At 44.1% G+C, this 288,358-nt stretch overlaps 3 protein-coding genes across 6 annotated transcripts; 1 reads left to right on the forward strand and 2 right to left on the reverse strand.

Moving 5' to 3' along the window:
• Positions 1–3,717: 3,717 nt before the first annotated feature.
• LOC140469334 (adenylate kinase isoenzyme 1-like) lies at positions 3,718–162,274 on the reverse strand. Of its 4 annotated transcripts, XM_072565750.1 has the most exons (14): positions 161,647–162,274; positions 136,915–137,101; positions 126,717–126,878; positions 121,156–121,328; positions 118,924–119,037; positions 113,736–113,927; positions 92,396–92,480; positions 77,668–77,738; positions 48,985–49,024; positions 36,374–36,409; positions 21,689–21,852; positions 19,024–19,140; positions 7,996–8,187; positions 3,718–6,582 (listed from the first exon to the last, which is right to left on the reverse strand). In XM_072565750.1, exons 1-14 carry the CDS (start codon positions 161,785–161,787, stop codon positions 6,514–6,516), a joined length of 1,743 nt encoding a protein of 580 aa, XP_072421851.1. In that variant the 5' UTR covers positions 161,788–162,274; the 3' UTR covers positions 3,718–6,513. The 4 variants fall into 4 exon arrangements, with proteins under 4 accessions (XP_072421851.1, XP_072421854.1, XP_072421852.1 ...); XM_072565753.1 differs by lacking the exons at positions 77,668–77,738; positions 92,396–92,480; positions 113,736–113,927; ... (3 more) ...; positions 136,915–137,101; positions 161,647–162,274 and adding an exon at positions 61,780–61,954; XM_072565751.1 differs by lacking the exons at positions 48,985–49,024; positions 77,668–77,738; positions 92,396–92,480; ... (4 more) ...; positions 136,915–137,101; positions 161,647–162,274 and adding an exon at positions 37,688–37,862.
• A 46,340-nt stretch (positions 162,275–208,614) lies between these two features.
• LOC140469335 (kelch-like protein 20) lies at positions 208,615–255,643 on the reverse strand. Its single transcript, XM_072565754.1, has 11 exons — positions 255,399–255,643; positions 249,687–250,258; positions 244,789–244,947; positions 243,020–243,114; positions 228,485–228,600; positions 226,894–227,077; positions 223,726–223,869; positions 220,446–220,579; positions 215,877–216,085; positions 213,322–213,428; positions 208,615–210,208 (listed from the first exon to the last, which is right to left on the reverse strand). The coding sequence occupies exons 2-11, from the start codon at positions 250,248–250,250 to the stop codon at positions 210,124–210,126; spliced, it is 1,797 nt and encodes a 598-aa protein (XP_072421855.1). The 5' UTR covers positions 250,251–250,258; positions 255,399–255,643; the 3' UTR covers positions 208,615–210,123.
• Positions 255,644–274,311: 18,668 nt separating this feature from the next.
• Positions 274,312–276,110, forward strand: LOC140469253 (beta-1,3-galactosyltransferase 9). Its single transcript, XM_072565590.1, has 2 exons — positions 274,312–274,326; positions 275,004–276,110. Exons 1-2 carry the CDS (start codon positions 274,312–274,314, stop codon positions 276,108–276,110), a joined length of 1,122 nt encoding a protein of 373 aa, XP_072421691.1.
• The last annotated feature ends 12,248 nt before the right edge of the window (positions 276,111–288,358 follow it).

The following is a 288,358-nucleotide window of genomic DNA, read 5'->3' on the forward strand; positions in this document are numbered from 1 at the left end:
GGCGGTTGAGAGTCAACCACATTGCTGTGGGTCTGGAGTCACATGTAGGCCAGATCAGGTAAGGATGGCAGTTTTCTCCCTAAAGGGCATTAGTGAACCAGATGGCGCCCCCCCCCCCCGATAATCCACAATGGACTCGTGGTTATCATTAGACTCTTAATTCCAAATATTTACTCAATTAACCATCTGTTGTGGCAGAATTTGAACCCATGTCCCCAGAGCTTTGCCTATGTCTCTGTATTAACAGTCCAGTGATAATACCACTAGGCCACTGCTTCCCTAAGGCATAACTATAGCCAATATTCATTTGGGGAGGTTTAGGTAAAGGGAGAAGCACACACTGACAGGAGAAAGTGAGGACTACAGATGCTGGATATCAGAGTCAGAGTGAGGCGCTGGCAAAACAGTCAGTCAGGCAGCATCAGAGGAGCAGGAGAGTCAACGTTTCAAGCGTAAGATTCCTGATGAAGAGCTTATGCTCAAAATGTTGACTTTCCTAATCCTCGGATGCTGTGCTTTTCCAGCATCTCACACACACACACACACACACACTGACAGGAGTCAGGCCTGACTATATTCTGGATCATATGAAGTTCAACTTCTTAAGGATTCAGACTGAACAGAATTTTAATATACCCTGCTGTAGTGGGATTCATGACAAGTTGGACCATAGGACCACCCAAGAATGGGGGAGTTGGAAACCTAGTGGTAAAGACTAATGGCAGAGGAAGTCAACTATTTGCAGAACCAGTGAAGTGGCAAACCCAGAAGGCTGATGCTACAGGTTGAGGAGCACAACTTGACATCATAAACTGAGGGAGAGCAAACTATGAAAGACCTACATTCAGAAGTAGAGAGATCATGCTCCCAATATCATTGGACACACAAGTGATGGAGAGGCAGTGCTGTGTGCCAGGAATGCAGGCACTAGAACTTTCAAGGCTGGGGAGACAGGAGAAACATTTAGTCTCAATTATGGGGGTTACGGGAAAAACTGGAAAGACAGATCAATAATCCCTGCCCAATGGCTTTGTTGAGATGATTATTATGTTGAACACAATATACCTTAATTTTCCTTCTCTGCATACTTTCACTTGTTTGCAGGAGGCACAGGGTGACTGGTGCACATTTATAAAAGTCTCTGACTTGTTAAGTGAAAGTTTAGTGCACTCCTGGATGATCTCCTGCATTCCACCATCTAAAAGCATTGTCCATGTCTTAACTCACAAGAAATCCTGTTCCCCGATCACGAGTTTGTGCTCATTGCTTGACCAGTCGTCAATGTAAGTCAATATTTTTATTTTAAAATTCGCATCTTTGTTCTCAAATCTTTTCATGGCCTACCCCCTCCCAACGTGTCTAACAACACCCAGCCCCATAATCCCTAGTTTTCGGCCAGTGCAGTTGCATCCAGAACTCACATAAAACCATTAGAGCATTTGACACAGCAGTTTGGGTTGGGCCTTGGAGGAATGGGGTGATGGGGAAGAGGGTTGCCGATTTTGAACGCAGGAAAACTCAGAAGACCAGGTTTGTCAAACATCCTGCAGAATTTGACAACACACTCTTTCTGGGTGGACAGGCTGAAAACTCAAGAATGAGAGAGTCACAATGCAGCTATCATCATTTTAAAAAGTGCAAAGAAGATAGTACCAGGGACATCAGTTCTGTGCAGAAATTCAAGGGACTGAGATTATTCGTAAGAGGAATGGGCCTGGGTGGGTTACTCTTCAGAGGGTCGGTGTGGACTTGTTGGGGTGAAGGGCCTGTTTCCACACTGTAGGGAATCTAATCTAAATTGAGTGTGGATATGTGTGTGCTCCTGGAGGTATTGGGCGGCACGGTGGCACAGTGGTTAGCACTGCTGCCTCACAGCGCCAGAGACCCGGGTTCAGTTCCCGCCTCAGGCGACTGACTGTGTGGAGTTTGTACGTTCTCCCCGTGTCTGCGTGGGTTTCCTCCGGGTGCTCCGGTTTCCTCCCACAGTCCAAAAATGTGCAGGTCAGGTGAATTGGCCATGCTAAATTGCCCGTAGTGTTAGGTGAGGGGTATGGGTGGGTTGCGCTTCGGCGGGGCGGTGTGGACTTGTTGGGCCGAAGGGCCTGTTTCCACACTGTAACTAATCTAATCTAATCTAATTTTAAGGGGAGTGTTCACAGAGGTCTTCAAAATGATGGAGGTTTTGAGACAGTGACGAAGGGAAACTTGTTTCTACTGGTGGGATGGTCAGTATCCAGAGGACGCAGTTTTCTGCTAAAGAACCAGAGGAGACAAATGGGAGGCTGGAAGAACACAACAAGCCAGGCAGCATCAGGAGGTGGAGAAGTCAATGTTTTGGGTATAACCCTTCTTCAAGACTGAAGAACCATCTCATCTCTCAAAGAGCCACAGCAGGAGATTTTTTTACGTGACCTGGAATATGCTGACGGAAAGGGAAAAGGGGAAAAAAGAAAAGGAAGCAAATGTGATCGTTACTTTTGAAAGGGGTGATTAGATAAACAGATGAAAAAAGTTGCAGAGCGACGGGGAAAGAATGGCACAATGGGTTGAACCGTCAGCTCATTCAAAGGTTCTGCACAGGCACCATAGTCCAGGTGGCCTCTTTCTGGGTCACATGATTCCATGATGATTCTATACACACTTAGGTGATATTTGGAAATAGGAGGTCAGATACTTCAAGGCAGTGACAGGATGACACATAGTTTGGTGCATGTAGCAGCGGGATGCTTTTCCATGACTTTCTAGTCCAACAATCTTCAATTATTTGCATCAATGACCTTCCCTCTACAGACATCCACTGATAATTGTACAATGGTCAGCACCATTCACAATTCCTCAGCAATCCATGTCTAAATGTAACAAGATCTGGACAACATCCAGATGTGAGCTGTGAGGTGGCATGTAGTATTTGCGCTACATAAACAAAAGAGAATCTAGTCAGTCCCCATTGACATTGAATGACATTACCATTGCTGAACCTCCCACTATCAACATCCTAAGGGTTACCATTGACCAGAAACTCAACTGGACTCACCATGGTGGCTATAAAGAGCAAATCAATAATTCAATTCCTGACTCCCCAAAGCCTGCCCACCATCTACAAGGCACAAGTCAGGAAAGTGATGGAATACTCCCCACTTGCCTGGAAGGATACAACTCCAACAACGCTCAAGAAGCTTGACACCATCCAGGAAAAAGTAGTCCACTTGATCGGCTCCACATCCACAAACCTCGACTCCTACCACTGACACTCAGTAGTAGCAGTGTGTATCATCTTGAAGAGGCATTGCTGAAATTCATTAAGGCGCCTTACACAGCACCTTCCAAACCCATGACCACTTCCATCTGGAAGGACAAGGGCAGCAGGTATATGGGAACACCAGCCCCTGCAAGTTCCCCTCCAAGCTACTCACCATCCTGTCTTAGAAATATATCGCCATTCCTTCACAGTTGCTAGTAAAAATCCTGGAATTCCTGCCCTTAGGGAATGGGTTTACCCAGAGCACAGGGACTGCAGTGGTTTTAAAAGGCAGCTTACTACTACCTTCTCAAGAGCAATTAAGGATGGACATGTGTCCCTGCCAGCAATGCCCGCATCCCACAAGGTGTCAATAATGCAAAGGTGCCCCATGGAAAATAGAACGATATGTTTTCCATCACTAAACTAGTGCCAAGAGCTTATATCTGATCAAAATAGAGGCACTTCACAACATAACAGCGAGGTCAGTTCTGTTTTATTAAATTTACATTCATCACCTCCTCCAGTCAAATGATGAGTTGAAGCTCCAATAAATACTGGTAAATGTTTGGCTTTGAAACAGTATTAAGAAAAATAATTACTGGTCTGGTTGACAACATGGGAAGACAAAAAACGTTGCACATCTACAACTGGTTTGAATACTTTCACAAATTACTAATGCTTTGAACTCACAATGTGTGATATTGGTGATAAACACATCAAAAGGACTGTTTGAAATTCTTTACTGTTAATAACAAAGGCATTAATCATTAACAGTTGAATGAAGAACACCAAAGAAAATTCATACAAGTGCAGTATAATGTTCTTTTTACCAATAATCCACAGTGTGATTCTTTAGGAGATGATTGTTCTGAATTCTGTTTTGCTCAATGACACTGTGGCTTCTCCACTGTCCCCCAACTGGTTTGTCCATCCAAACACTGTACAAGGCTTTAAAGACTTGTGGCGTTTGGTTTACAAAATGAAAATAGAAAGAATTAAATGTTATTTAGCAATTGCAGGATATGGATTGTCCTCGGTAAGACTTTACATGGAGAGAAAGATACATTTCATCCATAAATAGTTTGTTGCTTTGATCTTTTACATGGATGGTGATAACAGCCATTAAAAGGACTGCACTCACGTCTTTGCCTCAAAAAAGAAGTATCTAACTGTCAGGTTGCTTAAAATTTATTCCAAGAATACAATACACAGATATGTTGTAACTGATTGATATTAGCCAGTTCCAGAATTTTACAGAAAGGTTGCTGCTCTACATGTTAAGATTGTATATGGTCAAAGTTATTGATTCCTTTTAAATGGAAAATTAGCTCAGTGTCTCCTTTGAGTTAAATTTTAATCGGAAGAAAATGGTTCCAAAGAATATGAAATGGAATATATAAATACAGGCCCACCCTGGTCAGGGAATAAAAGGGCAGCCATTTACAGAATGCCGAACTTCACATTCCCATCTGCTTCCAACATCCGTTGTGTTGAAGATGCTCCAAGGTTTTCGGGAACAGGGGTCTGAGGCAGAAATCAAATCAGCCATTGTCTTATTGAATGACAGAGCAGGCTTGATGGGCTACTCCTGATTCATAGGTTTAATTTCAGTTACTAGGAGACTGCAGATACTGGAGCATTAGAGTCGAGCGTGTGGTGCTGGAAAAGCACAGCAGGTCAGGCAGCATCCGAGGAGCAGGAGAATCAACATTACGGGCATAAGCCCTTCATCAGGAACTTCAGTTACTATCTCAGCAAGAGCTGGAGAAGCAATCTTTGACTCGAGCACAAAAGTTTGGTTTCTCAGTGAATACAGTACTTTGCTTGATAATTGACTGTTTTCACCTTCTCAAACAAATCACAAGGGCACGGAAGGACATGCAGCCAAGGTGAGTGGATAGTGATTAGATACAAACCAACCAAGATTGCATTGAATGGCAGAACAGACATGACGGGCTGAATGGTCTCCTGCAGTTTCCGATTTGTCTGGCTGGTTCTGGGCTATGGGACAGGCTCCTTCAGCAAAGTCACACCAGCGACTGGTCTGATCTAATGTCAATCTTCAGGTTATGCACTTGGATTGGCTGGATGATGCTTCCAACGAGAAGCCAGTTTTTTCCTTTATTTGGGGGCGGGGGGGTGATGGTTGGAGGGATGGTGGAGGACACAATCTCCCCCCCCCCATCTAAACAAAATGGGAAGAGCACAGTGGGAAGTGAAATATCTTATAATGATCGCTGAAGCTCATTAAAAGAAAAGGATACTGATAGATTTAACAGGCAAAAAAGATTTTAAAATAATGGAAACAGGAGAAGGGATGATAATAAGACAAGCTGTATAACAGCAGCTAAAATGTTGTTGGGAGCTTGAATTAGATATGCAATAATGACTATTTCAGATGCTTGGGTACATGTAGCATTGTACAATTTGGGTTAAATTCAATGCCATTGTCCTCAAACTGGAGACCCGCCATGTCCTCACCCCCCACCCCCAACCCCTTTTTAAAAAAAAACTGATTAGCACTGAAAAAGATTCTATCCCAGCTGCCCGCTCCAAAGAACAGGGCAAAAACTGACATGTGGCAAGACTTTGTTCACGTGGAGCAATCTTTCACACAAAATAGGGCAGTTTAACACTCTCTGTGACATGTTTGACAGTTTTAGACTAAATTACTAGCCTGAATCTGACTGGGAAATCAGAAGCTCTGTAAAATGGCAGAAGACTGTCAAATACAGAAAATAAGTCAGAAGTGATTGCAATCTCCAGCGAAAAAAAAATGTCTTGCTGGGAGTTTCAGTACTTGACGGTGACTGATTCTTCTTGACAGATAATCTATTGAGACCAGGAAAAGGCCAATGGCATGTCTGAGGCCATTTCCCTCCTGGCTTTAAGAAGGTGCTTGGGGTGCAGAGCGATGAAAGCTGGGGTCCAGCCACTGCTTGTCACAGATGGGGGGGGTCATGCTGATCTTCAGTGGCGCTGAATCCTGTTGTGTTCAGTGGGGGATGGTGTTCAGTGGTCCATGATTGAAGACGTAAAATTTATGGCTCATTCAGTGTCGCTCGCTCACTTGCAATGCCACCACCATATGCAAAGATGGACCCAATCAAATTTTCAGATGTGAAGACTTTGGATTCCCATTTTAACCAATGAAGCTGCTTTCTTTATAACGATGTCCATGATTTGGCTGGAAGTGAGCCCAGGAGGATAAAGGCTTCTCAAGAGGGCAAAGGGGAGAGGAGGGGCATTGATAAGACACTTCTGTGCCCCGTTCACTTCAACGCATCGAGAGCTGCACAAACTTGAGCAAAGACCTCATCCACTGTACCCTCTGCATTTATCTAACAATTGGAAAGAAAAAACACAGACAACAGCTGAGTGAATCAAATTGTCCTTCACACATCAGATTGGTTTCAAAATACATTTTCCTCCGGTTCCCGCCATCCCATTCCTCTCTCTGAGTGACTTTAATGTTCACATTCACAGTCCAAGACTGCCCACTAGAACCTCAGAGTGGATATAGCCATTTTCGGTGAGGCCTGGACAGTCAGGACAATCAGAAGGCTGTTTGACAACATGGGGCATCACAGTCAAGTTCCAGCCCCTGATGCAGCATCCACAAACACTCACTTCCCAACACGTTAACATGGGATCTCTGACAGGATCTGGTTGAGCTAGTCTCTTCAGAGCCCAGAGAACCAAGGTTAATTTTAGAAGGACTGACTTAATGCAGTAGCTGTATCACTATCAGAATAGGCAACACATTTTATTGACACTTCCACTGTCTCTACTGAGAGAGTAGATAATGTATTTACCAACAAATCCATGGAAGGAGCTAGACCATGATTCGGCTTACAGGCCTCAGGAGTAGAAAAGCACTGGGACAGAACATCGAAGTCTCTCAACTCATGATATGGAGCTGTAGTTCACAAAGAAGCACCGGCATCTCTCTCAATTATGGAGAGGCAATTAGATGTGTATCACTTGAGGGTAATCAGTCTATAAACATGGGGTAAGGTGAGGGGACAGGCCTCTATGAACCACTCTAATCAGTCCAGCGATTGGACTCATACTGCTGCAATTAGTCTGCACCACCCTCTGGTTTTTTTAGGCAACTGAGCTAACTGACTCCCCTGTCAGCTGATAAATAGCATCAATTCATCATGGTCAAAAAGTGTGGTGCTGGGAAAGCACATCAGGTCAGGCAGCATGCAAGGAGCAGGAGAGTCAACATTTTGGGCATAAACCCATTGTCCTGATGAAGAGCTTATGCTCAAAACGACGATTCTCCCGCTCTTTGGACACTGCCTGACTGGCTGTGCTTTTCCAGCACCACACATTTTGACTCTGATCTCCAGTGTCTGCAGTCCTCACTTTCTCCCAATCAATTCATCATGGGTCTGGTCAATTCATGACACCAGGTGAATGCATCAAACAGCACAGCCCGGGGCAGTCATCTACTCTCACTCCAGGTGAACAATGACAGCTTCTGTAGTTAAAAGGGTTCTCCCTGACTCTGCGGCCATTGGACAGCTCAACCCAAATTAATCCAAAATTCAGGATTACCCAGCAATCCTCTTTATGCAGCTCTGAAGTTTATTTCATCCCCCGATTCAAGCACTTTGTTGATTTTCAGAGTCACTTTCGAATTGAGCAGATGGAGTTGGGATTTGAGAAGAATGCTCATATCGAACTACCATTTATTTTAGTAACTTTAACAGGCATTGTCACACTGTCGCTGGTTCAGGCCTCACCTTCCTAATGATGCCCTTGGGCTGATAGTAGTTGATGACGGGCTCAGTTGCTTGGTAATAGGTGTCCAGGCGTTTTGCGATGGTTTCTTCGTTGTCATCAGAGCGCCCACTAGTCAACCCTCGCCCCAGGAGCCGTTTGATCATTGTCTCTTTTCCAGCATCGATGTACAAGAGCAGGGTGGGAGGCTTGATCTACAGGGGTGAACAATGTGCACAATCAACAGGAGGAGATTACCTAAAGTCCAGCTCACAATTCTCATTGCTCCTCTCGGCTTCTCCCCCACAATGTCTGAAATCGGAACCTTAGCATGGCTTTTCTCCTTTAGTCACTTGTACATCCTTTGGCTTTAGGGTGGGAATCACTTTCAACCAGAGTTAAGAGGCAAATGCTCCCACATCAGGAACAGAACAGATGGCTTACACAGTAAACTCTTCACTACACCGTTCCCTCAAACATTCCCAGATCAGGAACAGACGATTTACACAGGAAACTCTGCACTACACTGTTCCCTCAAACACTCCCAGATTGGCCGAAAATGGAAAAACAAAATCCATACTGAAATGTGTCAAAGATTTTGGATGGGTCAGGTGGATGGGAAGAATACTTGTCATAGAGTCATAGAGAAATAGAGATGTATAGTATCGAAAGAGCCCCTTCTGTCCAACTCGACCATGATGACCTAATCTAATCTAGTCCCACCTGCCAGCACTTGGCCCATATCCCTCTAAACCCTTCCTATTCATATACCCATCAGATTCCTTTTAAATGTTGCAATTGTACCAGCCTCCAACAATTCTTCTGGCAGCTCATTTCATACACGCACCACCCTCTGCGTGAAAAGGTTGCCCCTCAGGTCTCTTTCATATCTTTCCCCTCTCACCCTAAACCTATGCCCTCTAGTTCTGGACTCCCCCCACCCCAGGGAAAAGACCTTGACTATTTACCCTATCCATGCCCCTCATGATTTTATGTACCTCTATAAGGTCACCCCTCAGTCTCTGATGCTCCAGGTAAAATAGCCCTAGCCTATTCAGCCTCTCCCTATAGCTCCAACCACGACAACATCCTTGTGAATCTTTTCTGAACCCTTTCAAGTTTCAAATTACACACTATATTGCAAAAGTGACCTAACCACTTAACTAATTCCAATCAGAACCACCGTACCCATGGAAAAAAGCCTGAACCAATATTGGCCCTGAGTCAAGGACAAGCATATTGTTGTTCTGAACAAACAGTTCCCACTGAGTCAGAACTGGAACGACATCACTGCTGGTGTTTTGCCACGTGTTGGATGTGTGCTCATGTGCTACTGGAACTGTCAGCAGAAGAAAGGAAATGGGAATATTTAATCTTGACAGCTAAATCCTCCATTCCCCTCCAGTGTCATCTGTCTTCTCCTCAAGGCGCAGGGTATCATCTGAGAAGAACCCCCACACTCTCGCTCAAAGCCACCAGGTTTCAGGTGGGAGCCTCAGTTGTGGGTCGCCAAAGGAAATCATGCAGAAAGGGAGGTTTCTCCAATTCTGAACCCAATGGTACCTTCCCTGACCTCACTCATAGCTCTTTTCCTGTGGGGGTTATTTGGAATGTGGCAAGGACAAGGAGCTCTGGTCAATCTGTTTCAGTGCCCCACGGGGCCAATAGCAGGGGCGCCCCCACTAAATAAAGGTCAGGACACAAATCACCTCAACCCTAGGCCCTTCACTGCCATTCTAGCTGAAGGCTGGTGTGTGTGTCTGTGTGTGTGTGTCTGAGATAGTCAAGGCCACCTGGAATTGTATCAAGTCTAGTTCATTCCACGGAATTCCTGAACAAACCGTCTTCTATCCTGAGCTCGAATGTACCTACACCTACTTCCTGTCTAATCAGAGACAGGGTCCAGAGATGGCGCTAAAACGTTCTGCTTTCCTAAGTGGGCCACTGATTAACTGAGGAGCACACTGGCTTTTTCTTAAAGGTGATTAACTCATTGGTTCACCAGTTCAACTGCACATAGTGAGGTGACCTTACTGCTCTCAGGTCTGGGTTCACAAACATCTGGGTCACACTGGGAGCCCCCAATTTGCCTTCAGGTTTCCTTCTTCCTGTCCTGGGCTGATGGGTAAAATCCTACTGGGGGGGGGCGGTGGGCCTTTCTGGATGGGTTTGGGCTAGAGTTATTGCCTCTTTGGCTATACCATTCAGCTCTTAATCCCTTCAGTAAACACCTTACCCCTTGTGCTGGGATTCTCACTGTGAGTGAGTCTTGTATTGCGGGACATATTTTGAGAAAGGAACCTTAAGTGTTGCCCTTGCCTGTAAATTTGATCCGGTTGGACAGTGTCAGAAAGGTATAGAAGGAGGCCGTTCAGCCCACCATATCTCTGATGACTCTCTGAGCTGAGATGCTATACTTAATGGAGGTTTTTCCTCCAGCAAGCAGTTTTTGACCAGTGAGATTATATAAAGTACTTAAATCAGGAAATAAATTGGGGGGGCGGGGGAAGGGGCGGAGGTGTATTGGCTCTTGCTAACAAGGCAGGCATTTTGTGCCCAGCCCCAGGTCATAGAGATGTACAGCACAGAAACATACCCTTCGGTCCAACTAGTCCATACTGACCAGATATCCTAACCTAATCTGGTCCTATTTGCCAGCATTTGGCCCATATCCCTCCAAACCCTTCCTATTCATATACCCATTCAGATGCTGTAATTGTAGTAGCCTTCACCACTTCCTCTGGCAGCTCATTCCATACATGTACCACCCTCTGTGTGAATAAGTTGCCCCTTAGGTCTCTTTCATATCTTTCCCCCTCACCCTAAACCTATGCCCTCTAGTTCTGGACTCCCCCACCCCAGGGAAAAGACTTTGTCTATTTATCCTATTCGTGACATCTCCTGATTTTATAAGTCTCTATAAGGTCACCCCTCAGTGCCTGAGGGAACCACTGAGAGTGGAATCACCATGCTTTTTGGAAGGGAGTTCCAGGATTTTGATCCTGCAGTTGTGAAGTAATAGTTTGGATACATGCCCAAGCAGGGATGCAGTGAGACCGGGAAGGGAAGCACCTGCTACCTCTGTCGGTCTGGCGATTGTGAGCGATTGTGTAATTATCACAGCACGAGGGTTACTGGGATCAAGGTGACCAGATAGTGAGAATGACACAATTTTTAAAAATCTTTACAAGCTACTGGAGTTAAAAAAAGGATTTGCTAAATTTACTGAATGGCTTATACTGGTCATCGAAGGTTTAGGAGCCAACAACACAAAATAGTCAGACATTAAACAGAACTGAGCACCAACAAGTTAGAAAATAATCTGTTCTGTTTACAGCACATTCCTGATCAGAAGGTCACACATTAAATCTACAAACAAGGAAGTACAGTTGATCCATTCAGTTCGCTAGTGTCCCAGATTTCAAAACACTCCCTGCTCAAGAATTGCTTCACTGTCTGGCAATTATCGCACAATCAAAAGTGCATCCTCACTGACACCCTGGTTGTAATAGGTACGCACATCATTAGGGAGGATATGATCATTCAAAATTAGATTGCAGGGCTTTCCCACTTTAGTGAAGACAAAGGAAAGGATTTTAAGGAGTCACTCACCAGCCTTTGCCCAGCATTAGCAACTCTACACCACACTCCACGCCCCACTCTGCACCCGCCCCCCCCACCGCCATGTAATACATCAGCTACGTCATCTCCTCCCCCCACCCCCCAAGCTAAATTCAGGGCAGCTACACCACTGAGCAAAACACAGCCCACACCATTTCACTGTACAAGCCTTCCCTTCAGCAACTTCAGCCTTCCCCACCCCTGACCCCTCACAGCCAGCTTTCTATATGGTCCTCACTGAGGACTGCACGCATTGTAATAAGTAGCTCAGCTTACCCCCAGTCGGCAAAAACATGCCATATCACTTCCTGTGATACAGGAATTCTCACCAAACCAACAACTTACATTTATACAGCACCTTTAATGTGGTCAAACATAGAATCAGAGAATCCCTACAGTGTGGAGACAGGCCTTTTGGCCCAACAAGTCTCCACCAACCCTCCAAAGAGTAACCCACCCTGACCCTATTATTCGATATTTACCCCTGACTAAGGCACCTAATGCACACATGCCTGAACACTATGGCAATTTAGCATGGCCAATTCACTTGACCTGCACATCTTTGGACTGTGGGATGAAACTGGAGCACCCGGAGGAAACCCACAAGGACACAGGGAGAATGTGCAAACTCCACACAGACAGTTGCCCGAGGTTGGAATCAAACCAGAGTCCCTGGCGGTGTGAGGCAGCAGTGCTAACCCATCCTCTGGTTCAGAGGAGAAATTACCGAAGAAAGTTTGATGCAAGTCCCAGAGGGAGCTATTAGGATCGGTGCGAGCTAAAAAGGTGGGTTTTCAGCTAAAAGATGACAGAGAGTGTGAGGCCCAACCAGTGATTTATAAAGTTCAAGTGTAACCTCTATTCTATTCCTCTATTTCAAACCCAAGTGGACGTTTGCTTTGTAAACCACCATGTCAATCTGCTCTACCAGCCTTGAGGATTTGGTACATCAGGACTGCAGCATTGCTGAAGAGAGAGACATTCTTTCAAAGTTTTTTATTTCTTGTACGCACCAGGGCTATTCACAAGAAATGTAATGGGGAAACAACAGTTCTACTCTATCAGAGGACCGATCTGGTTGGTTGCCAAGTGAACTCTGATTAATACGGGCATTGTCATTGAAAATACACAAGTAAATGATGACTGACTGTTAACTGCTCAGCCTTGTTTAAATTTTCAGCAATTTTCCCTCCCACGGGGTCAACAATGCCTTCCAGCACATCTCCTCCACTTCCCGCACCTCTGCCTTTGAAACCCACCCCTCCAACCACAACAAGGATAGAACACCCCCTCCACTCCTCACCTTCCCCCACCAATTGCCTGATACAACGCACCATCCTCCACCATTTCCGCCACCTACAGTCAGATCCTACCACCAGAGATATATTTCCCTCCCCACCTCTATCAGCAGAGACCATTCCCTCCGCGATTCCCTTGTTAAGCCCACACACCCCCATCAACCCACCCTCCACTCCCAGCACCTTCCTATGCCACCGCAGGAAGTGTAAAACTTGTGCCCATACCTCCCTCCTCACCTCCATCCAAGGCCCCAAAGGATCCTTCCACATCCGGCAGAGATTTTCCTGCACTTCCACACACGTCATCTACTGTGTGTTTTGCTCCTGATGTGGTGTCCTCTACATTAGACAGGACGCTAACTTGCGGAACATTTCAGGAAACACCTCGGAGACACATGCACTAACCAATCCCACTGCCCTGTGGCCGAACACTTCAACTCCGCCTCCCACTCTGCCAAGGACACGCAAGTCCTGGGCCGCCTCCTCCACCAGATTCTAGCCACCTGATGCCAAGAGGAAGAATGCCTCATCTTCTGCCTTGGGACCCTCCAACCACATGGGATCAATACTGATTTCAGCAGTTTCCTCATCTCTCCTCCCTCCACCATCCTCCTAGAACTTGGCACTGCTCTTTTGAACTGCCCCACCTATCCATTTTCCTTCCCACCTCTCTGCTCCACCCTCCACTCTGACCTATCACCATCACCTCCCCCACCTTCATCTTCCTATTGCCTTCCAAGCTACCTTCCCCCCAGCCCCACTTGCCTTCCTATTTATCTCTCAGCTCCCCCTGCCCCCACGCCATCACCACATTCCTGATGAAGAGTTTTTGCCCGAAATGTCAACTCTCCTGCTCCTCGGATGCTGCCTGACCTGCTGTGCTTTTCCAGCACCACACTGTTCAGCACTAAATTTTAAGCCAGGCACGTTGAGACTCTGATTGGTCAAGACATTACCCTGAGTGTGTGTACGCATTCTTTCTGTCTGCAGTATGAGGTAGCAAGATGAGTGGTATTACCAGTAACAGGATGACTCTATCAAATCAGAAAGGCATCCTGCCAATCACATCATTGTACAATGTGGCTTATGAATTTCAATGCTGGTGTAATGTTATGTATGCAGGCTACACACCCAAATACATTGTGTCAAACTGCCATGCCAGTTCACAACAGGCGAGGAAATGGTATACAACCAGTCCGTCCCTGCAAAACTCAAAACACAATGCCCCACGTTAGATGGGATCACATGGCTGGACAATATTTGCTAAGCAATCCTGAGTTCCCAAACAATTGCACGCACAACTAATTGAGGAATATTAGTTGGGCTCACAGTGTGGGGACTTCACAGTACAGGAAATTAGAGCATTGATATACTTCAGACAGAAATGATGTATATATACACACACACACACACATACACACACACCCTTTTGTACCTCAGCCAAATAGATGGCACCCTCAGGCCAATGCCTTGGCCAATCATAGTCAACCTACCTGATCTAGAATTTAAACAAAACTTGGCAATTATCTGTCAGTCATTACCAAACTGGTGCATTTTCCTTAGTCTCTCCTACTTGCTAACCAATCAGCACTGTCTTCTCGTACAGTGTAGATGTTAATCTTCTGTTACATTTCTTGCGGATTGCCCTTATGAGTGCAAGATGAAAGGCTTTGACAAAATGGGTCTTTTTTCAGCTGAATTTTGGGATCTTTTTTATCTCTGGCTATTGCAGTCTTTCTAGTCCTCTACATTCTCAATTTGCGTAGTTTAAAAAAATGCTGACTTGTAACTTAATCTCCCGAAGCCCAGTTATCGTTTTATACCTCTCCACCGTGAGCTCTAACTGCCAATGTCTCTGCACAGTTCACCATTCTGTTACCAATAACTCCCATCAGTCTCTGCATAGTTGTCAATCTTCACACCATCTGCTGACTTTATAATGCTGCCCCCTACACACAAATGGAGGACATTTCTAAGACTGAAGGGTCAATGGACCCAAAGAACGGTCCTTGGGGAAGTGCAGACCACCTTCCAGTTGTATTAGCTTGATGTTAAATCACTACTGCTCAACTCTCAATCCAACGTTTTAGTAACTCCTGCTTCAGTGAGATATTTTCCCCCTTCAAAGATGCAGTGATTTCAAATTGAACCACACGGCACAGGTCTGCACGAGTCCCTCATGCATCTTTGAGCTGTCCCTCATGTGGACAAACCCTCCCACAACTCTATTTATGGGTATTTGTCCAAACTCGTTCTTGCAGCAGTCATCTGAGATAACCTACAGATGGCCATTCTTCCAATACTGACTCGACTGTCACTAAAATAAGTCACATTCTTCAATAGCCAGCATTCTAAATCCATCCTCCAGCAATCTTTATTTTGATGTTGTACCATCAAAGTCACAATGTGGCTTAAACAGAAGTCGAGGTTTACGTAGGATACTGGCACAGTATCACAGCCCGTTCAAAAATAATGATTTTTATGGAAAATTAATGGGGAGAAAGTGAGGACTGCAGATGCTGTAGATCAGAGCTGATAATGTGTTGTTGGAAAAGCGCAGCAGGTCAGGCAGCATCCAAGGAGCAGGAGAATCAACGTTTCGGGCATGAGCCCTTCTTCAGGAATAAGGAAAGTGTGTCCAGCGGGCTAAGATAAAAGGTAGGGAGGAGGGACTAGGGGAGGGGCATTGGGAATGTGATAGGTGGAAGGAGGTTAAGGTGAGGGCGATAGGCTGGGGTGGGGGCTGAGAGGTCAGGAAGAAGATTGCAGGTTAGGAAGGTGGTGCTGAGTTCGAGAGATTTGACTGAGACAAGGGGGAGGGGAAATGAGGAAACTGGAGAAATCGGAGTTCATCCCTTGTGGTTGGAGGGTTCCTAGGCGGAAGATGAGGCGCTCTTCCTCCAGCCGTCGTGCTGCTATGGTCTGGCGATGGAGGAGTCCAAGGACCTGCATGTCCTTGGTGGAGTGGGAGGGGGAGTTGAAGTGGTGAGGTGGTTGGGTTGGTTGGTCAAAATTAATGGGCAGGAGATAGTAGCTAACGAATTACTGGAGCTCAGCCTCTGCATATTTGACCCGGGAGTCCCAGATCAATTATATCAGAGTTGGCAGCATTCACAAAGCTGTGACTGGATCCGCACAGTTACTTTAATGCACATACAGATACAAGGGAGGCCGATGCACATGCCCCGAGGCATCTGACCACAGGAGCGTTTTCATTTACATAGAAACTCCTGTTTTAGGCCGTGTTGTCTGACCCTGCACACCAGCTGTCATACCAGAGTCACTCACTTCTTATGAGGGTGCGCCTCTCTCTCCCGGATCCAGATTCGACATGTTTTATTAAAACCTTTTGCCTATTTCCACTTTAAAATTACGAAGGAAGGCGTCCTTTGCTCTCAGGAGAACAGCTAAATCTTAAAGTCTAGCTGACCATTCTGGAAATACATGCTTGGTCAGCCAGGAAGACAAAAGGAGGGGAAATAATTCAAGTTAAACTTTCACCTGGTCGGAGGTTACCATGGAGAAGGATTCTCCATCCCTCACCTGAGGCATGGTGACCCTCTGGTTAAGCCATCACCAGTTGTCTCTCTCTTTGAGAGAGCAGCCGTACAGTCTGGTTAGGCAATGGCAATTTTACCTAATTTTAAAAATTCTAAACAGCTTCACTAAATCCTGTGCTATGATTCTTTTTCAGGAGAGCTGTTTAATAGAGCAGCAAATCAGACAGCTCCCAAAGTCAAAATGATTTGCAATGTTTGTGACCGAGTACATAATTTTTTCCACAAGAATTGACACACCTTTGGTCACTGTCCTTACAGGATTAAGTTAGGTGCAGCACATCTACGTTAAATTTTCCATCAATTTTCAAATCTACTGACCCTTAACAAGAACTTGTTACTCATGAATGCACATAGGCAGACAAACACACAAAGGGCACGGGTGTGTACAACTCTTTGTGATTTTAATGAATAAGCACAAAGGGAATCCACTTGGAGAGGCTGCAGCCAAGTCTAAAAGACTCCCCCTGACTCCAGTTGCCGTATCAGCAAAGTTGGATAAGGATGTCGTTTGTAATGGTTTGAAAGGATTTTGTTCCCCAGCCAGTGCAGTACGTGGACTCGTATAGCTCCACAAACAAGTCGATTTGTGAAGCTGGTCTTGAGGCTGTGGGATTGTGATTTTCAGCTAAGCCCCCTTGTGTTTTGACCTTGTCACTGGTTGACAAGAATCAATTGAGGATTGCAAATTTGGATACACGTGGGGGGGAGGAGGGGGGGGTGGGGGTGGGGGAGGTGATTTGAAGTTTTGACGTCAGTGTAATATGTACAATGTTGATTTCACAAGGACACAGCCTGCAGTGAAATCGACATTGTACATATTACATCGACATCAAAACTCTAAATCACCTCCCCCGCCCCCACCCCCACCGTGGATCTGAAATTGCAATCCTCAATTGATTCTCAAGGATAAAGGAAAACTCTCAGGTCTCTCCCGAGACTGTAATCGATCATCAGGAACCTGTACAATCCTATCAGTTCCAATGTCTCAGTTGTCTAGCCCCTGCCACCAATCCTGTTTGGACACAGTGAGTCGCACAGGGATTCCAGTGCACAAGCTGTTAACTCTTAACCTGGACATTGAGTTCCAGCAGACTATTCAGCTAAAGGCAAGCACCACAACAGAGTCTGATCCTGAACTCAGACAATATCAAAGACAGAAACAGAGTAACTCTGGGAGGGGACACTGAAGTTTCATTGCTAATTTACTCTGACATTGCAAAATAACATCCACACAACATTGAGCCTAACCAAGAGGAAATAATTTGCTTTTATCCAGCACCATTCATAATCAAAAGTCTACTAAACTCAAGTGAAGCACTTTTGAGACATAGTCACTGTTGAATTATGGAAAACACAGCATCCAATAAGTACAGAGGACGCTCCCTCAAATAGCAATGAGATAATGGCCTGGAGTGTAATGATGGGGAAACTGTCAGCAAACATCAGAGTCCCTGGATCACAACTGACAACCACACCTGGAATTCACAGCTGCCATGCAAATTCAGGTGCACCTCCCTGCTTTCTCAAAGGGCAGGCTGTTAAACTTCTCATTTTTCCACTGGGAAATTGCACAAAAGTACTTGAATCATCATAAACAACCACTTTTAAGGCAATTAGGTTTACAGAAAAAAACCTTTGAGGAAGTTACATTTTGTTGAATACGATCTGATAGGGCTTTGAACACCACACTGACCAATCTGGGGGCTGGCCGTGAAAAACTATTACTGCCCTTTTGCAGTGTCAAATTTCTTCATTTTGACAGGATCACACCTTGGGTTTTTAGAAAGCATATATTTTTAGAACGTTATAATATTTCAGACTCCACCCTTCAATCTATCCTTTGGCCAAAATAATTATTTCACTCTCAATAATATGATTAAAAAGGGAAGGATAATCAGTGCATTTTATTTCCTGTGTTGCTGGCTATGAGAATACTTCAATGTGATTGGGTCAAGGACAAGGTCCCTTTGTCAAATTAATATGGGGAAAGGAGAAATCTATACCTTAATGGTCATTAGTGCTTCTCAGGCAGCTTTCTATGTGGATAGTAGCAGTCACTTCATCACTGACTGCAAAATCTGGACCAAATAATCTCTTTCAGTGGTTTTGATAAAGGGATAGGTGTTGGCCAGAACTCCAGGACGAATAGGGCGGCACAGTGTCTCAGTGGTTAGCACTGCTGCCTCACAGTGCTGCCACCCAGGTTCGATTCCAGCCTTGGGTGACTGTGTGGAGTTTGAACAATCTCCCCGGGTCTGCATGGGTTTCCTCCGGGTGCTCCGGTTTCCTCCCACAGTCCAAAGATGTGCAGGGCAGGTTAATTAACCATGTTAAATTGCCATTGTGTTAGGTACATCAGCAAGAGGGAGGTGGGATTGGGTGCGTTGCTCATCAGAGGGTCGGTGTGGACTTGTTGGACCGAAGGGCCTGTTTCCACATTGTAGGGAATCCAATCTAATCTAATCTAAACTTCCCTACTCTTTGTTGAATCATGCTGTGGGATCCTTCAAAAACAAAGGGAAGAGTGCTCCAAATGGTTTGTCCCTAATCCCCGTCCCCACAAAGCTCATACCCGCTTCTCAAATTCTTCCCCTTGCTTCACTTCACGAGGGTAGCCATCAATCAGGAAGCCCTTTGAGACATCGGCCTTAGCAATCATAGCATCCTTCAGCATTTCCAGGATAGTTTCCTGAGGAAAGGAGATACACAGGATGTTCAATGTGTAGTAACAGGGGATACAAAAATGCACAATACTCACACCATCACTTGTGCAAACAAGACAAAAACCAGGGAACGATAGACCAGTCAGCCCTACGTCAGTGGTGGGTAAGGTGTTGGAGGGGATTCTGAAGAGAGAGAGGATTGACATGTATTTGGAAAGGCAGGGACTGATTACGGACAGTCAAGATGGCTTTGTGGGTGGGAAACCATGTCTTACTAACTTGATTGGGTTTTTTGAAGAGGTGACAAAAAAAGATTGATGAAGACAGTGTTGTAAAGATGGACTTCAGCAAGATGTCTGACGTGGTTCTACATGGTAGATTGGTGAGTAAGGTTAGATCACATGGGCGTCGAGAGTGTGGTGCTGGAAAAGCACAGCAGGTCAGGCAGCATCCGAGGAGCAGGAGAATCGACGTTTCAGGCAAAAGCCCTTCATCAGGAATGAGGCTGGGAGTGTGGGGGAGCGGGGGAGAGATCACATGGGATCCACTGGGAGTGAGCTAGGACATACCATTAGCTTGAAAGTAGGAGACAGAGGGTGGTGGTGGTGGTGGAGGGATGTTTTTCAGACTGGAGACCTGTGACCAGAGTGCCACAAGGATCGGTGCTGGGTCCACTGCTTTTCATCATTTATATAAATGATTTGGATGTGAAAAAGGAGGGATGGTTAGTAACTTTGTAGATTACACCAAAATTGGTGGCGTAGTGGTTGAACTTGATGGAAGTTATTAAACTTGAGGGCATAGAAGAGAGTGACAAGAATAGGAGAAGCTGAATAGAGTGGGGCTTTAGAGACAATAGACAATAGATGCAGGAGTAGGCCATTCTGCCCTTCGAGCCAGCACCACCATTCATTATGATCATAGCTGATCATCTTCAATCAGTATCCTGTTCCTGCTTTGATTCCACTATCCTTAAGAGCTCTGTCCAACTCTTTCTTGAAAGTATCCAGAGACTTGGCCTCCACTGCCCTCTGGGGCAGAGCATTCCACACACCCACCACTCTCTGGGTGAAGAAGTTTTGCCTCAGCTCTGTTCTAAATGGCCTATCCCTTATTTTTAAGCTGTGTCCTCTGGTTCTGGACTCACCCATCAGCGGAAACATGCTTCCTGCCTCCAGAGTGTCCAATCCTTTAAAAATCATGCAGGGCTTGGATAGGGAGGATAACCAAAGTCTTATTCCTGGTGTAGGGGAGTCCAACACCAGACAGCATTGTTTAAGGTGAGCGGGGAAAGATTTAAAAAGTACTGAGGGGAAACTTTTTCCACGCAGTGGGTGGTGCATGGATGGAACGAGCTGCTAGATGAAATGGTGGAGGTTGGTACATTTGAAAGGCATCTGGATGGGTATATGAATGGGAAGGGTTTAGAGGGATATGGGCCGAATACAGGCAAATGGGACTAGGTCAGACTGGTTGGCACTGTGACTCTCACCCTATAACTGGCCAAATATGTGGGATTACTAGTGCCAGAGTTTAAAGTTCATGTAAAAATGAAGCTACAGTCAAGTTAACTTGCAGCCCGAAAGTGTGAGATAATGGTGACAGAAGCTCATTTCCGGAGTTACTGTTTAAAGTCCTACTTTTCCAGTTTAAGTTTTGAGGAAGGAGTTCCGTGCAATTATACTGAAATGTGGTCTGTTTTGCCCCAGCTGTCACAGGCAGTTTGAGTGCAGTCCTGTGTTGCAAAAGACTGAAGAGAATGTTGGAATTCGGAGCACGACAGGTCAGTCAGGTGCTCGCCCAAAACATTTACTCACAGAATATGAACGCGGCCACAACAACAACAACAATATGCATTCTTATGGCGCCTTTAAAGTAAATGGAGAAAAATTGCTTCCTTCGACAGGAAGGTCAGTAATCAGAGGACACAGATTTAAGATAATTGCTAAAAAAAAAAATAAAAACCAGAACAGAATTGAGGCAAACACTTTCTGGGTCTTTTTTCATGCAGCAAGTTGTGGCCTGATTGAGTCAGACTCAACAGCAACTTGCAAAAGAGAACTGGATAAGTATTTGAAAGGAAGAAAATCGCAGACCGGGAGGGGAGGGAAGAAGAGTGGCTGGGCGAGACAAATTGGCCAGCTCTTTAAAGGTACAGGGTAGCTCAATGGACTGAATGGCATCCTGTTCTGTAGGATTCTGGGAGAAGAATTCAAGGCATTTTGCTGGAGGCCAGTCAGACAGATAAAAGACCCAGAGAGAAACAGAGGCGGCTGTTTCCACACCAGAGACAAAAGCGAGGACAAAATGCACTTTGGGTCACAGAGACTTTGGATCAAAGCGATTGATAAGCTTGGCAATATGTCCAAGGTAACGTGGAGAACATTACAGGGCAAGGTTCACGCAGACATGTATTCGGCTGAAGGGAAAACTTGCTTAGCAGCTTTTGTTATCGTTCTGGCACTGAGAAGTTGGGTGAACCACAACAGACTATGCTCAGAGCCAAAGCCGGGCATGGTTGTTGGGGGGAGTTGCATTCTTTAAATGAGGGACTCTCACTGTGATTGGACTTACCAGAGGCACAAGTCCTCCTGCCTCCATAATGTTCTGGAAATGCTTCCCTCTCTCTGAGCCAGAACTGACTTCAGCCCTCAGCAGGTCGCCGGTGGATAGGTGAGTGTAGCCATATTTATGTACAACCTTCTCACACTGAGTTCCCTTGCCGGATCCTGGGCCACCTAGTTATGGACAAAATGGGAGAGTGCATCACTAAAACAATGCCGGGGTACGGCTGGGTGAAGCCCCAATCTGATGCAGTGTTGGTCACAGAAACATTTCAAGATAATTTCCAACATACCACCTTTTTTTCTTAGAAATGCATTATCCCTGTCCAATTGTTCGCAGTCCTGCCCTTTGATTTGTAGGTCCAGAGAGGGTCATACAGCATGGAAACAGACCCTTCGGTCCAACCAGTCCATGCTGACCATAATCCCAAGCTTGAACTAGTCCAAATTACCTGCCCATATTCCTCCAAACATTTCTCACTTATGTACTTCTCCAAATATCTTTAAAACATTGTATTTGTACCTGCATTCACCACATCATCTGGCAGTTCATTCCAGACAAAAAAAACTTCAGATGCTGGAATTCAAGGTCGACAGGCAGGAGGCTGGAAGAACACAGCAAGGCAGGCAGCATCAGGAGGTGGAGAAGTCAATGTTTCAGGTGTGACCCTTCGTCAAGACTGGGGGTGGGTGTGGGGGAGCTGCAGGTAAAAGGGCAGGAAGGGGGGGGGGGGGGGGGGCGGGGAGTGGGGAAGGGGTGGTGAGGTGGGGATAGGTGAACACTGGTAGAGAAGTTGGTCAAAGGGAGGAATGAATCCAGTTGGTGGCTGGAAGGAGAAAGTGAGGACTGCAGACGCTAGAGATCAGAGTTGATAAGTGTGGTGCTGGAAAAGCACAGCCGGTCAGGCAGCGTCTGAGGAGCAGCAGAGCGAACATTTCAGGCATTCCTGATGAAGAGCTCATGTTTGAAATGTTGACTCTCCTGCTCCTCAGATGCTGCCTGATCTGCTGTGCTTTTCCAGCACCACACTCTTCAATGCTGGAAGGAAGGGTAAATCTGAGGAATGGGAGGGCTAGAAGGAAGGAACAAGGCCTCCCACTCACCATCCATTTTAATTCCCCTTCTCACTCCCTTTTCTGACATGATCATCCTTGGCCTTCTCCATTGCCACAGCGAATCAGACCGCAAACTGGAGGAACAACACCTTATTTTCTGCCTGGGCAGTCTACAGCTCAGAGGACTCAACACTGAGTTCTCCAATTTCAAATATCCTCCCTTCCCATCTCCCGACTCCCCCTCCTTTCCATTCCTCGGATCGACCCTTCCCTCCATGTACCAACCAGATTCATTCCTCCCATTGACCAACCAGGCTGTACCCTCTACCTGTCTTCACCAATCCCCATCACACCAACCTGCCCCCGCCACCCCCTGTATCTGCAGCTCCCCCACACCCACACCCAGTCCTGAAGAAGGGTTACCCCCAAACTGTTGACTTCTCCACCTCCTGATGCAGCCTGGCTTGCTGTATTCTTCCAGCCTCCTGCTTATCCACCGTTCAGTCCACATGTCAACCCTCTCTATATAAAAAAAGCTTCCCCTTATGTCCTTTTTAAATCTTTCTCCTCTAACCTTAAAAATATGTCCCCTACTTTTGAACTTTCCCACATCAGGGAAAAGGCCTTTGCTCTTTATCTTATTTACGGCCCTCATGATTCTACAAAGTTGCCCCTCAACCTCCTACGGTCCAGTGAAAAAAGTCCCAGCCTATCCAACCTATTTTTATAACTCAGACCCTCCATTCTCAGCAACATCCTGGTAAATATTTTCTGAGCCCTCTCCAGTGTAATAATATCCTTCCTATAACTGGGCGACCGAACTGCACACAGTACTCCAGAAGAGGCCTCACCAATATCCTGTACAATTTCAACATGACATCCCCTCAAAGATCAGAGAAGTGAAGACAATGTTGCTAAACGCCTTCTGAACCACCCTGTCTACCTGCGATACAAATTTCAAAGAATTATGAACTGGAACTCCTGGGTATCTGTTCTACAACATTAGCCAGGGTCCCACCATTAATTGTTTATGTCCTGCCCTTGTTTGTTTTATCAAACGAGGGCACGGTGGCTCAGTGGTTAGCACTGTTGCCTCACAGCGCCAGAGAGCGGGGTTCAATTCCCGCCCCAGGCAACTGTCTGTGTGGAGTTTGCACATTCTCCCCGTGTCTGCGTGGGTTTCCTCCAGGTGCTCCGGTTTCCTCCCACAATCCAAAGATGTGCAGGTCAGGTGAATTGGCCATGCTAAACTGCCCGTAACGTTAGAAGAAGGGGTAAATGTAGGTGAATGGGTTTGGGTGGGTTGCTCTTCAGAGGGTCGGTGTGGGCTTGTTGGGCTGAAGGGCCTGCTTTCACACTGTAAGTAATCTAATCTAAAAAATGCAATACCTCACATTTATCCAAATTAAACTCCACCTGCCACTCCTCAACCCATTGTGATTGTTAACACCCATAAACATACATTTCTCAAAGATGTGGCAATCCATAGCAATGACGACAGCATCAATACACTCCAAGAGTCAATAGCTTCATAACATTCACTCTTAAAGCACACACAAGATGGCTGACCTCCATTACCACCTGAGACAACAAAGGCATCAGACAGCGGCATTCTAACTTAAACATAAAGTAAAATCCCGCCATTCCTGGAGGGAAGTGTTCCCGGAGTCTGTCTCAAATGGTGAGATCGAGGACGGTGGGCACATTTAATAACTGGAGACAAACTTTTGAAAACTATTACATTCAGAGAGAAGTCAATTAGAACTGGAGAAATAGTCCAATAAACCAAGATATAAATAACATTTGTTGAACTGAAATTATGTAGGATTCTCAGGTGAAGTTATTGCAGGTCAGTGTACACTGCTGTCCTGTGCAACACTGTAGGTCTATGTACAACACAGCCCCCAACAGTCCAGACCTGGAACTGGTTTTATTATGGTACAGTCGGATTTAGAATACTGTGTACAGTTCTGTTCTCCACATTACCAAAAGGATGTTGACGCTTTGGAGAGGGTGCAGAGAAGGTTTATGAGGATGTTGCCTTGTATGGAAGGTGCTAGTTATGAAGAGAGGTTGAGTAGGTTAGGATTGTTTTCATTAGGAAAAAGGAGATTGAGGGGGGGGACCTGATTGAAGTTTACAAAATCATGAAGGGTATAGACAGGGTGGATAGATATTGAAGGATTCAATAAAGAGAGGTCATGCTTTCAAGGTGAGAGGTGGAAAGTTTAAGGGGGATACACGTGGCAAGTACTTCACACAGAGGGTGGTGGGAGTCTGGAACATGTTGCCAGCTGAGGTGGTAGAGGCAGGCACAGTAGATTCATTTAAAATGCGTCTGGATAGATGCATGAGGAGGTGGGGAGAAGAGGGATACAGATGTTTAGGAATTGGGCGACAGGTTTAGACAGTAGATTTGGATCAGCTCAGGCTTGGAGGGCTGAAGGGCCTGTTCCTGGGCTGTAAATTTTCTTTGTTCTTTGTTATCATTGTGTGCATTTTAGGATTTATTTTTTCATGCCTTTTCAAAGTTTAATTTGCTTTCTTGAATGTCTTCCCCTTTTTGACCTGTTATGATTAGATTCCCTTCAGTGTGGAAACAGGCCCTTCGGCCCAACAAGTCCAAACCGATCCTCTGAATAGCAACCCACCCAGACCCATTCCCCTACATTGACCCCTTCACCTAACACTACGGGCAATTTAGCGTGGCCAATTCACCTAACCTGCACATTTTTGGATTGTGGGAGGAAACCGGAGCACCTGGAGGAAACCCACGCAGACACGGGGAGAATGTGCAAACTCCACAGACAGTTGCCCGGGACAGGAATTGAACCCTAGTCCCTGGTGCTGTGAGGCAGCAGTGCTAATCACCGAGCCACCGTGCTGCCCCTTATGTGCAGTTTTGGTCTCCTTGTCTCAGGAAGGATGTGCTGGGGATGGAGGGAGTGTAGCGAAGATTTACCAAACTGATTCCAGGGATGGCAGGACTGACGAATGAAGAGAAACTGGATCAGTTAATATTGTATTCACTGGAGTTCAGAAGAATGAGGAGGGTGTTTGTGATGAACAGAGAGTCAGAACTGGGGGTGGGGGGGGACAGTTTGAGGATACAGAGGAGGTCATTTAGGATTGAACTGAGGAGAAATGTCTTTACCCAGAGAGGGAGGAGCCTGTGGAAATCTCTGCCCCAGAATGTGGTTAAGACCAAATTATTGGACATTTTCAAGAGGGAGTTAGTCATAGTTTAGGTCTAAGGGGATCAAAGGGTGTGGAGCAACAGCGGGAACAGGGCACTGAGTTGGATGACCAGCCATGACCATAATGAATGGGTCAGCAGGCTCGAAGGGCTGAATGGCCTACTCCTGCTCCTATTTTCTACATTTCTATGACCCCTAAAAGTTGAGAGGTGAAGCTGCAACACATGATACGATGCACAGAACCTTTCACATGGATATGATATTCAATGGGATTTCACTGTGTATCGTCCGATCTCCGAATGGCCGATGGACCGTTCAACTGGGGGAGAATACCGTGCTGGAGGAGATTTGGTGAACGGATTTAGTAATGATCCCAAACCATTAGGAAGGAACGTACTCGATGAGTCAAAAAATTGACACCAGCACCAGAGATGAACAGTGGTGAAGATTTCTGTGCTAATGAATTAGTTAGTGAGACTGAGGCAATTCCTTATCCACACGAGGGGAACGCAGACATTGTAAATGGTGCTGCAGACAAGGGCTGCAATCATGAAGTGAAAAAAAAATTTACACATTCCCAGAATAATCTAAAGACAGACTGAAAATTAGATTACTTACAGAGTGGAAACAGGCCCTTCGGCCCAACAAGTCCACACCGACCCGCCAAAGAGCAACCCACCCAGACCCATCCCCCTACACCTAACACTACGGGCAATTTAGCATGGCCAATTCACCTAACCTGTACATCTTTAGACCGTGAGAGGAAACCCACTCAGACACGGGGAGAACGTGCAAACTCCACACAGACAGTTGCCTGAGGCGGGAATTGAACCTGGCTCTCTGGCACTGTGAGGCAGCAGTGCTATCCACATGAAGATGTAAGTGAGCATCAATCATAAAATATACTGGACCGTCAAAGCTGAAATGTTTGTTTGGAAGTCAGGAGGAGGAAGAGAAACAAAGGAGACTCTGGCTTCAAAATTAAAAATAACAGATAGGAGTGCATCTGGTTCAAATCAGGCACCAGTCAGGAGACCGAGCACCTGAACACCAGGCTGTTCATTATCAATCCAAAGGGATAGCTACCTTAATCATTGCTGGGTCAAACTGCAGGAACTCCTGATTGAACTGGTCTGCTTCCAGATGAAGAGCAACTACCAGAATTTAGAACTAAGTTTTATTATCACATGTACTCAAGTACAGGGGTACAGAAACACAATGAAAAGTTCATAATATCACCATACACAGCACCATCTTAGGGACAAGGTACCTAGGTACAAAATCTTAGGTAAAAAGTACAAAAATAACTAAATAAGTTACAACTTCAACATTACAGTTCTTGCCAGTATACATCTGTTTGTTTTAGAATCCCTACAGTGTGGTAGCAGGCCCTTCGGCCCATCAAGTCCACACCAACTCTCTGAAGAGTAACCCACCCAGACCCATTTCCCTACCCTATTACTCTACATTCACCCCTGACTAATGCACCTCACCTGCACGTTCCTGAACGCTGTGGGCAATTTAGCATGGCCAATTCACCTAACCTACACATCTTTGAACTGTGGGAGGAAACCGGAGCACCCGGAGGAAACCCACACCAACATGGGGAGAACATGCAAACTCCACACAGACAGTCACCCAAGGGTGGAATCAAACCCAGGTCCCTGGTGCTGTGAGGCAGCAGTGCTAACCACTGGGCCACCATCCCACCCCATAGTGACATCCTCATTGGGAGATAAAGGCACCAACCCTGACAACAGTGCCTACCAAACTAATAACAATCAGGAAACTCAGCAATGCTGGGGAGGATGGATGAGAAACTCATCTGAGCAAAGGATCAGAAATCTTTGGGGAGTTTATTCAGGGAATTACAAATATTGGGGGGGATAAAAAAAAAGAGGTTGAGAGAGATACAGAAACTCCTTTATTAAAGATCAAACAGCAGAACTCGATAACACCAATCATGAGACACTTGAAGCCATGAGCTCATCCCACAAGAAGTGACAGTGAGCCAGACTGAAGCAGCAGCTCCCTCTGGTCTAGGGGATGCATGGAGTTGAGAGGAAATCCACAGGGAACAGAGAAATCATTCTTTCCTCCACTCCAGCTTCCTACAAATCACACCCCAACTACCCTATACATCAAACAATTAATTAAATGATAAATCAAATGACCATGTGTTCAGGGAAAGGCGACAGTGAAAGTTAGTTTTTCTATAATGCGATGGTTGCATTCTTGTGCAGCCCCACGTTATAGAAAAATTGCACTTTAGAAACGACGCTCAAAGTGTTGGCGCTGTAATTGCATTACAGGCAACATGCATTTTAAAAGTTCAAGCTGTAGAAACAGCATCCCCAATACAGAGCAGCGAATTCACGTTGATGAAACACGCGTTTATAACAGAAGGGGGCAGCACAGTGGCTCAGTGGTTAGCACTGCTGCCTCACAGCACCAGGGACAGGGTTCAATTCCCGCCTCGAGCAGCTGTCTGTGTGGAGTTTGCACATTCTCCCAGTGTCTGCGTGGGTTTCCTCTGGGCGCTCCAGTTTCCTCCCACAGTCCAAAGATGTGCGGGTCAGGTGAATTGGCCATTCTAAATTGCCCACAGTGTTAGGTGCATTGGTCAGGGGTAAATGTAGGGGAATGGGTCTGGGTGGGTTACTCTTTGGAGAGTTGGTGTGGACTTGTTGGGCTGAAGGGCCTGTCTCCACACTGTAGGGAACCTTAAAACAAAAAAAACCCTGTATCCCAATGGGTGATGGAGGGAGTTGAGAGGGAGATCAACAGTTGCAATATGTTCTGACACCAGCAGATGGCAGGATGGTCAGGGGTAGACTGAGACAATTTGAGAGAGTTCCTGTAGGTGACAGGAGAGAGCTAGGGATAAGGCAGGCACTGAGGTAGGAGACAGCGGATTAGCAAGGAAGACACTGAGATTGAGAAAATGGAGCAGTCACTTCCCAGGGAATGGGATCCACCACTTTTATATGTCTTCATAAAAGCTGCACTTTCACTCATTTTTCAAACTAAACTGAATTTCAAACTCCAATTCAGAGTTATATGTTCCAAGGTGTTAAAACAGAACCAGAGAGAGCACTCACTCTCCCCTGGATATGGTGCCACCCTCACTCCCCAAGTGAGAGGGTTACAGGTTCACCCCCTCAGGCATCAGCACAACGACCAACCCTGCATTCTCAAGGGAGGGCTGATGGAGTGCTCTACTCCAGCTGTCAGTGCCGAGGGAGTGCTGCATAGCGCAGAGGCAACATTGCATTGGCTGTGATCCTGGCTTCTTGCAGGTTCTCTACAGTATCCCACTCAATGAAGGAGAGGCTGCACCACCTGAGGCCCCTCACCAAGGGACGGTCACACCGCCTCAGCCCCTCACCGAGGGACGGTCACACCGCCTCAGCCCCTCACCGAGGGACGGTCACACCGCCCTAACCCTCACCGAGGGACGGTCACACCGCCCTAACCCTCACCGAGGGACGGTCACACCGCCCTAACCCTCACCGAGGGACGGTCACACCGCATCCTGTTCAATGAGGCAATGTGAGGGTCAGAGAATGGGGTGAGGTGAAGACATAGAGGATAGCTCCTCGAGCCTCCATGCCAGCCTCAATGTGATCATGGCTGATCTGCAATATTTTTCCAGAGGCTAGTGCCCAGCCCCATGCAGAATGACCCAAGGTGTGATCTGTGCAGGGCTTTGTGCAACGGAATCAGGATTTGTCCATTACATTGGCTTTCAAGATACAAAGGCCTGCATTCCCACTTTTTAAAATCTGTTCAGAGATGCTGTTGCACCAGTGTTTACCTCAGCACGAAATCACCTCTGATACTAATTAAAGCACAATTATCAAGCGTTATCCAGCACGCCGGTGACAGTAACGCTAATAAATAAAAGGGACAGGTGAGAGAGAGAAGAGGGGACTCAATTAGAAATGGGAGTTAGAATTCCCAGTGTGGAAGCAGGCCATTCAGTCCATCACCCTTCACACACTGACTCTCCAAACAGCATCCAACCCAGAACCATCACTGTAACCCTACATTTTCAATGGTTAACTCACTTAGTCTGCACACTGCGGGCAACTTAGCACAGCCACTCCACCTAACCTGCACATCTGGGGCTGACAGGGGAAACCAAGGCAAGGAAACTCGCACAGCCTGTCTCCAGAGGGTGGAATCAAACCCAGGTCCCTGGTACTGTTAGGCAGCAGTGTTAACCACCGAGCCGCTGTACTACCTAGTGCTGAGCTGGGGGGAGCAATAATACACTCCATCCCCTGCGGTGCCCACCTCTCTCTGAAAGCGAGGCTAGCATTCCTATAACCTTGATGATGATATTCTGTATCGGTTCTTAACATATGAATGATCTGTAAGGCTATGTTTGCTGCCACTCAGGAACATACCGAAGGAACAACAGAATCTCTGCCGTTAAAAAAACATACAAACCCTTAATATAAAATGTAAAAGTTAAGAGAAAACAACTGTCAAGTCGACTTTTCAAAAAAATGTTTAAAAATCGACTTCATATTGCACACAGGTATATGAATTTTTAAAATATCAGGAGGTGACAATGTGCAGTCAGAATTTACCAGTCCGTCCCTCGAGAAGCTGTCGGTGGGTTTGACCTGCTGTGGTTATCCCGGTGTCGGTATTATCCCAATGCTTTCATGCACCGAATTCCAGGATTTTGACTCAGCAACACTGATGAACGGCGATATATTTCCAAGTCAGGGGGGTGAGGGAACTTGCAGGTGGTGGGGTTCCCATGTATCTGCTGCCCTTGTCCTTCTGGGTGGTTGAGGTTATTGGTTCAGAAGGTGCTGTCAGAGAAGCCAGGGGGAGTTACTGCAGCCAACCTTGTAGGTGGGACACACTGCTGCAACTATGCAAGGCATGACTGTTGAAGAGCACAGGCTTAGTTGACTTTGGGAACCGTGTTGCCATGGCTAGTTGGACCAAAGGGCCTGTTTCCACGCTGTATGACTCTATGAAGTGCTGATCCAGTCAGGTGGAGAGTATTTAATTACAGTGAAGATCAGCAGAGTATGTCGCTCACTCACCCCCAAAATGCCAGCCTCTGACCTGCCTTTAAGCCATAGGGTGATTTGGCTGATCCAGTTGAGTTTCTGGGCAATGGTACAACCCCTGAATGATGATTGTGGGTGATTCAGTGATCTTAATACCATTGAATGTCAAGAGGAGATGGTTAGGTTCTTAGCTATTGGAGATGGTCATTGCCTGGCGTTTATGGGACCTACATTTTACATGCCAATTATCAGTGTTGGAGCTGCTCCCATCCAGGCAAGTGGGCAGTATTCCATTATAATCCTGACTTGTGCCTTGTAGATGGTGGAAAGGCTTGGGGAGTCAGGAGGGGAGTTAATCACTGCAGTATTTCTAGTGTCTCACCTCTCTTGTAGCCAGTGTATTATCATGGCAAGTCCAGTTGGGTTTCTGATCAATGATAACTCCTGGGATGTCGATAGCAGGGGTCACAGTGATGGGAACACCATTGAATGTCAAGAGGTGGTGGTTAGATTGTCACTTATTGGAGATGGTCTTATTGTGGGACATGAATGTTACTTGCCACTTGCCAGCCCAAGCCGGGATATTGGACAGAACCTGCTGCATTTAAACGTGGACTGCTTTAGTTTCGAAGGAGTCACGAACGGTGCTGACCATTGCAGTCATTGACGAACAGCCCCACTTCTGACCTTATGATGGAGGGAAGGTCACGGATGAAGCAGCTGGACATGTTTGGGCCTAGGGCATACCCTGAGGAAGTTCTGCAGAGATGACCTGGAGCTGGGATGACTGACCTCCAACAATCACAACAATCTTCCTCTGTGCCAGGTATTACTGTTAACATTGGAGACGTTGTCTCCTTTGATCCCAGTTTAGCTTGGGCTCCTTGATGCCACACTCGGCAGAGTGCGGCCTTGATCTCAAGGACAGACACCTTCATCTCACCGGGGTTACACTGTATCCCACTGGGCGAGAGGGGGTGGAAGGTTAACACTGTATCCCACTGGGCGAGAGGGTGAGACAGGGTCACACTGTATCCCACTGGGCGAGAGGGTGAGCAAGGGTCACACTGTATCCCACTGGGCGAGAGGGTGAGACAGGGTCACACTGTATCCCACTGGGCGAGAGGGTGAGACAGGGTCACACTGTATCCCACTGGGCGAGAGGGTGAGACAGGGTCACACTGTATCCCACTGGGCGAGAGGGTGAGACAGGGTCACACTGTATCCCACTGGGCGAGAGGGTGAGACAGGGTCACACTGTATCCCACTGGGCGAGAGGGTGAGACAGGGTCACACTGTATCCCACTGGGCGAGAGGGTGAGACAGGGTCACACTGTATCCCACTGGGCGAGAGGGTGAGGATGGGTCACATGGAATCCCACAGGGTGAGAGGGTGAGGAAGGGTCACACTGTATCCCACTGGGCGAGAGGGTGAGACAGGGTCACACTGTATCCCACTGGGCGAGAGGGTGAGACAGGGTCACACTGTATCCCATTGGGCAAGAGGGTGGAACAGGGTCACACTGTATCCCAATGGGCGAGAGGGTGAGGAAGGGTCACACTGTATCCCACTGGGCGAGAGGGTGAGGAAGGGTCACACTGTAGTCAACTGGGCAAGAGGGTGAGGAAGGGACAGACTGTATCCCATTGGGCGAAAGGGTGAGACAGGGTCACACAGTATCCCACTGGGCGGGAGGGTGAGACAGGGTCACACAGTATCCCACTGGGCGAGAGGGTGAGGAAGGGTCACACTGTATCCCACTGGGCGAGAGGGTGTGGATGGGTCACACTGTATCCCACTGGGCGAGAGGGTGAGCAAGGGTCACACTGTATCCCACTGGGCGAGAGGGTGAGACAGGGTCACACTATATCCCACTGGGCGAGAGGGTGAGACAGGGTCACACAGTATCCCACTGGGCGGGAGGGTGAGACAGGGTCACACTGTATCCCACTGGGCGGGAGGGTGAGGAAGGGTCACACTGTATCCCACTGGGCAAGAGGGTGGAACAGGGTCACACTGTATCCCAATGGGCGAGAGGGTGAGGAAGGGTCACACTGTATCCCACTGGGCGAGAGGGTGAGGAAGGGTCACACTGTAGTCAACTGGGCAAGAGGGTGAGGAAGGGACAGACTGTATCCCATTGGGCGAAAGGGTGAGACAGGGTCACACAGTATCCCACTGGGCGGGAGGGTGAGACAGGGTCACACAGTATCCCACTGGGCGAGAGGGTGAGGAAGGGTCACACTGTATCCCACTGGGCGAGAGGGTGAGACAGGGTCACACTGTATCCCACTGGGCGAGAGGGTGAGACAGGGTCACACTGTATCCCATTGGGCAAGAGGGTGGAACAGGGTCACACTGTATCCCAATGGGCGAGAGGGTGAGGAAGGGTCACACTGTATCCCACTGGGCGAGAGGGTGAGGAAGGGTCACACTGTAGTCAACTGGGCAAGAGGGTGAGGAAGGGACAGACTGTATCCCATTGGGCGAAAGGGTGAGACAGGGTCACACAGTATCCCACTGGGCGGGAGGGTGAGACAGGGTCACACAGTATCCCACTGGGCGAGAGGGTGAGGAAGGGTCACACTGTATCCCACTGGGCGAGAGGGTGTGGATGGGTCACACTGTATCCCACTGGGCGAGAGGGTGAGACAGGGTCACACTGTATCCCACTGGGCGAGAGGGTGAGGAAGGGTCACACTGTATCCCACTGGGCAAGAGGGTGAGGAAGGGACAGACTGTATCCCATTGGGCGAGAGGGTGAGACAGGGTCACACAGTATCCCACTGGGCGGGAGGGTGAGACAGGGTCACACTGTATCCCACTGGGCGAGAGGGTGAGGAAGGGTCACACTGTATCCCACTGGGCGAGAGGGTGTGGAAGGGTCACACTGTATCCCACTGGGCGAGAGGGTGAGCAAGGGTCACACTGTATCCCACTGGGCGAGAGGGTGAGCAAGGGTCACACTGTATCCCACTGGGCGAGAGAGTGAGACAGGGTCACACTGTATCCCACTGGGCGAGAGGGTGAGACAGGGTCACACTATATCCCACTGGGCGAGAGGGTGAGACAGGGTCACACAGTATCCCACTGGGCGGGAGGGTGAGACAGGGTCACACTGTATCCCACTGGGCGGGAGGGTGAGGAAGGGTCACACTGTATCCCACTGGGCAAGAGGGTGGAACAGGGTCACACTGTATCCCAATGGGCGAGAGGGTGAGGAAGGGTCACACTGTATCCCACTGGGCGAGAGGGTGAGGAAGGGTCACACTGTAGTCAACTGGGCAAGAGGGTGAGGAAGGGACAGACTGTATCCCATTGGGCGAAAGGGTGAGACAGGGTCACACAGTATCCCACTGGGCGGGAGGGTGAGACAGGGTCACACTGTATCCCACTGGGCGAGAGGGTGAGGAAGGGTCACACTGTATCCCACTGGGCGAGAGGGTGTGGAAGGGTCACACTGTATCCCACTGGGCGAGAGGGTGAGCAAGGGTCACACTGTATCCCACTGGGCGAGAGGGTGAGCCAGGGTCACACTGTATCCCACTGGGCGAGAGGGTGAGCCAGGGTCACACTGTATCCCACTGGGCGAGAGGGTGAGACAGGGTCACACTGTATCCCACTGGGCGAGAGGGTGAGACAGGGTCACACTGTATCCCACTGGGCGAGAGGGTGAGACAGGGTCACACTGTATCCCACTGGGCGAGAGGGTGAGACAGGGTCACACTGTATCCCACTGGGCGAGAGGGTGAGACAGGGTCACACTGTATCCCACTGGGCGAGAGGGTGAGACAGGGTCACACTGTATCCCACTGGGCGAGAGGGTGAGACAGGGTCACACTGTATCCCACTGGGCGAGAGGGTGAGACAGGGTCACACTGTATCCCACTGGGCGAGAGGGTGAGACAGGGTCACACTGTATCCCACTGGGCGAGAGGGTGAGACAGGGTCACACTGTATCCCACTGGGCGAGAGGGTGAGACAGGGTCACACTGTATCCCACTGGGCGAGAGGGTGAGACAGGGTCACACTGTATCCCACTGGGCGAGAGGGTGAGACAGGGTCACACTGTATCCCACTGGGCGAGAGGGTGAGACAGGGTCACACTGTATCCCACTGGGCGAGAGGGTGAGACAGGGTCACACTGTATCCCACTGGGCGAGAGGGTGAGACAGGGTCACACTGTATCCCACTGGGCGAGAGGGTGAGACAGGGTCACACTGTATCCCACTGGGCGAGAGGGTGAGACAGGGTCGCACTGTATCCCACTGGGCGAGAGGGTGAGGAAGGGTCGCACTGTATCCCACTGGGCGAGAGGGTGAGGAAGGGTCGCACTGTATCCCACTGGGCGAGAGGGTGAGGAAGGGTCGCACTGTATCCCACTGGGCGAGAGGGTGAGGAAGGGTCGCACTGTATCCCACTGGGCGAGAGGGTGAGGAAGGGTCGCACTGTATCCCACTGGGCGAGAGGGTGAGGAAGGGTCGCACTGTATCCCACTGGGCGAGAGGGTGAGGAAGGGTCGCACTGTATCCCACTGGGCGAGAGGGTGAGGAAGGGTCGCACTGTATCCCACTGGGCGAGAGGGTGAGGAAGGGTCGCACTGTATCCCACTGGGCGAGAGGGTGAGGAAGGGTCGCACTGTATCCCACTGGGCGAGAGGGTGAGGAAGGGTCGCACTGTATCCCACTGGGCGAGAGGGTGAGGAAGGGTCGCACTGTATCCCACTGGGCGAGAGGGTGAGGAAGGGTCGCACTGTATCCCACTGGGCGAGAGGGTGAGGAAGGGTCGCACTGTATCCCACTGGGCGAGAGGGTGAGGAAGGGTCGCACTGTATCCCACTGGGCGAGAGGGTGAGGAAGGGTCGCACTGTATCCCACTGGGCGAGAGGGTGAGGAAGGGTCGCACTGTATCCCACTGGGCGAGAGGGTGAGGAAGGGTCGCACTGTATCCCACTGGGCGAGAGGGTGAGGAAGGGTCACACTGTATCCCACTGGGCGGGAGGGTGAGACAGGGTCACACTGTATCCCACTGGGCGGGAGGGTGAGGAAGGGTCACACTGTATCCCACTGGGCGGGAGGGTGAGACAGGGTCACACTGTATCCCACTGGGCGAGAGGGTGAGACAGGGTCACACTGTATCCCACTGGGCGAGAGGGTGAGACAGGGTCACCCTGTATCCCACTGGCCTAGTGGGTTCGGAAAGTCTCCCAGCTTCGACCCCCATGTGACATTAACGGGAAACCGTTGTGTTATTCACAACCGTCTTGAATCACTTCCTCACCATCTCCGAAGACCTTGGTGACATACCGGTGAGGAATCACTCGTTCAAAAGCATCTGTCATTCAGTCGTTCAATTAATTTCAGAAAAATACTTTACTATTGAGCAAACATCAATTCCGTACTCACCGACAACAAAGATAATCTTGCAATCTTTCAGTTTGTCTGCGGAAGGAAACAGAAAGTGGACATTAGATGTAATGAGTGAGTAATAGGGTCATAGAGAGGTACAGCACAGAAACAGACCCTGAGCGCCAACTTGTCCATGCCGACTAGATATCCTAACCTAATCTAGTCCCATTTGCCAGAACATGGCCCATATCCCTCTAAACCCTTCCTCTTCATATACCCATCCAGATGCCTTTTAAATGGTGTCATTGTACCAGCCTCCACCACTTCCTCTGGCAGCTCATTCCAGACATGGATCACTGTCTGCATGAAACCCTTAGGTCTCTTTTACATCTTTCCCCTCTCACCCTAAACCTAGTTCTGGACTCTTCCCCCACCCAGGGAAAAGACTTTGTCTATTTATCCTATCCATGCCCCTATAAGGTCATGCCTCAACCTCCGATGCTCCAGGGAAAACAGCCCCAGCCTGTTCTCCCTGTGGCTCAAATCCAACCCTGGCAACATTCTTGTAAATCTTTTCTGAACCCTTTCAAGTTTCACAACATCTTTCCAATAGGAAGGAGACCAGAATCGCATGCAATATTCCAACAGTGGCCTAACCAATGTCCTGTACAGCCGCTACATGACCTCCCAACTCCTGTACTCAATACTCTGACCAATAAAGGAAAGCATACCAAACGCCTTCTTCACTGTCCTATCTACCTGCGACTCCACTTTCAAGGAGCTATGAATCTGCACCCCAAGGTCTCTTTGTTCAGCAACACTCCCCAGAACCTTACCATTAAGTGTATACATCCTGCTAACACTTGCCTTTCTAAAATGCAGCACCTCGCATTTATCTGAATTAAACTCCAACAGCCACTTCTCAGCTCTCAAACCAACCTCCTCCCCTCCAAAAAGAACCAGGGCCTCTCAGTATTTCTGTTAAAAATCCTGATTCCTGCTTCTAGCCACAAGTCCATGCCCAGTCTTGATTACAATCTGCAGGAAGGAATGTCCTGGTGCTCCCCCACCTCTCAAACCACCCCCTTCCTGGCTTGCAGCGACTTTTAAGTTTTCCGTGCATACCCCTCTCTGCTTTAATCTATTCCCTATCAATTGCAACCTATTGTCACTCCCCTGGTAACGAGCCCCCACCCCCCTCCGTTCTGCCGGTTCTCCCCCGTAAGGCGTAACTCTGGCATCCTAACCTTTCCACTGCATGGCCATCAGATCGAGGAACCCAGGTCTGAAAGAGAGTGGGAGCAGCTGGGAAACCGTTGCCTGTCTCAGTTTTCAGAAGGTTAGTCTGGCCTGTGCTAGAAGCCAGCTTACCTTTGGTGGCGATGTTCTGCACCTTCGTGGAGCTACTGGAGGAGCAGTTGACACCCATATTTTACCCTTGACGCTGCCTGTCCAATTGCAGGAAAAACTGGACGGCACATAACCCTGCTGTTTAATCAGTCTAACTGTTGTGACTGTAAGCAGCCACGGCTGAATCATGCGTTTCCACGGTTACAGTTGCTAGTCTCAGTATTTAGCCGGAAGTTGAAGCTGAACCACTAAGTATTGGAATTCCACTGCCTGCTTTGATTTTTCCCTCCAGGCCATCCCAAAATGGGGGGGGGGGGGGGGAGGAGGATGAAAAATCGAGAATGGGAGGCAATGAGGGAGTTTTTTTAGTCATATACAATCCACCCTTGATTAACTTGCACCAGGGGATAAGAATATTTTTTTAAAAGGAAAATTCCGAATTTAAAAAAAAAATCAAGAGGGAAATAAGTTTTTATTTTCCAAAAGAGAGAACTGTTCTCCAAAGGAAGTTGGCCTGGTTAACCATTAAAATCTGTTGACAGTCAGACCTATAATAGCCCTTTGTTTCCTTATATCAATAAGTTTTACAGCAATGGCTCAAATAGCAACACATTAATAGCAGCTGGAACCCATTAACCCCCTAGAGACTCTGCTGACAAGTTTTTAAAAAAAAGCACAGCTTGCCTTTTTATCGGGTTTTCTCACACTCCCGCAAAGGTCTTTGCATATGGTGTATCTGGGCGGCACTTTAGATGTTTGCACTGCAGCCAAAAGCCTTTGAACACACAGCAAGATCCCATAAACAAGAGCCGGACTACTTGGTGGCGCGAGTCAAGCAATGTTGGACCAGGAAGGCACGCTGGACTCCTTCAGAAAATGCTTTATTACAGGCTTAATGTCAATGGAACACCTTTCCAACCACAGAGGAGTTCCTGACAATCGCTCTCCTCACTGGTCCCACCCACGTTGTACAAAGGAGCAAGAAAATAATGGGGGGGGGGAAGAAAGAGTGGGACATTAACCGAACCATCCTGTAAGCATTCCATGAATTCCCTTTCTTTGGATCCACCAGCAACATTATTCACCCAGTCCACCTGCATATTGAAGTCCCCCATGATCACCGTGACCTTGCCTTTCTGACATGCCCTATCTATTTCCTGGTACATCTTGCGCCCCCCCCCCCCCCCCCCCCCGTCCTGAACATTGCTGGGAGGACTGTACATAACCCCCATTATGGTTTTTTTGCCTTTGTGGTTCCTCAACCCCACCCACACAGACTCCACATCATCTGACCCGATGTCAGTCAATTCTTAATTTAAAGTAAGTCTAAATGAAATTAATAGCTACAGCAATGTCACGCCACTCCCCCTAGCATGGCTCATTGCCCATAACCACTATCTTAACTCAACTGGAAGCTGCCCGGCCCCCTCCAGAGTCCTGAATGACAACTTCAAATGGTCATAATGTGCACTCAGTCATCTTAACATCCCTCCTTCTAATTAAGATCACTCTTCCCGACTCTATGTATTCCTTATTCTTGTCCAAAACAGTCAGTAATAGCCACATGTACAGCTGGGGTCCCCAGTGTTTTATTACGTCCGAATAAGACGCTGAGTTTATAGGTTCAATCCTTGTTTCAATGCGGAACTGCTGCTCTCAGGACAAGGATTATTTTGGTCTCAATGTCCACTTGTGAGAGAATGTTAGAAATAGACAGGTTACCCACTTACCCATTAGTTCATGAGGAAGAAAGTCTATTATTCCCTCCTTACGTGGCCCGTCCAATATTCAGTTCCAAGTTTGGTAGAAGATTTGTAGCTCGGGTGCTCGTTGTTGTGGTTCTGTTCGCCGAGCTGGGAATTTATCTTGCAAACGTGTCGTCCCCTGTCTAGGTGACATCCTCAGTGCTTGGGAGCCTCCTGTGAAGCGTTTCTGTGCTGTTTTCTCCAGTATTTATAGTGGCCTGTCTCTGCCGCTTCCGGTTGTCAGTTCGAGCTGTCCGCTGTAGTGGCCGGTATATTGGGTCCAGGTCAATGTATTTGTTGTTAGAGTCTGTGGATGAGTGGCAAACACATTGACCTGGACCCAATATACCGGCCACTACAGCGGACAGCTCGAACTGACAACCGGAAGCGGCAGAGACAGGCCACTATAAATGCTGGAGGAAACAGCACAGAAGCGCTTCACAGGAAGCTCCCAAGCACTGAGGATGTCACCTAGACAGGGGACGAAACGTTTGCAAGATAAATTCCCAGCTCGGCGAACAGAACCACAACAATATTCAGTTCCATTGAGGTGAACATTTCTGAATATTGGACTGGCGAGTGCAAGCAGGCAGTGAGGGATGGTGCTTCCGCCCTGGTTGCATGACCATTCCTGATGTCATAGCACTTGGTAGTGTGGGACTGAATACCGTGGAAGAGAGACTCATTGTTCAAACCTTTTGTGCCACATCATCCTGGCTAACAGAGAAACTGGGGCAGAAATAGGCTATTCAGCCCTTTCATCCTACTCTCCCATTCAAAATGATCACGGCTGATAATCCAACTCAGTACCCCGTTCCCACTTTCTCCCCCTTTAGCCCTATGTGCTGCATCCCCTTCTCGAAAACATTCAATGTTTTGGCCTCGACCACTTCCGGTGATAGAGAATTTCCCCGCTCTCTGATTCAGGTAATTTCTCCTCATCTCAGTTTTGAATGATCTGCCCCCGTATCCTTTAACTGCTTCCCTTGGTTCTCATCTCCCCAGTCATCGGGAACATTCTTTTCTTGTCCTGTTAGAATTTTATAGGTTTCTAAGAGATCCCCTCTCAATCTTCTGAACTCCAGTGAATATAGTCCTAACTGATCCAGTTTCTCTTCGCAAAAATGTCAACTTTCAAAGAATCACAACAGTGATAATGGTGCCGATTAGCTGACAAGTTGATCTGGATGGCATAGCCATGGAGAAGGCAAGGGGGCACTATAGGCTCTGAAAGCTCCTGAGTGATTCAATAAAAGTGCAAATCTTGAACATCTTGCTGTTGTTAACGGAGAATGAGACTCTGCATAAAAGATATGCTGCTTTCAGCAATAGGAAATCAGGTCGTTATAAGTTTGGCTGATTCTCTTCAATTTCCTGTTTGTGTAGCTATTGCCTAACCCCTGTTACGTGAAATATGATAAATAAGTAAAACTTGCATTTATATAGCATCTCTCATGACCACTGACCATCCCAATGTACTTCGCTGTAGTAGACACTGTTGAAATGTAGGAAACGCGGTAACCAGTTTGCATACAGCACAGCAAACTGCAGTGTGATCTTAACCAGATAATCTGTTACAGTGACATCGATCGAGGTATAAATAAATATTGGCAAACACTGCAGGAAGAACTCTCCTGTTCTTCAAAACTGTGCCAAGGGATTTTTTAGCTTCACCTGAAAGAACAGACAGGGTCTCTCTTTAACACTGCATATGACACCATAATGCTACAGTGCTCAAAATACAGTGGGCCCCTGAAAATGCTCAAATCGTCTGGAAATTCGCTCACTGATGAGCCCATCGCAGGAGCAAACGCAGGACAGAAACAGCCTACAAATGGAGGAGTGATGGTGAGCAGGTAGGAAACTCAGTGCTGGCACTGAGGCAGTCCATGGGGGGGGGGGGGGGGGGGGGTTGGGCCTTCTGGAAGGCTGGAGCTTACCGTCCAGGGACTGAGAGTCGGTGGGAAGGTGGGGGGGGGGGTTTGCCAGATCCGGGAGCTGAATTCCTGCGATGGAGGTGCAAGGGGCAGCGAGAGCTGGCTTTGGCCAGAACCTGGGAGGCTTTTGAAAGGGCAGCTGTTTACATTTCATATCAACTGGAGGTTGACAAGGAAGATGGAGGGAGAGGTAGCAGCAGGAAGGTTTAGAGAAGGAGGTGGAGGTTTCGGGAGGTGGGTGTGGACGGGAGAAGATGTGACAGGAGTAAGAGGCTACAAGAGGGGATGGGGAAAGGGGGGGGATGGAGGCTGCAACAAAGAGGAAGCGGTTTGAACCTGTCAACTAAGGAATACACTGTTAACTGGAATTCAAGAAACCCTGTTAATCACTGAGGTAATAAATTCCTTGTGAATCAATGTGGAATATCAGGTTTAGGGCTACATATAAAAGCTATCATACTTGATTAAAAATGTTGTGGATCACACTGAAATGAACACCATCAATTGTTACGCTTAACTTTGAGATTGAAATCAAAGATGCAGTAAATAAGGTTGGAATTGATTGGTTAAAAAGTTCCAGATTGATGCACGTGCAATGGAGACAATTTAATAGTGAAGTCACCAGTCTGTGAAAGGTGTATTTTGGGTGATGGCTTTTCGTGAATAGAAATGCAATAAGTTGGATACAAAATTGGCTATCGAAGACAGAGGGTAGTTGTGGAAGTGTGTTTTTCTGACCCGAGATCTGTGACCAGTGGTGTTCTGCAAGGATCAGTGCTGGGACCTCTGTTGTTTGTAATACTAATAAATGATTCGGATGTAAATGTAGGTGACCCGATTAGAAAGTCTGCAGATGAAACAAAAATTGGTAGAGTTGTGCATAGTGAGGAAGGCTGTCATAGGATACAGCAGGATATAGATCAGCTGCAAAGTTCGGCAGAGAAATGGCAGATCCAGTTTAATCTGGACAAGTGTAAGGTGATGCATATTGGGAGGACAAGATGAAAATGTAGAGTGAATGACAGGACCTTTAGTAGCATTGATATACAGAGGGAGCTCGGGATATATGTTCTGTAACTCCCGAAAGTGGATCAGGTGGAAAAGAAGGCAGAGGGCATGCTTGCCTTCACTGGTCGGGGCACAGAGTATAAAAGTTGGCAAGTCTTGTTGCAGCTGTATAAAACTTTAGTCAGGCCACATTTGGAGTACTGTGTGCAGTTCTGGTCAGCACACTACAGGAAGGATGAGAAGGCTCGAAGAGGTTTAACAGAATGGGAGTATATTAGCTATAAGGAGAGGTTGGACAAAAATGGATTATTTTCACTAGAGTTTTGGAGTCTGAGGGGTGATCTGATAGAAGTATATAAAATTATGAGAGGCACGGACAGGGTGAAGAGTTGGAGTCTTTGTCCCGAGGGCGGAAATATGAAAGACCAGGGGGTGTAGGTTTAAGATCCGAAGGGGAAGGTTTAAAAGGAGATGTGTGAGGCAAGTTTTTTTTTTACATAGAGGGTGGCAGGTTCCTGGGTCATGCTGTCAGAGGAGGTGGTAGATGCAGATAGTACAATAGCAACATTTACAAGACACTTAGACAGACAATGGACAGGCAGGGATTAGAGGGATACAGGCCATGTGCAGTCAGATGGGATTGGTTTATAATGGCATCATGGCCAGTACAGACCTGCTGGGCTGAAGGGCCTGTTCCTGTGCTATACTGTCTTGTGTTCCATGCTGCCTGGAGAGTCAGAGACTTGTCCTTTCTGCTCCTAACTTTGCAGCATAGCAGACAATGAAGGCAGCTTTCTACAATTATGAAGGGATCTTGATCAAATGAGTCAATGGGCAGAAAAATGGCAGATGGAGTTCAGTCTCAATAAATGTGAGGTATTGCATTTTGGTACAACAAATAATAGCAGGATTTATACAATTAATGGTAGGGCCTTGGGTAGTGCTGTAGGACAGACAGACCTGGGGTTCAAGTATATAATTCTTTGAAGTTTGTATCACATATAGACAGGGTGGTTAAAAAGGCATTTAGGAGGCTTGCTTTCATTGCCCAGACCTTTGAGTATGGAGTTGGGAAGTCATGTTGAGGTTGTACAGGATATTGGTGAGGCCTCTTCTGGAATACGATGTCCAGTTCTGGTCACCCTGTTACAGGAAGGATATTCTAAAATTGGAGAGGGCTCAGAAGAAATTACCAGGATGTTGCTGGGTATGGAAAGTCTGAGTCATAAAGAAAGGCTGGGACTCTTTCACTGGAGTGTCAGAGGTCGTGAGATGTCCTTATAGAAGTTTATAAACTCACAAGGGGTATAGGTAGAGTTAATGGTAGGTGTCTTTGCCCTAGGATGGGGGACTTCAAGGCTGGGGGCCACATTAAGGCGAGAGAAGAGAGATCTTTTTTTAAAAATTAAGAGACAGTTTACTTTTTTTTTTTACACAGAAGGTGGTTTGTGTGTAGAATGAACTTCCTGAGGAAGTGGTGGATGCGGACACAGTTACAACATTTAAAAGTCACTTCGATAAGTACATGAATGGGAAATGTTTGAAGGGATATGGACCATGAGCAGGCGGGTGGGACTAGTTTAGTTGGACCAAACATAATCCCAAACTACACTAGTCCCACCTGGGACTGTTTCCCAATCCCTGCCCACAATGAGCTTAATTCAAGAAATACTCAGCTCGATGGAGAAACTGGTGGTGAGCTGTGGCTTCAATCCTTTTCACCATTTCACTTCAACGCATCAAATCAGTTACAAGATGTCCTTGATTTAAATCTCATCTGGTCAAAGATCTTGCATAGCAGTGAGTGAGCAGAGTGCAGGTAACCACAGTGACACCACTGTGTCACCCTCGATGACTACAGGCCTTTAAAAATAAAAATGTTATTCTTAAAACGGTCCTGCTTCTGGTGTCAGGAGCCTGCTGAGTGAGGCAGACCAGTCAGTTATTATAGGGATGTCAGCTCCTGGTAATGAGGATGAGGCAGACTATGGGACCAAGTTGAATTAATCCATTTAAGTTCAGATTTGTCACACACACTCCCACACAAATAAATGCTCTCTCACACACACAGATATCCCACGATGTCTCCACTCCAGTTTGAGGCCAGTAAAGGAACTGGATTTCATATACAGACAGACACAAATTGCCAATGCTGCTTGGATGAATTCCTGGAGGTTTATTTTGGATCTCCACTTCAATTATGTCTGTAACTAATAAATGGGGAAGTGTTCAGGAAAGTGCAGATTAAAAGGAACTTAATACAGATGCTCATGTATTTCTCTCTCTCTCTCTCTGTCTTTGACAACAGGGCATTCATTCTGTTACTCTGGAAATGGAAGGGAACACATGGCAGGTACAGACAGTAGGGATTGAGTGAAGCCCTAATAGAGTATAGAGGTAGTAGCAGTATACTCAAGAGAAATCAGGAGAGCAGAAAGGGGGCAGGAGATAGCTTTGGCAATAGGGTTATGGAGAATCCAAAGGATTTCTACAAATACATCAAAAATAAATAAGAGCAACTAGGGAGAGAATAGGGCTCCCTAAAGATCAGAAAGGCTGCCTATGTGTGGGAATGTAGGAGATGGGTGAGTATTTTGCACCAGTGTTTATTATGGAGAAGGATATAGAAGATAGACAATGTGGAGAAATAGGTAGTGATATCCGGAAAAGTGTCCATATTACAGAGGAGGTGGGGCTGGAAGTTTTAAAACACAAAAGGTGGACAAATCCCCAGGACCTGATCAGGTGTACCCTAGAACTCTGTGGGAAGCTAGGGAAGTGATTGCTGGGCCTCTTGCTGAGATATTTGTATCATCGATAGTCACAGGTGAGGTGCCGGAAGACTGGAGGTTGGCAAACGTGGTGCCACTGTTTAAGAAGGTGGTAAGGACAAGCCAGGGAACTATAGACCAGTGAGCCTGACCTCGGTGGTGGGCAAGTTGTTGGAGGGAATCCTGAGGGACAGGATGTACATGTATTTGGAAAGGCAAGGACTGATTCGGGATAGTCAGCATGGCTTTGTGTGTGGGAAATCATGTCTCACTAACTTGACAGTTTTTTGAAGAAGTGATGAAGAAGATTGAGTGCAGAGTGGTGGACACTCGACAAGGTTCCCCATGGGTGACTGGTGATCAAGGTTAGATCTCATGGAATACAGGGAGAACTAGCCAATTGGATACAGAACTGGCTCAAAGGTAGAAGACAGAGGGTGGTGGTGGAGGGTTGTTTTTCAGACTGGAGGCCTGTGACCAGTGGAGTGCCACAAGGATCGGTGCTGGGTCCACTGCTTCTTGTCATCTATTTAAAAGATTTGGATGTGAATTCAGAAGGGATGGTCAGTAAGTTTGCAGATGAAAATAAAATTAGTGGTGTAATGTACGGCAAAGAGGATACCTTGATCAGATGAGCCGAGGAGTGTCAGATGGAGTTTGATCTAGATTAATGTGAGGTATTGCATTTTGGTAAGGCAAATTAGGGCAGGACTTGTACTCTTAATAGTAAGGTTCTGGGTTGCTGAACAGAGACTTGTGTGCAGGGCCATACTTCCTTGGAAATGGAGTCACAGGTAGACAGGGTAGTGAAGAGTGCATTTGCCACACATGCCTTTATTGGGCAGTGCATTGAGTATAGGAATTGGGGAGGTCATGTTGCGGCAGTCAAGCACATTGATTAGGTCACATTTGGAATACAGTCGGTTCTGCTGTAAACGTGTTTTTCTTCAATGCAAATTGGCTTTAATACAATTGAAGAATTTAGACCATTATTTCCAGAACATGAACTTTCCTTATTGGCTATTATGTGTTTTGGCCCCATTAGTTTAAACACTGTGGTTCCTGCATGATTTTCCTGGATCTGAACTGTCATGTTATACCAGAACTGACTGGAAAATTTAAAAATCACACAACACCAGGTTATAATCCAACAGGTTTATTTTCAATCACAAGCTTTCCAAGTGCTGTCCCTTCGTCAGGTAGGAAGCTTGTACTTTCAAATAAACCTGTTGGACTATAACCTGGAGTCATGTGATTTTTAACTTTGTCCACCCCAGTCCAACACTGTCTCTTGCACTGCTACAGAAGAGATATTGTTAAACTTGGAAGAGTTCAGAAAAGATTTATAAGGATGTTACCAGGGTTGGAGGGTTTGAGCTGTAGGGAGAGGTTGAATAGAGTGGGGCTGTTTTCCCTGGAGTGTCGTAGGCTGAGGGGTGACCTTATAGAGGTTTACAAAGTCATGAGGGGCATGGACAGGATAAATAGGGGGTGGGGGAGTCCAGAACTAGAGAGCATAGGTTAAACATGAGAGGAGAAAAGGTGCAAAAAGGGACCTAACGGACAACTTGTTCACAGAGAGGTGTGTGTATGGAATGAGCTGCCAGGGGAAGTGGTGGAGGCTGGTACAATTACAGCATTTAAGAGGCATCAAGATGGGTACATGAATAGGAAGGGTTTGGAGGGATATGGGCAGGTGCTGGCAAATGGGACTAGATTAATTGAGGATAGACGAGTTGGACCAAAGGGTCTCTTTCTGTGTTCTACATCGCTATGACTCTATGACCCTCAGGGGAAATTTGGTCAGACAGCCTTCCAGATGGGGCATATATCCCCATCAGATATCCCTCCTTGCTTTCTCTCTCAGAGTATCTGAGCATGCATGCTGTGTCTTTGCCTTTGTGTGTTTCAATGGACATTCCTGTGTGTATGCACCTGCCTGTGAATGTGCATATGTATGTATGCACGCACGTGCCTGTGAACGCATGTGTGTGTGCATGTGTGTGCACATGCCTGTGAGTGTGTGTGTGTGTGTGTGTGTGTGTGTGCGCGCACATGTGCCTGTGAATGCATGTGTGTGTACAAGTGCCTGTGAATGATTGTGTGTGCACGTGCCTGTGAATGCGTATGTGTGTGTGCACGTGCTTGTGAATGCGTATGTGTGTGTGCACGTGCCTGTGAATGCGCGTGTGTGCGTGCACGTAGTGAATGTGTGTGTGCATGCACGTGCCCGTGAATGCGTGTGTGTGTGTATGAGTGCATGTGCATGCATGTGCCTGTCAATGCGTGTGTGTGCATGTGTGTCTGTGTGTATGCATGCGTGCACGTGCTTGTGAATGCGCGTGTGCATGAGCGTGCACACGCCTGTGAATGCGCGTGTGTGCGCATATGCATGCACATGCCTGTGAATGCAAGTGTGTGTGCGCGTGTGCGTGCATGTGCCTGTGAATGCAAGTGTGTGTGCGCGTGTGCGTGCATGTGCCTGTGAATGCAAGTGTGTGTGCGTGTGCGCGTGCCTGTGAACGCAAGTGTGTGTGCGTGTGCGCGTGCCTGTGAATGCAAGTGTGTGTGCGTGTGCGCGTGCCTGTGAATGCAAGTGTGTGTGTGCATGCACGTGCCTGTGAATCAAGTGTGTGCGCGCGTGCCTGTGAGTGCAAGTGTGTGCGCGCGCGTGTGCTTGCCTGTGAATGCAAGTGTGTGTGTGCATGCACGTGCCTGTGAATCAAGTGTGTGCGCGCGTGCCTGTGAATGCAAGTGTGTGCGTGTGCGTGCACGTGCCTGTGAATGCAAGTGTGTGCGTGCGCGTGTGCGTGCACGTGCCTGTGAATGCAAGTGTGCACATGCCTGTGAATGAGTGTGCGCACGCGCGGCTGTGAATGCATGTGTGCGTGCACGCACGTGCCTGTGAATGCATGTGCACGCGCACGTGCCTGTGAATGAGTGTGTGTGTGTGCACGTGCCTGTGAATGTGTGTGTGCGCGCTCGCGCAGCTGTGAATGCATGTGTGCACGTATGTGCCTGTGAATGCATGTGTGTGTGTGCCTGTGAATGCGTGTGTGTGCACGTGCGTGCACGTGAATGCGCGTGTGTGTGTGCATATGTGCCTGTGAATGCATGTGTATGTGCCTGTGAATGCATGTGCGCGTGCACGTGACTATGAATGCGTGCGCGCGTGCACGTGCCGTGAATGCATGTGCGCGTGTGCACGTGCCTGTGAATGCGTGCACGCATGCACGTGCCTGTGAATGCATGTGTGTGCGCGCACGTGCCTGTGAATGCATGTGTGTGCGTGAGTGTGCGCGCACGTGCATGTCTGTCGGTGTGTAGATATTTTCTAAGTATTCCTATTGGGCTGAGCGAAGGTGCTGGTGACTGGCTGGGTATCATCAAATTCCATCCACCATCAATATCCATGCCTCCTCGTAGTCTGTGTTCACTCTGCAGGTCCTGCCTGAGCCTCAGTGAGAGGGGAAGTGCACAAGTAGGGGTCTCAGTTGGTGACAGGCTCTGGATCAATGGGATCTTCACCATCCCTCCCCCCCTCTCAGACAGACTGTAGGCCTCAGCATCTCCAGACAGACAGGACCAGGGGCCATCACTGAGCAGAGTGTGAGGGAGCTGCAGCCAGCGCCTGAATTGGGACCATAACTTGCAGCAAGAGGACACAGAGGAGAGTGGGTCATTCATTGAAATGGGATCAAAGTTATTCTTAAAAGCAGCCTCAGGTGATCAAAAGGAGCACAATCTGAAATTAAAGTTGCACAGACACAGCTAAAACACGCTCTCTTGCTTTTCCATGAGTAACATTTCAGTCCTGGTCTGTCCGAACAGGATTCTTTCAGAGATGGAGTCATTACCTGCCATTGCAATGTCCTCTGTGGGTGATGAGTCTTCCGTCTAAAACAGAAAAAGGAAACAAAACAAAACAAAACAGGTTTTAATTCACTCCTCCCTTTCAAAGCTAATCTTTTCAGAATTCCTGCATGAACCTGCGATTTGAGAGTGTGTGCTAGCAAATGCAATTGGTGCACATGGAGACATTCACAAACCCTGCTCTAAGTCATTGAGAAGGGCACCTTAAGCAGCATCAGCGATCAGCTGCCCCAGGCACACTTTGTGCTGTCAAGGGTAGGCCCCTGTTTGCAGAATCTGAAGGAAGACCGCACTGCTACCAGGCCGGGAGCTTACTGAGCATGTGCAGGCTGCCACACTACTGCACTTGAGGAGTTATGTTTAAAAAATAAAATCCATGCAACCGCAACTCTCCCATTTAAAAAAAACCCTTTCCTCAACCCTTTATTTCATCAGGTTTAATGTTTTGATGGGCAGAAGACACCTACCTCATTTATAATAATTTTTTAGCCAATCTGCTCAGATGTGAAGCAGATGGAACTTGAACCTGTGCATCCTGGCTCAGAGGTAGAGACACTACCACTGCACCACAACAGCCCCACCTGTCTTGCTTTAAGCTGATCTCTTCTGGTCTTGGGAATTAAACCTGGGTGTACAGTGGAGGGTGATCGCTCCTCATGAACAATGATGGTTTTTAAGCTTGTTGGTTGAAAGGATCCCTTTTCAAATGATCATAAATTCCTTCCCCCGACAAGTTAAATGACAGTACTGTATATATTGTGCACATTTCTGTATGTCAAGTTCATCAATTCTATTAAGATAACAAACAGGGCATATTGTCTAATATTGTGAAAGTCAATCCAATGCAGTGGTAACCATACAGGGTCAGCAATTCCTCACCATCTGGCACCTCTCTGCTCATTCCTGTTGCATCCATTCAGTGTAACCTTTCACTAACCTCGTACTCTTAATTTTTTTTTTCTTCTTTTTTTTTTCCTTTTTAACTCCCACACTACCGCCTAACTGTGGTAGTGCTTATTTTTCCCCAGCACCCATGGTGTGCGTGCAGGTGTGAAACACAGTGAGAGGCACAAGGTGCACGAATCTTTATTCAATTGCCACCACCAGGAAAATAGGAAAAACACCCGAGTGGCCAGTGACAAGCACTGCCCTTCAAACCAAAGGGCAATGCTGTGTGAACCTCGTACTCTTAACTGTGTCTGGTCATGCTGTAGGTGGGCAGATCTTTCTCCCTCACACACAAAAAAAACTGGAGCAAGAGTTGGCCATTCGGCCCTTTGAGCCTGTTCCATCATTCATTATAACCATGGCTGATCAGTTCCCTGTTCTCCCTATACCCATTGATCCCTTTCGCCCCAAGAACAATCTCAATGCTTTGGCCTCAGCTGCTTTTCTTGTGGCGGAGAATTCCACAGGCTCCCCACTCTCTGGGCGAGAACATTCCTCCTCATCTCAGTGCTAACTGGCTGACCTCATATCCCAGCCCTTGGCCATTCTTGGCCGTTGTGCTGAAATGATGGCTGGTACATCAATACTGCACAGACTTTACTCTGTGCCTAACCTGTGTCACTGCAGCACTGACTTCATTTTGGGGACTCCCTGGAAAGTCCACACAAACTGTGAACTGCATCCACCTTGATCCCTAGAATGTGACTCATTTAGTCCCTGTACACCAGTGTAATAAGCTGATTGGAAACAGAAAATGGGATTGCAGAAAGAAATTGTCAAAAAAAAAGGGAAATTTTCATAACCCCACACAACCAAAGCAGGATTTGCTATACTCAGTCATTGTACAGCATCATGTATGTCTGTGACCATTTGTTCCTGACTAACTCCTCAAAGCTAGGTTGCTTCGACAGAGAGGTTTGTCTTATGGGCAGAGATTGAGCCATTTAGCCCCCTACTCTCTGGAGTTTAGAGAAATGAGAGGAGATCTAAGACGTTAAAGCAGATTGGCAAAGTATACGTAGAGAGAATGTCTCCTCATCTGGAGTGATCCAGAACGGTAGATTTAAAACAGAGATGAGGAGAAATTAATTCTCTCAGAGTCATGAATTTATGGAATTCACTGCCTGAGAGTGCAGTGGAATTGAATAAATTTAAAGGAGGAGGTAAACAGATTTTTAATAACGGGTTGAAGGGTTTTGGGAAGCAGGCAGGAAAGTGGAGTTGAGACAGGAGATGAGATCAGTCATGATCGTGTTAAATGCTGGAGCAGACTGGAGGGGCTGAATGGCCTCCTCTTGTTCTAACGTTCTCAGAGAACCCTCCTTCAGCATCTGATGCAGAGAATCATTACTTTTAGAAGTTCATTGAGGGAAATATAGATATCCATCACCCATCATTGTTAGAGCCTCACATGTATTACCATCTGTCCTCAAGTCACTAAATGCCTTTTTTAAAAATGGGCATCTAAATCAATGCTGCATTTGAGTGAACCCCAGTAATAACAATAGCGACGAACACCTTCAATTAGGAATGCTGCTTCAGTGTTGATAATTAAGTTTTTAAAGCAGAGTGCTGAGTGAACCACTTCTCTCTGTTTAGCACAATTAGAATCAGGAAGCTGTGTCCTTCCCTGGCCATTTCAACATCAACACAACACCTAGGTTACTGCAGAAATCTGAAATTAAAACAAAACACAACAATTCTGAAGAAGATCATAACAAAGTCAAAACTTTGACTCTGTTTCTCTCTCCACAGATGTTGCCAGACAAAGTTTCTCCAACACTTTGTATTCATTTCAACATCGACTTGATTAGAGTCTTGAGAATTTGCAGAGGTAATAGGTTTAACACAGCTTCCCCAGTTTTATTGTTAACCGAATATTTTAAATCTGAAAGCCTGTGTGTTAACTACATCTATTCGACAGAGCACACATCTGACTCTATGGTGATTTTGAGTTATAGAGTCTTAGAGTCATAGAGACGTACAGCATGGAAACAGACCCTTCGGTCCAACTCGTTCATGCCGTCCAGATATCCCAACCCAATCTAGTCCCACCTGCCAGCACCCTGCCCATATCCTTCCAAACCTTTCCTATTCATATACCCATCCAGATGCCTTTTAAATGTTGCAATTGTACCAGCCTCCACCACTTCCTCTGGCAGCTCATTCCATACACACACCACCCTCTGTCTGAAAACGTTGTCCCTTAGGTCCCTTTTATATCTTTCCCCTCTCACCCTAAACCTATGCCCTCTAGTTCTGGACTCCCCGACCCCAGGGAAAGGACTTTGCCTATTTACCCTATCCATGCCCCTCATGATTTTGTAAACCTCTATAAGGTCACCCCTCAGCCTCCAACGCTCCAGGGAAAACAGCCCCAGCCTGTTCAGCCTCTCCCTATAGCTCAAATCCTCCAACCCTGGCAACATCCTTGTAAATCTTTTCTGAACCCTTTCACATTTTACAACATCTTTCCGATAGGAAGAAGACCACAATTGCACGCAATATTCCAACAGTGGCCTAACCAATGTCCTGTACAGCCACAACATGACCTCCCAACTCCTGTACTCAATACTCTGACCAATAAAGGAAAGCATACCAAACGCTGCCTTCACTATCCTATCTACCTGCGACTCCACTTTCAAAGAGCTATAAACCTGCACTCCAAGGTCTCTTTGTTCAGCAACACTCCCTAGGACCTTACCACCAAGTGTATAAGTCCTGCTAAGATTTGCTTTCGCAAAATGCAGCACTTCGCATTTATGTAAATTAAACTCCATCTGCCACTCCTCAGCCCACTGGCTCATCAGATCATGAGCCCATTGTAATCTGAGGTAACCCTCTTCCCTGTCCACTACCCCTCCAATTTTAGTGTCATCTGCAAACTTATTAATGAGACATCTTAAGAGTTAATTGACTGAAGCATCAATCAGGCAATGCAAAAAGCACCAGGCTCCCGTGCTGGAGTTAAAGCTACACTGCGTGCTCACATAAAGGTTACCAGCAGCAGGTGCCTCCCTCAAGATGCCACATGTTACAGTTCTCAAAACTGCTCTTGAAATGCTGGAGTCAGACAGCTGGCCCGATCAGGTTTGCCTTCATGTTCCAGGTCTCACTTTCCAAACGCGTCCCCTGGAGAGATCTGCTGACTCTGCAGTCCCCACCACCACTACCACCTTTCACATTCACCACTTTGGAAAGTTGTCATGCAGGACAAAATAATTCCTGAACCACTTCCCATTCTGCAGTGACCTCTTCGGCTCTTTCAAAGTGGAGGGTAATGTCTAGTTTTTTTGGGGTGGGGGGGGTGGGGATGAAGTGATTTATTTCCAGGACACAATTTTCAATCTGGGGAACCTGACTCTCAGATAATTTCACATCTCCAGCCTACATCACATCTGCTTCACTCACGTCATGGCACGGTCTTCATACATTAATGCCCTGACGGGATTATCAATCAGCTTGACAGAGGAGGAGGTTAACAGTCTCAATAAACAGGGAGAAAGTGAGGACTGCAGATGCTGGAGATCAGAGTTGAGAGTGGGGTGCTGGAAAAGCACAGCAGGTCAGGCAGCATCTGAGGAGCAGGAGAATTGATGTTTCAGGCAAGAACCCTTCACCAGGAAGGCTCCTGCCTGAAATATCGATTCTCCTGCTCCTCGGATGCTGCCTGACCTGCTGTGCTTTTCCAGCACCACACTCTCTAGTCTCAATAAACAGCCAAGTGACCAACCTGTGAAATAAAAAGTAACCCACACGATCTGGAGGGAGAGCCTCCAGTTTCTAAAATTAAGAAGAAAACGACAAAAAAAAAACGTTAATACTCCCTGTGCCAAACCTGACGTGCACCTGAATGTACCATTTATAACCCACAGCCAGTCTGTGCGGCAATGCAAAGTACACACTCATCAATTCAGATTCTAACTGCGAAACTTTCAAAACAAAAGGGAGCGGAAAAAACCTGCCAAAAATCCTTTGATGGTTTAACAGAGGCTGAGGAGTTGGTTCCCTTGGCTACGTCATAGTCTCAGGGTGAAGGGTCAACCATTTAGGCCTGAAACAAGGAGAAACGTGGTCCCTCTGTGGGAGAGGCTGAATAGACTGGGGCTATTTTCCCTGGAGCATTGGAGGCTGAGGGGGTGACGTTATAGAGGTTTACAAAATCATGAGGGGCATGGGATGGGATAAATAGACAAGGTCATTTCCCTGGGGTGGAGGGAGTCCAGAACTACAGGGTGCAGGTTGAAGGTGAGAAGGGAAAAGATTTAAAAGGGACCCAAGGGGCAACGTTTTCACATACAGGGTGGTGTGTGTATGGAATGAGCTGCCAGAGGAAGTGGTGGAGGCTGGTACAATTACAACATTTAAAAGGCGTCAGGATGGGTGTATGAATAGGAAGGGTTTGGAGGGATATGGGCCAAGTGCTGGCAAATGGGACTGGATTTAGTTAAGCTATATGGTGGGCATGGACAAATTGGACCAAAAGATCTGTTTCTGTGCTATACTACTCTATGACAGCTGTGATTCTTTAACATCCTCAGCTTGTAGATGTTCAGTCAGTCAGCTTGGTCAAGATCAATCAATAGATTTGTGGCCAATTAGGGAATGGAGGGTGATGGGAATTGTCTGGGAAGGTGAATTAGAGATAGAAGATCAAGTGTAATCTTGTTGACTGATGGAACATGATCAACAGGCTGAGGCCTACTCCTGCTCCCAAAATCATCAGCGACCTTGCTAACGGCCTGCAGGAATATCACAGGATTGTTACAGTGCACAAGGAGGCCATTTGGCCCATCACACCTGCACTGGTTCTAACACATACTGGCCAATCTCCCACACTGCAATAGCCCAGCTGCAGTCCCTGACCTTGACCCTTTGTCCTCTGCCACCTTTAGGCAGTTTTGCAGCCTCTGCAAAGCATCTTGGGAGTGTGAAATCAGAACCTCAGCTTCAAACAGGCCCATCTCCCCATTCCCCTGGTCCGCGCTGGTGTAATCTGCACTGAAAGCTGGGGGTGGGGCTGGAATATCAATTTGCAAGTGATTCAGAATAACCTTGTCTGGCCGACACTCAATGTCATACCTTTCCAGCTGAGACCCATATATCACCTTTATAGGGTTACCATATATGCCTGACTGGGAACATGCAGTAGAACCTGGTACGATATTTTCAGCTACATCTCCAACTGCATTTGATTTCCTATGATTCGGTGAAACAAATACGTGCCAAGACTCACGTTCACGTTACACTTGGCATTCTCACAGCCTCCAGGATATTTTTATAGAAAGCTTTCATCCTTGTGGGATGAATGATAAGCCTCGACCCGCAAGGGACACGTGGCCATAGCAAACCACTTGCTCTAATCCAGTATAATTTAACCTCTTTCTCATACAAGTCACAAACACTTTCTCTAGTTAATGAGATGGCGGCATTGGGCAGGGCCCTGGTAAGGAATGTGTTAAAGTAATTGTGGGCAGCTCACCATCAATGTCAGCAGCACAAAGACTGTCCCAATCTAACAGAGGATATCCTTACTGTAGAGAGAGTACGGTGGTAGTCACTAGGCTTATATCAGGGATGGCAGGACTGCCTTATGAAGATGGAGCAGTTCGACTGGACCTATATTTATTGGAGTTTAGATTAGATTCCCCTCAGTGTGGAAACTGGCCCTTCGGCCCAACCGTGGGTGGCACGGTGGCACAGTGGTTAGCACTGCTGCCTCACAGCGTCAGAGACCCGGGTTCAGTTCCCGCCTCAGGCGACTGACTGTGTGGAGTTTGCACGTTCTCCCTGTGTCTGCGTGGGTTTCCTCCGGGTGCTCCGGTTTCCTCCCACAGTCCAAAAGATGTGCAGGGTCAGGTGAATTGACCATGCTAAATTGCCCGTAGTGTTGGGTAAGGGGTAAATGTAGGGGAATGGATGGGCTGCGCTTCGGTGGGTCGGTGTGGACTTGTTGGGCCGAAGGGCCTGTTTCCACACTGTAAGTCTAATCTAATCTAAAACCAGTCCACACCGACGAGTAACCCACCCAGTCCTATTTCCCTCTGAATGGTACACCTAACACTATGGGCAATTTAGCATAGCCAATTCATCTTTGTGACTGTGGGAGGAAACCCACACAGACATGGGGAGAATGTGCAAGCTCCAACACAGACAGTCACCTGAGGCTGGAATCGAACCTGGAACCCTGGCGTTGGGAGGCAGCAATGCTAACCACTGAGCCACCATACCACCTGCTGAGAAGGATGAGAGTGAATCTCTTTACATGTATACAATTCTAATGGGGCTGAACAGACTGGATGCGGGGGGGGGGAGGAGGAGAATCTCCTGATTTGGGGGGGAGGGGGGGGGGGGGAAAGGGGGAAGGAGTGTAGAGTCAGTGGTATCAGGTGCCTCACGATGCAGGGCCAGCCATTTCAGACAGAGAGAGAGAGAGAGATGAAAAATTTCTTTACTCAAACGGTAGTCAGTCAATCTGTGGAATTCTGCACTATTGGGAGGTCACTGAATACATTCAGAAAAAAAAAAAGAGACTGAAACTTTTCGATACAAGAGGCATCGAGTGATTTGGGGAGAGAGCTAGAATTGGGTGTTTAGATATGGGATTCGATATGGGATTCACAAGGAACAGACCGAAAGGTCCAAGTGACCCACTCCTGCTTCTCATTTCCACAGCAGCAGACACTGAAACCAGACCATCATTCAATCCCCACTTTATGCCAAATGAGCTGATTTGAGCTAACACATAGATGGCAGTGTGAACAGTTATAGCACGCCATTTGACACAACGTAACTGAATATCCAGGTAACCATGTTTTTCAATTCTTCTATTGAACGGTTATATTTTGTACAATATCAAAGTATTCCCTGTGCATATTGTAACCAAATGATGCTGTTGAGAGAAGGTATTAAATATAAGATTCCTTTAATGTTTCATTAACAATATGTTCTAGATTTGTTTTCTTCAAGTAAATAAATTAAATTGTAGCTTTTCCCTGATCTCTCCATATATGGATGAAATAAATAGTTAGAATAGATAAAAAAAAGATGGTATTGTTTATCTTTCACAAGAGCAGCATTCCTAATCCCATGTGCTCACTCTATCCCTTTTGCTACCTATCTAACCCATGCTTAAAAGTTGCTGCAATCATTAAATTCACATCACAGCCTCACAATCCTCGAGTAAAGGGGTTTCTCATACCTGGGGTCTCGTTTATATAATCTTACATCGAAGCTGCCTCTTGTTAGGCCCCTTCAAACATAGACTGGTTTCAATCTCTATCGTACCCTATGACAAGTTTAAACAGTTCCATTAAGCTAGGCCCAACTTCTTGCTTTCATTTGTGCAGTGAATCAATGCTCCATGCTCCCTTTTGTCTCAGTTTATTCTGCACAGTTACAGAGCAATGACCACTGAGGTATCCTTTGGCGCAAGAGTTGTATGATAACATAAAATGCTGGAGATCTGAGAAAGAAGCAGAGACTGCTGGAGAAACTCAGCAGCTCCAGCAGCATCTGTGGGAAGAAAGCAGGGTTAACGTTTCGGGTCCAGCCACCCTTCGCCAGAACTTTTGGAGGTGCCGGTGTTGGACCAGGGTGGTCAAAGGCTGAAGTCACACACCAGGTTATAGGTGAAGCCTGATGAAGGAGCAGCGCTTGTGATTTCAAATAAATGCACAGGACTACAACCCAGTCTCATATGATTTCTGACTTGTTCAGGGTTGGCAGTAACTCAGATAAAATGGGATTGAGCTTCATGATAATGTTTTGAGATGAATGCTTTTCCCTCCACTGAAGACCCTGCAACTTCATCCATGGTCCCTGGAGACCTCAGAGCAATTGCAAAAGGTTGGCAAGCTACTCCTGTCGGCCTGGTTTCTATTTGTGTGGGATATCAGTGGATGCTCACTGCCCTGCAGTTATAGTTCATTGCGCAAAGCACTTTGTTACTGTAAGACACTGTAAAGCTGCTATCCAACTGCGAGAATGTCTTTCTTTACACAGAAAGTGCCGAAGACATTTCCTGTGAAGATAAAGCGGTCACATTGGTTGCTCAGAAGGGCTTGGATGTTGAAACAACCATTTCTGATACAGTGACACTGGGTATACTGGCATCTGAACCAATGTACATGTGCCACACAGTTTCACTAACTGTGAACTGATGAAGCTATGAGGATCCTGAGGAGGTTGGGGGGTGGGGGGGTTCGCGATAGGGTGGATATCCAGGCGCTGTATTCTTCTGGAGCAGAAGCTTAATCTATTTCAAAAGTTACGTTTAAGATGGAAATGAGGAGAATAAGTTTCTGGCAGAAAGTCCTGAGTGGGAGTGATGGCCAAGTGGCAATAGCAGTGGACTGCTAACCCAGAGGCCCAGATACTGGGGAGATGTGGGTTCAAAACCCTACCATGGCAAACAGTGGAGTTTGAATTGTTGGGTGTTTGACAAACTCAACCTCATTCCTGCACATTGTCAGAATGCCAAGAAGCAGAGGGACGTACCACCTTCACAAAAAATGTTGGTCAACTGAACCGATTGGAGCTGAAGTGACCTCAGCTAGGGTGGAGTCAGAAGACAAACTCCTTCAGCACAAAGAGAGATTACAACAAAAACTTGCATCTCCATGGTGTCTTTCAGAGACAAAGGTCACTCCAAAATGTTTACCTGGTCACAATGTGATATTAAATTGTGGTTGCTGTTGCAAAGTGAGAACCAAATTGTGCACAGGCAGATCCCATCAGTGAGATAATATGTCTTATGTGTTACTTGAGGGAATAAATATCAGGCAGGCACTGGGGAGAACTACCCTGCCCTTTTTTAAACGTTAGTACTGAATCGTGCATACTCAGATGAGAGATTGGACACCTCGCTTCAACAACGGCATTTGCAACAATACAGCACTCCCCTGAAGGGTCACCCCAAAAACCTGGGCCCAATTTCCCAAAGTGGGACTTGAACCGACAACATTTTAACTTTGAAGCAGGACCCCTACCACTGAGCTAGAACTCCAGCTGCTGGCAGATAGGGATTAGTCAGATTTCTCATTTCAAAACGTTTTGCCAAGACTCCTATTGGCAAATATGAAAATAGGCATTGGGTTCCGCTTTGATGACATCCACAACAATAAAACACCTGTATTTATATAGCACCTTTGGCAAAATAAAACATCCCCATGGTGATAGAAAAAGCTAGAGGGCTACAGAGCCAGGGGTGAAGAGTGGGACTAGCTGGGTAGCTCTTTCAAAAACTGGTACAGACAAGATGGGTCAAATGGCCTCCTTCTGAAATGGCAAATCCTATGATTCTAAGAACAGCTGACCAAAGCACTTGGTCAAAATATTGGGTTATAAGGAGTATCTTAAATGCTGTGCCATAGAAAGCACTTGAATGTTTTCAAGAAGGGGTTAGATGTAGTTCATAGAGGGTCTGGGGACAAGGCAGGAACAGGGCACGGAGTTGGATGATCAGCTGTGATCCTATCGAATGGTGGAGCTGGCTCCAGGGGTCTGATGGTCTATTGCTGCTCCCATTATTAATGTTTTTATGGTAAAAGGAGAAGACAGCAGTTTGAGGAAGGAATTCCTGAAATTAGGACTCTGGCAACTGAAGCTGCATCCCCCAATGGTGCAGCGAAAAAACTGAGAGCTGTGCGACAGACTGAAACCTCACTGTCACAGTGTAACCTCACAGACAGTTCAAGAGCTGTCATGGCCTGAATCCAAGTAACCACAAACCTCAGGCAGCAGTATAGGAAAACAGAAGTAAAGAACTGTGAACTTTACAAAGATTTTGCTTTTGATACAGAATGTAGCGTGTGCAACAAGATAAAGCTTCCCTTCTTCCTCTCAATCTCTGATTACATCTTTTGAGGTTTTAGCTCATATCTCCACAAAGTTTAAACGCTGGCAGGTTTCTCACTGCTTCGGTGCTGTAGGATTCCTCTAAAGGACCATCGAGCTAAGGCCCTTTTGTGTGTCAGTAATTAGTCTCACTCTCACTGCCCCTCAGGTCAGGGGGTGGTGGGTTCAAGTCCAATCTGGAAACTTATGTATATTGGGAAGACCTCATTGGTGGTGATAGAACATGGAACATTTCAGCACTGTACAGGCCCTTCAGCCCTCGATGTTGCACCAACCTGTGGAACCAACCTGAAGCCCATCTAACCTACACAATTCCATTCTCGCCCATATGCCTATCCAATGACCATTTAAATGCCCTTAAAAAGTGGTGGGTGTATGACTGTTGCAGGCAGTGCATTCCGTGCCCCTACTACTCTGAGTAAAGAGCTGGCTCAAGACTGATGGATTCTCCTCAAACTATATATTTCTGTTTTCTTAAATTATTTTAAATGGTGCCATATCAAGGCCACAAATGAAAGCTTTTCCCGGTGTTTTACTGTATCCTTCCTGTAAAATACACCTGACAATAAAATCAGTCATAGTGTCCAGGCTGCCGATAGAGCAAGGTAAGAATCGACGAGAATACACAGTGGGAGGCCTTGTTGCTATTTATCCCTCAGCAGAAAATCTGTCAGAAAATCAGTAAGAGATGTTGTAAAAAGAAACGGCCACTTTTTTCCTTTCAGATGCTAACCTGTTATGAAACTCATCTTTTGTTCTTTGGGGATGTTGGTGTGGGGAGAGAGAGTGCAGGAAGGTGATGGGTGTTGGAGTAAGGGTATGAAACTGGGGCAGGAGGAGGAAGGGAGCAAGAGAGGGAGAGGATCAAATATTGTGGGCATGGACGGATTGGTTAAGGCAAATGGCATGTGGGCAAGGGGAAATGGGAATGGGCAGGGAGATGTGGAATTGGGTGCGTGTGAAGAACGGGGATATCTCTGTATCCAAAGAGCTATACATCTCAAAGTACAGATAGTGAATCATCATTGACCTAGATAAAGAGGAAGGATAAAGAGAAAACTCTGAAGTGACTGAGGAGATATCCTATAAGGAGAAGTTGGCAGAGCTGGTATTAGGAACAGGTGAGTAAGTTAAACAAGTATGGAAGTGAGCTACCAGAGGAAGTGGTGGAGGCTGGTATAGTTCCAACATTTAAAAGGCATCTGGGTGGGTATATGAATAGGAAGGGTTTAGAGGGATATGGGCCAAGTGCTGGCAAATGGGACTAGGTTAATTAAGGATATCTGGTTGGACGGGTCAAACCAAAAGGGCAGTTTACATGTAGAATATCTCTGTGACTCTAAGTTTAACCCTTTTCTCAAAAAGGGAGAGTGCACCTACATCTATTGAAAAGTACTTTCCTCATGCATAACCTTTCTGATCTGGGGCTCATCTCCACAAAACAAGAGATGGATCAGAAAAACTGCACAGTGAATAAAAAAGAACTCCACTTGTGTGTGTGTGTGTGTGTGTGAGATATATATATATAGGTTGGGGCCTGTAGGTGACAGAGACAATATCCAGCTATATTCCCTGACTGAAGCCAGTGTTGTAACACTGAATGACATTTGTCTAACCCTCATCAGACGCGAGTAGCAGGCACTGAAAGACACTTTAACAGCACGGAATGTGAACACTGCCATGAATGAGAAGCTTTGTCGAACCGTCCTTTAAGCCACGACAGTGTCGGGAGAGGAGCTGGAAAGCCGCACCCGGTGAAAAGGCTGTGGAACAAATGCCTGAAGACAAGGGACAAGGTCATACGGCTGCTTCCCGCCGGTGGAACGGTGACAGATCCATTTTGCTTTTAAAGCGTCTTGCTCAACAAGCTGCCTTGCCTTTTTAATAACCCGGCAGTTAAATGTTCTGGCAAAGTCTACTGAAGCCTCTGCTTGCATTCGGCCGCAAGAAAAGAAAATGAGATGAATATTTACCAAAGAGCGCCTTTTAAATGGAAACACGTCTCCTGGTCTGGGTCAAGCTGCACTTCAGATGGAACTGGCTGGCCCTTATACACCGCCCGAGTCTATATATATCTCTCTCTCTCTCTCTCTCTAGCTGCGGAGGAGAGGGGGGCAGGGCATAGCTCACCAAGGCTGGATTGAAGCAAGGCGCCTGCAGGACAGTAAAGTTGGAGGACTGCAGAAACCCTTCCTCCTCCCTCCCAGGACACTCGCTCCGCCCCCTCTGTCTCTGTCTACACCCCCACCTACCAATACAATACAACTCAAAAGAGCTGAGCAACGCTTGCACTGTTACTCTTCAGGCAGCAGTGGGTTGCCTGATCATTTGTTGTGCCTGGGTTGAGAGCAGCAGCTACAGCCCACCCCCCTCCCCAGTCCATTTGCACTGGGCCACTTCTTGTGTTTTCAGATTGGCTGGGGGTGGGTGGGGGAATGTTCCTGCAGATTGCATCTGGCAGGAATGATACTGTACACGCCCTGCATCTGCTTACATTTTTTGACCAAAACAAAACCCACAGCCAGTTCACATGTTTCTTTAGGAGGATCAGGAACAAATCTCAGAGAAACCTATAAAACTCTAACAGGACTAGACACAGGGTAAAGTCTAGATTAGAGTGGTGCTGGAAAAGCACAGCAGGCCAGGTAGCATCCGAGGAGCAGGAAAATCGATGTTTCGGGCAAAAGCCCTTCACACGGTAAAAGCAAGAAGAATGACCAGGGGAGTCCTGAACCAGGGGGTGGGTCACAGTTTAGGGATGGAATCAACTAGGCAAAGGTGAGGACTGCAGATGCTGGAAACCAGATTATAGATCAGTGTGGTGCTGGAAAAGCACAGCAGGTCAGGCAACATCTGAGAAGCAGGAAAACCGACGTTTTGGGCAAAAGCCCCTCATCAGGTATAAGGATACTGGGTGGGCCATTTCAGACTGAGATTAGGAAAAATGACAGCAATCTGGGTTTGTTCAAAATATCACTTCAGTTGCATGACACTGTAATCTTTTGCTATAAATTCTGTATCTTATGATCCTGCTCCACAGCTTCCTGACAAAGGAGCAGTGCTCTGAAAGCTAGTGCTTCCAAATAAAACTGTTGGACTATAACCTGGTGATGTGTGATTTTTTAACTTTGTCCACCCCAGTCCAACACCGGCATCTCCACGTCATTCGCCCAGAGACAGTGGGGAGCCTGTGGAATTCTCTGCCATAGAAAGTGGTTGAGGCCAAAACATTGCATGTTTTCAAGATGGAGTTACGTGTAAGGATATAAACATAAGAACAGAAGAGTTAGAAGCAGGAGTAAGAGTGAGTTACCACAGATGCTGGAATCTGTACTTAAAATAAAAAGTGCTGGAGATCACAGTGGGTCATGCAGCATCCATGGAGAGAAAGCCAGCTAACGTTTTGAGTCAGATAAATCTTCAGCGGAGCTGATGTGAAGTGGGACATTCAATCCTTCAAGCCTGCTCTGCCACTTGACCTGATGTCATCTCAGTCTCAACTTCACTCTCTTGTTGCTCCCCACAACCTTTCAACCCATTGCTATTTAAAATTCTGGAGTCTATCTCCTTCCTAAATTTACTTGATGTCCCAGCATCCGTTGCACTCTGTGTAATGAATTCGACAACCTTTTGGAAACAAAACTTCTCCTCATCTCTGTTTTAAATCTGCCAGCCCTTATCCTAAACCTAAGACCTCTTGTTATACAGTGCTCCACATGAGAAAAACATATTTTCTACTACTGTGTTGTCAATCTCCTCTAGCATCTTACATACCTCAATTAGATCTTAGTTCTTGGGTTAAAGAGATCAAAGGGAGAAAGCAGGAACCCCAGGTTCCTGAGTGGGATAATCAACGATGATCAGATTGAATGGCCAAGGAAATTTGAATGGGGCAAACTCATGGGGCAGCATGGTGGCTCAGTGGTAAGCACTGCTGACTCAGAGCACCAGGGACCCAGGTTTCATTCCAGCCTCAGGTGACTGTCTATGTGGAGTTTGCACGTTCTCCGTGTGTCTGTGTGGGTTTCCTCCGGGTGCTCCGGTTTCCTCGCACAATCCAAAGATGTGCAGGTCAGGTGAACTGGCCATGCTAAAACGCCCATAGTGTTCAGGGATGTGTAGGTTGGGTACATTAGTTAGGGGTAAATTTAGGATAATAAGGTAGCAGAATGGGTTTGGGTAGGTTACTCTTTGGAGGAGCCGAAGGGCCTGTTTCCACATTGTAGGGATTCTAACTTCTAAACATTCCGAAGTTTCTATGAACTGGCAAATGCAGGTTTCTATGTCAGTGAGAGTGAACTAGGAAGGTAGGGAGGTGATGTGAGATGAAAGTGATTATCCTTTCGAAAGTTTCAATTTGAATGTACCTGATTTCTCTTTCTGTTTTTATTCCGTTGAGAGACAGCAATATGGAGCCAGTGAAATTACAGCTTTTGCATCATCTGACCCCAAAATAACTCTTAAGCAGATGCCGGAACTCACAAGCAACAACACGCATACTGTTTATACCATACAGTAAAACATCATTAGCTTATTTTACAAAGCCATGGGGTATATATTGTTGCAATATTTCCCTTTGAGATTTGATTGCTGTGAAACTGGATACAGTACTAATTAATCTCTTGTGTAGACAATGCACTGTGGATTCAAGTACTTTTGTAAGATAAAATGATTTACACCTTTCTCAAAATCCTATCCCATAATAGGCTCATTTAGATTTTAGCCCTGTTTTCACTGACTTTTACTGATTAATCCCACACCCAAAAAGAAATGCAAATTCTAAACACTCTGGATCCTCATGTACCTGGGTCACCAACATTTTAGGAAGGATAGGGGGCTCTTGTAAAGACCTGGCTGCATTTCCCAACCTTGTTTTGTATTTAAAATGTGTGTCATTCTAATTTATTGAGTGGCTCCAGAAATCTGAGAATATAGTTACACAGAGGGAACGGAGGGAAAGTTTTTTTTAAAACCTTTGAGATAAAAGAAGATTTAATAAAAAGGTGCTTAAATGTTGATGCGTTTAGAGTAAATGAAGAAAAAAAAAATGTTTCCAATAATGGCAGGATTGAGAAAGAGTTGATTGGCAAAACTGCCAGAGACAACATAAAAAGAAACATTTTTATGCAATGAACTGTTTGAATTTGGAAAGCACTCGTGAGCTGCTGGAAACAGATTCAATAGCAGCCTTCAAAAGTGAGTTAGAAAATACTTGAAGGAGAAGGAAATGCAGGGATGTGGTAAGAGCAGGGAATGAGATTGATTGTTCTCCCAAAGAGCTGGCATAGATTCAATGGGCTGAGTTACCTCTTTCTGTGCTGTACAATGATTGAGCAAATCTGACAATCACCGGGCATGCCTACACTTACAACAACTGCATCGGATGAAGTCAATTAATTCAGCATAAAGCACGAGTAGCACAGTGTTGTGCACACATATCATAAGCCCGGAACACTTTTGAAAATGCTGACCTTTACATTATAACATGTGAAAGGGGAAACACAGCTACAGAAATGACTGCAGATGTAAATTGTGTGGCTGTCTGGGGAAAGATAGAGAAAGTGAGAGAGAGAGAGAGAGAGAGAGCCTTGAATGTCACACCTGATGAGGTGTCAAAGATGTTTGAAAGGAATATACTTAAAGATGAGATATGCATGACAAACTAGTGCTTACAATTTCAAAGTTAAAAATCACACAACACCAGGTTATAGTCCAACAGGTTTAATTGGAAGCACTAACTTTCAGAGAGCCGCTCCTTCATCAGATGCTTTCTCTCCACAGATACTGAGTTTCTCCAGCAATTTCTGTTTTAATTCAGCCTTGGTCTCTATATGCAAATGGCAGAAGGTATGCCAGCTAGAGTTCATGTGTGAGAGTGCTGGGATAGTCACGGTCAAAGAATCAAGCACTAATCACCTGATGAAGGAGCATCGCTCCGAAAGCTAGTGCTTCCAATTAAACCTGTTGGACTATAACCTGGTGTTGTGTGATTTTTAACTTTGTCCACCCCGGTCCAACACCGGCATCTCTAAATCATTACAATTTCAAGATTGTCAGGAAGAGAGCTGGCAGTGAGATGAGAAGGAACCTCTTTACTCAGAGAGTTGTTCGGATTTAGAATGTGTTGTCTCTGAGAGTGGAAGTGGCAGATTCCACAGGAGGTTTCTAAAGAGGGCTGAATATATATTTTAAAATGATTAAGTTGGAAGACTACAGAGATAAAGCTGGACAATGGGATTAGCTGGGTGGCTGTTTCAGGAGCTGGTACAGACATGATGGGTCAAATGGCCTTCCCTGTACTGTAATGTTCTATGATTCTAACTGAACTGTAACTGTGTGGGAGTTGTCTGACTATGAATATAATGGAAGTAAAAACAGCAGCCTGGGTGAGAGTTTTTTTTGAGTCTCCCCTTTCAAGACTTGACAAGACTAGGGATTAAAAACCAATTCAAGTTCTGATGAAGGGTCACTGGACTTTAAAAATGTTAACTGTGCTTTCTCTCCACAGATACTGAGTTTCTCCAGCAATTTCTGTTTTAATTCAACCCTGGTCTGCATATGCAAATGGAAGAAGGTATGCTAGCTAGAGTTCAAGTGTGAGAGTGCTGGGATAGTCACGGTTGAAGAATCAAACATTAATCATCTTTGCATGGCAGGTAAAGGAATCTCTCACTCCCAGTGCTAGAAGCTAGCCATCAAGCCAGTCAAAACCAAACAGGATAAAAGGATTTCATCTCACCTACAAAACTAAGAATCAAATACTCAACTATTGATGTTCCACCACTCTACTCTTCCAGAATGACACACAGAAACCAATCCATACATCTTTTATCTTTCTCAGAGTCATTTTTCATTTCTAATCTGTGTGCGTATGTGTTGTATTCTTATTCCTTCTCACACTTAGTAACTGATAAACTCACTCTTTTGCTCTGATCCTCTGTTAATTGCCGTTGTTGTGACTAACTGAGGGGGTTGGGGCAGGTGAATAAAGAAGGGGAACCAGTTTGTCCTTCCTCGACAATTGCTGAAGAATTTGGAGCATCGCACGTGGAACCATGATAACATAGGAAAGCCTGGCTACAGTCTGGTTCTAATGATGGTGTGTGAGTGCACTGTTGCCAACCTGCTTTGCAGCTGGGAGAAAGGTTCCCCTTACAATGGATTCACAATCTGGACCATTCCAACTGTAGGGTCTCTGGGCTCAAGGACACCAGGGAAGACAACAGGAGTTCCACTAAGCAGCTCAAATCTTAATTTTTCTACCGATTCACTCACTTTCCCCAAAGGCTTATCAACCTCCTCATTGATTCATAGACATGCACAGCACAGAATGAGTCCAATCGGCCTTTCATGTCCACACCAGTTAACAAAAATTCGATATTCATTTCTCAGCTCTTGACTCAAAGACCTGGAGGTTATGGCATTGCAAGTGAATATCGAAAAACTGATTCAATGTGACATGATGTTTCTCACACAGCCGCCCTTTCAGGCAGTAAGTTCTAGACTCCCATTACCATTTTGGAGAAAGACAGAAATCTCCTCAATTACCTCTTAGCCTTCTACCTCCTATCCTAAATCTAGGTTTTCAAAGGTAATCTCAGTCGGGGTAGGAACTGAACTGTTGGCGTGACTCTATGTTGCAAACTAGCTGTCCAGCCAACCGAGCTAAAACAACCCCCTAGCCATGATATTAACCAAGTATGAAATACAGCCAGAACAGGAGAAATGAGCATTTGTTTCCAATGGTCAATTTGCACTTTGAAGGCTTTCAGTGTAACTTGGACTCAAAGAGTTGACATTTGCCATCTTCTATTTTTGGAGTAAGGCAGGAGGCATTCAGGTTGTGACCCTGAGTAAGACAGACAAGTTCCTTTAGACTCAGTATTTGCGAAGTCCTCTTGCATTACTGAACCAGTCACTGAAGAATGACAGCAGCAGGTGGCCCAGTTTACTGAAGCTCAGGGCGTCTTAGAATGTTGTAGTTAGCCGTATCGAGTTTCTTAAATCAGGAACATGAGTGAGGTTAGGCTCGAAGGTGGTGGGGACAGAGCAATGTCATGGCTAGATGAGCACAGTGCACTGGTGCTGAACTGCGTTGCAGCAGTGGGGCTGGAGAAAGGTTCAATCCTCTTCAACACTGAGCCTCCCATTTCAATGTCACTATGTGGAGACATCAAAGAGACAAGTTCCATGCCCACTGAAAGACTTGCATTTATACAGCGCCTTTCATTATCCGCAGCACTTCTGAATTGTAAGGATGGTTGTGGTGTAGGAAAATACCATTGACAATTTTCCCACGGCAAGTTCCCACATTTAGAAATGTGCTAATGATTAATTAACTTACTTTTCCCAAGGGTTAAATATCGCTGACCCAGGCAGCAGTGTTCTGGCGCCTTTTACATCCATCTGACAGAGCAGACAAGGCCTCAGTTCAGCACTTCCAACAGTGCAATATTCCCTCAGTACAGTACCAGAGGGTCAGCATGGATTTACATGTTCAGGTGTCTGCAACAAGGCATGAACTGAAAGACTTTGATCTCAGAAGCCAGGAACCCTGAACAAACAGGGAAACATCCCTGAAATATTCACAAGTCTTCAGACTACAGGCTCAGGGTACAAGGTCAGAAGTCACATGACACTGGGTTATAGTCCAACAGGTTTTTTTAAAATCACAAGCTTTCGGAGCACTGCCCCTTCATCAGGTGAATTCACTTCATGTGACTTCTGACCTTATCCTCCCAGTGCGACACTGGCACCCCCACAACATGGCTCAGGGGAGTTACAGGACCGGAGACCGAACAGTGTAAAGTTGAAGTAGATTGGGGGAAAAGATTAAGGATAGTTCAACCCGTTATTATTGGCCTCTTATGTGACGAACAAGAATTTACAGGAAATGAGGAAAATGGAAGATTGGTTTCTTTTAGAAATACAAATGTAAAGGCTAGGAAACCCATCCCAAAGCACCCAGGCTGGTGGTGTTCCGTGGACTCAGGCTCTTCAAAAGCTGCTGAACGGATTTTCAAGATACATTGGGAGACGGTAGCCCTTGACTTTAGGCAAACATTCCCTCACATTCTCACCATGATTGCCAATCTGTTTGACTGGGTGAGTTTGTCATAAAGGATACATTTTCCTTATGAGTACCAACTGGGGCCTGTTTAATGAAGTCTGTCAGATTTTGCCTGTTGGTTTTGACACCCAGTCAGTTTGGTTGAAAGGTGTTTTATCGTTTATCAAACAATAATTATAAGTGTTTCTCTTCTGTCCTGTTTTTCTTCATCGTATGCACACTCCCAACTCTGATGGGGTTGCACAGTGGCTCAGTGGTTAGCACTGCTGCCTCACAGCGCCAGGGACCCAGGTTCAATTCCAGCCTCGGATAACTGTCTGTGTGGAGTTTGCACATTCTCCCCGTGTCTGCGTGGGTTTCCTCCGGGTGCTCCAGTTTCCTCCCACAGTCCAAAGATGTGCAGGTCAGGTGAATTGGCCAAACCAAAGACCCATAATGTTCAGTAATGTGTAGGTTAGGTGCCTTAGTTAGGGGAATGGGTCTGGGTGGGATGGTCTTCGGATGGTCGGTGTGGACGTGTTGGGCCAAGCTTCCTGTTTCCACACTGTAGTGATTCTATTCTATGATGGCTTTGACTATGATGGTTGTGCAGTCTCCTAGCACTGAGGTTGCCAACTGCCCAGGATTGGCACTGATCTCTAGGACACAGCTGAGAGAGCTCCCTGGAGAGAATCCATTGGTGACAATGTTCCGTAAGAGCTAATGGATGCTTTTCAGGCTGGGGGAGGGTTTGTAGTGCTAGGAGTCATTATTAGGACTGTTACTTTTCCTGATATATATTAATGATCCAGACCTTGGCGTATGGGTGCAATGCCAATGTTTGCAAATGATACAAAACTTGGACACATTGTAAACTGTGAGCAGGACAATGTATAACTTTGAAAGGGCATTGAATTTCGGAGCCATGAGGTCACATTGCAGCTATACAAAACTCTGGTGCAGCTACACTTGGAGTACTGCGTACAGTTCTGGTCGCCGCATTATAGGAAGGATGTGGAAGCTTTGGAAAGGGTGCAGAGGAGATTCACCAGGATGCTGCCTGGTATGGAGGGAAGGTCTTATGAAAAAAGGCTGAGGGACTTGAGGCTGTTTTTGTTAGAGAGAAGAAGGTTGAGAGGTGACTTAGTCGAGACATACAAGATGTTCAGAGGATTAGATAGGGTGGATAGTGAGAGCCTTTTTCCTCGGATGGTGATGGCTAGCACAAGGGGATATGGCTTTAAATTGAGGGGAGATAGATATAGGACAGATGTCAGAGGTAGGTTCTTTACTCAGAGTAGTAAGGGTGTGGAATGCCCTGCCTGCAACAGCAGTACACTCGCCAACTTTAAGGGCATTTAAGTGGTCATTGGATAAATATATGGATGATAATGGAATAATGTAGGTTAGATAGGATTCAGATTGGTTTCACAGGTCAGTGCAACAGCGAGGGCTAAAGGGCCTGTACTGCGCTGGAACGTTCTATGTTCTTATCTGATGGAGTGAGCGTACAGGTGGCAGACAATAGGAGATGATGCACTTTGATAGACCATGGAAAGACAGTATAAAATATAGGGCCCTTCTCAAAACAGCATGGAAAAGCAAAGGAACCTGTGTGTGCATACATCATTACAGGTAGCAGGACAGGTAGAAAGCAGTTATTAAAGCACACAATATCTCAGGATTTATTAATGGGGCAGAGAGTACAAGAGCACAGAAGTGACGCTGAACTTGTGTGGCCTTAGTTGGAGTATCATGTACAGACCTGGATATGACATTAGTCCAAAGACGTGCAGGTTCAGTTGGATTGGCTATGCTAAATTGCTCAGTGTTCAGAGATGTGCAGGCTCGGTGGGTTAGCCATGGGAAATGCAGGGTTACAGGGGAAGGGCAGGGGGGTCGGTCTGGGTGTAGCTTTTCAGACAATCTGTGTGGACTTGATGGGCTGAATGGCCTGCTTCCACAGTGTAGGGATTCTCCGATTCTGTAGGAATGATGTGAATGCATTGGACAGATGGCAGAAGAATGGGTCTGAGGGGTGAAAAACTTCAATTATGAGGACAGTTTGGAGAAGAGACATCATATAATCCCTACAGTGAGGAAGCAGACCATTCGGCCTACCGAGTCCGCCCCAACCCTCCGAAGAACATCCCACCCCCTTGCCCAGTGAGCAGTTAAGGTCTGGAACACCCTGCCTGGAAATGTGGAGGAGGCTGGTTCAAATTGAAGCAATCGAGAGGGTATTAGACAATTATTGAAACAATATGCAGGGTTACAGGCAGGAGAATGCCATTTGGTGAGAAGCTCATTTGGACAGACAGTGCAGACACGATGGGACGAATGGCCTCTGTCGGTATCGTAACAATTCTGTGTTTCTGTTGAGAAAGCCTCCAGCAACCTCATGACAGTGTGTGCTTTCCGAACTGGGTGAGGCCTACTCAGATCGTTTCCCTTAGAAACCTCAGAAACCATTCACATAGTGGTGCGGCAGTGACAGTGGTTTCTCTGCTGGTGATTCATGAGTTCATTGTTGCCAGGCAACGCGTGGGTGCATATTAGAGTTGAAATGGAACCACAGAGTATGATCATAGGCAAGGATGTTTCATTCATGGGCAGCAAAGAGTTTGGAGAATTACTCCTTTATTTGTGCTAAAAATAATATGCTATTTTGTTTCTGTTTGTTGGCTTCATGATTCCTTTCCTTTCAACCGAGACGTGGGTCATGGCTCATGGTCTATAGCACAGAGATTGGAAACAGAGACAACAACAACTTATCTTCATATAGCACCTTTAATGGCTCTGGTCAGAGCACATTTGGAGTGTTGTGCACAATTTTGGGCCCCATATCTCAGGAAGGATGTACTGGCCCTGGATTGGGTCAGTGGAGGTTAACGAGAATGGTCCCAGGAATGAAAAGCTTAACTTTTAAGGAACCTTTGAGGATTCTGGGTCTATACTCAATGGAGATTAGAAGGATGAGGGGGGATCTAATTGAAACTTACAGAATACTGAATGGCCTGGACAGAGTGGATGTTGGGAAGATGTCCCCAGTGGTAGGAGAGACTAGGACCTGAGGGCACAGCCTTAGAGTGAAGGGAAGACCCTTTAGAATGGAGATAAGGAGAAACTTCTTCTGCCAGAGAGTGGGGAATCTATGGAATTCATTAACACTGAAGGCTGTGGAGGCCTGGTCATTGAACATATTTAAGACTGGGATAGATATGTTCTTGATTGTCAAGGGGATCAAGGGTTACAGGGAGAAAGCGGGAGAATGGGGTTGAGAAATTTATCAGCCATGATTGAATGGCAGAGCAGACTTGATGGGCTGAATGGCCTAATTTCTGCTCCTATGTCTCCTTGTGGAATGAACTGCTCCAACACAAATCTGTTATGACTCCGAGCCTCACGAGGAGATATCCAAACGCTTGGGGTCAATGAGGTGGATTTTAAGAACTGATTTTAAAAGAGGAGAGTGAGGCGGAGAGGCAGGCAGGTTTAGGGAGAGAATTCTAGAGCTCGGTGCCCAGGGCCTGTAGGCACGGTCACCAACAGTGGACCAATAACAGGGAAACGAGGTAAACTAAGGGGAAAAACTGTCTCACCTGTGCAGGAATTCAGGGATTTTTGGTGGGACGTAGGTTTTATTCCCAGCTTGACATCACTCTGATAGGACACCAATGAAAAGTAACATGTAGAGGCGTGAAGCAGGGCAGCAATCTGGAACATGCCACACAGTGCATCGAAGGCCCTTTTAAGTCTCATGTGTGGCCATCTTCCAGGAGCTGTGCAGTGCAGAGTGCAGATAGCGATGAAAACGTAAGACAACTTTGTTAGGATGTAAAAGCCAGCACTGCACCCAATACTCTCACTTTCTGGATTCAGGTTTGGAACATAGGAGCAAAGGTAGGCCATTCGGCCCATTAATCCTGCTCTACCGCTCAATGAGATTGGGTTGTTAATGCTCCGCAAGAGTCTGAATGAATACAAACTTGGATTTTAAAAGTACATAAGTTGAGGGAGGAAAACAGAACGGGGCTTGGTCTCAAAGTTTATGTTTCCCAAAAGATTCATCCCACCCCCAACTGTGTCCCCATAGCATTGCAACCCTGCCCTCACTCAGTGAGCATGTGAGTGCAGGGTAGGTGGGGGGAGGGGGTTATCTGAAAGTAGGGGCCTGCTTATAAGTCGTTCATATCTCCATGGTAACCACTTCAGAAGTCTTGGTCCTGCTTGGGACTGGGACTCCCACGTTGGGAAGCACTGGTTCCCACGGAGCAGGACGTGAGTGCAAGATACTGGATGTAGAACACAGGAGGAACAATGAGGGACTTGTAGCAGACTCTGGTAGCACAGAGAAACGGGATAGGCTGCAAAGTTGGGGGGGGTGACAGAAGGATGTTCAATTCAACAGCAAGCGATCTCACCAGCCTGGAGAGGTTCCTGCAGCATTGAAATCTTGTAGGTTCCTGCCTTTGTGGGAGTGCTAATGCTCACCTGGGGTGATATATTCCTGCTTCAGTATTTATTCTTCCTCACCCAGGAACTCTTGACTCCAGATTTCCAATTCTGCAGGGTCAAGATTAACTCAGCATTGGGAATAAGGGTTGGGGGTGGGTGATTGAACTACCCAACCTGCCCCCTTTCCCCAGTCCCCTGAGATTTACTTTAATAGCTCAATGCAGACTCCTACCCAATGTCAGTTGAGTTAACCTTACCAATAAGGGACACCCACCTGTTGGCATTCAATGTTGTTACCATCCACTGAATCCCCCACTATCAACATCCTGGGGATTATCGTTGACAAGAAACAAAACCCACATAAACACAGTGGCTACTAGAGCAGGTCAGAGGTGAGGAATACTGCGGTGAGTAACTCACCTCCTGACTCCCAAAGGCCTATCCACCATCTACAAGGCACAAGTCAGGAGTATGATGGAATACTGCCCACCTGCCTGGATGGATGCAGCTCCAACAACACTCAAGAAGCTTGACACCATCACTTTGATACAAAGTAGCAGTTTGATTGACACCACATCCACAAACATCCCCTCCCTCCACTACCGACGCTCAGTAGCAGCAGTGTGTACTATCTCCAAGATGCACTGCAGAAGTTCACCAAAGATCCTTAGACAGCACCTTCCAAACCCATGACCACTTCCACCTAGAAGGACAAGGACAGTAGATACATGGGAACACCACCACCTTCAGGTTCCCCTCCGAGCCACTCACCATCCTGACTTGGAAATATATTGCCATTCCCTCAGCCTCGCTGGGACAAAATCCTGGAATTCCCTCCCTAGTGGCATTGTGGGTCAACCCACAGCAGGTGGACTGCAGCAGTTCAAGAAGGCAGCTCACCCCCACCTTCTCAAGGGGCAACTAGGGACGGGTAATAAATGCTGGGCCCAGCCCATGTTGCCCATGCCACACAACTGAATTTTTAAAAATGCTGACAAGAATGCTATCAAACAAAAGCATGGCAGTGGGCCACATCAGGAGATATGAGGTTAGGTGGCTAAAAGCCTGGGCAAAAAGGTCGTCGTTAACCTACACTGTTGCAATGCCACAGATCCCTAACAGCACGTTAGGCCCTACAGGGGTCCAAGTGGGTAGTTGACCACCACCTTCTCAAGGGCAGTTAGGAAAAGAACTGAGATGCCCGCAAGTGTAGAAAGAAAGACGGGTGAGCCCTGGCATCAGGGGTAGCCCCAGTGAAGATCCTGAGCAGCCCTCACTGTAACCAGATGGAGAAATATCACTAACACTGCCATCTAGCCCTTAGTAGGAGCTATTACAACATTGTAAGCTCATGATCAATATTTAAAAAGGAGATATTTGAGCCCAAATGCCTCCTAATAATTTAACCATAAAAGGTGCTGACATTTTCTTCTAAATTATCAACAAAAGTGATTGCAATATTCAAGTTTACTTTTCAAGTTATACCTTTGATAAATACCCTGTCATGTACCAACATTGAATGTGCTGCATGGTGAATAGCCAATTAAGTATCAAGACCTTATACACCTCCTGGGTCGAGAGCTATTAGCCCACATGGACCAGATGTTAAGTTCATAAAGTGCCAGGTTCTATAACTTAACTCTATTTCATGTTTAAGTAATTAGTTCAGACACCCAGAAATGTGCATTCTTAAAGTGCCCGTCTTAATGTTGAAAAACTTCCAAACACACTTTGCACAAGAATACTCAAACTAAGTATGGCGTGGAGCTACATAAGGAGATATGAGCTCAGCTGATCAAAAGCTTGGTCAAGAAGGTAGGCTTCAGGGAGTGTCTAAAAGTGAGGCAGTAAGTTATAGTGAGGGATTTCTTAACTTAGGGAACTCAGGCAACTGAAAGCACAACCACTAATGGTGGACTGACTAAAACTGGGAATTTGCAAAAGACCAAAAGAGGATCACAGATATCGTGGAGGATCATAAAGTGAGAAGGATCCAGAGTCAATGTTAAGTCAGTGAACACAAGGGAGCAGGTGAACCAGACTTGGAGTTGAGTGAGAACATGCACTCAAGTTTGTGGACTGTGAAAATGGCTGGCCAGTCAGGAAAGCATTGCATAAGGGAATCGGTTTAGCTCCGTTGGCTGGGTTGTTGGTTTACAGAGCAGCGTGATGCCAACAGCATGGATTCAATTCCCATTACTGGTTTGAGGCTATCAACAAGAATTCTCCTTCTCAACCGCTTCCCTCACTTGAGGCCTGGTGGCCCTCAGGTTAAATCACCACTGGCTGCATCTCTTCAATAAGAGAACAATCCCTATGGTCTCATAAGTGTGTACTAGCTACAGGATGCACTGCAGAAATTTATCAACGATCTGGACTATGACAACAATAAGCAATAGATAAATCTAGGGGTAAGGATAATGCAGTCAATTCTGCTGTAATGCATGTTTCTTCAACACAAATTGGCCTTGAAGAATTTAGACAGTTACTTGTACTGGCTATAACACAATGCTGGCCCCATTGGTTTAGATGGTGCGGCTACTGCACGGATTTCTTATAATGCGAGAACAGACCTATTGTGTTATATTAGAATCGACTTTCTCAAATTGGTGATGAGTTTAACCTGCAAGTCACCACATCTCAGGTGAGGTTGGGAATCTGGGACCTTCCTGATGACCTCAGCTGGTACAGGAATTGAACCCACCTTTGTTAAAATTACTGTGCATTGCAAACCAGCTGCCCAGCCAACCGAGCTCCTGAAACAGTGCAATGCAGAGGGTTTCAGCAATCGTTGACTGGAGGCTGGGACTGAGTTGGATAATGCCACAGACATGGCGATGATGGGAGAATGAAGGCAGGAGTACGTGTTGCACTGGCTAATGGGCGTAAAGTTGATGCAACAAACTTGTAAAGCTGGATTTAAGCTCTTTCAGCTCCCTGTTCAGTTTTCCGTCCTTCCTTTACTTTAACAGTCAAATGTTCACCTGTTAGTTTCTGGTCGACTGTACAGAGATTAGCGTTCAATTACCACAAATAGGCATTGTTGCAATTTTCTAGCTTTACATCATCTAAACATCATACAAAATGGACATGCAAAATCATAGCTTAGGAGATGTTTATTTTGAACATATTCTGTGACATGGTTTGTAGCAACACTGTGGGGCTATTGGCAAATCCTTTATTTTTCTGTAGCTTTGCTATTTATTATTTCACGGTTTGTCAAGTGGGCTTTTCCGTTTGCTAGATTCTCCAAGGCTGTCACAGAGGGGATTACTTTTGACCAATGTGTTTCAAAGGATAAAGCAAAAGTGATTTAAGGTTGCCGGGAAGTTAAGGCTACACCAACAACAACAGCAGCAACTTGCATTTATTTAGCACCTTTAACACAGTTGAACCTCACAGGAGCAATCCAAAACAAACATGATGCGAAGCCACACATTAGGTCTGATGGCCAAAGGCTTGGACAAAGACACAGGTTTTCAGGGCTGCCTGAAAGGGGAAAGTGAGGTAGAGAGGCATAAGGAGGGCCTAGGAACTGAAGGAATGACCGCCAGAGATAGACTGAACCCACCGTTCAGTGCCCACCCACCGTCATGTACCAACTGAAGCAGACTTGTTTGCCGATGGCTATGTGGAACTGTCAATGTTATCTCAGCTCCAGTTTGTGCAACATGGCTAGCTTTACCGTAAACCCTCAGCCAGTGTCTCCTTCCATACTCATCTCCATGGTTGGCTCTGAGTTGGAAAGTTCTAAGGTTCCCATTCCACCCTAGGGACTTGAGCACAAGATGGAGGCTGGCACTGCCATGCATTGAGGGAGTGCAGCACTGTTGGAGGCACAGTTTTTCAGCTCTGACTTAAAGCAGCGGGCCGTCTCAGCCGGTCATAACAGATACCTCCATGGAAACATATCAAAGAACAGCCAGGGGTATAATCCTCGATGCCCTGTCCAATATTCAACAGGCAATTGTCAGCGAAATGGATTACCTGCTTGGTACATCTTGCCTGATCATGTGAATCACATTTTACTAATTGGCTGCTGCATCTCCCACGTGACACCAAAGACTGTCCTTAAAAGAGCACGGCATTGGAAGAAAGAATTTTGGAAGGTCCTTGAGCTCAGGAAAGGAGCTACATAAATGCAAATTCTCTTTCTGTCCTTTATCGTTCTGACCCACTTTTATCCTGGCAGCAGCCCCCAAAAGGGGCAAGACTGCTGTAGGAAGGACCTGAACTCTCACTTGATCACCTTTCCTGGAGGGTGAGGGGCTGAGACAGCCTTGGAGGGAGGGGCGGGGATCTGACTGTCCAATGAAGTAGCCTGGGGATTGCCGCAGTAAATGCTATTGCTCACCTGAACATCCGGCCTGTCCCCTTCTCTCGTGTCCCTGTCACAGGCCTGTTGCATCTCCTTCCCTGTCAGCACTGAGGAGAAAGAATAGAACATCAACAGAAAGGTCTGCCAGAATGCAGCAGGTATTTAAAAAAAATACTCTCCCTGAAAATCCACGGGTCTATCTCAGCTGTACAGCTCTGCAAGAAAGGTGTTGTGAAACTTGAAAGGGCGCAGCAAAGATTTATGAGGATGTTGCCAGGGTTGGAGGGTTTGAGCTATAGGGAGAGGTTGAATAGGCTGGGGCTGTCTTCCCCGGAGTGTCAGAGGCTGAGGGGTGACTTTATAGAGGTTTATAAAATCATGGCGGGCATGGAAAGGGTAAATAGGTAACGTCTTTTCCCTGGGGTGTGGGAGTCCAAAACTGGAGGGAATTGGTTCAGGGTGAGAGGGGAAAGATTTAAAAGGGGTCTAAGGGGCAACTTTTTCATGCAGAGGGTGGTGCGTGAATGGAATGAGCTGCCAGATGAAGTGGTGAAGACAAGTACAACAGTTAAAAGGCACTTGGATAGGTATATAAATAGGAAAGGTTTAGAGGGATATGGGCCAAATGCTGGTAAATGGGACTAGATTGGGTTGGGATATCTGGTCAGCATTGATGGGTTGGACCGAAGGGTCTGTGTCCATGCGGTAGAACTCTATGAGTCTATTTAAAAAAGAATTCTCTCCATCTGATTAATTTGTCAGTTATTGTATCTTCATAAAGCTTGCTTGAAGTGAGAACATCAGTATAATATAGAGTCATGCTGTGTTACATCGCACATGGTAATTTTATAGGCCAAGTGTGATCAACAAGCATCTGAGTGTGGACCTATTGAGCCCTGAAGAACTGTCCCTATGATGTGACTGGATTGCCACTGGAGTGTTAATAATGGTATTGTGAGATTCTCCTACAGGGTCTACAAATTCAGCACCATTGACAGATTATGAAATGTTCTCCCCTAGTTATTGCCTTTACACTTGTCAAATGTTGTAATGCACTTCCACATTTTACCAAGTAACTACTTCAAAACATCTAATGCCGGTGTCACCACTGCCCACCATCTGGACCAACCTTCCTTGAGCTCCCTGGTCATTTGTGGAAGTTACAGTTGGTTATGGTCCCAACCCTCATTCCTAGGACTTCTGCACTTTTCACTCCCTCCTTGTTTTCAGCACTGAGACTGGATTGGCAGGGGAAGGGGGAAAGGGAAGGTTCACTTCAGGCACCAGGATTATTTTATTCTGTCACGGGAGGTGGGCATCACTGTGTCCTTGAACTGAATGGCTTCCTGGGCTATTTCAGAGTGTTCTGTGAGTGGTAATGTGGTGGGTTACACAGCATCCATGGAGAGTGTGAGCAAACTAATGTCCCGCGTCTAGATGACTCTTCATCAGCTCTGAGGACACATTAGCTTGTTCTCTCTCCATTGAGGCTGTCTGATTCAGTGCCTGGTCTTGTTACAACCTTGGTCCGAATGCGGTCAAAAGAGCTGAAGTCTTAAAGTGACTCTAAATGGAACCTGGGGGGAGGTTCAAAGGTTCTCTGTTGCCAGAAAAAAAGCAAGGAGAATTAAGGAGAATGAAAGAGCGAGAGACAGGATAATGAAAGAGAGAAGGATGCCTCCATTCTATTTTTGAATATTCATGATGGATACCACTTGTAAGTTTCAATCTCTGCATCGACTGCTATCAAGTGCTGTCTAATCTACTCCCCAAATGCAAAGATTACATTTCAGTCTGCCCAATGATGCCACCTTGGGATTCAATCAGAAGGCATTTAAGAAAGTGTCATATTAACAGAGACTGTGGAAAATCAACGTTCCTGGGATGGGGGCAGCACATCGGCAGGGATAGGAGATTGGTTGGCTTACAGGAAGTGGATGGTAGGTGGGAGTATGTCTTTCTCAGATTGGCAGGTTGTAATGAGCCACAGGGATCAGTGCTGGGAGCTCCCCCATTTACAATTTATATAAACGACAAAGCGGAAGGGATGGGGGAGTGGTTGTCAAATTAGTGGATGACAGAAAGATAGGCTAGAAGGTAAGTTGTGAAGAGGACATAAGGACGTTACAAAAATATATGGATAAGTTATATTTGGATTAGTGACTGGGCGACATTCTGGCAGATGTAGTATGAGGGATAATGTGGAATTGCCCATTTTGTCAGGAATCTATCATTTAAATGGTGAGGGACTGCAGAGCTCTGAGATGCAGAAGGATCTGGGTGTCCTTGTGTATGAATCACCAAAGGTTAACCACAAGTGCAGCAAAACATTGGGAAAGCAAATGAAATATTATCATTTATTGTGTGGGGAATCGAATCCACAATTACGGAAGCTATGCTTTGGATAAACAGGGCAGTCTGGAGTACCGTGTACGATATTACATTAATATACTGGAACAAGTTTGGGAATGGGCGGGGATTGTTTTATGAGGAAAGCTTGGAGAGACTAGACTTGGAGCTGCTGGAGTTTATAAGTGTAAGAAGCAACTCCATTGAAAGATATGGATTCCTGAGGATTCTTGTTGTGGTAGATGTGGAGAGAATGTTTCCTTTTATGGAAGTATTTAGAACCAAGAGGTCACTGTTTACAAACCAGGGGTCACCCTTTTAAACCAGAGAAGGAGCAGAGTGTTTTCTGTCAGAGAGTACGTGTCTTTTGGAATGTTCCTTCTGAAAAGATGGCGGAAATAGAGCTCTTGAACATTGTTGTGGCAGAGATGGAGTCTTGTTAAGGAAGGTGCTAAAAGATTATCGGGGATGGTGGCGATGTGGGTTTGAGGTTACAGAGATGATCAGCCATGCTTTCACTGGACGATGAAGTGGGGATGATGGGCAGAAAGGCCGACTCCTGGTCCTGACTCATACACTCATAGACCATCGACAGGGAATTGAGATTCCTAACAAAAAGTCACAACGTCCCAGTGCCTACATTCCAGTGCAGTCCTGAGGGGCTCAGACCTTATCTGACCCTCTGTTTAATTTAGCTGCAATAGACATCCTTTCCCTGGAGTATACCGGAACACATTTGAACATGTCTATCTGGCTGAGGATGAAACTAGTCTGGGACTAATATTTTTCCAGTCTATTTTATAGTATTCCCCACCTGCCTGTTCACTTCAGCCAATTAGGGATACTGCTGGATTCGAGTGGGTGTCAGGAGCTAGATGTGTCATTCTGCCCTCTGGTGGTAACACTGTTTCTGTCTCCATCTCAATTAGCCTTATTTTAAAGAATTGCTCCTCACTTTGATTGGACACCCTTTTTTGTCTCATTTCTGTCTAATAATCTGCCCTACCTCACTGTTATGAACTCGAGGTCACTCCTCACTCACCCCCAACCCCCCCAGCCCCTTCACCATCAGCTCACATCTTGTCATTAACACGACCCACCTATCTCAGTAGCTACACCCAGTCCAGGGTCATTCTTGATTAAGAACTTATACTCAAAACGTCAACTCTCCTGCTCCTCGGATGCTGCCCAACCTGCTGTGTTTTTCCAGCACCATCCTTTTCAACCCAAGAGGGTTCAGTGCCTTGGTAAATGTCTGACACTGGAATCTCTCGTCCCATCTCATTGCGACACAAAGATCGCGCTCGTGGCACTGTGGTATCTCATTGTCTCACTTTAACAATGTCATGTTTGCCACTGCCAGGGGTTTGGTGCCGGGAGAATGAGACAAATCCCAGGTTAGGTACCCACTGCCAGCACAAACGGCTGCCAGGATTTGGTTGGGGCAGAGAGCGAAAATCCTTGCAGCAAAGTCCATACGCTCCACCTCAAAACCAGCTTTGGAGGGACAGCCCCTAATAGGTTCCGCCCTCGGGTGACTGTCCGCATGAGTTTGTACATTCTCCCCGTGTCTGCATGGGTTTCCTCTGGGTGCTCTGGTTTCCTCCCACAATCCAAAGATGTGCAGATCAGAGTGGATTGTCCATGCTAAGTTGTCCGATAGTGTCCAAAAATGAGCAGGCTAGGTGGGTTAGCCATGGGAATTGCAGGGTTACAGGACTAGGGCAGGGGGCTGGGTCTGGGTAGTTTGCTCTTTGGAGGATCAATGGGCCGAATGGTCTGCTTTCATACTGTATGGATTCTATGATTCTACGATTCTGTGACTAGCCCAGTACAGCACGCCGCTCTCAGGTTCTGTCCCAAGTGATGGGCCATCGGTTGTCCCTCACCTAAAGCCTCCTTCAGCCTGACTGACTGATTGATGCCAGGAACCTGATTGAGAAAATCCAAATTCATTCATTGTTCACAAACAAACACAGAGAAAGGTGAAGAGGCACAGCAGGTCGGGCAGTGTCTGTGCAGAGCGAAACAGACTTTATGTTTTGAGTACAGTATGAATCTTATTAAGAATTCAGTTCAATCATTTTTTTTCAGATTTCCAGCATCCACAGTATTTAAATCAGAATTAATCTTTCAACCTTATCTCATCTTTACTTCCACTTCAATGTTTTGCAGCTTTCTGGACTCAGCTCTGAGTTCAAAAACTTCAGATTGTGAACTGCCACCATCTTGTTCCATCAGTAGTTTTTTGTTTGTTTGGTTTTGCTGGATTGATTTGTCTTGTTTCTTATCATCGAGTCATTGAGATGTACAGCATGGAAAGAGACCCTTCGGTCCAACTCGTCCTTGCCAACCGGATATCCCAAACTAATCTAGTCCCATTTGCCGGCACTTGGCTCATATCCCTCCAAACCTTTCCCATTCATACACACATCCAAATACCTTTTAAATGTTGCAATTGTACCAGCCTCCACCACTTCCTCTGGCAGCTCATTCCATACACACGCCACCCTCTGAGTGAGAAAGGGTACTGCGCTGTGTGTCCCTTCATGCTGCATTCAAAGGCAGCATCCGAGGAATAGGAGAATCGATATTTAGAGAATAAGATCTTCATCAGGAATTGCAGATTGGCACCAACAGCGTGGGTTCAGTTCCTGTTCTGACTGAGGTTACTATTAAGGACTTTCCTTAACCTCTTCCCAACCTCTCCCCAACCTTTCCCAAGCCTCTCCCCAAGCTTTCCTCAACCTCTCCCCAAACCTCTCCACAACCTCTTCCCAACCTCTCTCCAACCTCTTCCCAACCTCTCCCCAACCTGTTCCCAACCTCTCCCCAACCTGTTCCCAACTTCTCCCCAACCTCTCCTCAACCTTTCCGCAACCTCTCCCCAACCTCTCCACAACCTCTTCTCATCCTCTTCCCAACCTTTCCCAAGCCTCTCCCCAAGCTTTCCTCAACCTCTCCCCAAACCTCTCCACAACCTCTTCCCAACCTCTCTCCAACCTCTTCCCAACCTGTTCCCAACTTCTCCCCAACCTCTCCTCAACCTTTCCGCAACCTTTCCGCAACCTCTCCCCAACCTCTCCACAACCTCTTCTCAACCTCTTCCCAACCTCTCCCCAACCTTTCCCAAGCCTCTCCCCAAGCTTTCCTCAACCTCTCCCCAAACCTCTCCACAACCTCTTCCCAACCTCTCTCCAACCTTTTCCCAACCTCTCCCCAACCTGTTCCCAACTTCTCCCCAACCTCTCCTCAACCTTTCCGCAACCTTTCCTCAACCTCTCCCCAACCTCTCCACAACCTCTTCTCAACCTCTTCCCAACCTCTTCCCAACCTCTCCCCATTTCTCCCTGAGGTGACCCTCAGGTAAATCCACATGTTGCTGCATTTCTTAACTTACAACAATGCTTCCAAATGACTTCATTGGCTACAGAGGACTCTGGGATGTCCTGAGGGTGTGCAAAGCACTACAAAAATGCAGTTTTTTCTTCCGTTTTCTCTGACTAATGAAACCTTGCTGACTGCAAACCAATTTTAAACAGAAAGGGTGAGATCGTGGGATTACGTGCCCGTTTTTACTTGGGCTGGATTTGCTGAAGAGAAAACGTCCAATTGGCACCCACACAGATGGACTCCAAATGGGAATGGATAACTCATCACATCCCAGCAAAAACTAACAGGATGCTCAGTGAAGTTTGAGAAACAAGAGAACATTTTAAATTTGAAATTGTCAGTGTGCTTAGGAGAGGACATGAATTGAAATCCCACTGATCAGGGACTTTCACTCCCTCTCTGATTTTAACCATTATCAAAGTCAGTGGCAAGAGAGGATCCAGTTCTGGAGATGGATTATAAACAGGTCCTTTGCAGTACATTTGATGGTACTGTATCTACAGCACAATGTTCTTCGCTTCCCTACTCCCTCCCACTTTCAGAGAAGGTTGGAGGCTCATGTACTGAGCTACAAGAGAACATAAACCAGCACAAGAGTTATTGTTTTTCCCACAAAGAGCTTCTTCCACAGATGTGTTGACGTCAGCCTCCACTATGGCAACCACACATTCATCGCAGCATCCTCTTTAAGAGACAAGGGTTTAATTCAAATGTCCACCTTTGCTCTCTTCCTGAGAGACAATAAAAAGCAAGGTCATCTTTCGTGGATCTCTGTTTTAGGGTCAGATCTCTGCTCAGGGGAGCTTCTCTCCAACAGAGGGAAAGGCAACAGAACAGAGGCCACACTTTCACAGGTCAAGGAGGAAGGTGTCAATGAGCGAAAACTGGATCAACACATCACTGTCAGTGTTTGTTCATCTTGCTTGTCATGTATAAACAACAACCTGCATTCATATGGCACCTTTGCTGGAATAAAATTCCAGGGTAATGGTCTGTGTATGAGATACTGTGCAGTACTTGAATAGGAAGCTGGAAGTACATTGGATATAATACAGAGAGTCAGATAGCGCTTATAAATGGGAGTAAGAGCAGCTTCCATTAAAGCTTCTTTAATCTTTGTTAAAGTGTTAACTTTGTGATTTCAACAGTGTTCTTTCATCCCAAGATGTGACAGCAAAACCTCAAAGGACCCGAAATGAGAGCAAACTCACATCTAGCCACTAGACAGGCAGCCAAAGGTCTGCTGTAAAGGTATGGGTTTTCAGGAGCATTTTAAAGGAGGAGAGAGTGAGTGAGAGAGAGAGAGAGAGAGAGAGAGAGAGAGACAGGCAGGAGGACCGAGGGAGAGAATTCCAAAGTTTGGCATACAGGCAGCTGTGGGTACATGGTGGGTTTGACTAAAGTCAGCTATGTTCAAAGTGCCAGAATTGGATAATTCAGAGGGTGAGTGGAATAGGGAAGGACAGCATGAGAAGGGTCAGAGAGAAGAGTAATACCGGGCTAACCAATGACTGAATTCAGGACAGTAATGGGGTTACAGGCTTGTGTCTTAATTAGACCCCAAAGTAGCATTCGACTGGAGACAAGGAAGTTCTGACAGTGCAGAATTCCCTCAGTATTGTACTGGTACAACGGCCTGGATACTGTCTCTGCCATGAGACTGTAACCCAAACTCTCCCAGCCAAGAGTAAAATTATAAGACTGGCTGAGGTTGGCTCTAGCACAGGGTTTGCCTTTCACCTCGCCAGCTTGGGTCATTGCCAATCAGCCAATGTTATTGTTTACTCTTCTCATCGTCATTGGGACGCCCAGTCATAGCAGCATCCATTGAACCGTTCACCATTTAACGTGGCTGCCCCCATTTGCAGCTATAAATGAAAAGGCCATTTAGTCCATTACGGACTATCTATCCGGGGGGAAAAAAATCCACCGTGGCTTTTTTAAGTGATGTCAAACATTTTGCCTTCAATCCGATCAAAGTTCCATCCCAAATACTGGGTGCTTCAAGTGGTTGCCAAAGAGGCCAGGGGAGCTTTCCCCTGAAATCTGAAAACATAAAACGCACAAATTCTTGATGAAGGGCTTATGCCCTAAACGTCGATTCTCCTGCTCCTTGGATGCTGCCTGACCTGCTGCGCTTTTCCAGCACCACACTCTTCAACTCTGATCTCCAGTATCTGCAGTCCTCACTTTCTCGTAGGAACACAAATACCAAGCTACGATCATCTACAATAGAGACAATCTAACCACCGGCCCTTGACATTCAATGGTGTTACCATCACTGGATCCTCAACTATCAACATCTTGGAAGTTTTCATTGATCAGAAACTCACCACATAAACAGAGTGGCTACAACAGCAGGTGAGAGGCTAGGAATGTTGCAGCAAGTAACTCACCCTCTGACCCTTCGCAGCCTGTCCACTATCTACAAGGCACAGGTCAGGAGTATGATGGAATACTCCCCACCTGCCTGGATGGGTGCAGCTCCAACAACACTCAAGAAGCTTTACACCATGTGTGACAAAGCAGCCCACTTGATTGGCACCACATCTACAAGTCTTCACACCCTCCACCGATGCTCAGTAGCAGCAGCGTGTACTATCTACAGGACGTTCTGCAGAAATTCACCAAAGCACTTTCCAAACCCACAACCACTTCCATCTAGAAGGACAAGGGCAGCAGATACATGGGAAGGCCACCATCTTCTCAAGTTCCCCTCCAAGTCACTTGTCACCCTGACTTGGAAATATATCCCCATTCCTTCACTGTTACTGGGTCCAAATCCTGGAATTCCCTCCCTAAGAGCATTGTGGGTCAACCACAGTAGGTGGACTGCAGTGGTTCAAGAAGGCAGCTCACCCCCCACCTTCTCAAGGGGCAACTACGGACGGGCAATAAATGCTGGGCCCAGCCAGCGACCACACCCCACAAATGAATAATAATAAAAATAAATTCTCCAGCCACTGCCACATTGCTGTTTGTGGGACCTCACTGTGTGCAAGTTGACTTTCATATTTCCTGTGTCAAGATTAGATCAGACTACCTACAGAGTGGAAACAGGCCCTTCAGCCCATCAAGTCCACACCGACCCGCCGAAGAGCAACCCACCCAGATCCATTCCCCTAACACTCGGGCAATTTAGCACGGCCAATTCGCCTAACCTGCACATTTTTGGACTGTGAGAGGAAATGGGAGCACAGGAGCAAACCCATGCAGACACAGGGAGAATGTGCAAACTCCACACAGACAGTTGCCTGAGGCAGGAATTGAACCTGGGTCTCTGGCGCTGTGAGGCAGCAGTACTAACCACCGTGCCACCCGTAATGAATACACTTCAAAACATTCTTCAACAGGTATAGAGCGGATCACTGGCGGCTTGTTGACTTACTGCACTGCATGGTTTACACTGCAGGGAGTGAAAGTGTGAAGCGAGTTTATTCCAGTGTTTTAAAGGTGATCTTATGGAAGCATAAGGTCGAGGCAGGAGAATGCTCCCCCTTCTGGTGGAATCTGGAAAAAGGGGTACACACTTTCAGAACAAGGGAAAGGGGAGGTTGTCCATTCTAGACAAGGTGTAAGACAACCTGAAACATTAACTCTGTTTCTCTCTCCACTGATGCCCCTGGACCTGTTCAGCCTTTTACAACAGCTTCTGCTTTTATTTCAGATTTCCAGCACCTATGCTACTTTGCTTTTGAGAAGGGAACTTGAAATGTCCCTGCCCCACTCCCAGAGACTTGGCAAATTGCAAAGGCTCTTCCCCATACTTTATCTCCTCGGGGGATAAAACCCTACATTTTTGTCACAGGGGAAAATAATCTATTAATTACACTTCTGCTGCACTTAAGGTTCACTTAAATATTTATGAATTTAGATGTCCCTTTACTATGGCCACAGCTTGAATCCTGAGTTGCATGATAAGTTTAACATTAGTTCAGTGGTGAAACATTGCTGAATGGCTCCATCTGTATTTGCTAATGAAGTGCTATCCAGGCAGCGTGCTATTTAAAATGGCTGCAGATGGCAGATTCTGTCTCGATTGCAATGAGCTGTCATTTCCCGCAGATTTCATTCCTTCTCAAACACCTCTCATTGCATTGGGAAGCAATTAAGACAGCAATTAAAACAATCGAGTTATATTATGCAGAGACACATTGGCAGTGAAGGCAGACTTCACAAACCCACTTAATACTTGACTAGAATTTATATTAGCGTGTCTTCAATGAGTGAAGAAGAGGCTAAGGTACTTCACAGAGGCATCAGTGTAACTAAAAAAAGAAGAGAGCTCTTGTGGTGCATTGGTAGTGTCTCTATCTCTGAGCTAGAAGAACCCGGACTCAAGTCCCACCTGTCCTTGAGGCAGGTCATAATATACCTGCAATAGGTTCATTAAAAATGGTAATACAGGGAGTGTGAAGAAATATTTACACTTATGTAGCACCCTAGTGTGTTCCAACACACTTCACAGCCAATGTAGCAATTCTGAAGCTTCGTCATGGAAAGAGGAAGATGATGTCTGAAATGGCCAGAAACTGGGTTGGATTGGCTTAAGCCTGAAACGTCAATTCTCCTGCTCCTCGGATGCTGCCTGACCTGCTGTGCTTTTCCAGCATCACACTCTCGACTTGCATTGTAAGGTGCAGAGGAAGGTGCTCAGGCAAATACCAAGACTCTAAGGGGGTGAAGGAATGAGCTCAGGAAGTGTGGCCCAACAAGCTGGGGATAGATAAAACCCCAGGCTGCTCCCCTTCACTGTTTTGCTCACACAGCATTGCCCTTTGATGAGAAGGGCAGTGCTTGTCACTGGCCACTCGGGTGTTTTTTCTATCTTCCTGGTGGTGGCAATTGAATAAAGATTCGTGCACTTTGTGTCTCTCACTGTGTCTCACACCTACGCACACACACCATGGGTGCTGGGGAAAAAATAAGCACTACCGCACTTCGTGTGGGGGTAAAAAAAAAAGAAAAAAAAATATAACCAGGAGAATCACACAGCATTGCCCTTTGATGTGAAGGGCGGTGCTTGTCACTGGTCACTCGGGTGAAAAAAAAGAAAAAAAAAGAGGAGTGTCTCCACCGACACCCTGGAGCTGTTCAGGGAGAGGTGGGCGCCACAGGGAGTGGAGTGCATCATTTCTCCCTCCAACTCTATTTTGATTTAGTCCCTACCCTCCCCTTCACTGTTTTGATCACAAAAAAAAAGTAAAATCCCAGGCTGCGAGGGGCAAGTCTGAGGCTGGATAGCTGGATGAGGGCAAGAAGGGAGGAGGCCATGAATGGATTTAAACACTAGGAGAGTTTTACATTGGAGTTGTTGAGGGTCTGAGAGCCCTTGTAGTTCAGCCAGGAGGCGGTGATTAGGTTAATGTTATTTGGTGTGGGTTGTGAGTTTGAACAATCTAAAGGGAAAGAATGGAGATACCATTAGATAGCCCTGTGTACGTACAGATCGCAAAGGCACGGTTGAGGGTTTCAGTGGCTGGGGGTGTGTGGGTTCAGGCTATGCCAGAACAAGCCGATGTTACAGAGGGGGAAAGTCCGTGATCTTTGCGATGAAGGCCAAGCATCTGAAACAGAGAATGGCAAAAATCTCACACTTTCCCAAAAAAGTCTCAGAATGTCGGAAAGGGGTTTGTCTTTGTTGAGGATTTTGTGACAAGACGACATGGTTGATCAGGCAGACTCTGCCTTAAGCACAACAGCAAGTGGGAACTGAAACAGTCACAGATCCTAACATGGAGCTCATTAGGTTACCACATTCAAACTCTGACCAGTGCTGTTAGGGTACTCAGGCACCTCATTCCCAACGCTGATGTGTCAATGGTGTCCTGGTGCCACTGTTTGATGCAGCAAATGATCTGAGAAATAGTGGCCCAGAATTTCTTTCAAGTCACATTCCCGGGATAGTTTAAGGTTCTGGGATTTACATATTAATGAATCGATACCTGCAACCCATTCCAAAGGATTCCCGCATTGGGTGACTGTCTGTGTGGAGTTTGCACGTTCTCCCTGTGTCTGTGTGGGTTTCCTCTGGGTGCTCTGGTTTCCTCCCACAATCCAAAGATATGCTGGTCAGGTGAATTGGCCATGCTAAATTGCCCGTAGTGTTAGGTGCGTTAATCAGGGTAAATATAAGGTCGGGGAATGGATCTGGTTGAGTTATTCTTCAGCGGGTCAGAGTGGACTTGTTGGGCCGAAGGGCCTGTTTCCATACTGTAAGGAATCTAATCTATGATCTTTTACTATAAATTCTGTGTCTTAGGATCCTGCCCCACTAGCTACCCGATGAAGGAGCAATGCTCTGAAAGCTAGTATTCCAAATAAACCTGTTGGACTATAACCTGTTGTTGTGTGATTTTTAGCTATCTTCGGAAGGGAGATCTGCTTTCCTTACCCAATCTGGCCTACACATGACTCCAGATTCTGGTTGATTCTTAACTGCTCTCTGAAATTACCTTGCAAGCCACTCAATGACAATTAAGGGTGGTCTTTGTCATGGATGCTAACATGCTATGAAAGTGTTTTTATGAATAATTCCCAGATGGGGATGATAGAACTCAAGGCAAGAAACAGGTTTCGACCTACTGCCTATTCTCCCTGTTGTCTTGGTCAATATTTATCCCTCAACATTGCCAGTGGAGACAGAGCCGACTTTATATTCTCTCATTTTCATGTCCCATACTAATGGGCTTGCAACCATGATCTTAAGAACACCATTGAATCCCTGCAGTGTGGAAACAGGCCCTTCAGCTCAACAAGTCCATACTGACCCTCCGAAGACCAATCCCCTACCCTATTACTCCACATTTTATCCCAGACTAATGCACCCAACCTACATTTCCCTGAACTCTATGGGCAATTTAGCATGGCCAAATCACCTGACCCGCACCTCTTTGGATTGTGGGAGGAAACTGGAGCACCCAGAGGAAACCCACGGAGACGCGGGGAGAATGTGCAAACTCCACACAGAGGCTGGAGTTGAACCCGGGCCCCTGGCGCTGTGAAAATGCAGTGCTCACCACTGATCCACAATGCCCCACCCAAAAAGGATGCCCAGTGTGGGGCACATACCCTAGGCCCTGATATTAAGAGTCTCGTGCTCTAATACAACAATTAACCAAGGAACCCTGGGAACCCTAAATGCTGACTCAACAATTTACCCGGTCTGTCTGGCTCTGTTACAACTTGTAATGATGTTTTACAGCTTGCACAACACCTGATGGGAAAGAAAATACTTTGTCTCCCTTCCAATAAATACCTGGAGGTGTGGGGCATTATTCTACACTTTGTTGATAAAGTACAATCTGACACATACCCAGATTATGCAATTAAATATTTGTCATGAAATTGCCCAACAGTTACTGGGGAGTGCATGTACAGACAAGTTTCGTTCCTCACACCTTCTCTTTGAATAGAGAGATTTCAAGGGTTCAAATATAGAGTTTTCTTAAAGATTGAGCACAAATAAACATTAGATGGTCAATAGGATCTGGAAGCTTTATATACCAAGGTAATTAAACAATGGACAAGTAAGGAGAATTTTTACAAAACGTTGTTTAACCATCAGTTTGAATGCTTACCGAACACAGATTTCACATGCCTCTATCTCTGTCAGCCACAGTTTTGAAGGCATGAGGTGGGATGCAGAAAGCATTCACAGGGATAAGGATCTTCAGTTATGACAGAAGACCAAAGCATCATGGACAAATAGGGCCTTAGCTTAATATCACCCCTGAGAGTACATCACCCCCATGGGATTGCCAGACTTGGTCTTCATAGCAAAGTGCTGGATTGGGATCTGAACCCATTCAGGGGCTGGTGCTATCCACTGAGCACAGGAGAAACTATGCTGCTAGGATTGTACCATCCTGTCTGTGGCATCATAGAATCCCCACAGCAAGGAAGCAGGCCATTCAGCCCACACCAACCCTCCATAAGAGCATTCCACCCAGATCCCATCCTTCACTTCCTATGGCTAATCCAACTGACCTGCACGTCTTTGGATTGTGGGGGGAAACCCACACAGACATGGGGAGAATGTGCAAACTGCACACAGAGAGTCGCCCAAGGCGCTGTGAGACAGCAGTGCTAATCACTGAGCCACAGTGCCACAACACCTATTTGTTCTGAGTTCCTGTGACTATTCACTGCATGCATTCGTGGGCGGCACGGTGGCACAGTGGTTAGCACTGCAGCCTCACAGCGCCAGAGACCCGGGTTCAATTCCCGCCTCAGGCGACTGACTGTGTGGAGTTTGCACGTTCTCCCCGTGTCTGCGTGGGTTTCCTCCAGGTGCTCTGGTTTCCTCCCACACTCCAAAGATGTGCAAGTCAGGTGAATTGGCCATGCAAATTGCCCGTAGTGTTAGGTAAGGGGTAGATGTAGGGGTATGGGTGGGTTGCGCTTCGGCGGGGCGGTGTGGACTTGTTGGGCCGAAGGGCCTGTTTCCGCACTGTAAATCTAATCTAATCTAATGCATGCTAACGCTTGCACCAATATGGCATCAGGCACCCCCCAAGAATGCACTTCTATGCCCTGGGTGCCATCTTGGAATTCTAGGAGCTCTCAAAGTGCCCAAAAAACAGGTCCTAATAAGCTCAGTTCTTCAGGTGGACCCCAGCACTACAAACCACGCCTTGAACACTCTTAGTCAAAACAGTCCCTCTAGCTCTCTACATTAAGCAGATCACTGTCAGTTAAATTATAAAGAATATACAGGACAGTAGTAGGCCACTCGGCCTATCTAGTCCATGCTGGTGTTTGTACTCCACTGGGGTCTCCTCCCATTCCATCTGCCCAACATTCCCGGATGTGAAAGGGAATAGACATGAGGCAGAGCAATCAAAACAATGCTGTATGACGGAGGAAGAAAGAAAACAGGCTTATCTTTGCAAAAAAGCTAAATTGTTGATTAAGGAGTTGCTTCCAAGAATCCCTTCCTGTTTGGTGCTGCAACACACTTGGTTTTTCCTGTGCTACGGGTTACAGAAAGGTCGAGGAAATCCACAGAAATAAACCTCACCGTCTCTTCCTGCTGGGAACAGTCTCTTCGAGACCACAGCGTCAATGTCACTGAATATTTCATCCTCTTCACGGTCTGCGTCCAACTACAAGATAACGGGAAGTAAGAGAGGAAAAGTGAATTCAATTCTTTGCAGCAGGACAAGAGACCTCCCTTACCTGATAAACTCTCCCCAACAGCAACACATTTCACTGACATAAAATATCTCATAGGAGCATATTCATAGATAGGGCCAGTGGCACTGAGTCCAAGGTGGAAATATAAGGAGAGCTGACCAAATGATTGCAATTTCCGAAAGGAGGCAAAGAGTCGGAGAGAGGCCCGGATATCTGGTGAAGCTAGCTCATGACTGCTGACACTGAGACAAAGTGGGCGGCACGGTGGCACAGTGGTTAGCACTGCCGCCTCACAGCGCCAGAGACCCGGGTTCAATTCCCGCCTCGGGTGGAGCACCCTCTGGATGCTCCGGTTTCCTCCCACAGTCTAAAGATGTGCAGGTCAGGTGAATTGGCCATGCTAAATTGCCCGTAGTGTTAGGTAAGGGGTAAATGTAGGGGAATGGGTGGATTGTGCTTCGGCAGGGCGGTGTGGACCTGTTGTGCCGAAGGGCCTGTTTCCACACTGTAAGTAATCTAATCTAAAGTGACCCGTGTGATAGACAAGAGGCACTGAAGTAAATGTCAGATTCTTGGGGAGGTGGATGTGGATGATGCAGAACCAGGACACAGTGTAGGGGGTAACGTGAATAATTTTTAACAATCTTCATTGATGATATGAACAGATGGAGCGCACTGTGGGAAAATGTGAATAAGGATTTGAATGAGTTCTGTGGAAGAACTTAAAAATCACCCAACACCAGGTTATAGTCCAACAGGTTTATTTGGAAGCACTAGCTTTCAGAGTGCTGCTCCTTCAGCAGGTGGTTGTCTGATGAAGGAACAGCACTCCGAAAGCTAGTGCTTCCAAATAAACCTGTTGAACATAACCTGGTGTTCCTCTGCCAATTCTTTGCCCACTCACTTCACACCTCCTGTCAACGGTTTGCTCTCCTGGTCTCTTGGTTGGTATAGCACAGCGATTAGGAAGGCTAATATAAACTCACTTCTTATTGTGAGCAGAATCGAATCTAAAAGTAGGGAGGTTTTACTGCAGTTGTGCAGGGTACTAGCGCGACCATCTCTGGAGTACTGCGTATAGTTTGGTCTCCTTGTTTGAAGATGCATCAAGTGTAGTTCAGAGAAGATTCACGTGGCTTATTCCTGGGAATGAGGGGGTCCCCATGTGCCGGAATGTTGGTCATTGGAGTTTTAGAACAATGGTTCTAGATTACTTACAGTGTGGAAACAGGTCCTTCGGCCCAACAAGTCCACACTGACTCACAACCAACCCAGACCCATTCCCCTACATTTACCCCTTCACCTAACACTACAGGCAATTTACCATGGCCAATTCACCTGACCTGCGCATCTTTAGACTGTGGGAGGAAACCGGAGCACCCGGAGGAAACCCACGCAGACACGGGGAGAACGTGCAAACTCCACACAGTCAGTCGCCTGAGCCGGGAATTGAACCTGGAACCCTAGCGCTGGGAGGTAGCAGTGCTAACCACTGAGCCACCATGCCACCCCAAGAGATGGTTTTACTGAAACAGATAAGATCCCGTGGGCAATGGATGGACTAAGACGTATTGTCCTGTGGGGGAGACTAGAAATGGGGGAGGAACAGTTTAAGAACAAGAAGTCTCCCTCTGAAGATAGGGATGAGGTGACTTTTGTATTTCGGGGGGGTTGTGAACCTGTAGAATTCCCTTCTCTGGGATGAATGCTTTTCAAGGCTGAGTTTGATTTAATTTTGATGGAAAAGGGTAGGAAGGAATAATATAGAGTAGGGAGGGGGGAAACAAAGAAGTGGGGTGAGACCACAACCAGGTCAGAAATGAGCTTATTGAACAGTGGAACAGGCTCGAAGGGCCGAGAGGTCTAATCCTGCTTCTGATACTTTGTTCCTACCAACAGATGGGCCTAGAACGTTCTAGAAAGCTCTGGATCTGGGCTGAGTTAGGTGTCCTCAGCTGAAAAACTGATTTGAACTGAGTAAGGCAGGCTTTCTGTTCTAGATTGCCAACTACTGGCCCCTGCTGGAATGCCTTCACATTGCGGTTATGAGGTGGGGTCTCACCGATGGCCAGTCCAGCTGTAGCAAGGCTTCCTTACTTTTATATGCTAGCCCCCTTGTCATAAACATTCCCTCGTTCCCTTTTCTTTCATGAATTCACGGGATGTGGGAATCACTGGCTGGGTCAGCATTCCTTACCCAGCGCTAACTGCGCTCGAGAAGGTGGTGAGTTTCCTTCTGAAACCGTGGGAGTCCATGTGGTGTTGGCACATACCCCCAGTGCAGTTAGGGAAGGAGCTTCCAGGATTTTGACTCAGTGTCACTGAAGGAGCAGCGATATCGTTCCAAGTCAGGATGGTGTCTAGAACCAAAGAAAACTGGAGCTGGAGTAGGCCATTCAGCCCTTCGAACCTGCTTGCCCATTCAGTACGCTCATAGATGGTCATCCAACTCAGTTCCCTATTCCCATTTTCTCCCCATACCCTTTGATCCCTTTAGCCTTAAGGTCTATATCTAACGCCTTCTAGAAAATGTTGAATGTTTCCGCCTCAGCCACTTTCTGAGGCAGAAATTCCCACAGGCTGCCCACTCTCTGGGTGAAGATGTTTCTCCTCCCCTCAGTCTCATGACCCTGTACCTTTAGACAGTGACCCCTGCTTCTGGCTCCGAGGGAAGAGAGGAGGTTACCGTGTCCTTGGCGGGTGGGGGAGGGGGCAGATTGGAGTCTGAGCGAATTGTTGCAGTACGTCTTGTAGCCGGTACAGACTGTTGCTGGTGCTGGAGGGAGGGAGTGAATATCGAAGGTGGAGGGATATGGGGGCTGTTTGTCCTGAATTGTGCCAAATGACCTTCAGCATGAATTGAGTGCCCCATGTAACAGATGGATAGAATCCCTACAGAGGGATTCTATGATCCCTCACTATTCCTCTAAGTCTCTCTCGCTCTATCACTATCCCTCTCTCTCTCTCTCTTTCACTATCTCTCTCTCTCTATCTAATGATGGCACACAGCGCCAAGGACCCATGTTTGATTCCAGCTTTGGCCGACTGTCTGTGTGGAGTTTGCACATTCTCCCCGTGTCTGTGTGGGTTTTCTCCGGGTGCTCCGGTTTCCTCCCACAGTCCAAAGATGTGCAGGTCAGGTGAATTGGCCACGCTAAATTGCCTATAGTGTTCTGGGATGTTTAGGTTAGGTGCATTAATCAGGGGAAACGTAATGTAATAGGATAGGGGAATGGGTCTGGGTGGAATACTCTTCAGAGGGTCAGTGTGGACTTGTTGGGCCAAATGGCCTGTTTCCACACTGTAGGGATTCCATGATTTTATGATCTACCTGAGGTAGGAGGCAGCAACAGATGCAGCCAAATACTGGGGAAATCTGAAAGTAAGACAAACTGTTGTAAAAGGCTCAGTCAGTCCAGTAGTGCCTGCACGGAGAGAGACAAAGTATCAGCAACAGACTGTCAGCTTGACATGTTCTCTCTCTTCCAGTTACTGCCTGTCCCACTGAGACTTTCTGGCTACTTCTGTCTTCATGTCGAGTCACTCGATTGGGCGTCAGTCTCGCTTTTCTGTCCTGTGGTACAGCAGAGAGAATCTGGGTTCTTACCATGGAGGTTCCTCCACTCCTCACCCTCACCGCGCCACTGGCACAGACACACTTTGGATGACCAGGCACCAACGCTGCTGTGGCACTTGCTCAGCAAAGGTGGAGTGAATGGAGGGTGAAATGACCTCTCAGTGGCCCTTGGACAGGGATCAATCAGACACAGCCACCCACATCATTCCAACTGAGTAGCACCAAGCTGTAACCTCCAAAAGGAACAGTCTTTGGGAACCAGATCCCCCTCCTGTGAAGCAACAGGAACAGAATAAAGCGACAGAGTATCGCAATGTGTAGTAATGTCGGAGCTATGTCACTGGATGACGAATCCAGAGATTTAGCCTAGATTAACAACCTGAAACACATGAGTTCAAGGCAGTTGATGAATGCAATTTAGGTTAAGAAGGAATCTGTACTTTAAAATAAAGCTTGCATCATCAGTAGTGATCTTGAGGGTGAAGGCAATTGTAAAAACACAACTGGCCAACTTTGAGAAAGCAATCTGTAATCGTCATCTGGCCAACTTTTACAGATCTCCCTCATGAGGCGATGTGAGGGAAAACCTTGAGTGGTTAGGTTCCGGAAGGTTCTGCACTGGAGACTGCACTGGAGGCAGACTCATTTGTGGTTTTCAAAGGAGAATGGACAATTATTGGAAGAGAGAGAAGAGACTGCAGGGTTTTGGGACAAAGGTCGGGCACCAGGGCTTGGCGAATCATTCTTGTAAAGAGATGGCAAGGACATGAAGGGTTGAATAACTTCTACCTTCAACAAGCAACACTTCATTTCAAAGAGGAACAGGGAAGGAACCACATCCTGTGGATTAATAAGTCAAAAGGATAAGTTAGACAATGACTGCTGATGGCCCCACACACACACACACACACACACACATACACACTACAGAAAGGGGAAGGAAAATCTGTGGGCTCGTGTTTAACCAACTCACACACTGAGGTTAGGCAAGCGTGTGTGTGTGTGTGTGTGTGTGTTAGAGAGAAAGGGACTGATGTATACGTGTGTGAGAGAGACAGAGACTGATGAGAGAGAGAGAAAGGCTGGTGAGAGAGAGAGGAGGCCTGATATGTGTGTTTGTGAGAGAGAGAGAGAGAGAGACAGAGACAGACAGAGAGAGGGACTGATGAGGGGGCGATTTATCTGTGTGTGAGAGAGAGAGGGAGAGAGACAGAGAGAGAGAGAGAGAAAAAAACTGATGAGAGAGAGGAAGACTGATGTGAATGTGTGTGTGAGAGAGAGGGACTGATGTGTGTGTGTGAGAGAGAGAGAGAGAGAGAGAGAGAGAGAGAGAGAGAGAGAGAGAGAGAGAGAGAGAGACAGAGAGAAAGAGAAAGGGACTGATGTGAGAGAGAGAGAAACTGATGAGAGAGAGGAACTGATGAGAGATAGAGGGACTGATGAGAGAGAGAGAGAGAGAGAGGACTGATGTGTGTGTGTGTGTGTGTGAGAGAGAGAGAGGAACTGATGTGAGAGAGAGAGAGTGAGAGAGAGAGGGAGAGGAATTGATGAGAGAGAGAGGGACTGATGTGCGTGTGTATGAGAGAGAGAGACAGAGAGAAACGAGAAAGAGTGTGAGGACCTGGGGACAGTCACCAGCAGCTAACTGAGAGAAGGACCCTGAGAGAGATTGGAGTAACAGCAACTTAAACAAAGGAACAGCAGCTTCTTCTACAGCAGAATGCACCCACATAAGAAGCATCCCTGAGATTAATTTACAACCCTGGGAAAGCTGTTTCCAATACATTCACGGCCTCACCAATACCCTATACAGTTGTAAGAAGACTTTTCCTACTTTTAAACTCCAACCTCCCACCGATAACAGCCAACATCCCTTTTGCCTTAGTAATTACACGTTGCACCTGCAAGCTAACTTTATGTTCCCTGCTCATAAACACCCACATCCTTCTGCACTACACTTGTTGGATTTTCGCTCGATTTAGACACTACTCTGCCTTTTGATTCTTCCTACCAAACAGCATGGCCACTCACTCAACCCATCCTGGAGATTCCTTATGGCCTCAACAGCATATGTGCTCCCACCAATCCTGCCATTCAGCCCAGCACCTCTCTGCTGACAGCAATGCTCCATTTATGTTGCCTCTCCCCCTCCACACCTCACTCCATCACCATCTCCTTCTCTTCCTCCCTCCCTCATATGTTCATCCAGCCTCCACTCAAATGCTCGGTAGTCCGTTTCACATTCTCATCACTTAGAATCCCTACAGTGTGGAAGCAGGCCATTCAGCCCATCGAGTCCACAACGAACCTCCAAACAGCGTCCCACCCAGACCCACCCCTTACCCTGTAACCCTGCATCCCCCATGGATGAGCCACCTAGCCTGCAGAGTATGTTCAATTTCCCATGGCCAATCCACCCTAACCTGCACGTCTTTGGACTATGGAAGGAGACCGGAGCATACGGAGGAAATCCATGCAGACAATGTGCAAACTCCACACAGACACTCACCCGAGGCTGGAATCGAACCCGGGTCCCTGGCACTGTGAGGCAGCAGTGCTAACCACTGAACCACATGCCACCCTGTGAGGCTTGTCTTGGATTCTCTTGGGTCTGGTCTCCCTGCAAGTGGGAATATTTTCTCTACGCAATTGACCAAACCCTTCTCTAACCTTAAAGATGCCTATCACAATAGCCCTCAGTAGTCAATATAAAGGAACTCCAGTCTTCCTGACCACTATAACCTCTCGATTATCACATAATTCTGGTAAAGCTTCCACACAGCTTCTCTTGCTGCCTCTATCTCCTCTTTTTCTTCAATTACAGAAGACCAGAATTGTGTAGAGTGCTCACTGCAGCCTAACCATGGTTCTGTACAAGTTAACGCAGCATAATTTCTTTTCAAACCTGTCAGATTTTGATACAGTGTTCTGTTTGATGGCCTTGTTAATCCGTGTCACAACCTTTCGTGATGTATATCACAGAACTCGCAGTTTCTTGGCCCATTTTCCAATGGTCACACGGTCTCAATCTTCCACATCACACTCATCTACAGTATGTTGGAATCCATTTGCCAATTCTGCATGTTTATTAATGTCTTCCTGTATTTTAGAGTCTTAAAGATGTACAGCATGGAGCACACCCTTCGGTCCAATTCGTCCATGTTGACCAGATATCCTAACCCAATCTAGTCCCATTTGCCAGCAATTAGAACTCTTAATTGTAGATTTTTATTGAATTCAAATTCTACCATCTGTTGTGGCGGGATTCGAACCTGGGGTCCCCAGATAATTACCCGGGTCTCTAGGTTAATAGTCCAGCAACATTACCACTTGGCCAACGCCTCCCCTACATGTTCAAGAGCATTCCAAATCGTAGGTAGAAAGACTCTTCCTCACATATCCCGTGAATCTCTTGCTCAAAACCTTAAATCCCTGTCACTTAGTCTTTGTGTCATCAGCTTATAGGAACAGCTTATATTGCCCTCTCTACATCATCCAAACCTATCATCATCTGCTACACTTCTATCAAATTTCTCAACTTCCTTTACCCCAGAGAGAACCACCCCAAACCTGAACCAAAATCCCTGAATCCCTGCAACCGTACTGGTCAATCAGAAATCAAACAGGCTCAGTGAAAACAGAATATCTCTCCTCATGGAGAAATCTTCATAGTTGATTCAATCAATTTCAAGCTGAGACTGTCCACTAACAGGATTAGGCTTTAGAATTTTTTTTCCCTTACTTCATTCACAAGGAACAGGCATTGCTGGCTGAGCCAGTATTAATTGCCCAGAGGGTAGTTAAGAATCGACCACGTTGTTGTGGGTCTGGACTTATAAAATGGCAGATTCACTTCCTTATAGGGCAGTGGTGAACCAGATGAGTTTTGACATCAAATGCTAATGGTTTGGTCATCATTCAACTTTTAATCACAGATCCTCATTAGTAAATTCAAATGCCTTTAGCCCGAAATTCTGGTTTAACAAGGAAGCTTGTCAAATGGAAAATAAACAAAATAATACCCATTTAATCTGGGCAGGAACTTAATGAATTGATTCACTGTTTGTCCTTGGCACTGATTGCTTTGTATATGTAACAGGCTACAAGTTGGAACAGTTCAGAGTTCAACAGAAAACTGGACCGATTCCCAATTCTAATGCAGATACGGGTTCATGATAGAAGGAGACACAGATATTTTAATACAATAATACAGGCTGTACAGTGTTCTTTCACTCTGCACCTCAGGCTGAAATAAATCCATAGAGGCCGATATTCTGTCACCAGGTCCCCCTTTACTTACACATAGAGAGGCCTTGACACTAGTCCAGCTCCATCAAAACCAGCTCCCAGAGTGAACAGGATGTCTGACACACCTTATCTTATCTGTCAGTCAAGGCTCCCTCATTGGACCCGATTAACAACCCCAACAGGGAACTCTTATTCTAAGGTGTCCAGCTGGCTAACCCCTTTACAATCACTACACTGAGCGTCCTATCTCTGCATCTTCTCTGTAGCCTTTGGTTCCCAAGCCTAAGTTTCTGGGTTTTTTTTGTCCCAAACTTGCTGACTGTTACAAAAAGACAGAAAGAAGAAAACTTTAATCACAGCAAATTAAAACGTTGAACAAAGTCAGTCCTCGGAGTGTATGCTAACTGTCATGATGGAATGGCATGTTTTGACTTTCCAATGGTTCCTTAATTCCAGGCATTGTTCCCATGACACTGAGTTGGTGTACAATGCTTGCTTGTGGTGCAGCAGTCATGAACCCATCTCTGAGCTGGGAGCCCAGTTTCAAGTCCCATCTGCTGCAAAGGTGTGCAATAACATCTCTAAACAGATTGATTAGAAAACATCTATAAGGCACACGTGTGTCACGATAAGCACATCCCACTAGATGTCACTCCTGACTCAGTGGTTAACGTTCTCACCTGTGTCAAAATGTTTTGGGTTCAAAACCCACATCAGAAAATTCAGTCTAAATGTGAGACTGACACTTCAGTGCTCTACTGAGGGGGGTGCTGCACTGTTGAAAAGCAAATTATAAATATGGGCTTTATCAATCCTCTCAGCTTGATAGAAGTGATGTTATTGTAGTTTTTAAAGAAATATAGAAATCTGGCAAATATTTATCCTTGGGCCAACTTGGACTTGAAAATGACAAGGAACATTTGTGCCTGACAGGTGGTAGGTAATGACCATCTCCAATAAGAGAGAATCCAAACATTGCTGTTTGACATTCAATGGTATTAACATCACTAAATCTCCTACCATCAACATCTTTGGGGGTTACCATTGACCAGAAACTGAACTGGACTATGCATATGAACACAATGGTTCCAATAGCCCATCATCTACAAGGCCCAAGTCAGGAGTGCGCTGGAATACTGCCCACCTGTCCTGGATGGGGGCAGTCCCAACAACACTCAAGAACCTGGACCCAATGCAGGACACAATGGCCCACTTGATTGGCATCACGTTCACAAACACTCATTTTCTCCTCAGTAGCAGCAGTGTGCACCATCTACGATGTATTACAGAAATACACCAGTGCACCTCAGACAGCACCTTCCAAACCCATGACCACTTCCATCTAGAAGGACAAGAGCAACAGATATAGGGGAACACCTCCAAGGTTCCCCTCCAAGCCACTCACCATCCTGACTCGGAAATACAATCGCTGTTCCTTCTAAATCCTGGAAGTCCTTCCCTAATAGCATTGACATGTTGTGGTTCTACCTTACAGCAGGTGGACTGCAGTGGTTCAAGAAGGTCACAGGTTGCCTTCATTAGTGATAATGTGAAGTGGGTCTAGTGGTGGATATGCCTTTATCCATTTACGTCCCTGACCTAAGGAGAACCATCCACCTCGCCCCCCTTAAAACCCAACCTTCAACTGAGTTTCTGACCAACCTGCTAATCATTCTCTTTTCCCCTGCAACAGCCAGACATTTCAGTAACTGCAGCTATGGTTGTAAAGCACTTTGAGACACTCGGAGGTCGAGAAAGGTGCTATATAATTGAAAGTTCTTCCTATTTGCTCTTGAGTGGAATTGTGTTTCTCCTTCATTGGGTTGTGTGTTGAGTGATGGGACAGACACGGCAGTGAGGAATACATCTCAATGCTGTTGAACCAAAGGGCTGACATAAGAGGGAAACGGTTCCCGCTACTCTTTTCCTGTGCAATGCTGTAACAGCAGCCTGAATTCAAATTATTCTTTATTAGGTTAAAAGAAAAACAGCTAATCGATTCCTGGCATTGTTTGTCCTTGAATCAAAGCCTGTAAGCTTTCAAGACAGAGACAGAAATAAAATCTCTGTAACCTACTGTCCCTTAGCAACCGGAGCCTGAACCTACACAATCATCTGAGGCAGCGAAGGGTGAATGATTCTTCCCGGAGACAAGAGAGGAAGGTGAAACAAAGAGAAAATGTCAATGAGGTGAACACTTCTCAGGTTTGAAGATGGGTAGCTGTTGTATGAAATGCTAATTGGATGATTCACACAGACATCTCGACAGAAGGTCAGCAACAAAATATTGTCAGACGTCTTCAGCTGGCTCAAGATGGAGATGGAGAGCGTTTGCCTCTGTTCATCGCCTCTGCCATGTTGTCAACCTCCCTCTCTCGCTCTGCCTGATGTTCTTTTCATGAATCTCAACAACTACTGGGCCTTTCTTTCCTGGCTGTGTGTTAATTTTCTGAACGGCCTGCACATCTAGAAACTCCATTTCTAGACAGGCCTGATATCACACGTGCAAAAAAATGCCACATCTGCGTACCAGGTACTTATCTCGGAACAGACCCGGTCTCTGTTGTTGTGGTTTCTCTCCGTGACCTGTAACGACACTAGCGTCTAACATCCCCCCTTTTAGAGTTGTTATTACCGATTTAAACAAAACATGCATCCAGTCTCCCTGCTATCAGAAGGATGTCGTGAAACTTGAAAGGGTTCAGAAAAGATTTACAAGGATGTTACCAGGGTTGGAGGGTGTGAGCTATAGGGAGCGGCTGAACAGGCTGGGGCTGTTTTCCCTGGAGCGTTGGAGGCTGAGGGGTGATCTTATAGAGGTTTATAACATCATGAGGGGCATGGATAGGATAAATAGACAAGGTCTTTTCCCTGGGGTGGGGGAGTCCACAACTAGAGGGTGTAGGTTTAGGGTGAGAGGGGTAAGATATAAAAGGGACCTAAAAGGCAACATTTTCACACAGAAGGTGGTACATGTATGAAATGAGCAGCCAGAGGAAGCTGGTACAAATACAACATTTAAAAGTTGGGTATATGAATTGGAAGGGTTTAGAAGGATATGGACCGGGTGCTGGCAGGTGGGACTAGATTGGGTTGGGATATCTGGTTGGCATGTACGAGTTGGACTGAAGGGTCTGTTTCTGTGCTGTACATCTCGATGACTCTATGACTTCATTTCCCAACCCAATATTTTTAAGTCTTGACAAAGCAGGAGGAAACCAAATGGATGGGGGAGGCAGAGGGAAAACTGAACATCAAAAAATATTTGGGTACGTGTGGATAGAGGCATGTTTAAAATATTTTAGAAATGCATTTATTTGGCAGAGTTCTAAAAGTAAAGAAAGCCAATGAGCCACAATGAAGCCAGGGTCCCTGGGTAATTATTTGCAGACCCATGACAAGGTGCCATGATTGGGATTACGGGGAGATTGAGGAGACGGTGTTGTTGGTATTGAGCCAATCTGACACTCACCTTCTCGAGCAGGCATTCCCCTCACCCTCACTCACCCTAGCCCCCCATAACAAAATCAGGTTGTAATCCTGATGGAAAGCCATCATTCCTGACACATTAACTGCTCATGGAACTGGCACAATGAACCAATGCTGAGCTTCCATTTCTATGGCTTCAGTATCAGGTAGGCTCAAGGTCGAAGGTTTATCACCGTGCAGTTCCTCCCATCTGAGTCCAATGTCACAAGCCTTTGCTGACCAAAAGCAGTTGATGTATTGACCACCGTCACTGTTAGCATTCTGCTAACAGTCGCCATGGTCACCATTGTCTCACCAGAGAGAGACTGGCGCTGGTTTAACCTGAGGGTCGCCACACCTAATGCTGAATTGAATGATTTATTGTCACGTGTACTTAGGGAAAATACAACGAAAAGCTTTAACTCTTGCACCATTTTGAACTTAAAAATAAAAAGATATATAAATAAAGAGAGTCCAACTTTGTTCTTTATCTGCTGCCCCATTGCTGACAGGAATCTCACTCTGAGCCAATAAAGCCACCATTACTGCAGCCACGTTGCCACGTCGACAGGATTCCCGCTGCAGTCACCACCTCCCCGCTGTCAGAGTCCCGGTAACAACTCACAACTCTGAAGTGATGTAGCTGCCAGCTCACCAGGCCTCCCCACCAGGAGTCGGGCCCACAACGCTGCTGCCACTACTAAAGTTGTCTCTGAAGCTGCTACCACCGAGAGTCTCACTCGGACCCCGTCGAAGATGCCTTCCTAGCTCTTCAGGACCCCGTCACCGCCGATGCTGCCGTGACCGAGCCCTTCAAGTCAAAGCAAAAACGGGAAAAAGAGAAACAAAGAAAAGAAGAAAAAAAGAAAACTGGACGCAGCGGACGAGCCTGGGCTCGGGAGCCTCAGAGCGGCCTACTCCGCCGGTGCCCTCTTGGGTACTTGAGCAAGGAGAGAGGGTGAGGAGAGCCCTTCGTGGTAACCCCAGCTGGTGCAGGAATTAAACCCACACTGGTGGCATCAATTTTGAGAATGTGGCACTGGAAAAGCAGAGCAGGTCAGGCAGCATCCTAGGGGCTGGAGAATCGATGTTTCAGCCATAAGGCCCATTCTGCTAAATATACACACTTGGCTACTAGTTTTCACTTGCTGTTGGAACTTGGATATCACTGCCTGGGCCAGTATTTGTTTCCTGTCCCTAATAGTGCTTGCGCAGGTCATTGTGAGCTGCCTTCTTGAACCGCTGACGTCTATAGGATGTTGATCCACTTACTGGGCTGTTAGAAAGGGAGTTCCAGGGTTTTGACCCAGCACCAGTGAAGTGATATCGCTCCAAAGCACAATGCTGGAGGGGAATTTGCAGATGGTGGGAATACAATGTGCCTTGCTGCTCTTGTCCTTTTCGAGGGTAAAGGCTATGCGCTTGGGGAGTACTATTAAAAGATCCTTGGCAAATTGTACGTACCCTGTCTTCTCTCCAACGAGGTGCAGCTGGTGTGGGCTGAGTTAAAGCAGTGGATTGGAACTTTGATTATCAGATGGGCTTGTTACAACTTTGTAAGAATAGGACTGGAAGAATGCCACAATTCTTTGGCCTCCTGTGGTTCCCAAACTAACTACCTCAGTTGTCATGAGCTCGGTCAGAAAAACTTCTTTCAATAAATACTCGTGTTCCAGATAATGTGTTGCATGCACCTCTGTGCTTAACATCAGAATGGGGTAGGACTTTGTGTGGTGATTTATTAACTGCAATATGGTGCCATAGTACTCACTAACTTATATCCAATCCTTCTCACACTCTCAAAAGTAGAACTCCTTACATCTCCTGCTCTTTTCTCCCTCCTGTGAGCTACAGATCAGTTAGCCCCAAACTTGGCATCACATCACTGGTGATTTCCAGTTCTCCTTAGTTTTTTCTTTAACCCTGCATTCACCCGTAATGGTACTTTGGGAGTAATGGATAACCTGACTGCTACTTGCTCAGATCAATGCAGCGATGGACACGGTGTCTCTACTGAGCAAGCGTGAAGAGTTCCCACAGCAAAGCCTTTCGCAGAAGCCTTGGTGATTGCATTGCTCAGTGTCCACACGTGAAGGTCCAGTGCTTCAGCAGCTAACTGACGCTCCCGCAGATTGTAAGAGGAATGAAAGAAATTCCATTCCGAGACTTTCAACAACATGAGGATGGAGAGAGGGAGGAGGAGGAGGATTTCGAAGCTCCCAGAGTCAGGTGGGTAATGACTCTGTGAGGGATAATATGGAGGGAGACAGGGTTGTTATAGAAACTGAGGGTAGAAGGTGAAGAACTACTGGTCAATCAGAGAATATGAGGAATTGAATGATGCTTGAGATGAAACAATTGGAGTATCTTCAGCAAGGACACATGTATTGTGAAACCAAAGGAGCCCATCAAATCTCCATAGAGTAATCCAGTCAAGCCCGATTCCTGGCGTTATCTCTGTACTCTTCAAAGATTATTTTTGTCAAAAGTTCATTAACTTCCATTTATCATCTCATGGGCTGTGATTTCCAGGTCATTACCACTCACTGAATGCACTCAAATTCCCCAAGCAACCTTTGCTCCAAACCTTAGGTTTGTGTCCCCTAGTTCTTGTAGAATCAGTGAACAGCTTTTAATTGTCTTCCTTATATCTGGTTATAACCTGGTACTGGACAGAGCTCCCAGTTTCACTGGGTCAGTCAAATTGTGTGGAGAATTCCTGCACACAGATGAGCAGGGAAAGCTCCTCGATAGGATGACTCAAACTTAGATCTGAAGAAAATCACAGCCTCAGAGCTTGCAAAGTGCCCAATATATGGTGAAAAACAAACCTGGAGACATCCATACAAAGCACTCTCAGGCGTTAAGTGATTTTGACATTTGAGGGGAAGAGAATTAAGTGCCATTATTTTTATTCACTCAGGAGATGTGGGTGTAGCTGTCTAGGTCAGAGTTTATTGCTTGTCCCTAGTTGCCTTTGAGAGATTGAGCTGCCTTCCTAAACTGCTGAAGTCCATCTGCTATAGGTACATGTGACAAGCAAGTGCACTACAAAGCTGATACCTTTATCCATTTATCCAACACTGAGTTCATATGCAGTGTTTGCAACCACTTGTTCTAATGGCACATCAGATGACAAAAAACACAGCTGTAAACCTACCTCTTTTGCTGACCACCCATCCATTGAGGCAACAAGGAAGTTCACGGTGGGTCAGGCAGCATCTGTGGAGAGAGAAACAGAGTTAACGTTTCAAATCCAATATGACCCCTTCAGAACTGTTCCATTCAGTCTGTCCTGAGGAAGTCCCACTGGACTCGAAGTGTTAACTCTGTTTCTCTCTCCACAGACACTGCCAGACCCATTGAGTTCCTCTAGCATTCTCCGTTTTGATTTACATTTCCAACATTTGCAGTGCTTTGCTTCGAACGAAAAATTGACAGCACCTCTGTCCAAACTCCTCCCTCAACCTCCTTGGTACAAATGGATAGTGAGTGTGGAGAACCTGCTCAAGGTCAGAAAGAAAGCTCTTTTGCTCATCACCTGCAGATTGGTGAGTTGACCTGCGCTGTCTTTTTGCCTAAAATCACCTCCAAACAAGTTCCACAAAAGGCTAATCTGCATGGAACCATGGAGACAGACCACAATGGCACTGAGTGGTGGCTATCATTGAGAGGATTCCATCAGCACTTACATTCCTTATTAACTTCTTCCATTGCTGATCTCCAAACTCGGAACTCAATGCTTCGGTGCTTTAATCATCCTCTTTGGACCCTCCGAACAGCCACATAGTTTGTGGAGGGGGAACTTTGATCAGCAGAAAATAAGTTAATTCCCCCACTTCCTATTCACCACGCGGGATCTGTAGCCCCTGGAGAGAGTCAACCTAGAAAAGGCTTAGTTGAGATTGTGTTGCTGGAAAAGCACAGCAGGTCAGGCAACATCCAGGAATCCTGATGAAGGGCTACGACCTGAAACGTCGATTTTCTTGCACCTCGGATGCTGCCTGACCTGCTGTGCTTTTCCAGCAACACACTCTCAACTCTGATCTCCAGCACCTGCAAACCTCACTGTCTCCTAGAAAAGGCTTACTAGATTGGTTGCACTTGTGAGAGAATATCATTGCATGGATAGACTGGATAAGCAGCTGTCCACCTGATAGCAGAGAAGGCGCAGAGAAACATTGAAACTACAGGCCATTCAACCCTTCCAGCTTGTTCTGCCATTCAATACGATCATGGCTGACCCTCTCCCTCAAATCCATATTTCCTCACTCTCCCTGTACTCCCTGAATATCTAAAAGTTTAGATCTAAATTCAGAAGATTTGATAGCTTCATGCCGGTTTCAGATAAAGTAAATAATAAGAAACAGTTTCCAACAGCCGAAGACTCAATAATTAGAAGACACAGATTTAATGTGGTTAAGGAATCATGAGGGAAAATCTTCTTTAATCTATCGAGTGGGTTAAATTTGGAATGTACTGTCTAATGGCACTACTGACAGAATCTGTGATGGCTTCCCAAACAAAATGGGTAAATATTTGAAGGAGAGATCATCGCAGGGATTTGGAGAAAGAGTGGGGGAAGTGTTCTCTTTGAGAGAATTGGCACAGTATTAATTGGCTAAATCGAATTCTTCTGTGTCGCACTGTTCTGTGACTCCAATTTGATCACAGATTTGCTCAGATGTCTTGCTCGACTCCCACGATAAGTCTGCAGTTGCCTTACAAGGAGCAGACTCTTGGCCTGACACCAGTAACCAGGCCGACACAGTTGGAGGAGGGGATGGAAACAAACAATGTGGCAGGGAGTTGACAGAGGTAGCCCCCAAATGGCGGGGGGGGGGGGGGGGAGATCAAAAATGCCAAAACTGAGATTTTTCAAGATGGATTGAGAGGTGACCTTACAGAGGTTGATGACATTTGATGGGCACAGGTAAGGTGAGGGGCAGGTACCTTTTCCCAAAGGTGGAGGAGTTCAAGATTAAGGGAACATCTTGTTAAGGTGAGAGGAGACACATTTAAAAAAGACATGAGGGACAGATGTTTTGCACAGAGCGTGGGTCATGTGTTGGATGAACTTCCTGAGGAAGTGGTAGAAGGGGTACAATTACAATGTGTAAAAGACATTTGGATAAGTACATGAATAGGAAAGGTTGGGAGGGATATGGGCCAGGAGCACGCAGGTGGGACAAGTTGAGTTTGGGATTATGTTGGGTATGGACCAAAGGGTCTGTTTCCTTGCTGTATGGCTCTATGACTTTATAAGAGCTCTAACAGGAGTCAAACGAAAGCAGGTAAATGGAGGTACAGATATAGAGCAACCATGATGTGGGAACAGGTTGAATTGGCAAGCTCTGTTGCTTTACTGGTGCACAGAGTCTGGGTCCCACTGGTGTTCCCTTTGCACTGCTCATGAAGATGAAAGGGTGTTACTGTTGGCAGGAGGTCTGGATGGATGCTCAAGGTGGTACTGGGCAATATCCCATGGAAACCACACCCGCTTCACTGGTCAATGTCAGGAAGAGTAATGATAATCCAAAAGCACCCCTCCACACAGGCCATATAGATGCTGGGGTATCTGTTCATGACTGATTGGAGGTACGTTTTAGCTCATCTTGTTGACAGGAGAAGCAAGGTTTTGACTCATCTTTTATACTTATCATAAATCTTTATTTGATACATTTGGGACACTTTTCTCATATTAAAGGCACCAAGGGAATGCCAATTATTGTTTTGCCCAACATTACCTTGCCTTCATTCACATAGAGAATTAAATCAAAGGGGGGAGGGGGATGGGGGTGTCTAAACAGTGTTGCAGCCCACTCCCATCAGTTTACCAAGGGGTGAATTAAGTTAATCGGAGTCCGATTGAATCTGTTTTTCTTAGGTACAGCCTTATCAAAGAACACTATCATCCACATCCCCACTCCAAACACGGAACTCCTTCTAAGCTACACTAAGGCTGGCATCCCTTCAGTAGATGGGAAGAAATGAACCTGCATTCATGTAGCACCGTACACATACTCTGGATGCCCCAGAGCACTGACTGCGGAAATGGAACAGTTCATGTTTTGTAGGCAACTGGTTGGTTCAGAAGAAGCTCCCAATTAATAACAAAGAGATGGATGGCCAAAGAATCTATCTCAGTAATGTTAGTTCAGTGTCACATATTGGCCAGGCTTCTCTTGCAGGCTATTGTAACATCTGTATTCACATGAACAGGGACTTCATTTACTGATGGTGCTGTGTGCTCTCTCTTACTCAGGGAGTCTGCATTGCTGTGACAACACGCGCCTTTCAGTCTGGTTGTAACCTGGAGCTATGGATAACGATGGGAAAGATTCCAAACTCCTGCCCTTAGGTTGCTGGCCAGGAATCTCGTCCACTCTCACTGGCCACCACTGGCATATGAACAAAGAGCAAAAAACAACGAAAATTTAAGTCCAGGAATAGGCTCTTCAGCCCTCCAAGTCTGAGCCGATCCAAATCTACTGTCTTAACCTATCGCCTAATTCATCTGTATCGCTCTGTTCCCCACCTACTCATGCATCTGTCCCGATGCACCTTAAATGAATCTACCATGCCTGCCTCTACTACCTCTGATAGCAACGCGTTCCAAGCACTTACCACCCTCTGTGTAAAGTACTTTCCGCGTGTATCCCCCTTAAACTTTCCACCTCTCACCTTGAACATGTGACCTCTCGTTACTGAATCCCTCACCCTGGGAAAAAGCTTATCACTATCTACCCTGAGTATACCCTTCATGATTTTGTAGACCTCAATTAGGTCCCCCCTCAATCTCCTTTTTTCTAATGAAAACAATCCTAACCTACTCAACCTCTCTTCATAACTAACACCTTCCATACCAGGCAACATCCTCATAAACCTTCTCTGCACCCTCTCCAAAGCATCCACATCCTTTTGGTAATGTGGTGATCAGAACTATACAGTATTCTAAATATGGCCGAATCAAAGTCTTGTACAATTTTAACATGACCTGCCAGCTCTTATACTCAATACCCCATCCAATGAAGGCAGGCATACTATATGCCTTCTTGACCACTCTATCCACCTATGCAGCAACCTTCAGGGTACAATGGACCTGAACTCCCAGATCTCTCTGCTCATCACCCTTTCCCAAGGCTCTTCCGTTCATTGTATAATTTGCTCTAGAATTAGGCTTCACAAAATGCATCACCTCACATTTGCCCAGATTGAACTCCAGTTGCCACTTCTCTGCCCAACTCTCCAGTCTATCTATATTCTCTTGTATTCTTTGACAGTCCGCTATGCTTTCTGGTACTTTACCAATCTTTGTGTCATTTGCAAACATACTGATAGACCATCAATGCCCTCTTCCAGATCATTTATGTAAATCACAAACAACAGTGGCCCCAGCACTGATCCCTGTGGAACACCACTGGTCACCTTTCTCCATTTCGAGAAATTCCCTTCAACTACTACTCTCTGTCTCCTGTTGCTCAACCAGTTCTTTATCCACCTAGCAATAACATCCTGCACACCATGTGACTTCACTTTCTCCATTAATTTACCATGGGGAACCTTATCAAAAACATTACTGAAGTCCACGTGTATGACATCCAAAGGCCTTCCTTCATCTTTCAACTTGGTCACTTCCTCAAAGAACTCTATTAAGTTGGTAAGGCATGATGTACCCTGCACAAAACCATGTTGCCTATTACTGATAAGCCCATTCTTTTCCAAAATTAAATAGATTTTATCCCTCAGTACCTTCTCCAGCAACTTTCCCACCACTGACGTCAGGCTCATTGGTCTGTAGTCACCTGGAATATCCCTACTACCCTTCTTGTATACCTCTTGTACATGAGCAACCCTCCAATTCCTTTGGCACCTCATCTGTGTTAAGGATGCTACAACGATATCTGTCAGAGCCCCGGCTACTTCCTCTCTTGCCTCCCTCAGCAACCTGGGATAGATCCCATCCGATCCTGGGTATTTGTCCACCTTAATATCCTTTAGCCTACCCAACACATCTTCCCTCCTTATGTCAATGTGATCCAGAGTAAACAAGCTTCTATTTCTAATCTCAGCATTCATCACCTCCCATTCCTCAGTGAACACTGATGCAAAGTAATCATTGAGAATCTCATCCATTTTCTCAGGTTCAACCCACAACCTTACTTTCTTATCCCTTAGTGAACCAACCCTTTCTCTGGTTACCCTCTTGCTTCTTATCAAAGGACTTGGGATTCTCCTTAATTCTGCTTGCTAAAGTTATTTCTTGACCCCTTTTAGCCCTCTTGATTCCTCATTTAAGATTGGTCCTACTCTCCTGATATTCCTCCAGGGCTCATTCTGTTCTTAGCTGCCTGGACTTTATGTACGCTTCCCTTTTCCTTTTGGCTAGTCACACAATTTCTCCTGTCATCCACTGTTCACATATCTTGCCTTGCCTTGTTTTCAAAGGGACATGTCTATCTTGCACTATCTTTAACCTATCTTTGAAAGCCTCCCACATATCAAATGTGGACTTTCCTTCAAGTAGCTGTGTCCAATCCACATTTCCCAGCTCCTATCTAATTTTGATATTATTGACCTTGGCCCAGTTTAGTATTCGTCCCTGTGGACCACTGTCATCTTTCACATGTTCGAGGAGTTTACTGGCAGTGTGACCACATTATCAATGCCCTTCCTTGGCCATCACGCCCTGGAATGGCATTAGAAGGCCAGAACTCCTAGTCCAGAGGGTGGGTACGTTACCAACTGCCAGACAAAGTCTCTTTGGTTTAATACTACATTGGAAACATGACACTTTCAGCAGTGCAGTGCTCCCTTGGACCTACATCAAAACGTTGACCTAAATAGTGTACCCAAATCTGAAAAAAAAGCAAGCAAGAACTTGCACTGTTACAGACCTTTCACAATCGCAATCTTTGCAGCTAATGCAGTGCCTTTGAAGTACTGAAATCGCTGTGTGTGACATTTACATACGGCAGGCCTGAATGTCAATGCAAAAGAGACCTGAAAATTTGTTTCACTGATGTTGGTTGAGAGATAAATAGTGACCATAACTCTTCTGTGCTTCAAAATATTGCCATGGATTTTATTTGAATGAAAGACAGCACAGCACTCCCGCTGCACAGCACTGAAGTGCCAATTTAGACCGTTTAGACAGTCCCCAATTTACAAATATCTGACTTATGAATGCGATCCCATGCAGGGGTGTAATTTTAAAGACGTCTCATTCAAATATTCCTTTGTACTTATTAGAGTTCATAGAATCTCTACATTGTGGAAATAGGCCATTTGATTCAACAAGTCCACACTGACCTTCCAAAGAGTAACCAACACAGACCTATTCCTCCACATTTACACCTGACTAATGCACTTAACCTTACACTACCCTGAACACTACGGGCAATTTAGCATGGCCAATTCACCCTAACCTGCGCACTTTTGGACTGTAGGAGGAAACCTGAGCACCCGGAGGAAACCCATGCAGACACGGGGAGAATGTGCAAACTCCACACAGACAGTTGCCTGAGGCTAGAATCAAACCCAGGTCCCTGGTGCTGTGAGGCAGCAGTGCTAACCACTGAGCCACTGTGCCACCCAACAGCTAACTTACATTGCTCTGCATTGCATTCTGACTTGTGTAGAAATCAACTAGCAAATGGACTCAGTAATGAAAGCTGTTTGCAGTCCAGGGATTGCTTGTAAACCTCAGGTTTCGGGAGTGGAGTGTGAACCCATGCGCCCCACCCTCATGGGGAAGACTGTCCCAAGTAAACAAATATCAAAACAATTACCAGGTTGGCTGCTCATAAAAGGAATTAATCTTAGCAGAGACCTTTGTTTCTAACTGAATATCTGACAGGGGTTAATAAGCTATAGGTGGGCCGCAGATGAAGGAACGCACACAATGTGCAGTTATCCATGACGACCTTACCCGAACAATGAGCTCCTTCTCCTGGTAATACTTCACAATCAGGTTGATGTTCTGTTTGAAGGTTTCCACCCTGCGCTCGATGGCGTGGCTGTTGTCGTCCGGCCGGCCCTGCTCCACGGCTCGTTTCTCCAGGCGCTGGCGTAACCGGTGGTTGGAACACGCTAGCAGCAGCACCAGGTCAGGGGAACCAATCTGGATCCAGCACAAAGACACAAACAGCGACACAAACACACACAGACAGACACACATAGATATACAGACGCACACACACGCGCATACAGACACAGACACACAAATAAACACAGACACACACACATACACAGAGAGAGAGAGCAAGCGCAAAGGATTAACCTCATGAAGAAAAGGCCATATTCAGAGATCTCCACCTTACTGATTATGAAAACAAAGATACCAACAGCGACCAGTGCAACAAAAAATACAACAGCTTTTACAGCATGTGGAGTACAACATTCAATTGTGAACACTCTCTCTTGTGGGATTCACATTAGTTTGGTCAATAGTGCCTTAGCTCAGGAATCTGATTTAAGTCTAGCTGAACACCTCAATGCTGTCTGAATGTAGGTGCGAGTCAATTAGGCTTGGTCTCTGCATTATAGTTGCACTGGACAGTGGAAGTTCATGAAATTAGTTGCTGCAGTGAGAACATTGTTATATGAAGATGGGTTCATTCAATGGGGCTTCTGTTCTGGAGTTTGGAGGAAGGGTCGCATTCAGATAGTTAGCGTTCATTTTGAGAGCAGAGATAGAACATAGAACATAGAAAAGTACAGCACAGAACAGGCCTTTTGGTACAAGATGTTGTGCCAAGATTTGATCCTAAAGTTAAATATAGTAACTTAACCTATGCACCCCTTAACTCACTACTATCCACGTGCATGTCCAGCAGTCACTTAAATGTCCCCAGTGACTCTGCTCCACCACTGCTGGCAACGCATTCCATGCATTCACAACTCTCTGCGTAAAGAACCTACCTCTGACGTCCCCTTTATACCTTCCTCCTAATATCTTCAAACTACAACTCCTCGTACCAATCAATCCTGCCCTGGGGAAAAGTCTCTGGCTATTGACTCGATCTATTCCTCTCATTATTTTGTACACCTCAATCAGGTCTCCTCTCTTCCTCCTTCGCTCCAGAGACAAAAGTCTGAGCTTATTCAACCTTTCTTCATAAGGCAAGCCCTCCAGTCCAGGCAGCATCCTGGTAAACCTTCTTTGCACCCTCTCCAAAGCCTCTGTATCTTTCCTCTAGTAGGGTGACCTGAACTGGACACAATATTTCAAGTGTGGTCTCACCAGGGACTTGTAGAGCTGCAGCAAAACCGCACGGCTCTTAAACTCGATACCCCTGTTAATGAAAGCCAAAACACCATATGCTTTCTGAACAACCCTATCTACTTGGATATACCGCTGAGGATGTATAAGGCTCTGTCAGACCATGTTTGGAATATTGTGAGCAGTTTTGGGCCCTGAATCTAATGAAGGTTGTGCTGGTGTTAGAGGGGGCCCAGAGAAGGTTTCCAAGAGTGGGATGAAGGGCTTGTCGTATGAGGAGCATTGGGTCTGTAAGTGATGGTAGTTTAGAAGGATGAGGGGGGTAGAGACCTGGATAGAGTGGACCTGGAGAAGTCGTCTCCACTAGTAGGAGAGACTAGAACATGGGACACAGCCTCAGAGTGAAAGGACAATCCTTTAAAACGGAAATAAGGAGGCTTTTCTTCAGCCAGATGGTGGGGAACCTGTGGTACCCATTGCCACAGAAGGCTGCAGAGGACCAGTAACTGAATGTATTTTAAGACTGAGATAGATAGATTCTTGATTAGTAAGGCGATCAAGGGTTATGGGGAGAAGGCAGGAGAATGGGGTTGAGAAACTCATCAGCCATGATCCAATGATGGAGCAGACTCAACGGGCTGAATGGCCAAAACCTGCACCCATGTCTCAAGGTCTTATGGTACTGAAAGGAATTGAAAGTGTAGATTCTTTCTGTTGGCCAGGAAATCTAGAACACTGAAGCATGGGCCTATGATAAAGGCCTGATCTTTTTGGGGTGAGGTAAGGAGGAATGACCTCACTCAAAGGTTTCTGACTCAGTGAAATGCACTCTCTCAAAGGATGGCGATTGTGGATCCAATCCCTGGGAAGTGCTGTTATCAACCCACCCCACTTCCTTGTCTTTTTAAATTAAGATCTTCAAAAAAATTAGACACCTCCTGGTGGAACACCATAACAGAAACCAAATCAAATAGTCAATGTAAGTATACTACCCCTAACATCATGTGTTCTTAACTTATTAAATAGCCTTATATAGCCTTATCAAATGCCTTTTGGAAATCCATTACATCACACACATTGGATCTTCTCTGTCTAACCTGCTTGTTACCTCCGCAAAGAATTCCAATTAATTTGTTCGGCAAAGTTTTTGCTTTGTGCACCCATGCGGAATTTGTTTGGTTATATTATCCATTTCTAGATGCTCTGTTATTATATCCATTATAACAGACTCTTGTATTTTTCCAACGACAGATGTTAAGCTAACTGGCTTATTCTTACCTGTTTTACATCTTCCTCTTTTTTTTGAATGAGGGTGGTAGTTTTCCAGTTCTCTGGGACTTTTTTCCAGATCCAAAGATTCCAGTGTATCCAATATTTCTGAAAACACCTCTTTAACGTTTTAGGATGTAACTCATTCCATCCAGGGGATTTATGACCATTAGCCCAGTTAGTCTCACCAATACCTTTTCGCTATTGATAGTTATTATGTTTAAGTACCACCCCCATCCAACTCCCTTCAGTCGCTTAATTATGTAATATTTTTGGAACGCCATTTATGTCCTTTATATTTTACATTTGCTACTGTCCGCTCCCATTCACGTCTCTGACTTCACAAACACAAGCCATTTTACAGTCCTCGCATGATGTGCCTTTGTCAGACTTGGATGGTCTTTGGTTTGAGGAAGGTTAACCTTGACTCTGAAATCCTGGAGATTGTTTCACCACTTGGATGTCCTTTGCAGAGGATGTCATCCCCATGAAACCCAAAAGCTGCTCCAATATGTTATCTGCAAGACACTTAATCCCCTGAATGGCCTTCTCAGAGGAACTCTTCCCTGCTCTCTCAGGTAATGGTCTTTTAATCTCATGAATGTCCCACAAGGGAAGACAGCTCTGCTGTTTTCTTCCTCACAGTATCCAGGATGTTCAAACCAGGCAATTTCTTCCTTTGGACCCTTTCCTGGACCTTAGTAGACATTGGTCTAGTTTCCACTGTCATATGAAGCTTATCTCCATTTTGTTCAATCAAACCCTGCTTCTCCATTCTTGATGTTGAAAGTATGTAAGTTCCCTATTTCAATGTATTAAGTTGGTTACATGATGACATTCAAGTGGGTTGTACTGATCATTTTTGCTCTCAATTTTTGCTTCTTGTGGTAAGCTTTGTTGATTTTTGTCTCATAATCTATCTTCAGTGATTATAGGAATAAGAAACATTTTCATCCAGTCTGCAGCTTCCCACCTGTTGACAGGTTGAAACAGCTCTCTGATGTTAACATAGAATCCTTTGAGATTATCTTTCTTCCTTTTGGGTTGGGCTATGAATGTAGGAAGATGAATGAAATCTTCTCCTGGCTGCTCCTAAACTGGCTGGTTGACAACTGTTTATTTCTGAACGTTGTTCTCTTGGAACTTACTATGATAAGGATGTTGAGGTCGAGGCATGTGTGAGGTTCGACACTGAGAAGATGCGGATTGTGAACAACATGTACATTTTCAACTTCCCTATGCGATTTGTGTTGCAGCATTACTTGGATGTCTTTAATATTGGGAGTTATTCTACCTGGACCTTGTTGCTTCATCTCCATGGGCTGTAACTGTTGTTTCTCCAGCCAGTGTCTGATCTCACAGGGAGTGACATTTGCTTATAATTAATGAGTTGCTCATGGACATAAACGATGTCAAACTCAGTTCAAGTAAATCAATCATTTCCCCTCTGAAAGCCTCTGGCAATCTTCTCAGGTGGGTGGAAAACCTTATTCATAGCTTTGTCGAGTAAACATTTCTCTTCTGAAACTGTGTCCTACTTCTGCACATCTTCTGGAAGTGACGTGGACAAGCTCCAAGCCTACACAAAGTTACAGCTGCTCCACTCTTTCTGGATTAGTTAAGACCATAAGAACATAAAATATGGGAGCAAAATTAGGCCATTTGGCCCATCAAATCTGCTCCACCATTCAAACATGGCTGATAGGTTTCTCAACCCCATTCTCCTGTCTTCTCCCATGTCTCTTGATCCCATTACTAATCAAGAACCTATCTACCTCTTTCTTAAATACTCACAATAACTTGGTCTCCACAGCCTTCTGCAGATTTGTGTCTCTCTACCTTAAGAAATTCCTCATCTCAGTTCTAAAGGATCAACCCTTCACTCTGAGTTAAGAGTCAAGGAAGATCAAACAGGTTAAGCCCATATTTATTTTGAGTTTTGAAGAATGGGAGGTGATCTTATTGAGTTGCAAGATCTTGAGGGGAGTAGACAGGGGAAATATTTCAAAGGTGTTTCTTCATGTGTGGTCAGATTAGAATGAAGGGACATAGTTTAAGAAGAAGAGGTCTCCTTTTTAAGACTGAGATGAGGAGATTTTGTTTTCTCTCAGATGGCTATTAGAGTATGGAATTCTCTTTTGCAGAAGGTAGTGGATGCTGGGTCTTCAAATGTATTCAAGGCTGGACTAGACAGATTTAATTAGAATCCAGGAGAGTGGAACTGAAACCACACCCAGGTCAGCCATGATCTAACTGAGTGGCGAAACAGGCCCAAAGGGCCAAGTGACCTCATCCTGCTCCTAGTTTTATGTCCAAGCCTCGTTTGCAATCTATACCCGAGTTACAGTGACAGCTGCCAGGTAGCTAGCTCCCTCCCAGCCCTTGGCAGGTGTCACCATTTGTTACAGTGTACAATGCTGCTGCTGCCTGTAGCTACTCCCCTGGAGCTCTCCTGTGTGTATTCCTCGCCTTCACTGTGCCTCACCAGCTACCCTGATTTGCGTTACTCTATGGACTTGCTCACCTCTGTTACAACATTTAGAGACTGGTGCACCTATGCTTCACTCCAAACTGGTTGGATTCAAAACTGGAGTCTGCACACCTGAGTAAAACACAGAGTTCTCACCTGCTCTTCAAATGTAAACGCCTGGCTGATCTCCTTGGGAAACCCATCCACGATGAAACCTTTTGCATCCTGGTGCTTCATAAACTGATGCTTCAGCTCCTCAATAGCTGTTTCCTGTTGGAAAATGAGGAAAGTAATATTTTAATGTACTTGGCAGCTTTCCGGGTTTGGGAGGGGGTGTGCGCAGAGGAGATGTAGAAATGGTTCCCTCGCTGTGACTTCCAGCAGTTCTGACCCAGCTTTCCCACACAAGGCAGCCTGTTCTGAATGTTGGCTGATACCAGATTTTCAATGAGAATTCCCCATCCAGTCATTCATGCGAAGATGGGTAGGTACAGGGATGATGATATTTTAAAAGGTAAACTACATAACATGACAGTATGTAATGCATAGTCCCATGTCAAACACGAAAACCATTAGACAGAGGAACAGAATTAGGCCATTCTGCTTCATGACTGATCTGATAACCCTCAACTCCACTTTCCTGCCTTTATCCTATAACCCTTGGGATTCCCCGACTGATTAACAATCTGCATATCTCAGCCTTGAATATATATTTGACGTACAACCTCTGTAAAGTATTTTCCAGATTCACCACTCTCAGAGAAAATGCACTCTCCTTCGCTGCCTTAAATGGTGACCCCTCATTTGAGATTGTGTCCTCCATTGAGAGAGCAAAGCAACAGTCCCCACAAACCAAGGAACTTCTACATAGCCTCCCAGTTACCTCTGTATTTTTCTCTATTCTTTCCAGTGATGTGGGTGTTGCTGTTAAAACTAGCATTTATTACCCTTGAACTGAATGGCTTTCCTCAGTGGGAAGCTATTAAGAGTCAGCCACATTGCTGTGGGTCTGGAGTCACATGTAGGCCAGACCAGGTAAGGATGGTGGATTTCCTTCCCTCAAGGACATCAGTGAACTAGATGGGTTTTATTGACAATTAATAGTAGTTTCCTGGTCACCGTCATGGTGATGTACTGAATTCCATCAGTTACTGAACTGGGATCTTAAGCCATGTCCTCACACTCTTGGCCTCTAAATGATAAATCCTGTGGTATTCCCACTATTTCTTTTTCCATTATTCGGTCATTATGGCATCTCTGGCTAGACCTGCATTTATTACCCATCCCTAATAGCCCAGAAGGCAGTTAAGTGTCAACCACGTTGCTGTGGGTCTGGAGTCACATGTAGGCCAGACCAGGTAAGGAAGCCAGTGTTCCTTCCCTAAAGTAAAGGTGAGGGTTTTTTCTGACAATGGATTCATGGTCATCACTAGATTCTTAATTCCAGGTATTTATTGAATTCAAATTCCACCATCTGCCATGGCGGGATTCAAACCCAGGTCCCCAGAATGTTATCTGGATCTCTGGATTAACAGTTCAGCGATAATCCCACTAGGCCACGGTCTTCCCACTATGCCACTGTCTCTCCACTGCTGTCTATAAATGAAGAACCTACATTGACCAAGCATTATTGTACAATTAGCACACTTGTATTAAACAGAGGAACGCAACAAACATTAATTGCTCTGTTCAGGAAGGAGAACAGACCCATCCAGGAGCAATCTCAAAGTAACAGTCCATCAGTAAAAGAGGGAAGCGCCACACATTTTCAAAACTAAATTCTTTTCTTTTTCTGCCACTTTCCTCAGAGGGCAGTAACCTCCGAAGGTTGAGGGTTTAAGTCTTCCCTGAGATGCTTCAGTACTATACCAAGGCTGATAGCACAGTGCTGAGGGAGGGCTGCACCATTGTGGGTACTATCTTTTGGAATAGATGTAAAACCAAGACTCCTCTAAGTTAACAATATCTTGAGAAAAGCAGAAAAATACACCCCTGAGTCCTGGCCAGTATTTGACCTTAAACCAACATCACATGAAAACGCAGGGATTGATAATTAGCTCATCACTGTCTCGAGGAGTATAAACTGGTTGTTGTACTTCCCCACATTAAAATAGGAACCATTCTCCAAAATTTTTCAGTGGCTGCAAAGCACTTTGGGACATTCTGAGATCATGAATAGCGCTATGGGAATGCCAGAACGCTTTTATCTGCATTTTGAACTATAGACTGCCTTCCCTGAGGAGATATTAAATCGACATTATTGTCACAAGGCCATCCTCAGCTCAACAATTAAACAATCACTATCGGAACCATTTCCCTTTCCTGTTTCAGTACCCAGTCTGGTTTAGAACGGTTTGGTTCGGATTGGTATTGGTTCAGGTTCCTTACTGGAGGTGCCAACTCGCCATTGGCAATGATCTGTGCGATGAGCTCCCACTTGCGGTCACTTGGTGCATGGTGCAGCATCTGTCGACGTAAGATCTCTCCCACCGAAACGGACTCAAATCCATACCGTCCAGCCATCTTGGCAGTCTGTGTTCCCTTCCCACTCCCAGGACCACCTGCGGAGGGGCAGAATTCAAAACAGTTTAGTAACAGCAAATAAAAACAGAAAGAACTGTGGATGCTGTCAGTCAGAAACAAGAACAGAGATCGCTGGAAAAGCTCCGCAGGTCTGCCAGCATCTGTGCGGAGAAATCAGAATTAACGTTTAGGGTCCGGGTTGGGTTTGGATTCTGAGGAAGGGTCACTGGACCTGAAATGTTAACTCTGATTTCTGTTCACAGATGCCAGCAGACCTGTTGAGCTTTTCCAGCAACTTCTGTTTTTTGTAGCTTAAGAACAGTTCGGGTCATTCTGCTAGAACATGTGTTTCATTAACGCAAATTCGCTACAATGCGATTGATGATGTGGGGACACTGTCTCTCAAGCATGGACTTTTAAAAGGTGTGTTAGCTGCAACCCAATTACATTGCCAACAGTTGAAGCGCTGTTTCTAAGGTGTGATTTTTCTAATAACATGGGGGTGCACAAGAATGCAACAATCACATTATCAAAGTACTACCTGTATCTGAAACGATGCAAACTGGTCAGTGTGTCACACTGTGTGGCTAAAGTGTGACAGGGGAACTGTGGGCAGGGAAGGGGAAAAGATGGGGAAGTGGAAGAGCAGATGGAACAGGGACCAATATTACCGTAATGCTAAAGGTGGAGTGTTCCATGGGTGCCACTCTGACCATGAAGAAATAATATTTGGCCCAGAGATGGACTGGGAGCTGATGTTGTCCCCAGGCACCCGTTAGCCTCATTTTCTACATTAAAACACTGTATGAAAGTACTTTAATGCCTGTGAAACACTTAGGGACATTTTGAGGTTGCAAAGGATGCTATCTAAATGGATGTTTGTCCTCTCACTTATCACACAAATATAAATAGAGAACAGTCATTGCCTCGTACTTCACACCTGACACTGTGTCAGAGGCAGTCTCTAAAAATTCACTTCTTAAGTCAAGCTGACAAGTGAGTGGACTCCAGCATGGTTGAAAAACAGAGGACAAGGTGCGTCATCAAGAAGAGGTTAGCTCTCACCAAGCATGGGATTTAAGTGACTGTAGATTGTCTGAGGAAACGGGGAGGGAGCATCTATTTCACCAAACTTTAACCTCTCACCTTTTTAAACCTAATAACCACATTCAGATCTATCCCATCTCTTTATCTTTCATTGACCATCTTTCAACGTTCATACCTGTCCATCAAGCTTTCAACTCCATGAGTAGCGAGAGAGAAGTAGTGGGAAGAGAGGAGAGGAAGAGAACAAGAAGAGGAGAGAAAATTTGAAAGAGAAGGAGAAGGGATGAGAGTCATAGAGTCACACAGCATGGAAGTCGACCCTTCATTCAAACCAGTCCATGCTGACCATAATCCCAATCTAAACCAGTCCCACCTGCCTGCTCCAGGCCCATATCCCTCCAAAACTTTCCAATTCATGTACATAGGAGAGAAAAAGAAAGAAAGAGAAGAGGGCAAAAGAGGGTCAGAGGAAGCAAAGAAGAGAACATAGAAGAGAAGGAGAAGGAATGAGAGAAGAGAAGTGGAAGAGAAGAAAAAAAGATGAAGAGAAGGAGAGGAGAGGGGAGTGGAGAAGGGAAAGACGACAGAAAGGGGAAGAGGAAAGGTGGGCAGAGCAGAGACGAAGGCTGGCCATCAGATTCGGAGAAATGCTGCACCTAAACGTGTGCTGTTTTGGTTCTGTGTTGGCTTTCAGTAAGGCTCCAGTTTGAAGCTGTCCAACTGGAGGGAAGGGGGTCACGGCCTCTTTAATGCCCCATGCTCGAGGGGGTGAAGATCATCCACCCCGAGCCCACTCTGTTCCTGCTGGTGCTGCGCATGCAGTGAAGTTAAAATTAAGGTCCAAGTGCTGAAAGCTTCAGAGCAGGAGTCTGACTGTACCAGGAGCTGTGTAAGCAACAAACTGCAAGAGAGCAAATGGGGGTTTATTTAACCACATCTCACTGAGGACAACAGGATAGGGAGTGAAGGTCATGAGACCTCAGTCTAACACAATACTGTTCACACTGTTCGAGGGCTCACTAGGGTCGGATTGATTGATTTGATGTTTTCACATCAAGTCATACAGCATGGAAACAGACCCTTCGGTCCAACCAGTCCATGCCGACCATACTCCCAAACTAAACTAGTCCCACCTACCTGCACCATATCCCTCCAAACCTTTTCTATTCATGGACTTATCCAAATGCCTTTTAAACGTTGTAACTGTACCTCTATCCTCCACTTAATGTCGTTTTGCATGCTATACAAGCAAATTGCATGATCCCTCTATGTAGAGATTGTCTCATAAGCAAAGGCTAAACAGTTTGGGACACTACTCACTGAAGTTTGCAAGAATGGGAGGTGATCTCATTGAAACATATCGGATCTTTAAGGGGCTTGACAGAGTAAATGCTGAGAAGACATTTCCCCCAAAGGGGAGAGTCTAGGACCAGAGGGCGTGGTCTCATATAAAGGGGGTGCCAATTTAAGACTGAGGTGAGGAGGAATTTCTTCGCCCAGAGGGTTTGGAGTCTTTGGAACTCCTTGCTACAGAGAGCTGAGGGGGCAGAGTCCTAGTGCACATTTATAGATAGACTCTTGGTCAATGAAGGAGTCAAGGGTTAGGAGGAAAAGGACAGAAACGTGGGATGTGAGGAGTGTCGGATCTGCCATGATCCTATAGAATGGTGCAGCAGGCTTAAGGGGCCGAATGGCCTACATTTGTTCCTATTTCTTATGGGCTTATTATAGTCTAACATGATGTGTTGCTTTGACTGAGATGCAGTCTTACTACATCGGTGTCCAAGGTGACCAGGCCTATTTCTAAGTGGTCGAAAGACAAAGCCTCTTATTTGGTTAGTTGTATGAAATCGCATGTCAAAGAGTGTGGCGCTGGAAAAGCTCAGCCAGTCAGGCAGCATCCAAGGAGTGGGAGAAAAGGTTTCAAACATAACCTCTTCATCACATGACCACCCTTCAACCATCCACAGCTCGAGTCTCTGACTCTCTGGGCGGCACGGTGGCACAGTGGTTAGCACTGCTGCCTCACAGCGCCAGAGACCCGGGTTCAATTCCCGCCTCAGGCGACTGACTGTGTGGAGTTTGCACATTCTCCCTGTGTCTGCGTGGGTTTCCTCCGGGTGCTCCGGTTTCCTCCCACAGTCCAAAGATGTGCAGATCAGGTGAATTGGCCATGCTAAATTGCCCGTAGTGTTAGGTAAGGTATGGGTGGGTTGCGCTTCGGCGGGGCGGTGTGGATTTGTTGGGCCAAAGGGCCTGTTTCCACACTGTATGTAATCTAATCTAATCTAATTTCACTCCACCTTGATCTGCGTCACCCCTCTACCCCTCCCTGCAACAACACAGCTCGCCCCTTTCCCGTTTTGAGAGGTGGGGTGCCTGTGACATTGACCTTTCATCTGGATTTCTGAATAAATTTCTGTAGTGAAATGAAAAGCGTGAAGAGTGGCTCACGAATTATCCTTCCTGTGTGGAGTCACGCCGGCAGAGTGACAGCACAGAGCTACTGTCTATTTGAGAGTCAGCTCATGTAACACTCTAACCCCTTTATCCATGCAAGGTGCAGCCATCACCTCCTCCTGGTCTGACAGGATTCGACTGAGTGTTGGCAAACGTAGCAATTTGTGTTTATATCACACCTTTAATGTAGTAAGATGTCTCAAAGTGCACCTTAGGAGCATACTTGTAATACTGAGAAGGTTTAGCCCTGTCATATATCACGGTGACACAGAATATGACAAAAATGGATGTCTACAGAAATGAATGGGCTTTCGGTGAGTTAAAGTTCCACCCAAATGCTCTGCATTTGGCAGGCAACTAATTCACTCGATGAGTCCTACCTGATCACATCTCACTGCTGTGCACAGTTTCTGCATCATATTCAGGACGCTGGTGAAACATTTGCTCAGGTGTCCACTTGTTATTTTTAAATATCAATGATTTTTCTTTTCCCAACAAGTTCAAAAGGCCAAACCAATCTTTCCCTGGCAGTGAGAGACTTTATACCAGGCATATCCCGGATACCAAGTGAACTACTTTGATTTTAGAGGTTATGGCCTAATATTATTGCTCAACTATTACTTCAGAGACCCAGATAATGTTCTGGGGACCTGGGTTCACTATGGCAGATGGTGGAATTTGAATTCAACAAAAATTTGGAATTAAGAGTCTAGTGATGACCATGAAACCATTATTCAATGTTGGGAAAACCCATCTGGCTCACTAACATCCATTCAGGATGAAAGCTGCCACCCTTTACCTGGTCTGGTCCAGACTCACAGCCAGGTGGTTAACTCTTAATTGCCCAGAGATGGCACCAAATGCCAAGCTAGCCAGTCAACCCCAAATCAAGTTCCTCTAGCGCCTACTTTTCATTCAATGGAGGAAGTGAGGTTCCCACTCTTTAGGAACAGAAGTGGACACTTCACCTTGAGGTAACGGAAGTGAAGGAACCTATATTCCCTGCCCTCAAGACTTCCCATTACAGGCAATGAAGTGCCTTTGAAGTCACTGGCATAATGTAGAGATACAACATTTCATTTATGGACAGGAAGCTTTCAACAACAGTAATTCAATAAATTTAAATCATTCAAAGGCATTTTCCAAAACCTGCTACCTCTCCCATCTATAAAGGCAGGAGATACCTTCACCTGAAAATTTCCTTCCCAATTGTTCACCAGCCTGACTTGGAAATATGTAGCTGTTCCTTCAGTGTCACTGGGTCAAAATCCTGGAATCCCCTCCCTAGTAGACCTCCCGAGGTACCCTTACACCCCAAGGACTGCAACTGTTCAAGAAAGCTGCTCACTACCAGCCTCTCAAGAATAATTAAGGATGTGTGACAATTGATGGCCAGACAGCAGTGTGCACATTCTGTGAATGAATGAAGAAAAGGAACAGAAAATAATATTTTAGGTATTGCTAGAGGAATAAATATTGAGTAGGAGACCCAGGGAGAACTGTTCTGCTTTTAAATCCACTTCTGAAATCAGACCGTCCTTCATTTAATGTCTCATTTGATGCAAATTACCTTCAACAATGCAGCATTCTGGAAGTACAGTATTACAGGCCAAGCATTTGCACAGCAGTTACTGGAATAGAATGTGAACACACAAGGGAAGACTGGGTTGAGGGAAAAAGGAGACTGGGGTAGGGTCTGATTGAGGTGAGGACAACTGAAATCCACACCAATGTCTGCCAGTTAGCACATAATATCCTGAAACAACTAACAGTACTCTGGCCAGAGCAGAGTTAACATTAGACAGGTTAATGTCCAAGGGAGGATAGTTGAGGGAATAAAACGTGGGGTTAATTAATATGGAATTGGACGTCTTATCAGGAGAGTTAATGAGCGAGAGAGTAATGCAGGGGACACTTACCAATGACAAAAATAATGCACGGCCTGGCCTTGGTTCGGTCAAACACATCATATTCTTGAATCAGCCCAGATGATTCCGTCATATCAGAGTCACTTTCAATTGAAAACTGAGCTTGGATTGGAGGCAGGCGGTCATAGCGACGATAAGGAGCAACGCTTGGTTCTAAAAGAAGAAATGTGCAAAAAAAATCAAGGACGCTTCAGACATTATGTCTGGCTTTATTCCACTCACTTCCTTGGAACCCTTGGTACGATTCCAGGTGGATCAGGTACAAGTGGAAATGGAATCCTGGGTAAATATCTCAACATTGCCTTCCCTCCATTTCCTCTCTGTCTTGCCTGAAGAAGAGTCTTAGAGATTTTACAACATGGAGAAAGACCCTTTGGCCCATTGTGTCTGAAGGATGGTGGCTTTCATCCTGAAAGGATGTTAGTGAGGATCGAGAATCTGTCTATCCTAATCCCATTTCCCACACTCGGCCCATTGCCTTGTATGCTATGGAGTTCAAGGGCTCACCGAAATACTTTTTAAATGTCAGGCACGTTTCTGCCTTGACCACCCCTTCCAGGCAGTGAGCTCTGTCATCCAACACCCCTCTTGGGAAAACTACTTTTTCTCAAATCCCCTCTAAACCTTTTGCTCCTTACCTTAAATCTGTGTTCCCTGGTTACTGACAACTCCCCCCCACCCCCCCCAAGGCAAAACATTTGTCCCTACATATCCTGCCTATGACTTTGTACACCTCTACCAGACTTCCGTTCAATCCGCTCAGCCTATTGAGTCTCTCTTCATAGCTGAATGGCCCTAGGCCAGGTTACATCCTGGGGAATGAACCTCCTCTGACCCTCTCCAGTCAGCTGACCAGTTCGTCTGTTTGGCGTAAGGTTTTTTTTTCGAACTTCACATTCACGTGACTATTATCTTTGGACAGAAGGTCACGAGGTGGCAAAAGGAGACCACTCAGCCCAATGCGTCCATGCTGGTCCTCCATAGAGCATTCCAGTCAGTACCACTCCCCTGATCTCGCCCCAGTTTATTTTCCACACATACCCATCTAATTTCTCTCTGCCTTCTCAATCCCGTCATGGCCAGAATTAGAATCACGTTACAGACAGAAGATGGCCATTCAGCCCACGGGGTTTACGCCAGCCCCCCATAGAGTAATCCGGTCCGTCCCACTTCCCTGCTCAATCCCCCGAGCCCCTGCAGTAAGATCTCCTTCCAATGCCCACTAATTTCCTTTCAAAACCATTGATTTTGCCCGCTTCGACCCTTCTCATGGGCAGTTAGGTCATTACCCCCACACATCCTCCTCAGGCCCCCTCACGTCCCCTTATACCTCTGATCCAAAACTGTAAATCTGTGCCCCCACTCCACGCCTGTACCATTAGTGAAAGGGAGCAGCTTTTCTTTATTGGGGGGGGGGTGGACCAGCTCGCTCAGTTAGTCGGATGGCTGGTTTGCAGTGCAAATGATGCCAACTGCCTGGGTTCAGTTCCCACACCAGTTAACGTTACTCTCCTTCTCAACCTCTCCCCTCGCCTGAGGTAGGATGATCCTCAGGTTAAAGCACCGCCAGTAGTCTCTCTCCCTTACTAACGAGAGAACAGTCCATCATCTGGTAAGATAATGGTGACCTTGTAGAGAGCCATGATGAGCTGAAACAACGAGACAGATGATGGCATCATGGTAAGAATAGCATCTATAGTCCAGAGGGCAGTTAAGAGTCAACCACATTACTGTGGGTCTGGAGTCACATGTAAGCCCAATCAGGTAATGATGGCAGTTTCCTTACTTAAGTACATTAGTAAAACAAACAAGAGCAGGACTTATGATAGTTAATAGTAGGGCCCTGGGTGGTGTTGTCAAATGGAGAGACCGAGGGGTTCCGGTACGTAGTTCCTTGAAAGTTGCATCACATTGACAGGGTGGTGAAGAAGGCACACTTGCCTTCATTGCTCAGACCATTGAGGATAGGAGTGGGATGTCATGTTGAGGTTTACAGGACATTGGTGAGGCCACGTCTGAAGTACCGTGTACAGTTTTGGTCACCCTGCTAGAGGAAGAATATTATTCAGCTGGAGAGGATTCAGAAAAGATTTACCAGGATGTTGCCGAGAATGGAGGGTTTAAATTATAAAGGAGGGAATGAATAGGCTGGGACTTTTATCACCAGAGAGTGGGAGGCCGTGTGGTGACCTTATAGAGGTTTATAAAATCAGGAGGGACAGAAATACAGTGAATAGCAAAGGTCTTTTCCCTGGAGTGAGGGAGTTTAAAACTAGACAGCATAGGTTTAGGGTAAAAGGGGAAAGATTTAAAAGGGACCTGAGGGCAACCTTTCACCCAGAGGGCAGTGCATGCATGGAATGAGCTACCAGAGGAAGTGATAGATGCAGATAAGGTTACAATATTTAAAGGACATTTGGACAGGCATTTGAATAGGAACGATTTAGAGAGATACAGGCCAAACACAGGCAAGTGGACTAGTTTAGTTCAGGAAACTTGGTCAGCATGGACGAGCTGGACCGAAGGGTCTGTTTCCGTGCTCTATGACTCCATGACCTCTGTCAGGTCTCCCCTCAACTTCCTCTATTCCAGAGCAGTCAGCCTGGATTGCCTCGAGGAGGAGATGGCTTTCCCATTGCACAGTGAGGCTGATGTGTCACAGCTATCCAGCTATCCAGCTGGCTGCCAATCAAAGTGAGGGAAAGCCCCTCATGAAATGGTACACAGACTCAGTCCCGGTTTCTGCGGGATCATCTCAGGGATTTTGGCCACTAGGTGCAGGAACCAAGGCAGTACCAGTCAGAGCAGGGAGGTGATGGAAATGTTAACCAGCCTGGCTCAAACAGAAACTGGCAGGGGCCTGAAACTAATCTCTATCTCAAGCTGTAAGCTTCTGATTGTGGATACAAACATTCCGGAAAAAGCACAATATTATCAGTTGTCGAGCAATAATTGGTTTGAGACAGACTCTTAATTCACCTCTGAAAGCTACAGTTAGGAATACGACTAATTTAAAAGGAAGTTTAGTGTTTAACTGTGAGGTCAACTCTGCCCATTTATTTTTGTTCTAGCCACTCCTCGACAGAACAATTATCCAGTCTGCTCTTTATATAAACAGCTTACCCAGCCAGCAGCTTGGGAATACTACTTTCATCTCCGAATTAAGAGGGTTTAAGAAATTTTGTTTCAAAGTTTTGTGCCCAGGGGACGCCCAAATAAATAATGGGTTTTTTGTTGAAAAAGGTTATCTGCTCCACAGGTCAGCGAGGGCCGAAGGGCCTGTACAGCGCTGGAATGTTCTGTGTCTAGCTTTAGCAATATTCAACCCTGATCAGTGAGTCCAAACAGTCTGCAAACACAATCAGAAGCCTCCACTCCCTTTTTAATCATTACATTACGGTGTGGAAACAGGCCCTTCGGCCCAACAAGTCCACACCAACCATTCAAAGAGCAACCCCACCCAGACCCATACCCCTTACCTAACACTAAGGGCAATTTAGCATGGCCAATTCACCTGACCTGCACATCTTTGGACTGTGGGAGGAAACCGGAGCACCCGGAGGAAACCCACGCTGACACGGGGAGAACGTGCAAACTCCACACAGTCAGTTGCCTGAGGCGGGAAATGAACCCGGGTCTCTGGCGCTGTGAGGCAGTAGTGCTAACCACTATGCCACCGTGCCGCCCACAATTAAAACAGGTCTGATACTAAAGTTAGCTGCATTCCCTCAGTACTGTGTTCAATTATCAGTCTGGATTGTACCTTCAACAAGGGCCACAGTTTAAGGATATGGGGCAGGCCATTTAGGACTGAGGTGAGGAGAAATGTCTTCCCCCAGAGAGTGAGGAGCCTGTGGAATTCTCTGCCCCAGAAAATGCAGTTGAGGCAAAAAAAAAATTGAATGCTTTCAAGAAGGAGATAGGTTTAGTTCATAGGATTAAAGGATTCAATGGGTATGGGGAGAAAGGGGAAACAGGGGACTGAGTCATGATCATATTGAATGATGCAGGAGGCTTGAAGGGCCGAATGGCCTTGTTTTATGCATTTCTAATCAACTGACCCAGGGGTGAGGCAGTTCTGACTGAACCAAGGCTAACCCTCAGGTTGGGATCTCACCGGTGAGGTTCTGCCACGCAATGGGAGAGGAGATTTCCTTTTTATGTTTCTCCACCCTGTCTGTGCATGAGAGGTCATGTGCAGGTTAAAAAAGGGGCAACAATACGTCCCTCTCCCCATGGCTTCTGAAGATCAGGAACATTTCAAGTTGCATCACTGACTGACCTCCCACTGCACAGTTTCGACATCATGTGCTTTGGTCAGGTGCAGAATAAAGTTCCCTCGACACTGTACCAAAAACTCTGAAAGAACATACCAGGGCAAGATTCTCATCACCACGCCAGCTCCTGCTCGGTGGGTGGTTTTGTAAATATGTGAACATATTGAGCTGGAGATTTCATTTTGTTTTAGCTACACTTGAGATGCATCGGGTCTTCCAGAGGGATTCCCACCTCAAGGCCCATTGGTGTCCGTCATGTCCGATTTTCACCCCATCGTTCTGCACACCCTTCACAGACCATCTCCCCGCTTAGTGGAGACTGGCATCACTTATGCCTGTGCCATGTCACCAGTCCATGCCAGCCTGGTCTGAGGGTCAAAGCAGTCTGAAAGGATGCCCAATGACATAGCAGCAAGGACAATATCCTTCTCATAGAGTCACAAAGTCATACAGCATGGAAACAGACCCTTCGATCCAACCAGTCCATGCTGACCATAATCCCAAACTAAAATAGTCCCACCTGCCTGCTCCTGGCCCATATCCCTCCAAACTTTTCCTAATAGTTTACTTTTCCAGATGTCTTTTAAACATTGTAATTGTATCCGTATCCACCACTTCCTCAGGAAGTTCGTTCCACACAATTACCACCATCTTTGTAAAATATTTGTTCATGTTTTATTAAATATTTCTCTCCTCTCACCTTAAAATCTGCCCCCAAATTTTGAAATCTCTCATCTGAGGGAAAAGACAACTACCATTAACTCTATCTACACCCCTCATTATTTTATAAACCTCTATCAGGTTGCCCCTCAACCTTCTACGCTCCAGTGAAAAAACTCCCAGCTATCTTTATAATTCAAACCTTCCATACCCAACTACCTCCTGATAAATTTCTTCAGCTTAATAATATCCTTCCTATAACTCTGGGACCAGAACAGGACATAGTAATCCAGAAGAGGCGTCACCAATGTCCTGGACAACCTCAACCTGACTTCACTATACTCAAAGGCCTGAGCAAGCATGTCAAATGCCTTGTTAACCATCCTGTCTATATGTGACACAAACTTCAAAGAATTATGTACCTGCACCTCTAGGTCCCTGATTTCTACAACACTACCCAAGGGCCTACCATTAAATGTGTAAGTCCTACCCTTGTTTGTTATACCAAAGTGCAATACCTCACATTTATCCATTTTTTTCAGCCCATTGACCCATTTGATCAAGATCCCTTTGTAATCTTCAAAAACTTACTTCACTGTCTACAATGCCACTTGCAAACCTTCTATATTCTCACCCAAATCAGTAATATAAATGACAAACAAAAGATGAACCAGTACCAAACCCTGTGGAACACACCGCTGCTCACAGGCCTCCAGTCTGAAAAGCAACCCTCCACCACTACCCTTGTTCTCCTGCCATTAAGCCTATTATCTAATTGACAAGCTCACCCTGAATCCCATGTGACCTAACTTTACTAATTAGTCTACACACGGACCCTTGTCGAAGGCTTTACTAAAGTCCAACCAAACATCTCCACGCCAACATCTCTCCAATATCTCATACCCACTCTGTCTCGGCTCCTGTACCCACCTCCCATTGAGTCTCACACTTCATCACTGCAACACCTTCCCTCACGCGCTCTCACCCACCCCAATCCACTAACACTGCCTGCCCTCTGCACTGCCTGCTCAGTCACTCAGGACACCTTTCCATCTGTACCAATATACCAACTGTGCCAGCCACTTTCACCTCCTTTAATGCCTGCCTCTCTCTCATTCCAGGAGGAAAACAGTTCACAAGAGGGCAGAAACTGTGAAGACAGGTAGTGGGCTTCCCCACATTCGGCTCCTCACCACTTAAGTGGACAGGATCCTGACACAGAGCATCCCGCGCAGCCCATGGTAATAGATGGCACCCTGGGCCTGCTATGCCAGGACCCCCTATGTAATGGTAACCTCCCTGAAGCTCGCTGATAACCACGGCTACCTCCTGGCTTTGTGTCTACGCTAAACTCTGCGAGCATCCACACAGGTTCAGAGTGAGTGAGTGAGCACTCAGAGTAAACAGACAGCCCAGAGGTACAGTGAGGTGCAGTCCATGAGCTGGGCGTGTGTCTCTAATCACTCAGAATCCTTGCTGTAACGCTGTATTGATAGTTACCAAAGCAGCCAACAATGAAATGCAGCAGCATCCTCTCATTGGACTATAGATGCAACGAGGAGTCTTAGATTAGATTAGATTAGATTCCCTACAGTGTGGAAACAGGCCCTTCGGCCCAACAAGTCCACACCAACCCTCTGAAGAGTAACCCACCCAGATCCATTTTCCCTCTGACTTAACGCACCTAACACTATGGGCAATTTAGCAAGGTCAATTCACCTGACCTGCACATCCTTTGGACTGTGGGAGGAATCCAGAGCACCAGCACTCATGCAGACACGGGGAGAATGTGCAAACTCCACACAGACAGTTGCCCGAGGCTGGAATCAACCCTCCGTCCCTGGGGCTGTGAGGCAGCAGTGCTAACCACTGAGCCACCGTACCACCCCAAATGTTGGATGCCAATGTCAGTGGCACTGGGGTACATGTGGCCAATGCCTACTGAGACATCTGCGCCTGGTTTCCAACATGGCGGCTGTTTGGAAGAAGCAGAGAGTGGAATCGCCCAGGTGCACACACTGACTCCATTGTCGGGTTTTCCCGATGACCACCTTGTTTGACAGGTTCACTAAGACGGGAGGTTGAATGTTAATGTGCTGCGTTACCTTGTAATGACAGGTGTTCACACCAATCAAAATGGCACCTCACGAGAATTGCGCCAAGCCACTTATGCATCTGCTGTCGAGATAGCTCTCACGGGAATCTGTCCGATTCTGCCCCCTGTCTGAGCACTGCCCACTCCACTCTGAGCCCTATAAGATTCCGCCCAGTGGGAGAACGTAGGACCAAGAGAAAGTCCTTTGGCTCTTAGGCTTGTTCCACAGTTTGATAGGGTCATTGCTACTCTAGTAACCCCCACACACTTAGAGAGACTGCAATGCAATGAGAACAATGAGGCTTTTGTCATGCCTGGCTGAACTTCTACCATGAACCCAGAAGCTGGGAGACAGCACAAACACCCCAAGAGTGTACAATCCCACACAAGCCCTGAACTGATGGCAGCATTCGCAGTTTCAAACCAGATGGCTGGGGGTTGAGACGAGGCATGCCGACTCGAGAGAGGTGTATTTCTGGGAGCTAGATCACATGGATTCTTGCTTGCTACCACCCCATCCAGTCCAATGTCCTTTTGCCTCATCAGCAATTCCATCTACTTCCTCTGTAATCCCTCCCCACGTCCTGCAAGTCAATCCTCAGTTGCTGGGTAGTCCAGGGGAATCCTAACATCCCGAATGCAGGGACCTGAACGCATGACCCGTGGGAGTGCTGCACTGCCGGAGGTGTCATTGAGCGAGGTCCGAGTCTGCCATGTTGGGCCGGGGTAAATGATCACATGTCACTGTGACATTTATGCGGGCGAAAGGGAGGACTGCAGATGCTGGAGATCAGAGTAGAGTGTGTGGTGCTGAAAAAGTGCAGCAGGTCAGGCAGCATCCGAGGAGCAGGAGAATCGACATTTTGGGGCATAAGCTATTGACATTTATCTCTCAACCAGAGCCTAACAGCAGATTTCATGCCCATTTTGAATTTGCAGTTTGTGGGATCTTTACTCTGCACAAATGGGGTTAGAACATAGAAAAGTACAGCACAGAACAGGCCCTTCAGCCCACAACATTGTGCCGAGGATTAATCCTAATCTAAAATAAAATAACCTAACCTACGCACCCCTCAAATCACTGCTCTCCATGTGCATGTCCAGCAGTCGCTTAACTGTCCCTAATGACACTGCTTCCACCACCACTGCTGGCAACGCATTCCATGCATTCACAGCTCTCTGCGTCAAGAACCTACCTCTGACGTCTGCTCTACACCTTCCTCCTTTTATCTTAAAACTATGATCCCTCGTACCAGTCAATTCTGCCCTGGGAGAAATCTCTGGGGTTGTCGTATTTCCAGTGCTGCAGGGACACAATTCTTTCAGTTCTTTCCAGTGAATTCAGAAACACCTTTTCAAAGGAATGTGTGCAATGTGCAATCACAAGGCTAGCTCCCCTTCTGTAAATACAACCTACAACAGTCCAAGAGAAAGGTTGCAGAGTCCGTTTTAAAATCTGGATGTTTAAATTCTCCACTATTTCCAGCTGTTTTCTTGAGCTGTTGAGCATTTGTGTCCAGCTGACACTTGGTATTGACCACATCAAAAATACCACATCCTAGATTAAGCAAAAATACCTCCCTGTGAACACAATCTGCACCCAAGCACGGATCCCGTGTGTACATCCAATCAGTCGCCATCACAGGTACAGGTCAGCTCCACTTCTCTTTCCAAAGCTAGCTTCCTGTTTTCTGGAAGCAGTCACGTTTCACATACAGTTCATCAAGACAGGTCAAGCATTAACCAGGAGGAGAGCAATATCGAGAAGGGGGGACGGGGTTCTTGATGCCGGGAGAGAGAGCGCCTTCTGAGGGGAGCTATGTCTGTGGACCCTACACTTAGGGTCAACACAGAGGCAGGCACCACAGGGGAGCAACATCTGGGAGCCAGCCTTTAGGGTAAAGTAACATCTGGCACTACGTCACTGCCTCTTGTTCCCTGCAGTTTATCTGCTTAAGCTCCTCTAGTTGAGCTGTTCCAGATGTCTACGGATGACGTCCTGTCACCAATTCAGGTGGCAATTCTTAAAGAGCCAGTCCAGACAGGGAATGTCAGTGAGTTATTTGAACACGGCAGGCATCACAGCCAAACCAAGTCCAGTTCTTGCCCCAGTGCTTGGGGGAGTCTGGCCGGGGGCACTGGGTCATGGGCTAATGCTGAGACTGAGACCCAACCATCTCCCCAAACCTACCCCTGAGAAAGACCAGTTCACTCAATATTCCTGAGACCATCCTCGCTTAGTATGGCTCACTGCTGCTTTCCATTTTACCTTTAAACCAATGAAGGGGGCTCAGTGTTTCACAGCTGTGCGCGTAAACAGATTAACTGCACCCGGCTCAGTGTGTAGCCTTACGAGTCGGAGGGTTTGAGGGATGTGAGGAATCATTCTCTCACCCAGAGGCTGGTGGGAGACTGGAACTCACTGAAGGGTTGGAGGGGTTGAGCTAAAGGGAGAGGTTGTACAGGCAAGGGCTGTTTTCCCTGGAGTATCGGAGGCTGAGGGGTGACCTTATAGAGGTTTACAAAATCATGTGGGGCATGGATAGGGTACCCTTTCCCTGGGGTGGGGGAGTACATGACTAGAGGGCAAAGGTTTAGGGTGAAAGGAAAGATTTAAAAAGGACCTAAGAGTCAACTTTTTCACACAGAAGATTGAGCATGTATGGGATGAGCTGTCGGAGGAAGTGGTGGAGGCTGGTACAATTACAAGATTTAAAAGGCATCTGGATGGATTTATGAATAGGAAGGGTTTGGAGGGATATGGGTCAAATGCTGGCAAATGGGACTAGGTTGGGTTGGGATATCTGGTCGGCATGGACGATTTGGACTGAAGGGTCTGTTTCTGTGCTGTACATCTCTATGACTCTATGTAAGAGTGGGAGAGGCAGAACCCTCATCACATTGAAGAAGTATTTAGATGGGCACTTGGCCAAGGCATATAAGGGCTGCAAAATGGGATTCGAATAATGAGGTGGTCATTTTTGACTGGTATGGGGATGATGAGCCAAAGGGCCTTTTTCTGTGATGTAGGCCTGTGCGGATCCTGTCCCATTCCATCCCCAACTTTCAAGTCTAATGGGTCAAAGGCCACTCTGCAATGAGGACAGGTTTGCCAGAATCCTGCATGCTAGTTAAAAGGATTGAGTTGACCATTCACCTGATCGGAATATTGGCTTCTTCCCTTGCCCACTGTTAATCGGGGGCAGCAGCTGATGCTCCTGGGTAATAAACGTGTCCCATTTCACTTTCTCTGGTCCTCCCAGCTCTCGGACTCTCTGCAGACATCCCTCGAGGTACTCAATTGGGTCATCAGGCCGATGGTACATCAGCCCCGTCAACATGCTCTGTACGGGAAGAAAGGAAAACCAATTAGCTCACTGTCTTCAACCCAAAAACCCAGCTGAATTCGGAAAAGTAAAAGGCTGATTTAAAAGCGTCTATTGAGATGGAAGCATGGAAACAGACCTTTCAGTCCAACCCGTCCATGCCGACCAGATATCCTCTATTAATCTAGTCCCATTTGCCAGCATTTGGCCCACACCCCTCCAAGCCCTTCCTATTCATTTACCCATCCAGATGCCTTTTAAATGTCGTAATTGTACCAGCCTCCACCATTTCCTCTGGCAGCTCATGCCATACATGCACCACCCTCTGTGTGAAAAAGTTGCCCCTTAGGTCCTTTTAAATCTTTCTCCTCTCACCCTAAACCTATGCCCTCGAGATTTGGACTCTCCCACCCCATGGAAAAGACCTTTACTATTCACCATCTCCATGCCCCACATGATTTTATAAACCTCCACAAGGTCATCCCTCAGCAAGTTGGAAGTGTGGTCGCTGTTGTAAGGTGGAAAATGTGCCAGCCAATTCACGCACAGCAGGCTCCCACCGACAGCAATGAGAGAATAACCAGATCACCTGTTACCATGATGTTGAGTGAGGAATAAATATTTGCCAGAACTCCGAGGGTAAGCTTCCTGACTTGTTCTTCAAAAGGTATCCATCTCAGAGAGCTGTCAGAACCTGTCACCTCAGTATCTGATCTGGAGGATAGCAACTCTGACAGTTCTGCACTCTGTCAGTACAGCACTGCAGTGTCAGCCTAGATTTTCATGTTGACCTCATTTACAACGTTCTGACTAAAACACGGTCTTCAGTCCCAAGCTAAACACCATTCCCTAGGCACCGATTCTATCTCATCGTCTCTCTGGCAACCATAGACACTGTTTGAGGCCTTGTTGTTGGACTTGATCCCTGGATGAGCCTCCAAACTCAAACTTGTGTCCTCAATAACCATGAAAACGTCCACCTTCATTGCATTACCTGAAGTCACTCCATCTCAGCTGGTCAGTGAACTTGAACTAAATTCCCATTTAGGTCTCACCACTGTAGCTCACTGAGCTGCACTGACATCCAGGACCTGGATTTTAAATCACTCCTTCTGAATTTCAAATCTTTCCACAGCCTCATCCCTGCTAACTCCATAAGTTCCCCAGTCCCTCAACTCTCCGAGATATCTCTAATTCTGGCCTCTTCAAAACTTCCAGCCAGCTCTGAGAGGGCAGTGCACCATAGGGCTGTCAAGACTGGGCCGTTAAGCCTATTCAAGGCTGAGATAGATTTTTAATCAGTAAGGGGGAAATCAAGAGTTGAGGGAAAAGGCAAGAAAGTGGAGTCAAGATCGATAGATCAGCCTCGAACTCAGTGAATGGCAGAGCAGACTTGATGGGCTGGACGGTCTACTTTGTGCTCCTACGCCTTATAAACTTCAATCACTGGGTGGCCATATCTGCAGTTGCCAAGGCTGTGAACTCTAGAATCTCCTCCCAAATTTCTTTCTTTATGACATTCCTTAAGTTCTGCAAGGGTGATGTTCCTAGGAATCTTAGATGCTCTGAGGTGGCTAAGATGGGTTATGGGGCTGTTACCCTAAACCATCAGATTAGTCCACATTTCGCACTAGGTGCCATCTTGGGCAAGACGACCCGGCTTGGGCTATGGACGGTTGCCAGGGTGATCACCGAGAGGCTGTTTACTGCTTAAATTGTGAAGAAGGCTGCACACTTAGCTTGGTCATCCAATGGCCTCCCCTCACAGGGAGAGATTGGACAGACTGGAGTTGTTTTCCCTGGAGCAGAGGAGACTGAGAGGGGACATGATTGAAATGTATAAAGCCATGCGGGGCATGGACAGGATTGGACAGGAAGAAACTGATCCCCTTGATGGAGGGATCAATAACCAGGACAGGGGCTGGGATGGTTTGGTTGATGGTAATGGGGCATAAGATTTAGAGGGGATGTGAGAAAAACCTTTATACTCAGAGGATGATGAGAACCTGGAATTCACTCTTTATAAGAGTGGTACAGACAGAAACCCACATACACTGCAGAAGTAATTAGATGTGCATTTGCAATGCCAAGGGATACAAGACTATGGGCCAAGTGCTGGAAAATGGGATTAGAATATTTAGGTGGTTGCTCTCGGCCAAAGGGCCTTTTTTTCTGGGATGTAGATCTCTACAACATCGGAGGGCTTTGTCAAACCTCCTCTGGAAACTTTGTCAAAGCCTTTTACTCTCCAAAAGCTGAACAGTCTACACCTGCTCCTCATAACTGTAGGAGTTGCTGCAATGTGGTGGGAGTGTCCCTACCTCTGAATGAAGAGGCCTGGGTTTTAAACTCCACCTGCCCTAGAGACACGCCATGTCATCCCTGAACAGGTTGGTGAGAAAATATCTAACAGCAGGCGCTGACCTGTTCTAACTCATTACAGGAATCAACAGGAAAGGAGAGGTGTTTAAACCTGGGTAACTTGGGGAATACTGGTAGAGTAGAGTGCTATAGTCACCGGATTAATTATCTAGTAGATCCCAGCTAATGCTCTGGCCATGTGGGTTCAAATCCCAGTGCGACAGAAAAAGAAAATGAATAAAGCTGAAATTAAAAGCCAACCTAATGGTGACTATGTAATCATTGTCATAATAAACTCAATTCATCCACTTTTCGGGAAGGAAACCTACCCTTGTAATTTGGTGGCTCTGGGTCACAAAAGGGTGTGTTGATTCTCAGCTGGCTTAAACAAACCACTCACTTCATGTGAAAAAGAAGCAATGGGTGGCCTAGACAATAACACCCATCACCTATGGATTAAAAAAAAGCTTATAGCTGTCACTTGATCAGGCTGAGGGACCCCCCCCCCCAGGAATCAGCTGATGTGTCAGGTAAGGAATCAATGAGAGTGCAGCACTGTACATGCTGAATGGGTTTATATTTGGTTATAGATTGAAGCAGGGTCCTCACTGGATGAAGGAAAACCTTTTCACTTTTTTTTAAAGATTGGATTCCCTACAGTGTGGAAATAGGCCCTTCGGCCCAACCAGTCCACACCGACCCTCCAAAGAGTAACCCATCCAGACCTATTTCTCACTAATGCACCTAACATGCAATTTTGAATGGTCAATTCACCTGACCTGCACATCTTTGGACTGTGGGAGGAAACCAGAGCACACAGGAAGGATGTGCAAACTCCACACTGACAGTCACCCGAGGCTGGAACTGAACCCGAGTCCCTGGCACTGCGAGGCAACAATGCTAATCACTGAGCCACTATGCTGCCCACATTGTAGCCATATGCCCCAGTGCAATACTAACTGAAATCTTGCTCTTAAAATGAGGGATTCAGCACAACAGTGAGACCTGATCATCGCCTGTTTCAGATAGATCAGTGAGCCAGCTTGATCCAATGTAAGGTGTATGCTGCAGAGGAGATCCACTGAGGCAGCCTGGTCAGTGACATCCTTCTCCATGCACTTTTCTATCCTGTGCTAATGACAAAAAAAAACACTTGGCCAACTTATAGCTTTGGAAAGGTTCCGCTGCTTTGCAAATACCTCCACAAGCACTTCCTAGTGCCCACCATTCCTAACTTCCATCATGGTGTATCACCGTGCTACATTGTCGGATGAGGAGAACTGGATGAGTTGAGGATAGGAACCAAGATGTTCCCAAGGCTCTTTACCAAGACCCATCTTGACCTGAATGCCCAAAGACTACATAGAGCTAAAGGATGGTCCAAGGAACTGCTTCAAATGCTGCTCAGCTTCTGTTCAACATCACTACCCCTTGCATCCTTTTGTTTACACACCATGCTCAGACTGAGAAAGCCCCATGTAAAAGCTAGAATCATATATGAAGCTCGGGTTTAAAGTTTTGCTACTCCTTGTACTCAGAGGACACCTTTTCCCACTGTGTCAGAATGCCTGGTTGTAGAATACAAATAAATGGGACACTGAACACACAGCTACACATCAAGCAGTATTTGGTTAGCTCAATTGGCTAGATTAGATTAGATTAGATTATTTACGGTGTGGAAACAGGCCCTTCGGCCCAACAAGTCCACACCAACCATTCAAAGAGCAACCCCACCCAGACCCATTCCCCTACATTTATCCCTTCACCTCACACTACGGACAATTTAGCATGACCAATTCACCCTAACCTGCACATTTTTGGACTGTGGGAGGAAACCGGAGCACCTGGTGGAAACCCACGCAGACACAGGGAGAATGTGCAAACTCCACACTGACAGTTGCCTGAGGTAGGAATTGAACCTGGGTTTCTGGCGCTGTGAGGTATCAGTGCTAACCACTGTTCTTTGTCAGCATACAAACTTTTAAGTCTTTAAAAAGAAACTCTTGATAGATTAACGTGGCTGGTTGCGACACTGTGTGGGTTCAATTCCCACTCTGGCTGAGCTTACAAAGTCTCCCTTTGCTTGTGGTGTGCTGACCTTCACACTAAAAACCGTCTCTCTCTCTCTCTCTCTCTCTGGCAGAACTATGATCATTTTACCCTTGTTTCCACGACTCTCGACTGTTCCCAATCCAATAGCCAGCTGTAGAGGTTGAAGTGACACCAGTTGAAGAAATGTACAAAATGTACGTGTCTCAGGCAACTGTGAGGATGAGATGGGTGTGTGCAGTGAATGTGACTCACTGAGAAACTCGCATTGACTCCAATGGAGACTGTCTATAATCCTGAAAGGATGTATTCCTATATCAGTTTGAGTATGAAAATTGAGAGTCTTTCTCTCAATACTTGTAAATTGTCTACCAATAGTACAATAAGGAAACAGCTTAGGTCTAAACTGAAGTCAGCCAATGTGTAAGCAGTAATTTGAAAGTCAGCAGATGCTGTGCTATTGTCTAGCAACAAAATTAATCAATCTATTCATGTTAAGTTGTTAAGAACTCTCACATAAAAAAAATGAAAATCACAACAGGCTGTGGAGTTGATTAAAAGTCTAACTGTGGGCTGTTTAATGAAGAGGAAAGACAGAAGGTGAAGATTCCATCCATGTTTTCCTCTGGCCATTGCGCTGGTGCCAGTTGGAAATTCTGATAAATGCCTCAGAAGGTTGAAACGAGACGGAGCTGGAAGTGATTGTTTCTGGTGGGGCATGGGATAAGGAGCGCATGGTCCATTTACTCTCACTGTCTCACCAAGACAAGTCAAGTGTTGCACCTGTGGATGGGGGTCCCATCCTGTTATGGGGACTGGGAGGTGTTAGGAGAGACATCCCCACCCCCTCCTGGCCTTCTCCTTAATAGTTACATTAACCTCAAACAGAACGGTCCACTCACATCCCAACACTGCCACGTTCAAACTCAGGGTCACGATGGGCAAGCCTTTTCACCCTCCCCCTTGTGCTATCTCCTCATATCTGGTGTACATCCATCCCAAACATTACCCTCAGCAGCTACAGAGAGAGAAAACAAAACAGGAGTGGGCAGCAAAACAAAATGGCATAGAGCAGCAGATTGAACGTTGGGAATTCTGCAGCAAGTTAACTCACCTCATGACTTCCCAAAGCCTGTCCAACATCTACAAGACACAAACACTCCATCCCGCTACGTCATGGAGTACTCCCCATTTGCTCCAACACCACTTGAGAAGCTCGACACCATTCAGGACACAACGATCCATTTGTTTGGCACCCACTTCACCACCTCAACTTTCACCCCCAAGAACTGGCACACAGGGGCAGCAGTGTGTACCATCTGCTGAAATGAGAAGCCAAAGCTTATTTGACAGCACCTCCCAAACTCTCCACCTTTACCGTTCAGGAGGACAAGGGCAGCACATGGATGGGAATATCACCAGCTGCAGGTTCCCTTCTGAAAGAAACACACCATCCTGGCTGACAACCATCCACGGAACTGGGTCAAAATCCCAGAACTCTCTTCCCAATGGGATTGTGGGCGTCCACTACATCCATTGAACCAGAGTTTTAAGAAGGGAGCTTTTTTCTAATGAACAGTAGGGATGGGTATTCAAGCTGATAGAAACAGCAATGAACAGACCACTACACTATTGTTGATTTGGTCTCAGTGTCCTGAATCATTGCTGACAGTACTTGTAGAGTACTGGTGGGATTGTTTCTGTTGAAGCCTCCCTGTAAGGATCTCCCTGCAATGCTTGCTCTACCACTTTGCTGATATTGCCCCTCTGCAACTCCTCACTCAAGAACCAAATGACAATAGACTCATTTCAGAACCAGCTGGCTGTTTCTGATTCCTAGTCAGACAGATGGTTTGTGTTGGACGGTGCTGAGGAGAGAAAACCAATAATTGACTTGGCAACGCTTACTGTGAGATTAAAACTAGAAACTTCTCGCTTTAATTGCATTTTTCTTGCAAAATGTCAATCCTTTTCCTATGTTCTTTCTTTACTAAAGATGTCACTTCTCCTACATTTCAAAAGTACCGACCCAAGTGATGACCAAGACAGTGATCACCAGAAGCTGTTGACCATTGACAAGAAATGCCGGCATCCACATTGTGTTATAGCTGTACTAGAACAGCTCGGCTCGATGCACGTGGTCCTACACATTCAAGCCAACAACTGCTTGCTGTTAAATAGCATACTTAACAAAGCAAAGTTAACAGACCAAATCAACAATAGTGCAGAGGTCTGTTCATTGCTGTTTCTATCAGCTTGAATACCCATCCCTACTGTTCATTAGAAAAAAGCTCCCTTCTTAAAACTTCTCTGGTTCAATGGATGTAGTGGACGCCCACAATCCCATTGGGAAGAGAGTTCTGGGATTTTGACCCAGTTCCGGGAATGGTTGTCAGCCAGGATGGTGTGTTTCTTTCAGAAGGGAATGACGCTCCAAGCCACCTCCAAACGGACCCCACCACCAAGGATATATTTCCCTCCCCACCCCTATCAGCGTTCAGGAAAGGCCATTCCCTCCGTGACTCCCTCGTCAGGTCCACACCCCCCACCAACCCAACCTCCACTCCCGGCTCCTTCCCCTGCAACCGCAAAAAATGCAAAACTTGCGCCCACACCTCCCCCCTCACTTCCCTCCAAGGCCCCAAGGGATCCTTCCATATCCGTCACAAATTCACCTGCACCTCCACACACATCATTTACTGCATCTGCTGCACCCGATGTGGCCTCCTATACATTGGGGAGACAGGCCGCCTACTTGTGGAACGTTTCAGAGAACACCTCTGGGACACCCGCATCAGCCAACCCAACCACCCCGTGGCTGAACACTTTAACTCCCCCTCCCACTCCGCCAAGGACATGCAGGTCCTTGGACTCCTCCATCACCAGACCATGGCAACACGATGCCTGGAGGAAGAGCGCCTCATCTTCCGCCTAGGAACCCTCCAACCACACGGGATGAATGTAGATTTCTCCAGCTTCCTCATTTCCCTTCCCCCCACCTTGTCTCAGTCCCAACCCTCGGACTCAGCACCGCCTTCTTGACCTGCAATCTTCTTCCCGACCTCTCCGCCCCCACCCCCTCTCTGGCCTATCACCCTCACTTTAACCTCCTTCCACCTATCGTATTCCCAACGCCCCTCCCCCAAGTCCCTCCTCCCTACCTTTTATCTTAGCCTGCTTGGCACACCCTCCTCATTCCTGAAGAAGGGCTCATGCCCGAAACGTCGATTCTCCTGTTCCTTGGATGCTGCCTGACCTGCTGTGCTTTTCCAGCAATACATTTTTAAGCAACAGTTTCACTATACCTCAGTATACACGACTGTAATAAATCAAAGCAAATCAAATTCAAGGTTACACAGGCCAGAAGACGGGAGACCAGTGGGAACGCATTGGAATAGTCACATCTCAACTTAACAACATGGCTGAGGGCTTCAGCAGCAGATGAACTGGGACAGATGCAGAGACGGACAATACTGTTACAGTGATGGGTACTGGCATCACTATGTGATTGACAGTTCACTCCAGAGTCAAGTTTGTTAATAATCTGGTTCAGTCTCAGACAGCATGCAGAGGGAAAAAATCAATGCAGAGGTTGATGAACAGAGTCTGAGGAAGAGACTGATGGCAATAATTTTGATCTTCCCAATAGTTAGTCAGAGAACATTTGTGCCTACCTGGACAAGAAACCTAACAAAGCAGGGTTAATAGAGGACCTGAGAGATGTTATGGTTAGTTAGAGTTTGTCAGTGTACATGTGGTGTTCCTTCATGAGGCATGTCAATAGGAGGGGGCTAAAGATAGAACCTTGGGGGAGTTCAGAGCTGACAATGTAAGTTCTCAAAGAGAAGCCACTGCAGGTGATTCTCTGGCCATGACCGAATAGGGAACAACAGTAGGCGATGTCACCCCCAGCTATACAACTCCACCCAGGGTGAAAATGAGGGCCACTTCACGAGGGGATGAGCAGACTGAGAAAGAGAGAGAGAAGAATGGCTTTAGAGGGGAACTATGGAGCTGAAAATATGACAGAGCAGGTCAGGAACTGCAAAAATTGTGTATTGTTTGGAGGGCCGAAGGCATAGAATCCCTACAGTGTGGAAATAGGCCATTTATCTCATCGAGTCCACATCAACCCACCAAACAGCATCCCACCCAATCCCTGTAACCCTGCACTTCCCATGGATAATTCACCTGGCTAGCAGATCCATGGGCAATTTAGCACGGCCAAATCACCTAACCTGGACTATGGGAGGAAACCGGAGCATCGGGAGGAAACCCACACAGACACGTGGAGAGTGTGCAAACTCCACACAGTTACCTGAGAGGCGAATCAAACCTGAGAAGGGTTGTGAGGTAGCAGTGCTAACCACTGAGCCATTGTACCGCCCTATGGGATTTGAGGTTAGTTTGAGGTGACTTGGAGTGAGTTTTTCCAGAGTAAGACACATAAATAGGAGACCTGGGGGCAGTAAGGGGGAAAGAGTGACAAGAAATGGCCTTATTAGTGATTGATCCAATGGGAGTAGAGTGGCCACATGTGGAGGCAGGCTCAAAGAGATGGAGATGGGCAGGGGAGTTAATATCAAGGGAGGATAGGAGGGCACTGCATCCACTGGTCAAAATGGAGAGACAGTGGTGCCGTGGCATTGTTACTAGGCTAGCAATCCAGAGACCAAGGCAAATGTTCCAGGGACATGGGTTCAAATCCCACCATGGGCAGTTATCTAAATTCAATCAATTAAAAAGAATTAAAACTAAAGGCTTGTTTCAGTCAAGATCACCATGAAGTCTTCGTCAACTGTAAAAATCGATCTGGGTCATCAGTGCCCTTCAGAGATGGAATGCGCCAACTTTATGTGGTCTGGCCTACATGTGACTCCAGACCCACTTCAATGTGATTGACTCAACTGCCCTTTGCATTGGCTTAGGGCAGTTAGGGATAGGCAACACATGTTTTGTCAGTGATGAAGATAAGGGAATTAGTTGAGGATGACAAAGTCGCTGAGCCTGAGAGAGCAGCGCAGTGTGAAACATAGCTGGCTGGTGGAGAATAAGGGAGTGAGATGAGAGGGGTGGAAGAAGATGAGATAATCCAAGGATGAAGTGCCTGAGGAGCAGGCTAATGACGAGAAGGTAGTTGTCATGGCAACGATGGAGGGGACACACACAGCCAGGTAAGGAAATGGAAACTATCAGCACAGCTCAGCCAGGTTTCCATTCAGATTGTACCATCCATAACAAGCTCATGGATGGTAAAGGAGACTTCCCACAAGCAAATGGATATACTGAAGGGAGATGTGGACGCTGTATGAGTTGGCCTACTGATGAACACTGGGAATGAAGACAGTGAGGGACTAACATGTGCCACCTCAGTTGGTGGCAGCGATGTAAGGAGGTGCAGGACCAGTCAAAGAGGGCATCAAGCTTGGGATGCCAATGGGAAGGTGGAGGTAGAAGGGACACCATGGAACACAGTGCCCAAGAAGGAATGCATGAAACGGTCACTCTGTCATCACGGTGCTTTAGATGAGGTTAGGGCAGTATCAGTGTGGGGGTAAATGGGGCAAATAGAAGTGACGGATTCAGAACTGGCAGCTAGAACCAACGGATAAATGAACCCAAGTTGCATAGGGCTGCTGTTGCACAGCAAGACTTAGCTAGAAACATCCTGGTAACAGGTGAAAGTGAGGACTGCAGGTGCTGGAGAGACAGAGTCGAGAGTGTGGTGTTGGAAAAGCACAGCCAGTAAGGCAGCACTCGAGGAGCAGGAGAATTGACGTTCCGAGCATAAACTCTTCATCAGGAATGAGCTGATGAAGAGCTTATGTTCAAAACATCAACTCTCCTGCTCTTCGGATGCTGCCTGACCGGCTGTGCTTTTCCAGCACCCCACACCCTGGGAATAAACAGGGGAGGAAGAGGAGGTGCCAAGAGAGGATTCAAAGTGGAAGCCAGAAATCCTGTTGCAAGATAAATTTGTATGAGATAGGGTGGAGTCAGCTTGAAACGTCGATAAAATGTTACCTGGCTTTAAGGCTGGGCTTGGAAGTTGCCTGGTACCCATGACCTATATGCCACCATTCCAATCCTTGAGAAGACAATTATGAAAGGCAGTGGGGAGACTGATCTATAACTGTCTGACTTTGACTCAGTGGTAACAGAAGGTTCTAAGGTTCAGGTCCCACTCTAGGAACGAGTTGGATGTTTTTGTGCTCTACTGAGGAGGCGCTGTACTGGTTTTAAAGCTGAACACATTGAACTAACACTCCATCTGCTCTCCAAGTTCAGCACAAAGGATCCCATGACCCTGTTTAAAGAACAACAGGAAAATTCTCCCTGGAGTTCAAGCTAACAGTTATCACTCGACAAACATGACAAAACAGATTATCTAACCATTGATCACATTCCTAAGTTACCACATTATGGAAAAAAACACCAATTAGCTGTAAAACACTCCAGGATGTCCTGGGTCACGACCATTTAAATGCATACACCCAGTCTCAATATGAGATTCCAGATAGTCCATTTGAACCATTAGCCTGATCCATCCACAGAACACATTAGCTTGCTAATGACGAAGCAAAATTATTCCCTAACCACCAACAAAAATGTGTCAGAGCTCCAGCACACACACAATGCCAGCCGTCAGATCCAGTAACTGCACACTCATTGTATAAACCTTGAAATCTGACCACCAACAACAACAAATCCATTATTGGAATGAGATTGATGATTATAATTGAACAATGCCTCTTCTCTTTGATTCCTGTGAAGTTATATCTGAAAGGGCACACCTCCAAAATCCATTAGTGGATTTGAACTTTGAACAGAATACTTCTAAAATCAAAATGCAGCTAAGGTTCGCCAGGATTGTACAATGAAGAGAGATTGGGCAAACTGGGCCTGTATTCTCTGGAGTTTGACGAGTGAGAGAGGTGATCTCCTCGAACCCCACAAAATACTCTAAGGGATAGACAGTGCAGATGCGGTAAGCTGTTTCCCCCTGGCTGGGGAGTCTAACACCAATGAACACATTTCATAACGATCAGAGAGGACACTAAGATCCAGGATGAGAAGATTTTTTTCAACATAGGTGATTGCTAACCTTCAGAATTCTCTACCATCGAGGGCTGTGGAAGTGTGAGTATGTTTAAGGTACAGATTGATAGATTTCTAATTATTCCTGTCAAATAGGGTTGCGGGGATAGGGTGGGTAAAAGGCAGTGATGGATTCAATGAGCCACCATCATATTGAAAGGTGGGGCACACTCACTTGGCCGAATGGCCTACCCCAGTTCCTATAAAGAATGGCCCCACCACATTAGAAGGCCAGTTGCCCTATTGTGTCTGTGCCAGCTCCCTACAAGAGCAAATCAGCTCATCCCAAATCTGAGCTTATACTCCCAGTCCTGCAAACATTTCCTCTTCAGATAATTACCTTTTGAAGAAGATGGAATCTGCCCTTGCCACATTCTCAGGAAGTGGATCCCTCAGCCTAGCCACTCACTGCGTGAAAAGATTTTCCTCACGTCGCCATTGGCTCTTTGCCACTTACATCTCTGGCCTTTCTGCCAATAGGAACAGTTTCTGCTGCTCCACATTGTCCAAACCCCTCAACCAAAACTCCTTTAAACCTTGTCTTCTACCAGGAGAGCAGGCCCAGCTTCATCAGCCTATCCAGGTGACCGAAGTCCCTCATCCCCAGAATCGTTCTAGTGAATATTTTCTCTATCTTCTCCAGTGCCTCCACGCCCTTCCTATGCTCCAGCTGGTGCTAAACAAATGGTTTATAAAGGTTGACCATAACCTCCTTGCTTTTGTACTTTACGGCTCTACTTAGAAAAGCCAGTGTCCCTACCAACCATGTCCTCCCTGAGAGGACACTATCATAGCTAAACCCAATCATCCCTTTACCCAGTATCTACAAGCCCACATTTCCCACCAGTGAATGCTAGCTAGAAATCAGGAGCATTGACACTTTGCGATGTTCAGATGCTCAAAGACACTGTGATGCAACAAAGCAATTACATCACTGCAAAACCTGAAGAACCAACCGATTTCATCCCCACCAGATCCTAGTACATTTCAAATCACTTGGATGGCTTTCTTTGCTGCATTTACAAAGGCTAGCGCCATTCATCATCAATCTCCAAGACCTACGTAATGTTTCTGTTCAGTCCAAGGAATTAGGTGCACACCCATTGTGTGTGCAATCACATGCACTATATTATAGGTGAGAAAAAAGATCGACTCAAAAACACCCTTTACACTAAAACAGCTGCTTTGCTAATTGCAAGAAATTATCAGAAAATTATTTCCATTCTCCTTTTTGTTATTGGCACAGCATCTATTAGAATGGAGCAGTGGAAATCCATTTCTTGAACCATGACTTCGCCAACAGCAGACCAGCCTCTGACTATAAACTGCAATCCCTGTATCCTTTCAGTGGATGTGTGACTACTCCCTGAGGTCAGTGGGGTTCACCGTAGATCAGAGACGGAGCACTTACCCTGAAGATTCAGACCACTGTGAGTGTATTAGCCATTCGACAGACTTCAGCATTGAATCACAGCTGATATCCCAGGAATACGGAGACTGGACATTGAGCATTCCTAAAATTGACCACCCATACTTTGAGGATACAAGGAGAGATCTGCCCAATGTCCTGGTCAATAGTTATCCCTCAGACAACACCATTAAAAACAGAAATCCAGTTTGTTGAAGTTGCTGTTTGAAACTAGGTTGTTACAGTTTCTACAGTTCAACAATGATCATACATTTAAAATACCTGTATAGCACACTGGGATATCGTGAAGTCAATAAAGGTGCTACAAGAATGCAGTTCTTTCATCTTTTTTGAACTCTGGTTCACTGATACTAAAGTTTATTACTGATGCTAGAGAATGGCCTTTTTTAAATTCTGGGAACATTTAAAAGACATCTTAAAATGCACACCATCTGGTCTAAGCAATAGAAAGGGTTACAATATAATCTGGCAAAAAAAAGGGCAGAGAGTACATAGTGAATGTTATAAACCAGGCCCATTGTTTTAATGAGACTGAGTGAATCAAATTCCATTTTTATTACAGAATGTGGGATTTTGACATTTCTGCTTACGTTCCGGGATTCCATATGTATCTAATTACACCCATCACCCGGAAACTTGAGCACAAAGTCTAGGCTGCAGTCCAATGCAGCACCGAGGGAGTGCTGTACAGGCCACATCAACTCCCTCTGTCACCAACACTCAGCAGCAGCACTGTGTACGATCTGCAAGATGCAGAAATTCACCAAAGATCCTTAGACAGTGCCTTCCAAACACAGGACCACTTCCATCTAGAAGGACAAGGGAAGCAGATACATGGGAACATCACCTCCTGCACGTTCCTCCCCAATCCACTCACCATCCTAACTTGGAAATACATCAGTGTTGCTGAGTTAAGATCCCAGAACACCTTCCCTAACAGCACTGTGGGTGCACTTATAAGGAATGCAACTGTCACACCTTCTCTAGGGGAGTTAGGGACGAGCGATAAATGTCAGCCCAGTCAGTGACACCCACAACCCTGAGTCAATCAAAAGGCAGAGATACTGTATTTCAGATGAGAGGTTAATTTTCATTTTCTTACTGAATCTATTTTTCTTAATTAACCTGTTCAGAGACACACACAAAATGTCAGCTTCTCTAGATTCAGATCCTTAAAGCCTGGTATGTCTCTGGATTGTTTGTGTACTGTTATGAAGTGTGGATATTTTACACATTGGCTTGCTTGTCATCTTCAGCTCTTCACGTGGAAAGTTTTTTTATTGTCGTCCATTTTCAAATCAATTTTTATTTATATATCAGAAGGATGAGTGACAATATGTGTACTTTCAGAGCACAGTGGAGACCCCTTACAGGAAGGATGGTATTAAACTCGAGAGAACGCATAAAAGATTTACAAGGATGTTGCTGGGACTAGAGAGTTCAAGATACAGAGAGAGGCTGAATAGGCTGGGGCTTTTTACCGTGGAGCGTTGGAGGCTGAGGGGTGACCATATAGAGGTTTATAAAATCATGAGGGACATTGAAAAGCCAAGGTCTTTATACTAAGGTGGGAGAATCAGAAACGAGAGGGCATAGGTCTAAGGTGAGAGGAAAGATATAGAAAGGGCTTGAGGGGTACCTTTTTCATGCGGAGGGTGGTATGTATTTGGAGTGAGCTGCCAGAGGAAGTGATGGAGACTGGTAAAATTAAAACATTTAAAATAGATCTGGAATGGTATATGAATGGGAAGGATTTAGAGGGACAAGGGCCAACTGCTGGCAAGTGGGATTAGGTCAGTTTGGGATGTCTGTTTGGCACAGGTGAATTGGACCAAAGGGTCCAATTCCGTGCTGTATGATTATGGCCTCTGGAGCTGATGGGACTTGAATCTGGCTCTCCTAGTCCAGAAGTAAGTGCACTACCACAAGAGGCCCCCAGGATGAGAGGTCAAACAAAGGTCCTGTGTGGTCTCCCAGGTCTCTCCCAACAATAGACCCCTGGAGACTATTTTGCAGAATGGGCAGAGGCACTCTGCCTGGTGTTCACGTCAGTGTTTATTCTTCAATCAACACCACAGAAGGAGATTATTTTGTTGTTGACACATTGCTGCTTGTGGCATTTGTCTTGCATAACTATCTCCCATGTTTCCTACTTTCAAAGAGTGCTTCAAAGACTGTAAAGTGCTTTGGGTTAGAACATAAGAAATAGGAGCAGGAGATGGCCATTCAGTCCCTCAAACCACTCTCGCCATTCTATAATTGTTTGTGTACTGTTATGAAGTGTGGATACTTTACACATTGGCTTGCTCGTCATCTTCAGCACTTCATGCGGAGAGTATTTTTATTGTAGTTCATTTTCAAATCAATTTCTATTTATACATCAAAAGGATGACTGACAATATGTGTATTTTCAGTGCACAGTGGAGACCCCTTACAGGAAGGATGGTGTTAAACTTGAGAGAATGCAGGTTCACTACTGCAGGCCTCAATCAGCTCCTCATCATCCTGAACTTCAAATACCTACCTACCTCTTCTTCGCACTTTCTGAGATCTAGCCTCAACAACTCTATGGGATAGAGAATTCCAGATATTCCCTGTCCTCTGGGGGATGAAATTCCTTCATATCTCAGTTTTAAATGAGTGTCCTCTTATTCTGTAACTATCTTGAGTTTGAGGTGTGTTTGCACTGGAGAGGCTGCAGGGGAGATTCACTGGGACGTTGTCTGGGATGGAGCACTTCAGTGATGAAGAGAGGCTGTTTTCTTTATAGAGCAGAGACAGTTGACAGGGGGACCTGACAGAGATTAGGAGGGAAACAGACAGAGTGAATAGAAAGCAGCTGTTCCCCTCAGTCAAAGGGTCAAAAACAAGGGGGTATCATTTAAAAGTGAAAGACAGGAGGATTAGAGAGGATTTGAGGCAAAGTTGCATCCAGAGGATGGTGAGGGTCTGGAATGTACAGCCTGGGGGGGGGGGGGGGGGGGGGAGGCCGGAAACCTCACAATCTTTTAAAAGTACTTGGATGAGCACTTGAAGTGTCATAACATTGCAGGCTGTTGGGCAAGTGCGGGATAGTGGGACTAGTGTAGCCAGTAATATATTTTGGCAGTACAGACTTGGCAGGCCAAAGAGCCTCTTCTGTACAGTTCTAGGTGATCGTTCTACTGGTAAAAACATCATCTTAATATCGATCTGGTCAAGCTGCTTTAAATGGGCTGTTCCACAGCCACAAAAGCTGGTATATAACTGCAAATCTATTGTTTCATTATCATCTCAAAGTTACCAAATAATCCCAACTCAGATTTAAGGAGGATGGGACTAGAAGATTCTCACCGATAGTTTCTGGTGGTCGCAATTTGTGATCATTACCGAGCTTCAGATGGGAGTAGCAACAAGGTGAACGGAGGAAGAGACTGCTGGCCAACACTCTGCATTCAAAAGCACTGGCTGCCTATTCCGGCTGTGGGATCTTGCTGTGCACACGCCAGCCTGCAGCTTTTGCTGACTTATAACAGCCACCGCATTCCAAAAGTGTACAAGGAGCTGAGCAACAGGAAAGTACGGAATTGTTGAATTCACAATCTGAACATTTGAGCGAAACTCTCGGTACAATATGGTAACCTAGGGGCTATATTCCCAGACTGGACCAGTAATCGAGAGGCACACTTTCAAACCATGGAAGGAATCTAGAAGACTGACTTCCAAGGAAGGGTCGCTGCTTCTCTCTCCACAGATCCTGTCAGACCTGCTCAGCTTCTCCAACACTGTCTGTCCTGATCAGTCTTCCACAGACCCAGGATCAGGTTTCAGAGACGTGGGCCTCATATCTCACCTCTGCCACTGTGAAATCTGAATTTATTTTGTAAATCTGGAATATAAAGTTGCTCTCGGTAATGAAGCCACAAAACTACCATCTCGGAGAAAGGACTGCAGATGCCGGAGATCAGAATTGAAAAAAGTGTGGAGCTGGAAAAGCACAGCAGGTCAGGCAGCATCTGAGGAGCAGCAGCACACTTTTTGTACGACTACCATTGGCCGTCTGAAGGCTGTGATAGACAAATTTTAAATCAGTTAGAGAATCAGGAGCGGGGGTGGTGGGGAATGATGAATCAGCAGGAATGTGGAGTTGAGGATTATCATGTCAGCCATGATCTCACTTCCTGGCATGTCTATGGTCTAATCTATCTGCTTCTCTAATGTTCCTTAGGGAACCATCCTTACCTAGTCTGGTCGTCACGGGACTCCAGACCCACAGACTGATTCTTACTCGCCCTCTGAAAGGGCTGGGCCAGCCACTCAGTTCAAAGGCAATTAGGAACAGACATCAAATGCTGGATGAGCCAGTGATGCGCACGTCCTATGAAAGAATAAAAGGAAATCTGCCATTGTTACCTGGGGCTAGGTTGGGATGGCACTCCAGGACCCTCAGTAAAGTGATTAACTCTTAAGTGCGTTCTAAAGCACTGATATAAGAGTGAGAAATTAACACTGCTTTTTCATCTCTTCAGTTGGTGCCACACCTGCTGATTGATGCCGCCATTTTCTATTTTCAAAATGGGCCTCTCAGTTTGCAGAATGAGGCTATTCGGCCCTTCATGTCTGCACTGGTACTTCAAATAAACACCATTAGTTAGTGTCAATCTCCTGCCTTTGCCCCATACCCTTGTACATTATTTCTACCCAAGTAATCACCCAATGCCCTCAATTGCCTCAATTGAACCTGCCTCCACCACACTGTCAGACAATGCATTCCAGACCTTAACTATGGTGGTAGGCAAGAAATACTGACCCTGCTATCAAAGCACACAACCATTGAATTAGTTAAAAGAAAAGCTCAATCCTGAAAACTACTGAACAGAATTTAGTTTCATTTCAATTTCCTTCAGTGAATGAACTGCCTTCGCTAATCCATATTAAAAAGCAAACCAGGGAAGAAATAATGTCATGCACAATGAACTGTTACAAATAGTGCAGTACAGTAGCTCTGCTGCCTCACAGCACCCAGGGCCTGGGTTGGATTCCAGTATTGCGGTGACTGTCTGTGTGGAATTTGCACGTTCTCCCCGTACCTGCGTGGGTTTCCTCCGGGTGCTCTGGTTTCCTTCCACAGTCCAAAGATGTGCAGGTCAGGGTGAATTGGCCATGGGAAATGCAGGTCACAGGGATAGGGGTGGAGTGGGTCTTGATTGGGGGAGGGGGTGGGGGGGTGGGGAGTGGGGATCAGTGCAAACTCGATGGGCCAAATTGCCTCTTTCTGCACTGCAGGGATGCTGTGATTAAAAACATCAACTGCAATCTAACATGACGTTTGAATAAAAATGCAGAATTTCCCAAAACTTGGTGCAGAATATTATGTTATAATTAAAGAACAACATGCATTTATCCAGAACTTTCCAAGATCACCGGGCATATCAAAGCACTTGACTGCCAAGTTTTGTCACTCTTGAACAGTCAACATGCTCCTATAACAGCAAAGTCATAATGACATAAGTACCGGTTTTCCTTAAGTTGGTTAAAGGGGGAAAAAAAACTTTTCTAGGAGACCTGGGATAACTAGGAGAAAGTGAGGACTGCAGATACTGGAGCTCAGAGAAACTCCCTTTCTTCAAAATAATGTCATAGTTTTATTAATGTCCACCGATGCAGGCAGATCAAACGTCATTTTAGTGCCTCATTAGAAGATGGCATCTGTGACAGGACAGTACTCCCTCAGTCCTACTCCTGTGTACAACATTAATTATTGTGCTCAAGTTATGGAGAGGGACTGGAACCTGGGACTTTGTGATTCAGATACGGGTTTCCCACTGAGCCACAGCTGACACACATTGATAACAATATCAACATTTAATTTATAGCTCCACGTAAATATTTTCTTAATGCTCACTAATCTGTTTCCTTCTTAATTCTCTCCTTCCCCATCTTAAGTTCCTCACACATGCAGCAAAAATATGCTTCTCTGACTTTTCCAGACCACAGCTCACGCTGAAATGCAGTTCCACAAGCACTTCCACCTCCCCACCCCCATCCCCACCACTGTCACCTCCCCGAAATGGCTGCTCTTCACCTCAGAGGTCAGGCATGAGGTGAGAATGACTTTACACAATAAGGAACATGACAATTAAAGTCTCACTCGTCATCCAAACACAGATTCTCAGTGGAGAATCTCAGTGATTCTCAGTGGAGAATCAGGGCAGGAAGTTGGTCATATTCCTCCACCGCCAGTGCTCCCACATTATCACCCTAATTATCCCAGCAGCTGGGTCCAAGTAGGTACTTTTTTGACACTTTACCACGTTAAAGGCACTACGTAAATGCAATGTATTGTTGTTGCTGTTCATTATGTAAAGCTAATTTATATTAATTGCATTACAATCAAATTAGGCATATAATACAAAACAAAAATAAAATAACTTACTGATCATTTTAAATAAAAGCTAGTGGAGTCACTAGTTGAATCAGCATTTATTATCCATTTGAATTAACTTTCTGGGGCCTTTCAAGTCAACACATTGCTTTAGGTCTGGAGTTACATGGAATTTCCTTCCTAAGGACATTAGTGAAACAGATGGGTTTTTAACAAGAATGAATTGGTTACATAAACACTATTAGACTGGCTTTTAATTGCAGATTGATTCATCATTCACCATCTGCTGTGGTGGGATTTGAACTTAGGACTCCAGAGCATTAACTAGGGCTTGGGATTAATCGACAATGTCACTACTACCTCACTGTTAGAGCATACTGTTATCCGAGTTCAAAGTGGAGTAGTTATTGGAGTTTGTTCACTGTACAAATTATACGTGGCACTGAGCCACTCAGTTCTTGTCATTTTGCATCCTGATTCAGCTAGTTGTCCTGAGTTCCATAGCTAGTAGTCATCGTGAGATCCATCTGTCAGTAATGAGGATTGAAATTTAAACTTAGGCAGCGATCTTGCCAAAGAATGGCAGAGCTGATAATCTCTGCTCTCAACCTCTGGTGTTGCCAACACGATTCAGAACCAAGACAGTAACAATTAACCTGAAACATTGTGGATGTGGAAAGAGGAGGCTTCCATGGTCCCAGATTGAACTGGTTTGGCAGCACCAACTCCCCACCAGCCAAGTCTAGGAGAGTGTGCTTTAAATGTTAGGGAGATGTTTACAACAAGAAAGAGGAGGTATGTCAGTCTTCATGCATACTCAAACTTTCAGTAAGATTGGCTATTTTGCGCTATTTCTTTGTGCATTCCTTCAGTAAGCAAAGATCTCGTGATCTCAGCCTTGATTATACTCAATGAGTATCCGCAGTTTTTCCATCGAATCCCTAAGTGTGGAAACAGACCATTTGGCTCAAGACGCCAACACTGACTCTCCGAAGAGCATCCAACCCAGACTCATCCCCCTACCCTAACCCTGGATTCCCCACAGCTAATCCACCGAATCTACATATTCCTGAATACTATCGGCAATTTAGAATGACTAACCCACTAACCTGCACATCTTTGTGGGAGGAAACCAGAGCACCCAGATGAAATCCACATGGATACAGGGATAACATTTAACCTCCACACAGACAGTCACCTGAGGGTGAAATTGAACCTGGGGTCCCTAGCACCGTGAGGCAGCAGTGCTAACTGAGCATCTGAGCTGCGCTCTCTATGAGAGAGCATTTCAAAAGATCACAATGCTCTGAGGGAAGAAATTTCTCCACATCTCAGCTCTGAAAATCCTCTGGGAGCAAATTACTGCAGATGTTGGAATCTGTATTGAGAACAAAAATGCTGGAGATCACAGGTCAGGCAGCATCCACAGAGGGAGAGCAAGCTAACATTTCGAGTCTAGCATACTCTTTATCAGTGCTTCCAGCTCCTCACTCTCCGACCAGGACAAACAGCCTGTCGGCATTAACCCTGCCTTGGACTTCCAGGCATCTCAATGTGGTCATCTCTGACTCTCCTAAACTCCTGAGAATACCAGCCTATTCAATCCAATCTCTCCTTTAAAAGTAGGGAGACATTCTGATGAACCTTCACTCCGTCCCCTCTACTAACAGGTTGTCACTTGATCAGCAATTTTAATCTTGCTCAAGGAACAAATTTTCTAAAATAATTTAAAGAGGCCTCTGCTTTTGTAGCCATTTCCAGGAAGCTATTGTTGTTATACCCAATTGCTTAGTGCCACTCAATATTTTAATTTGTGTGAATATGCAATATATTACTTCGAATTTATAGCTGAAACAGGTGTGTCCTCACAAACAGCAGGACACCAGATTCAAACCTGCACTATATGACCGTCTTGCAACATACCCCACTTACTCATGTCGATGGTGGTCAATTCAAGCAGCTACATGTCTGCAAATATATAATTCTGAAGGAGTTCTCCAGAGCTTTACTCTCTCTCTCTCTCCCACCGGGGAGAAACAACATTTCCTGTTCCTAAGTACAGTCACATCTCCTTGGCAAGAGAGGATGATTGCTGTGATAATGGGCTTTACCATCACATGGGGAGCCCAGCCCAAGCCTTAAAGAAGCTGCTTTCCAAAGCGCCATCACCAGTGGTATATTCTTTAACTGGATTGGTTCTTTGTCAGCATACAAACTCTTAAGTCTTTAAAAAGAAACTCTTGATGGATTAATGTTGGCTTGTGAGAGACAACCCACAGACAGATAATTCCCCCAAATGTTCACACTTGGATGATAAGCACTAACACGACAAAGCTGTTCATCCTCGATGCTGTTCGCTGTCCAGGAACATCCCACGTCAGCCATCTTTCTTGCATCAGTGTAATTCTATCTGATGCTGTTCCTTCAGCACTGTGATATTTAAATAGAAACACTCCTGACTTGGCTCAGTTGCCCAGGATCATGGAGCCTGACAGCATTGAAGAAGCCTGTCAGGCCTTGAGTCACAGATTTACAGAAGGGAAGGAGGCCATTTGGCCCACATTTAAATGCTGGTCGACAAGCAGCCATCAAGCCTATTGCCACTCTCTGTTCTCAGTCCTTCAGATGCACGTGCGAGTATTGTTTAAATACAGAGGGTTCTGCCTCTGCCATCTTTTCAGGCAGTGAGTTCCAAATGCTCCACCACTCTCTGGGTGAAATGAATTCCCCTCAAACCCCCTTTAAACCTCCTGCCTCTTACCCTAAACTATGCCCTGGTCATGCAACTATGGAGAACAGGGCCTTCCTATCTAGTCTACCTTTTACTTTTCATAGAATCCCTACAGAGTGGAAACAGGCCATTTGACCCAACAAGTCCATACTGACCCTCCGAAGAATAGCCCACCCAAACCCATTCCCTTATCCTATTACTCTACACTTACCCCTGACTAATGCACCTAACCTACACATCCCTGAACACTAAGGACAATCTGGCATGGCCAAATCACCTGACTTGCACATCTTTGGATTGTGGGAGGAAACCGGAGCACCCAGAAGAAACCCACACAGACACGGGGAGAATGTGCAAACTCCACACAGACAGTCGCCTGAAATCAAACCTGGGTCCCTACCCAAACCCCTCATAGCTTTATACGACTCAATTAAACCTGTCCTCAATCTCCTCTGTTCTAAAGAAAATGACCCCAACTTCTTCAATCTTTCCTCATAACTAAAATACTCCAATCCATGCAACTTGCTCAGAAATCTCCTCTCTCTAGAGCAGTTACATCTTTCATATGCTCTGGTGAGCAGAACTGTACACAGTGCTCCAGCTGAGGCCTACCCCTCGAGTGTTGCACAGTTCCAGTGTACCCCTCCCAGCTCTTATACGCTCTAATATAGGAGTAATAACGGCAAGTATCCTGTGCACCAACTCAACCATCTTGTCTACCTATTGTCCCACTCTGGGATCTGTGAACATATACTCCAAAATGTCCCTGGTTCTCTACATTTCTATGTCTCCTACCAGTGATTTGTGTACTCCCTTGTTAGCCTTCCTTGGGCACCCTCATTTCTCTGGATTAAACTGTATTCGTCACTGTCTCCCCAGCCGACGAGCCCATTGGTATTCTCCTGCAAAGAACATTACCTGATCTGACTACCCTTCTGCCTTGCACATTCCCTATAGCCCTGCAATGCTGGCTTTTAGAAAGTTACTATCAAATCTTCTCTGACCACACAACGCTTGTGGCTTCGCTTGGAGGGCAGAAGGACCTGTTGCTGTGCTGTATTGATTGCTTCACAAACTCTGCGTCTTGTCCCATGTCCTTTAATCATAAAATATATCTGTTAACCACAAATTGCATAATCGTAAAATCCTGAAGTGGAGTTTGTCTGGATCCTGAAGAACTGAACTGGAGGTGCGGAATGGACGGGACCATTTTGATTTGAGAGCGATATTGCGACAGGATTACAGAACAGCTGATAGTGTGAGGTGCAGCCAATAATTATAAAGGAAACTTGGGGGATGGTACAAGGTGACTCCCAAACTACTTTCAACCCTAACCAGGAATATAAATGATCATGACCATCTGGTTCAGTATTGCCCTTTAGGAGGAAGGAATTAGCCATCCGTGAGTGGTCTGGCTAACATGGCAGTGTGGTTGACTCCTAACTGCTCTCCGAAATAGCATAGAGACAAAAAAAAACTGCAGATGCTGCAATCTGAGGTAGACAGGCAGGAGGCTGGAAGAACCCAGCAAGCCAGGCAGCATCAGGAAGTGGAGAAGTCAACGTTTCGGGTGTAACCCTTTCTTCAGGCAAAGCAGGGCAATTAGGGTTGGACAGCAAATACCTGCTTTATCAGTGATGTCCAAAGCCCTTGAAAGAGTAAACAGTTTGTACCGAAGCAGAGTCAGTAACCAGAGGACAGATCTTTGGCAAACCTCTCCTGGGAGTGGTCTGGCTTTGTGTCGGTCACACAGCGAGCTGTTGTGTTCTGGAATGCACTGCCTGAAGAGGGTGTGGGGGCACAAACAACGGTAAACATTCAGATTAAAACAAACTGGATTCAGATTGGAAAAGATGAGTGGGGGGGAAAGAGGCAAGGAGTGTGCGATGGACTGAATGGCTCGCTGCTGTTCCCTCTCTCATTTTCAGAGTTAGCCCCAACCCTGGTGCTCACCATCCACCTACACAACAGCACCTTAGTGCCAGAAATAAAAAGCCTGGGGGAACAATGGCCAAACAGAACGCCTTGCCCAGGCAGAGCCTCCATCCATTCTCACACTCATAAGAGATGCCTCCAAATGTCCTCCCCTTCAGAAACCAGTGTCTCCCCAAAGATATAGATGTAAGGGTCCAAATGCTCTCTCATCTCAACCACAGCAAGTTCATGGGAGTGGTGTAAAAGACACCCCTTCTCATCTGAACAACCAGTTAGCAAAGGCCATCCATCAACACTGACAGCAAAACAAACCCACTGGTCCCGTATTTACAGAAATTTCCCCGCATTTTTGCAATGTACAGATTCCCGCTCCTACCTTCCCCCCCCCCCCCCCCCGACTATCACTGGCTGGAAATACAGGTTTTGCTACATTCTGGGACTTAGACACAACCTTTCCAAATAGTCAAGGGGGAGGGAAAGTCTCTTGAAAATGCTTGAGACAAAAATAAGCAATCTGCGGTTTTTGAGAAAAACAAATTTTGCCAGCTGCATGATCCAAATCAAGTCCCCGCTTGCCCCCCCCCCCATGTTCTTACCTCGAACAGTTGAGGTATCTCCCTTTTGGAAAGGTAATCTTTGGCACTGCCCGAGTTCATCTCGCAAGCTGCAGCCGAGTGGAGAAGTCCTGCTACTGACCAGGGGTCAGGGTTATTGTTCAAGCTGTTCCCGTCTTGCATCCAGCTTTATCCAGAGACACAGCACTGAAGTCTCAAATGTTTTGGCAGGAAAACCTCTGGTATATCAACCTCTCCCTCCCTCTTTCTCTTTAAGCAAGGGAACAACCCTTCAGATCAGCTGTCAAAACAAACATCTTTGCAATCCCGATAATCCTTGTGCTTCCATCAGCTTCAACAATTCTGTTAAGTTTTCTCGTCCTCGGCTCTCCCTACCTCTGCCAGCCTTGAACAATCTACTGCTTTTAGTTTCCCTGCTTTTTTTTGTGTGTGTGTAAACCGCTCTTCTGTCTTGTTCCCAATCTCCTTCCTTCTACAAGTACCGCTCAGAGTAAAACGGACGTGCAGACGCCCTCATGTTAAGTCTGAAACTGCCTTGGTGGCTGATGAAGCTGAAGTGAATGAGAGGCTCCTTGCGCCCAATGTATGTATGTGTCTCTCGCTCCCTCCTTTCTCCTCACAGGGTCCAAGCGTCCGCCTCTTTCTCTCCAACTTGAAACCACAAGCCTGGGGTGAAATCTGCAAACGTCAAAGACGTACATTTCCAAACTTAAAGATATCTGAAATCTGACCTGAGTGAGCATTTACCCGGCTGGAATCAAATTGATTCCCCAGGCATTGAATTCCACGTCAGTTCAGGCAAATGTATTTTGGAATCATGAATGTTCTGATGGCACAGAGACCCGGTCGTTGAGCCCGTTGGATCCGTTCTGGCTCTCTGCAACAGCAGCTCAGCTGTTCCTACTGTCCTGTTGCTTTCCATAGCTCTGCATATTTTTCATCAGATAATGATTTCACAGCCTCTTGAGAGCCAATGATAGAATCTGTGTCACACTCAGACTGTGCATGGCAGATTCTAACCCCGCGTTGAGTGACAAAGGGGGTTCCTCACGTTGGTTCACTGGCCAATCAAGTGCAACTGGCGTCCTCTGCTGCTCAATCCTTCCACCAATGAGAACAGTCACTCCCTCTAAAACAAAACGGCCTTTCAGTTTAATGGGCAACATAAACTCACAAATTTGGGACTGAAACTTACTGAAAAAACCATTGCCTGGGCTGATGGCATAGCCAGCCCCTGTGGTGCCCATTGGGCATAGAGATGTGAAGATTTAAAATATACGTCTTTGATGTTTGTAGATTTCGCCCAAGCCAGTGAAGGACTTTTATTTTAGGTTGATCAGGAAGACGTTGGGCATGGAAACAGACCCTTTGGTCCAACTCATCCATGATGATCAGGTATCCTAAAGTAATCTAGTCCCAGTTTGCCCGAATCCCTCTAAACCCTTCCTATTCATATTCCCATCCAGATGCCTTTTCAGTGCTGCAATTGTACCAGCCTCCACCACTTCCTCTGGCAGCTCATTCCACACATGTACCACCCTCTGTGTGAAAGAGTTATCCCTTAGGTCCCTCAGAAGACACTGCATGCTCTCTCCCAATGAACTCCAGAGTGGAGATGTAACTATTTTGTTAATCCACCCTCTTTAGATATATCACCTCTGTGGCAGAGTGGGAGTTGAATCTGGACCTTCTCATCCAGAGATAGGGACATGCCCTCTGCATCCCTCCCTGTCCAGACTCCTTGATCAAACCTCCTCTCATCTGTCTCATCCCCGAGAAGTACAGAACCAGCTTTGTCGGTTTATCGATTGCACTGAAGTCTTTTGTCCTTGGAGCCATTTTCGTGAATCTTTTTAGCAGCCTCGCTAACATCTTTCCTAACTTGTGGTGCCCAGCATTGAACGCAATACTCCAGCTGAATCCATACAAAGTATTTTCTTAAAGTTTTTCACGACCTCCTTGCATCTGTACTCTTTCCCTTTAATAATAAACCTTAAGAGTCCATATTCGTTAATGGCCACCTTCCCAATGTGTCCTACCACCTTTATCCATTTGTACACATACTCACCTAGGTCCTTCTGGCCCTGCAACCCCATTTAGAAATTATATTCTTTATATTATTTTGCCTTTCCTCATTCTTCCTCCCAAAATCTGTCAGTTCATACTTCTCCAAGTTAAATCTCATTCACAACTGGTTTGCTCATCCCAGCAGTCTGGTATTTGATTAGATTAGATTACTTACAGTGTGGAAACAGACCTTTCAGCCCAATAAGTCCACACCGACCCTCCGAAGGACAACTCACCCAGACCCATTCCCCTACATTTACCCCTTCACCTAACACTATAGGCAATTTTAGCATGGCAAATTCACCTGCCCTGCACATCTTTGGACTGTGGGAGGAAACCGGAGCACCCAGAGGAAACCCACACAGACACAGGGAGAATGTGCAAACTCCATACAGTCACCCGAGGCGGGAATTGAACCCAGGTCCCTGGCGCTGGTGAGGCAGCAGTGCTAACCACTGAGCTGCCTTTAATGTCCCGTTAAAGTCCATCGTTATCCTGACAGTTCCCAATGTGAATGGACATACAGAGAATATACGTCCAGACTCCATGTCAAACAGAGATAGTGGACTCACAGGTGATCATCTTTCAAAATGGCATTAATTATATTAATTCAACCCAGCAGCTTGGAAGACTGCAAATGTAACATTAAGAAAAGGGGAAGAGAGAAAATGAGGAACTACGGACCTCTTAGTCTGACGTCAATAGCAGGAAAAATACTCAAATCCATAATTAAGTATGCAATTTCTCTGTGTTTAGAAATTGCCTGATAGAACAGAGATTTACCAAGGGGAAATCAGTTTGATAAACCTGATAGAGTTTTGTTTGAAAATGTTACAAGCAGAATCAATACTGGGGGACCAGCGGGTCTGGTATATTTGGATTTCACAAAGATCCCAAAGAAAGTTAGTAAACACAATTAAAGCACATGGGATTAAGGGTGTTATATTAGCATGGACTGAGGATTGCACAACAGGCAGAAGGCAGGACGGTTCATTTCCAGGTGAATAGGCTGTGGGCATTGGGGTACTGCAAGCATTCACAATCAATATCAATGATTTAAATGTGGGGATCCACATTAACCTCCAAGTTTGCAGATGGTGCAAAAGGTGGCTGCAAGGAGACACCAAGGTGACTTAGACAGGCTGACTGAATGGGTATGAGCATAGCCAATTGAGTATTATGTGGATCAGTGTGAGGTTATCCACACTGGTAGGAGGAACAAAGATGCATAGTATTTCTTAAAAGGAACCATGGTTTGCTTGTTCATAAGTTATTAGCATGCAGCTTCGGCAAATAATACAGAAGTTGAATGAAATGTGAGCCTTTATCACAGGAAGGTTTGAGTACAGAAGCACAGATGTTTCACTTCAAGTGTACAGAATGCTGGAGAGACTGCACTGGAGTACTGTGCAGAGCGCTGGTCACCTTGCTTAGGGAAGGATATACTTGCCACAGAGGGTGTGCAGTCAGGAGTTCACCAGCCTCATTCCTCAGAGAGTGAGACTATCCTGTGAGGACAGATTGAGGAGGCTTGGCCTATGTGGACTGGAATTTAGAAGAATGAGAGAATTATAAAATTCTTAAAGGGTTGGATGGAGCATAAGTGGACAGGTTGTTTCTCCTGACTATGGGATCTAGAACCAGGGGGCGGTCTCAAAATAAAAGAAAAGCTACTGTTTAGAATACAATTCTGGTCTAAACACAGGAATCACTGGAAAAGCTCAGCTAGCCTGGCAGAGAAAGATCACAAGTTTCGGGTCAAGTGGCCCTTCCTCAGAACTGGTCGTCCTTAATAGAAAGGATGTTATTAAACTTGATTTGGTGCAGAAAAGATTGACAATGATGTTACCAGGACAGAAGGGTTTGAGGTATAGGGAGAGACTGAAGCATCGGGGGCTGAGTTATGACCTGTTAGCATTTATAAAATCATGAGGGGCATGGCTAGGGTAAATAGACAAAGTTTTTTTCAACTGAGGTGGGGGGAGTCCAAAGCAAGAGGGCATAGGTTTAAGGTGAGAGGGAAAAGATTTAAAAGGATGTCGAGAAACTTGTAAGGGTTCAAAAAAAAGATTTACAAGGTTATTGCCAGAGTTGGAGGGTTTGAGCTACAGGGAGAGGCTAAATAGACTGGGACTGTTTTCCCTGGAACTGAGGGGGTGACCTTATAGAGGTTTATAAAATTATGAGGGGCATGGATAGGGTAAAGAAACAAAGGCTTTTCCCTGGGGTGGGGGAGTCCAGAGCTAGAGGGCATAGGTTTAGGGTGAGAGGAGAAAGATTTAAAAGGGACCTAAGGGGCAACTTTTTCACGCAGAGGGTGGTGTGTGTATGGAATGAGTTGCCAGAGGAAGTGGTGGAGGCTGGTACAATTACAGCATTTAAAAGACATCTGGATGGGTATATGAATAGGAAGGATTTAGAGGGATATGGGCCAAGTGCTGGCAAATGGGACTAGATCAGATCAGGTACATGGCTGTTGTGGATGAGTTGGACCAAAGAATCTATTTCCACGCTTTATAAATTTATGACCCTACTACACTAAACCATTTAGGACTGAAATGAGGAGCAAATTGTTCACTCAGAGGATGCTGAAATCTTTGGAATTTGCTACTCCAGAGTCCCTTGGGAGTTCAGTCAGTCAGGAAGGTCAAGGCAGCGATTGATAGATATTGAGTCACCATGGCCACCAAGGGGGAGAATCAACTATTTCGGATGGGATTAGCAGCCACGTGGAAGAAGGTGAGTTGACGAGGAAGATGCAACATAGATTTCGAAATGGAAAATCCTGTTTGATGAGATTCCTGGAGCTTTTTGGAGAAGTGGTGGAAAGGGTCAGTGATTAACAATGCTGTGAAGTTTCTTTCGTGCTGTGCAGATATTGGGGTCAGTGTGTGACAGGGGAAACCCTTCAGAGGCACATTGATTGGGGTACACGGTGTTTCCCTGCACAACTATTTTAGTGGGGCCATTGTCAATCAGATTAATATACTTATAGAGTCATAGAGACAGTAATAAATACACTGCCACAAAACAGCCTTAATAGCTCATAGGATAGTAGCAACATGGATACAAAATTGGTTAAATGACAGGAAACAGACAATTCATGATCAGTGGACATTTTCTGGGCTCCAAACATTAACTCTGCTTTCTCTCCACAAGCTGCTGCTGAATTACTGAGTTTCTCCAGTAATTTCTGGTTTTGTTTCAGATTTCCAGCATCTGCAGTTCTTTGTTTTGCTTTCGGTTTGAATTGCTTTCAGCTTCCGGAATTGAGAGTGAAAACCGCAGGGTGGCTTTTTTAATTTCAAGAACATACTTTATTCATTAAAAAAAAGTATACATAAATAGTCACGGAAACAGTTCAGGACTGTGTAGTAGCACATGAAGAAAACAAACAAACATTGGAGTTTGACTCTGTCCAACAAACAAACCCAAGGCATTTCTTAACTTGCGCAGAATTATATTTACATATATTTGAGGCTCTGGGAGGGTCAGATAACTGAATGGGCTCCCATTCAACTTCAGCAGAAAGACCTCAGACAGTGGTCTTTCCCCACTGCCCCTTGGCGGTAGCTGCCCCAACATTTATTGCGTCCCTCAGCACGTAGTCCTGGACCTTGGAATCTGCCAGTCTGCAACACTTCCTCAGAGTCAACTCCTTGCTCTGGAAGACCAACAAGGTTCGGGCAGACCAAAGAGCGTCTTCCACCGAGTCAGTGGTCCTCCAGGTACAGTCAATGTTTGTCTCAGTGTGCATCCAAAAGGGAAGAGGCCATAGAGTCCTGTGTCATGGATTTGCTTGGAATGAACCTGGACACAAACCACTGCATCTCTCTCCAGACTTCCTTTGCGAAAGCACATTCTGGCATGGGATGTGTGATTGACTCTGCTGGGCCCCCAACCTGCTTGGTTGCTATGTCCATTCAGCTCTCAGATAATTTGCATTCTCAGTGACGCGCTAGGCCAAATTCTTTAAAATGTCACCATATATGAACAAGTGTAACAGCAATACCATTCCCTGGACAGTTACTGCTAAATCAAGACCATTCCTTCACTTGATGAATCCCAGACTGAAACCCAAGACCCTCCTCGCTCTTGTTCTAACTCACCTCCCCAAACAAGGGATAAAACTCCCGTGACCATTGTCAGCTCAGGGACAATAAATTCAATTACTTTGGAGTAGAGTTTATAGGGATGCTATCATTAGTGTGATTAAACCCAGGTCTCAGATATACAAACAACTGCTTTTGCTGCATTCTGTGGTGACCTCGTTCCTAACGTAGTTACATTTGCATGTCTAGCTGTTGCTCCTGCACCCCATCGGACCAATGGGGGAGGGGGGGGGTTGGTGGAGCTTGCAACTTCATTTCTGAGAGTCTTCATATTCTTTAAGCTGAGCCCCCCCCATCCATTTGCTTGCTCAGATAGATGGAAAAGACACTACGGCACAGTTTTGAAGAAGGTAGTGAAATTCTCCCCGGTATCCGGCCCATTAGTTATCTCTCCAGTCTCCATCAGCAAACACACGATCTGGTCATTATACGATTTCTGATTGTGGGATCTTGCTGTGCATATGTTGGCTGCCATGTTTCCTACATCACAACAGTGACTACCCTTCAGGAATACTTCATCAACTGTAAAACACAGCGGTCATGAAAAACACTGCATAAATACAACTCATTCCTCCCTTTACATTCCCTCCCTCTGACCAGCAGTCATAGCCCCAGTCACACAGTTGACTTTATTAAGTTGTACACGAGTTGGGAGGTCATGTTGCGCCTGTACAGGACACTGGTTAGGGCACTTTTGGAATACTATGTGCAATTCCCATCTCCCTCCCAATAGGAAGGATGTTGAGAAACTTGTAATGGTTCAAAAAAAGATTTACAAGGTTATTGCCAAGGTTGGAGGGTTTGAGCAAAGGGAGAGGCTGAGTAGACTGGGGCTATTTTCCCTGGAGCTGAGGGGTGACCTTATAGAGGTTTATAAAATTATGAGGGGCATGGATAGGGTAATGAAACAAAGACTTTTCCCTGGGTTGGGAGAGTCCAGAGCTAGAGGGCATAGGTTTAAGGTGAGAGGAGAAAGATTTAAAAGGGACCTAAGGGGCAACTTTTTCACGCAGAGGATGGTGTGTGTATGGAATGAGTTGCCAGAGGAAGTGGTGGAGGCTGGTATAATTACAGCATTTAAAAGACATCTGGATGGGTATATGAATAGGAAGGATTTAGACGGATATGGGCCAAGTGCTGGCAAATAGGACGAGATTAATTTAGGAATTATGGTCAGCATGGACAAGTTGGACCAAAGGGTCTGTTTCTGTGCTGTAAGTTGACTGTTGCCAACAGGTCCTGGCACAGGAGTTGAATCCAGACCTGCTGGCCTAGAAATAGGCTCATTAGAATGGCATCACAAGATCTCACAGCAATAGCCAATGAAATGTAACATTTTGCTGGATTATTTATCAGATCACAAGACAGCTATTGATGATGGCCATTCATCCCATCATCACTCCTCCATCCATTGAGAAACTGCAGTGACACACCAGCCACAGCACACACCTGCCTCTTAAACAATCTAATCTCCTATTCTGTACTCACTGCTATGTGTTGGTCACCCTGTGTAAAGGACTTTTCGATGTCGGTCCTGAATTTACTTTCCACTGTATCTATCCGACATCCTCGTGCCCTAGTTTCAGATTGCTTCTTTCCATCCCATTTGATATTCCCTTGGAGTGACCCTTTGATTGTGAGGCAGTATTCCTATCTCGGTGTTAGGAAGTGTAGCCTTCGAACAAACTGCAGGTCACCTTGGAAAATGGAGATTGACCAGAAAACCAGTGCCTGGTGGATGGTGAGAATCCATCAATCCTTCAATCCTCTTCAGTTTATGCTGAGCCATTCTATTAGGTGGCATAAAATAGGCCACAGCCATTGGAAGACTGTCGACACGATGGAGTTGCAATGTGCAAATTCAACCACCAAAAGAAGACTTATTTTTTGATATATTTGATATCTAAATGGCTCCTGCAAAAGAAGACAGTTCTCATCACGTACAAAGGATACTTTCTATCAGACCAACCTCACTCTGTTGACTCAACCTTTTAAAATATCTACAGAAATTCTTCATGTCTGCTTTTGTATTTCCAGCTAGCTTTCTCTTGTACACTGATCTTTTTCCTTCTTAAGAATTGTTTAGTTTACTTAAAGAAAAATAAAATGAGAGAGATCGATTGAGAGACAGATCAAAATAGACAATGGAAAAGTTACAAAATCTGTTTAAAATCTGAAAATATTTTGTGGATCCAAGATGGCGGCAATCTAGGACGATCACATTGCAGAGCTCAGCACTGCAGCACAAGCAGGATGAACTTTTAACCCACCCATCCCAGACCACCTCAATATCCTGGGAATCTGGAAAGGTCGTGAAGTCCCAGGAAAGTGTAGAAAAGCAAATTACCTGGGTTTTCACCATCCAGGGATGCTGAAGAAGGGAGGAGGAGCATCCAAAGCCAGACCCACAGCCCAACCCGCAGGAGCCTCTGACTCGATTACTCACCAGGCCCCGGTGAAGGAGCTTGTGAAATCTCACAAGAAGTTGAGAAAGCAGATAGAGGAGAAGCTGGCCCCAATCTCTATCATGCTGCAGAAGCATGAACAGCAGCTGGGAGACCTGGAAAGAAGGATGGATGAGGTTGAACATAGACTCACAGTGGTGGAAGCCAATGCCAGTTCCTCCAATGATAGGATCCAACCCCTGGAGACGCAGATCCATAACTTGCGTGACCAAGTTGATGACCTTGACAACAGGGGCAGGAGCAAAAATATTCGATTGTCGGTCTGCCGGAGGGTAAGGAAGGTGAGCGGCTGGCGGAATTTATTGAGGACTGGTTGCTGAAATTCCTTTACTTGGAAGCTGGAGTGAGAGGCTTGAAGATTGAGAGGGCTCATCGGGTCATGGTGCAGAGGTCAGGTCAGGGTCAATGTCCTTGTCCTCTCTTGGTGTGGTTTCATCATTATAGAGATAAGGAGAGAATCATGGAAGCTTCCAGAATTCAGGGGAAGGATCCAAAGGCCCCAATTTACGAGGGTTCTAAGATCATGTTTTTCCAGGACTTTTCAGCAGCAGTAATCCAGAAAAGAAAATCCTGAGACAGTGTCAAGAGAAGACTGAGGGAGCTTGGGATCCAGTACTCTCTGAGGTATCCAGCGGTGCTTTGGAGCACCTTAGATGGATCAATACATCTCTTTGACACGTCAGAGAAGGAAGAGACACTGTGGACAAATTAACCTAATCTGAACAATAGTATGTATAAATATTAGTGTTGTTTGGTTAAGTCTTTGGTTTTTCTTTAAAAAACAGAGGAAGTCAGTTTGGGGCTTTCTTTTCCTTTTTTATTGTTAATAATCTGGTTTAAACTATGTGTGGCAGTGATTGAGATGTATACTTTCAATTTCTAAGTTATATCAAAGGATGGGTGTGGTATTTACCCTTTTTTCCCCAGAATTTCTTCATTCACATTGCTGTGCCATGGTGTATTCTCTTTCTTTTCTGTTTGTGTTTGCAGAGCGGCTCTAGCTAGGAGGAGGGAAATTGGTTGGGATGGCTAGATGCCTACTTATGGGCAGTTTATTGAAATGCCCGGGCTGCAGTCTTGGCAGTGGGATGGGAAGTTGGGTTTTGGGATGGGCGGTTGACTCCCTTGGGCAGGGAGTGAGTTCCACCATTCAGCACTGTTGGCACTTTATATGTTGGTTTGTTTTTTGGTTCTTGTTTTATTTAATCTTTGATAGCTTTGAATATTTGTTAACTGTAGTGGTTCTGGTTTCTGTAGTTTTCATGTTCAATGGATCATGTGACACTAAGACGTGGCAATTTGTGGTTTGAGTTCCTCCTTTCTGGAATTTAAACGTTACTGCAGTAGGTTATGGCTAATGACTTGATTAAATGGTGTACCTGGAATATCAAAGGGAGTCACTCACCAATTAAGAGGAAGAAGGTACTTTCGAGTCTTAGAAAGGAGAAGGTGGATATTGCTTTGTTACAGGAGACACAGTTGGATGATAGGGAGCATTTGAGACTACAGCAGAATGGCTTTGATTGGGTTTACTTTTCATCTTTCAATACCAGAAGTAGGAGTGGCTATATTGGTTAGGAGGAATCTCCCATTTAAGTTCCTAGAGTGTGTTAAAGACACACACGGGAGATTTGTAATTCTCAAAGAACTGATAAATGGGGAAGAATATAGTGTTTTAAATGTTTATTGCCCTCTGGCGCATCCCCTCAAATTTTGGTAGATGCGTTCTCTAAACTGATCAGTCTCGAGCCCGGCATATCATTATCGGGGGAGATTTTAACTGTCTCATGGATCCCACAGTAGGCAGGTTTCCCAAAGGCCCCTCGATATCCTCTGTACAAACTAAACAGTTAGTGGGTCTGTGTGGGGAATTAGGGTTGGTGAAAGTCTGGAGGCATCTCCACCCTACAGGCAGGGATTTTACGTTTTTTTCCAATCCACACAGATGTCACACCAGGACTGATTTTTTTCTGACCCCAGTGGCAATCCTGGACTTGGTGGCATCTTGTACAATCGGTAATATTACCATCTCCGATCATGCTCCAGTGTACCTGTTGGTTAAGGTTAAGGATATTACAGTGGGTCCGAGGCACTGGCAAATGGATCTCTTTATGCTCAAGGATAATAAATTTGTGGAGTACTTCTCTCAGGAATTTCAGGTGTTCCTAGACATTAACTCAGGTCCAATTGGTAGCACATCCGTCCTTAGGGAAACTGCCAAAGCCTATTCCAAGTGGTTAGTTATTTCCTACTCTGCCAGTAGGAAGCAGCAGAAGGGTGAGCAGCAACGTCTCCTTGAAGCATGGTTGAAAACAGCCGAGAAGGCTTATATTGACAGACTCTTGCTCAAACTACAGAGGATTACAGCGCTGCAGTCTGCATTGAATGCTGTGCTCACACAGACAGCAAAGAAGGAGCTTACTTTTGCAAAGCATATATGAGCATGGTGACAGGCCAGACAAATACTTAGCATATCTCGTCAGGAAACGGAGTGCCCCACAAGCCATCACGGCGATCAGGGAAGGGTCGGGGAACCTAATATGTGACTCCAAAAAGATTAATGTGGCATTCCAGAGACTTTACTCTAAGTTATATTAATCTGAGGGTTGTGAGGAGGGGCATGCGAAAATGGAGTGCTTTTTCAAGGATCTGGATCTCCTGGGCGTGACCCCCCAACAAGAGTCTTTTCTCAATGCCCCTTATCAGAGCAAGGGGTGCAGGAGGCTGGGAAGCAGCTTCAGAGTGGAAAGGTGCCCGGTCCTGATGGACTTTCCAGCAAATTCTACAAGGAATTTATAAACACATAGTCAGGCCCGATGCTCAACATGTTCAATGACTCATACAGTTCTGATCCTCTCCCACCATCTCTGAGAGAGGCCAATATTGCACTTATTCTTAAAAAAGGAAGGTCCCTGAGGACTGTGCTTCATATAGGCCCATTTCACTCTTAAATGTGGACTTTAAACTCCTCTCTAAGAATCTCGCGTTAAGGCTGGAGACTGTGTTACCTTCTATTGTTAATGAGGACCAGACAGGCTTCATAAAGGGCTGCAGATCCCCCAATAATGTTAGGAGGCTGCTTAATGTAGTTCAAGCATGTCAACAATAGTCAATACAGGGGTTGGTGACTTCTCTAGATGTAGAGAAGGCATTTGAGCGAGTTGAATGGCCGCACCGTTTCTATACTCTGGAGCAGTTTAGTTTGGGCAAAGTTTTTATAAGATGGGTAAAGGTTCTCTACAGTGACCCTCTCATTACGGCCATCACCAATGGGGAACAATCAAGCAATCTTAACATTTTTAGGGGCAGCCGGCAGGGCTGTCCCCTTTGGCCATTGCTTTTTACGTTGGTGGTTGAACCGTTGGCGGAGGCCATTCATGGGGATCCCAATATATCAGCTCCAGAAGTGGGGTCAAAATTACTTAAGATTTCATTGTACGCAAACGATATCCTTAGTTTTGTCAAATCCAGTAGTTTCAGTGCCTGGCCTAATACAATGCATCAGTGTGTTTGGCACCTTTTCAGGGTACAAGATTAATCTCACAAAGTCAGAGGCTATGCCTGTGGGTGGTCTTATGAAGGTGCTAGGTCTTGAGGTGCTAGGTCTTGAGGGCGAATACCAATTCCCACTTAAGTGGTCATGGGAGGGGGGTGGGGTTGTGTGTATTTGGGCATATTCATTACTCCAGTTCTGGATCAGTTGTTCAAGGCTAATTTTGTTCAATTAATTGACAAAATAAAACAAGACCTTCAAAGATGGGAGGCGCTTCTGGTCTCATGGTTGTGTCGGATAGTGCTCATTAAGATGAATCTTCTCCCCCGTTTGTTGTACCCTATATGAATCCTCCCCCTGATTTTCGATAAGCAAATGTCAGGAGACTGAATGGCTGGTTCAGCTCTTTTATTTGGCATCATAAATGGCCCCTTATTAAATTAGCTAGACTGCAGTTGCCTCACAGACTGGGGGGAGTGGATCTCCTGGACATTAAAACTACCACCTAAACTTGCTTTTATCCTATGTGAGTGATTGGGCCTGTGGGGACTCTCTTTCAATATGGTTAGATATCGAAACCTCTCAGGTGGGGTGCCCCCTTACCAGTTTGCTGGTTTTGGACAAAATGGGGTCAGTTAGGGAATATTGCCATATCCCAATAGTCATTAATACTGGTAAAGCATGGAGGACAATTCGGCAGTGGGAAGGTAATATTGGCAAAACATCTTCTCTTACACCTATAATGGGTATGGCGGATTTTCGACTGGGTATAATAGATTCAGGATTCAAACATTAGGCAGCTAGGGGTGTGTCTTGCATGGGCGATTTATTTGAGGGAGACAAAATGATGTCCTTCGATCAGTTAGCATGGAAATACAAGCTATCTAACAGGGACCTCCTTCGTTTTTTTCAAGTTAGGGAATTTATTCAAAAAAAACCACACTTTTGACTAATCCCTACAAATCCGACATAGAGAGGAGGGTGCTCAGTGCTAAGCGTACACACTCTGTCAGTACTTTATATCATCAATTGGAGGGTGCCCCCTCAGCTGAGTTCGATCAACTATGCAGGGTGTTTGAGAGAGAGCTGGGTGTTGAAGTCTCTTCAATGGTATGGGATGATATTTGGGAAAACACAAGAAAGATATCAGTTTGCAATAGGACCCATGCTCTACAGTTGAAGCTTCTCCACAGGGTCCATTTGGCTCTGGATCATTTGTCAAAAGTTAAACCAGGGGTATCTTCAACATGTCCCAAGTGTAAGGTCTGTACGGGCACGCTTGCCCATTGTCTCTGATCCTGTGGTAGGGCTTCAAACATACTGAAGCGCTGTGCAACAGATGGGATTTAGGATGTAAGGGTGGAGAAGGACCCAATCTCTCCTTCTCTTAGCCTGCCCAGTGTGTTCCCTGTAGATGCGCATAAGAAAAAAAACTTTTATAACGTCCTCACTTTCTGCACAAGAAAGACTATCTTGCTAGGTTGGGTATCCAAAAAAAACCCCAGGCCTGTTGCGTTGGCAGAAGATTGTTATGGAGCATGTCCCCTTGGATTTTCTCACGAGTACGGTACACCACAAAACTGAAAATTTCTATAAGACATGGCGGCCCTTTTTGGAATGCCTGGACACAGATTTATCTACCACACTAACAAGGACTTTTGTATAGCCGTAACTATTGTATTTTACGAGTCCAGTATCCAGGGAGGAGGAACTGCGAACATATGAGTGTCTTGTTTGGCTGAGCTATTATTGTTTATTAGTTTGTTGTTGGTTATTATTTATTTAGTTAAGTAGTTAGTTGGATTTTTAAAAAATATATATTTTTCTATATATATTTATACATTTGTACATGAGGGCGGGTTGAGTTTTAAAAAAAAAATTTTTGGTGTTCTTTCTTTGTATTGTTTTAAATTATATTGCTTTGTATTTGTTGTAATATCAAAAAAAATCTATTTGTTAATAAAAATGTATTTTTCAAAAATCTAAAAATATTTTAAATTTGACATTTTTCAACCTCCAACAATGAAACATAAAGGAGGAGACTTCATGCTTATAATGTGCAGTAAAGTTGACTTTTTAGTAGTTATCTCAAATAACTTGCTATGGCATGTTTAGTTTATATCTGCAGTACAAATACATCAAACTTCACATCATCCAACATATTGAAACATTGAAGCAAATTGGTTTATCAATGTCAAAGCCATTCCTGATGAAGGGCTTTTGCCCAAAACGTCGATTTTCCCGCTCCTCGGCTGCTGCCTGACCTGCTGTGCTTTTCCAGCACCACTCTAATCTTGGTTTATCAATAGAATAGTGTGACACAGACAGGAATTTTTGGATTTAGTCGTACATGTTCCATTTGATCCTACACCTGTACTTAGCTTGAAGTTTTTGTTATCAGTTATGCATAAGTAAGAGGAAATGTATGTAATCTCCTGACATTGGCAAGAAATTCCATCCCTCATCTCAATTTCTATTTTCCAATCTTGATTTCAGAATTTAAAATAAGTTTAGGAACTTTTCCTAAATGGAGACTGCACTCATCTGCCTTTCAAACATTTTAAAAAAGACTTAAGTTCCTAATGGGAATCTTGGTTAATCGTAATGACAGTATGTACCAGTATTTTGATTAATGCGATTGTTAATCAGAGTGACAGTGTGTACTGAGAGCATGATCGGTGAGACACTTAATCAAAGTGACAGTCTGTACTGTGACTTGAACACTGAACATTACAAGAAGTTATGTTTTAAAATGTTCCTTTTAACCTAAAGTGAAACAGACCTTCTGAAAGTGGAGTAGGTAGTGGGGGTGGGGTGGGGTGCGTGTTGCCAACTCCTCATAAAACTTCAGTTCAGAGAAATGTGCATGTGTTCTGGTTGCTGTGGGGAGAGAATTCCAAATATAAACCCATTGATTGATGTGTCATTGGGTGCTAGTGTCAGCAAGTTACCACAGACTGCATTTCATACCCAGGACCAAAGGTGATACTGTTGTGGGAAAAGCAGACTGAACTGTTAACAATCAAGCAGAACACTTTTGAGATTTGAATTGTGAGAGGGCACTGGAGATTTCAACCTGAGGTACTGAGGAGAAGTGAACATCAACTGGACAGCTCAGACTGACTGTATAACCATATTTGTATTGTTGCATATCTGTCAGAAGCACAGAGGCCAGAGAAGGGGCTTTGAAGGGCATATTTTATTGCATTTATATCTTGCATTCATAGCAATTTGTTTTTAGTGGGTTCCATGTGCTGCGTGTGTACAATATTGCGGTTTTATCTGGTTGTTAGCCTACTTTGGATCTGCAAATTATTCACACAAAAATCAGGTGGTTACTGTGGTGTCTGCTTCATAACTTATAACACACTTCACTGTTTTAAATAAACTAATCCATGGTGTTAATCAATCCTGAGAGCAATTAATGATTAAATAATTATCATTTACATGAATTATTTAAAATCCATCAGTTAGTTCATTAGTGCAAAAGTACACCTTTAGTTGATCTATTTCTTGCTAGTGTTTGATTTATTTGATTTGTTTGTTTATTATAGTAAAAACCTTAAAACCTGTATTTTTGTCCTTGGAGTTCATTCCGTGGGTCAATGGGAAAATTATGTCTAATAATGAATCCCTAAAAGGATCACAGGAACTGAATCTTGATTGGAGTAATCAATGAGACAATGTGTAACCTCATCGGAGTAGCAGTTAATCTGAATTACAATATGTTGTTATGATCACAGCCGATGGCAATAATGGACAGGTCAGATCCCAGAATGAAATTTCACTTGATAACTCCTAAGTTTTTTTTGCAGTTTGGTTCTTATGGTGGTCAGACACTGAACATGTTTATGTGAGAATGATACTCTTAACACAAGTTTAGTATAGAAAGTCAGATTTTTAAAGAAGCTATGTAAGACAATTTGGAAACATCTTATCATAAGCAGCAAATAAAAGATTAAAGCCTTTTTCTTCAACAATATCCTTTGCAGATACTCAGTCCCAATGATGTATCACTCATATCTCCACTCTTTAAATTCTTACTCAACTGATAAAGTCACAAAATTTCCTATCGATAACTTTCTGCACAATCACCAAGTGTGATTCTCTTAAAGATACAGGCTAATTCATTTACTTTTCTTTCTGAATTCTCAGGAAAGCTCAGGGCTTTTTCTAGCCTTATCTCCTTGGACTGCTAAAACAGGTTGGGATTTTTTTCCAGTTTTGATGGCTTGGTTAAAATTAAACTGGCTTCTCTTTTGGTCAATTGCAACTTAGTAAACATATCAGCAATTATCTCACTGAGTAACTTGGCTAGTCCTTCTATTTAAATCATGCGATTTCTTAGAAGGGTAGCTTTGCCTCACTGCTAAGAAAAAAGTTTCTAATCCTTCGCTAAAAGCCACTTTCACAGAACCGGAACCAAAACACATTTATTCTACTTTAGAAACCAAATTCTCAAATACTAATATATTATAACCCTTCATCATGGTATAGTTGGAGGTTGGTTAGCTCAGTTGGTTGGATGGCTGGCTTGTGATCTAGAGTGACACCAAAAGTGTGGGCTCAATTCCTGTAGACAATAGGTGCAGGAGTAGGCCATTCTGCCCTTCGAGCCAGCACCACCATTCATTATGATCATGACTGATCATCTTCAATCAGTATCCTGTTCCTGCCTTATCCCCATAACCCTTGATTCCACTATCCTTAAGAGCTCTGTCCAACTCTTTCTTGAAAGTATCCAGAGACTTGGCCTCCACAGCCTTCTGGGGCAGAGCATTCCATACACCCACCACTCTCTGGGTGAAGAAGTTTATCCTCAGCTCTGTTCTAAATGGCCTATCCCTTATTGTTAAACATGCTTCGTGCCTCCAGAGTGTCCAATCCTTTAATAATCTTATTCTAGCTGAGGTTACCGTGAAAGTGCCACCTTCTCAACCTTGCCTTTGCCTGAGGTGTGATGACCATCAGGTTAAACTTACCATCAGTTGTCCCTCTAACGAGAGAGCAATTCTCTGAGACTGTGCTGATTTCACCTTTACCTTGTGTAGTGATGACTGCTGGGAACACCTCTGAAGGAAATTGTAACATTACTTTCTCAAGTAGAGAATTGGTGGCTCTGTCAAGATATTGATTTTCAATCTCATACTTGTCCATACTGAGTGTGACTGGGTGTGTGCTTCCACATAGTGGGAATTATTTTGTCATGAGCTGAACTTATGACCTCTAGTGCAATCAGAAAGTTCACTGTATCTCTCAAACAGCCATCAGTAAAACATAAACCACTTCTAAACAGAAATTTCAAACAGTAAGCAGTTGGACATACATTAACAGCAACAATCCTTAGAATCATCTCAAATACCTACAGTGTGGAAGCAGGCTATTCGGCCCATCAGGTAGACACTGATACTACGAAGAGCACCCTACCCAGACCCACCCTCTCCCTTTGACCTTGCATTTCCCATGGCCAATCCATCTAACCTGCACATCCTTGGACTGTGAGGAAACCGGAGTACCCAGAGGAAACCCACACAGACACGGGGAGAACGTGCAAACTCCACATACACAGCCGCCTGAGGGTGGACTCGAACCCGAATCACTGGTACTGTGAGGCAGCAGTGCTATCCACTGAGCCACCGTGCTGCCCCAACTTTGATGCAATCTACTACGAAAATGGAGAGTCACAGAAACGTTCGTTAACCCAAGGGATGACAATGCCAACAACAATTTATTTATGTAGCAGCTGTTAGATAGTGAATCAGAAGCATTAGAAAACCTAGTGATCCACAGAAGGAGACTTTAGCTGAGATGTCCAAAAGTTTATTCAAAGAGTTAGGTTTTAGCAAGTGTGTTACAGCAGGAGAATGAGTCAAAGAGTCATTGAGTTGAATTTGGGTGAGACCATAGAGAGATTTGAATACAAGGAAAAGAAAGTCAGCATATTTGCTTGACTGAGTGAACTGTTCTCCCAAATGGAGACAGAAGTTCCAAGGACATGCCTTCAAAGAAGATTGTGGGAGAAATTCCTGGTGTCTTGGCCAATAGTTATCCATTAATCGACATCTCAAAAACAAATACCTGGTCATGAACATATTGCTAGTTGTGGGAGCTTGCTGTAGGTAAACTCACTGCAGTCTCCACACTTCAGAAACATTAAACTGGCTGTAAGATGCTTTGGGATAGCCTGAGGTTTTGAACAGTGCTATATAGATGCAAGTCCATCTCTCTTGTGTTGGTGAGCTGCATTTTCCACAAGGTATCTGTCAGTATGGCCTCAGGACGAGGGGAGGTGTGAGCCCTGTCAGGAGACAGTGGGGAGCTGCATTATCAGCACGACTGGAATAATAAAGGCACCAGGAAGGGAATAGATGCCATCATCCATCAACATTTTGGATCCTTACCCAGCAGCCGGGCCTGGGGCTGACAGGAGATGGACAAGTCAAACGTGTGCATTCTTCAGACAGTGGGGCCCTCAGTGTGAAGGCAGCTTCATTCTTAAAAGGCGCTGTTTATATTGAAAATAATTTTTGCTTCATTTCACCGTGGAAAGGCTGAAATGTGACATAATTCATGTTGATACAAATTGAAAGCATCGCAGCAATGGTTGTATAATATGCACAAGCTGCTCTGTTTTTATTTATGATCTTATATCATTCCAGAAGTACAACGGGCCCCTCATTTCAGTTAAATCTCTCACCTCCCATTTTATTTCACTGACCGGCCTCTCCAGTGGCCAGAAACCGACTCTGGCCACGACTCAGCAGGAGGCAATGTAATTGTACTGCCTTGACTTTCATGGCTTTGTACAGGTCAACTTGGACAGTGAACATCTGTAGGCTATTTGACTCTGGGGGGCATTGCATCCAACACCAATTCCATCCTGCACCACCATCCATATATTAGCAGAAATTGGAAATAACGCAGAGCTAATTCATCCTTGTCCCCCTTCCCACCACAGTGCAGATAAGGGGTTGAATTCTGACCCTGTGTGTGTGAGACTCAGTATTACACTGAGCAGCATCATTGCTGATGAAGAACTTATGTTTGAATCATTGACTCTCCTGCTCCTTGGATGCTGCCTGACCTGGTGTGTTTTTCCAGCCTCACCTTTTGACGGTGCCTTTAACCCGCTGAACACATGCAGTGGAGATAAATGGAGGACACCCCTAGTTCTGTGCCCAGTGTCCAGGACTGCAAAGACACACCAGAAATACGTGCTCTTCAAAGGGATATTTCAGTTTGAGTTGAAGGAATAAAAATTGGATTAATTTAATTTCAGGCCAATTCAAAAGCAAAGTTCCGATGCTCACAGGGCAGCTGGAGAAAGGGTGAGGAAATATTTCCCCAAGATTTTCTCACAGAAGAGGACTCAGGAAATCCAAAAAAAAAGCAACAAGTCACACAAAGTGCCCTCAGTGCCAAGGAGAACTGATGTCAAGGCAAAGAGAGAGACAAGATGTCGAAACCTTGGCCAGGAATGGTGGATCCACAGCAGTATCTAAAAGAAGAGAGTAGGGGGGTACTTTTGGGAGAACATTTCTCAGGGTGGACCCGGGACAGCAGGTGCCACGGTCACTTAGGGTAGGAGTTGAGTAAATTTTTTTTAAAAGTCTTTCATGTGACACGGGAATTGGTGACTGTCCAGCATTTACTGCCTGTCCCTAGTTGCCCCTTGAGAAGGTGGTAGTGAGCTGCCTTCTTGAACCTCTGCAGTCCACCTGCTGTAGGTTGACCCACAATGCCCTGGGGGGCAGAATTTCAGGATTTTGACCCAGCGACACTAAAGGAACAGCGATATATTTCCAAGTCAGGATGGTGAGTGACTTGGAGGGGAACCTGCAGGGGCTGGACTGCCCATGAATCTGCTGCCCTTGATTTCTAGATGGAAGTGGTCATGGGTTTGGAAGGTGCATTGGTGTATTTCTGTAATACATAGTAGATGATACACACTGCTGCTACTGAGCGTTGGTGTTTGTGAACATGGTGCCAGTCAAGTGGGCCACTGTGTCCTGGATGGGGTCCAAATTCTTCAGTGTGTTTGGAGCTACATCCATCCAGGCAACTGGGGAGTACTGACTCCTGACTTGCTCCTTATAGATGGTGGACAGGCTTTGGGGAGGCAGGAGGTTACTCACTTCAGTATTGCTAGCTGTGACCTGCTCTTGTTGTCATTGTGTTTATGCGGACAGTCCAATTGAGCTTCTAGTCAAAGGTAGCCTCCATGCTGTTGATAGTGGGTGATTCAGTGATGGTAACACCATTGGATGTCAAGGATTGGTTGTTAGATTATCTCTTATTGGAGATGGTCATTGCCTGGCATTTGTGTGGCATGAACGTTACCTGCCACCTGTCAGCTCAAGCCTGGATATTGACCAGATCTGGGACAATGCACAAGACTGGGTCAGAGTAGGAGGAATGCAGATCACTCAGAGGGGGTTCGAGCTGCTAACACAGAAATGTTGCCATAAACATTAACAAGGTGCCAGTGTTGAGAGCTAAGAGCCAGCCAATGCTGTTATTCAGTCGTACTTGGTATTTTAATTGCCCTTTTGCCATAGAGGGAAGTCTTGGTCTATTGTTTAAACACAGAATTCCCAAATTCCTGAAGGCTTGTGTGTCCTTTACAAAACATGGGACAGTCAAGTTCATGAGAAACTATGTAAGCCAATCCTTTTATGGGATTCATGACAAATGAAAACAACATTTTGTTTACATGTCCCATCTTGTCCACAAATCTGCTGTATAATCAGTTGGGCCTTTGTTATTTTATGTTTATACAAAAGACACAAACGTTGGGAAAAAAAAATTGTAGCTTGTCTCTCTATCATTTACTCTCCCCAGAAAAAAACCATTCATGCCCCTCCATTGGATTTGTAACATATTGCCAAGCACTCACTATCTCAGTCTGTGTGAGATGGGGTTGGGCATGTACTCAGGGTGGGATGGAACCCATCCTGATTGAGTGTCTTACTTCTGTGGATACAGGTTCTATCCTTGCCCACATTTTCCACCCCAGCAGAGGCTGCTTTCATATACTTCCCTGTTACATCACCAACATTGCCATTCTTTTGGCAAGAGTCCAGGTGTTAAGAAAGTATGGATGCACAAATTGGGAGTTCTAGCAGGCCATTCACTCCCCACTCCACTACTTCATACAAGTCTGGTTATGGCCTCAACCCCACTTTCCTCTGCACCATCGATAACTTTAGACACACTTATAGAGTCATAGAGATGTACAGCATAGAAACAGACCCTTCGGTCCAACTCGTCCATGCTGACCAAGTATCCCAACCCAATCTAGTCCCATCTGCCAGCACCCGGCCCATATCCCTCCAAACCCTTCCTATTCATATACCCATCCAAATACCTCTTAAAATGTTGCAATTGTACTAGCCTCCATTTCTTCCATTCCATGCATACACCACCCTCTACGTGAAAAAGTTGCCCCTTACATCTCTTTTATATCTTTCCCCTCTCACCCTAAACCTATGCCCTCCAGTTCTGGACTCCCCCACCCCAGGGAAAAGACCTTGGCTGTTTATCCTATCCATACCCCTTATGATTTTATAAACTGTAATTAGGTCATCCCTCAGCCTCCAATGCTCCAGAGAAAACAGCCCCAGCCTATTCAACCTCTCCCTATAGCTCAAACCTTCCAACCCTGGCAACATCCTTGTAAATCTTTTCTGAACCCTTTCAAGTTTCACAATATCCTTCCGATAGGAAGGAGACCAGAATTGCACGGAACATTCCAACAGTGGCCTAACCAATGTCCTGTACTCAATACTCTGACCAATAAAGGAAAGCATACCAAACACCTTCTTCACTATCCTATCTACCTGCGACTCCACTTTCAAGGAGCTATGAGCCTGCACTCCAAGGTCTCTTTGTTTAGCAACATTCCCTTGGACCTTACCATTATAAGTCCTGCTAAGTTCTTAGCAGTATAAGTCCTGCTAAGATTTGCTTTCCCAAAATGCAGCTCCTCACATTTATCTGAATTAAACTCCATCTGCCACTTCTCAACCTATTGGCCCATCTGGTCAAGATCCTGTTGTAATATGAGGTAACATTCTTCATTGTCCACTACACCTCCAATTTTCGTGTGATCTGCAAACTTACTAACTGTACCTCTTATGCTCACATCCAAATCATTTATGTAAATGACAAAAAGTTGTGGACCCAGCACCGATCCTTGTGGCACTCCACTGGTCACAGGCTTTCAGTCTGAAAACAACCTTCCATCACCACCCTCTGTCTTCTACCTTTGAGCCAGTTCTGTATCCAAATGGCTAGTTCTTCCTGTATCCCATGAAACCTAACCTTGCTGATCAGTCTCCCATGGGGAACCTTGTCGAATGCCTTACTGAAGTCCATATAGATCACATCTACTGCTCTGTCCTCATCAATCCTCTTTGTTACTTCTTCAAAAAACTCAATCAAGCTTGTGAGACATGATTTTCTTACACATAAAGCCATGTTGACTATCCCTAATCAGTCTTTGCCTTTCCAAATATATGTGTATCCTGTCCCTCAGGATTCCCTCCAACAACTTGCTCACTACCGAGGTCAGGCTCACTGGTCTATAGTTCCCTGGCTTGTCCTTACCACTCTTCCTAAACAGTGGCACCACATTAGCTGATCTCCAGTCTTCCGGCACCTCATCTCACCAAATATCACAGCAATGGGCCCAGCAACCACTTCCCTAGCTCCCTACACAGTCCTAGGGTACATCTGGTCAGGTCCTGGGGATTTATCCACTTTTATGTGTTAGTCAAAAATTTAACTCTGCCATAAAAATGTTAGATAACCCTTTCTCCAGCGTTCTCTGGATACAAGACTCACAGCGCTGCTGCTGGTCTCGGTCTTAGGTGGACCCTGACTCTCTGTCTCACACACATACCACCACACAAACACTCTCACATACACACACAGATCACACACTCTGCCACAGACATACATGTGCACACAGATGCATACACACTCTCTCTCTCTCTCACACACACACACACACACACACACACACAGATCGACACTGTTACAAAGCTGGTCTCTTTATTCTCTAAAAACTGTTCCTTTTCTCAAGGAGACTGTGTCCTTGGTTTTCTTCATAGGGGCCATAGAACCAGCTCCTGGTTCTGATTAGACTGGTTCAGTACAGAGATTAAAGGGTATTGAGAGACCTTTTTGTTTATATGTAAACAAATGAGACTTCAGGCCAAAGTGGTCATGTCGTATAATGAAAGGGGAGTGGTCAGCTCTCCAGCTGACCAGTTCAGTCCAGAACTAGTTAGGAGCTCAGCTGTGTAGAAACAGATTGCGATGCTCTCTCTCCTTCTGATCTTCTAACTTCAACCTGCAAGCATTTGTTCCATTTTTTATTGTTTTAAATGTTGCAATTCTACCAGCCTCCACCACTCCCGCTGGAGACTCATTCCATACATTACCCTCTGCATAAAAAAGTTCCTTCCCACTCACACATCTATCAAGTTTCACTCTTCGCTCCCACAGTCCAAAGATATGCAGGTTAGGTGGATTAGCCATGCAAAATACCCTAGTGCCTAGTGTCACAAAGCTTTTTTCTAAAAGCTGTTCCTTGCCTCAAGGAGACTCTGTCCTTGATTTTTTTCTCAGAGGAGTAATAAGCCGGTTCCGATCAGTCTGGTTTGGTACAGAGATGAAAATGATTTTGACAGGCCTTTTGTTTATATGTAAACAGATGAGACTTCAGGCCAAAGTGGTCATGTTTTAGACGTGACCTGTAGAATGTGAGGGGTGAGGCCAGCTCTCTAGCTGAGCAGTTTAGTTCAATCCTAAACTGGTTGGGAGTTCAACAGTGAGCTGTGTAAAAACTCTTTCTGCCCTTCAACTTCAACTTTGTTCCATTTATACTGGTTTCTAAAGGGAGTTTACTTATTGGGACTGCTGTGTATATTTGGAACAGCATAATTAAGTCTAGTTTGGGTAGACTGATTTCTGTCGGGGTTCTTTATTCTGTTCTTGGTGTTTCATTGTGTAATTTTGTGAATACACTTCTGTTTTAAAATCTAATAGTCAACCTAGCTAACTTACTCTGGGTAATTTTCAATGTACACCTACCGAAACAAATTGCAAAGTTAGGTCTAGGGCTGCCTGCTTAAGAATGTTTTGAGTAGTCTGGCCTAGATCATAACACACACACACACACAACTTGGTACATAGTTCCCAAATCTCAACCTAACTGGGGCTTTTCCTCACCTGACGTCAGGTGAATTGTAAATCAATTGTATGAGCTTGATTACTCGGATTGCTATGGACTAGTAAATCCAGAAATGCAGCTGTTCTGAGAACACAGATTGAAATCCCACCATGGCAGATGGCAAAACTTGATTTGAATAAAATCTTGGACTAAAAACCCAGCTTAAAAGTGCCCACCTATCCACTGCTGGTTGTTGTAAAAACCCAGACAAAAACAGAAATTGCTGGAAAAGCTCAGCAGGTCTGGCAGCATCTATGGAGAGAAATCAGAGTTAATGTTTTCAGGTCCAAGAAATAAAGAACAATCCAGCACAGGAACAGGTCCTTCAGCCCTCCAAGCCTGCGCCAACACATTTTGCCCTTGCACATTAAAACGGTCTTCATTCACAGGATCCGTATCCCTCTATTCCCTTCCTATTCATGTACTCATCCAAGTGCTTCTTGAATGTTGCTATTGTGTCTGCTTCCACCACCTCCTCTGGCAGTGTGTTCCAGGCACTCCCCACCCTCTGTGAAAAACCTACTTTGCACATCTCTCTTAAACTTCCCCCTGCACCTTGAACCTGTGTCCCCTAGTAATTGGACGCACCACCCTGGGAAAAAGCCTCATACTTTCCACTCCACCCATGCCATTCACAGTCTCATCAACTTCTATCATGCCACCCCTCAACCTCTTGAAATCCAGTGAAAACAAGCCCAGTCTATCCAACCTTTCTTCATTGCTAAAATCCCCCATAGCAGGCAACATCCCGGTAAACCTTTGCTGTACCCTCTCCAAAGCATCCACATCCTCCTGGTGGTGTGGTGACCCATAACTGTACTCAATATTCCAAGTGTGGCCTAAGTAAAGTTCTCGGAGAAAGTGAGGACTGCAGATGCTGGAGATCAGAGCTGAAAATGTGTTGCGGGAAAAGCGCAGCAGGTCAGGCAGCATCCAAGGAGCAGGAGAATCGATGTTTTGGGCAGATTCCTGAAGAAGGGCTCATGCCTGAAACGTCGATTCTCCTGCTCCTTGGATGCTGCCTGACCTGTTGCACTTTTCCAGCAACGCATTTTCAGCTAAGTAAAGTTCTGTAAAGCTGCAACATAACTTGTCTATCCTTATGCTCGATGCCCCTTCCAATGAAGGCAAGCATTTCAGAGGCCGTTTTTACGACATGATCCACCTGCGCTGCCCCCTCTTCAGTGATCTGTGGACCCACACACCCAGATCCCTCTGCGCATTGACATTCCTAAGGATGCTGCTATTCACTCTGTAATTTCCACCTGTACTTTACCTTCTAAGATGCTTCACCTCACATTTGTCCGGATTAAACTCAATCTACTGCTTTTCTGCCCATGCCTCCAACTGATCTATATTCTGCTGCACCCTCTTTCAATCCTCTTCACTATGTGCAACTTCACCAATCTTTGTATCGCCTGCAAACTTACTAATTAGACTGGCCATGTTTTCCTCCAAATCATTTATGTAGACCATGACCAGCAGAGGTCCCAGCACTGATCCCTGGGGAACACCACTAGTCACAACCTTCCATTCTGAAAAGCAGCGTGACGCTTCCTCAGAACTGGACGCTGCCTGACCTGCACCACCCACCTGACCCTGATTAGATTACTTACAGTGTGGAAACAGGCCCTTCGGCCCAACAAGTCCACACCGCCCCGCCGAAGCCCAACCCACCCATACCCCTACATCTACCCCTTACCTAACACTACGGGCAATTTAGCATGGCCAATTCACCTGACCTGCACATCTTTGGACTGTGGGAGGAAACCGGAGCACCCGGAGGAAACCCACGCAGACACTGGGAGAATGTGCAAACTCCACACAGAGAGTCGCCTGAGGCGGGAATTGAACCCGGGTCTCTGGCGCTGTGAGGCAGCAGTGCTAACTGTGCCACCGTGCCGCCCACTAAATCTCCAGCATCTCCAGTGCTCACTATCTATCACTCAGAACTGGACCCGCTTTCTCTCTCCACAGATGCTGCCAGACCTGCTGAGCTTTTACAGCAATTTCTGGTTGTTTCTGATTTCCAGCATCCGCAGTTCTTTGGGTTTTATATTATAAAAACCCGCCTGGTTCATTAATGTCCCTATGAAAGGAAATCTGTCAGCTTTCCTTGCTCTTAACTACATGGGAGTCCAGATCCACAGCAATGTGGTTGACTCTCAACTGCTCTTGGTCCAGTAAATGCTGTCACCCACATCCCATGAGGAATTGTTTCTATAAAATTAAAATTGTGATTGTCTCGTGTAATGATCTGGGTAGCAAAAGGCAAATTAGTTGAAGGATTTGAGCTCTTGGGCGAGGTAGAGGGGTCAGAGGCTGAGGGGTGACCTTAGAGGTTTATAAAATCATGAGGTGCATGGACAGTGTAAATAGACAAGGTCTTTTCCCTGGGGTGGGGGAGTCCAGAACAAGACGGCATAGGTTTAGGGAGAGAGGGAAAAGATTTTAAAGGAACCCAAGGGGCAATGTTTTTCAGGCAGAGGGTGTTGCATGTATGGAATGAGCTGCCAGAGGAATTGGTGGAAGCTGGTACAATTACAATATTTAAAAGGTGTCTGGATGGGTATATGAATAGAAAGGGTTTAGAGGGATATGGGCCAACTGCTAGCAAATGGGACTAGACTGATTTAGGATATCTTGTCAGCATGGAACGGTTGGACCGAAGGGTCTATTTCCCTGCTGTACATCTCTATGAGGTCATTCGTCCCATCAAGTCTGCACCAACCCTCTGAAGAGCATCTGACACAGACCCACGCTATCCCTCCAATTCCCATTGCTAATCTGCCTGCACATCCCTGGATGCCACACAGTAATTTAACATGGCCAATCCATCTAACCTGTACATCTTTGGACTGTGGGAAGAAACCAGAGCAAACCCAAACAAACACAGGAAGAACATGCAAACGCCACACAGACAGTTGTCCAAGCCTGGAATCAAACCCTAGCCCCTGGAACATCGAGGCAGCAGTGCTGACCACTGAGCCACCCATGGGAACAGGGAATGCTGAAAATACTCCGCAAGTCAGGCAGCATCTGTGGAGAGAGAAACATTCATTGCTTCACATCAAGGACTTTTCATTAGAATGGTTGGATCTCAACTGGAAACATCAATCCTGACAGACCTTGGGTCTTTGTTTCACCTGGTGTGTCCCTACATACTGATTGGTAAGGGACAGGTTCCACGGTCCTATGTCCTGCTCCAAGCCTTGAACATAGAGGCCCCTACTCCCAGCCCTAGCACAACATGCACCATACAGCCTTGGGTCCCAGGTGTTGATCCGTGATACACCCCACACCCTCCAAGGCCCTGACCAGGATTGATCGTCAACAGTGGCCTCCATATGTGGCTGCCCAAGATTTCACCACATGCTAATCAAAAAGGATTAAGGGCAAATCTCCAGTTTACTGCATCATGAGGCTCAATGGTTAGTACTGCTGCCTCACAGCACCAGGGAGCTGGGTTTGATTCCAGCCTTGGGTGACTGTCTGTGTGGAGTTTGCACATTCTCCCTGTGTCTGCGTGGGTTTTCTCCGGGTGCTCCAGTTTCCTCCCATAATCCAAAGATGGTGCAGGTTAGGTGAATTAGCCATGCTAAATTGTCCATTGCGTTCAGGGATGTATAGGTTGGATGCATTAGTCAGGGGTTAAATGTAGTTGGGATACTCTTCAGAGGGTTGGTGTGGACTTGTTGGGCTGAAGGGCCTATTTCCACACTGTAGGGATTCTATAAATGAATTCTTCTATTTAGTTACTACAATGGAGCTGGCCTTTTCAGGTAGATAGAACGTGTGGCTTGAAAAAGCAAAGAATGGCAAAGTTCTAGGAAGAAATCAGAGTTGTCAATGATTGGAACTGGACAGAGAGTGGTTAACGTTTGCTCACGTGGATTTTGAATGTGGATTCCTGACTCTGCATGAAGAGGCTAATAAACATTAAGCTGCTAAGGGCCCACTGCCACCTAGTGGGTAGTGTAGATATTTCAACCACGTCCTTCAAACCACAACATGGACAAAATCACGGCTACAGTGGCACAGCCAAGGGCTTATTTCTAGCTTACGTTTGCACGCTTCACACAGCGATGACTTCACACATGTATCACAAGCTCAAAGACCCAATTATTTTGCCACCACTGACACAAGATTCTTAGGGGACTTGACAGGGTATGTGCAGAAAGGCTGTTTCGCCTGTTTGAGCGAGAATATAATCTCAGAATAAGGGGCTTCCTGGTTAGGACAGAGATGAGGAGGAATTTTTTCTCTCAGAGAGCAGTGAATCTGTGGGATCCTTTACAAATAACTGCGGATGCTGGAAATCAGAAATTGCTGGAGAAACTCAATGGGTCTGGCAGCATCTGTGCAGAGAAATCAGAGTTAAATTGCTGGAAAAAAAAGCTCAACAGGTTCTGAAAAATTTCTTTATATAGAATTCCTACAGTGTGGAAACGGGCTGTTCAGCCCGACAATTCCACACTGACCCTCCAAAGAGTAACCCACCCAGACCCATTCCCCTATCCTATATTTAACCCCTGACTAATGCACCTAACCTACACATCCCTGAACACTATGGTACAATTTAGCACGGCCAAATCACTTAACCTGCACATCTTTGGATTGTGGGAGGAAACCCATGCAGACACAGAGAGAACATGCAAACTCCACATAGACAGTCACCTAAGGTTGGAATTGAACTCAGGTCCCAGGCACTGTGAGGCATCAGTGCTAACCATTGAGCCACCTCATGGTGTCACTAGAAGGGTCACTAGACCTGGAAGGTCAATTCTGTTTCTCTCTCTTCAAATGCCTCCAGACCTGCTGAGTTTCTCCCGCAATTTTGGTGGAATTCTTTACCACTGAGGACTGTCAAGGCTGGGTCATTAAGATTTTTAACTAGAAAGGGTTATGGGGAAAAGTTAGGAAAAAGTGGATTTGAGGATGATTAGATTGGCCATGATCTCAGAAAATGGGCTGAATAGCCTCCCTCTGATCCTACATGTAACTTGGGCAACCAAGTGGAAATATGCCAGGGTTTCCTGATTACTGCTCACGACAGAGAAACAGGGGGTCAGGAGTAAACCTCTTCCCCTGCTGAGTCAGATCATGGTCAATCTGTACCTCGCCTCTATTTACTTGCATTTTCTCCAAAATCCCTTCAACACCCTAACCCCGTGGAAATCCTTTAGAGCCATAAGGGCCGTTCATGACACAGGAGGAGGCCATTCAACCCACTGAGTCCATGCTAGCTTTTACAGGCCAACCCAGTCAATGTCAACGCCCTTGCTCAATCCCTGTAATCATTATTCCTTCAATGTCACTGGATCAAAGTCCTGCCCCTCCCTCTCTCCCTCTCTCTCTCCCTCCCTCCCTCACATTGTGGTGTGATGCACACACAGCAATCGGCTGCAGTACTTTAAGGAGCTGGTTCTCTTTACCACCTTCTCAAGGGGCATTTAGCAAATAGCTCAGAGACAACCACATCCAATGTACATCTATTAAACAAACCTCCACTACCTCTTCCGAAAACATGGCCTACAAATTTTCCTTCTAATAAGCCACCTTGACTGTAATTTATGAGAGGGAGCATCACTATTCTGGAATCCCCTCCACCACAATAAATAGTTTTCCTTTCTATCTGATCCCCAGTAATGAATTTTTAAAATCCTTCAAACGGACCATATCAGCCAAGTCAGAGCTTTGTTAAGGACTGGATTGGACAGTCTTACAACAACAAACTGTGTTCGTATAGAACCTTTAATGGAGTAAAGCATCCCAAGGTACTTTACAGCAGTGACTGGCAAATAAAATTCGATACCACACCGTGGCAGGGGTTATTAGGACAGGCTACCCAAAGCCAGCTGTAAAGGACAGAGAGAGAGCTGGAGAAGCTCAGCAGGTCTGACTGCACCTGTGGAGAGAGAAACAGAGTTAGCGTTTCAAATCTGATATGATATTTCTTCAGAACGGAGGGAGAAAAGAGCTGGTACGGGGTGAAAAGATCTGTAACATTTGTGGGTGGGTGAGGGGTGCAGGTGGATGGTGGAAAGCTCCAGGTTAACTTTTGCTCTAACATCACACACCCAAAATTTCAGCTCATAAACCCCATTTGGGGTCTCAATCCCCCAGTCTGGGAAGCCCCTGATTTATACGTTATGCCCATCTCTGTAGCACACATTCTTCCATCTATTATGAGCATCTCCGTAGCATGTATCAGCTGTCAGTGTTATACCATCATATGCATGTTATTGTTATGCTTTCTCTACATATTACAGTCATATGCCACACAAAATTCAGAATGCTCAGCCTCAGAAATCTCTCAGTTATGATTTTCAGAATGGTACACCCCATGTGGATGTCTCTGTTTGTGTGAGACAAGTTTAGATGTGGAAATAATTTAAAGTTAAATTGAGTTTAAGTCAAGCAGATCAGTTATTGTTGTAGTTGAACCCCACTACACTCCTTACAGATGTTTTTCTTTCAAGAGAGTTTAAAAAGAAACTCAGTCTACTCCTTTAATACGATGGGATAAGTGTAGTAATGACTTTGCTGTTAAAGGGGAAAGGTAACGGTGCTATATCAACATTACTTCAAGGTGAGTGTTCCTGATCTCTATCACTACTGCATCTCAGCTTGAGCCACAGATCTCAACAAATTTGAATGGTTTGTTTCAGCAGCATCAGGTTTAGACAAACATATAAAGGAGTTCTGGTTCAGGGCCCCTGTGGCATTGCAGCAATGTTCCTACCTCTAGAACAGGAGACCTGGGGTCAAGTCCCCTCTTGCTTCTGAAGTGTGCAATAATGTCTTCAAACAGGTTGATGAGAAATAACAACACCAGCTCTGGCCTAGGTTCATGTTCGTACCTGTTCTAAAGATATGCATCTGAACAGGCTGATTAAAAAGATCCACAAACTAACAAAGGCTCTAGGTCATTCCTTTTTTTTTCTTTAGCCAAGATCAGGTGAAACAAATAGAACTGTTTGCAGCTCAGGCAACTCTTAGGGGTGTAATGATCAAATTGCAAAGTTGATTGGAGAGAAGAACAAATGGGATCCAGCCCTCGTTTAGGATAGACCCAGTTGCTATCATGGAGAGCTGATTAAGTTAACACTCTGGGACCAAGTAGACTATTAATCCATATGAACTTATTTTGAGAAATTACCTCAAAAAGAAAGGAAGGTTTTTTAAAAGCTCTCTGCAGGAAGTTGTTCACGATTCTTGCAGTTTGAAAAAAAAATTTCAGGATGTACTGATGTGAGATTGGCGGATGCTGAGGACATGCCTCGTCCAAGGAGAAGTTGTCAACGTTCCGCTGGCAAGTTTGTGTATGAAACAATCACCCCCAGAACCACCAAAGGGATCTTTTCAGCCCAGGTTGTAGGTATAGAGGATTCTGAGGAGGGATCAACAGACAATGCTGAGGATTCTATTTATAGCGGGTACATAACTGAATCAAGTTGCTCTAAACTGTTTAAAATTGCAATGTTACAATTGGACTTTTTTTGATGGGGGGGGGTGCTTTTCTTTCTGTTATGGAACTTATTACTGCTTTGTATTCTGAAATAAAAGCTGTGCTTTTTGGATCTTTCCCTATATTGTCTTAACAAAATAAGTTCAGATGGTTTGTGTTGAGAATATTTTTCTATGCTCGCCCATGAAAGTCTTGCCCTTGTCTGGCTTATGTTCTGAGTCTTGCATATGAACGTGAGTTAGGAGTAAGTGCCACCTCTTTGCCCTTGGGCCTACACTCTTATTAGAAGGTCTATAGCTGATCTGGTTTTAACTTCCTTCCTGCCTATCCCAATACCCTTTTCATCCCTTGCCCATTCTCCTAGAAGCTCCCTCTGAGTTAAGACAGGAATAACTTGTTTGAGCTTTGCAATTTTTGGGAATGTTGCAAACTATTGGAAAGATGCTGCAGATGGAGGTGGGAGGAGAATCGCTGTAATGTGACTGCTTTAAAATTATGTAAATGTTTTAGTTTTATCAAAGTTCTTTTAAAATAGAGTATGCTTTTGTATTTCAAAGTTGACTGGGCACAAGGTTGAGGTGAAGTGGTATGTCAGAGGATACTGTTGTAAATGGAAGCATATGTTCCTGACTAAATGTTGAACTAGACCTCCACTCAGTTTGGGGGGGGGTGGGGGAGGAGGAGAGGGGAGAAGGTGGGGTCTCTGCACTCCTTACAAGTGTTTTTCTTTCAAGAGAGTTTGAAAAGAAACTCTATCCACTCCTTTTAATATGATGGGAGAAGTGTAGTAATGACATTGTTATTAAAGAGGAAAGGTAATGGTGCTATATCGATGCTAATCATTTAGACTGTAAGACAGGAGCAGAAATTAGGCCATTCAGCCCATCAAGTCTTCGCCACCATTCAAACCTGGCTGATTGAAAAACCTATCACATTTCCCTACTGTAGAACATTACAGCGCAGTACAGGCCCTTCGGCCCTCAATGTTGTGCTGACCTGTGGAACCAATTTGAAGCCCATCTATCTGACACTATTCCATTTTTATCCATGTTTATCCAATGAACATTGAAATGCCCTTAATGTTGGCAAGACTATTACTGTTGCAGGTAGTGTGTTCCATGCCCCTATTACTGAGTAAAGAAACCACCTTTGACAACTGCCCTATATTTGTCACCCCTCAATTTAAAGCTATGTCCCCTCGTGCTAGCGAACACCATCTGAGGAAAAAGGCTCTCGCTGTCCACTCTATCTAATCCCCTGATTATCTTATGTCTCAAATTAAGTCACCTCTCAACCTTCCCTCTAATGAAAGGCGCTCAGCCTTTTCTTAGAAGACCTTCCCTCCATACCAGACAGCATCCTGCTTTCTTCCTATAACCTCTGATTTTTGTTTCCCCCCCCCCCCCCCCCCCCCGGCAATCAAGAACCTATCTACCTCTGTTTTAAATACACTCAATGACCTGGCCTCCATAGCCTTCTGGCTAAAGACATTTCTCCTTATTTCTGTTCTCAGGGTCTTCCCTTAACACTCAGGCTGTGCCCTTGGGTCCTCAATTCTCCTGTCAATGGAAACATCTTCCCAAGATCCACTCTGTCCAAGTTGTTCAATATTCTCTAAGTTTCAATTTTATTCCCCCTTCCATTCTTCTAAAAGGTTCCCGAATTCCTAAATTTTGGTTCTGAAGGAATATAAAGTGATAATGACTACACATCCTTGAACAGCAAGATTTTAATCATATCCTGTGAGGTTTGCCCTTGGTGGTGGCTTATCTGTATTGACTGACCTGAACTCCTACTCTCCACCTCTCAATGTGCTGTCTTTTCAGTCACTCTTGGTCTGCTAGTGAATCTGGGGAAGAGAAAGAGAAGGCGCAGAGTGAGGATAAACTTGATCACTTTCAAAAACGAATGTTAAGGGAACACCAAGAAGCCCTGGCCAAAACTGAAGTTCAAGTCAACAAGATCAATGTGATCAAAGAACGAGACAGGAGGTAAAATTCAAATTCTTCTATTTGTGCTTCAACTGTATTTGTTTCAACTATGAATATGCAGCACCCCAATAGCAGTATTTGCAGTCCCTAGTGGCTGATGGATTTAAGTCCCTTTCTATTGGAAATGGGAAAATCCCAAAATGAATGAATGTCCTTCTCTAACGGCTAATCTATTTGGCCCACTGATTAGATCCATCCAAGAGCTCTCTGCAGCCCAATATGTATTTCAAATATCCACCACTTCCAATAGCACTCCATGCAACATATCCTGAAGACTATACCTAGGCTCCTACCCCATTCCCATCTCCCTTGGTGCAAGAACCACCAAGAAGCTTTTTACACTCATTCAGCCCTGGTTACTGGGGCATAACTTTACAGCTGTGTGCTTGGCTGAGGTTTTAAGAATTTTCCAGTTAAAGTTGCCTGCTTCACCTGCAGCTGCAAATGTTTGTGACCAATGTTTCAAACGGCTGTCTCATTGATGAAGAAACATTTACTGTCTTGGAGGCTGAATTATGATTTTTAGCTATACTCTGCCTGAGAGCCAAGATCATTTCCACTAAGCTTTACATCTTGTTCCACTTTGTGCACAAGACCAATTCTGACTGACCGAAAAAGTGAACTAGTAATGATGAAGACAATTAAATCAGTGCTGCTTTTGTAACAGAAAACCTGACTCTTGAAAATTCCTATATTTAGTGAGTCTTTGCTGTTAGTGCTGTTTACTCGCAACCAGCAATGAGTCAGCTTACTTTCCCCTTAAAATGTGAAGCTATTGTACATGGAATGCAACTGAAAGTGGCTGGGATTTCAAATTAAATAGCATTTGTGACTGGGGAGCAGGGAATCCTTTCTACAGTTGCTAGCTTTTGGTCAATGTTGGTGATGGGCTGGATGGCTTGGTTTCCTCTGGGTAAGATCATTTTTTAAAATACACACATGGAAATTATCAGCCAATTCCTTTTCCTATCCTATTCCCAGAAGGTCTTAGTAAAAGTTTTTGGATGTGGGAAGTATGGAATTCTGCAGAGGGAGGCACTTACAGTCATGGAGTCATAGAGATGTACAGCATGGAAACAGACCCTTCGGTCCAACCTGTCCATGCTGACCAGATATCCCAACCCAATCTAGTCCCACCTGCCAGCACCCGGCCCATATCCCTCCAAACCCTTCCTATTCATATACCCATCCAAATGCCTCTTAAATGTTGCAATTGTACCAGCCTCCACCACATCCTCTGGCACCTCATTCCATACACGTACCACCCTCTGCATGAAAAAGTTGCCCCTTAGGTCTCTTTTATATCTTCTCCTCTTACCCTAAACCTATGCCCTCTAGTTCTGGACTCCCTGACCCCAGGGAAAAGACTTTGCCTATTACCCTATCCATGCCCCTCATCATTTTGACATCTCCAATTTTGGTGTCATCTGCAAACTTACTAACTGTACCTCTTATGCTCCCATTCAAATCATTTATGTAAATGACAAAAAGTAGAGGATCCAGCACCAATCCTTGTGGCACTCCACTGGTCACAGGCCTCCAGTCTGAAAAACAACCCTCTACTCCCACCCTCTGTGTTCTACCTTTTGAGCCAGATGGCTAGTTCTCCCTGTATTCCATGAGATCTAACCTTGCTAATCAGTCTACTGAAGCATTTTTCTCTTGCACTCATCAGGACTGTCAATGAGAATTCTATGCCTAGGCAAAACAATATTTTGTACTATGTGGAAACGGTGGGGTCTGTCAATTAGCGACAGTAGCTGCAATGCCAAAGTATTCCATGCTGGAAGTTCTACTGCCTGGGAACAAATTTGCAGGACTCAGTTAGGTGTACTGGAAGCTACATGTTAATTCATGAGGCCCTGCTGTTTGTAGACAGGGAAAAACCTGCATCCACTCTGCAGCTTTCTGAACCCAACAGAATTGGTGCTCACTATTCCTGTCTGGTTGGGGAATTTCCCTGAAAATAATTGGTCAACCGGTCTGGTTTAAAATGTAAAAGACTTCGGCAATTAACTGTCAGTTGTCATTCAACAGATGCATTCCCCATGGCAACACTTCTAATGATCTGCATTGTCCTCAATTATGGTCTGGATTTCATAGAATCCCTACATTATGTGAGCAGGCCATTCAGCCCAACAAGTTCACACTGGCCCTCCGAAACGTAACCCACCCAGAACCCATTCCCCTACCCTATTAATCTGCATTCCCAGGACTAAGGCACCTAACCTACACATCCCTGAGCACTATGGGCAATCTAGCATGGCTAATTCACCCTGACCTGCACAAGTTTGGACTGTAGGAGGAAACCCACACAGACATGTGGAGAATGTATTAACTTCCACACTGTGTGGAGTTTACACATCGCACCCGGGTCCCTGCAGCAGTGCTAACCACTGAGCCACCATGCTGCCCTGAGATGTTGCTTTCTCTTTTCAATCTTTGTGAATAGAGTCCAATATGAAGAGCTTCAGTAAACTTTTTTTTTATACAGCAAAACTCTTGTTACTAAATTATTGTCATGTTGAACTGTGCAAAGCCCAAATGTTAAATTTTTAATGTTTTCAATTTTTAAGTCTTTCCACTGATGCCTAGGTAGGTGAGCAACACTGCTCCAGCTCTCCTCTGCCAGATGGGGACAAGGAGTTTTTTCCTAGTCCAATCTGTTACATCCAAGTGTAATGAATGTTTAAACCTTTGTGTCTGCTGACCAGAAGGCTACATAGCTACCAAGAATGAACTGTCCGTTTTGGGATCATCACGTTTTGCAGGAAACGGATTAAGAGCAGCTGTGACCAGCTCCGTGATCTGCTGCCGAAATTTGAAGGACGAAGGAATGATATGGCATCTGTCTTAGAGATGACTGTGAAATATCTGGAGCTTGTTCAAACCCTTATCCCACCTCCAGAACAATTGAGAGTGAGTAGACTAGATATAGTTCCTCCTGCTTTTTAAAAAGTGTATACTAACGCTTTTTATTTACAATTCAGTCGTTCCTCTTTTTTTGTATATTACTCCCAAAGCCTTCAAGTGGTCTATAATGCTTAACCTTATTAATTTGGCTCTTTTACTACTTGGTATTTAAGTTTTTTTTTCCTAAGATGGTGCTGTATGTGGGAACTTCATAACATTTCATTATGTCTGCACTTCACACATGACAATAAAATTAAATCTAATTACATTTCAAGTCCTGTCCAAGCTTAATGAGAATTGGCTAACTCAGGAATTGAACATGGGATTTTTTTTTTTGTGTGGTTCTACCAGTCATAACAAACAAGTAGTCAAGTCTTCATCTACTTCTAACTGTTTAAACAAAAATCTCAACACCAGGTTATAGTCCAACAGGTTTATTTGGAAGTACAAACTTTTGGAGCACTGCTCCTTTGTCACTAGCTACCTGATGAAATGGTGCTCCAAATGCTTTACTTACGAATAATCCTGCAGGACTTTAACCTGGTGTTGTCGTCAGTTTTAACTTTATCCACCCCGGTCCAACAATGCCACCTCCACTTACTTATAACTGTCTGTTCCTAAGAACTAGCAACTAATTGTTCTGTTGTATCCTGGGGTGAAAAATTTATTCTCACGTAGACTAGCATCACATGTTGGCTATCTGTCAACAAACCCTATGATGAGCTGTTATATTAAATACACTCGTTAGCTCCAGTATTTAGTCTAAAATGTACTTATTTAACATTTGAGAATCTGACAGGAGTCTGCAAGCTTGTCAATCTACTCTTAACACCAAGTTATGCCTTTTGTAATGCAAAACTGCTTTTGGTTCAGATTTTATCCATACCTGAAGGACTCTATGAAAAATGGCAAAAGCCGACTCCAGAAAGAAGCAAGAAGACAAAAGGGAAAAGAAAACCGTGCACGTAAGGTTGAAGCAGTGTCCTTCAGATTTGTTCAGTCCTTGGGCATTTTTGTTTGGTTTTTTTCCCACGTTTTGGGGCATTGTTCACATTATCTCCAAGTGGGAGAAATTGGAGTTAGAGCTGGAGAGTCAGAAGGTAACAGGAGTTATCTGAAACACTGACCTCTCTCTCTCTGCTTGACCTGCTGTGTTGTTTCTAGGTCCACTCTTATCCACTCCATTTTAGGCAAAATTGAGGACTGCAGATGCTGGAAAAGCACAGCAGGTCAGACAGCATCCAAGAAGCAGGAAAATTGATTTTTCCTGCTCCTCGGATGCTGCCTGACCTGCTGTGCTTTTCTAGCACCACTCTGATCTAAAATCTCCACTCCATTTTAGTCTATCTAACCTGGACTGGCTAGCCAATGGAAACTGAATTGCAGCAATCCTCCTCCAGAATAGTGGGATGGGTTGGTACAGGAGATAAAGCCTTAAAGCTGTAACTGATTTTTGATTTTATTGTTGGCTAAGCTTTACAAAACAATTAGCTCACAGTTATGAATTTGGAGACTCCTGATCTCCTGCATTTAGTCATCAAGATGTACAGCATGGAAACAGACCCTTCGGTCCAACCCGTCCATGCCGACCAGATATCCCAACCCAATCGAGTCCCACCTGCCAGCACCCAGCCCATATCCCTCCAAACCCTTCCTATACATATACCCATCCAGAAGCCTTTTAAATCTTGCAATTGTACCCAGCCTCCACCCTTCCTCTGGCAGCTCATTCCATACACTTACCTCTACTACTGCATGTGCGGAAAAAGTTGCCCCTTAGGTCTCTCTCATATCTTTCCCCTCCCCCTAAACCTATGCCCTCTAGTTATGGACTCCCTGACCCCAGGGAAAAGACTTTGTCTATTTACCCTATCCATGCCTCATGATTTTATAAATTTCTATAAGGTCACCACTCAGCCTCTGACGCTCCAGCCTGTTCAGCCTCTTCCTATAGCTCAAATCCTCCAACCCTGGCAACATTCTTGTAAATATTTTCTGAACCCTTTCAAGTTTGACAAGATCTCGTACAATTCTAAATTCATAACTTTTTTCTTTTGGAAAATGACAGCAAATGAATCATGACGCATTGTCCAATATGATACACTATATAAACATCGGATATCTAGCCTTCTACCAAAGGTCCTCAGCACTTTCCAAACCCATGACCACTTTCACCTAAAAGGACAAGGGCAGCAGTTAATAGGAACACCATCACCTTCAGGTTCCCCTCAGAGCCACACTCCATCCTGACTTGGAAACGTATTGCTGTTTCTTCACTGTCACTGGGTCAAAGTCTTGGAATTTGCTTCCCAACAGCATTGTGGGTCAACCCACGGCATGTGGACTGCAACAGCTTTACTTCATTATCTGCTGAACAAAGAGACCTTGGAGTGCAGGTTTATAGCTCCTTGAAAGTGGAGTTGCAGGTAGATAGGTTTAGTGAAGAGGGCGTTTGGTATGTTTTCCTTTATTGGTCAGAGTATTGAGTACAGGAATTGGGAGGTCATATTGCGGCTATACAGGACATTGGTTAGGCCACTGTTGGAATATTGTGTGCAATTTTGGTCTCCTTCCTATTGGAAAGATGTTGTCAAACTTGAAAGGGTTCAGAAAAGACTTACAAGGATGTTGCCAGGCTTGGAGGAGTTGAGCTAAAGGGAGAGGCTGAACAGGCTGGGGCTGTTTTATCTGGAGCGTCTGAGGCTGAAGGGTGACCTTATCGAGGTTTACAAAATTGAGGGGCATGGATAGGATAAATAGGAAAAGTCTTTTCCCTGGGGTCGGGGGAGTCCAGAACTAGAGGGCATAGGTTTAGGGTGAGGGGAAAGGAATGAGACACCTAAGGGGCAACCTTTTCATGCAGAGGATGGTATGTGTATGGAATGAGCTGCCAGAGGAAGTGGTGGAGGCTGGTACGATTACAATATTTAAAAGGCATTTGAATGGGTATATTAATAGGAAGGGTTTAGAGGGTGCTGGTAGGTAGGACTATCTCTGACTATGACTACCCCAAGGGCTACACACCACCAATGATTTATGCATACCAATCTCAAGATGGCATCTAAGAATTGCTGTCCCATTACTGGAAGGAGGTATCTGTTCATTACTGACGGTGGGAAAATGGGAGAGAGGAAGGATAGGAGTGGAAGCGGCCTAAAGTTTCCTTTTCAGAAGAACCAAAGACCAGTGAGCAAACCTACATCCAGAACCATAAATGTTTGTCTGGCTGCTGATCTGGATCAGTCAATTCCTCAATTTTATTTCCCCAAAAATGTATGTTCTTAATGTAAATGACATTTTCACACTTAAATTTCTTTCATTCAACAGCAAAAAGGAGCCAGTGAGAATGTGCACAATTCAAACTACAAAAGGGAATAAGCAAACTCTGGCTGAAAGTGCAGGAATCTCTCAGGATTTGCCACAACTGAACATACCAACTCTTTCAGGTTAGTTCTAGTAACTTTTCTCTTTTATCCTGTAACAGGATTAGGGTCTCATTGGCTAAGCAGCATTTATTACCCATCCCTAATTGCCCAGAGGGCAGGTGAGTCACCCACTTTGCTATGGGTCTGGAGTCACATGTAGGCCAGACCAGGTAGGGATGGCAGGTAAAAACAATAACTGCAGATGCTGGAAAACAAATACTGGATTAGTGGTGCTGGAAGAGCACAGCAGTTCAGGCAGCATCCAAACAGCAGACTAAAGCATTTAGTCCTGATGAAGGGCTTTTGCCGAAACGTCTATATCGCTGCTCATTGGATGCTGCCTGAACTGCTGTGCTGTTCCAGCACCACTAATGCAGGTAAGGATGGCAGACTGACTTCCCTAAAGGGCATTAGTGAACCAGATGTTTTTTCCAACAACTGGCAATGGATTTATAGTAGTCATTACTCCTTAATTCTCTATTTATTGAACACAAATGCCACCATCTGCCATGGTGGGATTCTAACCCAGGATCTCTGGGATTAAGTCCATGACAGTAGCACTAGACCATTGCCTACCCTATAAGGGCTGTTGACTCCCTTTTATTTCCTAGCACAAAGTCAAACTGAACTTGATGTAAGGTCAGAAAATAACTTATTTTGAACCAAAAACTATCTTGAAGTGTGTAAACTTTTTTTAAAAAAAAAATCACAACACTAGCTTGTAGTCCAACAGCTTTATGTGGAGGCTCTCTTTCGAAGGTTTATTTGCCTCCACATAAACCTGTCAGATTATAACCTGGTGTTGTGATTTTTTTTTAAAAACTTTGTCCACCCCAGTCCAACACCAGCTCATCCACATTAAGTGTGTAGACAGACCTCTAATTTGTGCGGAAAGGTCTACTTAATATAAAGGGAAGGATGATCGCATCAGTGAGGTTAACAGACTGTCAATCCAGAAGCCGGGACTAATGAGATGGAGACAGGACTACACATTGCACAATGTACACTAGGAGAGTTTTTTTTGTTTTTCCTAATTTATTAACTGGTAAATGTGAAACAAAATGTCAGTCTCATTGACAATCTTGGTTTCACATTACAAGGACCCAGCTAAGTAGCTTAGCACTGAAAATTTTTTAATCCTTTAATATAACCTTGGATCCAAAGTGATACAATTGTCGAGAGGTTGATTCAGAGTTGGTCATTTTGTATTGAACAACTCGTACAAGAAATACCTCCCCAACACCATCTCCAGAGCATTTGTGTACGGCTAGTGTGCACATCCTAGGAATGCAAGGAGAAACATGAAAACTCAGTTTAAAAATCTTTGTATAACATTTACAGATTTTGCTCAGGATAAAAGGTGGTTTAATAATTGGCAACTTGATTGCAATGTTAGAAATTAAACCAATCACTTTTCAAACTCTTGTAATAACGGTCAGGTGGTTTTAACATGCTTGCCCTATTTGTTTTAAACAGCAAAAATAAACAGGATTTTTTTTTTGTAGAGCAGCAACCAACGCTTTCAGTCATTGGCTCTTCTGAACAACATGTGCCACATCCAATCAAGTGGCTTACAACACACCCCAGTGCAGATCAAAACCAACAAAATCTTCTGACCACAAGTTCTGAAATGCTTGATCCAGTTCCACAAGATGGGTTTGTGTAGCAGTTGCAACTTTGGGGAGGAGAGTTTCTCCGTATTACATCTTCAGACATTAACTAACTACTAATGTATTTTCAGCCCCACGGTGGAAAGACCAAGTGAACCAGGTAATCTGAGTTCTGACATTCCAGATGAATGGAAAGGCATGCAAGGTGAGGTTGCATTATGCTGTGAAATACATCAAATCAACACTGTTGTAACTGGCAACTTCTTCAGTTATAATTATACAGCATGGAAACAGACCCTTCTGTCCAACTTCTCCACGCTGACCAGATCAGCTAGGAAGGATTTGAAGAGTTAAAAGCAAAGAGGACACGAGCCGTCTTTAGCAAATAGAATAAAGGAGAACCCTAAGCTTTCTATAGGTATGTGAGGAATAAAAGGATAACTAGGGTAGGAGTAGGGCCAAAGACAGAAGTGGGAAGTTGTGTGGACCCTGTGGAGATCGGAGAGGTGCTAAACGAATATTTCTCATCTGTTTTCACCCCGGAAAAAGAATATGGTAGAGGAGAAAGATGAGGTACGAGATATTACACTCCAAAGGATTGAGGTTAGTTACGAACAGGTTATCAATTCTGAGTGAAAGTAGACAAGTCCCCTGGGCCTGATGGAATTTATGAGGATTCTCTGGAAAGTTAGGGAGGAGATAGCAGAGCCTTTGGCTTTGATATTTGAGTCGTTGTTGTCTACAGGTTTAGTACCAGAGGACTGGAGGATTGCAAATGTTGTGCCCTTGTTCAAGAAGGGCAGTAGAGATGACCCAGATAATTACAGACCAGTGGACCTTACTTCTGTTGTAGGAAAGGTTTTGGAAAGGATTATAAGAAAAGATTTATAATCATCTAGCGAGCAACAATCTGATTTCAGATAGTCAACATGGTTTCATCAAGGGCAGGTCATGTCTCTCAAACCTCATTGAGTTTTTTGAGGAGGTGACCAAGCATGTAGATGAGGGTAGGGAAGTTGGCGTGGTATACATATGGACTTCAGTAAAGCCTTTAAGGTTCCACATGGTAGGCTGTTGGAGAAAATTCAGAGGCATGGGATTGAGGGTGGTTTAGCAGTTTGGATTAGAAACTGCCTTTGAGTGGTGGTTGATGGAAAATATTCAGCCTGGAGTCCAGTTACTAGTGGTGTGCCACAAGCATCTGTTTTGGGACCACTGTTTGTCATTTTTATAAATGACTTAGATGCAGGCATAGGTGGATGCTTTAAGTTTGCAGACGACACTAAAGTCAGTGGAGTAGTGGACAGTTTGGAAGAATGTTGCAGGGGGACTTGGATAAACTGTAGAATTGGGCTGAGAGGTGGCAAATGGAGTTCAATGCAGCTAAATGTGAGGTGATGCACTTTGGGAAGAATAGCAGGAAGGCAAAGTACTGGGTCAATGGAAAGATTCTTGGTAGTATGGATGGGCAGGAGTCCATGTACACTGATCCCTGTAGGTTGCCACCCAGGTTCTTAGTGCTGTTAAGAAGCACACTGTGTGTTAGGTTTCACAGGTAGAGGGATTGAGTTCGAGCCGCAATATCCTGCTGCAACTATACAAAACGCTAGTGCAGCCACACTTGGAATGTTGTGTACAGTTCTGGTCCCCGTATTTCTGGAAGCATTGGAAAAAGCGCAGAGAAGATTTACCAGGATGTTGCCTGGTCTTGAGGAAAGGTCTTATGAGGAAAGGCTGAGATACTTAGGTCTGTTCTCATTGGAAAGAAGGCGGCTAAGGGGGGGGGGGGGGGGGGGGGGGATTTGATAGAGACATACAAGATGATCAGAGGATTAGATATGGTAGACAGTGAGTTTTTTTCCTAGGATGATGACATCAGCTTGTATGAGGGGACATAACTACAAATTGAGGGCTGATAGAGTAAAGAACCTGCCTCTGACAGCAGTCTTAAATCTGAGTGGTCAGGGCGTGGAATGCCCTGCCTGCCAATGTAGTTAACTCAGCCACATTCAGGAGATTTAAACAATCCTTGGATAAACACATGGATGATGGGATAGTGTAGGGGAACGAGCTGAGAATAGTTCACAGGTCGGCACAACATAGAGGGCCTGTTCTGCGCCGTATTGTTCTATGTTCTGTGATATCCTAAATTAATCTAGTCCCATTTGCCAGCATTTGGCCCATATCTGTCTAAACCCTTCCTATTCATGTACCCATCCAGATGCCATTTTAAAACGTAACTGTACTTGCCTCCTCCCCCCTCTGGCAGCTCATTCCATACAAGCACCATCCTCTGCATGAAAAGTTGCCTCTTGGGTCCTTTTTATATCTTTCCCATCTTATTTTAAACCTGTGCCCTCTAGCTTTGTAATCCCCTACCCTGGGAAAAAGAATTTTTTTTTTTGCTATTCACCCTCACCATGCCCCTAAATTTTTATAAACCTCTACAGGGTCAGCTTTCCAACTCCAATGAAAAAAGCCCCAGCCTATTCAGCCTCACCCTATAGCTCAAACCCTCCAATCCCAGTCGCATCCTTTTGTAAATCTTTCCTGAACCCCTTCAAATTTTTAACATCTATACTATAGGAAGGCGATTTAAATTTAAATGCCGTATTCCAAAAGTGGCCTCACCAACATCCTGCACAGTGCAACATGACCTCCCAAACCCAGGCAGGTGTGCAAATTGTCACTGTCTGCAAGCTATCAATTTGGGTCAAATTTCTGAATCCCATTGTGAAGTAGGAACTCTATACCACAACTTGTACTTGTGTTGCTTCTACCTGTTTTAGCTAATTCTGTCAATTCTCAGCACTTGAAATAAAATCCCCATTCCTCTGACTTCAGTAATGACACTTTCTCAGTATTTATTTTAACTTATTGGCTGCAAATAATATTTAAGATCTGGAACTTCCTTTTTTTTTTCTGGAGTCAAGATATTATGTGGGGATGTCTGTAACTTTAAGTCATAGCATGTCCCCTCACTGAATCTACACCGTTTAGTAGGTTGCTGTACAGGTATCACTTGCATTTTGTTTAGAAAAATTTAACTCCTTGATGTGAAGTTTATGCCCTAGAAGAAAAAGCATGTTTCCATTTATATCAAAAATACTTTCAAAGTGAATAATCCTAGTTCTTAGAGTCCCTCATAAGCAAAGTCCCTAACTTCTACCAGACTGAATTTTTCCTATCATCTTGACGCATTTTAACAAGTGAACGATAGTAAGTATCCAAATGTGTCACTCTAGCATCTATAAACCTTCATACCTGGAATATCTTAAAATAAATTGAGCTTTTGAATAATAGGTAAATAACTATTAACTTCCCTCTGCATTTAATTCCATTCAAATTCAATTCATTGGAAAAACTAAAATTGCTGGAGAAACTAGTTTGGCAGCATCTGCAGAGTTAGAGTCCAGTAATCCACCTCCAAACCAATGTGGCCAAATTGAGTGGGAGGGAAGATCTTTCCCTATATTTTACTTTCTTACTATTTATTGTGCTGAATATTTGCATATCTGACTCATCATGCAAATATCACTAGGTGTAGAAGTCTCTGCTCACAAACATGGAGATTATGGTGTTGTCAGACCATCACTGCTGAACAATGTGGGACTCTAGGATGACACAACTAGAAATTGCAGGAGAAACTCTGATCCTGAAGAAGAGTTACTTGAAAATATTGTCTCTCTCAATGTTAGGCTCACCAACCCTCAGGTATGAGTGAGAAGACTAACTTCAGCCAGCGCAGGAATTGAACTGTGCAGCTGTTAGCATTACACTACATTGTTAACCAGTCCCCTAGGCCCACAGGGATCCAAGCATCACTGTTGACAAATCTACAATCCATTGGTGTTTTTTCCCTTTTAAACTGCATGCCCATATTGCTATCTTCCCTTCAGCTAATAATCCAATTATTGCAAGAAAGAACCAATGGTTTAAATTTCAAATCAAATTTAAAACTTCCACTGTGATGGCCTATCTGTTCTCTGCTGTACATTTTTTAAAAAAAACTGACTTACTTGTAACTAATTATAACCTACTTTCCCATTTTCCCCCATCCCACTAACCTCCCACCATCACTGAAATAACTTGAGTGGAAAGTGGGTTTAACTTTCTACATGACTATCATTACAGACTCTAATTCCACCACTGCAAACGAAAGCTCAGAGATTCCAACATCAAATATGGATCAAGACAGTTCAATTCTCACAAGTCAGGCTCCTCCTTCAAAAGTAAAGTCTGAATCACAATCATCCCAAGCCCTGGATTTAAATGGGCTAATGACTGAAAAGTCACTGGGAAACTGGCCTGAAGTGGATTTGCCAGTGACAACAAATGAACCATGTCCTGAAGAAGTGGCTATGGTGGACTTGATCTTCTTAAGTTTATAACCAATTTAAACCTGGATTATTTTCAAATATCCTGTCTAATAAGTAGGCATTTCTGGTACAAATATTATTCTGGTGTTACTCCAAGTGATGTTAGTGAGTTATAACCAAGGGTAATTATCTGTTTGTGGAACTAGTTACTGTGCCATAGCCCCACACTTTACTGGTTAGCTGCTGCACGTACTTAACCAGTGCCTACTTCAAAAGTAGATTGTTTTGAATTAAACTGCTATGGCCATAGGACTGGAACGATCCTCTGTGTATTTCTGTAGTGTATTTGATGTATCTGCACTGTGGTATACCTGTGATACCAAAAGTTGGGCTGTGAAATATTGACTACTTTATTCTGATTGCTTTACTGTAAGTGTTATGTTGGGTTGAGACTCCTTCTAAAAATGTGCATAATTTCCTTCATCCTGAAAGCAGTTGGAGGTAAAGTGAAGCAGCATCTGTTGATAGTGTTAACAGTCAACACTTTATGCCACACATTTAGCTTTGAATAGGAATTATCCTTTGGGGGTCATTGTTTCAAATGTTTTTGCAGGGAACTCTCTCACTGTTTGAACTTGGTTATGAAGTAATTTTTTTTGAGGAAAAGTAGTTGTTGTCAAACACTAAATTCAAATGATAAATGTCCTCTGTTTACACCATTTTGAGAATTCTGTTGCCACAATTGCTCTGGTTAATACCATGGGTTTGTAGGTGTTTGTGGAAAATCACTTTTTCAATGCAGTGTACCCTGTTTCCAATAACTTAAATAGTTGGGGTAAAATGCTCAAAGCTGTAATAGCTTCAGAAATAATGAAGCAGTTGAACTGAGCTTTCAACTTTATTAAATACTGTACAAATTGAACATAAGCTGTTTAAAAATAAATCTGCAAGTTTTGTCACTTTCAGACAATTTAGTATTGTGCATTTAAGTAAACTTACTCTGCAATCCTTCACACTAAAGGTGCTGAGTCCAGATGTGTTCCTTACGAAGGGTAAAATCAAAAACACTGACTGACTCTTGGTTTAAAAAAGAATTGCTCACTTAAAAAATGGACAGTTTCAATAAAAGTAGAGTTTAAGATCACATCTTGTGAATGATGAGCTTGAAGCAAGTTAGTAAATGAAAATAGCAATTCCTAATTTAGAACCATAATGCACTAGTCTTACAACTGCATGGCCAGAGAACCCTAAGTTGTTTTTGACTCCTGCTACTTAAGTAGAAAATACAATGGATACCATTCAACCTAATTTGAAGTTTGATTTGCTTTTTGCAATGTAACTTGGCTAGGAATGAACCATAAGCTCCTTAGCTCATCCTGCATTCTAATAGAGGCTGGACTTAATAGGTTAGGAACATCATGTATACATGGATACAACATGACAACCAACTGCTCTTTAGTTTTGCTAAATGTCTGTGTAACCCCTAAATCAAGAATTAGAAAGTGCTTTACAAGTTTTGGTCAACTTCAAATTTTAAAATTTCACCTGTTTTCCCTTACTAAGTAGGGTTCTAGTTGCTTAAATTATCTAATAGTTGCATAACAGAATCTGCATCTCCTTTTATCTTCACTAAGGGAAGAAACATCAACTAGAACCTGCTGAGTTTTTCAAAACTTGATCAGACTTTGGAAGTCTTTATAATTGAAATTCAATAACTAAGTGAGTCTCTACATGACTGGATCCTTAAACTTGTGGCAAGATCTACACAACCTCATGATATTCAAACAGATTCTGGCTTTCACTTCCATATTTTTTTTGGTCAAATTTTGATTTTAAAATCCAGACTGTAATAAAGCCATAGCAGATTTTCAAAGTCAAATATCCATACCTTACTGTCACACTGCAATTTTAAAATAAAGTCATGCACCATGTCGGAATGAAAACCTCTGCTTCAGGAGACTGATCATTGGCTTTATTTATTGACCCTGAACCAAAGATTTTTTTTAGTGCTTCAAATAGTTGTAATTTCATTTAAATTGCATAAATATTGGCAGATTTATCATGCCTGCACAGGTGCCAGAATAAATTAGCTACTTTAAAATAACACTTACCTATGTGGATCACTTACTCAGCACTGGGTGATAAGGCAGCAGGTTTTGTTTTAAGGTGGCTCTAAGGCATTCCTACCAGTTTCTAATACATTGTCCCAACTTTGCAAGAAATGCAACTGCTAGATCTCCATGAATGTTTACAGAATGTATAAAATTGTTAGATTATATAATGCACTTATTACAGAAAGTACTCCTGTGTATGCCACTTAATCCACTTGGAATCAAATGATTGTCTTTTTGTAACAATGCTATTGTAAATTGATAAACTCTTAATTCTGAAGATTCACCAAATGTGAGACTCGCATTGTGTCATCTTCACTACACCGACTCCACCTCCAAGCCGTCTGTAATTCATACTTCCAAAGAGCCTGAGGGAATAAATCAATTCAAAATTAAAACATTTAAATTTAGAGTACTGCACAAACTAAATAAATAAACCCATTGAAAATCTTGTTTGTCTATTACTTGAAGGAAAATGGTATTGGAGAGGACAAAATACTTGCATGAAAAATAGGAATTGGTAATTCTCTCTCGTCTGATTAATTCAGTAAGATCTTAAATTTAAGTGTACAGAATGGTGAGTGCTAGATTTATGCTCAAAGCATTTGAGATTACCTTGATTAAACTAGATTGTACTTAGCAGCTTTCATTGCTTCATCATAACTACAAACCTGTAGTTTGGCAATGTTATAAACTGCCTATGGAATGGGAGTGGTAGAATAAGTATATGGATACTGTCTTGTTTTCCCTTTTGCTGTAATTTATTTTCCCATCAGTTACTGAGATGAATCTGAATATTCTACCGACTTTTCTTTGCAATGTACTGGTTACAGTAGTAGAACCACATTCTTAGTCACATCAAGCCACATGCTACTTGTTGATGACCAAATCACCATGACTGTCATAACCACCATGTACTGTTCAAATTTTCCACTCTGCCATAATGTTGAGGGATTTATTTGTGAACAAACCAAGTAAGGCTGACTTATTGACTACGTAGTGGCTGATAGATATGCTGGTGCCTGTAATATGGGATTCTACTGTTGCACAGGATGTACTAAGTAAGTTGTGTGTTAAATTAAAACTATTTCCCACAGATGAAAAACAAAATCACTTGTAGCTTTGATGGCACTCTGTTCAGCCAAAACAAACAGTTTAAGTTCAACCCAAAAGAACTGCAGAAGCTGTAAATCAGAAATGAAAACAAAAGTTGGTGGAAAAGCTCAAAGTCTGGTAGCATCTGTGAAGAGAAGTCAAAGTTAACGTTTTGGGGCCAGTGACCCTTGCTCAGTTTAATTTACAGAAAGCCAAAATTGCAGAATCTAGATTTGCAACCCAGCACCATACCAAGGAAATTGAATTGTAGGAGGTACCATATTTCAAACAGTACATCAAGCGGCACAGTGGTTAGCACTGCTACCTCACAGCGCCAGTGACCCAGGTTCAATTCCCATCTCAGGTGACTGTGCAAACTAAATAAATAAACTTATTGAAAATCTTGTTTGTCTATTACTTGAAGGAAAATGGTATTGGAGAGGACAAAATACTTGCATGAAAAATAGGAATTGGTAATTCTCTCTTGATTGATTAATTCAGTAAGATTTTAAATTTAAATACAGAATGGTGAGTGCTAGATTTATGCTCAAAGCATTTGAGATTACCTTGATTCAACTAGATCTCCCTGTGTCTGCGTGAGTTTCCTCCCACAGTCCAAAAATGTGCAGGTTAGGTGAATTGGCCATGCTAAATTGCCTGTAGTGTTAGGGCCAGGGGTAAATGTAGGGGAAAATGGGTCGGTGTGGACTTGTTGGGCCGAAGGGCCTGTTTCCACACTAAATAAGCTAATCTAAAAAAAATCCACATTCCTATACGCCTGGGCAAGTGAAAATGCTAGTATTTTTAGCTAATCACTTGGGCCACTGTGAAATGGAAGAGATGCTGAAGTTAATTCAAGTTTTTGTGCCTTTTGGATCAAACAAGGACCTCTCTCAAATGAAACTGAAGAGTGGTGTTGATTCACAGCAAAGGATTTGAGTTACACACTGGCATTGGAGTCTCAACCTATTGCTACCATATGTCAATGTACTTCATGAAATTAGAATTTCTGGAAAACTTTTGTTTTTAACAATACTCAGTATTTATTGCTGTAACTGAAGCCATTGTACTGTGTATGTAGTTCTGTCTGTTCCATTCTGCAATTGCTGAACTTCACACGAGTTACAAAAGCTAATCAAAAGGCTCAATTTTACATCTTTTGAAAGTCTAACTTGGTTATAATAGTTATTTATGTTGAATGGAATCAAAAGGAGGATAAAATCTAATAAAAGCAAAATACAACAAATGCTGCAAGTCTAAAACAAACACTGAAAATTCTGAAGGATCTCAGGTCTGGCAGCATCTGTGGAAAGAGAAAGCATTAATAGGTAGTACTGAGGAAGTGGGGAGGCTACAGAAGGATCTAGACAGGTTGGGAGAGTGGTCCAGGAAATGGCTGATGGAATTTAACGTGAGCAAGTGCGAGGTCTTGCACTTTGGCAAAAAGAATAAAAGCATGGACTACTTTCTAAATGGTGAGAAACTTAATAAAGCCAAAGCACAAAGGGATCTGGGAGTGCTAGTCGAGGATTCTCTAAAGGTAAACATGCAGGTTGAGTCTGTGATTAAGAAAGCGAATGCAATGTTGTCTCTTATCTCAAGAGGGTTGGAATATAAAAGCAGAGATGTACTACTAAGACTTTATAAAGCTCTGGTTAGGCCCCATTTGGAGTACCGTGTCCAGTTTTGGTCCCCACACCTCAGGAAGGACATACTGGCACTGGAACGTGTCCAGCGGAGATTCACACGGATGATCCCTGGAATGACAGGTCTAGCATATGAGGAACGGCTGAGGATACTGGGATTGTATTCGTTGGAGTTTAGAAGATTAAGGGGAGATCTAATAGAGACGTACAAAATAATACATGGCTTTGAAAAGGTGGATGCTAGAAAATTGTTTCTGTTAGGCGAGGAGACTAGGACCCGTGGACACAGCCTTAGAATTAGAGGGGGTCATTTCAGAACGGAAATGCGGAGACATTTCTTCAGCCAGAGAGTGGTGGGTCTGTGGAATTCATTGCCACGGAGTGCAGTGGAAGCCGGGACGCTAAATGTCTTCAAGGCCGAGATTGATAGGTTCTTGTTGTCTAGAGGAATTAAGGGCTACGGGGAGAACGCTGGCAAGTGGAGCTGAAATGCGCATCAGCCATGATTGAATGGCGGAGTGGGCTCGATGGGCCGAATGGCCTTACTTCCACTCCTATGTCTTATGGTCTTATAGTTCAACTCCAGTTTGACAACTCTTCTGTTCTGAAGTAGTCATTGGATTTATTCCTCTCTCCGCAGATGCTGCCAGACTTGACGTTTCTCCAGCATTTTCTATTTTTGTTTGAAATTAAAGCAGCTCCACTTCTCAGGAATAGTAAACATTTGGATGTGTTTGTACCTCCAAGTATTTGCATCAGGATCAAATACTTCAACGGTTTTTAAGTAAGTTGTACCATCAAAACCACCAACTGCCATCAAAAGTCCATTTACAACAGCAAGACCAACCTGTTTGGGTGAGAAAAAAAATCAATTAAACATTTTTAATTACTTGTTAAGACTCAGGGTGTTGACAGTTCATCAATAAATAAGTGCTAATACAAGCAACTTGCTCATAAAATAATGTTGAAGTATCAGATCATGTGACAAAGGAACAGGATTATCTGAGGGGATAATCAGGCACAAGGAATGAAATAACTTTTGTTTTCTCTCAGAATCCCGTCAAACACCTTGAGGGGGAAAAAAAAGTTATTTCATTCCTTGTGCCTGATTATCCCCTCTGATAATCCTGTTCTTTTGTCACATGATCTGATACTTCAACATTATTTTACGAGCAAGTTACTTGTATTAGCACTTAAAATAACGTTGACATATCAGATCATGGGACAAAGGAACAGGATTATCTGAGGGGATAATGAGGCACAAGGAATGAAATAACTTTTTTCCCCCTCAAGGTGTTTGATTGGATTCTATGAGAGAAAAGAGAGAAAGCGGTAGATGTGGTATATATGGATTTTAGTAAGGCGTTTGATAAGGTCCCCCATGGTAGGCTACTGCAGAAAATACAGAGATATGGCATTGAGGGTGAGTTGGAGGTTTGGATTAGGAATTGGCTGGCTGGAAGACGACAGAGGGTAGTAGTTGATGGCAAAGGTTCATCTTGGAGTGCCGTCACTAGCGGTGTTCCGCAAGGATCTGTTTTGGGACCATTGCGGTTTGTCATTTTTATAAATGACCTGGAGGAAGGGTTAGAAGGTTGGGTGAGCAAGTTTGTGGATGATACGAAAGTCGGAGGAGTTGTAGACAGTGAGGAAGGATGTGGCAGGTTACAGCGGGATATAGAGAAGCTGCAGAGCTGGGCAGAAAGGTGGCAAATGGAGTTCAATGTAGCTAAGTGTGAGGTGATTCACTTTGGTAAGAGTAATAAAAAGATGGGGTACTGGGCTAATGGTCGGATACTTGGTAGTGTGGAAGAGCAGAGGGATCTTGGTGTCCATGTACACAGATCTCTGAAAGTTGCCACCCAGGTAAATAGTGCAGTGAAGAAGGCATATGGCGTACTGGCTTTTATTGGTAGAGGAATTGAGTTCCGGAGTCCTGAGGTCATGCTGCAGTTGTATAAGCCTCTGGTGCGGCCGCATCTGGAATATTGTGTGCAGTTTTGGTCGCCATACTATAGGAAGGATGTGGAGGCACTGGAACGGGTGCAGAGGAAGTTTACCAGGATGTTGCCTGGTATGGTAGGAAGATCCTATGAGGAAAGGCTGAGGCACTTGGGGTTGTTTTCATTGGAGAAAAGAAGGTTTAGGGGTGACTTGATAGAGGTGTACAAGATGATTAGGGGGTTAGATAGGGTTGACAGTGAGAACCTTTTTCCACGTATGGAGTCAGCTATTACAAGGGGGCATAGCTTTAAATTAAGGGGGGGTAGATATAGGACTGATGTTAGGGGTAGGTTCTTCACTCAGCGAGTCGTAAGTTCATGGAATGCCCTGCCAGTAGCAGTAGTGGACTCTCCCTCTTTATGGGTATTTAAGCGGGCATTGGATAGGTATATGGAGGATAGTGGGTTAGTGTAGGTTAGGTGGGCTTTGATCGGCGCAACATCGAGGGCCGAAGGGCCTGTACTGCGCTGTAATGTTCTATGTTCTAAAACAAAAGTTATTTCATTCCTTGTGCCAGACTGTCAGCAGTTAACTGCTAACACCAGATTGTGGGCATCTATCTGCTCAATAAAGGTCACTGTACAGTGAACAAATGAGACTTTGTCTAAACAGATTAGCTTTGATACCCAGACATTAGCAGCAATGCTACACTCGCAATGTCAGATTTTTCTACAGTGGGAGCAGGAGAGTGGGGTATATGTGTGGGAGCTGTGCAGGGGGGTGAGGTGTGTGTAGGTGGGGTGGGGGGAATTCAGAATATAAACAGCCCTAGTATAGATTGTCAAATCATTTGATGCTTTGTAGATGTACAAATTGTATTATTCAATGAGGGTACAGTACATTCATTCCCCATTTTCATTTCTATGAGGCTCCACATCACAACCAGCAGAGATGGAACAGTGTACATTTGTCAGCTTGTGTTAGAATGGCACTCAATAAAGGACATTTATTTTCTACAGAAGATTGAAGACTTCACATTGGTGCCAAGAGGAAATGCCTTTTCAATTTGAAGATGCTGTACAGCATCAGAAATGCCGACAATGCTGGCTGCATTGAAAAAGATGAAACACAAGACATCCAGGAGTTACAACAGATTCACTTCTGGAACAGTAAATGAAATTGTATCCGTCACCCAAAGTAGCTGATCTAATGGGGTTATACTCTTGTCTGCTTTTCATATTTTACTTAGCTGCAGTTCTGAGATGGCACTTTCATACCAAGAGTCTGGTCTGCTAAATACATTTTCCAAAAGCATGTACATGCAACACAACTGAGCTTAGTGCACACTTACCCCACTCCGTCTGGAGGTCATAGCAACCACTGGAGACCACTGATTGGTTCGAAGATTGTATCGCTCAGCACTGCTAAGCTCAGTTGTGTCATCACGTCCTCCGACTGCATAGATCATGTCCTGGAATACAGCACAGCCAAGATGCTTTCGCCTTGTCCCCATGGGCGAACAAGGAGACCAGCGATTCTCCTGAGGAATGAAGCGTTCAACTGAAAAGTATAAACATTCCATAAACCCAACAAGTTAAATTGCTGCAATGTTGGAGTAAAATAGGTTATTGGCGTACTGTAATATTGATATATTTTAAATAATATATGCAATACAAAAAAAGTAACTTTCCTGAGAAAGATTGCAGGCTTTTATTTGCAATAATATTTGGTATACCTGTAGAGGTACTCCCAAGTTCATATCATTAAGATAGGAAGGATATCCACCCATTTCAATTATAGGAACAGGAGTAGGCTATTCAGACTCTCAAGGCTGCTCTGTTATTCAATGAGATCATGGTTGATCTGTGGCCTAACTCTACGTACCTGCCTTTGGACCATACACTTGAATGCCTTTGCTTAATAAAAAATCTCAGATTTAAAACTAACAACTGATCCAGCATCTACTGCTGTTTGTGAAGCAAGTTCCAAACCTCTGCCACCCTTTCTATATAGTAGGGCTTCGCAACATCTTTCCTGAACAGTCCAGCCCTAAATCTCAATGTCCCCGATTTCTAGACACCCCAACTAATGGGAATTGTATCTTTATTTATTCTGTATTTCCCCTTTTAAATCTTGAAGACTTCAAATCACATCACTCCTTACCTTTCTAAACTGTAGAAAAAAGGCTAATTTGTATAATCGCTCCTCATACCTGAACTTCAGGAATTAAGTTATCATTCATCTAAACCTACATTGTTCTTCTTGAAAGGCCAGTGTTTCTTCCTAAGTGTGGTACCCAGATCTTTTCTGAGTGGGTCTAACCAGGACTGTGTATAACCGCAGTATAACTCCTACATCCTTTTACTCCAGAGCTCTTGATATAAAGGCCAGAATTCCATTAGCTTTCTTGATGTTTTCTGCTTGTGACATGTTAAAGATCTGAACTCTTTGGACATCCACTTTGCACCATCTAGAAAGTGCCCTGATCTATCCTTTTTCAGTCTAAACTAGATGATCCCACACTTTCTTACAATGAACTCCATCCACCACAGTTTTGCCCATTCACTTAATGTGTCCATTTCCCTTTGTAACTTTATGCTATCATCTACACGGTCTCTAATATTATCTAACTGTGTCAACAGCAAAATTTGGATATACGACTTGCTCTGCCATTTTCCAAGTCATTAATAATTATGATTATTTCAGGCACTAACAAATCCTTGTGGAACAGGATTGGTCATGTCCTGCTAATTTGAGCACCTAGCCATTATCCCTATTTTCTGTAGCTTGCCACTCAAATCAATTTCCCAGCAATGTCAGTAACCTGCCCTCAATTCTGTGGGATTCTGATGTAGTTCAGAATCTCTCATGTGGGATTTTATCAAACATCTTCTTGAAACCCATACATAGACAACATCTATTGATTTTCCCCAGTCAACTAGCTTAGTCACCTCTTCCAAAAATGGAACGAGGTTGGTCAGGCATGACCTAATTGCCACAAATCCATGCTGGCTCACTGTGATTAACTTAAAATTTCCAAGGTGTTCAGTTACCCCATCCTTAATTATATAGGCTTCAATAATTTTCCCACCACTGATGTTAAGCTAACTGTCTTTAATTCTCTGGTTTTCCACTACTGTCCTTCTTAAAAATTGGAGTGACACATGCAATGTTCCAATCCAGAGGGTTAGCTCCTGTATCTGGGGAACTCTGAAGATTATAGTTAAAACATCTACAATGTGCTCCATTACTCCCCTTTAACATCCTCGGTTGGAAACAGTGCTGTGCCGGGGATCTATCACGGTTTAAAATTCCATTAATTTCCTCACTGCTGATATTTTACTAATGTCAATTTTATTCAGTCTCTTTTCTTGTCATTTGCTGTTTTTTTTAAATTAAAAAGTCTATAATCACAGATAACCACTTTGACATCTTCTGTGAAAGGATAAGGTAAGCGTGAGATTAGAGTGCTGGCACAGTAGGATGCTAGTTAAGGAGTCAGGTGTGTAATGGTGTGTGTAGGATAGGTCGGAGTGGGTGCAAGCAATCGGGCTTGGCAAAGAATGTGGCGTTTGGCAGGGAGTTCAATCTAAAGAGGGGGGGCTGTTACCTCCCAGAGGGTTTTGCAGCTCCTGAGGGTGTAAGATATTTGCGGTTCAGCTGGAGGTGTGTGAGGGGTGGCTGAAGGTCAGTTGAATAGTTTCTCTGGAGTTAGGTTATGTATTTAATAGTCTAAATTTTGCCCAAGTTACTACCTACTTATTGGAGCAGAACCCTCAGAATTCTGATTTAAATGAATACTTTGGAGATTTCCAGGCACAGTGGAATAACTTTGCACAATCTTCAATTTCCCAGGCCACTCCTTTGGAATCTGCTAAGATGGGGATTCTGTCAGGTTCCTATACACAACACCTATCTACACTTCAGAAATGATTATCTGGTCATCAGAAATTTCTCCAAGTTGTATTGTTACAATTTAGCTTGGAGCAATACTCCACATTTACACTTTCATGCTGCTTGCACATTTATGTTCTACTTTTATTGCATTTGCTGTCTTGAGCATACATCTAAGATCTCATGGCAGTATGTGAAGAGTAAAGAAGGTTGCCAGATGTCCTGGCTAACATTTATCCTTGGCCCAAGACCACAAAAACAGTCCACTTAGTCATTCGTCTCATCGCTGTTTCTTCTGTGTAAACTGCCAACACATTTCTTTGTTTCACAGCAGATACCACACTAAGTAAATTCACTAGTTGTGCACACTTCAGGATTCCAGAGATTATAAAAGGCACTATACAAATGTAAAGGTCCATCTTTTTTGGCAGAAAATAAATTCTTAGTTTTCTTCTTTCCAGACTGAAAGATCCAAGTTTCTAATATTGTAACTACAACTCCATTCTCCATGGGATCACTCTCTGAACTGATTCCAGTGCTCAGGCGGTCTCAAGTATCTTGTTGAACTCACTAGAGGACACAGTGTTCAGAAAAGCATAAAACTGAGTTTCTCTGGACAATTTCTGACTCGCAAAACGCATTCTTTTGGTTATAAGTTTATTATTGTTGCTCTGTGCAATACATTGCATCGGTCTATATTCAATTCTGTTTACCATTTTCCTACCTATGTTCAAATATCATCCAAATCATCTGACTTCCCGCTCAGCTGCTTGCTCAGAAATTAAGTGACCCTCCTAGTTTGGTATTATGCCCACATATCACCAGACATTTTTAGTTATGAGGTAAGGCTAGACATACCAGCCCTGATTCCTGATAACTCTACTCCATTTGGAACAACTCCCTACAATTTTACCTCCTTCAGTCCATTTCTAAGCCCAAATCCATATGTTGCTGACATCAAACGGTGGCCTTCAATGCATAGCCTTGTTGGATGTTTTTTGGAAGTCTAGTTGCACTATAATCATAACGCTTTTCACAATGCACAAGTCCACTAACATTAAATTATTAAACCAGGTGATAGAAAGACAATGTTTTTGAAAATATCACAAAGCAAAATTATTTTGTTCTTCAGCCTCAAAACACTACAGCTACAGACCATGTTATATTGCATAAATAGTGAACTGGGGAGAAACATGGTCAGTTTTTTTGAAATGTTAGTTTTAACTTAACATTATATCAAAATAAAATGATAATTCCTGAGAGGCTTGCTATCAATGTGTCTCTGGCACCAGTATTCCAAACTAGCCCAATCTCCCCAACTGTGAGAAGGACCCAGAGAACAAATTTGAACAGTTTGTACATAGTTATCGATGGATCTCAAACCCAGACACAAAACCAATATGAAATTATGTTTAAAAATGACTACTGAATTACTAATCTCATTTCAGGACGGATGTTGTGGATGAGAAAGTGAAAGACAACTACAGTAGCGCCTCAACATACGAACGACCCCATTCATGTACAAATCAGTTTACGAACAGGATTGTACGTAAAATTTTGCTTCAGGTACGAACACAAAAAGCCTGTGTGCAACCACGTGGTTTCATCGTTCTGCTTTGCTACGCGCTTGTTGAACACAAAAGCTCTCGGGCCCCACGTGATCTCATTCAGTTCATCTTTGGCACGTGTGCCATGAACAGCCGTCCAAGCATTCTTACGCTATCCGAACAATGGGAAAAATTGATTCAGTTCGCGAACTTTTCGGTTCGCAAACTGGGTCCCGGAACGGATTAAGTTTGTAAGTTGAGGTGCTACTGTAGTTATGTTTTAAGGTTACAGAGAATTGGGACGGTAGACAGAAGATTTAAACTCCATCTGACGATTCTTTTTTAAAAGAAGAACACATTTTAACGGACTAGCATCACCATCTCTAATGTTGATGAGGGAAAGATGAAAAGGTAAGATCAGTCTGTAGTAGATCTATTGTTGTGACTAATCTCAATTATTTTATTTTGACATACATTACCTGTATTCAATGGAGATGTTCCATCTGAGCCCCCAATAGCATAGAGATGTCCACCAAGGACTGCCACAGCTACCCCAAGGCGCCGAGTGCTCATTGGGGCTACTCTCATCCATTTATTTTCCTTAGGATCAAACCTGGCAAAATAATAAATGGGCTACAAATTTGTATCTCTCTAATCCTATGAACTTATTGTTTAAATCTACCCTTTAAGCAGGCAGTGTCACAATAAATGCTGTATGTATATAATAGTCAGGTAGAATTCAACTGAGACACTTCTTTTGGGAAAACGGCATGAGTTGACCTATTCATCAGCAGCGGTTTTGATGGGTTGGCACTTGTACTGAATTTGGTCCCAAAGTGAAATCCAAAAAACAGATTGTGGCAATCAAAATAAAGTAAGAACAAAAAAATCAAAAGAATTAATGTCAAAAATGTATTCATTTTCCAACATTACAAGCTGCATACGTTTACAATGAAACAAAATCATTAACATCTCCAAAACTATACTTTAGTTCTGAAACTGTTGAGTTTTGATCCCTACAAAACCAGAATCAATTTTTATATCAATAATGTTGTTTTCAGACCAAAAATAAAAATGTAGTTGACTTCTAAACATGTATTTACAGTAACTTTTTGCCCTCTCCTTACATGCATTTTTTGCCAATGATTCGCTTTCCTCACCACAAAAGGGGATATCTGAAGTTGCTAATGGATTTCTGGTCACTGTAAAAGTGTTTAACTTTTACATATCAATCTGAACAGCAAGTACAATGTGATTCCCCTAGTGTCAGTCATGTCCAATCTGGTTCTCACTCAGCAGTCACATACAATAATCCAGTATGGGTCACTGGGTAGTGAATGATCAGGAGTAGACTCCAGATTTCCTTTTCTTAGCTTTGGGCTCTAGTTAAGAATAATGCCCTAGTCTGAGCAAACCGAACAAATATAGACCAATTCTTGAACTTGTAGGAGAAAGTGAGGACTGCAGATGCTGGAGATCAGAGCTGTTCAATTCTTGAACTTGTTAATATAGTTATTGATAAGCCAGAGGAACTCTAAGCACTTGTTTAAAGCAATTAAAATATGGGATCTTCAATTAAAATATCAGGAGGGGTCTTGACAAGGTAAATGCAGAGAGGATGCTTTCTCTCATTGCAGAATCTTGAACTGGGGCCACAGTTTAAAAATAAAGGGCCTCCTTTTTAAGGCAAAGATAGGAATTCCTTCCTTCAGAAAATTATTAATGTTTAGAATTCTCTTCTATGGAGAATAGTGGAGGTTTGTCCTTCATTAAAATACTGGCCAAATTGGAAAGATTTTTGTTTGTCAAGGGTTAGCAAGGATAGTCAGCAAAGTGAAGTTGAAGCCACAATGAGATCAGCCATGATCTTACTGAATGACAAAGCAGGCTTAAGGCACCAAATGTCCAATTCCTGCTCCTAATTCTTTTTGATCTTTTATTCTTATTCATGTTTAATTGGTTTAAACTCCACGGCTATCAGTTCACCCTGCAAAGTTTGTCTTCTTGCTGCCCAAGTACTTGGATGTGCAGATGAACAAAATCCTTCCAAAATGTGTAAGGGATACTCTTGGAAATTAATAAGATAAAACCAATGATTGTCCAGCGAGGATTACTGAACTTCAGAATACTCTGAAGTTTAGTGTGATGAAAACAGCATATACCAAAATGCCTACCTCTCCAATTCCGATCAATTAAACAAACAGTTTCTTTTTCGGTGCAATTGTAGCTTGGATTACAAACATGCCACAGATGTTTTCATTCATTCACTCACAGAATTTGGGCATCACTATAAGACCAGCCATTTAATGCCCTTCCCTAACTGCCTCAAACGGTGATGGTGTTGAACCACTGCAGTCTATTTGGTGAAGGCACACCCTTGCTGCTGTTAGGCACCAAGTCAGCACGATATCTGGCTTGGAGGGGAACTTGTTTAAGTAGTGGGGTTCCCATGTTGCCTTTGCCTTTCGAGGTAGTACAAGTTGACTCTGCCCAAATTATTACTATATCACTTTGCACTCAGAATAACTGAAAAGATTAAACTTACCTTCTCTTTCCCATCCCATAACCTTTAGGCAATATACATTCATGTCAAATTACTAATTAAAGGACACATTTCAACCCTTACAAGCTGAACTCATGTACAAGGAAACTATAGGGTGAGCAGTACATCACAACATCAAACACACTGCCAGAAAATACATGGGCAGAATGACCTATTCAGACCATCAAGGTGGCTCCACCATTTGATCTTGGCTGATACGTTTCTCAACTTCATTCTCCTGTCTTCTCCCCCATAACCCTCGATTCCCTGACTCATCAAGGACCTCTCTCTGTTTTAAATACATTTAATGACTTGGTCTCTGCAACAATGAAATCAGATTTCCTACAGTATGGAAACAGGCCCTTCGGCCCAACAAGTCCACACCGACCCTCCGAAGAGTAACCCACCCAGACCCATTCCCTGACCCTATATTTACCCCTGACTAATGCACCCAACACTATGGGCAATTTATATTGGCCAATTCACCTGACCTGCACATCTTTAGATTGTGGGAGGAAACCGGAGCACCCAGAGGAAGCCCACACAGACAGGGAGAACGTGCAAACTCTACTTAGACAGTCACCAGAGGTGGGAATCGAACCCGGGTCCCTGGCGCTGTAAGGCAGCAGTGCTAACCATCGAATCACCTCGGATTCACCACTCTCTGGCTGAAGAAATTCTTCCTCATCTCAATAAGCCGCGAGTTTCTTGATAGCACCATAATCTATTAAATGGAGGCTCCATCATTTGGAGCTGCAGAGTTTCAGCAACCTCTTCACTCAATCGTGATCGATATCAAACCACGAATATTTGAGATGATCCAGTCTTCAGGCAGCACCTGTCTTACCAAGACATAGTGTTCATTGATTATTTCAGCATGTTAAAAGGATGTGTGCAGGACAGCTTGAAGTATCAACTAAATCTGATATGTGCACGCTGTAAATCAGACCTGCTCTCAACAATTCTGTAAGATACAGAAGTTTTAGCTGACACAGCTGCCCCTCTGTCACTCTCCTCGCAGAAGCCAAAGCTCAAGCTTTATTCATCGCCCAGCTTTTTCCTTTATATTGTGTATGAAACTCAGGAAACTCTTCTACTGCGTGGTTAGAACAGCTAAATGAGGAAAGAGAACTGAATAGACAGAGGTTTGCTCTGCCTCAAATGTAAGCAAACAACTCATCTCTGTCACAGTGACTAAGGCATCCTTCAGGACTTACCGTTCCACGATATTAAGGCAGGACACTCCATCCTGTCCTCCAACGGCATACAGGTACCCTCCAAGTACAGCTACCCCTACACTTGTTCTGCATGTGCTGGTCGGAGCTACATCACTACTCCACTGGTTTGTCTTTGGGTCATACCTTAGCAATAGAAGAGAAATAATTGAGGAATCAAAAGGCAGGGGGTATGCAACAAACTGAAAGTTCTAATACTTGTCATTGTTCAGAATGTATATGTAACTATTACAAAGACACCTTTTCTTCTGGTTCTGCCTTCGACCGTTGTTAGGGAGACTGACAGAGTTAGTCCTGAAGGAATGGAGCTACGGTAGGGAACAAAGTCAGTGGCTTTGGCCTTCCCAATACTTAGAATGAGAAACTGCTGATCATCCAAAACTGCCTGTCAGATAAACATGACTATTCAGAGTCAGAGATGCTCAAGGTTAAAGTTGCTTTTTGTCAGTGCACATACAATCTTCACTTCATAATGGACAAAAAAAAAGTCAGCAAAAAAAAGAGGGGGGAACTAGAAAAGAATTAGCAAAACATAAAACCTAAATATTGTTCCGTTTCTTTTCTCAGTTGACATTGCCTTGACAAGAAAAATCTTCAAGGATTTAGTCAAAACAATCCAAGGGACTAAACAATTACTTTAGAATTGCTCAAGCTATGGATGACAAGAATACATGTGTTAGGGCTGAAATTTAACAGCAACTGCATTACAGAACAGTCCACTCTCAGAATCATTAGCATTCCAGCAACTGTTGCAGTTCTTGTTAATAACTGAATGTTGGAGGCATCTTATGAACAAATTGCTCAACTTCCCAAAATTTACCATCCCAGCTATCAAACCAAGATTGTCTCCCGAACAGAAACACTGGAGGAAGAATAGCTGCTGTGAAGGAACTGCTGTTCATGGGGACAAATTCAATACGTTAACAAGATTTACTAGTTAATACTTTTTTCTCCAAATGTTTTGAGTCATTAGATTTTATTTCCTGATTACACAAGTAAATGCTCACACACAAACAGATATATATATATAAAACGATTATTTAAAACAGAAGTCCAATCTTAAAGACTATTACATTTTAATAAAGGAGAGATACCACAAAATGAATTAAAGGAAGTCACGGGACATGTTTTCCAACTTAAGGAAGTGTGAAAACATTAAGTATACTTATTACCGGTTAGGAAGCATTACTCCTGCAGTAAGTTCACAGAAGCACACCAATCTGGGACTAGCTGTTGTTTTTGAAAATGTGTAACAACAAAGTGTTATCTGCCCTGGAAGTTTAACTTGGCTAAATGGAAATTAGCTCTTTGGATTAGTTAGGGAGGCAATCCAGAGTGACCCAAGTACACAGAAATAATGAGTTGGTAGTACTTTCTCAGAACATATTCTTTGAAACATTTTAAAATCAAATTTCCTTTCAATAAAGATGCATTGGAAACTAAAGCTGACATTGAACTACAGTTCTCTGCTTCTCGAATGACAAATTAAGTCAGTCAGTCAAAACGGGTGACAGCTTAAACAAACAGCTGAAGAGTTGTACATTGCCTACTACATATTTCAAACAGACAACTAATCCACCAATCTGTCAACTGAATCCCAGCACAAGTTACTATTCCCTCAAACCTCTGTTGACACTATTTAGTAAACTGTAGAAAACAGATGAAATATCAGTCCAAAGGACATACTGTCCTTTATCAAATTCAAAGCTGGTTGGATGAAACCAGATGTTAAGACATGGCAACACTGTTTTACTCAACACCAGCAGTTCATGAGCACTTAACTGCACAGTTTGTACTATTTCAAATGAGCTTTCATTCTGCAGATAACAGCAACTAAATCAATATCTCTATTATTGTCCAAACAACTAGATGAAGGGTACTCAAAAAAAAAAAGCAAACATTGAGTCAAATATTACTTTTATTCAGAATGTCCTCTCCAAAGAGGAGTCATACAGACTCGAAATATGAACTGTTTCTCTTATCACAGATGCTACCAGACCTGCTGAGTTTCTCCAGCACGGTCTGCTTAGATTATAGCTGACAGGTTGTGCTGGAATCAATCTTTATTCATTGCAATATTAAATATTATAAGAGATTGTTTAACCTGACCACACCACAGTCTCTCTCCACGTGTGCTGAAATGTAATCCCAGTTAAAGTCCGTCATCTGCAATTAATTAACATGCGATTGACAACTGGCATTTAATGCAAGACAACTTCTGGTCTGCTTCAGCATGTGGCGTTTACACCATTACTGCAGCTATTGCAAAGCCAACTTTTTTACTAGATGCCCTTTGAAGTAATAGAAACTTAGGAACAGAAGTAGAGCATTCAGTCTCTCAAGCCTTTTCCACTATTCAATTCTATCGTTCGCTATTTTACCAGGCAATGGAAAACATTCTCACAGTTCTACTTTTCTCAAAGCAGGAAGTGGGTACCAATTAGCATGACTGAGCACAACGCATCACCTTAAAATTTAAATAAACTGATCTCAAATTCCAATCAACGGTAAATGCACCTCAGTGTTAAATATATATTGTCTTCTACCTTTTGGCTCAGATGCTGGTGCACAGCCAAATACAACTCCAGTTTAGTAGTATTTGAAAGATCGGAATTCCTTCTGACTCAAGATCAAGTTCAGAAATCAATGTTATGATGAGAAGATTAATGACTATTTTAAACACTAAACAACACCTGCTATTTACTCAAATTTCCTCACTATTTTGGGTTGGTAATGTTCCAGCTTTTGGCTTGAAGATTTAAGTTCCCACTCTCATTTCTCCTAAAATGTTTAACTGGAACATACTTCAGGAGGGTTTACTTAATACCTGTTAATACAATGTTAAACCAATAAGTTTCATTATTGAGCTTAGACAGTAATCTGTAGGATACCTAGCCCAACTCTGGAGTATGGATCAGAGTTACTGATCAGAAAAAGGAACCCTAGCTGACCACGCCCATGCTATCGTGCCCAACTGAAATCCCTACTCTCGCCAGACTGAAATCAATTTACCACATAAGAATTTTAATCCACACAGCTCAGTCCCAATGAGACCATACTGCAACTGCTTCATTGTTGTAACTCAAGAAACAAGGAACAGTCTTTTGTTTCTTCAATAAATAGATTATTTAGCAGAACATTCAAAGTTACCTTTCAACGCTGTTTAAGTAGGAAGATCCATCGTGACCTCCAACAGCATACAAAAGGTCATCCAGAACCGCAACACCAACACCACACCTTCGTTTAGACATTGACGCCATCATCCGCCATTCATGCGCCTGAGGGTCATAGCGTTCGACGCTAGAGATTGCATCACCACTGCACCAACCACCAACTGAAAACAAAAAGGCAAAACAAAAAAGTTAACAAATGCACATTTTAAAACTTCAATATTCAACAAGGTCACATCAGACACTGAGCAGCAGAACAGGCTCAAGGGGCTGAATGGCCTTCTTTCCCTTGTCACTATCCACACAAACATTGCAACTGTTTCTATTGCAGGTAACCTGGGGTGATATAAAATAGATCCATATCATTACACAGAAAATAGAAGCAGGATGCCATTCAGCCCTTCCAGGCTTTTCCATCAACTATGTTAGCTCTGCAGTTTTATTCAGCTCAATAAAAGGATTAAAGTTTTATAAGCCATAAATTGACTAGATATTGATACATCAGTATAGGAAACTATTGCGCTCAAAGTAACAACTTACAAGAAGTGATTTTGGTACCATTTGCTATTGACTCCACTGTTAACTGTAGTGCAGATACATTTATATGTATGATGACAACACGGTTACTGAACTACAACATACAAAAAAGTGCAATGAGAATCTGAAATCCGGATAAGATTCACAGAAAGAATCGATAATAACAGCCTGACTTTTCCGTTTGACACTAACAAGACGAGTCATTAAATGTTATTTCTGTTCAAGAATGACAGTAGCTTCTGGTAATCCTATATAGGTACTAAGTGCAGCAATCCAAGAAGTTGCTGACAGTGATTCCCTGATTTTTCAGTGGTACAATCAGAATGGAATCAGTGATTTGACATGAATTTCAACTCGTGTACGATTCTTTAAGACACTATGATCTGCAAGCTCCCCTCAGAGAAACTCACCATCCTGAATTGGAAATATATTCCTCACTGCAACTGGGTCAAAATCCTGGAATTCCCTCCCAAAGAGCACTATGGGTCTACCGAAAGCGCATGGCTTGTAGCGGTTCAAGAAGGCAGCTCACCACCATCTTCTCAAGGGCAACTACCCATGTCCCACAAGTGAATTAAAAAAGCTAAACTGGTCGAGTAAGGTATAAACTGAGCTTCTAACAGTGTACCAAGTCATAATTACTATTAGACAACTGCCCTTGTTCTGAAAATCTAGTTTTAGCTCACTACCTCGAATGCAAGTAATCTATAAACATAAAACCTATGACATTTCCCATAATCATGTCACAATCTTTATTTTGATTATTTACTGAGAGAAAAAAATAATGAATGGCAATCAGTACTTTTTATTTCCTGATTTGCTGCTTCTGGTAATTCTTCCATCAGATTAGTTCCTCAAACAGCTTAATGATCTCATCTCCTGAGTACCGGATGGTGACTGATGCTAGAGGTTAGTAATTCATTGTGGGCAACTATGAAACGAGCAGTGAGCATCGCTCTTTTGACTACAAAACCATGTTATTAAGTCTTTCAGAACAAGTTAGGCATTTTGAATAAATCACTGTTCTCCCTTACCAGCAAAAAGCACTTCGCCACATCGGATGGGCTTGCGAGGTCGTGTCCGGGGGCCCTGCATTAGAGGTCTCTCCTGTGGCAGGAGGAGATAATTTTTTGCCTCGTCCAAGAGATCTCTGAGAAATGAGAAAAATAAAAGTCACCACTGAAAACAATGAATGAAAATTGTTCATTAAGAATTGGAGTGAAGACAGAAAGAAAATGTGCCACACTCTTTAGTCAAATTATAACGCACAGAACCAGAATGGAAGCACGTTATCCTCGGTTCTGAAGGACGGTCTAAGAAGAAGAACCTCTAACAGGAATACAGATACTAAACTGTGTCACTAAGGAAATCTGGTGGTGAGGCTTCACAGCAAAATGCACTGAATTGCTAAATATTTTTGTCAGGACGGCATGGTAGCTCAGTGGTTAGCACTGCTGCCTCAAAGCGCCAGAGACCCAGGTTCAATTCCAGCCTCGGGCGACTGTCTGTGTGGAATTTGCAGATCCTCCCAGTGTCTGCATGCTCCGGTTTCCTCCCACAGTCCAAAGATGTGCAGGTTAGGTGAATTAGCCATGCTAAATTGCTCATAATGTTCAGGGATGTGTAAGTTAGGTGCATTAGTCAGGGGTAAATATAGGATAATAGGGTCAGGGAATGGGTCTGGGTAGATTACTCTTCAGAGGGTTGGTGTGGACCTGTTGTCCCCACACTGTAGGGATTCTATGATCTATGATTTTTGGAAATGAAACAAAAACTATTACTTCAAATAGATCATCTATCTTAGAAAAAGAAATGCTGAAAAGAGATGGGCAAGACTTGACAGAATTTGTTTGCACTTTGTACCACAACCTGCAAATTTCATCCATAACCTGACTTTTATCACCGCTCCTTCACGGTCACTGGGTCAAAATCCTCGAAATCCCTTTCTAACAGCACTATGGGTGTCCATATATTCCAAGGATTGCAGTGGTTCAAGAAAGCAAATTGCTACCACATCCCGAAAAGGCAACTAGAGGCAAAGCCTACATGCAATGAATAAATAAAAAGTTTAAACATTTAAATCCTCTGGAGTACAATCCAACATTCCTTCACATCAGAAGGAAGTGTGTTTCTGGAGTTAGCATTTGGCAATTAGGACGCAGATGCATATGGGTGAACCTCAGGGTCGGCTGCAAAATATTTCCTGGCAAACAGCAGTAGCTAATCAAAAATAAAATACCCTGGTTGCTGGAAACCAGAAATAAAAACAGAAAATCTTGTAAAATACACAACTGCTCCACCAGCAGCTGTGGAGAGAGAAGCTGACGTGACCTTTCACGTTAAGGCTCTTCAAAACTGAAGGCAGGCCAAAATGTAAAATTTTCAGTAAAATGGCAGGGAGACAACAAGGAAGATCTGTGGTAGGGTACAGAGCAAGAGATAAGGGACAAAATAGCCTTTGGTGGAAAACACAAAAAAACAGCAGTAATGATTGAAGTTAAGAAGCAAAACAAAAAACGTCCACACTGAATGCGAATGATAGAATATTGAATAGCTGTGCCTGAAAGCAAACACAAAAACCAAAATATAAAACCAGCACATGCAGAGAAGACACATAATAGGAGACAGAGCTTATAGTCAGAGTGAAGCACTAGTCGAGCAACATTTTGTTTTTAAAATGCCAGAAACAGAACTAGACCAATTTCAAAAACTATGACATTACTGCATTTATATGAAGAACCTTCCAAATGTGAAATTAGTAAAGAAACAAAGTATCTGAAGTAGTCTTATTTGTGCCTTTCAGCACCCACAAACTGCACTTTTAGATCAAGGGAAGTACAGCTTTTGACTTCAATAACTAAAAAAGCAATGATGGGCAAACATTTTGGGTTACACACTATTTATTCAGCGAATTAAATAAAAGTACAAAACTGACAGGTTCTCATATCTTTAAAGATGGCTTACACTCTCTAATAGTTAATTACAACCTCATGATAGCCCTTAAAATAAAATTTAAGAGTCAGAACTAAATTTTAAAAAATTCCAAGTCTTGCCCATCTCTTCTCAAGATTTCTCTTTCTAAGATAGATGGTCCATTTTAAGTAACCAGTTTTTGTTTCACTTCCAAATATCATAGAAACCAATTAGTTATGTTCAGAGATATTTTTCATGGTTTATTCAAGAGGCAAAATGCACATTTTATTAATGCTTGCCTACACTTGTTCTGTGCAAACCTGACAATAAATGTGCTCCAGTCAGCAACTACTTTGAACATTTGAATACTACTAGAGAAAAGCATGTTCTCCTATTTCACAAATAGCGATCGCAACTAATTGTAAATTTAAAAAGATTTTCACAACACAAATGTTAGTGAAGCAGGAGTTTCCCAATTTTCTCAAACATTTTGTTCTTTAGTCAGTGGTTCCAGTGTGTACCTTCCTGTCCGAGCGGAGGAGTATGTCTGGGCAGTCACTGCTAGATACGTTCACTCAAAACAAGACTGCAACAAAATGCGTTAAACTTCAAGGTCTATTATATTCAAATAGAATTCATAAAAATAATTAAAATATTTTGACACAGTAGTCAGTTTCTTCAAGGCAAACAATATATTCTGTATAGTAATCTTTAGTTAAACAGCAATTCTTTGGGGAAAAAACTGCAATAAATTGGTGTGTTTAGTACTTACATCTTGGAGATTTATACAATTAGTTTCTCAAGTTAAAGACACATCTTCCATCATAAATGCTCACTGCGGCTTCTAATGTATTTAAATTGAAACCATAAAATGTACATTTACTCTAATGTAGCAATTTGTCAATGAAGAAATGCTGGTGCTGCTGTTCCATTCAAACTGCTTATATAGTTGACAGAACAGCCCAAATGGAATATTTATGCCTTGCCTATAAACAAAATTGCAATGTGGATAGAGTGACCATGAAAATGGCACCAAAGGTCACATGCCTTAAAAAAAGCTCCAGGCAATTAATACCATGTGGCTTTTGAAACTATATTTGCAGACAAGAAAAAGGAAGGATACATAAATGAAGGAAGGTTTAGAAAATACCAACTTAATAAATGTTGAAACATTGGTTATAATTGCTCTGACCACATAAAAACAACCATAAAAAAAAACTTGCTGAACTCAAACATGGGACTGGATTTAGTACAAGGGAAACTTGGTGCTGGTCTTCCTAGTTTTGCGGGGAGACCCCACATCAGTCTCCAGTCAGCGGGAAAACTCAAGTTGGGGAAACAAGATCCATAGGGGAAACATGCCTACTCGCTTTTAGTTTGTCAATAAGGCTCATTATGGAACCTCTTTCAAAACAAGCAGTGTCCAATTGAGAGACCTAATAATAAGCAAGAAAGATGGCTTCTAAAATCAAGTCCCTGCTCTTGCCTCTGACCAACACCCCCACTTCTCACGCTCCCATTTTACCCCACTTCCTCCACACCCGAACAAAGAGACCTTGGAGTGCAGGTTCACTGAACCTTAAAAGTGGAGTCACAGGTAGACAAGGTAGTGAGGGCGGCATTTGATACACTTGCTTTTGGTGAGTGCATTGAATATAGGAGTGGGGATGTAATGTTGCAGCTATACATGACATTGGTTAGGCCACTTTTGGAATACTGTATTCAATTCTGGTCTCCCTGCTATAGGAGGGATGTCGTGAAACTCAAAAGGGTTCAGAAACGATTTACAAGGATGTTGCCAGGGTTGCAGGGTTTGAGATATAGGGAAAAGGTGAACAGGCTGGGGCAGTTTTCTCTGGAGCGTTAGAGGCTGAGGAGTGACCTTATAAAAGTTTATAAAATCATGAGAGGCATGGATAGGGAGTATAGCCAAGGTCTTTTATTACAGGGGGAAGCCCAAAACTAGAAGGCATCAGTTTAAGATGAGCAGGGAAAGATTTTAAAAAGGACCTAAGGGGGCAACAGTTTCACAGAGGGTGCTGCATGTATGGAAGGAGCTGCCAGAGGAAGGAGGAGGAGGCTGGTACAATTACAACATTTAAAAAGGCACCCTGATGGGTATATGGATAGGAAGGATTTAGAGGGATATGGGCCAAATGCTAGCAAATGCAACTAGATTAATTTAGGCCATCTGGTCAACATGGACGAGTTGAAACCAAGGGTCTGTTTCATAGAATTTTATAGCATAGAGGCAGCTATTTGACCAATAATGTCTGTGCCCAAAACAGTTCCCCAGCTAGTCTCATTCTCCAGCCTTACCTCCATAACCATCTAAATTCATCACTTTCCAATAGAAATCCAGCTCTCTTTTGAAACCGCACATGGAATCTGCCTCTACCATTATCCTCGGCAGTGTATTCCAAATCTTCACAACTCTGAGTAAACAAGTTTCTCATCAGCTGACTCCTGCGCTCTTGCTAATAATTTTGAAACTGTGATCCCACCTACTGACATACCAATTAGTGGAAACAAAATATTCTTCTTTATTCTGTCAAAATTGTTCATAAAAGTGAACATCTCAATAAGGTCACCTCAAACTTCTCTGCTCCAAAAACAAATGTCAATGTAAAATGCGTGTGCGTGAAGTACAGATGATGTCAACTGACATTTGAAATAGTTAGAGAAAGATTTAAAGTGCAAAACCCAAGACAATTACTGAAAGCTTGCTAAGCAAAAAAGAGGAAAACAAAAACCCATCTCTTAAGCAAAATTGTTGCACATCTCTAACTCTATGACTTTCCTCCCACAACCTTTTACCCTGATCTCATTCATCTGTGCCCTAGGTCCCTCAGCAATTCTGATGAATCAGTAGCTCTTTGCAAACAGGATTTCCAGAGGAGATAACACAGATATTGCTCAGAAAAGAAAACAGCTTTTTTCCCCCCCTACTAAGAAAGCTTTTGCTCATCAATCCTAGGGAAGGCTCAAAGCTGGCTACTTAAGTGCTTGACATACAATCATACTGTTCAGGTATTCCCTCAAAAGCAACCTGGGTTCCACACCAGCAGTCTGTGACTGGTGTGTTGAATTGGGATCAATCACATTAAATTCTGCCCACAATCTCAACTTGAAAGATGATTTACATGCACAACTATACAAGTGCATGATGTCCACAGCACAGTCTGCATTTGAAGTAACAAGCTCTAAAGGTGAGCAGCTGGGAGAACAGCACTTCAAATGAAGAAACTAGCAATATTCCTCATGTTTAGATTAGATTAGATTAGATTAGATTACTTACAGTGTGGAAACAGGCCCTTCGGCCCAACAAGTCCACACCGCCCCGCCGAAGCGCAACCCAACCATACCCCTACATTTACCCCTTACCTAACACTACGGGCAATTTAGCGTGGTCAATTCACCTGACCCTGCACATCTTTGGACTGTGGGAGGAAACCGGAGCACCCGGAGGAAACCCACGCAGACACGGGGAGAACGTGCAAACTCCACACAGTCAGTCGCCTGAGTCGGGAATTGAACCCAGGTCTCTGGCGCTGTGAGGCAGCAGTGCTAACCACTGTGCCACCGTTCTCAGTAGCAAGAACGTTGGAGCAAGAGGGAAAAGGAAAATATTTTAAATTGCTGGAGTCTCTGCTCCATTTTCCATTGGGGGAGAAAATAACACCATATTTAGAAGCTGTATCTTGATTAAAACATATGGTAAAGGGATCACATAAATATCAGGATTCCTTTTGTTTTGATCTATACCCAAGTGTAGGGTAAGAGAGCATAGAGAAAGAACGAGGAGGGAGGGAATCATTTTTCTGTCAGATGTTATTTACTATATCAATTCTCTTGTCTTGAAAAAGTAGATAATTCCAAACATACGTTGATTTTAAAAAAAATTTCAAACTATTGTCTGATCTGGGAAATAATCGCAGTAAATACACCACCTCCTCATGAAAATATTACCTCAAGAAGCATTACCCATTGAAAAATGTCTGATTACACACAACAAAATTAAAACAGAAATAATAAAGCTAAGAGCAGCTAGAAATAACTATTAACTACCCAGCTAGTCTCATTCTCCAGCCTTATCTCTAGAGCCATCTGAATTCATCATTCTCAAATAGATATTCAGCTCTCGTTCAGAACTTCATATGGAATCTGCCTGCACCACTCTTCCAGGCAGCACATTCCAAATCCTAACAAGTCTGAATAAAGAAGTTTCTTGTCATCTGACTCCTACTCTCTTGCTGATAATCTTGAAACCGTGACCCCACTTACTAACATACCAATTAGTGGAAACAGAATATACTTATTTATCCTTTCAAAATTGTTCATAAATGTGAACATCTCAATAAAATGTCATCTCTTAATCTTCTCTGCTCCAATGACAAATGCCAAATGTAAAAAGTGTGTGCATGAAGTACAGATGATGTCAGTAGACATCGGACATGGTTAGAGTAGGATTTAAAGTGCAGAAGAACAAGAGGATTACTGAAAGTGTCCTCAGTCAAAGAGAAAAAAAAAGTACTGGATTAGTGGTGCTGGAAGAGCACAGCAGTTCAGGCAGCATCCAACGAGCAGCGAAATCGACGTTTCGGGCAAAAGCCCTTCATCAGGAAACGTCGAATTTGCTGCTCGTTGGATGCTGTCTGAACTGCTGTGCTCTTCCAGCACCACTAATCCAGTATTTGGTTTTCAGCATCTGCAGTCATTGTTTTTACCTAGAAAAAAAAAGTACCCTATTTCTCTTTTAAGCAAAATCTCTGTACATCTCTGTTCTTGCCTTAGAGCAGCGAGCCACAGATAAACATGAAAAAAAGAAACAGAACAACAGTTCTGGAACATGAGACTGCAATTTCAGCCCATTTTGTTTTATAACGACCACAGGCCTTTACCAATCAGAAGGCTTTTTAGCTCAAGCATCTCTAGCAGATCCACCAAAAGCAAACAGCAACCAATGTCACTGCTCTGACATAAAAATATGGAACCTGCAGTAGCAAATGGATTTTACTTACATAATATAATTAGACTGAACCCACTATCATGCATTAATGTTGTATTTTACTGTTATGAAGTATTGACAGTGATTCCAAATGGGACATCATGTTTGACTCAGATATTACTGTAAATATCTGGAGATTTAGGAAAAATGCAATGAAAAGGTCCATACACCTAATTCTGGTTGGAGAAGGAAAGATAATCGAAACTTAATTGGTAAGGAATTTCTCTTTGGAAGAGATTTAAAACTGGCAACAGGAGAATATTAATAAATGCATCTCTACTGGGAAATTATACTTCATGAAAAATAAACTTTGGATCAAATCAGTTGACATCATTTAGAATGTCAGTCAGCAACTCCATGTATTTTAAAAAAAAACTTCTAAGTTTCTCAATGCGGAATTATGCTGCTATTTGGAGAGCACAATTTTCCAGCAATGATGTACAGGACAGAGTTTTAAGTGAAAACATCAATCCTCAGTAATAAATATCAAACACACTGAAGTACAGAACATCCAGGGTCATATTTCAGCTGAGCAGTTATTTTTCAGAACATATAAACATCGTGTTAACTGCAGGCATGTCAAGTTGTGCTGGAGGTGATGACAGTTCCATTATAAATGGTCCTGGGAGGTATTAACTTTGATTTAGCAATATTAGCATCGTGCTATTTGTATTCTGTCCAAATTAGATGATTAAACAAAATGAAATTTTAAAAGTTATGCTTTTGAAGTTAGTGAACAATTTTAAAAAATACGGAATGGTAGTCCATTAATGGTTTTTAAATTCCTAACACACGTTCAACTCATAAAGTTCAGAAACAAAGTTTAAACGTCATAGTGTTTAAAACAAAGAAAACACCAAGTACCTGAAGTGCTTTATAATCCCATAAACCACTGCAGGACACTTGTAGAAAATCATTATCATACAAGTTTCAGAGTTGTTCGTGTCAATAATTGCTAATGGAAGGTATTTGCGGGTCCCTCAATCTACAGACTTATTTTGAAAAAGAAATTCAAGTAACAAAACAGGTTCAAGTTATGAAAGAACTTCTGAAAAAAAAATGTAACTTCAACATCTATTCTTTTACAACAGTCTGTTTGGAAGTATCAGAAAGTTACTGAGCTGAGCTGATATTAACAGTCAAGATAGGACTCCTAAAATGTAATTGTTAGAGTACAAATTAAGCACTAAGTTAAACAAATTTAGTCAAAAAAAGGCAAATTTTTGAGTTGTTACTCTTTAAATCGTTGGAGATCACCAACTATGAGCTTCTGTAAGCAGGATTACAACTATCAGTTTCTGCTCTAATTCAGAAACCAAAACAGATTGATCCTACTCTTGTGGAGTTATCATGTTCCAGCAACCAGTCAAAACATGCTAGGAATATCATTTTAATCTATGACAACTGAATGGATTGCATGAATTTATCTGATAATTTGTGATTTGATTATTGTGTAGTTAAAATGTCATAGTGGTATGCATTGTATACCTTTTGGTAAGATGGCAGTGAAGTGGGACACTCCAGTTGGAGATCGCCCACTCTGCCTACACATTTGCTATTTTCTCTCCCTCTTTTCCCTCCTTATCTTGGCCTCGGCTGCGCAGCAGTCGGCAGCTCCTCCAGCAACCAGGAGTGGGGACACCAGAGACCAGTGGCCCCCAGCAGAGCACGGCAGCAGTCAGTGGCCAGACTAGATGGTTGCCCCCTGCGCTGGTCTGCTGTGGAGAACCTTTTGAAATAAACTGCCATGTTTAACTTTTTAACTTTGTTTTTTTTTTGTTTTTCTGACCAATGGTTATGCTGTGTAAAGCTGCAGTGTAACTTTTTTTCTTCATTTCTCTACTCAGAAACAGGTGGCACTGAGTGTTGGGGACATTGTCACACTAACTAGTCTGTAACTGAAGCAGCTGTACAGAAGGTTCCTTTGAATCTAAGATGGCACTGTAAGTGGAAACGTATCAACTTTTCATATTACTCATTTGGAGTACAAGTGAAAATAAAGCGAATTTAATTCACATCAATTCAATATCGTCATGGACCTTCATAAAAGCTACTGCTGTCACCAGATGGCTGCAGTTATTAAAGGGCCAGACTAACTGATGCCAAAGCCAAGAGTTTAATTTGCCAAGCCAAACTATATCATACAGTCTCAAATCAATATTAGCGCTGAAAGATCATGATAACAGAAAGATGGTAACACGGATATCTCAGAGTTCAAGAATAACTTGAGTCTATGCCATTATGTTGGGGCTGCACAGTGGCTCAGTGGTTAGCACTACTGCATCACAGCGCCAGGAACCCGGGTTCAATTCCAGCTTCAGGCGACAGTTTGTGTGGAGTTTGCACATTCTCCACACAATGTGTATTCCAGTTTCCTCTCACAGTCCAAAGATGTGCAGGTTAGGTGAATTGGCCATGCTAAATTTTCCATAGTATTCAGGGATGTGTAGGTTAGGTGCATTAGTCAGGGATAAATATAGGATAATAGGTTAGGGGAACAGGTCTGGGTGGGTTACCCTTTGGAGGATCAGTGTGAACTTGTTGGGCCGAAGGACCTGTTCCCACACTGTAGGAATTCAATGACTCTGAGGAAAAAGAGCCTAACACTGAACAATATTATCCTTTACACACTAGACTTCCTGTACTGAAGTTATCATCAGTGAGTAACCCCTAAAATACTGCAAGTTACTCCACAATGCTGTAAATAGTTCACCAAAATTGTACAACACAATAAAAGGATGCAAAAAATCCCATTTTAATTTTGCAGTATTTATTTCAATTTTACAAAATGTACCCAGAATATTGTACAGGAGTAAAGACGTGCATACTTTGAAATTTGTAAACAGTGGCCCACAAAATCTTAGCTGTCTGAGGAAATGTGTTCAACACTTTTTGTCAAAAACTAGTGTGACAACTCTTCAACAAATACTTGTTCCTTCATTTCATGGGCCAGTGAATTTGCTGTTGTTTCTCCTGAAATCTCTAAACTATACTGACCTTTTTAAACAGCATATTTTATATTCATATTACAAAACAGCAATACAATTGCTGGCATGACAGTAGGCTATTTTTTGCCCTTTCGTTATGTTGTACAATTTCAATGGTATATTTACTGTAGTGTGGAATAGTACTTCGGGGTTATGAACCATTGTAGTTGATGTTAATGAGACATTTGTAAACTCGAGAAGAGAGATGTCCCTTTCTGCACATTTCTGGCAAACAATAGGCAGGTGACAAGCTTTTTTTTAAAAAAGAGAACTCTTGAAATGTGTTTAAATTTTACTATAATAGTGGAAGGCTAAGGCAGTGAAGTGTCTGGTCTCAGCTGTGCGCATTCTTCCATTCAACACAACACAGATGAGGAAATTGCTGCCTTGTGGAAGCAACTACAGACTCAGCTCAGCTCTGTAAATCCACACAGCCAGACAGCAGCACAATGCAGTGACTTGTTCAAAAACGGTGGAAGTTTTGGTTACTTCAAGAAAGAATGCTGGAGGTCTACAGTGTTTAGGTATGTAAACATACATTGTGTAACACAATGAAGATTCATATCCAAAAAATGTTCATGTTTACTAGAGGAAAAGTTTCATGGAAAGAGCATGTCAAAAGGGATTAAGGCATTCAGTAGTTGAACCACACAGATCATGAAAGCACAAAGTTCAAAACTCAGTTTAAATGGCATTAGCTGACCTCCTTGGCTATGATAGTAAGTGTACTGGTTAGCTTCAGTTCCTGGAGTTAAAGCAGTCTGTCAAGGGCAAGAACAGAGCAGTCTGTCAAGGGCAAGAACAGTTTCCCTAATGTGCTCCAGGTCATCAAACAACCGTCTGAAACAAGGAGTCAAATAAGCACATGGCTTATTTGGGTGAGGTTTTACAAGGATCTGCAGTTTATGAGTCTGATGGTAGAAACATGCATTGCCAGGCAGATTGAAAAGCAGATTTTACTGAAACACCACTGAACGCACGATAGAATGATAATGGCCAAAAGCATCAACGTGAAAACAATACAATTCCATTATAGGTTTAACCTTCACTTGCCAAAAGAACTAATTTAGGTCCAAATAAACATTCAAATCTTATAACAAATTGCTTTGACATATGCACTCAGAGTATAACTTTCAATGTGGATAGTTGCAAGGAATTTCTTTGCTAGCTTCCCCCATCCCCAAAATATGGCTACATTTCAATCATAAAATATCTATGACTTCACAAAATATCAATGCCATTTTAAAAAAAAGGAACAAAATTATCACTGACTACCATTTTAAGTCATTTTATTATCTAAAAATGAGTTTGTGCTGGTAATAAAAAGTCAAGACAATTATCTTGGCCTACTTAATGAACAGAATAAGATCTAAATAGCTTAATAACACAACATACATTTATGTTAAGACTAATTGACTTATAAAGCAGGACTCAGCTATGGTGCAATCCCCTATGCCCACCCAAGTGAAACGTAAATAGCAAATTCTACTCCTTGTTCCATCATAAAAAAAAGGAGATAGGTCTTTAAGTGCAACATTTCACTGTTAAAGCCTGATCTATATTAAGAGCAGGCCTTAGACAAGAATGTTCTATGTTGGATACCTAGTCTGTGCAGAGTCAGTAATTTTCAAGTGGATTGATTGATGGCTTTACTATCAGGGTTAGATAGAATAACGGCTGGGGTTCCCTTATTCTGCAGCTAAATAGTTGCTTCTGGTGTAAGTGCATGTGAACATGAGATGAAGACAAAATTAGGTTTGCCTAATATGGTAGAAAGGCATGATTCACTGATGATTTGCCATTATGATGCTCTGATATTTACATTAGCTCCCATAGTATATGGATGAAGCATGGGTGCTGTAGTACTGAAGAATTCAACAAACTTTTAATACAGCTCCTGGTATTCACATGTGTATGCTACAATCACAGCACTTGTGTGTCTGTGCTCAAGCTAAGCAATTCAGATATACTGCAGCGCATTAAACACAGAAACACACAAAATAAGTGAGTAGGAGTAGATCATTTGCCCCTTGAGCTTGTTCTTGTACTCAATATGATCATGGCTGATCTTCGAGCTGGATATCCTAATCTCTCACTTCCCCATACCCCTTTATTCCGTTAGACACAAGAACGATGTCTACCTTCTCCATGAAAGCACAATGTTTTAGCCTCAATCACTTTCTCTGGTAGTGAATTCCATAGGCTCACCACTCTGAAGAAAGTTCTCCTCAGCTCAGTCCCAAAAGCTTTACCCTTTATCTTTAAGTTCTGACCCCTGGTTCTGGACTCTCCCCACCGGCTGCAATCTAGGGAACATCCTTCCTGCATCTAAGCCGTCTAGCCCTGTTAGAATTTTCCAAGTTTCTAGGAGATCCCCACCCTCCAATTCTTCTGAACTCTAGTGCATACAATCTCTTCTCATATGCATCCTCTGAATCAATTTGGTAAACCTTCGCTGCACTCCCTCTATATCAAGCACATCATTCCTCAGTTCACAAGGCCAAAACTGCACACAATACTCCAGGTTGGCCTCATCGATGCCCTGCATAACTGCGGAGAGACACCCTTGTTCCTGTACCTGAATGAAGGCCGACATACAGTTTGCCTTCTTTACTGTCTGTTGCACATGCATGTTTACTTTCAGCGACTTGTGCGTGAGGACACCTGAATCTCACTGAACATTCCCCTTTCTCATTTGACAGCCAAACAATCTGCCATCTTATTTTTGCTACCAAAGTGGATAAGCTTGCTCTTGCCCACATTGTACTGCATCTGCTATGCATTTGCCCACTCAACTTGTCTAAATCATACTGCAACATTTCTGCATCCTCCTTACAGCTTACCCTTGCACCAAGCTGTCATCTGCAAATTGAGACATTATGTTTAGCTCCCTCATCTAAATCATTAGCATATATTGTGAATAACTGGGGTCCTCATCTAGTTCCTGCAGGACCTCACTAATCATTGTCTACCATTCATAAAAAGATCCATTTATTCCTGTTTGTCTGTGAACCAATTTTCTATCCATCTCAAAACACTAACTCAATCCCATTTACTCTAAATTTTACACATTAATCTCTTACATAGTACTCTGTCAAAACCTTCTGAAAGTCTAAACAAACCACATCTACTTGTTCCCTCTGATCAACTCTGCTAGTTACATCCTCAAAGAATTCCAGTAGATTTGTCAAACATGATTTCCCTTTCCACGCTGACTGTGTCTGATTCTACCACTGTTTTCTAACGGCTCTGCTACAAACTTTATGATAATGGACTCCAGCATCCTTCCCACTACCAACTTCGGGCTTGCTGGTCTGTAATTCCCTATTTTCCCTCTTTAAATAATGGGGTTAGATTAGCCACCCTCTAAACTGTAGGAACTGTTCCAGAGTCGAAAAGATCTTGAAAGATGACCACCAATGCATCTGCTATTTCTAGGGCCATTTCCTTATGTATTCTGGAATGTAGATTACCATCAGGCTTTGGGATTTATCAGCCTTTAATTCCAACAATTTCTCCGTCACTCTTTCTCTACTAGTGTAGAGATTTTCTCAGGTCCTCATTCTCATTAAACACTGTGTTCCCCATCATTTCTGGTACATTGTGAAGGCAGAGTAAAGTATGAATTTATTCTTTCAGCCATTTTGTTCCCCATATAAATTCCCTGCTTCTAACTGTAAGGGACCTACATTAATTCTCAATCTTTTCCTTTTATAAACCTATTGAAACTATTACACTCAGTTCTTATGTTTCCCTCAAGTTTACTCCCAGCCTCTATTTTCCCCTTCTTTCATCAATCCTTTGGTCCTTCTTTGCTGACTTCAAAACTTTTCCCATTCCTCAGGACTATTGTTTGTTTCTTGCCAATGTATATGTCCCTTCTTTGCATCCAATACTATCTCTAACTTCCCTCGTAAGGTATGGTTTGATCACTCTTCTCTTTGCACCCAAGTTAGACAGGAATAAACAATTTTTGTACTACACTCATTTGCTCTGAGTGTTTGCCATTGTCAATCCAATATCATTCCTTCAGTAACATTTTCCAATCCATCATAGCTTTCCTTATTAACGGTCAGGGCCCTAGCCTCAAAAATCAACTATTTCATTCTTTCCATCATGATGAAGAATTCTAGCGTGTTATAGTTGCTCATCTCCAAGGGGTCTCCCACAACTATATTACTAATATTATTTTCTCATTGTATAATACCCAGTCTAAGACAATGTATTGTCTAGTTGATTCCTTGGTAAAGTAAACCATCCCATATACACTCCTCTACAGTATTGCGTCCAAATTGATTTGCCCAACCTATATGCAAGTTAAAGTCACCCATAATTGCAGATGGCCATTACAGCTCATGCCACGGAGATGCTGCTGGAGACCAGTAAGACGAAGACACAAACCTTTGTACCATTAGATCACATTCCGTGACATACTTATGACATCAGGAGCATATCTCTTAGATGTTGCACATCTGTTGCAAGACAATACTACTGGTATTTACTTTGGGAGGTACAGTCCTGTAGAATTTTACAAAACAAATAAACTAGTAGAGACTGTCTGAAAATCTGTTTGTTTTAAAGATCCTCTCATGTACAACATGACCTACAGCTTATATGATAAAACATAGATATTCATAGATATCTGCACATTTCATAAATACCTGCACATTTCATCACTTTTGATCAAGGTGTCAGTCCCAACAGTGCCAACCAGAAATTTAGGGCTCAACAATGGCAAGCGAACGTGTTGCAAGACCTGGGGAAAATCATCAAGAAGTATGTACACAAATGAAAAGAAAAGCATTGATCAGTTACAATTTTATTCAATCACAGGGTAGGCTTGATGGGCTGGATGACCTACTCCTGCTCCTAATAATTGTTATTAAATGCTTTGCATATTCATTGGAGGTATAGACTAGAAGGCCAAAGGCTGCAAAATCTGTTTGGATTATTCTACTCGTAGCACAAGACTTTTGCTATCTTCAAATTGAAAGACTATCAGCAGTGATGAGTGGAAAATTATTTCAATTTCCATTCACTTCCTCAAATTGGTCCAGGTTATGTTGGGCAGTGTAAAAAGGCAAGTCAAGAACATGCCTCATCGCCAACCTCAGAATATTAACATAACCTGTGAATTCCCATATCAATCTCATTCTGCAGAATGCTCTGTAGTGTGGACTTTCCCCATTACAAAATCAAACACTTAATTTCAATAATGTAGGCAGAGGGCTAGTTGCAAAGATCCATCTGAAATTATCTTGCACCATGGGTTATGAACGGTACTGCCATGGAAGCAATTCAGATCACTTACTGATCTGTACTAATTACAGCCAGAGGATCTGAATTGTCAACACACTGTCCGATCTCTTGTGGAACAGGCTTGAGGAGCTGAATGGGCTACTCCCGTCCTATGTAATAACACATCAATTTAACTGAACTTTCAAGCTCCTGCATTCAGTACCATTTTTGACTGACCATATCCTATTCCTCCTAATCTTTCTGACATACTAATTTTTAAAATGTTCTGTACACTGCAATTAAACATCTTGGGGATGAGAGTCTTCCCAATCATGTTCATTTTATGGTGACATGTATAAATTGAGCTCAAGTGAGTATCAGTTTAAAATTTGAGTGAAACAGTGGTGAAGGAAGGTTTATTGAAATGAATAGTAGTAGGGTTAGGAAGAGGAGGAGGAAACAGCATGGCATTAGTGAATTGCTCATTTGGAGAGCCCACATAAATAGCATAACAATTCTATACTTGTGGTATTAGACAGGTTTTCAAAAACTCAAAATTATCCATTGCCAGCTGTATTTTCAATATTACAGTCAATTAATGCAAGACAGTAGATGATAATTTCCACTATTTATGGTCCATTTCCCAAGACATAAAATATCTTCCAAACATGTGACTGATGAATTTATCCAGTTTGACAATGCTGTAACCTTTTTCCTGGCATGCCAAAGTTCCAAATGCTAATTCCTTAAAAACCATTAATATTTTTCAAATCAGAGGTTTCTTTATAGTTCTAACCAATTTCTCTTTCCTTTTTTTCTTGGTTTTTGTTTGAAAAAAAATGTTAACCAGCGTGAGTAGCATTAATGTTTCCTTGTTGGATATCCAGTATCAATAGTACATACTTTTAACTCTCATTTAGCACAGAATAGAACATCCTTTACTGTATGGTATGACATCTACTTTCCACACCATCTATAATGGGTTCAGAGCAAGATCATTCCTTAGCGCCAAATTTGATAGTGTTTAAACTCAGACATAGGAACACATAGTGGGAGTGAGACTGGTTAAATGTGCTTCCGATAATGTAGGCATTTATCCCATTAATCACAGATCAATTCATAGCCAAATACCCAAGACAAAAGGACAGCAAGCTTTTTTCCCCATTACCTGGCTTTACCATCCTCTGGTTACCTGAGCAAGTTGTCCTCTCCTTTCCTGAATGTTGTATTTGACCCATGATACAACAGCGCTATACACCTGCTCCTCACTTCGCACATTCAATTCATCACTGGAAATTATATCAATCATCTGGTTTGCTGGCAGCAGCATAAACTCCTCACTCTCCATTACCTGCACAGAAGGAATGAGAAATCCAAAGTTACCTGGAATCCAACTTCACTCTAAAGCTGCTATCACAATGTTGCTGTCAAGGCAGTCAAAATTGAGCAAAAATACAACAAGGGATCTTTCAGGCTTGTGCAAAAGGATATTGAATAGAACAACAGCTCTTGTATATTCAAATATAGATGTTTATAACAATGCGTATTGAAGTAAGGATTCATAAAACCACTCTGTGGATTTAGCGGTTAAGTTTTGATTTGTTCGGTTGGAATCTCCATGAAGCTGTCAGAAATTTTCAGCTGACTTCTAACATGCACACGTATAAATTTGTTATGTTACAATGGCAAGGACAAAACTGGCACAATGCATCATACATTACAACAGAGAGAACTGTTCATGATTTCATAACCCTTTCCTTCCTTGGGAAAAAGGAGAAGCTACACTTCAATTGTGTCACCTTTGGGAAATGGCACGCCCTGAAATTACAGAGTAATTGTTCTTGTTGAAAGTGGTTTGGCAGAAATTGGTAAATCCTTAGCTCCTTTTATTTTGGGGAGATGCCAGGCCCTGATTACCAACTGTGTGTAATAGTCCCCAAGAATGAGGACAATGCCTGCTCTTGACAAGAGTCTGTGATTGAAGATTTTTTTATAAAACCATGGGGAGATTGTTGCACTGCATCCTCTGCACCATTCTAGCTGATAGGAAACTCTCCAGCTGTTTGATACCTGTCAGAAGCATCTAGTAGGTATTTAGAGATTAATAATCAACGTGTTTGGTCAGGTTACAACACATCTCCTACAACCGTCAAGTCCCAAAGTGGAAATCGAACCTAGAAATCATGAACAGTTCTCTGTTGTAATGCGCGAGGCATTGTGCCAGTTTTGACCTTGCTATTGTAACATGACAAATTTGTATGCGTGCAGTTCATGTTCAGAAGTCAGCTGAAAGTTTCTGACAGCTTCCAACCCAACAAATCAAACTTGGATAGAAAACTGGCTAACCGGTCGAAGGCAGAGAGTGGTGGTAGATGGTAAATATTCAGCCTGGAGCCCAGTTACAAGTGGAGTTCCGCAGGGTTCAGTTCTGGGTCCTCTGCTGTTTGTAATTTTTATTAATGACTTAGATGAGGGAGTCGCAGGGTGGGTCAGTAAATTTGCAGATGATACGAAGATAGGTGGAGTTGTGGACAGTGAGGACGGCTGTTGTCGGCTGCAGAGGGACTTAGATATGATGCAGAGCTGGGCTGAGGAGTGGCAGATGGAGTTCAACCCTGCCAAGTGTGAGGTTGTCCATTTTGGAAGAACAAATAAGAATGCGGAATACAGGGTTGATGGTAGGGTTCTTAGTCAGGTGGAGGAACAGAGGGATCTTGGGGTCTATCTTTGAAGGTTGCCACTCAGGTGGATAGAGTTTGTAAGGAGGCCTATGGAGTATTATCGTTCATTAGCAGAGGGATTGAATTCAAGAGTCGTGAAGTGATGTTGCAGCTGTACAGGACTTTGGTTAGGCCACAGTTGGAGTACTGTGTGCAGTTCTGGTCGCCTCACTTTAGGAAAGATGTGGAAGCTTTGGAGAGGGTGCAGAGAAGATTTACCAGGATGTTGCCTGGAATGGAGAGTAGGTCGTACGAGGATAGGTTGAGAGTTCTCGGCCTTTTCTCGTTGGAACGTCGAAGGATGAGGGGTGACTTGATAGAGGTTTATAAGATGATCAGAGGAATAGATAGAGTAGACAGTCAGAAACTTTTTCCCCGGGTACAACAGAGTGTTACAAGGGGACATAAATTTAAGGTGAAGGGTGGAAGGTATAGGGGAGATGTCAGGGGTGGGTTCTTTACTCAGAGTGGTGGGGGCATGGAATGCGCTGCCCGTGGGAGTGGTAGAGTCAGAATCATTGGCGACCTTTAAGCGGCATTTGGATAGGTACATGGATGGGTGCTTAATCTAGGTTAGAAGTTCGGCACAACATCGTGGGCCAAAGGGCCTGTTCTGTGCTGTATTGTTCTATGTTCTAAGAAGAACGCTATCACTCAGCCAGAAGACCTATTGGCCAGGGCAGCAATTAACTATATATACACAAAAGCACATTTTTAAATTCTTAAAACTTCAGTAAAGATGCTTGGTCATGACTTGTCTGTGTCTTTACAATAATGATAGCATCTGCACAATTAAGTACGATGGATGCACTTCAAGTGAAACACAGCTAGCTTCCCGAGGCAGTGCTCACCAAGGGGCTAAGATCAGGAGGATTAATATTATTCTGGTATTACTGAGGTGTAACCAGGCCCACACTTAAGTTACAAGAGCTTACTGCCATAACTTTCTGGAGTCAATTACAGGTTAATGCCTATTTTAAATCAGATGTCAATAAGAATGGTTTTGCTCAAAGCTTTGTTTTAAAGTTTAAACAGACAGCAGTTATTGTGACAAACTATCAAGCAGTATTACATCTGATAACAGGAGTTGAGGATGTATTTAAAGTTATATATATAAATATACTCAGTTTGATAAAGCTTTAATCAGATGCTGTTAACTCTCCTACATGTCAATTAATATTTTAAACAATTTTTAAATTGCATAAATGCACCAAATACTACAGTGCGAGATGCAGACTGCAGACATACCAAGCACAGCTCCTGGTTTGTGTTGTGTTATGTCAGCCAATTTTAGGAAGACAGCAGGCAAAGGATGCCAAGGGTTCTACGATAGAAGAGCTCCACGGTCATTATTCCTAATCCCTGGATAAATTTATCCTTTTAAGCAACATCTGTTCATAAAAGCATTTCAAAAGGCCTTTAAATATCTAGAGATTTTCAAATTGAACAGCTATTGATGACAGAAAAGAACAAGCTTCAGTAAGATATTAGAAAACGTAAGTACTTTACTACATATCTGCTCTCCATATTGTCAGGACAATGTATTAATGTTAAAAAGTAAAGAGTTGGAGAAGGTTCCTTGTTTTTATAACAACGTGTAAACTGATGGTTAACACAAGAATGACAGGCTGTTTTGCTGTGCAACAGGCCTTTCCTTCTGGAATTATTCCAATAACATAAAATTACAATGACAAGACAAAAACCATTACATTTTCATTGGTTTAAAAACCAAATCTCAAACAAGAAAGAAAACAATTAACTGCACTCTACAAATTGGAATGTGCACTTTGGAATTTAATGCTGAAATTAGCTTTTAAAATAGGCTGCATTATTTCAGTCTTTTGTTCTATTATTTGTCGATGAGATATGGGTACTGCTATAAACCAGCATACATTGCTTCTTTCTCGCTGCCTTGGAGAAGCTGGTAGTGAGCTGCTTTCTTGAACCACTGTAGTCCTTAGGGTATACGCACACCCAGTGCTATTAGGAATAGTATTCCAGCATTTTGATCTAGCAACAGCCGTATATATTCAAGTCAGGGTGGTGAGTGCCTTGGAGGGGAACTTGCAGGTGGTAGTGGTGTTCCCATGCACCTGCTGCCCTTGTCCTTCTGGGTTGGTAGAGGTTAATGGCTCTGAAATTACCAGAGGAGTTTGGTGAGTTGTTACAGTGCACCTTGTAAACAACATACACTGCTGCCATTGTGCACCAGTGGCAGCAAGGATGGATGTTTAAGTAATGGTGGTGGACGTGCTGTCAATCAAACAGGATGCTTTTTTCTGGATGGTGCCAAACTTGAGTGCTGTAGGAGCTACAATCATCCAGGCAAGTGGAAGAGTATTTCATTGCACTCTTGTCATGCCTAGCAGATGACAGACAAGTACTGGGGAGATAGGAGGCAAGTTACTTGTTGTAGAATTTTTAAACCTCTGGCCTGTTCTTATAGCTATTTTGTAACTGACCAATCAGCTTCCAGTCAATGGTACCCCCAGGATGTTGATAGTGGGTGATTCAGTAATAGTAATGCCATTGATCATCAAAAAGCACACCTAGACCCTCTTTCGTGGGGGGGGCGGTCATTGCCTGATCACTTGTATGGCATAAATTTTATTTGCAACTTATCGGCCGAAGCTGGAGCGTTGTTTCAAGTCTTGTTGCATTTGGACATGACTGCTTCAATATCTAAAGAATTGATGAACTTTCTGCAATTATTGGCAAGAGTACCCACCCCCTGACATTATGATGGAAGGAATGTCTTTGGTGAAATAGTTGAATATGGTTGGGTATAGAATATTGCAGGAATTCTTCAGTAGTAATGTCCTGGAGCTAGGATGCCTGACCTCTAAGCACCACAACCATCTTCCTTTGTACTAGGTGCCACTCCAACATGCCAAGAGTTTTCTCTTCCAATATCTATTGACTAATTTGGCCAGGGCTTGTGATGCCGTATTCTGTTAGATGCTGACGTGATGTCATGGGCAGCAACTCTCACCTCACTTCTAGAGGTCAGCTCTTTTGTCCATTTTTGAACCAAGGGTGTAATATGGTGAGACGCTGAGTGGCACTGACAGGACCCAAGCTGAACTGTATTAGATGATGTGAATGTCACACTTATGCTTCCACAGGATGCCTCGTCATGACAAGTAACTGAAGGTTATTGAGAAAGGGCAGGGTTCATTCATAATACTATCAGCAGGAAGTGTCACAAAAAAAAAGCAGAAAGGACTAATCCCAAATGTTCTCATTCCAAATTCGTCTAATACTGCAGCTCAACTGTTGAGTTTTACAATCACAACTTTGGAGTTTCAGAAAGCCTGATCATTTTTAAAAAAAAACTAAAGCAGCAGACAAGCAAAGCATATTTTCTTACCTCTTGGAAGTTGTGCTGTGTAAACTTATCTGCCACCCGCAGCAACTCGCGACAGGCGTGAGTGTCAGCAAAAGCCCGAATTCCCAAACAGTTGGACGGATCGAGCTGTCTCTTTAAAAACTCACAGCAGGTTTCCTGGATCTCCATCAACTGCAACAAGCAAGCAGCTGGCAGCAAGGTCTGCACATTGTTCTCCTCCACAATGATCTGCGAGGTGTATGCAAACTCAATCAGTAATTCCATGGCATGCTCATCAATGTCCCTAATCAGAACTTCCGTCTGCCGACTTTCTGCGAGTTCACTGGTGAACATTGCATGGAAATAAGGACTGCAGGCTGCAAGCACCACCCGGTGGGCATAGATTTTCTTCAGCCCAACCACAAGCACAACATCACACAGGCCCTGGTTTCTCCTCAGTTGATTAATGGCATCCAGAGTGAGTCGGGGGTGTTTGTCTGAGACGTAATGCATGCGTGCAGGCTGAGGCAGGCCTTCAGGAAGCCGGTTTGGATCACCAGCTGTACATCGGCTGGTCACATCCATTCCGGTCACCACTGGAGACATGCACAGATCTGAAAGAGGAAGCAAAGTAATCAATTCAATATTCGGATAATCCATCCAATATTCATTAATCTCCATCCACTGCCTAGTGTGATAACACCTCAGGTAGACCTGCTCAGAATAACGCATGATATGGCCACAATAGTCCAGCTTTGATTACAAAGTTAGGGGTTTTGCCTGAAGTTCTGCTCCAAGACAGAATGGAAACTGCAGCGTTTAAAATAGTGATTTGTCCTTCCAGGACAGTTCCTGTCCTTCATAACCAAATAACCAAACTTCCAGTTGCAGGACTTCATTTCACGTAAAAACTAAGTGTGAATGCCAGATACATGGGTGAACACTAATCTCAGAAACAGATCAAACCAGCTTTTTCACTTAAATCTTAAAAAGATTCAGGAAGCTACAACTTCTGCATCAAGCCATGCACTCATTACATAGCACTATTTCCGCAATGAACTAATCAGCTCAACTGAACAATACCTTTGTCTATGCTATGCATATCAGCCCCCTCTCATAAACCTACTTACAGTCAGAGTCAGATGCACAGCACGGAAACAGACCCTTCGGTGCAACCCATCCATGCCGATCAGATATCCCAACCTAATCTAGTCCCACCTGCCAGTACCCGGCCCATATCCCTCCAAACCCTTCTTATTCTCATACCATCCAGATCCCTTTTAAATGTTGCAATTGTACTAGCCTCCACCACTCCCTCTGGAGGCTCATTCCATACACACACCATGCCCTGCGTAAAAAAGTTCCTTCCCACTCACACATCTACCTTGTTTTACTCTTAGCCCTCACAGTCCAAAGATATGCAGGTTAGGTGGATTAGCCATGCAAAATTCCCCAGTGTCTAGTGTCACAAAGCTGGTTCCTTTTTTTTAAAAAGCTGTTCCTTGGCTCAAGGAGACTCTGTCCTTGATTTTTTTTTCTCAGAGGAGTAATAAGCCGGTTCTGATCAGTCTGGTTTGGTACAGAGATGAAAACGATTTTGACAGGCCTTTTGTTTATATGTAAACAGATGAGACTTCAGGCCAAAGTGGTCATGTTTTAGACGACCTGAATAATGAAAGGGGGAGTGGACAGCTCTTTAGCTGAGCAGTTTAGTTCAATCCTAAACTGGTTGGGAGTTCAACAGTGAGCAGTGTAAAAACACTCTCTTTCTGCCCTTCAACTTCAACTTGTAAGCATTTGTTCCATTTATACTGGTTTCTAAAGGGAGTTTGCTTATTGGGACTGCTGTGTATATTTGGAACAGCATAATTAAGTCTGGTTAATTATGTTTGGGTAGACTGATTTCTGTAGGGGTTCTTTATTCTGTTCTTTGTGTTTCATTGTGTAATTTTGTGAATACATTTTTGTGTGTTTTAACCTTGGTAGTCAACCTCGCTAACTTACTCCGGGTAATTTTCACTGTAGCTGAAAATGTGTTGCTGGAAAAGCGCAGCAAGTCAGGCAGCATCCAAGGAGCAGGAGGATCGCATTTCGGGCATGAGCCCTCATGCCTGAAACGTTGATTCTCCTGCTCCTTGGATGCTGCCTGACCTGCTGTGCTTTTCCAGCAACACATTTTCAGCTCTGATCTCCAACATCTGCAGTCCTCACTTTCTCCTAATTTTCACTGTACACTTACCAAAACAAATTGCAAAGTTATGGTCTGGGCTGCCTGCTTAAGAATGTTTTGAGTAGTCTGGCCTAGTCCATAACACTAGGGATGTGTAGAGTGGATTAGCTATGGGAAATGCAGGGTTACAGGGGCAAGAGGGTTGGTCTGAGTGGGATGCTCTCCTGAGGGTCGGCATGGACTCTGATGGGCCAAACGACCTGCTTCCACATTGTAGGGATTCCATGATTCTATGTATCATGCCTTAACTGAGATTTGTAATGGTGAATTCCAATTCTAATTATGCACTGGGAAGGAATCTTTTCCTGGGTTTCCTAGAATTTATCAGTGATTTATATTATCATTAATGACCCCGAGACTTTCCTCCCTATGACAAGGAAATATCGTCTCTAAAAGTTGACTATCACACCCTACCATCTTAAACAAGCTCCAGTCACCCCCTTGTCTTCTCTTATCCTGAGAAACAAAAATCCCCACCTCTTCTGATCAATACATCCCCTCTGTTCTAGTAACATCCTCAAGAAACTGTTTTCACACCTTCTTGAATGCCTCTGAATCCTCTGCATAACTTGAGGACCAGAACCATGCACAGTACATACAGTGGAACCTAATGAAGATTACGTACAAGATTAGCATAAAGTCTACGCTTTTCAATACCATCCCTTTAGAATAAATCCCACCATTTGATTTGCTATTTTCCTTTAAAGAATAAGGTCTACTTAGAGAACTGTTAGTACTCCCCGCCATCCCGGTTTCTCCCCCTACTCCATTTAGATTCCTTATTGAAGAAGTATGATCTCCCCATTAAAACAATGACACCTCATGCTTATCTATAATTAAAATCATTTGGCAATTGCACTCCTGTAGCGATCTTCCTCATTCTTAAGTCCACATCCCCAACCTGTTAAGTGTTGTCTGTGAATTTTGAAACTGTACTTCTGATTTCCAAGTGCAAATTATTTCTGTAAACTGTGAACAGTTGTCACAGTACTAATCCTTCTGAAACATCACTTCCCACCTTTGGTATACCTGAATAGCTATTCTCAACTCCGAACTGTTTGCTTTCTATTCTGATGCCAACTTGCTTGCCGTTCTGTCATTTGTCCATATTCCATATGTTGCAGCTAGCTTGTAAAGTCAGGAATACAAATAAACATCACAAGTTATTCTACTCAAGTAGATGAGATAGAATTCTGTGCTCAGGTACAGAAATATATAATTTTACAAACAAATTGACCTAAATATACCTAATTCTCTAAAATGTCCAGACATAGAATTAAATTCACTAATGAGGGTCTGTGCAATAGATTAACTTAACATTTGAAAGATTGTCCCTAAAATCTTGCAAAACCTTCAAACAAATAGCTTTCATGCATCAAAAACAAAATCAATCTGTTTTGAAGCCATTAATCGCCGAATGTTCACACTGTTTTTCTCTCTCCAGAGGCTGCCAAGCTGGTCGGAATTTCTCCAACACATTGCTTTTATTTGAACACAGGTTTGTCTGTGATAAAATGCTAAAGTAGTGCGGACTCAAAATATTTCGCAAATCTTGCCTCCCATAACATCTCATTAATCCCGAGAAGTCTACGGTTTGCCAACTTTTGGAATTTATTGTCACAACGCAGAGATTGCAGACAAAGTGCCTTTTCAAGAAAGGGTCACAATGCTCTTGCCCTGAAAATAGTAATATTCACTTGAGGTGTGACCAACCCTCCATGACTATTGTGTGTGCGCAAGAGCCTAGTTAGCATTGGCAGACTATTTAAACATAGTAGGCACAAGAGCTCAATCAACTGCCCACACCCTTCCCTTCAATGATCAATAAACAGTATGAGCCAAGGGAGACTATTATTCCATTTCTTCCCTCCACGCTTTTAATATCAATGAAGTAATATAGCATAGAAGAGACCATGCACCAACCTATTCCAGTACTTATCTGTAACCTTGAGTGTTATAACATTTCAAGTGCTTATCCAAGTAATCTTTAAAGATTGCAACAGGGCATAATTTTAGGGTGAAGGGCAAGGGATTTAGAGGGAGTTGAGGAAAACTCTTTTTACCCAGAGTGTGGTGGGAATCTGGAATGCGCTGCCTAGGAGGGTAGTAGAGGCAGGGAACCTCATGACTGTTTTGAAAAAATAAGACATGGATGAGCACTTGAAACATCAAACTTTCAAGGCTATGGTTTTGCTAATTTCTATTCTGCTTCCAAGTCATTTATCACTTTCTCCTTTAAAGGGAATCTGGTAACCAATCTATTCAGACCTGATAAAGACATGAAGCAGCCAGAACACGCTCTCAACAGCTTTCAGTTTTGTTGAAACTTTAAAAAAATTTTACAGAACAGAATGCAGAATACTGGTCACATAAACAAACAAAAGGCTAAAACAGGTACTGAAACAGTGACGGAACAACTTCACACCTGCTGTTTGCACTCCAAACAAATCAACTGAGAAAGTGACAAAGGAATGCTGAAAGCAGCTGGTCAAAAGGTTTAGATCACAGAAATATGCTGAAAAGCTGAAATACCCTGTTCTTCTGCAGCAAGTTGCTTAAGGCAGGTAAATAAACAGACCACAAAAGATAGCAGGATCAATGTCCATTTTGAATTGATTCATTCATCTCTGCCAAGTAACAATAAGTCAATCATCTGTGGATGATGGCAATTTGGGCAAAGTACAAAACAACACCTTCAGAAGAGGGTTGTCAAAAAAATAAATTAAGCATTGATAACCTGGTTTATGCTTGTCATCTGGACTGTAACACCTCAAAACATCAATGTTCATTTTCCCAACACGACATTTACCATAATCCTGATTCAATGCCCTGAATTAAATAAAATACAAGCAGCAAAAGGCTATTTTAAAAATGACTGCACATTGTCAATTTTGGATAAAAGACTCCATTGGAGGTACATAATACTACTTTGTGCTTAAAATGAAAGTACCATAAGTTCTGAACACAAGTAGCCTAAATCTAAATCATGTCTTTGCTTTTCAAAGCGAGTAGGTATGTGGGCAGAGCCACGCTGGCACTGAGCAGGTTTAAGTGATGGGGATAGCAATGAGGTTAGAGAGAGATGATGCTGCAAACATGCACTGGGTCGGACATCTTCTGCAAAGTAACAACAGCAGGTTAACATTGCTGGCTTTTGTCCTTTTGGAAAATATGGGGACAGGATGAGAAGGACAAAAACCAAGAAATAGAAAGTTATAACTCATAAACCCTCATAAGCATCAAATCCACACTTGATTTTTTTTAAAAGAAAAGTTCAGATGGTATTTATCAGGAGGCACCATCCACAAATGAATGCAAGGCGGCGCAGGAGGAGTCCATTCGGCCCATCACGCCTCTACTAGCACTGCTGGCGAAGCTGATGAAAACCTGATTTTTCTTTCCAAGTATTTATTCGAGTCTCCTTCCCCACCCTCAAGACCATTCCCAGTCCAGGCAGAGGTCGGCCTGTGAGAATACCACTCGCTTTTTAAAAAAAATATTTAAAAAGAGACGGTGAAACTTACCCAGAAGGTGGCCTGAGGCCGGACACTACTCACTGGCTCAGCTGCAGCATCCGAGCCCGAGGCAGCGGCCCGGGCACCTCCGGGTCCCCCCCCAGCTCCATCACCCGGACGCTCACACACCGTGACAGGGTATCCAGGCGGACACCGATGAGCAACTTTCCCTCAATCCGCGGGATAACGCTGTCTCTCCATCAGGACTCGTCCCCGTCCGCTCCGTTCCCCACCCCTCAGGGCACGCGCGCACTCCACTCAAGTCCCACCCACCGACCGTCTGCATTGGCTGTCTCCGGTACCGGCCTCCTCATCCTGGCTATTGGTTGGTCAGTACTGCAGCCACCCAGGTCCCGCCTCCCGTTTCTTAATGGCTCCCCTCACTGCCCGTCTCCTCGCTATGCGTTGTGATTGGGCAATACTCCTGCGGGTCATCCCGCCCAGGACAAGACCGCTCACCATCATTGGTTAATATAGCCGCCAGTCTGTCCGTTCTGGGCTTCCATTGGAAGTTGGCTTCCGTTGACGCAATCAACAGCACTCCGCATTCGGATTGGGTAAGAAAACCGTCAATCACGATTTATAACACGCCCCCATTCTCATTGAGTACTATCGCTGTCCGTCTCCTCACTCCGCGTTTCCATTGGCCACTAAAGCCGCCAATCACCCAACCACTGTTCTGCCTCCCAGTTGTTTCATCATCCCTTCTCCTCCTGGACCAATTGTTTTGTAGGACGTTGTTGATATCTTCCAACTGTTCTCATGAGAAAAACATTTATTAAAATTCATCCAGAATATTATGTACACTTCTGTGTACTGCATTATGGCGTCACAGAGTTGTTACCACACGGAGAAAGGCGCTTAAGCTTGTGGTCTCTGTGCCAGTTCATTAAACATCCAAAAATATACAAAATACTCAGTGGGTATGGCAGCATCTGTGGAGAGAGAAAGCAAAATTCACGATTCTGAGTGTGAATATGCTACTTCTTTAACAAGGTTATGCTGTCCTTGGTTTTCTTTCAGAGAGGTCGTAAAAGCAGTGAGTCCTAAATGTCTGGCTTGGATGGGTTCTAGGGCCAATTTGATTGTAGCTAACAGATACAGCCTCAGACATAAGGCTTTCAAGTTTTTTTAAAACTTGTAAAATAAACAGGGAGTGGCCAGTTCTCCCAGCTCAGGTTTTCTCCGGTTTGGTTTGGTTAGCAACCACTAGTGTTTTGAGGCTGCTTGTCCAAGAAACAGCCACATGGAAGAGGGTGTTCCATGCTGCCATCTCTCTCTCTCTGACATCTCTCCTGTATGACCCTGTTTTTGATTTTTGCCTTTTGTGCCAAGGATTACTTATGGGGATTGTTGCAGGAATTTAGAACAGCATAATTAAGCTGGGATGATCTGTTGGACTTTTAGATAGGTTACGTTATTCGGTATTCTGTTCTCTGTTGCTTGTGTTTCATTTGGTAATCTTATAAATAAATTCTGTTTTGTTTGAAACTAAGTGGTTTGACCAGCTGCACCTCTCCTGAAATATCCATTTTACACCTGCTTAAAACAACTAGCAAAATTAGGGTCTGGGCTACTTTCTTGAAATGTTTTGAGGGGGTGTTGAGTTTTTCCAGCAATGTTTGTTTTTGTGCCCCAAATAGAGTCATAGAGATCTTTGTTTTATTTTCATGAAACATCTATTTGTTCTAATCCCATTTTGCAACACTTTGCCCTAGATATATGGGAATGATGTGAACATGTTGGTAAGAGTGCAGAGTTGATTTGAAAGCGTGGTCCCACAAATAAGAAATGTCACTTAGGCAGATAGAAGTTGGAATTGTTCCCCTTGGAAAGAAAAAAAGCTAAGAGTGATCTGACCGGGGGTTTTCAAAATCATGTGAGCTTGCATAGAGTAGATGGGGAGAAACTGTTCTCAATTGTAAAAGGATGAAGAACTTCCGGTCTCCCTATTGTTGGAAGGATGTTGTGAAACTTGAAAGCGTTCAGAACAGATTTATAAGGATGTTGCTAGGGTTGGAGGGTTTGAGCTATAAGGAGAGGCTGAATAAGCTGGGGTTATTTTCCCTGGAGCATCAAAACCTGAGGGGTGACTAAAATAGGTTTATAAAATCATGAGAGATATGGATGAGGTGAATAGTCAGTGTCTTTTTTCCCAGAGTGGGAGAGTCCAAAACTACAGGCCATAGGTTTAAGTTGAGAGAGGAAAGATTTAACAGAGATTGAAGGGGGCAACCTTTTCACACAGAGGGTGGAGTGTGTATGGAATCAGCTGCTAGAGGAAGTGGTGGAGACTGGTACAATTACAGCATTTAAAAGGCATCTGAATCAGTATATGAATAGGAAGGGTTTAAAGGGATATGTGCCAAATGCTGGCAAATGGGACTAGATGAATTTAGGATATCTAGTCAGCATGGATGAGTTGGACTGAAGGGTCTATTTCCATGCTATAACTAGAAGGTGCAGACTTAAAGTGATTGGCAAAAGGAACAAGTGTGCAAAGTTTGTGAGAAGATTTGTAGCTCGTGTGCTTGTTGTTGTGGTTCTGTTCACCGAGCTGGGAATTGTGTTGCAGATGTTTCGTCCCCTGTCTAGGTGACATCCTCAGTGCTTGGGAACCTCCTGTGAAGCGCTTCTGTGATCTTTCCTCTGCCATTTGTAGTGGTTTGAATCTGCCGTTTCCGGTTGTCAGTTCCAGCTGTCCGTTGCAGTGGTCAGTATATTGGGTCCAGGTCGATGTGCTTATTGATTGAATCTGTGGATGAGTGCCATGCCTCTAGGAATTCCCTGGCTGTTCTCTGTTTGGCTTGTCCTATAATAGTAGTGTTGTCCCAGTGGAATTCATGTTGCTTGTCAGCTGCGTGTGTGGCTACTAAGGATAGCTGGTCGTGTCATTTCGTGGCTAGTTGGTGTTCATGGATGCGGATCGTTAGCTGTCTTCCTGTTTGTCCTATGTAGTGTTTTGTGCAGTCCTTGCATGGGATTTTGTACACTACATTGGTTTTGTACACTACATTGCAAAACCAATGTAGTGTACAAAATCCCATGCAAGGACTGCACAAAACACTACATTGGACAAACAGGAAGACAGCTAACGATCTGCATCAATGAACACCAACTAGCCACGAAACAACACGGCCAGCTATCCTTAGTAGCCACACACGCAGATGACAAGCAACATGAATTCCACTGGGACAACACTACTATTATAGGACAAGCCAAACAGAGAACAGCCAGGGAATTCCTAGAGGCATGGCACTCATCCACAGATTCAATCAATAAGCACATCGACCTGGACCCAATATACTGACCACTGCAACAGACAGCTGGAACTGACAACCGGAAGCGGCAGATTCAAACCACTACAAATGGCAGAGGAAAGATCACAGAAGCGCTTCACAGGAGGTTCCCAAGCACTGAGGATGTCACCTAGACAGGGGACGAAACGTCTGCAACACAAATTCCCAACTCGGTGAACAGAACCACAACAACAAGTGTGCTGCAAGAAGAAACGTTTTCACATAGTGAGTGGTTAGGATATGGAAGGCACTGCCTGAATGTGTGGAGGAGGAGGCTCATTCTATTAAGATATTCAAGAAGACCTTAAACGATTAATTAAATCCAAATAAGGGGTATAAGGACAAAGCAGGAAATTGACAGTAGGTAATGATGATCATATGAAGAGCCAGAGCAGACGCAGATGGTAAATATTTTGATGCATAAACTTCTGTGATTCTGCAAAGTTTAGATTGAGATGTGTTAGATGGTCTTAAAAGTAAAGTTGGCCAATTGAGTACAACATAGACATTTTTCAGTCTCTTTTGTGCATTGTAATGTAACTTCTAACACTTTCGACATACTTCTGACAGTTATCTCACCTGCCGAATTTAGTCTTATGCCTGTTGGCTGTAATCTCTGCTCCTTCAGTCATGGTAACTGGTCTAAAAGGACAATAACACATTGACCTATTTCCAGTACAAAATCAACTTGGTGTCCATGGATGGAGACAAGCTCTGTCCCTTCTGGATTAGCTAGTATCCATAGAAATGCTTCTTCAATAGAAGTATCCCATCAAATAGAAGGATCTTTTCCAGTAGTGGTGAATGCACTACTGAGTAGATCTCTTTACGTGTGAGATATTGCTGTTTCTACTGTTCTGAAACTGTGCCTTATCCCTGCATCTTCTGAAACTGACCTACTGTTTTGCAAATTAGCATTCCTAACTGATAGCTGAACATTGCCTGCGCCTGTAAGACCTTGTGGTCCTACAGTGCTGACATTTCTTTTTGTATAAAGTGTTTGGCTTGTTTCCTAAGAAGGCTTTTCATATGCCTTGTTAAATTGTCCTTATCTAATAAGGTGAACAGACTCTGCTGCTCTCTTAAGATATTGTTGATCTTATCCTTCCTTGATCTATGAATCTTACTAGTTTCTCATTCCAGCAAAATTTGAATACATTTAGGAAATTTAAATCTTCCTTTGGGCAGTAAGAAATCTGACAAAGTTTCATTAAGAATTTAAACATCAACTCTATCTCTCATTAAATCAACACTCGATATTCACTTAGAAGCTAAACACTGTTAAATCTTTCTCATTCAAGAGTTTCATTTGCTCTTAAATTTAAATAATTTTTTCAAATAAACTTTTTTTTCAAGAGGGTCTACACTTCTTTGATGTTTTGCCTGTTAATAATATTATCTGCAATCATATCCATTGGATATAATAGTGTACGAGTCTTAATTTAGTTTTGAAACAATGTTGTATCTTAAGGATTGATGCCTCATTGAAGTCCAATCTTGTGTTGACTATGGTATCTGCCTGCCCTTACATTTACTAGAAAGTATTATCTATTTCTTAATTTCAACATACTGATGAATCTTCTAACTAGAAAGGAATTTTAAATCTGTCTCATATCAATGCTGCTTTAAATATAATGTTCTTCGCTTTTATATTCACCAACGTTGTTTTAAATTGAATGACTGTGGAGCTAGCTAGAATCTGTACTTCAACAGTGTTGCAATATTTCCTTTATTTGCTAAGCCTTATAACCCTGTTTCTGTAAAACTGTTTTGAATTATTCAATGAAGTTTTCAATTATATTGTTGGTTGCTTTGAAATAATTTACTAATTTCAAGCTTTTTAAAAATCCATCTCTTTGTAATATCGTAACTCTATACTGCTTAGTGGGTTTTCCCACATTTTCAACCATCATTATGATACTTACTTGCTTTTTCTCAGCTATTCCCACTTTCTGGAGCCAAGAGTTTTCCAATTCTTCTTAAGCAAAATGGATGTTTTCCTGCCTTTTACAATCTAAAACAGCAAGTACTTTGTTCTACACATGTTGTTAAGTAAAATTACTTTGGTGTTGTATTTATAAATCTTCTTGTTAAAATCATAGTTTAATTCCGGGTCCCAGTCCTTCTAAATCTTTAATTTCTCTTGGCTTCACTTCTTCTGCTAGCTTGTTTCACTGGATCTCAGTAAATTTGCTCCTTTCCAGCTAACATAAATTCTGAGACCTTCACAACTCTGTGGAGCTGGTAGAAATTACTTTCTGGTCTTTTCAGTGTCCCTTGCAGCTGTGTCTCATGAAACCTATTCTTGAAAAATCTCTGTTACGTTTCCTTGCCTTATGTCTCTGACTTTTACACCATTTACTTTCAGCTGTCCCCTTTCCCTAACTTGAACCCCAGAGCCTTATTCCTTCCTTGCTCCTTACAGAGTCTCTTTTGCAAAATCTCTGTCCTTTCATAAGAATGGCTGACCTTTTCTCTCTTTTCCTTGCCCACTGTCTTCTCCCTGAGCTTCTTACCAGCATCTTGCTGAGGTTTTTGGCTTTTGAGGGTTCAGCTAGCCTTGTTACTGCTTCCAGGACTGTTGCAGTGTCTTCTTGCAGGTAATTGTTAATTTCTGATTTTTATGAAATAAATACTTCTTTCTGTTTCTTCTGGACTTTTCTCCCCTTGATGTGGATTGCAGTAAAGAGTTCAAAACCACAACACAAGTGGTTGAGGTAGTTCACTGCCACTAATCCTCCTTCATCTTTATATTGGTATAATCTGTGTCTGGACCCTGTCTAATTTTGAATAGTTGAGGACAGACCAGTGGCGAGTCTAAACAGAAGAGACACTTATTTTAGTTAACAGGATGGTTTATCGCATGTTAGCAATAACTATACAATTATAATAACTACATTTATAATCTGGCATAATCACTAAGGACTTTCAGGAACAGTACAGAATGCACCAGTTTCTTGCAAAGGATAGCAAAGACCTTAACCTCTTCCACCAAAACACTGTAACTTCTTCAGATTTATAGGAACTAATGTGGCTTCAACATTTAGTCTTTTAGAACCATTACCTTATTTCTGGCCACAAGCTCATTCTGGGACTGTACCTACTGCATTTATGGTCACAAACAGCAATTGATAGCAGGGTTATTGACAGATATTTAATCAGAAAAGCAATGTTACAACTTATTTGTGATAGCTAGGATCTGAATTGACACTTAAGCCCTTCAACTCCACCTTAGTCACTTAATATCCACATGATTTGAAAAAAATTACCTTTCCATTTTTATATAGAGTCATTGAGATGTACAGCACAGAAACAGGCCCTTCAGTCCAACTCGTCCATGCCGACCAGATATCCCAACCCAATCGAGGCCCACCTGCCAGCACCCGGCCCACATCCCTCCAAACCCTTCCTATTCATATGTCCATTCAGATGCCTTTTAAATGTTGCAATTGTGCTAGCCTCCACCACTTCCTCTGGCAGCTCACTCTGCATGAAAACGTTGCCCCTTAGGTCTCTTTTATATCTTTCCCCTCTCACCCCAAACCTATGCCCTCTAGTTCTGGACTCCCCCACCCCAGGGAAAAGACCTTGTCTATTTATCCTATCCATGCCCCTCATGATTTTATAAACCTCTATAAGATCACCCCTCAGCCTCCAACGATCCAGGGAAAACAGTCCCAGCCTGTTCAGCATCTCCCTATAGCTCAATCCTCCAACCCTAGTCCTATCTTTGTAATTCTTTTCTGAACCCTTTCAAGTTTCACAACATCTTTCCAATAGAAAGGAGACCAGAATTGCACGCAATATTCCAACAGTGGCCTATCCTGATGAAGGGCTTTTGCCCGAAACGTCGATTTTACTGTTCCTTGGATGCTGCCTGAACTGCTGTGCTCTTCCAGCACCACTAATCCAGAATCTGGTTTCCAGCATCTGCAGTCATTGTTTTTACCAATGTCCTGTACAGCTGCAACATGACCTCCCAACTCCTGTACTCAATACTCTGACCAATAAAGGAAAGCATACCAAACGCCTTCTTCACTATCCTATCTACTGTCGACTCCACTTTCAAGGACCTATGAACCTGCACTCCAAGATTTCTTTGTTCAGCAACACTCCCTAGGACCTTACTATTAAGTGTATAAGTCCTGCTAAGATTTGCAGCACCTCACATTTATCTAAATTAAACTCCATCTGCCACTTCTCAGCCCATTGGCCCATCTGGTCAAGATCTTCTTGTAATCTGAGATAATCTTCTTCGCTGTCCACTACACTTCCAATTTAAAAATTATTTATAAACTGGGTTTATTATTGTTTTCATGCATTTTCAAAAGTTTTCTAATTAACCTGACCACCAATGCTTTCACACACACCCCTTTGGAACAAGTGAGATTTGAATCCAGGCCTTCTGGTGCAGATCTAGGGCCAAAACAATTCCTCTGAAAGTACTACCTTCTGTCACTGATGGACAGAAATGAACAGCTGGCCTGTCACATTTGGGGTCCACTGATCCTCTTGTTCCCAATTAGACAACAGCTTCCCACCGGCAAATCAAGCCTTTGCAAGTTGAAATCTGTTTCTTTGTTTTCTCACAATGAAAGTGTATTCATAGCCATGTTCAGACAATGAAGCACTTATTAGAGAATATATGAGATGCTCAAAACATTCTTCCAAGGTAATGCATCTTCAAACTGAACCATGTAGGTTCAGCTGTCTATTCATATTTATCCATTAATGAACAGTATACAAAAGAAAAATAACATCATTAAATAATGAATTAATGATTTTTCAATAGGACTGCGAGGTTTTCTCTGACACAGACCTTCAGTAAGAGATGTTGCACATGGAGATGTGAGTTTTGGTTCTTTCATACAGTTTAATGCCTTTACCATATCCATAGATGTAAGATCAGAAGTAGGCCATTCAGCCCTTTATATCTGCTCCATAAAAGACATTTGGGTAGATACGTGAATAGGAAAGGTTTGAAGGGTTATGGATCAAGAGCAATCAGGTGGGACTAGTTTAGTTTGGCATGGACCAGTTGGAATGAAGGATCGGTTTCCATGCTGCATGACTCTAAAAATCAGTCAAGAAGATCATGGCTGCTTTGACAGTCCTTAATTCTGTTTTCTTGCATTTTCCCCAAAACTCATGATTCATGTACTGATTAAAAATCTATCCTTGTCAAAAAAATTCCTCAGATTCACTTCCTTCCTCCTCCAGTGTCTTAAATGTGCAAACCTAATTCTGAGATTATGCCTTTTGGTCCTGCATTCTCCCATAAGGGGAATCAGCATCTCAGAATCTATCCTGTCAAGTTCTCCTAAGAAGTTATGGATGTTTCATTCTTCTATATTCCAAAGAGTACAGGCCCAATCTACTCAACCTCTCCTAATAAGACACATGGTCCATATTTGGATCAACCAAGTCAACCTGCTCTACTCTGCCTCTAATGTTAGTATACATTTCCTTAGATAAAGGGACCAAAACTGATCACAGTATTTCAGCTGCATTCTCACTAGTGCCATGGACAGTTTTAACCAAACCTCCCTACTTTTATACTCTACTTCCTATAAAATGAAGATCAATATTCCATCTGCCTTCCCCATGACCTGCTGAACTTGGATATTAGCTTCTTGAGTCATTGACAAGGACTCTAAAACCCCTCTGCTTTGTAGCTTCCTGCAGTCTTTCTCTATTTAAATAATATTTAGTACCTCTATTCTTCCTGCCAAAGTGCACATTTCCCCACATTTATTCCATCTGCCAAGTCTTTGCCCACCTATTTGACATCTCTATATCCCTCTGCAGACTCTTGTGTCATCCTCACTACTTGCTGTCTCCTATTTTGTAGACTTGGCTATAATACATGCACTTTCCTCAACTAAGTCATTAACATATATTGTAAATAACTGGCCCTAGCACTGATCCCTGCGGAACGCCATTTGTTACAGGCTGCTGACCTGAAAATGCCCCCTTTCCCCAACTTCCATTCTCTCTATCCATGCTAACATACTGTCTTGAATACCATAGGCTTGTCTCTTATCAAGTAGCCTAATGTTTCACTGTGGGTAGCACAGTGATCCAGTGGTTAACATTGCTGCCTCACAGCGCCAGGGACATCAGTTCAATTCCACCCTTGGGCAACCGTGTGGAATTTGTGCACTCTCCCCGTGTCTGTGTGGATTTCCTCCGGGTGCTCCAGTTTCCTCCCACAGTCCAAAGATGTGCAAGTTAGGTGGATTGGCTGTGCTAAATTGCCTGTAGTATCCAGGATGTGCAGGCTAGGAGGATTTCCTTGGGAAATGCAGGATTACAGGGATGGGGTGGGTCTGGGTGGAATGCTCTTCGAAGGGTTGGTGTGGACTCAGTGGGACAAATGGTCTGCTTCCACAATTTGGGGATTCTAAGATTATCAAACACCTTCTGAAAATTCAAATAAATTGTACCCACTGCTTCCCCATTATCGATCCTGCTTGTTACCTCCTCACAGAATTCTAATAAAGTTATCAGGAATGATTTCCCCTTCATGAAGCCATACTGACTCTGCTTAATCATATTATACATTTCTTATTACATCCTTTATAATAGACTGTAACATTTTTACCAATAACAGGTGTTAAGCAAACTAGCCTATAGTTAACTTGTTTTTGTCTCCTTCCCTTTTTAAATAATGCTGTTACAGTTGCCAGTTTTTACATCAGGATTAAATACCACACTGTACATGAACAGTTGTGAAGAAGGGTCACCTGACCCAAAACATGAACTCTGCTTTCTCTCCTCAGATGCTGCCAGACCTGCTGAGTTTCTCCAGCAATTTCTGTTCTAGTTTTGGCACTGTATATTAAAGAATGGTGTTTTATGTAGTGAAGATACTTTATCTATCACTGGCAACAAAAAACACAATACATAGGGATGACATCCTAATGAACTATTAATTATATAAAATCAGGGCTGGTGGCCCTGTTCAGATCCCAACACTACACAACTCGATTTGCCATAAAAAAAAGTTAACCTATTTCAATCAATAAATCTTGTCTTAGGGCTTGTTAACAGAATATTCTTGATCTTGTCACATCATGATAGAAAAGCCCACCCAGGGCAGCATTTTTCAATTGAAAATAAGCCATTTCAAATAAAGACAGTAATTTATCCTATTGATCTCAGGTACCTGAAATGAAACTATTTGGCTTAACAACTATTGAAATTATGATTTATATTAAGTAGTCATTGATAAATACCATCATTGTAGACTCCATTCATTATACATTCTGTAATGCAATAAACGTGATCGTTGTATTGAATTCCGGTTGTTGTACACAATATTCATTCCGCTGAGGCGATGCTGAATCATTATTGACTTCTATCTAATTAACTTGGCTCTGTAGTCCTGATATTCGATATTCAAGATTATCCATTGCCTTTTTGGTACTAAATAATTCACCTGGTGCAAGTTTACTTTCCACAACACAACCTGCATGGAGAAGGAGTAAACATCTAGTGAAGAAATGTACATTGTAGTTTGTTTCATGTTGTGCAAATTCAGGTAAGCGACCAAACGAGAATGGAAAAGTTTGCAATTGGACAAAGTCTACCCTGAGTGATATGTTGTCTGTGTTTCACCTGATTCTTGTTCCCTTTCCCAGGTATTTGATCTGTAAGCAAGCTATAGGATTTCATTCCATGACTCTAACAGGGGAATTGGGCTAACCAAACAATATCTTCCTTCATTTTGAAATTGCACAGTAAAGTTTGGCGCAAGATACCAGACCAACAGATGGAGAGCGGCAAGACCGGATAATCTATCCATCATTGAGGCTTTATTCATCTGGAAGGTGATGTGATTGAGCTGACCATGCAGGTGAGTGTGTTGCGATATTTTACCAAAAAGTATTGAATCAGGCGCAAATCAAAAGACTGCAAATTGGACAGGTCAGAATGGCTTGCCTCAGAGAGCTGAAGGGGCAGAGGCCTTAAGGCTGAGGTAGATTCTTGATTAGTCAGAGAATCAAGGGTTACAAGAAAAGGGCAAAAAGTGGACATGAGGAATTCTGGATCAGCCATGATTCGATCGAACAACTTGAGGGGATGAACAGCTAGCTCCTATTGTTATTTCTTATGGTCTTATGGGACAGTAAACCAACAAAACGTATTACACTATCTTAGCTTGGCAACACCTAAAAATAAGCGAAGAGAATGTTACTCATCCAGTACCTGTACATTTTTACAGTTTTAGTTCCATTTCGCCCAGTGAAGATGTTTGAGAATCAGAGAGACTCCCAGCACTAGAAAGATGTCCATTAGTGTTGATGTCAGCTTTACATAGAACATAGAACAGTACAGCACAGCACAGCCACTTCGGCACTTGATGTTGTGCCGGCCTTTTATTCTTATTCTAAGATAAGACTAACTTACACACCCTTCTTTGTACTATCTTCTAGTGCCTATCCAAGAGTCACTTAAATGTCCCTAATGTATCTGATTCTACTACCACCGCTGGAAGTGCATTCCATGCACCCACCATTTTATGCATAAAGAACATACCTCTGACATCTCCCCTAAACTTTCCACCAATCACCTTAAAATTATGCCTTCTTGCAATAGCCATTTCTGCCCTGGGAAAACGTCTTTGGCTATCCATTCTATCTATGCCTCTCAACATCTTGTACACCTCTATCAAGTCACCCCTCACCCTTCTTGGCTCCAATGAGAAAAGCCTAGCTCCCTCACCCTTTCTTCATGAGACATGCCTTCCAATCCAGGCAGCATCCTGGTAAATCTCCTCCGCTCCCTCTCTAAAGCTTCCAAATCCTTCTGAAAGTGGGGCAACTAGAAATGAACACAATATTCCAAGTGTGGTCTAACCAGGGCTTCATAGAGCTGCAGCATAACCTCGCAGTTCTTAAACTCAACTGCCCCGTTAATGAAAGCCAACACAACATATGTCTTCTTAACAACCCTATCAACTTGGGTGGCAACTTTGAGGGATCTATGGACATGGACCCCAAGATCCCTCTATTCCTCCATACTGCCAAGAATCCTGCCTTTAACCATGTATTCCGTATTCAAATTCGACCTTCCAATGTCAATCACTTCACACTTTTCCAGGTTGAATTCCCTCTGCCACTTATCAGCACAGTTCTGTATCTTGTCAATGTCCCGTTGCAACTTACAACAGCCCTCCACACTATTCACAACTCCACCAACCTTCATGTCATCAGCAAACTTACTAACCCATAAAAATTTATAAAAATCACAAAGAGCAGAGGTCCCAGAACTGATCCCTATGACTCAGCACTTCAGGCTAATCTAGTCATTGCAACGCAAAAATATATTTAGGGAATTGCCTCCAAAGGGTGGTGTGAAATGATAAATATCTCTTATTTTCCTCCCTCCCCAAATGTATAAATATTTTGAAGACAGTTTTTTTCATGCATTTGAGATGGTTTCTTAGAACAACATGTTTTGGAACCAACCAGCGAGCAGGTTATATTGGACTCGCTATTGTGTAATGAGACAGGATTAATTAGTGGTCTCAGAGATAAGGCACCCCAATATAGCAGCAACAATAATATGATTGAATTTGATTGAAAAGGAGAAGACTGGGTCTAATGCTAATATTTTAAATCTAAATAAGGGCAACCATGTGGGCATGCAGGCTGAGCTAGCTGAAATGAACTGGTATGCTAGGTTAGGGTTAGAGAAACAGTGGCAAGATATTTAAAGGGATATTTCTGAACACTGTAAATAACTATATTCAACTATAAAGAAGGCTGCTAATGGGAGGCTGCAATCCCTGGTTAACTAAAGAAATTAAAGAAAACATTTCAATCTGTATACATACTGCTTAAGCCAACTGAGGACTGAAACTACGGAGGATGAGTTTCAGGTTTATGTCAGGCATGGTGAACTCTGATGAGGAGCTGTCTAGAGGTCAGGTTATTTAACACCTCGTATCATGTTATGAAAAAGGGATAATTAATAATCTTGTTATAACAAAACAGTTAGGGATGTGTGACACCAATATGAGAGAATTTTGCATTACTTTTGAAAGCAAGGTTGTTCAATCTGAAGCAAGGGTGTTACATTTGAATAAGGGAAACTGTGAGGTCATGTGGTAGACATTGTCTGGGATGGACTGAGAAAATACACGAAAAGGTGTGGCTATTCACAGACAGTAGACCTTTAAAGAACTACTACATAGCTTCCAGCAAATGTGTATTGTTTTGAGATGCAAAAACTCAAGAAAGGTCTGTCAACCATGTCTGACAATGAAAGTTCAGGATTGTACGAGATTAACAGAAAAGGCTGATAAATTTGCCAGAAGTAGTAATAAATCTGAGGATTTGAAAGTTTTTAGAGTACAGAACAAAAAGGACCAATAAACTGAAAAGGAAAAAGAGAAAAGAATACAAATGCAATCTAGTAAAAAAAATGAAAGCGGACTGGAAACTTCTATAGGCACATAAAAAGGAAATGTTTGACTAAGACAAATATGGATGTATTGCAGGTAAAGTCTGGAGAATTTATATGGGGATTAGACCAGTAGCAGAGTAGGTGAATGATTGCTTTGTATCTGTTTTCACTGAGGATAATATGAGAGATGTCCCAGAATTAGAGATCCAAGTGATTATAGAGAATAATGTCTTGAAGGGAGTAAGTATTACCGCAATACGAAGGTTGTACTGGCAAAATTAGGGAGGAAATAACCTAATGTTATTATCACTAGACTATTAATCCAGAAACCCAGACAACTCAGGTTCAAACCTCACAATAGCAGATGGGGGAATTTGGATTCAATTAAAATCTGAAATTAAAATCTAATGATGACCATGAAACCATTGTCAATTGTCAGTAAAACTCATGTAGTTTCCTGAAAGGAAATCCTCCATCCTTACCTAGTCTGGCCTACATGTGACTCCAGACCCACATTGATTCTTAACTGCTCTCTGGGCAATTGGGGATGACAATAAATGCTGGTCTAGCTAGTGACACTCACATCTAATGAGTAAAAACAATTAATGAAGCTGAAAGTTAATATGTCCCCAGGACTTGATCAGTTCCATCCCAAAGTGCTGAAGGAGGTGGCTGTAGAGATAATGAATGTATTGGTGATTACCTACCAGAATTCTAAATATTGTGAAATGATCCTATGGATCAGAAGTTTGCAAAAGTCATCCTATTATTTAAGAAACAAGTGAGAGAGAAAGTAGAGAACTACAATCCTGTCAATAATGGGAAAAATGGTAGAATTGATTATAAAGTATGTGATAAATGGACACTTGGATAGCAATGATCTGACTGGGCATAGTCAGCATGAGTTTACAACTGGGAAAGTGTATTTGATGAATGCATTGGAGTTTTTTTGAAGATTTTGCTAATAAAATTGCTAAAGGGGAGTTGATGGATGAGGTATTCTGGGATTTCCAGAAGATTTTTTAATAATGTTCACCACTGGAGGTTATTTAGAAGCCATAAGGCTCTTAGGATGAGAGGTCTTGTACTAGCTTAGGTGAAGGATTGGCTTCCAGGCAGAAAATAGAGTGGGAATAAAACTGGGTAATTTTTATGTTGGCTGGCTATGACTAATGGGTTTCAACAAGAATCAGTCCTCGGGCACTATTGTACAAAACATTATACCAATGATTTGGAAGTGGGGGCCAAATAGTTCCAACTTTGCAGACAATATAAAGTTGAACAGGAATGCGCATTGCGAGGAAGATGTAAATTGACTTCGGAAAGGCTTGGACAGGCTTGGTATTTGGGAAAGAACATGGCAGATGAAATATAATGTGGAAAGATGTGAAATCATCCACTTTGGTTGGAGAAACAAATGTGTGAACTATTTGTTAATTGGGAAGAAGTTGGAAAATGTAGATGTACAAACGGACATTGGTGTCCTTGTTGCTAAGTTACTGAAGGCTAACATGTAGCAATTTGCAGTAAGCTATTGGGAGGCTAAAGGAATGTTAGCTTTTATCATTATACGATTTGAATACAGGAGTAATGAAGTCTTGCTTCGATTGTATAGACAGGCAGGAGACCGGAAGAATACAGCAAGCCAGGCAGCATCAGGAGGGTCCTAAAGAAGGGTTACACCTGTAACATCGGCTTTTCGACCTCCTGATTTGGATTCCAACATCTGTAGTTTTTTAAAAAAAACTCGAACCTCAATTGTGTGGAAGCTTGGATAGACCACACCCAGAGTATTGAGTGCAATTTTGGGTTCTTTGCATCAGGAAGAATGTTATTACCACAGAGGGAGTGCAATGAAGGTTCACAAGACTTGTTCCCAGATGGCAGGGGGAGCTTGAGCAAACTAGACCTGTATTCTCTGGAGTTTTGAAGAATGAGTGATCTCATTGAACCCTATATAATACTTAAGGGATAGACAGGGTAAGTGCAGGTGTGATCCTTCCTCCGGCTGGGGAGTCGAGAACGAATGATAATAATTTAAAAATAAATGGGAAGCCATTTATCAAGATAACGAGAATATTTTTAACATTGAGGGTTGTGAATCTTTGTAATTCTCTACCCTAGAGGGACAAAAGTGAAAGCTATTTACTTTTAAAATAGAGATTGATAAATATTAGGTTATCAGTGACGTACAGTGCTATGAAGATCGAGTGGGTAAAAGGCATTGATATGCTTTATTATTAATGACTGTATTAAATGGCAGAGTAAGCCTAATGGACCTTCTGTTGTTCATAAGTTCTGATAAATATCAAACTTAAGAAGAAATATAACTGTGCTGAGATGAATTGCAGTCAAATGATTGGTTAGAATATAAAGAGCAACACAGGATAACTAGAAGGTTATTTAGGTGGTAGAAGTTGGAGTATTAGAGGAAGTTAACTAGGAATATTAAAAACAAATAGCAAGAGTTTGTACAGGCACTCAAAAGGAAAAGTGTAAATAAAGTGAGTGTCTGTTCGCTAGGGAGTGAGAGCGAATTAATAGTAAATAACCAGGAAATGGTGGAATGAAATGAAAAAAATGTTTTGCTTCTGTCTTCACTATGAGGAATACTTAATGAGGCATTTAATGTTACGTTCTGGTGAGTGTTGCTGAACAGAGACCTTGGAGTGCAGGTTCATAGTTCCTTGAAAGTAGGGTCGCAGGTAGACAGGGGAGTGAAGAAGGCGAAAGTGAGGACTGCAGATGCTGGAGATCAGAGTCAAGATTAGAGTGGTGCTGGAAAAGCACAGCAGGTCAGGCAGCATCTAAGGAGCAGGAAAATCGATGTTTCGGGCAATCATCAGGAATTTCATCAGGGGAGTGAAGAAGGCATTTGGCACGCTTGCCTTTATTGATCAGTGGGACTATAGGAGTTGGGATGTCATGTTGCCATTGGACAGGACATTGATTAAGCCACTTTGGAGTATTTCATTCAGTTCTGGTCTCCCTGCTATAGGAAAGATGCTGTTAAACTTGAAAGGGTTCAGAAAGGATTTACAAGGATGTGGCCAGGGTTGGAGGGTTTGAGCTATAGGGAGAGGCTGAATAGACTGGGGCTATTTTCTCTGGAGCACCAGATGCTGAGGGATGACTTTATAGAGGTTTATAAAATCATGAGGGGCATGGATAGGGTAAATAGCAGGGTAGGAGAGTCCAAACTAGAGGGCATAGGTTTAAGATGAGAGGGGAAAGATTTAAAAGGGATCTAAGGGTCAACTTTTGCATGCAAAGAATGGTGAGTGTATGAAATGAGCTGCCAGAAGAAGTGGTCGAGGCTGGTACAATTGCAGCATTTAAAAGGCATCTGGATGGGAATATGAAGAGGAAGGATTTAGAGGAATATGGGTCAAATGCTGGCAAATGGTATTATATTAATTTAGGATATCTGGTCAGTGTGGACTGAAGGGTTTGTTTCTGTGTTGTATGACTCTATGGCTCTATAGCAAAAACATTCCAGTAATGTCTGTAAATTAGGAGGTAGCAGGGAGGGAGTAACATCGTGATATTACAATCAGAAGGGAAGTGATGCTAAGCAAACCATTGGAGCTGGGGCTGGAAAGTCTCTGGGTCCAGTATGTTGCAAGGAAGACTTCAAGAAGTTGTAGACCAATATGGTTGGATAGGGGAAAAGTCTGGCAGATAGAGCACAATGTGAGAAAATGTGAAGTTGTTTACTTTGGCAGGAAGACTAAAAGAGCAGGGTGTTACTTATACAGTGAACCCCGGCAAAATTCCGAGTCTGGAGAGATTCAGATTTTCGAGTGCATGAGTCATAAAATGTTAGCATGCCGGTATAGCATATAATCAAGAAGGTTAGTGGGATGCTGTTCTTTACTACAAGAGGAATTTAATATAAAATAAGGGTGCAAGACAATGGTTTTACTAGGCATTAGTGTGATCACATCTTGAATAATGTGTGCAGTCTTTGTCTCTTCACTGAAGGAGGATTATAAATATGTTGGATGTGTTTCAGGGAAGGTTTACCGATTGATATCTGGAATGAGCAGGTTGACTTATGAGGAAAATTTGGACAGATTGGGCTTGTTAGAAAGGTGAGGGGTGACACGATTGAAGTGTATATAATCCTAAATGGTCTTGACAAGGTGGATGTGGAAAGGATGTTTCCTCTTGTGGGTCAGTCAGAACAAGGGGGCACTGCACTAAAATTAGGAGTCACTCTTTCAGGACCGAGATGAAGAGAAATATTTCTCTCAGATGGATGTGTGACTTTGGAACCATCTGCCTCAGAAGGAAGTGGATGCGAGTTTTAAGGAAGCTGTGGATACATTCTTGATAGGTAGGAGAATCAAAGAGAAGTAGATTGGAAAGTGGAATTTGAAAACAAACATGGACCATGGTCTTACTGAATGGCAGAGCAAGGCCCAGGGACTGAATGGTCTATTTGTGCTCCTATTGTCTAGGTCATGCACATATTTCTTTGGTGGGGTGGTTCCTTCTTCTAAGAGTAACTGGTAAATCTTAGCAGAGCAGTTGTGACTTTGTATGTGGTGCAATTTTCTAAGTGGTGCTCTCTGCCTTCATTCATGTACCACTTTTGACAATAGTAACATATTGAGCAATTTCTTAAAGCAGTGTCATCTACAGTGAAAGCAAATTGGTGTTTGACATAGTAATAAATTTTGAAAATTGAAACAATATTCCATATGAATACAGGATCCGTTTAGTCTTACATTTTCTTACATAGTCTTACATAGTCTTGCATTAATAAATGGGGAACTGGAGGATGGGGAGCTGCTCAGACAAAGCAAGAGAGATTGGCTGGTATGAATGGGAGGTACTCTTCATAAATGGGAACATTAAAGATCCATTAAATTGCCCATTGTTGATGGCATTGAACTAGGAAATAAAGTTTGAAAATCCTATAGCTTTTGAAAGGACACCCTCATTCCTGAGAAAATGTAAAGAAGAAAGGTGAAGATTGAAGCTGGTTAAGAGAAATTATACATAAATTAGGATTTAGAGAAGAAGAAGTGATCCTGTTTAACCTGGGGGACTTAACAGGGTGGATGCTGAAAAGGTGACTCCCCTTGTGGGAGAGACTGGAACTAAGAGTTCCTCAGATTAAAAAGAGGGGTTCTCCCAGTTAAGGTAGAAGATCATGAAAAATCAGCTTTGCAGAGCAAAACTCACCATGTTGACTTTTACACATGTATGAGGAGAAGGTGAGGTTTGCAGATGCTGGAGATCAGAGTCGCGTGTGTGGTGCTGGAAAAGCACAGCAGGTCAGGCAGCATCTGAGGAGCAGGAGAATCGACATTTCAGGCATAAGCCTTTCACCAGGAAAACAAATCAGAAATACACATGTATATTTGGTATTTATTATTGGTCAGGGTTATCTATAATTGTTTTAACCTTTAATGCACAATATTAGCAGGAATAAGCACCCAGTGGGTGCATAAATGGGTGACAGATATTTTGTTGATGAGAAATGAGATTGAATGACAATAAGCAATAAGGGCGGCACGGTGGCACAGTGGTTAGCACTGCTGCCTCACAGCGCCAGAGACCTGGGTTCAATTCCCGACTCAGGTGACTGACTGTGTGGAGTTTGCACATTCTCCCCGTGTCTGCGTGGGTTTCCTCCGGGTGCTCCGGTTTCCTCCCACAGTCCAAAGATGTGCAGGTTAGGTGAATTGACCATGCTAAATTGCCTGTAGTGTTAAGTAAAAGGGTAAATGTAGGGGAATGGGTGGGTTGCGCTTCGGTGGGTCGGTGTGGACTTGTTGGGCCGAAGGGCCTGTTTCCACACTGTAAGTAATCTAATCTAATCTAATATTACAAATGGAGTGGGTTTGTTCAGCCTGATGTTCTTTCTCTTGTTTTGTTTTTCTTCAACCAGCTTTTATTCTGTAGGCTTCGTACTCATCAGTGGTGCTTCCTTCTCTTCAATGTGGCTCTGTTCCATGCCTTGCTCTTTGGAGCTGACATTGTGGAAGAGTACCTGCTACAGTCCTCTCCAAACACCTATACAGATGTCCAAACTCTGGACATCCGGGAGAGAGCGAGGAAACTGGACATGGGCCAGGTCAAGGGGAATGCCTCCAGGTATTTTCGCATCAGCAACACAGATGCTTGCAGTCACGGCAACCTCTTTCTCCTGGCTTTTGTTTCCAGCAACGCAGGAAACGTGACACGGCGGGAGGTCATCAGGAAGACTTGGGCTAATGTGAGTCAAGTGCAAGGTTATGGTTTGTTAACATTGTTTGCAATTGGGATCCCTCAAACGCAGGCAACCCAAGAGGAGATCAATAAAGAGTATGCAGACCACAGGGACATCATCCAAGGCACTTTCCCAGACTCGGCCAACAACGCTGTCCTTAAAACCATTATGATCATGCGCTGGGCCGTGACATTTTGCCCTAAAGCTCTGTTCATTCTGAAATCTGATGAAGAGACCTTTGTCAATTACAGAAGCTTGGTGGAATACCTGCTCAGTTTGAAGAGACATGCGGAGGACCTCTACATTGGGAGAGTCAACCACCAGGTAATGCCCATTCGAGACCCTCTGAACAAACATCATGTGCCCATCAGCCTGTATTCGGGCAAGTATTACCCCGACTACTGCAGCTCGACGGCCTACGTCATCTCACAGGATGTTGCCCGTAAGGTTTTTGTCGCTTCTGTGGCGATGGTGACCTCGATGCCTGAAGACATTTATGTCGGAATTTGCGCCAGGAAAGCTGGCGTGGTGCCCATCCACAGCTCCAGGTTTTCTGGGGAGAAGCACATTCGCTTCAATCGCTGCTGCTACAAGTTCATCTTTAGCTCTTTTGGGATGAAAAGTGAGGAGCTGGATGAGGCCTGGGAGGAGATTAATGACAGTAGACCATGTACTATGTTAGAAATGTATTATGGACTCATCAAGTGCAAGGCATTAACCTATCTGGACAAGCTCACGTCACATGACAGCACGGAGTCAGAGGAGTCAGTCCCTCCAAAACACTAACTATTACATGATCAGCAGGGGCGGCATGGTGGCTCAGTGGTTAGCACTGCTACCTCACAGCGCTGGGAGGTTCAATTCCCGCTTTGGGCAACTGTCTGTGTGACATTTGCACATTCTCTCTGTGTCTGCGTGGGTTTCCTCTGGGTGCTCTGGTTTCCTCCCACAATCCAAAGATGTGCAGGTTAGGTGAATTGGCCATGCTAAATTGCCCATAGTGATAGGTAGGGAAATTAGGGGTAAATGTAGGGGAATAGGTCTGGGTGGGTTGCTCTTCGGAGGGTCGGTGTGGACTTGTTGGGCCGATGGGCCTGTTTCCACACTGTAGGAAATGTAATGTAAAAGGGTAAACCCCACAACCGTAATTCGAGATACAGCACTCATCTCTGAGTTGAATGGTCATGGGTTCAAGTCCTACTCTGCAGAAACATTTTATTACCCAGCACCTATGGGACCAGGAAAGTGTCAGCTGATCAAATATTCTGCATAATCAAGAGCTGTACATAACCACAGTAAATCCTGTCCAAGTGAAGCTTCAGAACATCAATATCCCTCAAAGAATCATTGTAAAAACATCAACAATCCTCCTAAAATCAATGTAAAAAACACACAGGAATAGAAATGTAATGCAGGGGTTATACACATCATAAATACAGCATAAATACTCAGATACCATGGTAGATCACAGTACTTGAGGTACATAACTTTTGCTGATTTAGCAGGAGCGCTGGTTGATGAGGTGACGGTTAAAACCAAGTTTGCTATCTAACTGAGGCTGAAGCTGTCAGTGCAGTACTGAGGGAGTGCTCTGCTGTCAGAGATGCTGCCTTTCAAGTCAGCTGTTAAATGCTGACCTGTCCACCCTCTCAGGTAGGCCTCAAAAGATTCCCCCACACTATTACAAAGAGCGGGAAGGTTCAGGAAGTCACATTGGAAACTGATTATCTGCTCATTATCATATTGTTGTTTGTGGGAGCTTGCTGTGTGCAAGTTGGTTTCCATCGGTAGGATCCTCCCCATTTGAACCATCAAGTCTGCACGGACCCTCTAAAGAGCACGCCAGCCAGACCCCAACCATGGCTAACCCACAGACCCCTGAACACTATGGACAATCTAGCATGTCCAATCCACGTAACTTGCACAGGTCTGGACTGTGGGAGGAAACCAGGACACCCCAGAGGAAACCCACACAGACATATGGAGAATGTGCAAATTCCACGCAGACTGAAATCGTACCTAGGTCTCTGGCACTGTGAGGCAGCAATGCTAACCACTGAGCCACCATGCTGTGCTGGCAAGACATCCAAAGAATTCATTATTGCCTCTAAGATGATTTAGATTGTTCTTTGGTCATGAAAGGTACTACGTAATACATGCTTTTTTTCTCTCTTTGTCTCTCTGCCTCCATTTGTAAACTCGCCTGTCTATTTTGAAAATATAATCTCACTTGAAAATTAGGTTTCTTTGTGAAACCTTTCTGTCTGTCCCTGTTTATCTGCAGGTCTTGTTTTCCATGAGTAAAGAATACAATGTGAGATCCACCAGCCTCACAGGCCTCAGTTGGTGCAACTCTAGAGACAAGCACTAAGACATGTGGCCCCGGAATGGGTCTCTTGCCTCCATTGGGGGAGAACCTGACCTCAGATCATTTGCCTCACATTGGAGAGCAGCTAACCTGAGCAGGTCAATGGAATGAGTGACTCACATTAATCAATGATTATCGAAGCTGACATTGCAGTAATGGTCCCTGCGAAGTCCCTCCTGGTAAGCAGACATAATCTCTATCAAGAATACTTTCTTTCTAGTTTCCATTGAGACATTGAACTGAGGCACTGTATGCTCTCTCTCTTTCTCTCTCGTGGATGTAAAATAACCCAAGGCAGGATTTTTGGAGAAAACAAGGGACTTTGCCCTAATTTCCTGACAATTATCTGTCTTTCAATCAACATCAGGCAATCAGATTTTTCACTTTCAGTTAGATTTCTGTTTGTTGCTGAGTGCAAGTTGCCTACTGTGCTTCCTGTATTACAACCATGAATTCATTTAAAAAGTGCTCCACTAAACTGTAATACACTTGTGATGTCCAGTCCTTTGAAAGATCCTTTTTAAATGCAGATCTTTCTTTGTTTGTTGTTTCCCAATGGATGTTGCATTGCTGAAACCATAAGGAATTTCCAGCAAATGCACAATGTCCACATGGTTTAATCTTCTGAGAATTGAAAATAATCTCACTCAAATATACAATTATGATACTTTTGTTGTTGTATTGCAGAGCTCCCATTCTTAGGATAAGTTATCATTAATCTTCAAACAAAATGTAATATTTGAGGCTCTCTCATTGAATATTAGTGATATTGTATATTATGTTTGCAGTTATGTTGTAAACTATTTTAATTCTTAATTTAAGGGCTGTCCATTGACTGTGTTTAAAGAGTGCAGAGAATAATATTTTGCTAAGGAATCATTTATAAATATTAAGTTTGACATAAGTGTGCAAATAGCACACATGAGGTTAGATTGGATTACTTACAGTGTGGAAACAGGCCCTTCGGCCCAACGAGCCCACACCGCCCCACCAAAGCGCAACCCACCCATTCCCCTACATCTGCCCCTTATCTAACACTACGGGCAATTTAGCATAGCCAATTCACCTGACCTGCACATCTTTGTGACTGTGGGAGGAAACCGGAGCACACCCACGCAGACACAGGGAGAATGTGCAAACTCCACACAGTCAGTTGCCTGAGGTGGGAATTGAACCCAGGTCTCTGGCGCTGTGAGGCAGCAGTGCTAACCACTGTGCCACTGTGCCGCTGTAACGGTGTCCAAACGAAGCTTTGAATGTGCAAGTCCTTAGCTGAAGCAACAGTACAGGTGTTCCAACTCAATAAGGGTGAAAACGTTAACTCAGTTTCCCTTGTCTGATCACTGCCCTGTGACCTTGCTGGAACTATATTTGTTTGCATGCTTATTTCCTTGCACAAGGACAGTTTCACAAAGTCAGTTTCACCTCCTGCAAGCTGAAAGCAGCATGTTGATCCCATCATTAAGTTCAAATAATGATCACTTCAGCAGATAACCTGTACTTGAAAAGTCACACATCACTAACATCTGGAGAGATGGTTAGAGGAGAAAACAAAGAAGAAAAATGATCAATTTTCAACATTTTTAAATAATAAAGTGAAAACAAATAAACACTTTTCATTCTTGTCAAAGCAATGATATAGTATTTTGAGCTGTCAGGGAATTTGAAATGGTTAGCAACCTTTCTCGTTCAGAAGATTTGTAGCCCTCATAACAGCCTTTGCTTTCTCATGCGTTTATCCTTATAATGGTTTAGAATTACAACATTTTAAACTTTATGTTTGTTTGGTAAATCTGTGTCTTGGCATCTGTATTGAAGTTTCTGGGTGTGTTTTAACATTTATCTATGTCACCTGACAAGTAACAGATAAAATGTAAGAACATGAGATTGCAATCTGAAGCTGAATGAAAGTGTTGCTGTGAATCCTGAATTTAAATTACAATAAAATGTGTTATTTTACATGACCATTCTTATCAAAACATTTATTAGATGTGGAAGAATGATCAAAGGGTGTAAAGAGAAGAGCTTCGTGACTCACCCAGTGATATCTGGGTACCTGGTACAGTCAGTAAAATGTGAAAAAAAAAAGAAATTTGAAACAAAAAATGTCAACATTGTTGACAAGATTTCTCAATGTTAGCCTGTGTAACATGGATCACAAAGAATCATGTTCATGTTGAGACAGCTGTCTTGAAATTTACTAACAATCCTAACAACTGTACAACATCAATATCACAGATTCACACACATAGTGTGGGTTTATTAACAACTCTAACAACTGTATAACATCAATATCACAGATTTACACACATAGTATGGGTTTATTAACAACACACAAACTGTATAACATCAATCTCACAGATTTCCACACATAGTATGGGCTTATTAACAACTCTAACAACTGTATAACATCAATATCACAGATTTACACACATAGTATGGGCTTATTAACAACTCTAACAACTGTATAACATCAATCTCACAGATTTACACACATAGTATGGGTTTATTAACAACTCTAACAACTGTATAACATCAATATCACAGATTTACACACATAGTATGGGCTTATTAACAGAACACAAACTGTATAACATCAATATCACAGATTTACACACACAGTATGAGTTTATTAGCAACACTAACAACTGTATAACATCAATATCACACATTTACACATATAATATGGATTTATTAGCAACAGTAACAACTGTATAAGATTCACACACATAGTATGGGTTTATTATCAACACTAACAATTGTATAACATCAATATTACAGCTTCACACACATAGTATGGGTTGTGTATTTGCTGATACCTTTGCATATCATATACACATAGCTGACTAACTGACTGAAGACATGGTGGCAGAGTGGTTAGTACTGCTGCCTCATAGCACCAGGGTCCCAGGTTCAACCCCGGCCTCGGGTGATTATCTGTGTGGAGTTTGCACATTCTCCCTGTGTCTGCGTGGGTTTCCTCTGGTTCCTCCCACATTCCAAAGACATGCAGGCCAGGTGAATTGGCCATACTAAACTGCTAAACGTAGTGTTAGGTGCATTAGTCAGAGGGTCTGGGATGGGTTACTCTTCGGAGGGTCAGTGTGGACCTGTTGGGCCGAAGGGCCTGTTTCCATGCTGTAGGGAATGTAATCTAATCCATGACACAGTGAGAGTGACTGAAAGCTGGAAGGTCTCATTAGTGGCATCATGTAAATGTCTTCAAGATACAGGTTTGTCTGGTTAGAATCTACGCCATAATATAACAATTGCATGGAGGGAAAGATTACAAATCAGGTGAAGCAGCTTAAACATGGTTACTCTTCACTATAATTTCAGATGTTTTCAAGTGTTAATACAAGACCTTAACAACACATTTTTGTTGATCATTGTATTCACATGCAGGCTGAAGTTTCTAACCAATATGTACACCTACCAGCAGTTATTGATGCAGTCAAGAAAAAATATTTCTTGCAAAAGGATGTATTATGAGGGATTGCGGGTGTTAACTCCATTTATGATTCGGCAGTTGGTTGAATTACATGAAACATTATTTGCTATTTATTATCACAAAACACACATTTTTTTCCCCTGAGAATACCAGCCCACACCATGCTCACATGGACGTGAGAGTCCCGCTTCAGGCTTCACAGACCAGCCGACTCTGTAGCCTCCCTGTCTCTGAAGACACCGCCACTCCAGAGCCCATCAAGACCTGTTGGTAACTTGAGATCTATGTACACCAATGAGAATGTGGGATTTATTTGCCCTATTATGGGGAACAGAGGTTATCATTGACAGTCAGCATTAGTACAATTATAACTTCTCAGAAATCTTATGATTTGGAGATGCCGGTGTTGGACAAAGTTAAAAGTCATACAACACCAGGTTATAGTCCAACCGGTTTAATTGGAAGCACTAGCTTTCGGGGACAACCACCTGATGAAGGAGCGGCTGTCCGAAAGCTGGTGCATCCAATTAAACCTGTTGGACTATAACCTGGTGTTGTGTGATTTTTAACTCAGAAATCTTAAACCAGCATGCATTGTCCAATAGTCTATCTCATAGGGACATAGTAACAGGCCATTTGGCCCCCTGAACTTACTCTGCAATTCCTTTACATAAGGGCGGATCTAATTTGGTTTCAACTCTACTTTCTTGTCTGCCCCACACCCGCCTCCCTAAATCTGTGACTCTCTGGTCTCCCACCAAAAAACCTATCAAACTCAGCCTTGAATAAATGTAAAGATCCAGCCTCCCCCTACCATCTGGGGAGGAGAATTCCACACTTAAATCGCCCTCTGAGAGGAAAAAAAACTGTCCCCTCATCGAATCTTAAAAAGGAGACCTCTTATTCTGAAACTGTATCCTCTTGTTTTAGTCTCCCTCACAGCGGCAAACATCCTCTAGGTGTCCACCCTATTCAGTCCCGTTAAGATCTTATACATTTCCACAAACCCACTTTATCTGGAGACTGCACCAGTTTTTGATTTGCCACATACAGTGCCACAAGAGAGCTACAAGAAATATTTGGGTTGTTAAAATTACGTGGTGCATTAAAATGATTGGGTAAAGCTGTCACACTCTTGAGTGCTGCCTTTTCACTGAATCATCAAAACGAGGTCCCCATTGATCTATTTTCCCAAGGGGAGCTGCAAAACACCATGGCATTACTTGGGAAGGGTAAGAGAATTCTCCTGGTCAACATGTATCGCTCAGCCAACATCAGTAAAATAGATGATCAGATGATCGTAATGGCGGATGTTCGCTGTGTGCACATTAGCTGCCCTGTTTCTTACAATAAATAAATACAATTATTTCCCTTGACCAAGTGTTGCAGACTGGCACATTCCAAGGTCCAGGACTATGTGCTGAGGGACGCACTGAACCCTGGTGTAGCTGCCACCGAGGTACAGTAGGGAAAGACTATCATCGGAGGCTTCCTACCGAACTTAAATGGGGGTCCGTTCAGTTATCAGACCCTCCTGGTGTTTCAAGTATCTAAGTTACAATCCTGGAAGGTAAAAACAATGACTGCAGATGCTGAAAACCAAATACTGGATTAGTGGTGCTGGAAGAGCACAGCAGTTCAGGCAGCATCCAACGAGCAGCGAAATCGACGTTTCGGGCAAAAGCCCTTCATCAGGAAAGATACAATCCTGTGCAAGTACGAAATGCTTTGGGTTTGTTTGTTGGATAGAGTCAAACTCTAATGTTTGTTTCTTCATATATCACTGTACAGAACTGAACTGCTTCAGTGACAAGGTATGTATATCAAGATATTTTTATGAATAAAGTACATTTTTGAAATCAATAAACATTGTGGTAATAATGTTGCTACTGAGTTTGAGTCCCACTGTGGAGACGGTGACAGTTCCAGTTTAATATTGAGGGAGTGCTACCCTCCTCAAGTGGATGCTAATCATTCCAAGGTATTATTTTGAAGATCAGCAAGGGAGTTCTTTCCAGTGGTTTGGTCCATATTTATCCCCCAACTAACATGGCTTTAAAAAAATCTTGATGTGGAGGTGCTGGTGTTGGACTGGGGTAGACAAAGTTAAAAATCACACAACACCAGGTTATAATCCAACAGGTTTATTTAGAAGTACAAACTTTCAGAGCACTGCTCCTTCACCAGCTCACTACATGATGGAGGAGCAGCGCTGCAAAGGTTTGTACTTCAAGATAAACCTGTTGGACTATACCCTGGTGTTGTGTGATTTTGAACAAACAAATTTGCAATCTGTGGAAGCTGTTCAAACTGGTTCCTGCGTTTCAATAAAACGCCTCAAAGAAATAAGAATTCATTAGTGTAAAAGCACTTCTCAAGGTTGTGAGAGGTGCCATACAATCCCAGAGGCCGCAGTGTCTCTTTTCCCGAGGAAGTGCGAATGGTTGCAGCACGATGAGATAACTGGACGAGCGTTCAAAAATCAGAAACTCGGCATCGGGATCAAAGTGTCACTGTTAAGGCCTGTCTCCTCAGATGGTGAGATTCACAGTTTCACACGTTTGCATCTTCTACTTTACTTAACTCGCTGGAACTAACTTCCCGTCCCAAATGAACTTCTGCCGAGTCAAGGCGCTCAACACTTCAGAGGATTGACAGCAAAAAAAAATCAATCATCTTGTCGCTATGTGGCACGGTGCTACATCATGGCGATGTGGAAAACAGGGACAGGAGTAGGCTATTCAACTCTTTGCACCTGCTCTGCCACTGAATCTGATCATGGCTGACCACCCAACTCACTCCCCTGTTCCCACTTTCTCCCCATACCCTTTGATCCCTTCAGCCCTTATGACGAGATCCAATTCATTCTTGAAATGACAAAGTTACTTTTGCAGTTATAGAGTCATTGACTCATACAGCCCAGAAACAGACCCTTCGGTCCAACCAGTCCATGCTGAGCATCATCACAAACTAAACTATTCCCACCTGCCTGCTTCTGGCCCATATCCCTCCAAAACCTTTCCTATTCATGTATCCATCCAAATGTCTTTTAAACATTCTTCTCCCAGTCCTTCTACTGCAAAGGAACCACCACAGGAAACATCAGAGGCAACTCTATCTGCATTAGCTATCTGCATTAACAGCTGTTTGCAACTGAGTGAGAAACAGTGTCAAAGACAGGATTTATCGAGTCATCACATCACACCTATGCAGGCTTCTGGACAAGGATTTGTGATCACCAGGACTGGTTGGCATTTCCATTTCAGTCACCCTTAGAGGAACAACATTGTTTCCTTTCTTTGCCAAAGGCCTAGCAGCTAATCAGGAAGCCTAATGGAATGTTGGCCCCTATTTCAAGGTGAGTGGAGTAGAGGAATGGGGAAATCTTACTGCAACCGTACAAGGTGCTGGAGAGAGACCACGTCTGGAGTATTGTCTGCAGCTTTGGTCTCCTTATTTAAGGAAAAACATAATTTCATTGCAGGCAGTTCAGGGGAGGTTCACTGCTATGGAGGGGTTACCTTATCAGCAAAATCTAAACAGGTCAGATCTCTACTCCCTGGAGTTTAGAAGAATGATAGGTGAACTCATTGAAATATATAGAATACTCAATGGGCTTGATAGGATCAATGCTGAGAGGATCTTTCTCCTCATGGGCAGAGTCTAGGACCAGAGGGCATAGTCTCAGAATAAAGGGGAGCCAATTAGGAATGAGCCAAGAAGGAATTTCTTCTCTGAGAGGGTTGGGTCTTTGGTACTCTATGGCATAGAGGGCTATGGGGACAGAGTCATTGTAGATATTTAAGGCTAAGATAGATTGATTCTTGATCAGTCAGGGATTCAAGGGTTACAGGAAAATTGCAGCAATGAGGACATGATGAATCAGGCATGATCCTATTGAATGGTGGGGCAGACTTAAGGGGCCAAATGGCCACTCCTGTTCCTATTTCTAATGCTTTTATGGTCTTGTGGATCATTACAAGGAACTACTGGGGATCTTTCTTTTTTCAGAGACAACAACTCACATCCTCTTTAGAGAGGTCACTGCTGCTCTCTTCACCAGAGCCTGCCGCCAATCCACCTCGTTCCTCTGGACACAGAGGGTCAGGCAGTGAAGGCAATAGAATTCTCAGTCATTGCTTGTCTCACACAGGGTCTGGGTGTGACTGATGGCACCCACATAGCGATCAGGGCCTACCACCAGCAAACAGTCTTCATCAAGAGATAAAGATACTACTCCCTTAATACTCCCAACCATTTCTTACCACAACAGCCAGACAATGCAGGTCTGTGCTAGATATCTGAGGAGCTCCTGCTCTGATTTCAGTGCATCGAGTAGAGGAGTTGGGAGGCCATGTTGCAGTTGTACAGGGCATTGATTAGGCCACTTTTGGAATACCGCGTGCAATTTGGATCTCCCTCCTATTGGAAGGATGTTGTGAAACTTGAAAGGGTGCAGCAAAGATTGACAAGGATGGCGCCAGAGTTGGAGGATTTGAGCTATAGGGAGAGGCTGAACAGGCTGGGGCTGTTTTCCCTGGAGCATCAGAGGCTGAGGGGTGACCTTATAGAGGTTTACAAAATCCTGAGGGGCATGGATAGGGTGAATAGACAAGGTATTTTCCCCAGGATAGGGCAGAAGGGCAGAGGTTTAAGGTGAGAGTGGAAAAGATATAAAAGGGACCTAAGGTGCAACCTTTTCATGCAGAGGATGGCATATGTATGGAATGAGCTGCCAGAGGAAGTGGAGGAGGCTGGTACAATTTAAAAATTTAAAAGGCATCTGGATGGGTAAATGAACAGGAAGGGTTTACAGAGGTAGGGGCCAAATGCTGGAAAATGGGGCTGCTTAATTTGGGGTATCGTTGGCATGGACGAGTTGGATGAAGGGTATGTTTCTGTGCTGTATTATTTTATTGGTCTATGAATAAATGTTTGATTAGAAAAGACGTTGAGCACCCTTAGGGGATGTCCAGAAAAGACATCAGAATGCTGATTGACACATGGCTCTCGAACTGTTCAAAGCAGTAAGTGTGATGCCAAAGATTTCCTGGGAAGGATGTGAGACTATGATGGGTATGTTTGACATATGGACCATGCTGTATGAGCTGCTGCTCATGATGAATGTTACTACCACTACCCTCTTGAAGTGATGGAAACTACAGGGTCTGCTCAGTCTAGCACGTAGGAGAAGAGGGCGGGTTTACAGGGATAGGGTAGGTGGGTGAGTTTGGCTGGGATGCTCTTTGGACAGGTGGTGTGGATTTATTGGGCCAAATGGTCTGTTTCCTCACTGTAGGGATTCAATCAAAACCACTTCCTTGTCCAATGTGAAGAGGCTCTTGTTGTTAGCAAGATGTTGTTTCTTGAATGTTAGCAGCTAGTAATCAGTGACATTGATCTGATAGACATTGTTACAGAGACCTGAAGGAGGACCCGATGTTAAAATCTCAGTCCTTCCAGATCTGAAGCTGTTTGGTCTCCAAGTCCTCATGATGTCATCATAGTGGGCTCCTGAGTTTTAACCCTTTCAGACCCTTTCAGACCACAGTCCTGAACATTCTAAAGGACTTTTAGGGTCTTTTTGCATCCTCAGGTTATCTGAAAGTACTCCACAGACAGTGGGTTAGGGCTCACGTTTTACTCTCTCCTTAAAATACTCACCTTTCTGGCCCAGTGCACTTCCTCCTCACTCACTGAGGATGTCTCTCCACATCCCATGGTTCTCCACGGTCACAAACTGCTGCTGTACCCATTCCCTCACATTCAATCCTTCTGATTCTCTAGTGCCACTTTGAGGACCAGGCCATTGTTGTACCTGGGGGAGGCCAGGATTACTCCTGTGTAATGACACATACCATTGGGCCAGCAACCCAGGAAGGAACATTGCGTTTTGCTCTTCTCAGGAAGGCAAAAGCCTTGCTCTGCAAAAGCTATTCTGCATCTTAACCAACGAATTCTGTCTTTGCTTTTCTGTGTGCAACCGTCTGAGAGCCTGTCAGTGGTACAACTGTTAAACAATTGTACAGAATGGTGCCTTTTGCAAATAATTCTTCACTGTTCTAGTTAGTCCCATAGGACTAGAGAATGAAAGATGGACAGTATTTTCAACCAGGAATAACATGAATTGTAATGCAATTGCCACATCTTGGCTCCTCTCTCATACTCAGCAAAGTGACTACCTTCAGCCAATTCAATATGCTCCATACAATTTTGAGAAATGCCTGAAGGCACTGGACACTGCAAAAGCCAAGGACACTGACAATCTTCCAGCAATAGTACTGAAGAGTTGTGCTCCAGAACTTACTGTACACTTAACCAAGCTGTTCCAACACAGCTAGAACACTAGCAAATAGCGTATAAGGTGAAAGATTCCCCAGGTATGTCCTGTATACAAAAAGCAAGACAAACTCAATCCAATTAATTACCACCCATTCAGTCTTTTTCAGTCTTCAGTAAAGTAATGGAACAGGATCATCAACTGTGCTATCAAGTGGTACTTCCGGAGCAATAACCTGCTCACTGATGCTCGGTTTAGGTTTCCCATTGACCTCATTACAGCCTTGGTTCAAACATGGACAAAGGAGCTGTATTACAGAAGTGAAGGGAGAGTGACAGCCCTTGACATCCAGGTCACATTTGACTAAATGTGGCATCAAGGAGCCCTCGCCAAACTGGAGTCAATGGGAATTTGAGGAAGAGTCTCGAGTAGTTGGAGTTGTGCCTGGCACGAAGAAGGTGGTTGTGATGTTGGAGATCAGTGTGTCAACTCCAGGACATCCCTGCAAGACTTCCTCTGAGTGGGGCCAGCCATCTTCAACTGCTTCATCAATGACCTTCCCTCCATCATAAGGTCAGAAGTGGGGATAATTGCTCAATGGTTAACACCATTCATAACTCTTCAGATACTGAAGCAGTCCAAATGCAAGATCTGGACAATATCCAGGTTTGGGCTGACAAGTGGCAAGTACCATTTGTGCCACATAAATGCCAGGCAATGACTATCTCTAATAAAAGACAATCCAACAATCACCATTGACATTCTATGAATTAAGAGGTAAAAACAATGACTGCAGATGCTGGAAACCAGATTCTGGATTAGTGGTGCTGGAAGAGCACAGCAGTTCAGGCAGCATCCAAGTAGCTTCAAAATCAATGTTTCGGGCAAAAGCCCTTCATCAGGAATAAAGGAAGTGAACCTGAAGCGTGGAGAGA

Source organism: Chiloscyllium punctatum, chromosome 49 (assembly GCF_047496795.1).
Source record: "Chiloscyllium punctatum isolate Juve2018m chromosome 49, sChiPun1.3, whole genome shotgun sequence".
NCBI lineage: Eukaryota > Metazoa > Chordata > Chondrichthyes > Orectolobiformes > Hemiscylliidae > Chiloscyllium > Chiloscyllium punctatum.

Excerpts from the sequence above, each read along its gene's own strand:
- LOC140469334 (XM_072565750.1), bottom strand. The coding sequence starts at position 161,787 with ATGCAAGACGGGAACAGCTTGAACAATAACCCTGACCCCTGGTCAGTA. Across the intron at positions 49,025-77,667 it reads GGGACAGGCCGGATGTTCAG|ACGGAAGACTCATCACCCAC; the intron begins GTGAGCAATAGC and ends TTTCTGTTTTAG. Across the intron at positions 21,853-36,373 it reads CAAGATTATCTTTGTTGTCG|GTGGCCCAGGATCCGGCAAG; the intron begins GTGAGTACGGAA and ends GTCCATAACTAG.
- LOC140469335 (XM_072565754.1), bottom strand. The coding sequence starts at position 250,250 with ATGTCTCCAGTGGTGACCGGAATGGATGTGACCAGCCGATGTACAGCT. Across the intron at positions 223,870-226,893 it reads TACTTAAACAGCGTTGAAAG|GTATGACCCAAAGACAAACC; the intron begins GTAACTTTGAAT and ends TCTATTGCTAAG. Across the intron at positions 213,429-215,876 it reads TGACCTCCAGACGGAGTGGG|GTTGGTCTTGCTGTTGTAAA; the intron begins GTAAGTGTGCAC and ends TCACCCAAACAG.